The 258,763-nt window shown below is 47.9% G+C and overlaps 3 protein-coding genes across 5 annotated transcripts in view; all 3 read right to left on the bottom strand.

Moving 5' to 3' along the window:
- Positions 1-16,852: 16,852 nt before the first annotated feature.
- Positions 16,853-137,131, bottom strand: LOC123629106 (F-box-like/WD repeat-containing protein TBL1X). 2 transcript variants are annotated; one of them, XM_045539077.1, is made up of 16 exons: positions 137,058-137,131; positions 88,873-88,961; positions 77,349-77,456; positions 51,723-51,868; positions 48,588-48,858; positions 44,558-44,690; positions 44,136-44,277; positions 37,782-37,845; positions 37,581-37,678; positions 34,319-34,379; positions 29,691-29,812; positions 26,342-26,416; positions 25,938-26,065; positions 23,904-24,069; positions 21,630-21,731; positions 16,853-20,393 (listed from the first exon to the last, which is right to left on the bottom strand). In XM_045539077.1, the coding sequence occupies exons 3-16, from the start codon at positions 77,404-77,406 to the stop codon at positions 20,367-20,369; spliced, it is 1,593 nt and encodes a 530-aa protein (XP_045395033.1). In that variant the 5' UTR covers positions 77,407-77,456; positions 88,873-88,961; positions 137,058-137,131; the 3' UTR covers positions 16,853-20,366. The 2 variants fall into 2 exon arrangements, with proteins under 2 accessions (XP_045395033.1, XP_045395034.1); XM_045539078.1 differs by lacking the exon at positions 88,873-88,961.
- Positions 137,132-206,805: 69,674 nt separating this feature from the next.
- The window catches only part of LOC123629050 (F-box-like/WD repeat-containing protein TBL1X), a 1,209,717-nt gene continuing 1,157,759 nt past the window's right edge, over positions 206,806-258,763 (bottom strand). For both annotated transcript variants that reach the window (XM_045538982.1, XM_045538983.1), the window contains 9 exons: positions 224,883-224,946; positions 224,682-224,779; positions 221,420-221,480; positions 216,791-216,912; positions 213,443-213,517; positions 213,039-213,166; positions 211,005-211,170; positions 208,732-208,833; positions 206,806-207,495 (listed from right to left, as the gene is read on the bottom strand). In XM_045538982.1, the coding sequence (XP_045394938.1) occupies positions 207,469-207,495; positions 208,732-208,833; positions 211,005-211,170; positions 213,039-213,166; positions 213,443-213,517; positions 216,791-216,912; positions 221,420-221,480; positions 224,682-224,779; positions 224,883-224,946 (843 nt within the window). In that variant the 3' untranslated portion in view covers positions 206,806-207,468. The remainder of the gene's footprint in view (positions 207,496-208,731; positions 208,834-211,004; positions 211,171-213,038; positions 213,167-213,442; positions 213,518-216,790; positions 216,913-221,419; positions 221,481-224,681; positions 224,780-224,882; positions 224,947-258,763) is intronic.
- Positions 238,261-249,748, bottom strand: LOC123629052 (RNA-binding motif protein, X chromosome-like). The gene is made up of 8 exons (XM_045538984.1): positions 249,640-249,748; positions 249,074-249,180; positions 246,490-246,661; positions 244,742-244,897; positions 241,475-241,589; positions 240,440-240,565; positions 240,262-240,350; positions 238,261-238,568 (listed from the first exon to the last, which is right to left on the bottom strand). Exons 1-8 carry the CDS (start codon positions 249,746-249,748, stop codon positions 238,261-238,263), a joined length of 1,182 nt encoding a protein of 393 aa, XP_045394940.1.

Below are 258,763 nucleotides of genomic sequence, written 5' to 3'. Positions count from 1 at the left end.
CTTACCCTCATTTCCTCCTCCCCGTGGCCCCTGGCAACCATAAGTCTACTTTCTGTCTCTAGGGACTTACTTATTCTGGACATTTCATATCAGTGGAATCATACGATATATGACCCTATGTGCTTGGCTTTTTAAACTCAGCATACATAACATTTTCAAGGTTTGCCCATGTTGCAGCATGTGCCAGTACTTATTCCTGCTGTGGTCTGAATGTTTGTGTCCCCTCAAAACTCATATGTTGAAATCGTAACCCCAACGGTGATGGTATTAGGAGGTGGGGCCTTTTGGGCAGTGATTAGGTCATAAGTGGGATTCGTGCCCTTATGGAAGAGGCCCCAGAGAGCTCCCTTGCCCCTTTCACCATGTGAGGACACAGCGAGGAGGTGCTGTCTATGAACCAGGAAGTAGGTCCTCAGCAGACACCAAATTTGCCAGCGCCTTGATCTTGCGCTTGCTGTCCTCCAGAACTGTGAGAAATAAATTTCTGTTATTTATAAGATACCCAGTCTATGGTATTCTTTTTAAGAGATAGGGTCTCACTCTGTCACCCAGGCTGGAGTGCAGTGGCTCAGTGATAGTTCATTGCAGCTGCAGCCTTGAACTGCTGGGGTCAGGTGATCTTCCCGCCCCAGCCTCCTGAGTAGCTGAGACTATAGGCGCCAGCCACTGTGCCAGCGTATTTTTTATTTTTTGTAAAGATAGGGTCTCACTATGTTGCCCAGGCTGGTTTCAAATTCCTGGCTTCAAGCGATCCTCCCACCTTGACCTCCCAAAGTGCTTGGATTGCAGGCGTGAGCCACCACGCCCGGCATGTATTTTGTTGTAGCAGCCTGAACAGACTAAGACAATTCCTTTTCATTGTTGAATAATAATTGATTGTATGGATATACTATATTTTGTTTATCCATTTTTTATCAGTCATTGGACATTTAGGATGTTTCCATTGTCTTGGCTATTAGGAATAATGCCACAATGAACGTTTTAGTGTTTGTGTGGACACAGGTTTCATCATATATTCCTGAGTATGTACCTAGGTATGAAATTGCTGGGCCATGTTGCATCTCTGGGTATAACCTTGTAAGAAACTGCTAAACTGTTTTCCAAAGTGGGGGCGACATTTTACATTCTCACCAGCAATGTATGAGGGTTCCAATTGCTCCACATCCTCATCAACGCTTGTTATTATCTGTTTGTTTTAATTTTGGCCAACCTAGTGTGTGTGAAGTGGTAACTCATTGTGCTTTTGATTTCACTGATGGCTAAGGATGTTGAGCATCCTTTTGTGTGCTTATTGGCCATTTGTATACCTTCTTGGAGAAATGTCTGTTCAACTCCTTTGCCCATTGCTTAATTGGGCTATTTGTTTTTTATTATTGAGTTGTAGGAGTTCTTTATATAGTCTAGATACAAGTACCTTATGTAGTTCACAAATATTTTATCCCATTCTGTGGGCTGTTTTTACACTTACTTGGTGATATCTTTCGAAACATAAAAGTTTTTTTATTTTGATGAAGTCCAATTTTTTCTGTTTCTTTCTTTGCTTTCTTATGCTTTTCCTTTCTTTTCTGTGAAGTCATTGCCTAACCCAGGGTCACAAAGATTTTTACCAGGGGTGGGGAACCTTTTCATGTTGGAAGGCCGCATTAATTTAGCTATAATCAAATAAGGCCTCATTCAAGAAACTTCAATTAGATATGCTTAAAAAATGTACATTTTGTAAAAATCTACTGTGTACTTAATATTATTTCAAAAACTGAAAACTACTTGTTAATTTTAAAGTTAATTAACCTTTTAATGACTTTTTTGTGCCTGCTTTTTGTTGGAAAGCATTTGAATATTTGGTTGCAGTATGGAGGTCTGCAGTTTCAGTTGATCCTCCAGATGGGTATTAGTCATTTGTGACCTTAGGGGCATCTTGATTTGGGTTAGGTAGGAGAAGGTAGATTCACAGCAGTAAGTAGCTGAAAAGCAAGAATGTATTTCTCAGGCATGTTGTTGAACATGTGGGTGTTCTACTGCATTTTTCCATGTTTCAGCTGGATCTTTCTTAACATTAAACAATGACTTTAAAGTCATCTACTGAGAGCTCAGTCAATTCCATCTGTAGTTAAGTGCCTTGATAATATCAACTAGGTAAGGCTGAAATGCTAATTTGAGTGTGATGTCATGATTCTCAAAGTCAGTGAACCTTTCTCTGTATTTTCCAATTAATAAGTCTATAACAGCTGCCTATTCTTCAAATGATTCCCATACATTGTCCTGCTCATCAATGACCTTTGCTACCTGGGGAAAATGTTCATCCAAACATTCCTTTTGAAGAAGTGTTTTGAAAAAAAGTAGCTTTTTTTTGAAATGTTCAGATTTTTTTGCCACATATCATGTATAGACTTAGTTTTACCTTGCAAAGAAATATTCAGATCATTTTGATTTGACATATCACACAGAATTGCCAGATTCCTATAGAAATTTTCTTAATAATTCACATTGCTGATTCTGTTCTTCATAAAATTTAACTGTTTTCATAGAGATGAAATTTTGGCTAACACCTGTCCCTGTGATAGTCACATGATGCGGCAAAAGCACACTGAATACGTCATCATTCCACTTTAGCATGTTACAAAGCTGACAATGCCGTGTTGCATTTGTGTGAATATATTTAACAATACTTGCAACTTGTTGCCAAGTGCCACTTAAAATAGTAGCTTTAGCAGAGAGATTTTGCTAACAGAAGATACAATGAAAAGAAATGAGAGCATCTGGATCTGTTAATACTTTTTTATCTGTGCAATAAGCCCTTCATATTGGCTGTCATGGAAGGTGCACCGTCTGTACATGCACTCACTAAATTTACCAAATCAGTCCAACTTCACAAAATTTATCTTGAAATTTGTTGAAGATATCTATTCCCCGTGTTCTGTTCCCAAGAGTGACCAAAGCAAATAACTCTTCATAGCAAAGAAAATCTTCTGTTATGACCCAAATGAATTATAAAACAAACCTGTGCTGAGTCAGTATTATCAGTTGATTCATCCCAAGCAATTGAATAACGTATATTTTTCCTTTGAAGTACTGCATGAAGTTATTCTGTTAAGTTGAAGGCTAATTCATGGTGCTAATCAGTTGTGGTTCTCCTTGAAAGAGGCAGTTGTTTGTACTTTGAAATGTTATCAGGGTCTAAGCATCCTTACAACATAGACAATACATTTTTTCACAATTTCTACATCATTGAATGGCTTCCCTTTTTTCTCAAGTATATAAGCTACTTTATAAGTTGCTTCAGTGGCATTATTTCCAGGTCTTATTGCTGCTTGAAAGAATTGTCTTTGCTTTTGCCTTTCATCTTATAATTTCTGCAATACAACATTTCCTGCCTCTCCCTCTAATTTAAAATATGTGTGGTCCTTATAAATGTTAAAATGCTGATGAGCATTGAATTTCCTTAATGTTGGTACTGCAGTTTCACAAAGCAAGCAAATCATCTTACCTTTAGCAGAAACAAGATAATACTGGAGTTCCAAATCATTGTTAAGAAATCTGTTTTCTTCCTTCAGCGTTCTCTTGGTCTTCTTTGACATGATGGGCTGCTAAGCAGACAGATTTAAAAAATACTGTTGAGCTCTGCAACTATTCACAAATTCCACTTCAAACAGAAACACAGGGCACCACTTTCAAAAGCTAATAACAGACTGGCATACTCGACCACCATAAATTCTCACCAACCAGCCTCCTGCAGTAGTGGCACCAGTCAGCCAGGGGAAGTTAGAACTAAATCATGAGCATAGCAGCCGTCACTTTAGCCCTTATGGCTTATTAATGTTCTAATTTTACCAGTTCTGGGAGGATTATTTTGTCGATACTTATTTTATTCCATGGTATTTTAAATGCATTCATTTTAAAAATAAAAATATAAGTGATGAACAAAAATGTATTAATAAAAATAAAAGTATTTGTAAAATTTGGATTCAGTCAAAAGACTGTACTTAAGGATGTAGAAGGCCACAAGTTGTCTACCCATGATCTATACCTATGTTTTCTTATGTTTTGAATGCTTACATTTAGGTTTATTTAGGTCCATTTTGAATTAGGTTCTGTGTGTAGATGAGGAAGGGGTCCATCTTTACTCTTTTGCATGTGGGTACCCTGTTGTCCCAGCACCACTTGTTGAACAAATTCACTGTTAAAACCAGTATCAATAAACAAGTAGAGATCATATGCAAGTTATAGAGTAGATTGGGCAATCTTAATAGATCCCTACTCTAAAATTATTGACATTCCTTATGTTTATCGTGTTGTCATAAACTTTGGTATCTTTGGCCTGAAGTTTAGTGTTTACTTCATTTCTTTGTTCTTGTTCCTTCCACCTTTTTACTACAGCTCCCGAACTCTTATGCATCAGTACAGAACCTGGGTATGCCTTGTCATGAAAATTCTCTAGGGAAGATAGTTAAGCCCAAAGTCAGCCAACCAGGCGTGTCAGTGAGAATTAGTTTTGGCTACATAAAATACATGTAATAATAGTGACTTGCAGAAGATAGGAGCTTGTCTTTCATGCTAAAGAAGTGCAGAGGTAGATAATCTAGGACTCTAATGATGGACATCAGATACGCAGGTTCCTTCTGTCTTCCTGTTTCACCATCCTATCATGTGACTTCCATTGGCAAGATGTCATGGCCAAATATAGCTGCTGGTGCTCCAGCCATCAGACCTGCATTCCAGGCAACAAGAAGGAGGAAGACAGCAAGGCAAAAGTGGCCTGTTTTCCCCTGAGCCAGTCTTAAATAGTGTACCTGGGAGTTTTGCATAATGCCACCTATATATTATTGGCCAGAACTTAGCTTCATACTACACTTATCTGCTAGAGGAGATAGCAAATATAGTCTGTGAGCTGCAGCTCTGTGTGACATGGATATTATGTTACTGAGGGAAAAAGGGAGAATGCCTTTGGGTAGGCAACGAGCAGCCTTTGCCCTTAAGAAGGCCTTGGCCCTAAAGCCTGCACCATTGATGTGTGCACCCCTCAGTCAGTGTTGGAGGGATCAGAGCTCTAACACAACTGGAGGTCTCCTAGATGGCCTGTTATGGAGAGAAGAGGGACCTCAGACTGCCACAGGGAAGCTGGGAGAAGAGTATTGTCCCTGGTGTCACAGGAGGATGTATAATATCACTTCACCCTCACCTGTGGTGGGGAGAGGGGGTGGGCAGTGGTGAATGGGATCTGACGCGGCAGTCTAAGAACTGTGTGCACTCAGGGGACAGGCAGAGGCCGTAGAAACTGGGATAGGCAGTCACGAAGCCTCCCTCACCCCCAGGAGAGCGTTTGGGAATTCATTTTGGAGCTCAGCATTCAGAAGGCAGGACACCGGGGGTGCTGGAGTCCAGAGGATGCTGGGCAGAGTGTGGCCGCGGGGACCCACCATCATGCAAAAGGTGAATGTCTGAGGACGTGAAGCATCCAGACGCCTCCCAAGGACAAGAGCAAGGGCGGGTTTCCAGGACTAGGACGACCGTCTGTGGGGAGTGAAGTGGGCTCTCCCATCAAAGAGGAACAGGCACAGGGCAGAGTGGGAGGACAGGTGCTCAGCTGCCATGGAGACCAGGTCCCCAGCTCTTAGCTGGCACAAGTCCCACTTCCTGGAGGCTGCGTGTGAGATCTCGAGGGGACACCACTGGATGGGCTGAGCCAGGCCTCAGAGCGTGGGTTCAAAAGCCTTTGTAGCTCCTCTTTTAAGAGGCAGCTTGTTTCCAGAGCCGTGGGTGGAGCTGAGTCTGCAGGTGGCCATTAAGAGACTGCAGCTGGAGGGTGGGGACGGGGGTGTCCTGACCAATTCCAGGGCAGAGGGCGAGGCGTTGCAGGTAAGGCTGGATTCAGCTCCACATTCCTTTCTAGAGCCTCTCAGTGCTGAGCTGTTTTCTTTGGCACAGGAGTATTTTTACTTTTAATCTGAATCCTAAGACATGTCATTAAGACAGAGTTAAAGTTAGAATTGAAACCACTACTCTGGTTCCAGATGTGGGATATACAGGTTTTAAACAGTAACAGAAAGCACCTGGGATCCTGGAACAGGCCTCGGATTGAAGTCACTACTTGCTCTGTGAAAATGGAAGTGTGAGAGGAAAGCGGGCCCGGGAGGACCTTCACGTGCCTGGACGTGGAAACTGCCTGGCGTTTGCACAAAGGACGAGGGCGGCCGCTGCCTGCTGGGGTGGGGTGCGGACTCCGGCCCGCGGGGACTTGAGGTCGCGCACTGGTTCACGTGGCTGCTGCCTGCACAGCCGGCAGCACCTGACTGCCACCCCCACCCCTGCGCAGGGCCGTCTGGGGCAGGGAGCTGTCACTCTCCCACCTCAGAGCTCTTGCTTGCGAGCACCGTCCCACCCAAGGCCTGGGCCTGCAAGGAGCGATGCTGCACTCTCCAGCAGGCCAGTGCCCTTCGGAGTGCCCCGCGTAGGTTATCTGGGTGTCCCACAAAGTGCCGGGTCCTGGGCAAGAGCCTGCATTGCTGGGACCTCCCCACCCGCCCACTCCCAGCCCAGCCCGGCCCGGCCAGGGAAGGGCCACGCCGGGAACCGGTTACAATGTGGGAGGCTAAGTATGCTGGAGTCTCTCCTTAGGAGAGAGAGCTGGCCACAAAATGTTTATTGCCCTCCAGAAGCTCGCTCCGTGTGTGCAACTGTTCTCTCCCCTCCCTGTAGAAGGCCGTCCTTTCTCGCTCGCAGCCCCGACCGGCCGCTTTGTCCACACGGCTGACCTTTGGCGTTAAGGTCCCAGTGGGATGGGGTGTGCGTGTGCCCGGAGTCTGGTGGAGGGGCGAGGGATGCGGGGCCGAGGAGGCAGCGCGCGCTGGACGGCCGGTCCGACAGCTCTGCTGCGCCTCACCCCCTGGGGAAGCAGGGCGGGCTGGACAGCAGTAGAGATGAGTGACAGAGCTGGTCCAAGAACGCCCCTATGCGGGGCTGCGGAGGCAGGAAGGCAAGGAAGGAAAGCCGCCTCCTGTCGGGGACCATCCGGTTCCCACCCGGTTCTGGAGAGACCCCTGCCTGTGAGGGCTGAGCTCTCAGACTGGTGCGCTGGCCATTAGGTGCGGAGACCATTCGGGAAGGGCTGGGCTGGGCTGGGAGCTCCTTGCTTATGGGGTGAGCCCGGTGCTTAGGAGGCCTCAGACAGCCCAGGAGGGACCCCAGCTGGGTCAGGTTCATGACCTCCTGGTGGGGCACCCCAGGTTCAGGTCAAGGTTTGGTGCAGACCCCTCTGGATCCATTTCCATGTCTGAGAAGCAGGCGCTACAGAGAAAGCAGATAAAACCAAGAATTGTCCCATTTCCTCCCTTTCTGTCATGTCCCCAGAAACCCTGGAGTCACAGTCATTGCCTGATTTCTTCCCAGATCTACCCCCCACCACCTTTTTTTTTACTGAGTTTTCTTTTTATCCAGATTCTGTTGTGTTTTTTTCAAGCTTTAAGATTTATCTTACTGAAATATCTTCTTGAAAAAATGAAGAGTCCACCAGTGGATTCTCGTTGTACTTAGACTAAAACTGACACTGTCCTGTGGCCCACAGGGTTCTGGGCCCTGGGCCTCACCGCACTGCCCTCCTGCCCGCCCTTCCTCCTCCCAGCCTCCCTGCTCCGCCACACCGAGCTCCCAGCTGCCACAAGCAGCCGGCTTTCCTTGACTCGGGGCCTCTTTCCCCATCTCCGAAGCCAGCCGTGGTGGGTCACGTCCTTCCCAAATTCTCTCTTCCCTGGTCCTCCGAGGCTGACAGAGTTTCCCTGCTCTTGTGGATTCTGCTGATTCCATGGGGCCCACCCAGTTAATCTGGGGTGATCTCCTGATCTCAGAAATCCTTAACCACATCTGCAAAGTCTCTTTTGCCATATGAGGGAACGTAGTCACACAAGTTCTGGAGATTAGGACGGGACATCCTTGGGGGGCCTTACTGGGACTGTCACAAGTGTTTGGCCACTTTAGTTTACAAACATAATCTCATGTCTTAGATTAATCACAGTTCCGAAGTTGATTTAATGTAAAATCTTCTCCCCAGCCAGCCCCCCCCACCACAATGGGAGGGGTGGGGACATTACTCTGCTTCTTGTTTGTCACCTTCTCCAGGTGGTCACCCCCAAGGGCAGGGTCTTTGTTTTATTCTTGGTGTTTCCATTGCCTACCACAGACATGGTCTCTTGCTCAGTAAACGTTCAGCCAATAAATGCTGAGTGGGACACATTGCCCTGATAGAACTCTACGCTCTTTTTCAGTTGAGATATAATTTACAGGCCAGCCTGCCTTGGAGGGCAACAGAAGTGGCAGAAAGCGGCACAGGCAGGCCACAGAGGGCTTCATTGTGCCCATGGATGGGAAGAGCACCTCGAGGCTCTGAGCAGCGGGTCTGGACAAGGCAGTGCTGCTAGTAATCAGCTAGGTGTTTGGATTCAGCGTGGACACCTTTTCCGCCTCAGGGCATCTTCCTGGGATGCAGCTGTAGCCGAATAAGCGGGGAGGCTGGGTAGGTGTGGAGGGTGGGCAGGAGCACCGCGTGAGCACCTGGCCTGTGAGATGGTGTCTCGGTCTGCCAGGCTGCTGTAACAGACACCGCACGCTGGGCGGCGTATGAACAACGGACATGTATTTCTCCCAGTGCTGGAGGCTGGGAGTCCAAGATCCCGGCGTGGCAGAGGCTGTGTCTGGGGAGGACTCACTTCCTGGTTCACAGACAGCACCTTTTCCCTGTGTCCTCACATGGTGGAAGGGGCGAGTGGAGCTCTCTGGGGTCCCTTTTATAGTGGCACTAATCCCATCCATGATGCTCCACCCTCATGATGTCATCACCCCCCAAAGGGCCCACCTCCTCATGCCATCACCTTGGGGTGAGGATTTCAACATGAATTTCGAGGGGACACACACATTCAGGTCATAGCATGTGAGAATGAAAAAATGCCATCAGAGGGTACTGTAGGCAGAATTTCCTTTTCCACAGTTGATGCAGACTGGGTCCTGTTTACATCAAGTCTCAAATGTAGCAGCCACTGTCACTAGGATGGCTATGATCAAAGTTGTAAAATAAGTTTAGCAAAGGTGTGGAGAAATTAGAACTCTTCTATGTTGATGGTGGTAAGGCCCATGATGCCTTAAGTCTCCCATAATGCCTTAGCTGTCCCACAATTCCTTGTTTTTTCCGTAATACCTTAGCTCTCCCACAATTCTTTGCTTCTCCCACAACTCTGTGTTTCTTCTATAATGCCTTAAGTCTCTGACTCCCACAATTCTTGTCTTTCCTACAATTCATTTGTCCTTGGGTTCCTTATTTTTCAATGCCATTTTTCACAATTTTTTCTCATAATTCACTGCTGTCACCACTCTATTTTCTTTTACTAGTTTGTTTTCTTCTATAATTCTGTTCTCAACTACATCTTGTCCCCTACAATTCTCCATCATAATTCCTTCCCTTGCCACTCTCCCACAATCCTGTGCTCTGCTTACAATTCCATCTTCTTCCCAGAATTCTCTATCTTCCCCATAATCCTTTGTGTCTCCCACGTTCTGCCTTTCCCACAATTCCCAACCCTCTCACACTTTTCCGTTCTCTTTCACAAGATGATTTGCATCTATAATTCTGTTCTGTACTACAATTTGTCTTCCATATAGTTCTGTTTCTCCCACAAATCTTTATCCTTTTTCATACAATACAGCCTTCCCTCCCAAATTTTGATGTTCTCATAATTCCACACTTTTTTCCACAATTCCATGTCTTCCCTGTAATTCTACATTCACCCCCATAATCCTTGGTCTCACACAATTGTCTCTTACCCACAATACCTTGTGCCTTACATAGTTCTTTGTATCTCTCACCATTTTTTGTTTCACAGTTTTCCATTTTCCCATAATTCCCTGTTGTTCCACAGGTCTCTGTTTTATAAAGCAAATCTCAGTTCTCATCTACAATTTTGGTTTCTCCCATGATTCCATTTATTGCTCATACTTCCTTGACCCTCTGCAAATTCTCTCTGTCCCTCAAATTCCTCATTTTCTCCAGAATTTCCATTCACAGTTCTCTATTCTCTCCCATAATCCTTTGTCTCTCCCATAGCTCCCCTATTTCCCCTGAATTCCCATTTTCCCACAATTCTGCTCTTTCCCTTAATTCTTCCTTCTTCCAAATTTTCTGTTCTCTTCCACACTTGTTTATTATCTCCCTTTTTCTCCACTCTCTTTTAAAATTCTCCCTTCTTTGCCAGACTCTCTCCCCTACAAATTTCCTTTTGCCAACCTTCCTTTTGTCTCACAATTCCTTATTCCCCCAGAATTCCTATATCCCCACTCTTTCCTATTCTGTCCTCCAACTCCCTATTTCTCCCACAACTCCATCCTCCCCACATTACCTCGTGTCTCCCCCAGTTCCTTATGGTGCTACAATTCCTCAACCCCTTCTGCATGTCCATTCTCCCCCAGAGCTCCCCTGCCTCCTCCCAAATTCACTTTTCCCCCTGCAATTCCCCATTTTCTCTGGAATTCTTATTATTTGCACAATTCTCTCTTTCCTCACAATCCTTTATCTTTCCCACAGTGTCTGTTTCTCAGTTCCCTCTTTCTTCATTGTCCCACAATTCTCTATTCAACTATTTGTGTATCAAGTTTGAGAAGACAAAGCTGAAAGCCTAGCCTAGAAGCATATCATCTAGCCTTTTCTGTGTGTACGCCTGGATTTTCAATAACCTACTGAAGAAGAGGCTTGTCGGAATATGGCATTCAAAAAATAAAAAAGCTTTCCAAAGCCGAATGAGGATTCTCTCAGGGCACATCTATCAAGAGAGCAAACACCACAGGCCCCAGCCGTTGCCCTCCTGCTCCCTCCCCTCTCACAGTTTAGGAGGAGCCCTTTCCATTCATGCCAATGCTCACAGCAAGGGGTGGGAGTGAGTGGGCTGCTTTTGACTGGTTGGGGCTTGTTTCCACCAGTTCTTAGATCTAGAGGTAAATGTGGGCTATTGAGAAAAGTAGGAAAGGCAGGGGTATCTCTGAAGCTTGGCCCTCTTTCTGGAACAGGGTGAGCCATGCTTCAAATGGGGGCCTTTGGGGAACTCTGAGGCTGCCTTCAGGGACATTTCCTTTCACTGCTTCTGATTTCTTTCTTCCCCCTCCAGCATCTGCAAAATTCCTTTCCTGGCAAGCCGTGTTGGACCAGCCACCTCCCCCTTGCAGGGCCCTTACCCAGCACCATGCAGTTGCAGATGTTTTCAGCGGCCTGTCCTCCACACAGCACCCTGAGATGCTACCCCAGAATTGGATGTCATTCCACAGCCTGCCCAGGTAAGGTGGAGTCTCAGGTGGGGCTCTGGGAGATCAGCTTTGCCCTCATAATGATCCGCTGTCACTTCTCCTTCCCGAATGTAATCGTGGTGGCCCCATCGACTGGCATTGCCTGGTCAAATTCCACACCCTGACTTGAGTCTGGCTCAGGTGTCCTGTTTTCTGTGGCTCATGCTCGGTGCCTAGTGGAGGGGGTTTTGGTTCTAGGGCTTCAGGGTTTTCACGGGATCCGAGAAAGGCCGCTGAGGGCACAAGTGACACTAGTATACAATCATGTGTCGCTTAACGATGGGGAGAGGTTCTGAGGAATGTGTTAGGTGATTGCATGGCTGTGTGAGCATCATGGAGTGAGCTTACACAAACCTCGATGATGACAGCCTATACACACCGAGGCTGTATGGGACAGCCTCTTGCTCCTGGGCCACAACCCTGTACAGCATGGGCTGTGCTGAATACTGCAGGCAGTTGTAACAGCAAAGGCAAGTGTTTGTGTGTCTAAACAGAGGAAAGGCACAGTAAAGATACTATAATCTTATGGGACCACCGTTGTCTGTCGTGGATGGAAAGGTCGTTATGTAGTGCGTGACTCTCCATCCAAATCTCAGGTCTGCATGGGGCTGGGAGAGTCCCCAGAACCTGCCTGGACTTGCAAGGCTCATGAAAGGGGGCTGCTGGGAAGGGGTCGGCCCTTGGGCACCATGAGGTCGCTGCAGGATAATGTGAGTGCAGGATCCAAGTAGTGGGCAAGTCCATAAATAAAATGATTGTGACTCAGCTCTCGGCCGGCCTCGGCTCTGTCTGAACACCTCCTCTAGTGAAACTCACACACACTGGCGCGTCGTCTCACGACAGGGACATGTTCCGAGGAATATGTCATTAGGTGGTTTCGCCATTGTGGGAACCCCGCAGTGTCCTCCCGCACGCCCAGATGGCAGAGCCCACCGCGCCTGCGCCACGTGGCACCGCCTGTTGCTCGCGGGCGGCACAGCAGGTGACAGCACTGAACACTGTAGGCCCCTGTAACACAGTGGTGAGTGCGCGCTTACGCAGACATCCACACGCTGAAAGCCCACAGTAAAAGTACAGCTTCTAAAGCAGATGATCTTGACTGAGGTTATCAGCGATGCCAACAGCAGCAAGGCGGAGAGGCAGCAGGCTGGCTGGGGAGCGGCTGGGCCTGGCCTCCTGGCACCCCGGGTGGGAAGGGAACGGGGCTTTGCTCGGGAATTGAGCTTTTGCTTAGTCGAGCAATGACGCGCTCCAAGCTCACATCGTTGCCTGTGTCTCCATCTTCCCATCCGTTAAGATGTACGAGGGTTCAAAACGTTCCTGGAAAAATGGAATTGATAAAATAAAAAAACGTAAACTTCTCAACATAAGCTCCATCAAGGTCCAGACACTTTTGTAAATGATGGCATCAGCCATTTGTTCCATCACTACAAACTGAGGGACCTGGGAACTTAGCCACGTCACTGCAGCCTTCTTTACATCATTAACTGAACAAAAATGGGTGCCCTTTGCAGATTTTTTAGGATTAGGAAAGAGAAAGAAGTCAGAAGGAGCCGCATCAGGACCGAAGGTGGAGGCCTGATGATTGCCCACCAAACTCGCACAAAACTGCCCGTGTGACGAGAGGCATGAGCAGGAACGTCGCCGTGGTGGGGAAGGGCTCTCCGCTGAAGCTTTCCCGGGTGTTTTTCTGCCAAAGCTTCAGCTGACTTTCTCCAGACACTCCCGTGATACGCAGATGTTGTCGTTCTTTGACCCTCTGGAAAGCCAGCAAGCAAAATGCTTTGAGATCCCCAGAACTCCTGCCGTGGCCTCTGTTCCTGTGCAGTCTGCCCTGGCTGGGACGGACCCTCCCGCCTCTCGGCAGCCACTGCTTCGATCGTGCTGTCTCCAGGGTCGTGCTGGCGAAGCCGTGTTTCATCTCCTGTTACAGTTCTTGGAAGAAATGCTCAGGATCCGGATCCCATTCGTCTCGAGTTTCCACTGGAAGCTCTGGTCTTGTCTGCAGCCGATCTGGGCGCAGTAGTGTCAGCATCCGTCCAGCGGAGTTTGCTCACCTTGAATTTCTCAGTCAGAATTGCTAAGCTGAACACTTGAGATGTGCATGGTGTTTGTGCTATTAATCACCAGTCCTCTTCAATTAGGGCAGGAGCAAGATGAACGTTTTCCTTGACAATTGATTTGGAGGGTCTGCTGCTGCCGGCTTCAACTTCAACATCATCGCGTCTTCTTAAAACAAATTCTCTATTTGTAAACTGCCGAATCCTTTGGGGCACTGTCCCTGCAAACTTCTCGTGAGGCACCAATGATTTCACCATTCTGCCACTCAAGCGACTGTTCTTGTTTCAATTTTACCAGAATTCACATTGCTCTGACAGGGGCTCTTTTCAAACTGATGTCTTGTCTTTAGTGCCTCAAACTAGATCCTGCTCAGACATGTTATAATAAGGTAGTATGAGTTTATTTTGGTGTAAATAAACCTTTAAAATCCATGCATATCTTTTTCATAATACATATTTTCCATTAACTTTTTGAAGTCTCTTCTGTGCATTTTTCTTTTAAACAATATTGCAGGAGGCATTGGGATTGCAAGCCGCCCAGTGTGCGCATAGGGAAGCAAGACAGGCTGTTTTCTCAGGACACTGCAGACAGCTCTGCCATGTGACATCTCCCTTCATATCAACACCGGGACTCCATTTTATTCTAGAAAAGCTGTCCAGGAAGCTTCTACATTTGTATCTCTGGCATCACAAAGCTGCACATGGATTTTGAGCACATCGTGAGGTGGTGCCCCAGGCTCTCTGCATAACTGCTGCTGCGCCTTCTTACAGGTCTAGGCTAGACCACACCCACCCTGGTCAAAGGTGTCAAGGAGACATGAGGAGGTGTAGGTTTTCTACGGGCGTCTGGGTGATGGCATTCTGTCTGCACCCCCCACCCCACATCACAGGCCCCTGCTGTAGTTGAGGATTGCCTGCTACCTGCCCAGGAACAGCCCCAACCCCCATTCTAGAAGCAAAGAGGCCAACTGCTGGCGTTTCCAGCCTCCCTTGCAGCTAGAGGAGGGCATGTGACTTGGCAGGGCCAATCAGGCACGTCTCCCGAGTTAAAAGCTGGTGCCCCAGAGTCAAGTGGGCTGCAGAGAAGCACCTCTGGAGAGGCCTTGGCAGCAGGCAGGTCCACTTGGGGAGGCAGCGCCAGGTGTGTGTCCAGGGCTGGTCCAGCGTCCACTACCAGGGCATGGACAGCACCTGCTGCTGTGTCATTTCCACTGGTCCAGTCTTGCCGCCTGACCTCGGCTGTTCTGTGTAGCCCCCACACCTGGTTCTCAAGATTCTCAAAGCTGCCCGACATCTTTCTCAATCATTCTTCTTGGCTTACATTAACCTGAGCTTGTTTGTAAGTACCCCAAGATCTGGTTGCCCAGTTAAGACGGTGACTCTTAGACGGGGCACCAAGCGTCACCAGCTGACACGCATGCCCAGTGGCTTTGACGGGGGCTGAGCAGAGTGAGAGGGCAAGTGGACGCTTCTTTGTGGCTACTTGCTGGGCCCTGGGGCAGGGCTGGGCGTCAGGGACAGAATAACGGACGTGAGAGAAGTTGCATATCCAGTCAACCTGGGCAGTGAGGAGACAGTGATGAGGAGGGAGTGAGACAGTGAGGATGGAGGGAAGGGACACAGCAGGAGGAAAGTTCTCAAAGAGGGGAGAGGGCACCGGGCCCTACAGCCAGGAGCCTGGGCGCAGGACGCCCATGGCGGAGGTGGGGTGGGAGGAAGGGTGAGACTGCCCCCTTCAGAGCGCTTCCACTGGCTTTATCTTATTGGCCAGCTTAGCAGCCATTCCGTCCATCAGTGGCGCCATGAAAAGCTCTCAGTAGCCTCCTCATCCCCCCATTCAGAGTAAGACAGCACCCTGCTCCTCTGCAGCCATGTCCCTGCGGCAGGACACACAGCAGCTGTGCTCCTGTGGAGTGGCTCCAAGTAAGCACCTTCTGCTCGAGGATAACTTGATTCCTAATCGAAGCCCCATCCTGCGGAGCACTCACTTCCTGGGAAGGCTGGTGCTTTGAGGAACACTCTCCCTCCCCTCCCCGCTGCCTCGACCCTACCCGTGCATGGTTCTCCAGGCGGAACATCGTCCTGTCCTCTTGCCTTGCTTCCCTGGCTGTGGATGCAACACTGCAGAGACAAAGCACTCAGACTGGAAAAAACCGTCCAGCCAAATTCAGAGTCTTTTATCAGGGCTTGAATCTGTTCCCCACCCTGCCCGCCCCTTCCATGCAGCCCACACGGTGACTTGCAGGTTCCCGCCACAACACCAAGAACATTCTCAAATAACTTCTGGAACAGGATCAAGATGGGGCAATTAAAAAAAAAAAAGAGGTCTCTGTTCAGTGAGTTGAAACTTAGATTCCCAAAATAAATAAAATTAAGTGGGCACCTCAATGAACAAAGGAAAACATGTTTAGAATCACTGCAGTGAAGGGTTCCAATGGATTTTTTTTTCCCTAAAGGTGAAAATTGTTCATTTAACATTTAGTCTTATAAAGAAGTATTAAAAAAAAGAAATTTCTGAGACAGGGTCCCGCTCTGTCGTGTAGGCTAGAGTGCAATGGTGCAATCATAGCTCAATGCAGCCCCCAACTCCTGGGCTCAAGAGACCCCCCTGCCTCAGCCTCCCGAGTAGCTGGGACTACAGGTACACACTTCCACACCTGGCTAATTTAAAAAATATATTTTGTAGAGACAGGGTCTCTCTATGTTGCTCAGGTGGTCTCAAACTCCTGGCCTCAAGTGATCCTCCTGCCTTGGCCTCCCAGAGTGCTGGGATTATAGGTGTGAACCACTGTGTCTGACCAACAGTTAGTCTAAAGTTGCCAATTCAAGACCTGAACTTGGGATTTGGACCCTTCAGGAGCCTGAGTCATCTGCGAAGGCCACAGATACTCTTGGATATTTCCCAGGCAATTATCCACAGAAGCCTTGAACTCAGAGGGGGCCCTGACCTCTGCTTTGCCCAGAGCAGACCAAGCAGCACGAGAGGGACACAGCAGTGTTTGGGACTCACCTTCACAGTGAAATCTTGGACTAAGACTAAGCCCGTCTCCTTCATGGAACAGGGACAGCCATCTCCACCAAGTAACTGCATCATGTAATACTCACCGATTAACTCAGGTGGCATCAATGGAAACACACGGCAGAGCCCGGCAGGGAAAACGTCAGCTCGTGTTTGCCACATGTTAGTTTGCACTGAGCAGAAGTAACATCGGATGTCACCCTGTCCTGTAACTGTTAAGTTCTTCAAATTACTCAGGGCTAGTCCTTGAATCCAAACTCCCAGCAAACCAACCTGCTGATGAAAGTTCACTTGCGTTGCGTTTTAAAAACAGCCAGGCTGCAATACAAGAATGAAAAGGAAACCCAGCTTTCAGAACAGCTGCGGCGACGGCCACGGGGCCGTGTTGGGGCCCCTCGCCCCGTTAGCAGAGCCACCACGGAAGGAGGCACAGCAGGAAGGAGGCACACCCACCACGTTCTCTAGTATCAAAATAAAGCAATTTATTCAAGACACGGAATATGATCTGTTGATTCTCTCTTGAAACAAATGAGCTACAACACACAAGGTGATTTTCTTTTTCCCAAAGAGCGTGAGGGTGAGCACGAGTGGAGGGGAGACCGCAACGGGGTCGATGTCGTTTGAACAGAATCTGGAAAACGCTGACAGAGACCACGTCTGGCTGTACGTCTGACACAGACAATAAAAACCGCAGAAGCCAGAATTCAAAACTTCAGCGAGTGGCGGAAGGTACATTTCTGCATCGGACAAGAAACACGATTAAAACAAAAAAAAGGTGGGACCAAAGGTTAAAAGAGAAAAACAATGAGGAACGAAGCAGAACCTAACATTTGACAAAGTGCACTTCACTTGGCTCCAGGATCTAGTTCTAGAAAGACAGAACAAAGTCCGGCCCTACGGGGTCGTGGGGTCAGAGGGCTGCGCCCCGTCACGTCCGGCCGTCTGGCCCCCGGGCAGCAGCCCTTTCCCAGGTGTGTGCCGCATGCAGCTCTCGGCCACTTCAAAGCCGACCGGAGACTGCGGCAAGGACAGTCGCGTTACGCCTGCTTTCCAGGTTAAGTTTGGTCACTAACACTCAAGCTCTCCTTGCCAATTTTTAAGGTGAACGTTGAACAAAAACATTCCAGACAGGCCACCCCCTTGGTGACAAAGATGAGTCAGCCAACGTTCTGGCAGCTGCGAGGGTGGAGGAGGGTGTGTAGATGCTGGACGCTCTGGGATCGGCTTTTGCCGAGTGCGGGTGGCTTTGAGGGGCGCTGGCTGCGTTGTCACTCGGCCCCCCTTGCGGCCCGGTGGCAGGTGGGAAGGCGGGATGCAGACCGTCTCCCTTCGTCTTTCTGAGGGTCCCTCCTGGGCACAGGGATTGAGCCCGGGGTCCAAAGTCTCCCAGCCCCAGGCACCGACCTGACAGTTCCGACGTGGCTCACATTGCAAACGCTAAAGCCAACACTCCGGGGAGACCCTGGCGACCGACACTCGTGCGCAGATTGTCTGGTGAACCCTCACGGTGCATGTGACGACCAGCACCATCCCGCAGTGTCCTGGTTGGTGACACACGAGCCGTGCCCCCCAAAATGGGCTGACCTCTGAGAGCTGACACTCAGTAGAGACGAATGCACTTTTATTTGGGGAGGGGTAAAGATGGTATTCACCTGGGACCCCATAAACTGTACCCCCCAAACCTACTGAGTCCTCGGGGCAGGAAGTTGTCAACTCCTCCGGGGATGCCTGCTATCCTCACAGGTGGGCACGGCAACGCCATGTGACTTTGGCTTTCTTTGCTAAGTGTTTGGGAAACAGCCTGAATAAAATACTCATCTCGGAAACAGAGCAGCTTTTTGGTCTTTTGGGGCTGGAAGAATTCACATACCCAAGTGGAGGCCAATGGGTTATCTAAGAACGATCAACGCACCCTGGCTTTTGTAGCTGGTCCCGGCACACTCCTAGTCCCGCAGGAAGCCCTGGCCCTTCCCCGACGGCTGGTTTTCAGCTCTGTGGATGGATGCCACCCTCTGATAACACCCTGTTTTGCCGCCAGAACACACACCGACTGAACCCTACCCACTGCCCGCCGACTCAGCAGCCCCCACGCGCCTGGCCAACCTCCCGGCCCCTCCTCGGCCCGCAGGACAGCCCACGGGAGAAGACAGCCTGTCTTTGGACTGTTCCCTGGTTGCTAATTTAAAAAAAATAAGTCAGTGTGGGGTTATGACGAGAGTACAAAGGTCACCTGATCCAATGAAAGGAAGCTCTTCTAGGAACACAAAACCTTGTTTAATTTTTTTCAAAAACAGTAAAAAGATTCATTATTTAGAAAAAAGAATCTTTCTCCTAGTCTCTTGTGAGAGAAAGAAATTATAAACACGGCAGAAATTTTTAGTGACGTTCTAGCTACGGAATTCACCTTCAGGACTGCAAAATCTTCCTTCCTCGCTCATTTTTGTCATCATTAGACCAAGTGCCATGACATGCTGGGGCCTTTACGTGGGACGCGCAAGGACTGGCCGAGCATGCTCTCGGTGGAGCGACCACGGTGGCTGCCCTGCTGTGGACGAGGCGTGGCTGGCGGGTGGAACCGGCGAGCTGTCGGCTTAGATGGTTCTCCAAGACCTTCTGCTTGGGGAGATGCATCCTCGTGGTGCGAACGCACAGTGTTGTCACTGCCGTCCTGCCGGCTGCCACGGCAAACACACACCGTTCTTCCCACCCCAGGGGCTGGGGTGGTCCTCCCTGGCTGTGGGACGGGCACGCTGTCACCCAGGGCCACCTCCACCCAGCGCTTTCCAGACCACCTTTCACAAAGCTGAGGGGGGAGGGAAAAGCTTCCGTAGACCCTACCTGTGTCTTCTTAAATTCTTTTTAAAATACGAATCACACAAAGCTCTCTCTGTCTGATGGCCATTTTAGGATTTTAAAATTGTTTTAACATAAAAATATTTTTTTTTTTCCAAAAATACTCCAGGCTCTTTCTCTTATAAGTCATTTTTTTTTCTCCAGTAAAAAGTTCCCTGGCCCTGCCTTCTTACATAAAGCACTTATTATGCACCCAAAGTGCCCTTGAGACCTCAGATCTGAAGCAACTATGTGAAAGGGGGAGGGAGGGAGGGAGGGCACGCAGGGGGCGGTGGGGCGGGAGGGTGGAGCTGGGGGAAGCTGTCCCCCAGAGATTTTGTCGTCTGTCCCTGTGGCTGTGCCTACGGAGGGTGCACGGGAAAGCCAGACCTCACCAGACAAAGGGGAGAGGCGGTGTGCGACGGAGGGAAGGCGCGACAGACCCAAAACAGTTTCCATCTCAGACCGCAGGACCACCCCCCCCCCCCCGCAACAGATTTCCAGCTGACGGAAAAACCACCCAACAAAGAAGATTCTAGAAAATAGAAAGCGTTGGGATTACAAAGCTGCGCGTTTCATCGGTACAAACTGGTCTCTGAACATCCTCTGCGAGAGCAACTGTAGTGTCCAAATTGTCAGGGGAAACAAAGCAAAACAAAAAAACGCCACAGCAAGGAGGAGGTTTTTTTTCTGTCGTTCTTCCCCTTTCGGTAGGTTTATCACAGCGTTTTTCTTTTCTTTTTTTTTTTTTTTTAGCACAGCTTTTAAAAATTGTTTTCTGTTCTGTTCAGCCCTCACAGAGCCTGTTGCAGATGGAAACCAAACTGGGCGCATCCAGCCGGTGGCTCCGTGTTCCCCAGGCTGCATGTCCCCGGTGGGAACCGTCCCTTCCCCCCTTGATATGACACTGTGTTTGCTTTTTCTTTTGTTTGCTTTTTTTTTTTTAACTTCTCGATGAAGATTACAAAGAAGATACAGACTCCTGTGGCCAGGGATGAGCTGATTTCGGAGCACACGCTAACACAAAAGTCAGTTCGGACAGTGCGGGGGCTGGCGGAATTGGTCTGAGAGTGCTGCAACCTCACACAGTCCTTGCTGGTCCATTAGACTTCCTTTTCTCTTTTTTCTGTAACGTTTTGTGGTCACTTCCGCAGATCTAAAACACACACCTGGAAGGAAAGACAAAGCGCCTGTTACCCTGAGAGCCCACACCAAGACGCCTTGAGAGCGGGCTGGGCTGGCTGGCGTCTGCGTGGCTCATGGACAAACGCCGGCAAACCACACGAGGGAGGCCAGCTCACGGAGGGGGTTGGGACCTGAGCGGCAGTGACCACGGGCCAGAGTCACAGGCCAGATGCCCACGACGGTGACACAGATGGCAATGTGAGCCTAAGCACTGGACTTTGAGAACATTTGGGGGCCCCACTGCCACTGGCTGGCCAGAAGGCCCTTGGCCTTAGAGATCAGGGCAACCCTAAGTCCAGGGGCAAATCGGAAATGTAGACGACCCACGGGGCCCAGCAGGCTGGCAGAACGGGAGGCCACGTCTTGCACCAGCGAGACACGGTCTGTGGGCTCAAATGTGGGTGTGAGGGGAGGAAGCCTCTCTGTGTCGGCACCGGTGACACCGGGGGCCACACACTCCTGGCTGTGGGGGCCCATCCTGGGCACGGGAGGAGGCTGCGCAGCGTCCCCGGGTTCACTCATGAGACGCCAGGAGCCCCAGCCCTGACCACACTACAGTCACGCGCCGCACAACGACGTCTCCGTGGGTGATGCACCGCACAGACGGCGGCGGCTCCCGCGTTCTAACCTGCGTTTTCCCGAGCCTTTCCTGTGTGTGGGCGCGTTCCTGTGCACACAGGCTTGCTGTGCGACGCCGCCTGCAGGCTCAGGGCAGCCGCGGGCCCTGCGACTGTGGCCCAGGCGACAGGCCCGCCCAGGCGTGCAGGAGGCGTGCAGGGGGCGTGCCCTCCCAGTTTGCGCCAGTGCGTGCCAGGATGTCACTCAAGGGCGGCGTCACCGAATGGTGCGTTGCTCAGACTGCAGCCTCGTCGTTAAGCGACGCGTGACTGCAGTGACCATCCCAAGTACCTCCAGACATGGTTTAATGTCCTCAGAGGGGGCGAATGGCCGGGGTTGAGAACCACTGACTTAACCAAGAAATGCTGACTAGAATGACATTCCGCAAGGGACAAGGAGAAGGCCACTCCCAGATGAGGTGCCAGCCCAGGCGGCATCCAGCCTGGAAGTTTCCTTCCCACATGGCACGCTGGCCGAGTCCCTTCTGCGTGCCAGGGCCCCCCAGGACACAGACACCACACGCGCCCCGGGAACCCAGCGCGGGGCCACTGTCCCCGCCCGCACCCCACCGTGCCCCCCGGCAAACCAGCGGTGCTGCTTACAGAGCCATCAGACGCGCTGGCACCCACTTTGTCACCTCGGGCATTCCAGCACACCTCGAAGATGCCACCGGTGCCTCGGTAGCTGTGGACGAGACTCCCACTCTGCAAAGCAAGGCAGTCGTCACTTACACGGTACCCCTCTCGCCCCACTGCTGCCACGGGGTCCCCCGTAAGCCTCTGGCCTAGCTCATCCTGCCGTTTCCTGGAGGACCCGAACGAACACAACAGCCCCCTCGCCCTGTAGCAATGAAAACGGCTATCTGATGACTAATTATTGATTAAATGTATCAGTATGTCACGAAGTTCAAACCCAAACACTTTTTGGACAATTAGCTTGAAAGAGCAAAGGCATAACGCACGTGTAACAGAAAACACTGCAGACCATCGGCTTCTGGTTTAAAACAGCACTAATGTGACAAGTGTAAGAGGAGGGAAGGAGAGGCGTTGGGAGCACCCGATAAACCTTCACTTGGGATCCTCCACTAAGGGTGACGGGCAAGGAAATCGGAAGGTCGAGACCAGGAGAGTTCTCACGGAACCTTGGCTCAAATGGACCCTTCAAAGGGTGGTGTTCTGTGGACCGGGAGAGACAGAGTCAACAGTAGTCCATATTTTATTTTCGTATTTAGAGAAAGATGAAAAAAATTTTCGGATTTATAAAAAAGGGTTGAAATGATTCAATGAGTTCTTGATGGTAGGCAGTATCTACTTGATACGGCACTCTTTTTTTTTTAGAGATGGAGTCTTGCTGTTGCCCAGGCTGGGATGCACTGGTGCAATCACTGCAGCCTCAAATTGCTGGGCTCCAACTACCCTCCTGCCTCAGCCTCCTGAGCAGCTGGGACTGCAGGTGTGCTATCACACCTGCCTAATTTTTATATTTTTGTAGAGACGGGGTCTCACTATGTTGCACAGGCTAGTCTCAAACTCCTGGGCTCCAGGGATCCTCCCTACTGGGCCTTCCACAGTGCTGGGGTTAGAGGTGTGAGCTACCATGTCCAGCCTGATCATGTCATTTTTCGATGACACCACTTCACAAATCCCTCCGTCACTATTTGTAGCAAGCACTCCATGAGTAGAGACCCTTGCACATTGGCCCTGAGATGCATGTTTCCCGGAAGGCCCATCTAGGGCTGTGGTGCTGGGCCTGGCATCAGGCTGGTTCTACATAGGGTCCACCATTTCCTTCCCTCCCCTGACAGGACATCGTTCACGTGAGGCACATTCTTGGGAAGCCCGTGATCTGAGTGGACCCCTTGCCAGTGCACATGGCTCCCCCTCCTCCTGCCACAAGGGGGCATGAACCAGAGAGTGCAAATCCACCTCAATGTCAATGAAGCCAAAAGGATTTGAGACAGTGGATCAGATTAAAGGGGGGGGGGGCATCTGATCCATCCTGGGACCCAACCAACCGGATCCTTGATTATGATCCGTGGCCCCCACCATCGCCCCATTTCTCTTTTCCATTAGAATGAGAATGAAGAGCCAGCTGCCCCACGCAGCCCTGCACACGGCACAGCACTAGTTCCTGCCCACTTCTACCCTTTCTATTCGGGATGCTCCTGTCCCCAGGTATGGCCACAGGTACCCACAGTAGTCACATGTACTCAGATCCCGTCTCCTTTGAGTCCTTGGGTAAGAGGACAACCCAGTATTGACACACCCTGTGCTACTAAGACATAAAACATTTCCATTTAGAGAGTCTCAGGGTGTGACAACAGCAAACACACACCTTTTGGCATTCCCCGGTTGCTCCCCGGCGGGCTGCAGGAGCCGCTGTGGGTCAGAGGCGGCAGGGCTGGCCTGGCCCGGGGAGCCTGGATGGAAAGGTGCTGCCCCCACCCCCAGCCTTGGCACCCGGAGGGCAGCACTTGCAGCGATGGGAGAACTGGCTCCCTCGGCCCCCAGATGCCATGGCGGCCAAGAGGAAGACCAAGCGGTGGCAGGTCTCGCGCCACAGACTCAGAAAAAGTAAACAGAATGTGGCGGCTCCTGCTCCAAGGAAGAATATTTTGCAAGATGACGAGCTTGGAGCTTGGGCTCTGAGTCACACGGCCAGGAGCCCTGTGGACCCCAGAAGCTGACACCTTCCCGGGGCAGGGCGGCTGCCCGAGGTGTCTCGCAGGGGACTATGCTGAAACCCACGGGTGCCAGGAGGACAGTGCTTGCAGGAGGTGCTCTAGCTGTCCTTGGGCACAGTCCGACCTGGCCCCTGGAAGCGTGACTGCTCGCGCACTGCTTGGGCAAGGGTCCACCGCAGGGCCAGGCGGTTACCTGAGTGTTCCAGATGTGGACACACTTGTCGAAGGAGCCGCTGGCCAGGTACTTCCCATCGGGGCTAAAAGCTACACTGTAGACGGGCTCCTGATGTTTGGTCAGCGTGTGGATGCAGACGCCTCGCTCGACGTCCCACAGCCGGACCGTAGAATCGAACGAAGCGCTGGGAGGACGGGAGAGAAAACACAACCGCGTCAATGTGCCGGTGTTTAAATGTCTCCGCAGTACGTATTGGACCTAGGAGGGGTTGACTTTCTCAGTGTTTACATTTCGAAAGACAATGAACTAGTGAGCCTTTTCTCTTCCTTTTTTTTGAAACAGGGTCCTGCTCTGTCACCCTGGCTAGAGTGCAGTGGCGTCAGCCTAGCTCACAGCAACCTCAAACTCCTGGGCTCAAGCAATCCTCCTGCCTCAGCCTCCCGAGTAGCTGGGACTACAGGCATGCGCCACCATGCCTGGCTAATTTTTTTTACATATTTTTAGTTTTCCATATAATTTCTTTGTATTTTTAGTAGAGATGGCGTCTTGCTCTTGCTCAGGCTGGTCTCGAACTCCTGACCTCAAGCGATCCTCCCACCTCGGCCTCCCGGAGTCCTAGGATTACAGGCGTGAGCCACCATGCCCGGCCTCTTTTTAAAAACTATTTGTAATTAATTAATTTTTTTAGAGACAGGATCTCACTCTGTTGCCCAGGCTGGTGTGCAGTGGTGTGATCATAGCTCACCACAGCCTCCAACTCCTGGGCTTAGCAATCCTCCTGCCTCAACCTCCTGAGCAGCTGGCATTATAGGTACTCGCCACGATGCCCGGCTAATTGTATTTTTTGTAGAGGTGGGGTCTCGCTACGTTGCCCAGGCTGGTCTCTAACACCTGGCCTCAAGTGATCCTCCCGCCTGGGCCTCCCAATAGTGCTGGGATTGTAGGCGGGAGCCACTGTGCCGGCCTTGTTATCTGGCTTGTTTTCCCTCAGCAGGGCCCCGCTAGGCACTGGTATGTGCCTTCTATACTTGCTAAAAGGATAATTTGTGCTCCCTGCTGGGTACCACATGACACAAAAGTACCTTCCAAATCATCAAAAAATGATTATAGCGTGTAGTACTACATCATGACAACTTAAGTGGATTTTAGGACTTGAAATACAAGAGTTACGGCCTCTGTGTTCTTTGTTCCTTGGTTCAGCCACTCAGTTGATGCAGGAATTACGTCATCTTTTCCAAGAGACAGACGTGGGTCCAGCACTGCCCACAACAGAAGCCCTCCCTGCCCGGCTGGGGCATGCAGGGGTGGGTGCTTCCTCCTCTACAGCAGAACCGTGCCCACCATTCGCTGCTCCCCACCACCCTCCTCTCTGAGCTACGCAGAATCAAGTCCCCGCTGCTGCCTGGTCACCAAACATTCCTCGTCTTCTCTAGGCCAGAGAACATCCATGTCTCATGGACCCAAACCCCTTGGATCCACATCACGGATTCCAGACCCCGCCATGGTGGCGTCCAGCCCTACAGTCTCTTCCTCTGGCATGTGACTGCCTGGCCACTCCACCCCACTCCCCACATTGGTGTCGTGGGGGATTCACGGTATACATGGTCAGGTCAGATCTGGCGAGGGTCCAGGAATCTTTTATCATCACTTGAAATGCCCAACACAGCCATCTCTGGCTTAAGCCAAGTAAACCAAGCCCAAGGTCCAAGCTGAACTCTTCCCATTTCCTTTCTGTGTCTGAACAAAAAGCTTCACCAAAGCCAAGTGCTCGAAGCCTGGACATAGAGCACATCTCTCATACCAGCCTCACGGTCAAAACGATCCTTACTGCAAAGTCAAGCGTCACTTGATAATTCTATCTCGGCCCCTTCAAAGTGAGCTGCCACCTCGTTTAGCTTGGAAGGACCTTAACATACCGGCACCACACTTTGGCAAAATTTCCTGACCCCTCCGTGTGCGAGTGACTTTTACTGGCTGTGTGGCTAACTCGGCCGTGGCGAGCAAGGCCGCTCGAGACCCCGAGCCCGGGCTGTGCAGCCGCCGTCCCCTCACCTCGCCAGCATGATGTTGGAGTTTGGGCTGCTGGTGGCTGGCCCGGTGGGGCTCCACTTGATGGTGTAGATCTCCTTGCTGTGGGCTTGAAGGTCGTGGACACACGTGTCCTGCTTCATACTCCAGATCTAGGGAACACATTGGGAACAGTATGAGCAAATGCTGCTCCTCCCCCGGGGACAATTCCGTGTCGTTCAGTAGGGGACTGGCCCATTTGCTGCAGGAGGCCTGGGGGGCGCCGGGTGGGGAGCAAGGCCACGGGAGGCTAGGACATCTCAGCAGGACCCTGGCTGATAAACAGGACCTCCTAGAACGACAGCGAAAGGGAATGTGCCCAATAACATACAACCCCCAAAGAAACCAGGGCTGTCGGGGAGCAAAGAGCCTGCCCCTCTAGACATCACCTTCAATGTCATGTCATCTGAGCAGGACGCCAGCAGCATTCCCGAGGGATCCCACTTAATGGCGTTGACCTCGTTCTGCAAGAGACCACAGGGTTTGAAACAGACATCAGGGCTGGCCGAGGTGCCGCCGCCTTCCACCAGGGGGCAGGAGCGTGCTGCCCGGGCCGGGCCTCTCTGGCTGTGCCCTGGATGTCAGCACAATGCAGGAGCCCTTGCATTTTTCTTTTCTCACTTGGCCTTTTGCATTTATATACAAGCACAGCCACGCACCACACGTAACCAGCCACCCCCATCCATGTTTCTCTAAGAAGAAAAAAAAAAAAAAAAAAAAAAAATCCCTACCAGGAGGAAGCCAAACGAAGAGAATTCACATACAATAAAACATAGCAAATAAAATCAATAGTTATTTTTTAAAAGTGGGAAAAAATTTTAAAAGTGAAAAAAAAAATGGACTTTGAGAATCGCTTTCCTATGCATCTTTCATATGACAGCTACTCGCTCTGTCTCCGTGGCTGCAAGGCGCTTCTTTCTTGGCGAGGGCCGGGGAGGGGGTGATTGCAGGGGTGAAGCTCCGTGCTCTGTGCGGTTCCACGCAGGGCAAGGGCTGGCCCGGGCGGAAGACGGTGCAAGCCACGTGCACAAATGCACACAGGCAGACACAGACGTGCGAGGGAGTCAGACGCAAGTGATGAGCGTCAGGAACACACACAGGAGAGGCCAAACCCCCGCCGGGGACTCGCCATCCAGCCCAAACAGCCAAGAGAAGGGGACACACCGGAGACACATGCAAACAGGAACCACCATGGCAAGGTCTTGCGGTGGGGCAGGGTGCACCAGCGAGGCGCTCCCCGGGGGCTGTCTGTAGGGCCCCACCTGCCCAGCACAGCCCCACTATGCGATGCCTGTTGCCCTGGCGTAACAATTAATTAATGTCACACTCATGATTAATCGCCTAAGCAATTTCACACTCCTAAGTGCTCTGGTTTGGATGATAAATTACCCGATCACGCTGCTTTCCGAGGACACTGAGTTATGAAGGGTGTGAAGCGGGGAAGTGACAAGGCCACATGTGTTTGCCATGCGGCTCGGGTGGCGCATGGCCCCGGACAGGGAGGAAGGAAGCCCGAGTGCAAGGAGCAGCCTGCGGTGCAAGCCAGGGCAGGGCGCAGGGGGCAGATTGGAGAAGGGTGTGTGTGAGAGCGTGTGCCTGCGTGTGCCAGAGCAGGTCGGGGTGGGGGGGGGCTCTGGCCACAGCTGCTGAGAGGACCCACAGGCAGGTCTCATAGGGAATGTGGAGCCAGTCACCATGCCAGTCCCCAGCTGAGCCCAGCTTCAATCCTCCAGAAAGGAACAAATTCCCTCCTGGGAATGGACCCCCAGCCCCAATCCAAGTGAGGATTTCTAGGCAGCATGCAGAATGGGCTCGTAGATGTCCACTCCAGCGTATTTGGCTGGAGCTTTGCTCAGAACGATTAGGCACAGTGAGACCCCCTTAAAGCCAAGGGTGTGCCGGGGGCACTGTCCTAAGCAGGGAAGCTGGAAACCACGGGACTGTGGGCAGCCCTGGTAAAAGGTTGTGGATTGTCTAGGGTTACAGGGGAAACACGCTGAGACCAGAAAAACAAAGACAGGGTCATTTATAGGCAGGAGATGTTAACAGGACGATGGACGCCCGTGCTGTAATAGCACCTCCTTTGGAAGCAGGGACCCCGGGCCAGGGGCGGGGCGAGGTGCACACTGGGGAGAAGAGCAGGCAGGACGAGGGAATTCCCATCAGTTAGAGGCACGATGGCAGCTCTCTGGGGACTCTGATCACCCCCCACTGCTTTAACAGGGGCCCTAAACACAGAACGATGCTCTGGGTGCTGGACAGAAAACAGCAAGCAGCCCCGGGCCTGCTCCTGATTCACTCTCCGTTTCTGCGGGAGGCAGCTGCCAGGCCACGGCCAGCCCGGTGTGGGGCTTCACCTGGGGCCCAGGGGCCCAGAGGGCGGCAGGGGGCCTGGGACGACGGGGAGGACCCTGTGCCAGGCCGAGGGGTGCTGTGAGTATAAGGTGGGGCGTGTTCCTGGCAGGGCTTAGCGCGGGTGAGGGGCTCAGGCACACAGGTCTCAGGGGCCCGAGCACAGAGGACTTTGGATACCAGAGAGACCTGGGGACAGACGGGAAGAGTCTCACGTGCCATGCTAAGGAATTGAAACCAGCTGCCGCTCACACTGTTGCACCCGGTGTATAAGGTGGCACTTTTCAGCCTCTGGTTGTGTCTGTGATTTTCTCTTATCATCGACTTCAGCGTCTGCTGGGCACACTCCTAGGTGTTAGGTGTGGTTCTCTCCATACTTACTCTGCTTGGGATGTGATGAACTTCTTGGATTAAATGTTGACGTTTTATACCAAATTTTAGAAAACTTGGCCATTACTGCTTCACATAACTTTTCTGTTCCATTCTGTTCCTTCTTGCCCCATCACATGTATGCTCAGAGCGCCTGGCACTGCTACGTAGCTCATTAAGCCTCTGTTCACATTTTCAATCTTCCACCTGTTCTTCAAACTCACCAATTTCTAGGCTCTCCCCTCAGCTTCACTAACCCTACTTCTGCCATCTCCAATCTGCTGTCAACCCCCTCTATTAAATTCTCATTTCAGACATTATACTATCTCAGCTTTCAAATTTCCATTTGTTTTTATTTTTTTTAATTTTAATTTTTTTTTGAGACAGAGTCTCACTCTGTTGCTCGGGCTAGAGTGAGTGCCGTGGTGTCAGCCCAGCTCACAGCAACCTCAAACTCCTGGGCTCAAGCGATCCTCCTGCCTCAGCCTCCCAAGTAGCTGGGACTACAGGCATGCGCCACCATCCCCGGCTAATTTTTTCTCTATGTATTTTTTGTTGTCCAGCTAATTTCTTTCTATTTTTAGTATAAACAGGGTCTCGCTCTTGCTCAGGCTGCTCCCGAACTCCTGAGCTCAAACGATCCACCCACCTGGGCCTCCCGGAGTGCTGGGATTACATTTATTTTTAAGGACTCAGCTCTCCATTCTCTGCTGACAGTCCCCACCCACGCACTTACTATGAGCACCTTTTTCTTTATGTCCTCGTACACTTTTCTCATAGCTGCTTTAACGTCTTTGCTGCAACATCCAACACTGAGGTCACTTGGGGTCAGTTGTTCTCACTGCCTACCCACAACTGGGTTGATCCACTGCCAGGGGTAGCCACACCGGCTCTAGCAGCGAAGGGCTGTCGGGGAACTGGTCTGCTGTCACTCCATGTTTTAATCCAGGAATGGGAGAAGCAGCTCTCACATCACACTCTCAGGAATGCGAGCCGGGGGTCGGAACTCCCGCTTACCGTGTGTCCTTGGAAGGTCTTGACTGGGCGGTCGCAGCCGAGCCGGCAGATGTGAATGCACATGTCCGTGCTACAGGAGGCGAAGGTAGTGTTGTTCTGCCAGTCCACGTCGAGAGCGGGCGCTGCGGAGCAGGGGACAGAAGGGACACTGTGGTTATTCATCGTGCAGAGCTCCACAGCGTTAGAACAAGGAAGAGCACAGGCTAGAAGCCTCGCTTGGTAACGTGATAAAAATATTCCCAGCATGAACACACTCTCTTTCCTTCAAAGACCTTACAGACCCTCTCCTTCCACATTTGCAGGGACAACAATATAGCTCTGGCGAGAGTCTCCGCGACCCCCCGCCACCCGTGCCCTGAGGGGCGCAGACGTCTCGCTCCCCTGCACGGGGAAGGGAGATGGGGCCGCTCCGCCTGCAGCAGCACTGTGGTGGGTGATCGGACTCATTTTTAGACAGGGAGGAGAAAAAAGGAAAGGAAGGAGGTTTCACACCCTATGTTCAAGATCCCCCAGTTTAAAAACGTCCCCTGCGGCACATCAGCGCGCCCCATGCACTGGAAGATAAGCCACAGGAACCCTGTGGGGAGAAGCCCGGGCGTGTGGTGTGGGATGGGAGGGGAGCACCCTCCCCAATGCCTGGTGACAAGGACAGAAACAACACAAAGCCTAACTGATCTCACAGTCTAGTGGTGGGTCTCATTCTCCACCTTCTGATTTCGGGGATGGGAGCAGGAAACCCAGCAACTTTCCAATGCACCAAAACTGCCGGAGCCTGAGTTAAAAACCCGGCCCTGGTCCTGTCCCCAGAGCTCTGGACTGCACAGATGTGGACCCTGCTCGGAGGGACCCTGGACGCACGGTCAGAGCCAGGGCGCTGAGGCCGGTGCAGCCGGGGCCTCGTCCTTCTCCGCCTCTTTACTGACGTGCAGCCTCAGGCAGGGCAAAGGCCAGAGCCTCACTGCCAGGGGGCTGTTGCGAGCAGCCCTGAGGCAGGGGTGAGCACCGGGCCAGGGGAAGCGTCCTCGGGGACAGCAGAGTGCCTGGGTCCCAGAGAGGTTCTCAAGGTGTGACAGTTCACGTGGCAGCTGTGACTGCGGACTCCCGTCCCCCTCTGTGCTTCTGGGGCAGTGTGTCTTTGATCCTCACTCCTGTCCTGCAGCATAGAACAGGTCTGATGCTGAGAGTGGCTGTTCTACCTTCTCTCAGGTGTCCACAGGCTCGAGTGGCCACCTGCCACTTCTGGGGGCCGCCAGGCCACACTGTGCTCAGGCCCCGCCTCCCCACTGAGATCCTTCCCACAGCACACTCCCTAGACGCAGTCCCTCGGCACGTGAGGACTGACAAGGCAGGCCCAGCCCAGGGGAAAGGCCAGCCAGCCCCTCTTCCACCCTCCTGTTAGGGATTGGGGCTGTCCCTTGTGTGGGGGAACCTCTGGAGCCTGTCCCGGGTTCACAGCCAGAGGGAGTGACTCAGGGCTGGGAAAAGCACTGCACCGGATACGTGTAAAACAGAGAAGACGAGATGGGCGTGGTGTCTCACGCCCGTAATCCCAGCACTCTGGAAGGCCCAGGTGGGAGGGTCGTCTGAGCCCAGGAGTTGGGAAACCAGCCTGGGCGACACAGCGACACCCTGTCTCTGCAAAAAAATTCAAAAATTATCCATGTATGGTGGTGCACGCCTGTAGTCCCAGCTACTACTCGGGAGGCTGAAGCAGGAGGATCATGTGAGCCCAGGAGTTAGAGGCTGCAGTGAGCTACAACACTGCGCTTCAGTCTGGGCGACAGAGCGAGATCCTATCTAAATAAATAAACAAACAAAAATCAAAAAGAGAAGCGTCCCTCTCATCACAGGGTTCCTGCTAACTGAACGAAGCAACGTCTTCAGCAGCAATGCAGAGTGCTTTGAGGCTCGACCACTAGCACTCCTGGACCACCTCTAACATCAGTGCCAGGGCAGCACTGCTTTGTGCCGCCCACACAGGCCGCCCCCCACTTCCATCTAAGGAGGGGACCTCTGGACGGAGGCGGCCGGCCCCACCCTGAGCCGGCTCCTGCAGCCAGCACCCTCGGGCCGGGCGGGTGAGCGGCCACTAACAGGCTGAGCTACTCCGGGGGTGCCTGTGCCCTCCTGCCATGCGTGGGCCACGGAAGTTCCACACCCACCACCCTTCTAGGCCCAGCCAGAGTTTTCTTTCAAAATGTTATACTTAGAGTCACAGGAAGCTGCTAAGCTAACACAGAGAGGTCCTGTGCATCCTTCCGTGGGGTCCCCAAGCGCTCTGTTTTATGTACCCGCAGCGCTGTATCGAGACCAGGAAGCCGGCGCTGGTACCAGTGTGTGCACACCCTGCGCTGTCTTGATGACCGGGGTGGACCTACAACTCCGCAGGCAAGGTCCAGAGCTCCCTGTGGCTACTGTGCTCACAGCCTCCGTTCCTAAACCCCGGCACCACTGATCTGCTCTCCTTTTCTGCGATTGTGTCATCGCGGGAATGTTACATGAGTGTACCTGTACCGAACGTGACCTTCTGAGACTGGCCTTCCTCACGCAGCAAAGCACCCTGAGATCTCGCCAGGCTGTCGTGCATCGACGCCCGTCCCACGGTCAGGCTCTGAGCTGACGCTTGCTGCCGACGGGGACGAGGGCGCCCCCTACAGGCCTCCGTGGGGAACATCTAACGGGGCAAGGCCATTTGTCACGTGAGCCCTCGAAAGCTACGGGACACGGCTCCTACTGTGCGTGTCACTCAGAAGAGCCAGCTTCTTTTTAACAGCCTCTAGCACACTGGCTGGCATGGGAAAGGGGGCATGTACCAGCGGGAAGTTTCTGACCCGGTGATGGGACAGAGTTGTACCTCGTGGGCAGTGACATCGCAGGTGGGCAGCTCGCTCAGACCAGAACCATGTGGTGTGTGGTCTTCTTGGGCCAGCCACATGGAAAGCCCTCCACGGAGCCCTGCGGACACCCTGGGAAATACGATTTTCTGCCAAAGCACTTTACAGACTCCTAGGATAACAGCACTAGAAGAACCTTGCTGATGTTTACGTCGGGCGTATTTTTCTCTGGAAAACAGAAGCCAGAGCTTTCCACGTCAGACACTCGCCGTCCTGGTCTGCGGGGGCTGTGAACCTGTCACTGCATCCTTTCCAAAACAAAGGGTGGTTTTGGCATCTCAGCCAAATGCAACAGAAATCCACCCGGGACAGCGCTCTCCCTCGCTACCTGCTTACATCCGCACAGGCTTGAGCGGAGAGCGGCGGGCGCGTGGCGCAGGGGTGGTGCACGCAGAGCAGGGCGCGGGCTGGGCTGCCAGGGGCTGGGGGAGGAAGGGACGGGGAGTCTGCTCGATGGGTACGGGGTTTCCTTGTGGGGTGATGGACACGTCCTGCAACTGGCGGGTGGAGGTGCTGACTGGGACCCCCGCTGCCTGCATCTGGGGCCGTTTGTGTCCAGTACGCTGAGCACCGCCCACCCCGCCGATGCTGTTCCACTCAAGCAACACAGTCCTGAGTGTCACCGGCTGCCCTGAGAGGTGCAGTGGGTGTGGACCCATCTGTGGAGCAGGGCCACAGAGCGAGGACCCGGCCTCTCCAAAGCGGCAGAGCATCAACGGTGCCTTCCCGGGCCTCCCTCACTGTCCGAGGGGCCCCTGCTGAGGCACTACGTGAGGGACAGTCGTGGGCATCTGCGCACCTGGCACAGGCCCACCGACTGGACCCTCGGCTCATGGTGCTTCCTGTAGGACCCTGGCCCCTGCCTGCAGCCGTCCCTGGGCACCAAGGCAGGCTGTGCCACTGGGGGCAGTCCTTGGGGTCGGCTCCCCCATCCAAGCACACCGTGTCCACCCTGATCCCCTCCCAGACAGCACCTCCGGGACTTGTGACAAAATAGTAAACTTCTGCCCCACACACTCAGAGATGCCCTCAACGTGGAACAGACGTGTGCTGCTCAGGGAAGTGGCATCTACGCCAGCCTCCTGATGCTGGGGGTGGCCGTGTGTCTGTGCACACAGAGGACAGAAAATGGACAGGCGGGTGGAGTCTGCCCGACACTGCCTGAGAATCGGAGTGTGTGTGCGGATCGCCCGCTCTCCTCTGGGAGCCTGCTGTTCCGTCCTGTGCTGAGCAGCGGTGCCTACGTGACCAGCCCCCAAGAAAAACCCTGGCTACCGAGTCTCTAAGGAACATCCCTGGCAGGAAACACTCCATGTTTCTGGAAGAATTAAGCACGTCCTGTGTGACTCCACTGGGAGGAGAGTCGTGGAAGCCCTGCACTGCCCACGTGCGCCTTTCCCGTTGCCGACGTCACCTTGCACCCTCCTGCTGTAAGAAACCTCAGCTGCCAGCATGCCGAGTCCTGTGAGTGCTCGCGGCAAGCTGCCAGACCTGGGGGTGCTCGCGGGGACCCCCAACACAGCATCCTTCCAGGGACAGCAGGGGGAAGGAGCCTGAGCCGGTTCTGTGGCTGGTTCCCTGTCGTGTTTCCAAACACGGGCAGGCGGGTGTCGAGCACGCCGTACCTTGCAAGCGTGAAGGGCAACGCCTGCCGTGCAATGGGCTCCCTTCCCACAGGCTCAGCTCCATCGGAATTATGATTTTTGAATTTCATGCAAAACAAAAACAACTCACCTGAATGAAACGGGAACTGTTGTTTGGCTTCTCCTGTGTGGGCGTCCCAAATTATTGTTGTCTGTGCTCCGCAAACAAAGGAAACAGTTAGTGACCATTCTCCTCACCCAGTTTTCTCTAGAAAAGCGTCTTGTGCAGGAACAGAGGCGAGCCCCTCTCCTTGCAAGATGGCACTGCCCGACAGAGGGTGTGAGCAACATGGGTTATTTGTAATTTTCTAGCATCTACATTGAAAGGAAAAGAGAAACTGATGAAATTCGTTATGACTATATTTTAGGCCAGGCGGAGTGGCTCACGCCTATAATCCTAGCACTTTGGGAGGCCGAGGCAGGCAGATTGTTTGAGCTCTGGAGTTTGAGACCAGCCTGAACAAGAGTGAGACCCCATCTCTATTAAAAAGAGAAAGAAACTATATGGACAGCTAAAAAATATATATATATGTAGAAAAAATTAGCTGGGCATGGTGGTGCATGCCTGTAGTCGCAGCTACTTGGGAGGCTGAGGCAGGAGGATCGCTTGAGCCCAGGAGTTTGAGGTTGCTGTGAGCTAGGCTGACGCCACGGCACTCACTCTAGCCTGGGCAACAGAGTGAGACTCTGTCAAAAAAAAAAAAAAAAAGAAAGAAAGAATATATTTTATTTCACTCTGATATAGCCAAAATATTGTCATTTCAACACGTGATCCGTATCAGAATCTCACTGAAGCATGTGGCGTTTCTCTCCCACCCCAGCTCTCCGAAGCCCGGCGTGGAGGGGTGCATCACACGGAGCACCGCAGGGCCGCACGGGCCATCGGCTTGTGGAGGGACAGGGCAGCCTTAACCAGCACTTGGGAAAACCACCAGAATGGTGGGGATTCCTGCTCATCCCAAAACAGAAAACTGTGAAAATACGTGTAACAAAGCATGTCTACACCTCTTTTTGGGCATTTTTCCAAAGGAAGGCCTGCGGGAATAGGTGTTTCTGGAAATTCCTGTGCCCGTGATCCCATGAACTGGGGGCCGCGTCCCAGCGCAGCCACGGGGTTGCCTGGCACAGGCACCATGCGGAGAAAGATGGCCTCTGCCTTGCAGACACGTGAGTGATGAATTCTCACGAACTTACTGGCACTGGGACATACACAGATGGCAGCCAAAGGGAGCTCAGTGAGGACACTGGAATTAAGTCTTCATCAACTGGAATTTTCAACTTCACATTGGAAACTTTACATCTCTCTGTCAATGTCGCTTAATAAAGATTTTGCTTTAAGAAGAACTAGCTATACTTCGTGGCGATTGTGGAAACTGTCAGAGGCAACACTCAGAACAGTGATACCTTTGAAACATGGTACTCCGAGGTTTGGGGTCCGCTCTAGCCCAATTAACATTTGTGTGTTTGTTGGGTAGAACTGTTCTTAATTTAGTCCCCCACAACCAAGTCCAGCAGTGCAGAGAATCTATAACCTATTCCACAATTCTCTGATACGATCTCACATGCCACATCGGTAACTGGATCATTTTAGTTGATGTTTGCGTTAAATATACATTAGAGAAAAGGAAACACTATAGAGAAATTCTAAAGAATTTGACACGTATCTCAGTCACTTTGGGTTGAGCATTCGAGGCAGGACCACGCCAGCATCCTGCAAATGACACTTTCTCTCTGGGTGTTATGTACAAGGGCATTGTTAGCATTCCTGCCACGGTTGACTAAGCCATAATGGTGGACAGCACATGGCCCGAAAGATATATATAATTCCAAACACGCATTTTCACTGGTCACATGGTTCACCTTGTAGAGTCAGGATTGATAATCAGTGAGAAGAACACAAACGAACGTTAAAAAGAGTCTCCAGGAAGGAAGAAGGCCAGGAAACAACTATTTGGAATTCTACAGAAGTCAAAGGGCAGCAGTTACTGGTGCCCCAGGGCCTGAGTTGCCACCCCCCCCTCCACTCTGTGTGTCCTTAGGCAAATTAACAAACCTCTCTGGGGGCTCTAGCTCCTCCTCTGTCACGTGGGAGCGATCACACTCATGCCTGCCTCTTATCCTGGGAGTACTGGGTGGGTGAACACACGTAGTGGTCAAGTGCCTGATAAATAGAAGTGCTATCATTTGAACTATTTTAGTAATTCAACCACCAGTTAGTGGTGGCCTATTGAATACAGAACAAGTGCTGTGTATCGCCTGAGTTAGAACATCTTGGTAAAAATTTGATGATAGTTACACAGGAACATTTAGTGTGTGTCAACCATAGCAGTTCCGATTTTTTTAATATTATATATTAGGGTACCAAGTATGAATGAAGGGTTTCCTGGCTTAAAAGAGAGAGAGGAGATAAGGAACGAATGATTCACTGATCTTGAGAGTTAGAGCCTAGTGCAGGGGTCAGCAAACTTTTTCTGTTAATGGCCAGACAGTAAATAGTTTAGGCTTTGGGAGCCATACAGTCTTTGTTGCAGCTGCTCAACTCCACCACTGTATTGTGAAAGTGGCCATGGACAATTCTGAGCAAATGGGTGTGGCTGTGTGCCAACAAAACTTTATTTAAATAAACTGGTGAGGGGCCAGACTTGGCTGGTGTGGGCCATGGTTTGCCAGATGGGACTATGACTTCTCCCAGAGCGTGACTACATTTATAGGTCAAGTCTACCATTTTACATTGACTTTTAGAACTTCAATGAAGTGCAAGCTAATAAAGTTTCCAAATAATCCTGTAATTATGATGAAATGCAAAGCCCTGTGGAGGCCCATGTATCATGTAGTATTCAGGCACGGTTTCTATTTGTAGAGCACAAACTGATGTGAAAACACCTGTTTGGTTTTTTTTAATTCTGGAAAACACTTCTTGCAGTCTGCAGTGGGAAGCAGCAGTTTATCATATGAGAGCAGAAGCCCATGGGACAGAAGACAGTTTGTGCCACTGAAGTCCCCGAGTGGGTGAAAGTTTACGCAGGGCACACCCTACTTCACTTGGCTCCTTCCAGCAATTGACAAACGCAAGCTGGAGACTTTCCTCTTTCCATCACTGAACTGAGTACCTCAAAGAAAAAGAGGAAGCTTTGCACAAAGGTCGGTAGCATGGCAGAATATATTAAGAGATGATGTGTTATAAATTAACAGTTAGATCAAAACCACAAAAACAAATAAAACCCAAACAAGTTCTTTTGATTTCTTAAGTGGAAGCAGAAAGCAGAAGAATTCAAAGGAATCACAATGTTATTTTGAGATTAAAAGTAAATAAGCATCTGTAGATCAAAGAGAGTTATTAAGTGAATACTCACTTTGTCTACACCAGCACTCAAAATGTAATTCCCCTTTTTGTTCCATTTCAAGGCAAAGATGGGGCCTTTGTGTTGGCCTAAGGTGCTGGCCAGGTTACCTGTTAGTAAAAAAAAAAAAAATTGAACAAATGTGTTGACTTCAAAGTTGTGTTCTGTTCACTCAAGGATTACACACGGAAGCACCTCTCCCCCAGGACTTACCATCTTCCGTCCATATTCTTGCAAAACCGTCGTACGAACCTGTAGCCAATAGCGTTCCGTCGCTCTGAGGGCCAGAAAAAGACACAGACCCACAAAGTAGCTGAGTGTTGGCAGCACTGGAAAAGCCCGGAGAGCCTGTCCCAGGATCCCAAGCCCAGAATATTCTCAAGTCAATCATCAGTGCCACGCTTAAGAGACTGTCTGTCACCCCTGGCGACGTGACGCCAGCACGCACGGCCCTCAGACTAGACGCGAGGCAGCCACAAGAACGCAGGGGAACCGCTCACTGGGGTGTGGTCTCTAATTAGTGACAGAATTAAAAACACCACGCAGAAAGGATCCCAAGTCTTTGCAGAGAGTAAAAAGATGACCCGTAGGTGCCCCACGTGTCAGTGCACGTACACGTGGCGCTGAGTATCACGGCGCAAAGCCACGTCCCTGGGCCGCCCCTCCCGCCTCCCCAGCAGCCACCCTCTCATCGGCCCGGCTTCCCCCGGGGGGCTCCCTTTGTGGTGCTGTAGAGTAGGACTAAAACAATATTTCAGTTTGTTTGATGGTGACTTGTTTTTGCTCTTAGCTAACAGCCAAATTCCGCTTCTGTACACAAAGCTTGCTTGCTTATTGCTTGGTTACGATAAAGAGCTAAAACCATGCTCAAATGCAGTTAAAAAAAAAAAAAAAGAAAAAAAAAACCAACCGCAAGTAACTTCCTGATAGGGAGGCCGGCTGTGCAGGGCGAATGTCCTTGGGGAAAAAAAATCTCCTGGGAAGGAATCTCTTGGGAAAGAGTCTCTTATCGAAAATAACTAGCAACAGACTCCAGCAAAAAAAAAGTATAAAAGCTTTGTTTTTACCCCAGGGCGGGGTCCTGGTTCGTACAGAGACCACTGGGTTGGTGCTCTGGGACTTGGACCCTAGCTCGACCTAGTCAATAAAACTCCTTTGCCTTTGCAGCCTCAGTGACTCCGTCTTTCTGTTCCCGGGGCCAAGGGAAACCGGCTCTAACATTTTGGGGGCTCATCCGGGATCCTCAAAACCCCCCGGAACAGAATCCGGATCCGAGGAGGAGTTGAAGTGCTGAAAATCCATACGGTGTAGGTAACTGGGCCCTGGGAAGTGACTGGCAGAAGACTTAGGCGGACGCACTGCTGGGTCGCCGGTCAGGAGTGACAGGAGACGTCCGTCACCCCCTTGTCTGTTGTTTGTTGTTGCTTTGTCTGTCTTCTGTGTTCCAGCCAGCGGGACGCAACCCCGAGAGGGGGCCGCTGCCGCTGGGTGGAGGTCTGTCAGCCAGCTGGGTCTCGGGCAGTAAGAAATTCCGTATGACGTGGAATCTGTACGGCTCAGGTGCTCAGAAAATTCCGTACAACGTGGAATCCGTATGGTGACCAGCAAAAGGCCTAGGCGGATGCGCTGTTGGAAAGCCGCTGGTCGGGAGCGAAGGGAGACATCCCTCACCCCCTGATAGGTTTTTGGTGTGGGCCGGTAACGTCCATCTGAAAAGGGTTTTTCCAAACAGTGGGACGCAACCCCGAGTGGGGGCCACTGGGCGGAAATTCAGAAATGGTGCAGCTGATGTAAAAAAAAAAAAACGAGTCCGGACTCTTAGGTCAGGCGTGTGATTAAAATTAATACTTACTGTGTGGAGTGTCTGTAAGTGCAACTAATGGTGAATGAGATCTGTGGGTGAGTCTGCTGAGCCGAGGTGCTGCTGAGTGGAGCAGCCCAACAGCTTCTCCTTTTTCTATGCCCTCTCAATCTCTGGATTTACAATCTCCTGGTTACAGCTTGTTCTTTGGGGGCTCCCTTCCCTGTTGGCGCTACTACTTGGTATTGGCTTGTACGCTGTGACCCCTCAATCCTGGGGACCTCTAAAGAAGGCTGCCTTCACACTTCTCTACTGGCTCTTGGTGGGACTCCTTGTGTGGCTGCAAACTGCCCCCCCTTTCTAGTGGCTTTGTGTCATGCCGTGTCTTTTAAATGTTTTCATTGCCCCCTTTTGATTAATAACCCTTTTTCTCCTCACGTGACTCAGGAGGATGGGGCGTCCTCTGAGGCCCCACCGTGAAAAAAAATAAAACTAAAACAGGGTCTGACCAAGGCCAAGACCTGCTGCCCATTTTGTGCAAGGAACCAGAAAAAACCAGTGGGCAACAAGAGCGGGCAGCAGGAACTCGCCGGTGACGCCAGATTGGCTGGTGACACCAAAGCAGACCAACTAACGGTGTCTGTTTCCTTGCAGGAGTGCTGCGCAGACATGGGACAGACACCACCGACTCCCCTGTCCATTTTTGTGGGCCATTTTAAGGATGTTAAGGGAAGGGCGCACAGCCTTTCCCTAAAAGTAAAGAAAAAGAAATTCATCACCCTGTGTGAGGTGGAGTGGCCGACCTTTGGGGTGGGATGGCCACGGGAAGGGGCATTTGATGCTGAGCTTATTGAGAAGATAAAATAAAAGAGATAGTCTTTGGTCCTCACGACCATCCGGACCAAGTCCCCTATATTATAGTCTGGCAGGACTTGGTCCAGGATCTGCCACTTTGGCTAAAGACCCTCCTGCCAGCGTCAAGAAAAAAGACAAAAGGCTAGTTACCAAAGAGCCCACCTGGGACGACTGTCAGCAACTACTAAAAGTTCTCTTCACCACTGAAGAGGGAAAAAGAATAGAGGGGGAAGCACAAAAACTGGTTCCAGGAGATGATGGCAGACCCACCGCTAACCCAGGGATCACAGACCAAGCGTTTCCACTCGAACGACCCCCCTGGGACTACAATGAGGCTGAAGGTAGGGAGCGTCTCCGGGTCTACCACCAGACTCTGATGGCCGGTCTCTGGGCGGCGGCAGGAAAGCCGACCAATTTGGCTAAGGTAGGGGATGTTCAGCAGGGGCCCGAGGAGAATCCAGTGGCATATCTAGAAAGGATTATGGAGGCTTTCAGACAGTATACTCCCATAGATCCTACTGCCTGTTAACCAGGCAGCCCCAGACATTAGGCGTAAGGTGCAGAAAATAGAGAGGTTAAATAAAAAAATAACTTTAAAAAATCTGCTAAAAATAGCAGAAAAAGTCTATAACAATAGGGAGACGCCGGAAAAAAGGATGCAGAGAATGAGGCAGGAAGATAAAAAATTGCAGGCAGATAAGGCACGTAAGGCAAATAAAGAGATGGCAAAGATCCTACCTGCAGCCATGCGAGGGGGGGCATCAGTTAAGGACAAATGGCCGAGAACGACCCCGGAAGGAAAAACTAGGCAAGGATCAGTGCACCCACTACAAGGAGCACGGACATTGGGCTAGAGAATGTCCCAAGGAAAAGGGGGGCCCAGGGAGGAGAGCATCACCTAAGAGAGTCTTACTAGCGGGGCAAAAAAAAAAAAAAATAAATAGGAAAGACAGGGTTCGGACCCCCTCCCCAAGCCCAGAATACTTAGATATAAAAGAGAGCCCAGTCAGTTTCCTGGTAGACACTGGGGGTGTTCACGCAGATGCTGGGACCTTGGAGGCGGCCAGTACAGTACCTGTCCGAAAAGTTGGACCCGGTAGCAGCAGGATGGCCGGCGTGCCGGCGCATCATTGCAGCTACTGCTTTGCTGGTCAAAGACGCCGACACGCTCACCCTGGGCCAGCGTCTGCACATCACCACCCCTCATGCCATAGAGGGGATCCTGAAACAGCTGCCGGGATGGTGGATCACAAACGCGAGGCTGACTCACTACCAGGGACCTCTATTGGATGCCCCTCGCATCGAGTTCTAGACTCCTGCCATCCTGAACCCAGCCACGCTTCTGCCAGATCCGGTGCTGGCAACGCCTGAACATAGCTGCCTTGAGATCCTGGCCGAGACCCAGATAGCCCAGAGTGACCTGCAAGACCACCCCCTCACGAACAGCGACCTGACCTGGTTCACAGATGGGAGCAGCTTCGTCCGGGACGGACACAGGTATGCAGGGGCGGCCATAGTAGATGGACAAGGCAGGCTTATCTGAGCCACACGCCTTCCACAGGGGACCTCGGCCCAGAAGGCTGAACTGATCGCATTGACAGAAGCCCTTCGCCGGGCCCAGGGGAAGAGGCTGACGGTGTATACTGACAGCCACTGTGCCTTCGGGACAGTGCATATACACGGAGCCCTCTACAGAGAAAGGGGCTTCGTTACAGCTGAAGGCAAGGAGATTAAGCACAAATCGGAGATACTCCAATTACTGGAAGCCATCCTGCTATCCAAGGCAGTGGCTGTGGTCCATACCCCGGGACACCAGAGGGGGGCCTCCCTTGAGGCCAGGGGCAACCGGGCCTCGGACATTGAGGCATAAAGGGCTGCGGAAGGGCCGGTACTAACCGATGTTTTGCATCTGAGCTTGCCGCCCCCTGGGATGGGGAAGATGCCCCCCCAACCGGACTACTCCAGCACAGACATAAGGTGGGCCACAGAAAAGCTGCAGGCGACGCCGAACAAGGACGGCTGGTTCCAAGACGGAGAACATCGCCTGATAGTCCCAGAGGCCTTAGGGAATCACCTACTAGGGCACTTGCACCAGACAACGCATCTTGGCAAGAAGAAGATGTTACAGCTGCTGGCCACGGCACGACTCAGATTCAAATCACAAGAGAAGACGGCAGAGGACATTGTCAAAAACTGCCGTGTCTGCCAGGTTATGCAGCCGGGGAAGGTCAGAGGGACCCATACAGGTACCGGGGAACGGGGGAGGCAACCTGGGTTGTTTTGGGAAATAGATTTTACAGAGGTAAGGCCAGGAAAATATAGGTACAAATATTTACTGGTCATGGTAGATACCTTCTCAGGGTGGGTAGAAGCCTTTCCTACTAAAGGAGAAACTGCTTTAATAGTGGCCAAGAAAATATTAGAGGAAATAGTTCCCAGGTATGGGCTGCCAGAGAGCATAGGGTCTGACAATGGACCAGCCTTCACAAGTCAAGTTAGTCAGGGACTAGCCCGGGCGCTAGGGACAGATTGGAAATTACATTGTGCATATAATCCCCAGAGCTCGGGGCAGGTAAAAAAAATAAACAGAACCCTAAAAGAGACTTTGACTAAATTGGCCCTGGAGACTGGCGGAGACTGGGTGACCCTCCTTCCCTTCACCCTGTTCCAAGCTCGGAACACCCCCTATCACCTAGGCCTAACCCCCTTTGAGATTATATACGGTGTTCCTCCACCAGTAGTGCCAAAAATAACTTCTGGGGCTGTGCCTAAAACCCCAAAAGAGGTGCTACAGGCTGTACAGGCTCTGCAGCGAGTTGAGGGCCAGATTTGGCCTGCGCTCCGAGCTTTTTATCAGACAGCCAAACGGGAGCGTGAACAAAGAAAAGGCTGGTTTGAGTCATGGTTCAATAGCTCTCCTTGGCTGACTACTTTGCTCTCCACCTTGTTAAGGCCTTTGCTTGTGCTCTTACTCATTCTCACATTTAGACCGTGTGTTTTAAATAAGCTGGTTAACTTTGTCAGAGACCGAGTCAGCGCCGTGCAATTACTGGTCTTACGACAGCAGTACTAGGGCTTAAAAATGAGGGACATAGAAGGCTCATAAAATAGGAAATCCCATGCACGAGCAAGAGTGCTCATAAGAACAAGAAAAAGGGGGGGAATGTAGAGTAGGACTAAAACAATATTTTAGTTTGTTTGATGGTGACTTGTTTTTGCTCTTAGCTAACAGCCAAATTCCGCTTCTGTACACAAAGCTTGCTTGCTTGCTTATTGCTTGGTTATGATAAAGAGCTAAAACCATGCTCAAATGCAGTTAAAAAAAAAAAAAAGAAAAAAAAAACAACCACAAGTAACTTCCTGATAAAGAGATCAGCTGTGCAGGGCAAATGTCCTTGGGGAAAAAAAATCTCCTGGGAAGGAATCTCTTGGGAAAGCATCTCTTATCGAAAATAACTAGCAACAGACTCCAGCAAAAAAAAAGTATAAAAGCTTTGTTTTCACCCCAGGGCGGGGTCCTGGTTCGTACAGAGACCACTGCGTTGGTGCTCGGGGCTTGGACCCTAGCTCGAGCTAGTCAATAAAACTCCTTTGCCTTTTGCAGCCTCAGTGACTCCGTCTTTCTGTTCCCAGGGCCGAAGGGGACCGGCTCTAACAGTGCCACCGTGATCATCCTGCAAAGGCTCGTTCACGATGGAAAGACAGGGCTACGGGACTCCCGGCTCGTGGTCTGCCCCACACGGCCTTGCTCAGAGCTCTCAGAAATGGAGGGCCCCGATGGCCAGGACCCCCCGCGGGCTGAGCACAGGGCCCGCCCGCCTCCGTGTGTGCACAGGGCCTTCCCGCCGGGCCCTTGGCAGGCGGCCGGCAGACATTCCTGTTGCCAAGCGCCAAGGGTGGAAGGTGCTTACGTTCCAGTCCAGCGAGGTGACGTCTTTGTTACTGGGGACATCGTGGCCCCCTTCCCGGATACAGTGCCTCAACACGAGCTGCGTGGAGCCCCCGCTGCTGTTCTCATTCAGGTTCCATATCCTCGCCGTGGAGTCTCCAGATCTGCAGAATAGAAACACAGTGTCCTTTCCAGACCTCTCGATCACTGTGTCCCCCCACCGCCTCTGTGCTTAGTCATCTTTGGTGTCTTTGCATTGCTCCCGGCCCACAGAGAAGACGGCTCGGAACGATGGCTGCCCCACAGCGCAAGGCACACGGAGAAGCACAGCACAGAGCCGCCCGCTCCTGGGCCTGCACACACCGGGGGTCACAGGGCAGCGCCTGTCCCCTGGGGCAGAGCTCCCGAGAAGAGCGAGCCGCTGGTGTCCCCTGACAGCCTTACCCGGAAGCCAGCAGATCGCTGACAGGGTTCCAGGCACAAATGAACACCTCGGACTCGTGGCCCCGAAGGACTGTGGCTTTGTTGGGTGGAATCTCAACATCTCCGTCTATTTCCATTGGTTTTGAGTGATTATCTGTTGTGGGAAACACAAAGAGACACGAGGCTTACCGATACGAGAGAAACGCATTTTCAGGACACTTTTGTTTTAGAAACACGTTATTTCTATGCACTAAGTAATATTACCTCTGATAATTGTAACAAAATCGTGGCTTTTGTGTGATTTAGTAAATACTTTATATCTGGACCATCTCTAAATTTGATTATTCTTCATAACTGGGGCCAACCAACTATGGCCTGTGGACCAGACCAGCCCTCGGCCGCCCAGCTGCATAATAAAGTTTGACTGGTGCACGGTCAGCCCATGCTTTCGCACTGCCTACGGCTGCTGTGACAGCCAGAATCGTGTCCCCCTCAAAATTCACGCTGAAGTCCTAACCTGCAGGACCCCAGGATGTTATTATATTTGGAGACTGAGTCTTTAAAGAGGTGATTAAGGTAGAATGACGTCACTAGGGTGGGCCCTGATCCAACAGGACTGCTGTCCTTGTAGGGAGAGGAGATGAGGATACAGACACGCACAGAGGGACGACCACGTGAGGACACAGGGAGAGGGCAGCGTCTACACGCCAAGGAGAGAGGCCTCAGGAGGAAGCAGCCCTGCTGACACCTGGATCTCAGACTTCCAGCCTCCAGGACCGTGAGAGCAACTTCTGTTGCTGATGCTGCAGGGTCTGTGGTGCCTTGTTACGGCGGCCAGAGCAGACGGGCACAGCTGCACGTGCAGTGCAGTGGCACAGCTGAGTAGCTGAGAGAGACTGTGTGACCCTTGCAGCCTGAGACAGTCCCTGTCCCTTTAGAGGGTTTGCCAGCCCCTGCTTCCTGCTGATGGGACAGCAGCAAGGTATCGTCTGATCAAACGACAGTTTCATAGCACAGTCGAAAACTGTGTGTGCTTTGTCACGTCTTTCATAGAGGTGTTTTGGTGGAAGCCCTGGGAGGAAAAGGACTCGCTTCTTACTCCACAGCAGGCAACCTGAGGCCGCACTGCTTCTGTTTCAACATCTAAAAACAACGCAAAGACGCCTGGAGGTCCTGCTTGGATCAAGAAGGCTGATACAAAATATTCAAGTAATAACAATGGGACTCCTCAAAGCGGGTGTTTCCTTCACACTTCTGAAGGTCTCATCCAGCTGGCTGAGGTATTGGGAGAGAAGAAAAATGTCTTTCCAGGTTTGGCAGATTCGTCCCTGGCAATGGCAGAGGTGGGCAGGTGTCCTAGCTAGCCACACGGCGGTGGGGCCTCGCATCTCCAAGGAGGCCTGGAAGCCAGTGTGCACACGCTCATCACCACACAGCCGGGGCGCACTCTGCCTCGACAGGCATGGGGTGCTGGGGCTGAGAAGGGGGTCGGGGTGGCTGCCCCGGAGTTTCAGCCTGGGCAGTGACTCAGGCCCCAGAGCGCCCAGCCAGGGTGCACAGGCGAGGAGGAGGCCGGTGCGCGGGGCGGGGCGGGGCTTGGCGCACAGACCCGGTGTGGGCAGAAGCAGGCAAAGCCCAGAGTGCCCACGGCCACGGCGGGGAGCCGGCCTCCAGGGGCACAGGCCAGGGAGGGGGCACTAAGGGGCCGACCTTGGACCAAGGCCCAGCGACTGGCTCAGGTTCACGACGGGACACCTGCATCTCTCCGCAAAGTGCATTCTGACTGCGGGTCCCGGGACAGGGCCTCTTTTGTGCCTGCTCTGGTTTTAGGTGGCCTTTCTGACGCGGGAGTTGCTTCACCGAGACCCACCAGGTCTGAGCAATTTTTATTATGTAACTGCTTGGCCGTGAAAAGGAAAAAACATCCAATACTTGTGTTCACACGGCACGGAGCGTCCCCGAGGTCCTCCCGCACGTGCTGCCGAGGAGAAGGCTGGTGCACACCTGCTGAGTGACCCGACCGCTGCTTCCCTTCCGTGTTCTCATCGTGGACGGCACATTCTACAGAGGCCACCTCAGCAGACGCCTCACCTACGGCAATCAGGCGAATGGGTGGCCGCGGGTGACAGGGACCAGCCCGAAGGTTCCTGTTCCCGTGACGAGACAAACGTTTTACTGGGGATCACCTGCCTGTGGTCTCAGCTCTGCACCTGGGACGCTCCCACCGGTAAGCACCATCATGCTTTCGGCAAGCCCCCGCCTCCCAGTGCCCCCGAGTTCTGGGGCTCCAGTGCTGTCTTCTTCTGGGCCCGGCCCACGCGTCAGCCTTCGCCATTGGAGCAGCACGCCAGGGCTTCTAGCCGACCACGCCTGCCCTGGCAGGGCCACGGGGCCTTGGTTCTCTGGTCCCGGGTAGGTCACTGACGGTGCAGGCGAGCCATGCCAAATGCCACCCTCAAGAGAAACAGTGTGGAAAGTGGTCGCTTTCCTCCCGAGTGGCAGAAGGAAAAGTTCTGGAAGGTCGGGATGAAATCTGACTTCAGGTGTGGCCTCAGCCTGTTTGGACATACAAGCAGCGGGGGACGCACGGGAGCGTGAGAGAGGGCAGCCTGCAGGTCGCACCGAGCCTAGAACCGGGCCTGCCTGCGGGAAGGCGGCTGTGGATGGGGTGGCAGTGGTGGCCCATGGGCGACGCCCCTCCGAGTATGAAGGCTGACCTGCCCATACTTGCCTAAGGAAAGCCAGCGCGGCTGAAGTCACGCTGCTGTCTCCATCCCGTCCCACGTGGGGCCCACACAGACCCCACACCAGAGTTACTTGAGATTTAAGGAGACTGGTGGCGCAGTTTAAACGCGGGCAAATTTCTTCCTCGGCAGGCACCAGTCTCTCTAGGGTCACCAATTACAAATTACTTTCGTGATGTAGGATTACAAAGCCAATTATACCAATTTTTTTTATGTTTGAGAGTTCGAGGTTGTATTCTGTGTCGCTGGACAGTCGATAAACACTCTTCGGTATAGGCCAGGTGTTTTCTTATCCGTCTTTCCCTGTCTAAGCCCCGGCCTCATCCTTAGAGAACCTGGAGCCCTCGGGGGAGGGCTGCTCGTTTATGCAAGCCAGATGGCCTGCAGGCCGCCTGCCGGCCTTGCCATTAAATGCTAGATCTGGTTCTTGAGCCCAAGAGAGACCTCAAGAATTCGTTCGCTGGTGCCTCTGACTTGCCACAGGGCTTGGCTGTGGGCTGCAGCGGCGTCACAGGTGGCTCAGCCGGACCCCTGCACGGGTGGAGGCTGCGGGGCCAGGACCTACACGGTAAGATGCCAGCGTCATTGCTCGAGCTTCAAGGACTGCTGGGCTGCATGTGGGAAGTGACTTTCAAGAAAGGAAGAATACACACATGCACACACACACACACGTGCACCACACGTAGGCACGTGTGCATGCCGTGAACTCAGACCCTGAAACAGAGCCCCTGTGAGTTTATAAAGCAGTGTGTCCAAGGGGAGGTGGGTTTTCCGCGTGCAAACTTGGGCTCTCTGACTTATTTGCCGCATGCTCTTAGGCAATTATCTAACGGGGACTGACCTCCTGGGGTTTTGCAAAGACCAAATCTGAGGCCTGGTGCTCTGACAGTGACAGAGCTCAACCATTCTACCGTAACTTGGCTGGAAAGCGTCAACACGGAAAGCTGGAGGCTGGGGCCAAAGGTTTCCGCGAATGAAACACATCTGTTCCCGGCGCACAGTAACCACCTGGCACTTCCCCTCGTGGTACTGAAGTCTCAGGGCAGCAGCAGGGCAGGATTTCCTACAATTGAGGATGTGTGAGTGAAGAGTAACAGGTGTGAGGACTTTGATGACATAACTGGAACGTGAAGCTCTCCCGGCCAGGCAGTAAGCGAAAACTAGAGAGCAACGGGTAAGAAATCTACAGCGGTAGTAGGTTTTTTAGGAAGTTGTTGGCATTTGCCCAGAGTCAGTAGAAAACAATAAACCCCCGGACGCCCAGAGAACCGCTAGGGCCAGGCACTCACTTATTGCCGGGCACTCACTTATTGCATGTGTTCCGTTCTCCTCCCCATTCACCGTGGCCTCTCCGTTCTTTGGTGGATTTTGCTGGGAAACAGCTGCTGTCGCCATCGTTGCTGTCGCTGCTGCTGCTGCCACTGCCGCTGCCGCCGCCGCCGCCGTGGCCGCCACACTGGCCTGCTGCTGGGCGAGCTTCTCCCGGAACGCCTGCTGCCGTGTCTGCACCACATCGGGCATCACAGCATCGATCAGGGACAGGGACTCTATGGGGCGGCCATCAAATACTGTGCCATCCTGGGAAAGCAAGCCAAGGGGACAGCCGTCAGCTCACCTAGAACGGCCGGCCTCTCCTCTCCCGGCAAGGGAGGTGCAGGGACACGGAGTGTAAACAGCTGGCACCAGCAGTGACAGGGCCCAGGAGGAGCCGACTTTGGCTGGGTGCCCAGGAGTATGGGGCGAAGGGATCCCGGTGGGCAGGGGTGGGGACAGGTGGACTCGGGTACCACCGATGAAGAACCAGGTACAGTGGTTGTTCCCAGTGTCAAACTGCACTGGGGCACCGAGGACGCCCGCTTTATTCCACGACAGAAAGTGCTAATCCTAATGCGTCAGTTCCCAACGGGGCTGATTCTGCCTCCTTGGGGGCACATTAGGCAAAGTCTGGAGATATTTTTGGTTGTCACAACTGGGGGAGAACGGGGTGCTACTGGCACGTGGTGGGTGGAGCCCAGGGACGCTGCTCAACGCCCCACCGCAGAGAGCCGTCCAGCCCCAGACACCTCGAGCTGAGGTTGAGAAACCTGCCCAGATGCTATCGCAAGTAACTACCCACTCACGCGGGAGGGGTCAGCACTTTGGAAGCATCAAATCCAATTCAGAGAAGCCTGCACCATTCAGGATTCGATTCCTGGTACCTTTGTCCACCTGACTTAATAAAACAGGCAACTTGCTGCTACTTGAAATGACTCCTTGGGCTCAGGGTGTGGACTGAATATAGCCATGACATAATCGACAACAATATCATTAGTAATAATTCATGTTTTTTTGAATGTCCTTTGATTCTATGGTTTCCAGCTACCATGAAAAAATTTCCATGCACATTTAAAAATACAGGAGGAAGTGGCTGGGTGTGGTGGCTCACACTCTAATCCCAGTACTCCGGGACGCTGAGCAGGGAGGATCGCTTGAGGCAAGGAGTTTGAGAACAGCCTGGGCAACATAGCAAGACCCTGTCTCTACAAAAGATAGAAAAAATAGTCGGGTGTGGTGGCACACGCCTGTGGTTTGTGCCACCACAGGAGGCCGAGGCAGGAGATCACTTGAGCCCAAGAGTTTGAGGTTGCAGTGAGCTATGATGATGCCACTGCACTCCAGCTTGGGTGACAGAGTAAGATCCTGTCTCAAAAACATAATTAATAAATAAAATACAGGAGGAAGTTCTTTCCTCATGATGCACTCCAAATATTCGAACACATGAAACTCAGTATGCCTCAGGGTTGTGTCTGGAGGCTGTGCAAACCCATTTGTATAATATATCCTCTGAACTTGAATTGCTTTGGAAACGAGGGAGAATTGAAAGACACGGGTTTCGGCTGAAGACCGTCTAAACAAAACATCACCCTAGCTCGTTTCTGATTACGTGACAATATTTGAGATAAAGAAAAATGGTGCCAAATACAACCCACCACCCCCTCAGCCACCGCTGCCCCGATTCTGGCCACGCAGTGGGCACCGCTGACTGGCCGGGCCACTGCACACCCTTCCTCCACTCATGCCCCAAACGGGCGAGAAGTGACTGCCCGAGGTAACAGAAGCACCTCTCCAAGTAAACTCTAAGGGCACGCTGTCTCACTTTTTAAGGACTAGAAACCGTTGTGACAAGTCAGTGACAAATGACATGGTCTTCTATTTGCCTGTAGACGTGCTGGGATGTGGAGTGCCAGGGAAGAGAGGTTATGAAAGGCTCTTGGCAGAGGAGGGGCGGGACCCCACCAGTGGGGGAAACAGAGTCACACGTGGCACCCTGAGGTCTGAGGGCTGGCGGGGGCCTCTGGGGCGTGTACCCCTGCCACAGTTTGTGGACAGAGAGACGAGACGCGGCCGGAAGGCGTCAGTGGAAAACCCTGGGCATCCAGAGTGACAAAAGGGAGACAGGAGCTGGCTGCTGCCAAGGGCACAGGAGAGGCACAAACGCCAGGGTTCTCAAAGGCTCGGATTTGAGTGAATGGCACAGAAAAGAGCAAAGCAGAAAACAGGGTATTAATTTCTGAAAGAGCTTTCTTGGAAAGCTACAGAGAAAGCGGTGCCCCCGGCTGCGAAGGGGAGGTCCGCAGGGGCGGGGAGCTCCCAGGAAGGAGGGCGGAGGCCCCCACAGACGCGGGCCGCGGTGGGTGTGGGGGAGCCGGGCGGAGTCCCTGGGTCAGAGCAGGGGAAAGAGAGGCAGGAGGGCGCTGGCAAGTGTGGCGCCAGAAGTGGACTCGGGTGGAGACAGCGAGGAAGGTGGCGGGTCCCAGGGATCGAGGGGATTTCACTGCAGAATCTGCAGAGCAGGGCGGAAGGCGGCGCGAGGGGGAGGGGCTGTGCTTAAAACCCAGGCACCCGAGTGTCGAGACTGGTACAGGACTGGCACGGCCGCTCACTGGCCCCGGCGACCGCGCAGGGCGGGACACTGCGTCCGCGGTCACTGCCGCGTGCGCTCACGCCGGCGCTACGTGCAGCCGGCGCCGTGGGGAGACCGTCCCCCGAGCTCCTCCTCGACACGCGGCCCTCCCTGCCCCGACGCTCGCTCTGGCCGTGCCTGTGGTCGCGTTCCCACAACACACCGATTCTGCTCGCCCGTGGGGGGTGTCCCCCTCTGCGCACTGGCCCCGGGGACCGCGGCGGGAGCGCCCGGCCCAGGCGCAGGGGCGCGTCCCTTTCAGGCGTGGCCACGCACCAGCAGCGGCGATTCTGGGGCTTTCTGCGAAAAACACAGACCCATGCGGAAGGGCCTCAAACGCTCGCTACTGGCGTGTCCGCAGAACCACCGTCTCCTCATCGAATAAACCAGTAGCACGAAGCGGGGAAGAAAGTCCGGACTGACCCTCCAGTACCGGGGATGCACGTTAGGCTGCGACCTGCTTCCCGGGCCTCCCAGGGCTGTGATGGGGCCCACGTACCTCATTGATGCTGATCTCAGCTTCCACATACTGCAGCCCCTTCTGCAGGATGGAGATGAGGGCAGCTGGTGGCACTAGCGTCCCATTGATGTTGGACTGGCTGATGTGGCTCTCGATCCCGAACGTGAAAGCCGAGTGGGAAAAACCTGCAGCGAGAGAGGGAGGCCAAGGCTGGGCGGGCCGCGGACGGGAGGGGCAGGCACGGCCACCGAGACGGAGGGCGGCCGCGGACCGCAAACGCACTTCGCCAGGGGGTGGGCGCTGCTGCGGGATGCCCAGCGGTGCTTCTGACCTGGGGGTGCGCAGGCAGGGAAGGGCAGGGAGAGAGGAAGACACTGGAGACCTGGGAAGATCCGTGTGGGAATGTGATGCAAAAATGGCCTTTAGGGGTAGAACCTTTCAGCGTTATTAAGAAGCAAAACAGAGAACAGAGGATGGAGTCTGCCCTGCGTGCCCCGGTCGGATGGTCCTGCTGCAGAAATTGGGCGTTTGGCTCCCCCCGACTCCCGGTTTGTGTCACTCTCCGCAGAGGCTCCCGCTGAAGCCTCTCTGTGTCCCCAGCTGCAATACACACAGGGCGCCTTCCTCAGCCCGAGATGAGGGGCGGCGAGTGCTGAGCTCGGAGGCTCACGGACACTCGGGGCAAGCCATCCCACAACCCCAGCCTGAACCAGAGGAAACGGCCGTGCGCACTGACGGGCAGTTTTCTCACAACTTTGCAGGAGGGGCTGGCCTCTCCCTTTCCCCACCCCAGTGCGTCCTTTCACTGCCTCCTCGGAAGCTGCTGATGAACGCAACACGTGGCAACTTCAAGGTGCTTTTAGATGCGCGCTGGATGCAGGCTGTTGCATGAAGATGTGGGGATTAGAGTCTGGACTGTTACTGCACACAGAAAGCCGCGCCTGGCCCCTGTGGAGAATGCGGGTTTCAACGGCACAGGGCGTGGGGTGGGCGCTGGGGAAGCTGCACCAGCCCTTCCCCAAGCAGAGGAAGGCGGTGTCTTACTCCTGGGGAGGTTGTCGGGTGGGGGGGGGGGGGGGTGTCTACACAGCTGCAGCTATTTTCTTACACCGGCAAGCCTGGGATGCGCGGGAGCTCGGAATCCTCGGGAGGGAGAGACGGAGGGGGCCCCGGGGGCCCGTGTGAGTAATGGGGGCCCCCAGCGCTCGGCTCCCTGGCTTGCGGGGCGTGAGGAGTGCCAGGGCCCTTCCCATCCCAGGGCTTTGTGATCCCGTGTTGTTTATATTTTCCACGCATCAGACGAATGAGCAGGGAGCAGGAGTTCTGAAAGTGCCCACCCAACTCCCTTGTTGGGACGCTCTGCTGGCTAAAACTAGCTGCAACCTTGCGGGGCGCCTGCTTCCCTTCTGCCTTCTTTCGGTTGGCCACAGGGGGGCAGCCGCCCCCTCAGATCGCACGCAGCACCCTTAGCCCAACACAAACCGACCCTGCAACGCACGAAACGCCCACCAGGTGGGAGTGTTCCTCCACGAGAGGGGCCGCCGTGCCTGCACTGCCGCTAACCCGCGTCGCCTCAATCCACCCGCTGCTCCTGCCCCGCCGCCTGTCACAAGGAGCATGCAGAATGCGTACCTTCCACGTATCTAACAGATTAATAGGGCAGCCGCTGTCCATTTCACCATCAGTTGCAAGAGCCTTGGACGTTTCCTTACAGATCTCTGACCACCTGCATGGGTGGCAAGGGAGCCTCTGTGCTCCACACCGGAGGGTGTGAGCAAAGGCCCTTTTACCACCCACCTCACCGTTTCCTCCTAACTTGCTTTCTCTCTCTGGCCACCTTCCCAGCCCCTACCCACTCCCACAACACAAAACACACCTGTGCTCACCAATGACCTCATTCTCCACCTCGCTACAAGGAGCCTTTATCCTTCAGGTTTCCAGCAACACGTGGACTAGAAAAATCCTAGTCAATGGATACAGCAGGACCACACTGGAATCCATCACGTGGAATTCGCCCTATGTGCTCCCCATGGCGTGGCATCCTCCCTATCTGCTCTGAGCCACAGGGATTTCCCTCTCACATGAATTCACAACTCTCCTGGCTGGTGAGAGCCACCCCCAGCTCCCACTCACACATGGCTTTAGACAAATCCACTTACACACACTAGGGGTCATTCCCTCACTGCCCCTCCTGCCTTTTGGATTAGGTCCCCAGGTCTTTCCAGGGTGACAGACAGGACTGTGTTCTCAGCTTGCAAGGGTGGGGCTGAGACCCCAGCCTGGGCAGCGGGTTCCTACCCTCAGCAACCATTTAACACCACCTGGAAACATCCCTTGCATGCACCAGAGCACAGCATTAGGCACCAATGAGGGCTCTCAACAGACACAGCTCCGTGACCAATGGAGCAATCATGGAAGAGAAGTCAAACTTTTGGCATGTGTCATTCATTCACTCACTCATTCATTCATCCTGTCAAGCACCACTGGGACACAGGACTCTGACACTTACAGCACATTAAGTTCCACAGGCCGAGCATGACTGCATCACCACCCCTAAGCAAACCTGGGCTCTTGCACCCACTCTCATCTCTGTAGCAGCTTCTCTGAGTCAGTGCTGTTTCTGATTCACACATAGGAGGGACGAATATTAAGAAATTAGGTAACTTATACACAGTTCACACATGTGATAGGACACTGAACTATAATCTAAACCCTACACTATGTGACTCCAAGATTCATCTTTTTACCTTGCACTCTAAGACCTACAGACACAGGAATCAAAATTCTGGAATTCTCCAGGTGGACACAGATATGTCTGGCTGCCCAGCCGGACCACCTGCAGCTCTGTGCAGTGGCACCACAGTGCAGCTCAGGCAGCACGTAGAGAACAGGGTGCAAGGCCCATTTCCAACCATAGGCTTCAGTGTGCTCATTTCTTTAACTGGGTTTGTAAGGGTGGGAGAATGTGGTCTGGCAGCATAACTTTTGTATCTCCCTTCGTGGTCATGCCCTTCAACATGCATTCCTTTTCTAGGCCTCGTGGGCGACAGTAATCAGACAAGGCTTGTTGAAACAAGGGGACAGGGACAGAGCCATTAAGATGGACTGAGGGTATGGAGAAGCCTGCAGCTTCTGGAAAGGAGAGCTGACAGTCTGCTGGAAGGCACCTTCCCCATACAGACACACAATGAGGAATAAACAGGAGAAACCTATGCTGAGCACCCTCACCTTGCACATCAGATTAGCTTGGGTCCTCTACTGAGGAAGGCAGGTAGTCATGACAGGAGATCAGGCACCTGCATGAGGACTTGCTGTGTGCATGTTGTGTGTCACTGATAACAAGTCCTCCGACCTGCTTATGTTGACCTTAGTGGGACAGATCTCTACATGAGCTCTAGATCAATGGCTTTTCCGTCCAATTGCCTGCAAGACTTTCTTACTGACTTCAGGCCCAGGTTATTTCATGAGGCCAGGCAGGAAGGCTACACAGGGGAGATGTCAGGACGGTTGGCTTCTGTCCCTGTTCTGCCATCGGGTGCCTGGGACATGTCACCTCATGTGGCTGGGCCTCTTTCCTCTTCTGCAGTGGGTGGACAAGAAGTACCTCAGCAACCTGATGTGAGAAACTGACTTGAGAGCAGCCAGACCCCAGACCTGTCTGAGTCAAGAGAGAAGACCAGGAACACGTGGAAAGGGCACTTGCCACCTCTTCTTGTTGGTACCATGAGGACATTAGATGAAAGGGCCACTAGGATACTTTCCAGTCTTTTTTTAATGAACCCTTTTAGACTGAATTTATTTAGCTGCCATACTATTTTTTTTAAATTCAGGATATTATGGGGGTACAAACATTTTGGTTACATGTAATGCATTTGATTCTCCCAAGTCAGGGCTACAAGCATGCCCTTCCCCCATACAGTGCACTCTGCCTCCATTACTTGTGAGTTTACTCCCCAACCTGCCCCACCTGACCAGCACCCGGTGAGTATTACTACAACGTGAGTACCTTAGTGTTGATCAGTTAGTACCAATCTGATGGCGAGTACATGTGGTGCATGTTTCTCCATTCTTGTGATACCTCACTTCAGAGGATGGGCTCAAGCTCTATCCAGGATAATGTAAGAGGTGCTAGATCACCATTGTGTTTTGCAGCTGAGTAGTATTCCATGGTATACATAGACTACATTTTATTAATCCACTCATGCATTGATGGGCACTTGGGTTGTTGCCACATCTTTGGAATTGTGAATTGTGCTGCTATAAACATTAGAGTGAAGATGTCTTTTTTATACAATGTCTTTTTTTCCTTTGGGTAGATGCCTAGTAGTGGGATTGCTGGATCAAATGGTATTTCTATTTTTAGCTCTTTGGGGTATCTCCAAATTACTTTCCACAGGGGTTGTGCTAATTTGCAGTCCCACCATCAGTGTAAGAGTGCTCCAAGACAGGAAGATGCCCGCCATGGTCGGAATGTCTGCATCCCCCGAAAATTCATAGTTTGGAAACGAATACCCAATGTGATAGCATTGAGAGGTGGGGCCTCTGGGAAGTGACGAAGTTATGAGGGTTCCACCCTCACAGATGGCATTAGCGCCCTTACGATAGAGGCTCGAGTGAGCTCCCCAGCCCCTTCACTCAAGCGGCAAGTGCCAAAGCAGTTTAAAGGGAGGAGACAAGGAGCCTGGCGGTACCGATGAATGGTGACAGTGAGGGCGGTAGGTTAGTGTCCTTGGTGTTCCCCCTGGGCTAGCCTGGAGGCACTCCCGAAGCCAGGGGGCTTGCCACCTGCCTGGGAAGAGTATCCCCCTGAACCTGCTGACGGCAGCGTTTCTCAGCCGTCGCACGGCTTCCATCGGGAAGGGCCATCCTTTGCTGGGTGGGGCTGTCCCATGCATTGCAGGATCCACCCACTAGGGGCCAGGAGCACACACTCCCCCTGGCACAGCCAAACGTGTCTCCAGGTATTGTCCAATCGACCCCTGCCTCCAGTAAGGAACAGTGACTAGAGGAACTGATGCCCTAAAGGTCACTATCTGTAGCTGTGCTGTCCTCACATTTCTGCTCATTTCTGGGTTGTTGCCACTGAAGAGCAAGCCACTCTCTACGTGCAACTGATCATACACTTCAGATCGCACACAGCAGCTGAGAAAAATCAGATGAGGTACAATTATTCCCAAGCAGAAAAAAGGGAACAATCATGACAAACTCAGAAACTTAAAAGAAGGACCACATTTTATTAAAAGATGGTAGGGTCTCCAAAGTAAAGTCCTGTCCATCTGGAGTGGAAGGTGCTACAGTGTCACGAGAGGATCTATCTCACCTAGCTAGGCCACAAAGACAGATTTACAACAAACCAAGTACATGCTTTGTTTTCTTGCAATTACGACACTGCGAAGCCACACCTCTCACAATGGCTTCACAAGCCATTCGAGTTATACAGTGAGCCATTATGCCCAGTTAATGTTGGCCCGATTCATCAGCAAAACCTGCTACATTGTCACTTGCTGGCCTGTAGAAATTCTGCTTATGTGGCAGAGAAAAGCAGACATTTAATACTCGGGCAGCTGTGGGGCTGGTTTTGCGTCTTCAGCGGAAACAAACAGCAAGGGCACCGATGTGTGGCATTCAAACCAGAATCTTTATTAAGTATTTAACAGACGTAGAAACTCAGAATACTGACTGCTACCCAAAGCCGATGGGTGCAGTGTGTTTATTTTTAAATTGTCCAGATCAGGGTTGGCAAATTGAGGCCCTCGGGCTGAGTCTGGCCCACTGCCTGTGTTTGTAAATAAAGTTTTACTGGGACACAACCACACCCAAGAGTTGACGTCTGGTCTATGGCTATTTTCACGCTACAATGGTGAGTTGAGTAGTTACAACAGAAACCAAAAGGCCCATAAAGCTGAAGAGATTTACATCTACTTCTCTACAGGAAACGTATGCTGATCCAAGTTGATATACAGCCAGCCCTCTGTACCTACAGGTTCCACATCCTCGGATTCAACTAACTGCAGATCAAAAATATATGGGGGAAAAAAAAAAAGGAGTAAGAAATAATAGAAGCTGGGTGTGGTGGCTCACACCTATAGTCTCAGCAGTTTGAGAGGCTGAGGCAGGAGGACTGCTTGAGGCCAGCAGTTCGAGACCAGCCTGGGCAACATCGTGAAATCCCATGTCTACAAAAAATTTTGAACATTACTCAGGTGTGCGTGGTGGCATGCCCCTGTAGTCCCGGCTACTCAGGAGGCTGAGATAGGAGGATTATCTGAGCCCAGGAGTTTGAGGCTGCAGTGAGCTATGATCACGCCACTGCACTCCAGCCTGGGTGACAGAGTGAGACCCTGTCTCTTAAAATCAAAAATCAATATGACAATCAAAAATAATACAAACAAAAAACCAACAGAGCATAACACACATAGAGTTTTACATTGTATTAGGTATTATAAGTAATGTAGAGATGGTTTCAATGTATAGGAGGACATAAATAGGTTAGGTGCAAACCTATACAATGCCATTTCATAGAAAGGACTTGAGCACCTGTGGATTTTGGTATCATTGGAGGTCCTAGAACCAATCCCCCTTGGATACTGAGGGCCTTCTGTATACATACAGCATCACTAAGCAGACACCATGGCCTCCCACGTGTCCTGCCTCCCTTCTCCCTGTGTCTCTGCGACCCACCCATCGTTTCCCTTTGCTACTGCTCTGATCCGGGACCCTCACATCCCCCAGCCCTTCTCCCCTCCCCTGTGTCACGTGCTTGCCAATAACGACAGCAGCTGGCCTTGCGAGAGCACGTCCTTGGCATCGGCAACAGCCTACGAGCTCTGCACGCACAGCACCACGCCGCACAAAACCATCGCGGCAACTTCGCGGGTCCCCCAGAAGCAGCCCATGGCTCTGCTGCAGAGCAGCGAGGGCCGGCAGGCCCAGGCGAGCCGCGCCCAGCGCAGCCTCCCAGGCCTCCCAGACCCCGATCTAAACGGGGTCGCCTCTCTCTGCGCCGCTGCTCCAAGCACATGCCTGCTTCCCCTCAGGACGACCTTGCACATTCTGGTCTCTCGGTCTGGACAGCAGTTCTCAAGCAAGGCTTGCTTTGTCCCCTAGGAGAAGACACTGGCAATATCTGAAAACATTTTTGGCTGCCACACTGGGGGTGTGTGTATGAACTACAGGCATGAACAGCACAGGTGCAGACCAGGGACGCTGCTGAACACCCTACCATTCGCAAGACAGTCCACCGCAACAAAAATGATCCGCCCCAAACGACACAGCGCCAAGGCTGCGAAGCCCTGCTCCGGAATTCCCTTTTCCGCAGGCTGCCGCCTTCTCCACCGGGCATCGTCCCGCACGGCAGCTCGTCCTCTCGGCAGAAGTGCCTGCTCTCTCCCCCAAGCTGCCTCAGCACTCCGCCCCAGCCCGGGGTCTTCCTGCCGCGTCACCTGCAGCGTTCCACGGCCCACGTGCCTCTCCTGGCCCCTGCGGAGACCGACGCTGTCTGCAGGAAGGAGGCCCATCTTACTTCACTTTGTGACACACAGAGCTCCCGTCCTCGCTACGGCAGCCGCTGCTCAAGATGGATGTGCTGAAAACACACCTGATGGGTGACTAAGAGAAATTGGTGACGCTGATGTCAACGAAGGGCAGTAAGCAACAGAGTAAAACAGAGCCCTCGATGTTTTTAGAATAAAGGACTTTAAAAGAACAAGAATTAAGGATTTAGGCACGACAGCACGACAGAAATAAAGCTAAGTTTTCAGGCACAGATGGCTGCCATACAAAGGACAGTCTCAAAACTCCCACGGGCTCTCAGCCACATGCATTAATATATACCTGAATAAAAATCTCCATTATATTATTTGAGAATACCAAAATAAAGCTAACACCACCAAGTGCTTACTCAGTGTATCAGCCCTTTCCATGAATTAACCCAGGGAGACGTGGCAACAACCTATGACTTAGCCCACTTAAATCCATACTGCAGAAGAGGAAACTGAGTCACGCAGTGGTTAGGTGATTTCCACGCGGGCACACAGCCAGCAAGCAGCCCTCTGACTCCTGAATCCACACACCACACAATGGTTAAAAATGGCATCCTCTGAAAAGAAGAAGGAAGCCATTTAATCAGTAACACCATTTGTCTTACATTGTTCAGCAAAGTAATTTGCAAACTAGGTGTACATTGTGACGGTGAGGCTGAATGCTTTCTGTATTACAAAAAGCAAACAGAGATAAATTGCATGTTTCGAAGATGCTCACATGAAGACGGCTAAATTAAAAATAAGAGACAGCACCCAAACAAAGTCAGATGCAGTGATGGGAGACTTTGGTACGATTTCTTTTTGTTTACGGGCAGAGTACACTTACTCAGGTGCTTCAAGGCCTCTGCCCTCATGAGCTTCCCTCACTTGCTTTTCGGACCAAGAACAGGTGGAGTTCAATGGTCTACAAGGTCCCTTTCAATTGTAAAATTCCTTGCAGAGAAAAAATTACCTCACTGTCCTATCCCAACCAAACCCAAGGGACGTTAATTTATGGAGGTGACCGACTGAGTGACAACACAAATAGGTTAATGCCATCGAAAGAAGGACGTATTACTCACAGCTCCTAAGAGATGGGTGAATGCCGGGTGTGCCACGCCACGCCACACAGGGCCACGGGAACCTGCTCACATACAGGGACAAGAAGCCGAGACAGGAAGAGGGTGGACGGGGACCGCGCCTTTTCGACTGTGGTGGTAGGGGACTAAGGGGGTGGGGACACCCCTTGCTGGGCAGGAAGTGAAAACACGCACACTAGAGTGTGTGGTTGGGAGTTTCCTGATTTGATTCTGGTGCGCCTGCAAAAGCTGCGTGGTGACGGGGCCAGCAGCCAAACAGCCCCTGGTTAACGCCCATCCAACCTAAAGGGCTAAAGAGGGGGGACTTTACAGCGGAGTCATAATGAAACCCGAGCGGGGGGCTGCTCATCTGCAGGTAGCACTTCCTTCTGCTTCTGCGAATACTGACCCTTCTCTATCATCCCTGCTCATAGTGGGGCCAGCTCAGCTCCTCCCTGGTCCACATTCCCTGGATCAGAGCGGGCTCTCCAGCAGGGCTGCAGCTGCCTGGAAAGCTGCCGCCTTCCGCTCAGGGCAGAGGTGACTCAAGGTGGCAGGGGAGGGGAGGATGCTGATAAAAAGCGGGAGAGAAGCCAAGGGACAGGAAGTAGGAGCTGGGTGGAATAAACCAAACGGTGGAAAACACACACCCACACTCACCCACGCACATAGAATCGGGAACAGTCAACAGAAAAGACAAGAGAGTTAGAAATCACATCCTCATCTAATTTATTATAGGTTCCCTTATTTTCAACGGGGTGGATTAGTCTCATCAGAGGATTATAGTTCCTGCCCAAGAAGCAATTTTTATCATATGCAAACTCCAGTTTAATCCATGGTAAAAAGCAGGGAGATGATGGTTTGTGGTCTAAATCACTGAGCACGTTTGCATCGGCTTTACATTTTAATGTGTGTATATATAAAAGAGAATCCTGAAGTCCCGGTCCTCGACCCCTACCCTGCATCTCTGGCAGTGCTATGCCACCCAAAGTGGGCTGCAGAGACGATGTCTTTACGTGCTGCAGACCTGCTCAACATGACCCGCTGTAACACAGATTTGGTGCAAAATGGAACGGCCTTGGATGGCGTCCAAAAGAAACACCAGAAGGATCTTGTTAAAATAGGGTTTCGCTTATAACATCTGGCCTGGCCCCCAAGGGTGGCGGCCAAGCACCGCTCGGGCCTGACTCGCGCAGACCAAGCACCCTTGCCAGCACTATTTTAATATCCTCTGAGCACGGGACCATCCAGTAGGGAAAAGCATCACTCAGTTATAAACCCAGGTTGCTACTTCCTCCCAGGCCAAAGCCTGGCTGGGCTCCAGAGGACGCTACCCCTGGGGGCCCCGGCGGGGAGGCCGCTTTCCTGAAGTGCTCACAGAGCACCACAGCCGAGGGAGGCCCCAGCCCCTGCCTCCAGCCAGCCTCTCAGGACTGCCAGGCTCAGACACAGCTGTGTCCTCCAGCACGGCAGCCTGGTGCCCAAAGGTTTTGAACTCTCATGAATTTTGCATTTGATATTTGGAAACTGGAAAACAGCACGAATGCCACGTCGAAGATTTACAATGGATAGCACCACTAAAAATCACGATTAAACAAAAATTACCATATGACTTTGCAAGTAACAGAGAAAGCAATTTGGTAGATTGAGCAAAGAGCTCACATTATTATACAATCAACGGAACTCCTGTTCTCACATTGGGGAATTTCTTCCAGTCCCTTTTCTCTGTGCATATTAATTTTGGCACATTATCTTCATGGTCACCAAATACAGTATCCCTGTTCTTTTTCACAGAACACACTGTGAGCATCTTCCCAGGTTGCCAAGTGGTCTCGATCGCTGCTGTTTGGTTATTAATCTCCACGGAGTAGACACGGCATCCTTTACTCTCAGCACCTCTAGGTTTAGCTTTCACTGCACAGGTTCCAACGTCTCAGCTGGTGTCAATGTGCCGCCAACCCGATTTGCCAGCATCTTTTCCTGCTCCCTGCCACCATGTCCCCTGGGTTCACGTCAGCAACACAGTTCCTTCTCCTTAAAGACGCTGGGCTGTGCTGCACCACAGGGCCTTAACTCAGCCCCCTGGTTTTCCTTGAAATGCTCTTCATCCTTCGCCTGAAAAATTCTAGCTTGAGACGCAGCTCAGATGCCTCCTCCTCTGTGTGCCCTTTCCCAGGCTCCTGGTCTCTTTGTACACACTCAGCGCACACTTCTGACACTGCATTTATCAGCCTCTGGGACAGATGACTCTGCAAATACCTGTGATCCTCCCTAGTCAGGGAGAAAAAAAAGACTTCTCATCTGTCCTTCCAGCCCTAGCACCGAGGACGGCGCCATCACTCAGTGGAATTAAAAATCACGACAACTGCTATATTTCTGGACAGCAAGGACTCTGTGGTGGCACTCGTAGCTCTGACAGTATTCAGAGTAAGCTGAAGTACCATAGTAACAAATGTTGGAAATTTAATACTTACTTTATTTTAATGTGTGCTATGCAAACAGAACCCAATGAAAGAAAACTAGTATACTAATGAGCACTGCTATATTTAAGAAAAAGTAGCTGCTTCAATTTAAGAAAAAATAATAAATATTAACGAAATACACCAGGCGTATGCAAATATCGTGAAAATCCAGATGGTGAGCAAAGAACTGAGGTTGGGAAATACCAGTTTAGACAGTGGGGGCTGCAGGAGCTTGCAAAGGGGGAAGGAAGCAGAGGACATACACACACTGAGACCCGGAGGGGAAGACACTCCTGGATTCCATTAATACTCCTGGGCAGGGTGGTAAATACAGCCTGTGACACAAATCCGGCCCCTTGCCTGTTTTGTAAATAAAGTTTTATTGGACCACAGCTACTCTGATTTGTTTACATACTTGCAATGGCTGATTTTGCACTGCAAAGACAAAGATGAAGGGTTGTGACAGAGACTAAAATATTTACTATCTGGTTCTGTATAGAAAGGTTCCTAAACCCAATCTAGTGGAGACCAGGACTAGCAGACGGGGCCAGCAGTCCTTAGGAAAGCAGTTTCTGAACGCCCAGCTTGTTTTACGAGGCCAGCATAAGCCTAACACCCAAACCTGACAAGGACACTCAAAAAGGAACATCGGAGCCCAGTTTTTCTCAGTAAGATAAATGCAAATACACCAGGCAAAGTACTAACAAACTGAATTCAGCAATATATAAAAAGGGAAAAGTGTCCTGGCCAGGTGGGGTTTGTTCTAGCAAAGCAGGGTTTGATGTCAGAAAACAAAGCAACTAACTATCTCACCACATTAACGGAATCCAGAAAAATCATTTAGAAGAGGAAGAGTCTGCCAACAAGCACATAAAAAATGCTCAACATCGCTAATCATGAGAGAGATACACATTAAAACCACAATGAGATATCACATCACATTTATTAGAAGAGCTATTTCCAACATGATGAAAAATAAGTGTCGGCCAGGAGGTAGAGAAAAGGGAACCCTTGTGCACCGTCGGCGGGGATGTAAAGGTCACTGTGGAAAACTATGGGGTGCCTTGAAAACTTACAAATAGAACTACCTACGCTCCAGCAGCCCCACTGGGTGCATCCCCAGGTCTGAGATCAGTCTGTTGGAGGGATGCCCGCACCCCCACGCTCACTGCAGTGCTGCTCACAACTGCCGCGATTCGCAACCACCCTAAGTGCCCACCAGCACATGAACAGATGAAACAAATACGCCGTGTGTACATGATGGAATACTATTCAGCCTTTAAAAAGAAGCCAGGCACAGAAAGACGAATTCCACGTGGTCTCACTGGCATGCGGAGTGTAAGCACGTTGAACTCGTGGAAGTGGAGAGAAGAACGGTGGTCGCCAGGGGCTGGGGTCTGGGGGACACGTCGGTCACCCTGGTGACTCTCCTCAATAAGAATGTTATTGAAAATGACTAAGAGAGTAGAGTTTAAGTGTTACCACAAAAGAAGATACATACGCGAGGTAACGCATATGTTAATGAGCGTTAATGAGCCACTCCCCCATGTGTACATACAGTTCTCCCTCGGTACCCAGGGGGACTGGCTCCAGGACCCCTGCAGACACTCAAGTCCACGGATGCTCGAGTCCCTTCTCTACAATGATGTGGTATTTGCAAATAACGCACAAACATTCTAGTGCATAATTTAAACCATCTCTAGATTACTTAGAATACCTAATATGATGTAAATACTATGTAAATTGTTTTTATACTGTATTGTTTTTAAAATTTGTATTATTTTCATTGTTGCTTTGTTATTTTTAGTTTTTCCCCCCAAATTATTTTTCAGCCACAGTGGGTCGAATTTGAGGATGAGGAGCTCACAGGAGTGGAGGGCCAGCTGTATTTCAAAGCGTCACGTAGCACACGATAAATAAATAAATAAGAGTGTGTGTATGTATAATTTTTACTTGTCATTGAATGAAAGACTAAATGAGGAAGATTCCGGAGGCAGATGGACAATGTTCTGAATCCTAGCCCTGTGACCTCCTGACAGTGTGACTTGGGCAATCAGGACTTCTCCCTTCTCAGTACCTTGGGCGTCTCACCTGTAAATGAGGGATGGAGCTATTTCTACTCCCTAGGGGGTTGGTAGGAATAAATAGTTTTACCTGTCAAGTACTTAGAACCATGCCAGGCACACAGTAAGTGCCCAGTAAACGTAAGCTATTGTCACTATAACAAAGTGGCAGCGATGAAGTCAGAGCTAACACTGACCAGGGTGGGAATACCTGGCTGACAAGGTGTGGGGTGAGGGCAGTGAAGATGAGGGAAAGATACTATGAAAAAGGTACGTGTCAACACAATCGTGGGGTTTTTATATGAGACAGTGCTATGGTCTGAACGTGTGTGTCCCCTCCCAAATTCATACTTGAAACCCTCACCCTACGGTGATGGCATCTGGAGGTGGGGCATTTGGGTGGTGATGAGGTCATGAGGGTAGAGCCCTCATGAGTGGGACCAGTGTCCTTAGAAAAGGGACCAAAGGAGGTCCCCGCCCCTTCCACCACGTGAGGACACAGTAAGAAGGTGCCGTCTATGAACCAGCACCACCCTCACCAGACACAGACTCTGCCACACCTTGATCTTGGACTTCCAGTCTCCAGAACTGTGAGAAATAAACATCTGCTGTTTATAAGCCACCAGGTCCGTGGTATTTTGTTAGAGCAGCTCGAATAGACTAAAACCAACAGTGATACAGATCAGAGGAAGCTTTTCTTTGGAGCAAAGGGATAGTGGTAGGGAAATGGTGATGTTAGCAAGTGTGGGATCATAGTAAGGAATGCCTGAGAAAACGCTGTCCCAATACTACTATGGACATCACTACAGACACCGAGGGTGGACACCCAGACTGGGGGGTCACTGGGGAGACTGTGGTGTGTGCCCAGACTGGGGGGTCACTGGGGAGACTGTGGTGTGTGCCCAGACTGGGGGGGTCACTGGGGAGACTGTGGTGTGCGCCCAGACTGGGGGGTCACTGGGGAGACTGTGGTGTACGCCCAGACTGGGGGGTCACTGCGGAGACTGTGGTGTGCGCCCAGACTGGGGGGTCACTGGGGAGACTGTGGTGTATGCCCAGACTGGGGGGGTCACTGGGGAGACTGTGGTGTGCGCCCAGACTGGGGGGTCACTGGGGAGACTGTGGTGTGCGCCCAGACTGGGGGGTCACTGGGGAGACTGTGGTGTGCGCCCAGACTGGGGGGTCACTGGGGAGACTGTGGTGTGCGCCCAGACTGGGGGGTCACTGGGGAGACTGTGGTGTGTGCCCAGACTGGGGGGGTCACTGGGGAGACTGTGGTGTGTGCCCAGACTGGGGGGTCACTGGGGAGACTGTGGTGTGCGCCCAGACTGGGGGGTGCTCCCGACACACTGGCTACACACAGGTGTGGGAGGGAAGTAAAGGTCACCACCCTGGGCACAGTGGTACGTGGGAAGTGCACGCAGGGCAGGCAGCAGCGCAGTGCCGTGCCGTGCGGACACCGAGGGAAAAGGGACAATGCTGCGTCGGACAGGCCAGACGACTTGCTTGCTATTCGGTCTGCAAAGGAAGAAAGGGAATGGAATTTGGCAGGAAATAAAGTATATCCATGTTGGATGCTTTTAAGGTCACATTAGAATTTCAGAGCAGGCAGGTCTTAAATGTAATGGTGAATAAACTTTCAAGACGGGCACCTTGGTCAGTGGCTATTTCATCTTATGTAAACAGGAAACTTGAACTGTCTTACACTTTGCCACATCATCACCAATTTTTAAACTGGAAAGTGACAATTTAAGCCTTAAATACATCTTCAACAGCATCTACCCTCCACCTTTTTTTTTAGTGTTTATACCAACGGGAAACTTTTGGCTATATTGAGCAAGACACATATTTAAACGACAGTAATTTATAAGCACTCAACTGATTTTCATTCTAATTGCTTTTTCCCCTTGTAACAAATTAATGAACACAAGAATGGCAAGTCTCAATTTATAACTTTAGCTAGTTACACTTAAAAAAAATTCTCCCTTTATGAGCTTAGTGGAAACGGAGCTTTCTCTATTCTGACAAATTTAAAAGAATTGGTTAAAATGGATGGGGAGCAAGAGGGGGCAGAATCTTAGCTTTCATAAACATACAAATTTAGAAAACATCACACAAATGAGATTCCATGGGAACCAGGGTAGTTGCGTGGTTATCAACATCTGGAATATATGAAACAGCAACTTCTGGATTCTTGCATTTTGCTACTGTAAGTAGCTATAATCAAAGCAAAAGAACAGTTTAGGAAAACAGTCTTTTCACACAAAAAGTTCGTTTGCAACTAGCACCATTACAAGAGGGCTTGTAATTGAACAATTAGCATTTGATATAGGCTCCTGCATAACGTCCCACGTGAGTGGGGGGAATCTGCAACCCCCCCAACTGCATTCTGCAAAGGAAGGATGGATGCACTTGGTGGAGGCGTATAAATTATTGATGCCACACAGCTAGCTAGGGTGCTGTTCTATTTTTTTCCTGTATGAAAGGCATGGGTATCACATTCTCCAGCTACTTAGCCCCCAGCACACACACACACACACACACACACACACACACACACCTTTTAAAGTTATTTTAAAATGCTGGCATTTAACATACATACAAATGCACAAACAACAGATAAACCACCACAGCCCAGATTTAAATGAGGACCGGGACAATGGCAGTTTGGACTGTCACCTGCTCTCCTAGTTTCCCTCTGACCCCCCAGCATGTGCTGCACACCCACGAGACTGACCCCAATAAAAACCCTGGACACCGAGGCTCGTGTGAGCTTCCCGGTGGGCCACACTTCACATGTGCCGTCACACACTGCTGCTGGGAGAATTAACTGCCTCTGTGTAACTTGCACTGGGAGGGGACACCTGGGAGGTTGTGCCCGGGTTCTCCTGGACTTCGTGCCCTACACCTTTTCCCTTTGCTGAGTTTAATCTGTATCCTCTCATTGTAATAAAACACGAGTGTGACAGCTACTGAGTCCTGTGCGTCCTCCCAGCAAATCAGTGACCCTGAGGGTGGTCGCGGGGTCCCCCGCCACTGTGTGCTGCTCACTCCTACAGGAGCCCCTCAAGGCATGAGCCGTTACTGCTTTCCACGGTTTCCAAGGTACTCTCAGCCTCAAGTAATGTGGACGTTTATTCAGGTCTTCCTTATTTATTATTTGGTGAAACTAACGTTTTCCTTTATTATTTCTAAAGCAAAGACTGCTGTCACCTCAAAAAAATGCTTGCCTATGCTGTTTCATAAAGATTCTTTTTTTTAAACAGGGACGCACATTAGCAATGGAAAAGAGCCACCGCAGTCAAGAAATTTTTTTAGAGGCTCAGCTGAACAATAAGCCCTGAACTTTTGTTTAAATTAAGATAGCTGAACCTCTAGGATGATTTCCTGAATCCATGGCAACGCGTCTTGTGTGAGATGGCATTCCACAGCCCAGGAAACACAGCGGGGCCCACGGGGCAATCTGTCAGCTGCTGGGGTTACAGTGGGCAACCCCACTTAATCATTTTGTAGATGCAATTCTTCACCAGTATTCAGAGTAACACCCTTTTCCTGGTTATCTAACCTACTCAGTAAGTGAAAAAAAAAAAAAATCCCAGTTAGAAAGCCTGCTACTCCTAATTATTTTATTATCTGCCAGAGGATGCTTTTGGCAGACTTTCCCCTTCCTCAAGGGCAAAAATACCCTGGAAAAAATTTAATAAAGACGAGGACCGGGTTTTGCTCGCTGTGAAAGTCTATTCAAGTACTGCAGCTGCAGAAATCAGAATGCAGCCCCAGGAGAAGATAAGATGAAGGGCGGCGAAAGAAGAGTCCCATTAAAATTCTACTGACCAGTAAAGACTGGTTAGAAGGAAAAAAAAAAATCCCACAACTAAAGGATTTAAATCAGTGGTTCTTAAAGGGTGGGGGTTGTACCCACCAGGGGGTGTCTGGCAATGTCCAAAGACACTTGGTTGTCCCAATGGAGGGGAGGGAGTGGGCAGGTGCCAGGGCAGCTGCTGAACATCCCATAATGCTCGGGACAGTCCCCGCAAGGCAAGGAACGAGCCAGCTCCAAACACCCACAGTGCCAGCTTGAGCAACCCCGATCTTAATGCATGGGCTGAAAACCTTTGGCGGATACGACGTGTGGCCGCTCTCGGTAACTCCAGAGGCCAAGACCCCCAAGTCTGCCCACTTCTCTCAGGCTGAACACGTCTATGTAACAGAATCCTCCCAGCCGGAGGTTGCATGGGGTACTGTAAAAACATTCTAAGACTCGCCGGGGGGTAAGGGTGTAGGACAGAAGCCACACGTAGATGTTCCCCCCAGGATACACACAGCCCACCCAGAGACCCCGCGCCCCACCCCAGCGCAGAAGGGCTTCCCGCGATCAAACCGAGGGGCAGCCAGCCAGGCGGGCAGGGCAGAGTCTGCCGGGTTCCCGAGGTCACAAGCACTCAAGCCACATCCACACAACAGCCGCTGGTATTTCATGATTCTTCTGTTTCCAAACGTTTCAGGAGGTTTGTGCGGCCACCTATTTCTCAGTTCATAGGGCGGCTACTTGAATCCATTACAGAAAAGAACACCCCCCTCCAAACCTAGGCCCGCAATGCGGCTAACGACCTGCAAAACCTAATTAAAATGTCGCAGCCGCCTTTGCGTTAGTGACCGCCGCCTTTCTCTCTCACACGCAAAGCTCTGCCGACAACGGAAGCGTAAAATTATGTTTTCGGTTTTGTCTTTTAAAAAGGAATAATTTTGCAATTACTATGGACTCAGGGGAAGCCGCAAAACTAGGGAAGTCCTGGTACCCTTCACCCTGCCCTCTCCGATGGTGACATCTTATGTTGCTGTAGCACAGCACTGAAACCACCATGTCGGCACCAGGACGGGGCCATCCGCTAGGAGACAAGCCTTACTCGGGTGTGTGTGTGTGTGTGTGTGTGTGTGTGTGTGTGTGTGTGTGTGTGTGTGTGTGTGTGTGTGTGTGTGTGTGTGTGTGTGTGTGTGTGTGTGTGTGTGTGTGTGTGTGTGTGTGTGCGCGTGCGTGCGTGCGTGTGCGTGTGTGTGTGCGTGTGTGTGTGCGTGTGTGCGTGCGTGTGTGCGTGTGTGCGTGTGTGCGTGCGTGCGTGCGTGCGCGTGCGTGTGCGTGTGCGTGTGTGCGTGCGTGCGTGCGTGCGTGCGGCGCGCGCGCTACACGGTTCCATCCTACGCGCTCCATCTACGCATGCGCAGTCAAGGTACCCTGCTCTTCCGTCAGCACAGAACTCCCCCAGACCCACCCTCTGCAGTCAGCTCCCGCCCCACTCCTGAGCCCTGGAGCCCACTGACCTGGTGGTCTGCATCTCTGCAGTTGTGACATAAACAGAAACACACAGTGTGCGATCTCTGGACGTGGGCTTGTCCTACCCAGCACTTTTCTCCGGGGCGGGGGGCACCCAGCTGGCTGCGGTGTCGGTAGCGCGCTCCCCCCCGACTGCTGAGCAGTACCACGAGGTGCTTAACCGATCACCCACTGAAGGACACTGGCAGTGTTTCCAGAACACTGCTATTATGGATAAAGTGGCTTTTTTTTTTTAATTACCAGTTTTCATCAGACACGTAAGGATACAGTATGTGCCAAGGACTTGCCCCAAACACTGAGCAGGTCTTTGGAAAACTCCTTATAATGTAATAATGTTACATTGTGGAATTCAAGTGATTCCTTCTCTTCCTTTTGAGACTAACTTTCCAAACTCTTGGAACAATCCACACACCAACCTTCTCACCTTAACACTGTGTCAAAATAGACAAAGCATAAAATTACCACCTTCACCATTTTTCAGTGCACAGTTCAGTGGCATTAAGTACATTCACATTATTGTGCAACCATCACCACCATCCATCTCCATGACTTTATTCATCCTGCAAAACTGAAATTCTGTCCCCATTAAACAGCAACTCCTCATCCCTTCCTCCCTTAGCCCCTGGCAGCCACCACTCCACTGTCTGTCTCTAGCAATGAGACTCCTCTACATACTTCTTTTCTTTTATTTTTTTAATGGTTCTTTTTTTTTTTTAAAGACCAAGCTCATAGCCACCTCAAACTTCTCGGGTCAAGCAATTGATCCTTTTGCTTCAGCCTCCCATGTAGCTGGGACTACAGGCATGCACCACCACACCCAGCTAATTTTTTCTGTTTTTAGTAGACATGGGGTCTCTTGCTCAGGCTGGTCTCGAACTCCTGAGCTCAAGCGATCCTCTCACGTTGGCCTCCCAGAGTGCTAGGATTACAGGTGTGAGCCACCGCGCCCAGCTTCTACGTACTTCTTGTAAGTGGACTGGCTTATTTCACTTGGCATAATGTCTTCGAGGTTTACCTATGGTGTGGCTTGTGTTAGAATTTCCTTCCTTTTTAACACTGAGTAACATTGCACTGTATAGGTAGAACACATTTTATCTGTTCATCCGTCGACAGACATCTGGGTTGCTTCCCTTCAGATTTTGTTAAAAGACATGGTACTGCTCCCTAAAGAGTGAGGTCGACCTTGGAAGGTGGGAGCACGTCTTTCCGTTTGGTCCTCTGCAACCCACCCTCCCGACACAACAGCTCCCCGACGTGAGGGGATGAGGGCAGTGTCCGGCCAGGCAGGATCTGCAGCACGACTAGCTCGAGGCCGGCAGGAGGTGAGGGCAGCTACGGCACTGTCCCGAGTGACTGACAGCCCCTGCTCAGAGCCCACTGGGCACAAAGCGCTGAGGAACACACGGGTCCAGGGACGGACTGAAGCTCCCAGGAACCCTCTTGCGTGCAGACTGGCTGGATTTAAACAGCACTCCATTTCGCAGAGCATGAGCTGTGACTCGTCCCTCTACACAGGCCCCAAGTCACCTGTGGCTGTGTCAGAGGGGACCGTGTCACCCTCACCACCTAATGTTTCTGTGGAAGGTGCCAGAGGGCAACGGTGGCCCCTTGGAAATCAGGGAGCCTTCCCATTCGTCCCTGTCCCCACCCTAACAAGGACCCACGCCACTTCACCCACTGTGAACTAGCCAGGTGACCTGCCAGGTAATCTGTGGGGAAAGAAAACCTCGCTGTGTGCTCAGAGCACAAACAACCCTTTAGCTCTGTGCTGGGGCTCAGCTGCAGAAAGAAAAGGCCACCAAAGTCTCACTCTTCCTCTTCTGCCACGGCACCTGCAGGGCCGGCACCAGCGGAGCCCCGTGGCACAGTGAACCACGCGGTGGAGGAGTCTGTCTTGTTCATGATTTTCTTGGCATGGAAATTCATAAAACGCGTGACAGTGTCACCTGAGTTACATTCACAACCTGGAAAGTCCGGGCATGTGGACACGATATCTCACTATTATCGTCATCTGTCTGGGCTACTGTAACAAATGACCACGGGCCCGGGCGGCTCCTACATGACAGGCATTTGTTCCTCGCGCTTCTGGAGGCCGAGGTCTGAGCTCGAGGCACAAGCACGCTCGGTGTCTGGGGAAACTTGCGTCCTGGCTCACAGATGGCGACTTCTGGCCGTGTCCTCACATGGTGGAGGGGTAAGAGGTCTCTCTTGGGCCTCTTTCAAGGACACTGATCCCACCCCTGAGGCTGCACCGTCATGGCCTCATCCCCGCCCAACACCACCACGTGTGGGCTGAGGGCCCCAACATACAAATCTGGGGGGACACCAAACATTCAGACCCTATCAACTGACCCCCTTGGGAGCAAGGATGATATATAGCATGCAACCATGTATACATTATGTAAAGAGACATGCCTAATTCTACCTAGATAGTCACGTGTGTGTACAAACTGGCTCTTTAGGAAAATGGCACCGGCCTAGCAGATGTTCACTGTTTTTTTTTTTTCCTTAGACGCTCACTTTTCATAACCACCTGTGAGGCTCTGAATAACCAGTGTGTGGTGAGGATAATGGAGGCAATAAATGTGCATAATACATCGGGCTTTTAGCTGCAAATCAGGACAAGTCAGAAAGTAAGTGCAGTGAACAAGGAGTTTTCAGTCACACTTGAGGGTCTTTACATCTTCACAGTGAAGAAAGAAGTTCATCATCCTGGCCATGTAGCATCCACAACAGATGAATTTTCACCATCTGTCATAATGACAAGCTCCTGTTAGCAGCTAAAATGTTTACAATTACAGCAGCCAGGGACACAGAACCTGGCAATGTCCCTGCGCCAGGCAAAACACTAGCAAAACTCGATTTCTCACTTGTGTTTCTTCTTCTCTGGTATTGTCACCACGGCCGCATTATCACGTGATTGCTATTCCTCGCCTGCCTGTTCCTGGCGGTGTGCTGTGTGCTGACGTAAGTCACGACGCTGGGAGTGGAAAGGGCTCCACTGGGTTTCGGTGACTTTGACGCCAGTGTCTGTGAGCAAATGCACAGAAAGCTGCTGTGCCGGCCCCAGGGCCCGACCTGTGGGAATCCTGTCACCCGCAAGTCTGAACGGAAAGGCCTCTGTCCTGCTCAGACACGTGGCCTTATCCACCGGAGGGCCGACCAGGCTGCGGAGTTTTCTATTTTTATGCAGGTCCCCGAACAAGGAAGCTCTGTCACTCAGTGGACCTGGGCTACATTCACAGCTGGCTACCTAGTCTTTTCCTACATATCTCCCCTCCCCTGGACTTTAGATCACCATCTGGTGGGCAGCTCCTGCCCAGCTACCTGCAATTGGAATCTGCAGTTCTGTCCCACTGCACGCCTCACAACGCCTTTCAGGTTTGTGTGAACTACTTGATTTATGCTAAAACTGTGGATCTGGGAGAACTTATTTTCTTTATAATTTGGATTTTGGGATGAAGCCCCAGAGGAAATACTTAGTATGTTTACGGGATTCACTTGCTGAATTTTCTGTCTTTCCATACTGAGTTGGAAATGGACTTGCACGTTTCTTGCTGCATTTAGAAACAAGCAGGGAAGACAACCCACAGTTCACCCAGCATTCAGGGAGCTGCCCGCCAGACCACACGGGCTGCACGCATTGACGGGGATCACTCCCTTGCTTCCCTCTTCCTGGGATGGTAACGTGAGCTTGCGGGAAAGGCACGCTGCCACCATCTGCTTCTTAAAACCTGCCCAGACTGCACAAGTGACCATGCAGTGGACCCCAGAAGACAGAGGCCAACGTCAAAGCTGGACTACTGGAACTCATGCACCCAGAAAAGGACGCCATTTATCACCAGGGCTGGGGATGCACGTTTCCTGCTGCTTAATCCAAAGTCCTGCTTCCTAACCATTCTCATCTTTCAGACTGCCGCAAATCTGCTGCTGTGAGATGTCACAAATCAATACCACCTATCGAGTACCCTTGATGGGCAAGGCCCTTGCTTTGGACACAAGGCGAACGATGAAAATCTACTCTTCCATACTGGGTGGAAACATACCGTTTGGTAAGAGCCAGATGACCTGACTTCTGCCTGTTGGCGGGGGCGGGGGGCAGAAGAATACGACATACCCATTTTTGAGGCTCCTTCCCAACTCTGAAGAGATGTGTCCCAGACCCTCATAACACTGCCAGGACATGCCGTCTCCCACCCTGCCTTCCTGCCACCAAGGCCGCCAGTGCCCTGCTGAAGCATTCCCTTCCTTGTGGCCTGAAGCATCCTAACTGCCACCTCGGACACCAGGCTTGGGAGGAAGAGAGGGGACAGTGGAGGGGATGGAGAGACGGACAGGCCTCCCCACACCCACCTCCTGCCTGACACAGGCACAGAGCAGCGATGGCTGAAGCACGAGCATTAGGAAGTGCCACCCAGAACTTACTGGCCACTTCCTTCCAGAGGAGAAAGCCCGGCGGGGAGGAGTTGAGGAAAGAATCGTTTCCAGGGAGGCAGAACTTGATTGTATTCAGTTTGCTGGTGCATCAGGAGCGAGAGTACAGGCAGGAGGAAGCATGATCAGGGAAATGTTTTCCTCTTTTTTTTAAGACGGAAGGGAGCCAGGAATAGGCTGAGGAGAAGATGCTCTTTGGATCTGGAGGCTCCATAAATGGCGGCCTACCCAAAACGTTAGGACTTGACATGAGCATGGAAAACCACCCCAGAATGAGCACTTCAACATGAGGCACCCCTTCTCTCTCTTCTTCCTTGAAGACATTCCTCTGGGGTACCCCCGACAGCACACACGGACTTGAAGAAAACACAGTGCTCTCTCTCTCAACGCCAACTCTGCCCATGGGATGTTACTTCCACGGCGCTGACAAATTAGGGAAAGGAGCTGGCGAGATGTTGCACAAAATGGACATTTGTGACCGTCTATACATTGTTGTGTCCCAGCGCTCCCTCCCTGCTGCCTAGTTACGAAGCTTTGTAAACAAACACGGGAACTCGGGAAGCCGACCTTTCTGGGGAGGGGTGGAGAGCTCTGTGTTTATTCCGAGAGGCCAGCAAAGCTTGCGCTCCAGGGCCCCGGGGACCAGCCACCAGCACAGCTCTGTCTGCAGGTTACAGAGAACTTGGTCTTCCACACCCAGTGCCACTTCCAGTTTGTGCTTTGCTCACACATTCTGACTATCTCTGACTGCTCTTGTGCCCTTGGGCAGAGGCGTTTGTAAGTGGAAAGAATCTCGAATTCCACGCTAAGTGTCAGCAGGGGAGCAGGGTGTGGTGTGAGGGATTTCGGCCGGCAAGGCAAGCATCTCTGGGAAGCCCTGCTCTGCGGGAAAATACCTGCGCTCCCGGTGGGCGGTTCCCGTAAGGGCCCAGGGTTGGGGCATCAGAGCGGCGGGTGTTACTTCCCTGATTTCCAGGGCCGAGACAGTACATATTTTGTTCTCTATGCCAGTTCCTTATCCTGTGTCCTGGCAACAGCTAATCCGAATGATCTAACATACATGCAGAAAGAATGTGCGTTTCCATGAGCAATGCTGGCTGGGAGCCCAAGTGGCAGCTCCAGGCCCGGATGGGGAGGGTGCTTATTCATAAGGTGCTATGCACCCAACAGACTTGAGCACTTTTGCCTGGGCAGGGAAACTGAGGCTCAGGTGGGGTAAACGACTTATTCAAGGATCAGAACTTCAACCACTCTGTCTGGCTCTGCTGCCTCCACCTCCCCTTCCGTGCCAGCTCTGAGAGGGCCGAGGCCTGGGGGCTCCTAAACTCGTTTTCCCTCAAACCTAGTACGTGTGTCTCTGGGAGGTGGGGCCAAGGAATTGGGGCTGCCATTCCAGAATATATACAGTGTGTGTCAAGGGCACAAAGCTTACATATGCCCCAAACCAATTGTTACTGTTTGAATCGTGTCCCAAATTCGTATGTTCAAGTGCTAACCAGCAGTACACTTCAGAATGTGACTCTATTTGGAAACAGGGTCACTGCAGACGTAATTGATTAAGATGAAGTTACACTGGAGTATGGTGAGCCCCTAATCCAATACGAGTGCATCTTTACAACAGGGAAATACGGACACGTTTGGACACAGAGAGTGGGGAGCCACAGAATGCCAAAGCTTGCCAGGAAACCACCAGAAGCTAGAAGAGACACACGTAACAGATTCACCCTAAGGAGGAACCAACCAGCTGACACCTTGATCTTGGACTTCTGTCCTCAGGAACTACAAGACAATGTATTTCTTCTTAAGCCATCGTAGCTGTGGTGCTGTGTTACAGCAGCCCTATAAAACTAATACGCCTATACTTTATATCACTTGGGAAAACATCGTGTGGACCAAATGCACGTGGATGATAAACAGCCAGTCCAGGCGGGTGGTTGCCATGGCGTGGGGTGGGGAGAGGGTCTGCACATGCCACCAGGGAGGCAGACACGGGGGGGGGGTCCCCCTTGAAACAGTTTGCTCCTTAAGTTGAATGGGTAGGTGGGTACCAGGATGTTTTTCCCATTAATGCCATTTTTGTAGGTCTTAAGCTAAATATCTTTAAGTTTTAAAAGTTAAAAACCATTTTCACTTCAGAGCTCCAAAGACTCGCCAGAGGAATCTCACTGGTCTGTCACAGAGCCAGGCCTGACCCTGGCCTCGGGCTCTGGGCTTCCGTCCACGCTGTCCTTGCGTGGCAGCTGCTGAGCACAGGTCCACGCTGTCAACACAGAACACGTGTGTTTGGCCTTTTAATTACTTACCATAAAGGAATGTCTTGGGCATGATCAAAAATATCGGAAGAAACTAGAATGGTTCTTAAGTCTGAGAACATTGCCTAGGGCCCGTTTGCTGGATAGGCAATTTGGAAGCTCCATAAACCTCTACTGCAAAATCTACGAGGCTCAAGTGCATACCCCAGCCCATAAATGCCCTCGCCGTGGCAGAGGACAAGAGCATCAAACTGTGCACGCCCATGCCCACCACACTGGCTCTCCACGTTAATTTCAGTCTGATTTCATGGGAACAGAAGTGTCAAGGGGAGAAAGAACACAATCTCTCATTCCGCCCCGGACACGGGACGGCCCCAGCGCCCTCTCTACTCCCTCTGACGCTCTTACTGAGAAAGCCCGTAGTGCTTTCTACTCCATGGCCTGACTTTCCATCAGTGGCTGATCATTCTGCTCTCAGTGTGTTGGAGATGAATTTCTTAAGACAGAAAACCAAGCCCCTTACCTGACTCCTGGAGATACCGATACACCAGAAAGTTCACCTCGTCACTGGTTATGCTCATCTTAGCCTCACCTCGCGGCGATGAGGTCTTTACGAAGCGGGAGCCACCCTCTGTTAGAAAAAAAGCAGAAAGAGAGTGTTTGGAACGTTGCCTTTATTTATTTTTTTTGCTGCACCCTTTTTGAAACGATTGAAGAAAATAATACCTACGCTGACACATGACGGTAATTAATATCTGATTTGTGTTCTGTTTTTATAACTCTGCGACTATATAAGCATTTCTTAATTATACACACACACACACACACACACCCAGGCAAAGTATTTTCCAGAAAAAGAAGAGTTGGCTTATTTTATAAGATTGGGGTAGAGCGGGGTATAAACCACACCAGTGAAGCCAAATCCAGGGCAACGGAGCATGGAAACGACGACGGGCTCTGTACTGCGCCAAGCCCGTGCACGACCCACAGTGCACTTGAGACCGGCGTGGACAGAGCCCTGGTGCCCGCTCGGGCAGGAGCGGCCGGATTAGACGGGAAGCCCTCTGCAGAGAGATAGGGCAGAATGAGTCATGTTCACTTGTCCACACCCCTGGGAAGAGTAGTAACCACAAGGTCCTGGAGAAACGGTTGCTCGCAACACCTTTCACTCACAGAAGTTTAAACGGTTGGAAGTTTAAGTGATGAGCTGTGTGGTCAGCCCCCCTACGGGTGCACGTGGCCTGAGCAGGAGCACCCATGGGTAGCTGAGTCCCTGGATGCCATCAGTCTGGCTGAGACCTCCGGCGCCAGGAGGCAGGTGGAGACCCGAGGCGGTGGGCTGGGGCCTGTGAACATCGCAGGGGCCTTGTGTCCAGGGCAGCCAGGAAGTGTGGTTTTCCTCAAAACCATCCTAGTTAGACACGAGAACAAAGCAGCCCGGAGAGAACCATCGAGCAATGGAACCCTTGCACACGGATAAACCACAATTTACACGTCAGTAAGAGCTGTTCCCTCCAAACAGCGGTGGCCTACAAAGGCCACCACGACTTATTTCAATTATGTCACCAAACCTAGATACATGTAGGCGGTTTGGGAGCTGTCTCGGTGTCCATGTCACACGTCTTCAGGTATCTTTATGGGCAGCAAAACTTTTATTGTTGAATGAGGATTAAGTTTGTGTTTGTTTAGCAAAAGACAAAAGGGCAAAGTGTGCATTCAAGTTGGAACTTACATTTAACGAGAGCACTCCAACTAAAGGTTGCTGTCAGGGACACACCTGAGCCAAACAAGTCCTGCCCTGGTATAATCCCCTCCCCTTGAGTACGGGCGCGACCTGTGACTCGCTTGTGCCCCACATAGTATGTCGGAGGAGATGGGGTGCACTTTCCTAGGTTAGGTTACATCATACGGCAAGGCTGACCAAATGTATGTCGCATCCTACAAGACTCTGTCTTCGCAGACTGGAAGGAGAGACCTTCCGCTGGCCGTGAAACACAAACCGCCATCACGTGATCTGTCCGGGGACTGGCAGGCAGCCTGCGGGAAGCCGAGGGCCTCAGTCCTACAACCACAGGAACCGAATCCTGCCAACAATCTGAACTTGGAAGGAAACCCCCAAGCTTCAAATGAGAAGGCAGCCCGGCTTGCACCCCAACTGCTAACCCACAGAAACAGCGGGGCCTAACTGTGTTGTTCCAGGCAGCTAGATTTGCAAGGGTTTGCGATGCAGCAGCAGGTACTACAGCTGCCTGAGAAGGTCACTGCACTTCTCACTCTGCACTCTCAACAGGGTTTTATTTTACAGTGGTCAGAAATTTGCCCCTCAAAAACGCTTATCTTCTTTGCTTAATTTGGTGACATTTCTGTACTTTTGCACAGACAGCAAAGAAAATTTGACAGTCAAAATACAAATCTGCCCTGAGATTTGTGCTTGAACTCTGGGCAGTGCACTCATAAGACAGCATTAAGAAGAAAGTATGCTGTGAGCTAGGGTGATGCCATGGCACTCCAGCCCAGGCATCACAGTGAGACTCTGTCTCAAAAAAGAAAAAGAAAAAGAAGAAAATATTACAGAGGCTGGCCCGGTGGCTCATCCCTGTAATCCTAGCCCTCTGGGAGGCTGAGGTGGGTGGATCGTTTGAGCTCAGGAGTTCGAGACCAGCATAAGCAAGAGCGAGACCCCATCTCTACTAAAAATAGAAAGAAATTATAGGGACAGCTAAAATATATATAGAAAAAAATTAGCCAGGCATGGTGGTGCATGCCTGTAGTTCCAGCTATTTGGGAGGCTGAGGCAGAAGGATCGCTTGAGCCCAGGAGTTTGAGGTTGCTGTGAGCTAGGCTGACGCCACGGCACTCTAGCCCAGGCAACAGAGTGACACTCTGTCTCAAAAAAAAAAAAAAAGAAGAAGAAGAAAAGATTACAGACTAAATAAGAACCCATGAAATCAGAGCATAACCTAATGAAAAAAAATTAGTTAAGGAAAACAACAAAAAGTATTATCTAACAAAATGTCATAGCTCTAAGCACACTTTGGTGATGATGCGTGCTGTAGTAATGGTGACAACTTGGCTCCGATGACAAATTTTAGAGTTTTAGTTTCTCTCTATATCCTGCAAAGCTGGAAACCTCTGGTTTTACATCATCAACTTCTGATGACCAACTAATGGAAGGGCAGTTGCTACACAGGGTTACTAGGAAGGCCAAAAAGAATGGACTTGAAAAATAGCTTGCAGCTACAAATCCTGGAACAAATGCACCATGTGGTCATTACCAAGAGCCTACATGCACATTTTTGAAAGATGCTAAATAAGGACTTCTGAAATTAATTCTGAGGCATCTATTACACAAATATGGAAATAACTGTGCTTACCTTTCCTTGGGTCACCTGATCTGACCATTCCCTTCCGGCCCTGACATCCCATGATTCATTACATAGATAAAAACCAAATCTTCAGCATCTTAACCTCTAGCTAAAGAATTTTGCCCAAAAACTCACTGAACTAGAGCGTGGAGTTAAGTTTGCCAATTACTTTTTTTTTTTAAGTGAGTGAATTGGCCAATATTCCTGTGCGACAAGTACTGTTCTAGACACACCTCACTCAAACATGAGGCTGGGAAATACAAATTACCTACCCTCTTTTTTCTAAGACCAGAACTAAATTTCACAGAAAGATGTGAAATTAAGGACACCCTCCCCCAGGGCTTGGTTGGCTTATTTTATGCAAATATGTGTATCACAGTGGTACCCAAAGTTCAGCACAACTCTCAGAGACAGGCCTTCCCACTGTGCACAAAGTTCCAGGTTGAGTGACAGCACTGAATGCATGTCCTGTCTGGGGGCCATTTCCTGAGGCTACCTAAGGCTACTCCATAAGCACCTTCCTTCATGGAAGAGGAGGGAAGTTTTAGAGGAAAGAGAAACTAAATTCTTTATTTTATTTTTTATTTCAGAACATTGTGGTGATACAAACACTTTGGTCACATAAATTGCCTTTGCACCACCCAAGTCAGAGCTACAAGTATGCCCATCCCACAGGCAGTGTGCACATCGCACCCATTAGGTATGGAAATACCCATCCCCTCCTCCTCCTAGCTGCCCACCCCATGAATGTTACTACTACATGTGCACATAATTGTTGATCGATTAGTTCCAATTTGATGGTGAGTACATGTGGTGCTTGTTTTTCCATTCTTGGGATGCTTCACTTAGTAGAATGGGCTCCAGCTCCATCCAGGATAATACAAGAGGTGCTAGATCACCATTGTTTTTTCTGGCTGAGTACAACTCCATGGTGTACGTATACCACATTTTATTAATCCACTCATGGATTTTTTTTTTTTTTTTGAGACAGAGTCTCACTCTGTTGCCTGGGCTAGAGTGCTGTGGTGTCAGCCTAGCTCACAGCAACCTCAAACTCCTGGGCTCAAGCGATCCTTCTGCCTCAGCCTCCCGAGTAGCCAGGACTACAGTCATGCATCACCATGCCCGGCTAATTTTTTCTATGTATTTTTAGTTGTCCAGCTAATTTCTTTCTATTTTTAGCAGAGACGGGGTCTCACTCTTGCTCAGGCTGGTCTTGAACTCCTGAGCTCAAGCGATCCTCCCACCTTGGCCTGCCAGAGTGCTAGGATTACAGGCGTGAGCCACCGTGCCTGGCCTCCACTCATGTATTCATGGGCACTTGGGTTGTTTCCACATCTTTGTAACTGTCAATTGTGCTGCTATGAAGAGAAACTAAATTCTTGACTGATGGAGATAAGACTCATGATTTTGGAGGAAAGAAGTTAGACAAAGAAGAAAGCAGCCCGGTAGCTGTGTGTGTGCGTGCGTGCGTGTGTGTGTGTGTGTGTGTGTGTGTGTGTGTGCGTGCGTGTGTGTGTGTGTGTGTGTGTGTGTTGTGGGGTGGGAGGGCTGCTTTATAAACATTATTTTTGACTTTGAATGATGTGCCACATGAACCCCTTGAAAACCACCTGTGCAGTGAGGTTCAAAGCAAAGCACCGTCGACATCTGTGAAGTCTGCCTTTGTCCTCTCCACCAAGAACGACGTCTGCGGACAAATCGCAGGGAGCTTGGAATGCCCACGCTAGTTACGGCAGAGCCAGATGGCCTGGTTTCTAACTGGGCTCCATCCAGATGTGGGGGTGGAGGGTGAACGCTGCGGCTCAGTTTCCTCTTCTCGCAATTGAGGATAAAACCCCATATCCAGGGGAGGTTGTGAGGATTCAGTGTTTTTACACACATCCTCGGAGCAGGGCCCATCGCACAGTAAACATGCACGACGTACAGCTAGGAATCCTACTCAGCCAACTCCCAGACTCCCCTGGAGCGACCCGAGAGGGCATCAGGAGTGGGTCAGGGAAACAGTGCACCCTCGCCCCATGATGGCTCAGGGCCCCTTTCCTCGTAAGAGCTCATCGGTGATTGTCAACCAGGCCAGGTGGCACTTCCAAAGCCCATGAAAGAAAGAACTGTCACCAGAGGCCCGTGTTGGGGCGTTCTTTCTTCTAGTAGGTATCGTTGGAGACCCAACTCGCGTCTCGACACCTCTCCCGTATCCGGAACGGCACCCGCTCCCAGCCTTCGAGTTCTGAGCACTCCTGCGGATGTTTTCCAACTTCCCCAGCTCTAAAATAAAGGAGAGTTTTTGTGGCATTCACTGATCCTCCTTGGCCCTGAACAGAAGGGGGGAGGAGAGGGGGAGCTCTTAATTAGAGCAATTGTGTTTATTTTCTTGCCTGACCCAGTTTTGATTAAAGACACCTCCAATTAGGTTGAGGTGAGGTCTTTGGAGTTGTGATTGCGCAAAAAGGAAACGGCCGCCTTCCACTGTGAGTTAAAGCCACAACTTCTCTCACTCTGCTGCTTAAAGAAGAGAAAGGAGAAAATACTAGCACAGGCTGATGACATTTCTGGAGTTTCTTTGCTAAAGGTAAGTAATTCAACATAAATAATAATTTGGGGTTAGAGTCGTCAAGGAACCAGGGGGAAAATTATTTATAGTATTTCTTCTTTTTAAGTCTTAATGTCAAGGTGGTAAAAGCTTCTATTAATTTGCAGTTCCCTTCACAAAACAGTTCAAAATTCAGTCCCAAGAGAAATGCTGTTTAAGAGTTTCAGTTTATTTTGTACGTACTCACAGCATTTAATATGCCATTGTTCTCTGGGAAGGCAGAGGATTGTCCCCAAACAACAAAATCTGAATTGCTATTTCATTATTTTAAAAAGTAGCATCACAGGAGGCCCCGCTGGAGAGCTGGCGCTGGCAGCAAAGGACAGAAGGGGCAAGCTCGTTTCCTGCCAAGGGAGGACCACCTTGCTCTGAAATGGCGAGCTGAGCACACGCTGATGGAAGGGAGAGCTCACATTTTACAAGGGCGATATATGGAGCTACTCTGACATCATTTGAGGGCAAGGTTTCTCTTTCAACCATTTGCTCCATTCTGAAAAGATCTTTTAAGGTTTTCTAAAGCAGCCCTTTGTTTCCAACGGGACCTGAGAAAGTGAGTCTCAGTCCTGCTAACACCCTGTTGGCGTCTACACCGAAGAGCCCGTTGCTGGAAGTGCTGGTCTGTGCGAGGCCCAGGCCTCCGCCTCGTCTCCACGCAGGCTGGACGCCGGACCCAGAGCCAGGGCGGCCGGAAAAGCTGCTCAAAATGACCTCATCATCCACAGGGCACTTCTGTCTCTGCATGTCTCCATGGAAACGACCGAGTTCCCTGCCCACGTGGAGGCAGTGTGGCCTTCGCTCCCCGCTTGCTTCCAGCACGATGTTTTTCTCTATCCAGACGTAACCCGAGTTCATTTTCATTTCACAACCAGTAGCCAGTCGAAGATGAAATTTTTAATGTGTATATTCTAAACACCTACATATAAATCCTAATGCACCTTTTCTAAAATCTGCTTATCCGGGGGATGACACAGGCTTGTTATACCATGTGGCACGTTTTCCTCCTGCGTAACTGTGAAGAAGCCACCATGCAGCTCTGGAAACATCTCACCGCCCAACGACAGCGTGATTAAGTAAACTGTGTGAAACACGTGGGCAGTACCAGGCCACCGTTATTAATAAAATGATTTTAGAAAGCAATATACTGTATGTATTGCAAGCTAGCTAGGTATGAGGCATATGTGCTGAAGGCTTGATGTGACTGACCTCACACATGATCATTCTGAGAGAAAATATGACCATTACTGCTACAATTACCCTTTTAGAGGTTAAGAAATGAAGCCTCAGAGAAGATAACCAACTTAAATACCAGAGGAGCCAGGATTTAAAGGTAAGTTGCCTGACGTTAAACACTGTGCTCTGACGGTGTGAGTTAAAGTTTTTGAAGCTACGTAATGGAAAGATGTTTCTGGAAGCACCCCAAATTGCATGGGGGCAACCACAAAACTGAAAAGAAGGCCAACCTGGTTAATAGTGTGACCCCACTTGTGGGAAAATATATAGATAGGAAAAGCTCAGGGAGAAATACACGAAAACATTTTATGTTTTCTTTCAGATACTTATCTTCATTCAGCAATAAGCATATATATATTATTTTATAATAAGAAAACAGTTCTCATTAACTTTACCATTATATTTACCTGGAGTTAAATGGTCCACAATGGTGAATATAATCAAACAACTACTTTTTTTTACCAGAATTTAAATGCCTGGCAGCACCTCCATTTAAATATGACAATAAACACGTTGAATAAGACACAGTCATTAAAACAGCATTTCATGACCAAGGAAAACGTCTATGACATAGACTGTATGGAAAAAGCAGGTTTCCATAAAGCACTGTGGAATATGCACGATGCAAAGCTTTGTTTTGTACACATGCACACACATGCACAAATGGAAGATGCCCTCCAAAATGCACTTGCACCTGTCTCCAGGTGTGGCATTATGCTGTTGTACACATGCACACACGCACACCCACACAAATGGAAGATGCCCTCTAAAATGTACTGGCACTTGCCTCCAGGTGTGGGATTATGTTGTTGTACACAGACACAGACATACACAAACACACACACACACACGCACAACAAACGGAAGATGCCCTCCAAAATGCACTTGCACCTGTCTCCAGGTGTGGGATTATGCTGTTGTACACACACACGTGCACACACACATACAAATGGATGATGCCCTCCACAATGCACTTGCACCTGTCTCCAGGTGTGGGATTATGCTGTTGTACACACACACACACACACACACACGTGCACACACACATACAAATGGAAGATGCCCTCCAAAACGCACTTGCACCTCTCTCCAGGTGTGGGATTACGCTGGATTTATATCTGTGTCTCTCTGTGTGCTTTTCTACAGTTTGCATATTTCCTCCAGTGAACATGAACTGACTTCATATTTATTAAAATATGATTAAAACCTGGCAATGTCTTCTGAAATGATCAGTATGAGAATGACCAAGTAGGAGATGAGGCTCCAGGGTTGGGCGAGTGGAGGAGAGGCTGTGTTAGAAACAGAATGCCGCTCTCTACGGAATAAAACCACCCCACAGTGAGACACTCAGAAGGATCCTGTCTGTCCCTCACCCCGCTTCTGGACTAATTAAAGCCTGGCTGGAGCTTCCATCCAAACCCCACCTGCACGTCAACCGCAGATGCTGTAGGGACAGGGAAGGCATCCGGGAGGCAGGCTCCAAAGGAAGCCGCCTTGAAAATGCTCAACCTAGCAACAGCAAACCACTCCTAGGAAAGTCCACATCACATGAGCCAAGCAATGCACACAAGCAGACCTGCATGATTTCCTGTAATACTCTCCCCTCTCCACAGTTAAATGCCAGTTCACGTACCCAGATTTCAACGCAGACTGCGTAGAGAGACACTGACAGCTTCTGCTTCCGCACAAGAGGAGTCTGTCCTGTTTTACTAACAACTTTGGTTTTTTTAAGCTAACACTTCTGATGTCTAGATCAATTATGACCTATTTTCTAGCCAGAAATTAACCTGCAGATTGTAGTTATCTTGCAGGCAGAGAGAGTGAACACAGATTTTACATAATATGCACTGGGCTTTCAACCCAATTTCAGGAATACACAGTCTGGCTATGAAACTTCTACAACACTGTGATTTTCCACCTAAATACGAAGCATCTGATTTTGTCCAGGACGCATCCCTTTCCTGCGGTAGGTGGCGTCATAAGTGGGGCCACCTATTCATTCGACGTGACCTGCACAGTTGTGAAAAATAAATCCTGTGGCTTTCTCTGCAGACATAAAGGCAGGCGGTGCCTCAACCCCTAAGATGGCCTGGATCGCCTATAAATCTTGGTGTTATATCTGCTTTTGATGCTTCCATTTAAATGAATCACAAAGGACTCTTTTAAAAAGGAAAAAAACTGAAAGCACCATGAACTCAAATATTAGATGGGAGTCCCAGCATCCTCATGTTTATGTCGGCAAACACAGGAGCTTAAGTTTTGTAATTAAGTGCTCAGTAGCTTAAAATTCCACAGCCGCACGGCTGCTGACACTGACAGCACGGAAGGACAGCCTGGCAGCGGCAGCAGCGAGCAGGGCTCCCCAGTCTCCTCCTGGGATGGGGGGCTGTCCTGTGCCCCGCAGGGCGTGTGGCAGTATCCCTGCCCCAGCTGTGACAGCAGGAATGTCTCCAGCATTCCCGAGTAGCCTCTGGAAGGGGGGATTCCCCTGGGGTGAGAACCCGAGTTTGGGTAGTTAGATAACTTCCTCGTGTAAAAGCGCGACTCCTCCAATATCTGCAGTGCTTTTGCTAAAGTGACCACAGTTTGGGTTCTGTCTTAACCATGTCATGGCCCCGTGTGGGCCTCTTGGAGCCTCACCTCCAACTCAAAAGGCCACAGTTAGGAGAGGTGGAAAGAAAACAGTTGTGATCCTCTAGGTTAGGGACATAAACACCTGATATCAGTCTGTAAATAAAGTCTTACTGGCACTCAGCCATATTCGCTCGCTCAGGTATGGTCCACGCTGCTTTCGCCCTACCACGGCAGAGCTAAGCAGCAGCTGCAGCAGGGGCCGCCTGGCCCACAAAGTCTGAGCTCCGCACCACCTGGCCCGGCCCGGAACACGCCTGCTGACCCGTGCTCTCCGTCTTTCCGGCTCTGCTGCAGATTTTCCCACTCCTGCATCAGGGAACAACTGCCTCACCCCTTCTTGGCTTGAAATCTTCCTTCCCGAGAACCTGAATGGTGCAATCCCTAAATGTGAACGCTCCTTATAAACATACCAACCCCCTTAAGACCAAGATACAAGAAAATAGGACCACTGAGGTCTGCTGTAGATGGCTTTGAAAGGAGGGCATGCACTGAAACCCTACAAATCTAAGGGAAATATTTACAAGCCTTCACTTCCTGATGCACAGTACCCAAGACAGACAGGAAGAGCTTGCACTTTACAGACCACTCCCACCGCTATTGCCGAACTCAGCAGCAGAGTGGCCCAAGGTGTGTAATCCCAAGTGACCATCTGCACGCATACATTGGACCATGAGTTCCCAAAGGCTACAAAAACACTCAAAGTCACTAACAAGGCCAAACACAAACACTTCACGCACAATAGGAATTTGATCAGTGCATGCCCAATTTAATTAAATCAAAACTTATATTCCCTAAGTGCTCAATTAATACCCAGTGAAAACACGAGTGAGAAACAGATCCCCTCTCTCATCTTCCCTCTGACATTTAAGACTACAGTTCAATGGCATTGCAAAAAATATTGACTAATCAGGCAGACACTTAGAAAAGTCTGACAGTTCCTCAAAACGTTAAATGTAGTTACCATGTGACCCAGCAATTCCACTCCGAAGAATACGCCACAGAGAAATGAAACATACGTCCACATAAAAACCTGTATGTGATTGTTTATAACATCGGTATTCATAACAGCCAAAAGGTAAATACAAATGTCCACCAACTGACAAATGGACAGACAAATGTGTCTACCTACGGTATATTCACACGATGGAATATTCTTCCGCCATAAAAAGGCACGATAGGCTACAACACAGGTGAACTTTGAAAATCTTCTACTGAGTGAAAGAGGCCAGTCACAACGTTCAACTTAATATTGTAAACTTTTGTTTTTATTAGTAAGCTACAATTTCCAAATATTTAAGTCAATACTGAAATACATGTATTTAACTTGTTAAAACAACTTATGTATGTCTGGTATTAAACAAAAGTACTTCAAACAACAAGGTTCTTATATTAGTTAAATTTAAGTCTATTATTTTAGTTGCAGTTGGTTCTCTTCAAACAGTAAAGAAAAATCTTCCCTAAATTTCCATCTTTAATATTTTCAAATTACCAAAGTTCTACAGGGTTTTGTTTTGGTTTTTACTAAAAAAAAATTTAAGAAAGAACCAGAAAATCCAATAACAAGTAAATAAAATAAAACTCTAATATCCCATGTACCAAGAGATAACAGGTAACTTTTACAGAACTTTTGGACAGTAGGGTATCCGTTTCAGTTTTAGACGTGGGCTTCAACCCTTGACATCTGTGCCCAAACAATGGTTTGCTATTCTGGAAACCTTAGTGTCTCACCAGATTTATACATAGTAATCTACATGATTTTCTAATAAGTTTCAAGGTTAACTAGCAAATCAATTTGCAGAAACTAATAAAGCATAGAATTAAGACACAGGAGTCAAATAAAATCTCTACTCATGTGCCCAATTATAATTAACTTTTCTGCATAATTATAATTCATAACGTTGACAAGAGAGGTTGATTTTCAAAGGTGTCGTCCTTGCCCGGTAAGACCCAACCCAGAAGTTTGTTGTAGCTCATTCAGGATCCAAAATTCTTAGAAGGTAGTGAAAGGCTAATTCCTCATTTAGAATTAACAATACAGCTCATAATGATTTAATGATGCTCTATCTACTGCCTTCAATTTCAGCAAGGAGGAAGACCTGCAACTTCCTCCTGAAAAAAAAAAATCATTTAAAGCAGGAGGTTCAGTTTTGGCAAAATGCAGTTCTGCTTCTCAACTGGATTTCAGGTAAAAAGACAAGGCTCCAACGGCACATGCGACTGCTCACCTTTACGGTGACTTCATGTGTAGACCTTGGGACCAGTGGGCTTCCCAGCATCCAATCATAGAAACGGCGACCAGTCTGCGGCAACCAGCCTAGGGAGAAACGGGAAGATTTGAAAAAATAAAAGACTTAGGTTCACCTCTCGCCCCTCCCATTCCTTTAGGTTTCTCTTTCCTCCTAACTCAAACTTAACATATTTTATTGGCTCATCCTTTCTGTCTTAGTCCTCAGCAGAGACTGTAAGATACTGTTCACAAAGTAAAAAAAAGGAGAAATTAAAATGATCAGATAGGCATTATTTTGCTTGTAGAAATTCTGACAGAGTCTCAGAAGAGACAAAAATCAGTATTAGCTCAGACATTGCTACTGTTATTGTTTAATGATAAAATAATGTTCCCTTGAAACATCTTTGTTTTCGGGACAGTGCCTCGTGCAACTGATAAGTTAACATGTAAACACCATCAGGAGAAGGCAACACTCTTTAGTGAAACTTCACACACTGCTTGGGCTGAGTTTCCAACAACTCCGGCCAGCACACTTGTGTGCATATGCCCACCCTCATGTACTATGCTCATAAAGACAAAGAAACAAGTTAGAATATTTTTCTCTTTGGCTCTGCCAAAATAAAGAAAAACAAAAGCACCAACTAATACATCTCAACTTTTCAATTACTGTTCTCAGACATTTCAATTCCACAGGGGTTCCATTTGCTCAAACCTAGCTGGGTTTGTATCTCATAAAATAATGCTTTGTAACAAAAATTGTCTTTATTTTTCAGGCACTATAAACACTAATCAGCCAACCAGCACTTACTTAATGATATTTACCTTCTTCCTTATAAAAAATTTCTTTGGTTGTGAATGAATCCAGCCTCCTAGAGGGTTTAAATTATCCGCTTTTATCTACAAACTTGAGAACTAAGGAAATCAAATGTCTGCCACTTTCTCTATCTTCTTATTCAGTAGTTTTAAGTGATAATAAAAATGTGCCAGGTTTAATATAATTCAAATCCACAAGCAAGCAGTGAGTGAAAGTTTCTTGATGAGTGAATTTATTCAGAACCTCCTGAGTGTTTTAAGGAAATTTAAGTAAATTGTTCCCACTGAGTCATGTTTATAGTTATGCTACTTAAAAGAAAGAGATTAAGTGAATTCTACAGGTACGTAAGTCTCATTACAGTACTTTAAAACAAATAAGGATATGGAAGATAAAATTAACCAAGGCAATTTTTTAAAAATTCACCACTGAAGAAAGAGAATTAAACAAAATTCATCTATAACTCTTTGAATAGAAATTAAAAGGCACCAGGATGAAGTAGGCACAAAGGGAATGTTGATTTTGCTTATAAAATAAAAGTACATTTGATTATGAGAAAACTTCTGCAGTGGAGATGAAACAGGACAGTACCCCCTAGAGTAAGCCGAAGCAAATTACTATTTTTGAGGACTGGGTTGTAAATTACCAGGGGGAAAAAAGCCTTATGATGAAATTGCTAAATACCAAGAAGTATCAAAATATGAGCAGATGTCACCACAATAAGCCCCAAACTGCCTGTAAATCAAAACATTAAAATCCATAATAATTCAGTAAGTAATTAATATACAAACAGCTCTTACTACAAGCTGTTCAGAAAAAAGCTTTAGAGTCAAATTCCTATTCTTTGGTCCAAAACAGATGGTAACTCACAAATTAGAGTCTTGCAAGATTATCTTTTATATATGTTGTTAAACTCAGTAACTATAATTAACTTATCATCTGTGTGTGATCAACACAAAGAAATGGAAATTATGACTTGAGTTAATAACATTCTTCTGGTTACGCAACATGTCAAAACTAGTTTATTGCTAGAAACAATAAATTAAAACAAGAAATCAGACCTTCCAATACCTTGTCATGACTGACTTTCCATTAATAAACACACAAATAAACCCATTATTAGTAAACAGTGCTGGCAAGAGAGTTTATATATTGCAAAATGTGTGAAATACAAATGATTTTAACAAATACAATACATTATTTTTAAAAGTAAATGCCAAAATTGGATAAATATAAAAGGCGTCCTACTTTTCTGTTAGTCCTCAGCTCCTGGCATGGCACAGCATGGCACAGTGTACAGGTATGCTGACAGTCCTCCCATGCAGGAGGTGTAGTCCCTGAAAGTGTTCTGTAAGCTCACACAACGGGGGAGCATGTACGTGCTCGTCATAGAAAGTGGGTTAGAATAGCATTAGTGGTGCTACCTGTATTTCTTGAAAGAATTAAACTTGAACACTGTAATCAAATAAAATATAAAATAATTTAGACACTGCTAATTCACCAGCCTTCTTTCCCCAACCGACTTATCTATCTTTCAGTCACACAAGCACACCTTGCAGAGAGACTCCAGAGTTCCACTACTGAGTTCTTGCCAATGGTATGTAAGGAGACATAAAACTTCTGGGTTTTGCCTTAACACCGGTCCTGTGAGTTGCTGAGAGCCAGTTCTGACCCTTAGGAATGGCAGACTAGCAGGACTGCAGGAAGCTGCGTCCCCCAATGCCCTTGGAGATTTATTACACGCCCTTCTCGGGCTACTGCCCACCTTTGGGCTGCTGTATGAGAGAGAACGCATTTTCTCCTTCGAACCACTGCAGTTTACTGTCTGGCCTATTCCCTAAGTAGAATACAGAGTCCCTGGGGGATGCACTCTGTTTTCCTTGTATCCTGTGCTTCCTTCTGTCATACCACCCATAACAGGCATCACAACCTTCCTCAAGTTGGTTTCTGCAGCCTAGGCTTGACACATACTGCACACCTAATAAACGCACCTTAATGAATGAATGTGAGAATGAATGAATGACGTACCAGATATATAATCAATCAGGGCATTACAGTAGCTGATTATACACTTTTTAATATAGCAGATTTCAGAATCCCTCTGCCACATTCATTTCTTTATGGTGTCTGCTTTAATTTTATTGCAAAATAGGGAGAAAATGCAGCATTTTCACACGGACATTGGAATTCAGAAAGAGTTCTTTGGAGGTATTTTTACTGACATCGTTGAAGATGACCTTGGGGGAAGCACAAAAATATCAAGGGATCGCTTTAAAGAAATGGACACAGCAAGGCCTGCTATTGTTTTCCTGTTGTTTTTTTTAATTCTACATTTCCAAGTACAAGCACCAGTTACCATCATATCGGTATCTGTGCTTGTAAGCGGGCAGTCCTTGTACTTCCGTGAGCTGGCAGCGTTGACTGTGGTGGGAAACAGACCTCAGCATACGTGAGCCAGTCACCTACCGTTAATCGTCTGCCTTTTCATTCCTTCACACAATGATTGATTCATGAAGCTGAAAAGTTACAAAGGCCTAGCCAAGTATCGTCCAAACTCAACAGCACGTCAGCTAAATTCCATCCTAAACGCAAATCAGCTGGTTTTGTTCCCTTTCAATTACAAATCCTATACATTGCTTTCCAACTGTGCTTTGGGAACACCTGCAGATCCGTAAAACCACGGTTAAGGAATTTCTCACTTGAATACAGCAAATGATGGTGCAAAGCAATGAGGGACTCTTCTCACTCCCGTTCTCCCCTCCCCGGGCTGGCAAACACCCATCTGCTTTCTGTCTCTCGGATTTGCCTATTGAGGACATTTCACATAAATGGAATCATACAATAGGTGGCCTTCTGTGCCTGGTTCTTTTCACCGAGCATATTTTCAGGGTTCACTCGTGCTATAGCCCGTTATCAGTGCTTCGCCCCCTCTTTTATGGCTGAATACTCTTCCATTGTGTGGCCAGACCACATTCTGTTTGTCCATTTGGCACTGACGGGCGGAGTCTGGTTCGAGTCCCTGTCTTCCGTTCCTTGGGGGATGTGCCTGACAGAGGGACTGCCCCACGCAGCTCTGCTTTTACCCTCCTTCACCTGAGTCTCCTCCTCCCCAGGAATCAACGATGCACAGAACAGGCAAAGGGAGGCCGAGCTGGAGCGCACCGGAACCGGGTAGGGGAGCAGACGGTCTAGCTCCAGCAGGGACAGACCCACAAGAAGGAACGCAGGAACACGTCAGCACGAGAGCTACAGCGGGCAACGACCGCAAGCCAGAGCCCTGCCTGGTGACAAGCCCGCGCTGTGTGCAGGGCTGCGCACACTCACTTCCTGGCTGCTGCTGCAGACTGAGCACTCCTCTATGCACGAGTTTTCTGCTTGGAGTAAACAAAGCCGCATGCAATGCTGATTACATATGTAATCCCAAGTACAGGCATGGGATTATCGTGATGTTTCCATATTTTAATACGGTGCTTCTCAAGCAGAAGTGACTGTTCCTCCCTACTCCCCAGGCAATGTCTGGAGATATTTTTGAATGTCCCAACTGGAGGTGTAGGTGCTACTGGCTTCTCTTGATAACATGGCATTCAATTTGTATGAAAAATCCCTTCGGTTGCCTGTGGAAAGGCCAACATGGAGCTGACCCGAGGCCTCCCGCCAACAGCACCAAAACCAGCTATGTGAGGGAGCACTGCGGACGCGGATCCTCCAGCCCCCGTCACACCTTCAGATGACTGCAGCCCCGGCTGGTGTCTTGCCTGCAACTTCAAGACAGACCCCAAGCCAGGATCAGCCAGCTAAGTCACATCAGCATTCCTGACTTTGAGAATCTAGCACCCTGTGGACGGCAGGTGGGAGACACACCTGGGAAAGGGGCCTTCCAGCAGGTGCCTCATAAAACAGGAACGATGATTTGCAGGGTTGCTGCCAGGAAAACCTAGAAAGAACCAAATGAACTTGGAAGCCAATCAACTGGAGGCTAAGAATAAGTAGAGGAGTGTTTGCCAAAGTACTTTCTTCAGAGTGACGTTTCTCAGGTTATTTAGTAGAGGGGGTTAGGGTGCGTCACCTGGAAACAGCTCCACGATCCAAAAGGCTCTGTGACACTTGGTTAAAGTTAAAAAGTAATAATAGCCAACACATATATTGCACCTATTGTATGCCTTGGCTCTCTTGTAAGTGCTTTGAACTTTTTTAGTTCTTCTAGTAAATGACTTAAAATACTTAAAGTGCTTAGAACACTAAGTCCTTATATAACATGTATTACGCCCAACGGAAGTGACGGTCACCATTTCTACAGCACCCTACAAGCTAGGGCTGTTATTATCCCACTTTCATAGACGAGGAAATGGAAGCGCTGAGATGCAGGTGGCTGCCCAAGTCCCTGGCTAGGAAGTCTGCACTTGTACAACCGGCAGGTGCTGCCACCTTTTTATTTACTGGAGGATTTGCTTCAAGCTCTGACGCGCTATTGTGTACTGTGCGGTGCAAGGACAGAGATAAAGAATTCAGGATTTCCGATGAGTCCCACCTGCCACAATGTCACCATGTGTGTTCACTGACGTATCCCAGGCACCTACAGCAACAGTGTGGGACCAGCCACTCACGTGTGTGCACAATAAATAGACAACTGGACCCTCAGGATTTCCTCCCTGCTCTGGGCAGTCGGTGGCACGTATTCTGCGCACCGTCGCCTCCATCCAGCCTTACCGCTCAGGGACTGCTCCACATCCACACGGATAAGGCTGCTCCATGCTTCATGCGCTACGGTTTGCCCAACTGCCCCAGATCTCTCTGTGAAAGACTTTTCAACATGTTGATATTTTAAAGACCATTTTTTGATTGACTTGGCATATACCAGCCACTAAACATTCCAATAAGTTAAGATTTTACTGTTGGAAGACTATATATGTTCTCCAAGAGAAACATAAAATCAATGTGCATTTTGCCTTAAGATTTTGGAAGCTTGAAGTCTAAGGATGACAGTACTTGACTAAAATGAATGTGAGTGCGCCAGGTTGGTAATGACTCATAAAGATGCATGTTACTTTCACTATAATAATAGTGCCAAGAAGGGGGGCAGTCCTGCATGAGCCTCCGTCCACTGGGAATTAAAATCAGCCTACCATCCTCATTTCTCCTCTCACTCACCAAACTGTGACAATAGGTACGGTGAGGTGAAAAGTCATAACATGCTAATTATTTCATTTCTTAAAAAAAATTCACTTTTGGAACACTCTTTAGATAATTTTTGCCACTATAGCAAACATAGGCCCTTCTGTTCATATATATTCCTGAGTGGCAACACAAGAGACGCCTTCCTTTGAAAGTTATATTTATGACACAGAAAAAATGTTTTGTATTATTTTCTCAGCAACTAATGACTCTAATGTTGTACACAAATTCCAAAGACAGCAGAGTCGCTCCCAACTATAATCCCAGCTACTTGGGAGGTTGCAGTGGGAGGGCTGTTTGAGGCCAGCATTTCGAGGCCAGCCTGGGCAACATAGCCAGATCCCCTGTCTCTAAAAACCATAAAAATAAAAATTAGCTGGGTGCAAATAAGCATATATGTCATAAGGAAACCAGAAACCTATAAACTATAATGAAGGAACATCTTAAAAGATTTTTCTTTTAAAAACAGTCTGCCTGATTAAATAATAAAAATTGCCCTTCTGTGTCTATAGAAAAACATAGGAGTTTGAATATTTTGGAATTGACATTTCAGTAACGTCAGCTGTAGAATGTAATCTTGGGGTTGCCATTGGTTTTCCTTTAGTATGTCACTGGGTCATCACTGTACAAAATGTGTGAGTCCACAAAGCTGACAGTTACCCAGGCAATTATTTCTCATACCTCTTCCACAAACTAGTAATGCTTGGGTACCACTGTACATAATGCCAGGCAAACGCCCATGAGCTTGCTGGGTGACCCGATTCTATAAGGGCCAAGGGAGCCATGTGGAGCTACACTGATTTCATCATCGTTTCCCACACCGGGTGTAGTGTTCATTCATAAAACATTAGTTCTATAGAAGATAACACGTATTACTTAAAACAAGGATTTCAAGATTAAATAAAGTTGGGAAATTCACTTAAGGAAGGTAAAAATGATTCAAAATCTAAACAAACCCCAAGCAGGAAAAACACCACAGGAAATCCCGACAAGATACAATTTCTTGAAAATCAGTGATAAGAGAAATTTCAAAAGCAGCCAGCGAAAACACACAAATCCTATCTAGAGGAAAAAAGAAAATAAACACCACAAACTTCTTATCAAAAACTATGCAAGCCAGAAGACAATGGCAAGAAATCTTTAAAGAGCTGAAGGATGTATCAATCTAAAATTGCACACTCGTAGACCTGCCCTACAGGTCACATTAAAGGAAGTCCTTTAAGCAGAAGAATGACCTAAGATGAAAATGTGAATTCCTACAAAAAAAATGATGAGTGGCAGAAATAGTAACTGTAGGGATGAATATAAAAATATTTTCTTTTCCTCTGAAAAAATCTTTTACAGACAATCGACTGCCTAATGCAAAATTAATAACTATGTATTGTGGTGTTTATAACATGTATGAAAGTAAAAAGTCTCGCAAATGCAGCACAGAAAACGGGAAATGCTAGGAGAACGGAAGCCACTGTGGTAAGACTCTTACACGGGACGTGGTAAAATGCCTTTCAAATGCAGACGGCAGTAAGTTAAAGATGAATTCCCTAAACACTAGGGCAACCCCCTAAAAAATAAAGCACTCAGTTGCAGCTAATAAGCTAATCACAGTTATTAAAAGCCTCAATTTATGCAAAAGTATGCAGAAACAGAAAAAATGTTCAAATATTAATAACACACAACTACCCAGTGGTAAATGGGATAGCTACTCTGATTAAAAGGCTGAGACTTAAATTTAAAAAGATTTAAGAAGCCAGACTCACCTCTATGCTATTACAACAAACCCATGTTGAATATATGTCCATTCTGTTATTGAACATATATATACACACTGATATATCTCATATATGTTATATATATTGGTTATAAATCTTTTACATGCATTGTCTTTGAATATACGCACAGTTGACGTCCTCCATACTTGTAAGTTCTGTATCTGCAGATCAAAAATATTTTTAAAAATAAATGAATAAAAAATAACAGTACAATAAAAAACAACACAAAAATTAAAAACAATACAGTATAGCAATTATTTATACAGCATTTACATTGTATTTGGTATTAAGTAACCAAGGGATAATTTAAAGGGCACAGGAGGACATGCGCAGGTTATATGCAAGTACTCCCCCATTCGTGAGCATCCCTGGGTTTTGGTGTCCTTGGGGGTCTTGGAACCAATGCCCCATGGATACTGAGGGATGACTGTATTCTATTCAACTCATCATTCTCATCCTTTGCGACCTATTCCATTTCTTACCTCCTTGGGGGGTCTGGGGAAGACATTTTAGCAGTGAAGAAAACATGAAAGAGGAAAGGAGACATGGAGGGCTTCCTGGCCTTCGGACTCAATATGCCTTTGTAAGGGATTCGAGGGTGAGCATAACTGGCCTTCCGGAAGGAGACTGCAGAGAGCCCAGACCATGAGGCCCCTTCAGAGTCTCAGCATTATTGACTTGAGGGTTCTGTTCAGTTGTTCACTAAAAAACACCTTTACGGGATTCACCAATACACCGAACCTTACATCAAATTCTGCAGAAGACAATATCGGGAAGTCATGGCTCTTGCACCTGAAGATATGCTAGAGGCGAGGGCAATGCTTAGATATATGCAGTAGACAGAGACAGAAGGGTGACTGGCCTCCCAGAAGGCTCCCCTCCTTGGCCCCATCCTGCTCCCCACTCCCACACAGCCAGTGATCCTGAGGCAAGCCTCAGCTCATTTCCTATGTAAACTTTAGTTTTGGCAGTCTATTTGTTGGCTGGGCACAGTGGTTCATGCCTGTAATCCCAGCACTTTGGGAGGCCAGGGTGGGAGGATCCCTTGGGGCCAGGTCTTGAGGCCAGGAATTCAAGACCAGCCTGAGCAATATAACAAGACCCCATCTCTACAAAAAACAGAAGAATTAGCAGGGCATGGTGGTGTGCACCTGTAGTCCCAGCTACTCGGGAGGCTGAGGCAGGAGGATTGCTTGAGCCCAAGAATTTGAGGCTGCAGTGAGCTATAATGATGCCACTGCATTTTAGCCAAGGCAGGAGAGTGATACCCTGTCTCAAAATAAAAAGAGGCTGTTTCTTGAGGACTCTCTTAAAACACAGACCTCGACAGCATGCTTGGTCCAATATCCCCCACACAACTGCCACATTCTATCAAATACTTCCATTATGAATGCCACTAGTGTGTTGTTTTTTTAATCAAAGAAAATGATGGTGTTTTACATCTTTCACGAGCAAGTACTTGAGCCAGGGATTTTAATAAATACACAGTGGTATCATATTACATGCATCTGACATGCAGAGAAACACACAAGAACTCACCAAAACACCGAATAAAGACAAAATGTTCACGGTGCTTGAATCCTAATTTGTCTCATTTGGCTACGCTGTTTACTGTCCTTCTCCCCTTTCTGAAACTGAGCTTAACAGGTGGGAGGAGTATCCAGATATGGCAGCAGAAGGGAGGAAAGCTCTGGAACCACAGAGCAGGGGTAAGCACATGTTTTCTCTAAAGGGGCAAAGAGCAAGTGCCTGGGACTTCGCAGTCACACTACTCAACTCTGCCTGGCAGTCACTGACAATCTAAACAGACGGCGCTGGGTGTGTTCCAGTGAAACTTTATCTACAAAAACAGGCTGTGGGCATGGATGGCCTCCGGGCAGTAGTTTGCTGAGCCCTGCATTGGAGCAACATCGCATTAGATTGATTAAGCTGTGCACTCGTAATGCGCTACTGATAGATAACCTACTAATACCATCAGGCTGACTTTGGACAACTAACTTGCAAAGAAGAAGTTTTTTATCCCACAAGTAATGCAGGTATGTGCGTGGTTGCTGACAACAGCCACATTGAACAGGGCCACAGGCACGTAGGGTGGACCTTAGCAAGTTTTGTGGTCCCTGGGGCTCATGGGGCTGCCATCGAGAGTCCCGGGGACAGTTGTGCAAACCTGACTTAAGATGATGTCTTCAGAACATGAGTGCAAAATGCCTCATAAAAACTTCCAACTCTTCCGAATCCTAAATGTGTGCCATTGGACAGACCAACCCCATCGTTCTGGAAATGACACCTTTAATTGTTTTTTAAGATGCTATTAAAACTATAGGAGTAATACAGGTTTGTCAGGGAAATTAAAGTCGTTTTTAGTCAGAGGTAATTTTGCCCCACAGGGGATAATGGGGAATGTCTGAGGACATTTTTGGTGGCCATGATTCGGGGAGGACGCTACTGGCATCTAGTGGGTAGTACCTAGGGATGCTGCTAAACCTCCTGCAGTGCACTGGTGCCCCTCCCCCCCCCGGGAACTCTCCAGCCCCAATGCCCACAGTGCCATGGCGGAGAAATCCTGATGTCAAGGGAGGCTTCTCTCTCTCTTATAAAGAGGCAGCCTGGTCCAAGCTTCTTCTTTAATCTTCCCAAAGTTTTCTACTCGTGTGTTCTTAGTTCTAACACAAACGTATCATGCTAACTATAGTTTTTTAACTTCATCATGAGAACAGATCGATTGTTTTCATCACTAAAATTCCTGAACAGCAAAGCTGGTTGTGTCCTCTTCTATTAGTAACTCTTCCCACTGGCAAAGAAAGGTCCATTTTATAAAGTTCCCTTATGTCCGTTATATAAAATTAACTAGCACAGCAGCCCCATCTGTTGTTCCCACTTTGTAGATAAAAAGACTGAGTTCTGAAGAGTTTAAGTGAGTGATGTCTCACAGCTGGTAAGTGGTAGGATCTGAAACCCAAGTTCTGGCTTCACCGAGAACGCTCTTATTATTTCAGACCAAAGCAGTTCACAACTTACACTAACTTCGATTGAAGGTAGGTAGTAACTCACTTTTGCAAAATGAAAGAATAACTAGACATCTGGCAAGTGATACATAATTTATGGGGCAAGTCTTCCAAACACTTTGAATAATCAATTTGCAGATACTGAACACACCCATCACGAATCATTCTAACTGCTTCATTTGGATAATCTGAAACACTTTTAGTTGGTCTGAAATGCATTTAGTCATCTGCACTGTACCCACAAACAACTGCATTCAATTAACTTGGGTTTTCTGTGACACTTTTTCCTGACTCAGATAATTTTTTCCTATCAGTTAGTCCGCACTGTCTACAGCATCGTAGCTGCAGCAGGAGTGGCCCCCGCAGGGCTCTGCGTTTCACCCACGCGTGCATCTCTCCCACTCCGTAAAGTTCACACTCGCAGAGTCTTAGATCAACTGAGTATCTTATCTACAGATGAGGCCCAAGTTGGGAAGACCAAGTGGGTCACTCTCCTCACCAAGAAAGCAGCGGAGTGCAAGGTCGGCTGAGTGAAAGAATTTCATTTTTGAGCCATGGAATTCAGTTAACTCTTTGGGAATAAAACTGCAATTCCCAGATACCCTAATTCCTGTTAAAACCCTCACTGTACGGATCGATCCTGCTTTCAAAATGTAAATGCTGCCCTAGTTCCATCACAGCTGCTGGACATTTGCAAAACCACAAGCAACAACTGTTACTCATATAAATGACTGTAAAATCACAGTTAAATCTTTTTAAAAAGTGTGGAATCTTACGTCGGGCCTAATTTCATGGGACAGTATCTACCGAATAGGAATATTTTTCAATTCGTAAAATAAATGTTGCTACCCTTATGAGGATTCTGATTCCTCAATGCCCTTCCCTACCATCTTATGCTGCTAACCAGCATAGATTCAATGTGTGGGTGACATTTGGTCCCCCACTACAAAGCAGGGCCCAGAAGGACATGCAGTTTGGCTCTGGGACATGATAGCTAAATAGGTTTCCTTCTATGCCTCAATAGCAAGGACACCAGTTTATGCTCATGTGTGACACCATGAAATCACTGCGAAAACAAATACTTCAGATATTTCACTTGAAGCAAGACCAAGAAATCTGTCATTTAATTAAAAACCATTTTTCCACAATGAAGCACTTGGATGTAAATCCTGTGAGGCAGGCAGGTGTTGCTGATCTCTATAGACTAACCACACAGGACACAGAAAGATAACATACCTTACAGAAGTAGCAACAGCCTGTGTGGGGCCACGAACTCAAAATTTAAAAAAATTTCCTAGAGCCAAATATCTCTGCCTGCTGTTCTCAGAATTTCCAGACTACTAAAAGCTTCTTTGACTTCAGAATCTGGGCGTGGGATGCTGCAGTCATGTAAAGTACAGGGAATCTCATCTTACCAGGTCAGGAATATGAATGCCAAAGTGTGTCGTCGTACACGGGACACACGCAGCATTCGTGCCATGCTTCACATTACGTGAATTCAGTCTCCCCTGAAGCTCGGACCCCACAGCATCCCCACCCTCTGACACCTCAAAGATGAGGGGACTTCTCAAGGACATCACCAGGCAGGTCAGAACCTAGCAGTGATCCCAGGTCGCCTGATCCTAAACCCCATCAGCTTCCCATTACACCACATGACCTATCTTAAAATGGTACTTTTAGGAGACTCTTAAAAATAAAAGATAAAAACAATAATCAAACACACATACACACCAAAAAAATGCAACTCGCCATTCTCCTAGTTTGCATTTTCCTCAAAGACCAAACTGTTGCCTGTGCTTTGCTTATGTGTCTCAGTCACACTCTGCCCAGTCTAAGTCACCTTTCTCTCCTCTGTACTACAGTGTGGCCTTGTTTTCCAGAAACTACACTTGTGTCTCTCTAACAACACAAGCCAGCACATTCTCTTGAGAAGCAGCATGATCCTAGAGTGAGGCTGTGCATCCTCCAGTAAATAACTTAACCTCTCTGTGCCACTAAACAAACATAATTACATCCGTGGCTCACATGCTATTCCTACCAGACAGAGCAAATCTAGATGGCTTCTATAGTGTCTCCAGGCTCTGAAATTTTGTTGATTGTAGTTGGCAAGATGAAGAGGCGTATGGAGTTTTTTTTAGGGTACACGATCCCTCTTTTAATTCTGTCTGCCAGCAAATTTTAAATTATATGCCTATAATATCTTTTTTCCCGTGATCAATATGAAATAGTTAATAATCACAAATAGTTCTAGTTGAAGACTAGCTTTCTCTAGGAACAAAAGCACAATTTTCTCTGAAGCTATTTTTAATAGAGTGAATTATTGTAAGTTCCGTCAGACACCCAACCAAGGTCCAGGTGAAAGCTTGTGGGCCTTGGATTGCCTAGGTGACCTGCAGGTGGCTCGTGTGGCAGGCCAACCACCCACCTCGCAGCTTGGTGCCCTATACCCCTCGATTTGGGGGCCCCTGGCGTGGCAGGCCGCACAGAGAGCTATGAGCTCACAGGGCTCCCCGCAGAGCACCCAGGCAAGGACCTGGGTGAGGTTCCCGCACGTATAAAACAGGGAGGACCACGCCAACCCCTGTGCCGCCCTCCCTGACAGACTGCCCTGGAAAGCAGTAGGCAACGCTGCCACTGACAGGCTTTTTGGGCAACAGCACAGCTCCAGTCCCACAGCGCTGCTAATTGACACCAGGTGACCCCAACAAAACGGCTGAGCCAGGATTACTCTTAGTTACCGCTGTTACTATTGTTATAATAAATCCCCTTTTAGATATGACATCCTGCCCCTTAAGTTTTCAGCTGTCACTTTACGATCTAATTAAGTCCTGCCCGTTATAAGCGCTGCGGAGACAGCGCTGGAGAACGGGCGCCAGCAGGTGCTGGGCATGGAGCACCGGGTACCTGCCCGCATCGTACTCACAGCGACAATCGAACGCTCAGCTGTCCTTGTTTTAGCAAGAGGAACCCTATGGCCATGCTGAGCTCTCTTTTGAACTAACTAACAGCCACCCATAAGACAGGACAGCATTAATGAAGCGTAATTCATTTTATGGGATGGAAGTTATGCCGCATCAGGAGAGAGCTTTTTGCTGGTATGTGTATTTTGGTGGAGAGAACATGGGTTTCATCTGTCCAGAGTTGACACTGTCGTCACGCGTGGGCACACACGTGCCCTGTGACAGAGTTCAAAGTGCAAGTCGTCAACCTGGAGCCACCTTCCGAAAGGAACTGTGGAGTGAGAGCTGCGGCTTCTCCACTCACAATTTCTGTGCATACTGCACCCTGTAGCACGAAGAGAAGTCACAGCCTGCAGGGGCAAAGTACCGAGAGAAAATGCAATCTCGAGCCCTGAGAGGAGGCCAGAGTTAGGGAGATGCAGCCCTTTCTCTGTGGATTGGCTCCACCTATTGAAGTTGGTAGGAAATGACTCGCTCGAGGCCCTGCTGGATTCAGACCTACTCAATCTCCTTTTGAGCAAAAACATACAAACATCATTGAGAAGCTAAATACGTTATGTTGTAAAACGACAGACACTCCAACCCAAAATTATCACGGCACTTGTTTTTAGCAATCTATTAATAATTTCTGAATCATCTTTTTCCTTTCCTTTCATTCATTTCAAAGTTCCAGAAGCTTTCTTTGGAGGAAAAAAATAGAAACGATGCTTAAAAAAAGACCACAAAAGGAAGAACTGGAACTGATGTTAGGTAAGCTTCCTAACTGTGTGGTCCTAAAACGTGCACAGGAATTTGAATAATGACTTCGGGGAAATACTGAGAACAAACCATTCTCTCCTCGCCCTGAGCGTGCTGCAAGACAGCGCAACGCTTCCCAGGCAGCACGAAGCTTGCCACATAATAGATACTCAATTAATTCATGTGCACAATAAAACAGATGCCACACACATACACACACTGACATATTTCCTTGGGAAACACTGAACTTTGGCTAATGACAAGTACAAACAAATTGGCAAGCTTGCCGATTTATGATGACATTAAAAAATAATCTTTATTGGCTAACGTAAGAATCTGTGCTTTTCCTCCAACTGTCATTCTATAAAAACACCATCTTTTGATGAGCATGCTAGGAGACGGCAGACAGGCAGCCCACCCTCCCAACACACGGCTCTGGCTCACAAGCGTTCCCGACTGCAGCGCAGGGAAGGCCTAAGGACGCGCTAGAGCAGCCACCAACACACGTGCATATGCACCTCCAGTCTCCTTAAACTGATTTGCTAGTTCCTTCTTCTTGCTTTCTGGACTTTGCTTCTGTTTACTATGCAGCTCTAACGTGTAGACTCACAGCTGGGTTCAAGTCAGGAGACGATCGTGCAGGCAAACGTCAGAAACGGCCCATTTAGCTGAAACTCCAACACTGTGATCCTCAAAATAACCGGGATCCCAGTGAAATCCCAAAAGTGTACTGTAGGAAAGGAACCTGAGTTACACCTTTTCAAGGGGTTTATGTTCAATTCACGGAAGAAGAAATGCAAATGGCTGACAAACATGATAAAATATTCCACCTCATTAGAAAGTAAGAAAATGCAAGGGGGCAGGGGAGAAAAAGATGCCACACATTCCCAGCTCAGCTGACCATGATCGTGTGAACTGAGAGGGCTGCACCCCACTCCCCGCCACCCCAGCCCTCCTCATTACTGTACAGCCTTTCAGGATAGCAATTTGGTAATCGGTCTCAAGAGCCCTACAGTTCTATTTCCAGCAACCTATCCTAAAGCAAAAATTGGAAGCAATCTAAATCTCCAACAACATGCGTTAAATAAATTACAGAACATGCACTTGATGGAAAGATGCACACAAATATTCTGGATTGATCCTCGTGGATGATCTAATGCTTCCTCCGTAAGGTCAGGTGGAAGGTGCACACCAGAGCTCACTACACAGCACACTGCACACGTGCACATAGAAACATGTGGAAGAAACACAGCGAAACACTGGTGGGACCTTCTAGGGGTGGGCTTACAGTTGTTTCTTTTCTTTTCATGCTTAATTTTATTTTTCAAATTGCTCACGACACATTATCTTCATAATGAGAAAAGAGTTATGAAAACCTTGGCAAGCAAAGAATAATTATGAACATTTCATCTGGTGAGTATTAATAAGATTAAATGACAGCTATTTACCTATTTACTTCTTTTCTAAGAGCATGTGGGATGGTTTTCCTCACACAGTGTGGTGTGGTGAGGAAGTTCTTTTCTCCCCAAGGTTTATACTGACTGACTCCCTCCCCTGGAGTCACCTTTTCATCTTTTTATGACACTAAAGTCTATAAACATAACATTAAATATTTATGGTTGATATCTGCTGCTTCTAAAAATACTTGGAGGAGGAAACTCTCTTAACAAGGCCTGCACTTAACCTTCTTACTGAATTAACTGAAGCTCTCTCTGCCCTGAGCCTGCCGGGCTGGGATCTGCTTCTGCCCGAGCTGGTTTCCTGGGACTTAATAAACATCCAGACTGTCGGCTGGTTCAAACCTGCAGATGCCAGTTGGACTTGCTATTGCATTTATGAAGAGTAATTAAATAGCACATAAACTGATGAACTAAGAATGCAAAAAAAAAAAATTTTTTTTTTCTAAAAAAACCACATTGAATGCTTTATTATACACTTAACCAAGAAAGTGCCCAACAAAACTGTGCTGTCAAATTGGTTGCAGAGTGGACAGCAGCCAAGAGATTTGGGAAAAGAAAACTCTACACGGACTGTACTCTGAGATGGTTTCACAAATCTCTAAATTCCCACTCTGCTTCACAGAGACCAACACTGCAGGAGGTGCACCATGGAAATGGTTTCTCAGGAAAGTTGACTCAAAATGAGGATTAAAGGACCCACATTCCAAGAAAAACCCCATTCTCCCTGTCAAGAGATGAGTGATGTAGTTTAACATAAAAAGGAAACAAACAACCTCTAGGAAGAGAGGCTCTCTCATTCTTACCCCACGCCCAAGCATGTGTACTTTGAGAGAATAGCGTATGGACACAGATAAATGACCTCAAAGTGCAGAAACCCAGCACCCACGACCTTAACCAAGTGACCTAGTCAACAGTAGTAAGTCACGCTGAGCGCCTACCCTTGACATGGTGTAGTGAGACGCCATTCACCTCTCACTGGCGGCTTCCTCCCTGAAACCCACCACCCTAACTGGAAAATCCTACAAAACACCTGTCCAGGCCTCCTCAAAACTGTCAAGGTCATCAAACATAAGGCAAGTCTGAAACACTGTCACAGGCCAGAGGACACACGATGACTCAACAAGGTGACATGATGACTAAAGGCAACCTAGAGTCCTGGATAGGATCACAGGATGGAAAAAAGGGCATTTATGGGAAAATGGGTGAAATCTGAAAAAGTCTGAAAGGTAGCGAGTAATAGAAAGTTACAAAGCAATGCCTATGTGTACCATTTCTTATGATTCCCTGTTTTTCCCAACTCTTTCTGAAGAACCGACCATCCATGGGTGTCAGTCCTGCAGGTAAGATGCCAGACTAGGACGAGAGGCCACGTGGAAGCAGAGGCACCGCAATCCGCGTGGTGCGCTGCCCCGGGGACCACAGCGACACGCTCAGCTTAGCTGCGGGTCGCCTGGGACAAGCCAGCCCAGCCTGGGCCAGCAGCCGTTACGGGGGCACAGCCACCAAATAACTCTGTATTTCACAGTCAGGACTTTTCCTCACAGCAAGTCTTCACCACATCAGAAATCCTTAGTCTTGGCAACCCTGGAGAAAACACAAACACAATTCTATCACGTTGCCAAGCTTTACAAACACGTTGGTTACCACCATGCAAAATGCCATCCTCTTTACTATTCTATGACTATTTTACACTTTCAGCTGTTTCCTCCCTTGGGAAATTTTGGTCGCCCATCGCAGGGAAGGTGAGAAGTCTTCACAGAGAAGTTAAAACAAGAACGGGGGTGCCGTGCAAGCCTCGGGTCTCAAGGACAAGACCATGAGCTGTCAAGCTAGAAACCCCCTGCTACCACCGGGCTTCACGCCAAAGCCCCGGCAGCACCGTGCAAGGGGAGAGCGGCCAGCTCCAGCACGTGGATGAGCCACCTGGAGGCTTCGGACTGCGTGCGCTGCGGTGGGGCCTGCCTTCTGCAGCTGCCACAGGCACCCAGGTGAGGCCCACCACAGCCTGGGAGTCACACCACCACCTCCGGCTCTCCACTTGAGGAAACCAACCCCTTCTCTGGACTCCAGCTGTCTTTCTAGAAAATACGAGAGCTGCAAGAGAATCTGGACGATTCCCTCTTAACTCTAGAAACTTAGGATCCTACAAAATGTTCATTACGTCACCCTGAGCGTCTAGAATTTGCAAGATGGAATTTGCGCTCACCAAAGTCATTTGTTCAAATCTGATGGGCCTCAAATTACTGTTAAAAAATCGTTGGCTCTTCCATCTTCATGGCCCAATGCAGGGCACACAGAGATGTTCAACAAGCATCTGCCGCATGAATGAAGGAACGAAGAATTTTAGTGCCGTGAGGGCCAAGAGTAAGAAAACTGCTACGGCCTTTGAAAACATGAGTATGGGATAAAATGTTGTAAATTCTGTGAATATACATTTGGAGAAAAAATTGTCATTAACTTTTTTTTTTAGTTAATTTTGCACAGAAGGTGCAAAATTCGATTGTTTCATTATTTTGAGAAGGGAAAGGCCAACGTCCTCCAGATGTGTTGGGGCAGAGGAAGGGCGTGGAGAGGTGGTGGTGGTTTCAAATCACGTGGAAGGCTAACACGAGTTTGTGGAGCCGGTAGGAGCTGTGGAGACTCATCTGTGATGGCCTCAATAATGGCTTTCACTCGATTGCAAGGAAAACTATTTTTCTGTTCGAGAATAAGAGCAAAGAATACATATGTAATACCCTAAGTCAAGCGAGAGTCTTTATACATAGGCTTTAACGGCTCCAAAGGTTAGGTCACGCACAGGCTAAACACACAAGTCATTTTTCCAGCACTTTCCAAGAGATGATCATGGACTCCGGAGTTTTCTAACCATGATGCCCATTTATGGATAAAGGGGATGTGACAGGCAGCGTCTTACCCGGCACCCATGAGCCCGGCCTCCTGGTATCACACCCTGGTCTAGTCTTGTCCCATATTCACCAGGCTTGGTCCATCTGACCAACAGAATATGGAGCAAACCCTGGGGCAGCACCTCCGGCCAAGCTGCGCCTGGATGCTGACTCCCAGGATCATCAGTGTTTGCAGTTTTCCCCTGCTGAGTTCTGGGGTCATTTGTTACACAGCAATTGACAGATGACTAATACAGGGGCTACAACAGGAGTGCACTGGTGGACATGAGAAAATGCGGTGCAGAAATTAACCCAGTCCATCTGCTCCCCCTGCAAGCCAATAATTACTATTTAATCTGACTTGTTTGCCTTCAAGCGAGCGTGTAAACAAAACCAAACAGACAGAACACCCGGCAAACAGAATGGATCTATCTTGCCACCATAAATTATTTCACTTTTAATAAACTCTGAGTCTACTGGGTTAATCACTTACCTCCCGGATTCATGCAGTCTTAGAAACCAGACTGACATATTTTTTATAAATCCCCAGTGAATAACTTGCTCCACTCAGCTAAGCACTTCCATGTCCAAATGGTATAAATGGTGTTTTTAAAAATTAGATTAGAAGAAAAGTCCCTGCTTAAGTTCTTGGTTTACTATGAGGTACATCCTAAACTTGTAGGATTTACTTTAGCAAATTCTTCACATAAACACACAAAAAGCTGCCCTATCATATTGCATTAGCACAAAAGAGTAGATTTACTTGAAAGAAAGGGACTCTTTGTGGCTTGTAATTACTTATATTATCTCATGGAACAGAATTTAGACTCTTTTTCCCTCCAAAGTAAAATTCCAGTCTCTGTTTGGTTAGCTTGTTTATGAGTCTGCCATTATCCCCAAAATAAACGGAACCAGTGAACGCGTACATGTTCATTACCTGGGACGCTAATTAGGAAGCTGGCTCGTGTCTGGGGGCTCTAATTAGGATGCGAAATTGTATTCTCTACCGTCACAACTGCTACTGGAAGCTGATCCTGCAGGGCCCCAAGCCTGTCTCCAAGGGCTGAACTTGGTGACAGGACACCCAGGTCACCTCCTGTTTACCGTGTGAAGCCACCGCCGCCAAGGCAGGAAATGCCAGGGTCAAGACTTCACCTACCGCACCGAGACTTCCAAAGACAGAACGTTTCTGTGCTGATCTTGGGTTGGCTTAATGCTTCCCTGAGAAGAGCCAAAGAGTCTTGAAAGATGTCTACCTTTGCACCCAGGACTTGCCAAGAGGACAATTTCTTTCCAAAAAAACTGCACAGGACTCCACGGAAGGGACTTTAGATCCCAGGCACCAAAAACCCAAAGACAAAAGTGCTTCTCTTCCTGCCCCCTGCAGCTAGGACGGGGTTGGGCTGTGCTTAGCAGTGCCAGGCTCCGACAGCCTCCTCTCTTCATGGCTGCAGACCTCACAGGGTTAACGCTGCACGGCTGAATCAGAGAAGACTGCAGGGGACAGAGGCAAGGGGCACTGAGCTGACATCCTGACCAGAACATTCCTCCTGTTCAGCCGCTTGGAAAAGCCCCTCCCGCACCGAGTGGCAAGAGAAGGTTCTCAGACCAAAACCCAGCTCATGCCCCAAATGTGACATCTACATATCAGAAAAGTCTCCCTGCACCTCTGATGTGACAAACACAAGGAATTGCCTCCCGAGGGAGAGACATTTTATGATAACCCAGATCGAGTCATGCTTCACTTACTCAAAAAAGCAGCCCACTGGACCCTCCTCCTCAAAAAAAAGTGAAATTGAAAACTCACTGAGTTAATGCCGACTTCTGCGCCCGGCTTTTGACCTCATTGCTTAAAGAGGCTTCTGTTCATCAAAACGACAGTTACACGGACCTTTTATGGAACACTGCCCTCGGAGCTGGGCTGTACTCACACATTAATTTTACTAAGGACAAAAACTGTGAACTCTTCGTATGTCATCGGCTGGCCTGCGAACGTGTCTAAGGACCAGTGGGCACAGGTTGTACGTGGCCATGTAGCCACTGTGGTATTCCCCCCGGGGGGCCCGGGGGAAGGGAAGACGGAATGAGGCGAGGCACCACCACTGCTGTGGGGTGAAGCGAGCCCCCAGGAATGACATGCAGAAGTCCTAATCTACGGCACCTCGGAATGTGACCTTATTTGGAAAAAGGGTTATCACCAACGTAGTTAGCTGAACGAAGATGCGGTCAGATTAGCATAGGATGAGCCCCCTAATCTGACTGGTGTCCCTATAAGAAGACAGCCAGGGGAAGACAGAGACATCCATGAAGGTCATGTGACGACCCAGGCAGAGACAGGAGTGATGCGTCAACAAGCCAAGAACACCAAGGAGCGCCAGCGACCGTCAGAAACCAGAAGAGGCGAGGAAGGACCCTCCCCTATGGGCTTCGGAGGGAGCGTGGCCCCGCTTGAGTTTTGACCTCTGGCCTCCAGAACTAGGAGACAGCACATGTTTTAAGCCACCCAGTTAGTGGTACAAAGCGAGCACTGACACAGTAAGCCTCAACCCCTCTTCCAAGGAATCCGCAGGTAAAAAGGCCCCTCCGCCAGGCTCTGGTCCCCGGTTTGGGGCCCAGCAGTTCCCCTCCCTCCCCTCCCGGGGGCTGTCCTCGCTCTGCTGTGGTCAGGCGTGCCTCCATTGTCCCGCCGTGTGCTGGGGAGGGTGGAGAAGGACAATGTCCATGATCCAAAATTACGGATTCGATATTTTAGGGATTTAGAACATGTCCACAAAAGTACACATATAAATATGCACGTTTTTTTATGCGACTGGTATCTATACACACCTCCGTACATGCATTTACAGGTCTTCTAAAACAGCGCAATTTGTATTGTGTTTGACATCACTGGATGATTATTCTAAAAACAAAGGTGGTGAACGGGTTTCAGATCAATAGAAGAGATCCTGGAACCGCAGCCTCGCTTGGCCCCCAGGGACCACGGCACCAAACCACACAACGGATGAGAAGCCATTACTATAATGAGCTCTTTCTCCACTCCCAGTAATGAGTCCTCTGGAAGAATTAATTAAAAATCCTGAAATGGCTTCTCTTAAAGGAGAAGGACACCCTTACAGAGAGGATGAATAAGCAGTTCACATCTAGGAGCGCGCGACTCACTTGCTCTGATGCCCACTTTTTGCGATGTCTGACAAGCAAATGAATCTGCATTTACTCCAAGATTTCGACATGCACTTGGACTTCTCCACCACTCCAAGGTAGGTGAAGACAAACATTTCATATTCAATCAAGAACTGAATTTGACTTTAGAACTTCTGGATTCCATTGTGCCATGGCCAAGGTAACCAGGATCAATTATCACAACATGTAAGATACTTAAAATCATTGAGACTTTCCTCACGTTTCCCAAAGGAAATAGCATGTGTCTTACAAGAATTGAAATTCAATGAGTGTGTATATGGGGAAAAGATTGAGAACTTTTAGTCAACTCTATCCAATACTCATCATTCATTTAGTGCAAAAGAAACCACCTCTTCACTTTACCTAATTAAGCAACTGCCATTTAAAAAATATAGATAGATAGATAGATATTCAACTTCAAAGCCACTCAAGGCAGAACCAGCCACTGTTATTGATTTGATTTCACATTTCCTAATTCATAACCTCCCACGACAAAGCTTTCTGAGCCTTGTATCTGAGAATTAAGAATGGCTTCTAAGGGATATAAAGTGTGGCTGAAAATTATGAAGGAAGGAAGGGAGGGAGGGAGAGAGCTTGGAAGACCCAGCCAGGATTTGTCCTTAACAATCATTCATTTTATGCTTCATAACCTTGAAGCCACTAACTGAGCTTCAGCAGTAATATGAGCCATTCTAGACAGTTCTATACATGAGAACTGTACACAGCATGAATACCGCCATGCTCGTAACCACTTCTCTCAAAGACAGCACTTGCATGAAATAATAAGGGGAAGAAGAAAAACTAAACATGCTGCAATTATGCCTTTGACGTCTGGCAGACACAGTCAATATTTCCATCTAAAGCAAACACTCAGTTAATAGGCCAGGGTGGCAATTCCAAGAGCCTCACTCGCTGGGATTCCTTCCTGCCCTCCTGGGACCTGGCTCCTTCTCACCTGAGTAGCCAGAGGGGCGGAAGAGAGCCCAGAGCAGAGCAAGAGTGGAAAGGGGGTTCCAGAAATAATGGAATGGGGGGTGCTGAAGAAAGACACCACTCTGCCTCATGTCCTTGAACTATAATCATTCCCAAGTCTGCCTCAGCAACTCACTTCCACAAGTACATAAGCAAAGACCCATTTTGTCCTTAAAGCAGCTGCCGAGAGCTCCTGAACCGCTGTCCCTGTATCTTGGCAATTTATGGGATCAAAAACAAAAAACAAACAAACAAAAAACCCAGGATGCCTAGGGAGCACATTCTTGCCACAAGACACCAACCCTCACCCCCCAACCCTTCCCGAAGACCTCCCTAGAGATCACATGGAGCCACCATAATCCATCCCTGCACGGCCCAGATGTTCACACCGGCCCACTGTGAGGACACAGAATAGCTGGGGAAGGACAATGGTGGTGGTGTGGCGTCCACCCTCCCGGCCCTGGACTCTCCCCTGCAGTTCTGCCACAGTCGGCACACTGGTTTGCTCACCCCAGAGGCTCAGAGCCCGCCACAGCCCAAGGTAACCCCTAAAACACTGACTTATTGCATCATTCTCTGTACAGCAGAAATTGCAGCGGTCCCCAGAGCACCTGTAACCCAGTCTGCAAGCCCTGACTCATTTGTTCTCTCTGTTCCAGGAAGATCCTCTGACTTCTCCAGTGGATAAAATTCCACTTCTCCTCAAAGCCCCAGCTGACATCTTGGCACTATCCTTAAGCTGCCTTCATCCTCTGGAACAGAAAGAGACGCTTCTCTTTGCTCCCACGACGCCGCGTTCACACATGTATCAAAGTGACCGTGTTGCAGTGAGGGCTTGGGCTGTGTTCAGGCCTGTCCTACCCAATCAGGCTATTAAAAACGTTCACTTACCACTAGACTAATCCTGTGCCCAGCACCGTGCGTGATACACAAGACGTACTCAGCCAGCACTGGCTACATCAGCGTAAACTCAGATATTACACTGAAATGACACGGCTTTCCATGGATGTGGACACAGAGCAGGCAAGCATGGACCTCTTCGATTTTGTCTGTCCACAAATATTTCCATTGAATAAACTGGGGTCAATGTGGCTCAGCTAAGTTGAGAGGTGAGCATTTTTCTGTTAGAAAGGAATGTCATTATGCTCTCTGGTACTTTTTCCAAGTCATGTCCTCGTGCCATCGTCTGAATGTTTACGTCTCCCCGCCACCAATTCTTATGCTGAAACCTAACCCCCAAGGTGATGGCAGAAGGTGGGGCCTTGGGAGGCCATGAGGGTGGAGCCTCATGAATGGGATTAGTGTCCTTATACAAGAGACTCCAGAAAGCTCCACTCGCCCCTTCCACCATGTGAGGACACAGCGAGAAGGCACCATCTATGAAGCAGGAAGTGAGTCCCCACCAGACACAGCCTCTGCCACGCCGGGACCTTGGACTTCCAGCCTCCAGGACTGTGGGAAATAAATTGTTGTTTACAAGACAGCCTGTCTATGGTATTCTGTTACAGCAGCCCGAATGGACTAGGACCTCCTGCTAGGTTTTCATCACAGGCAGTTAAGAGCAAAGTCCTAGCGAGCATTACTGATCCAACTGAAAGAAACGTAGCACTGCCAAACATTGATTTCCCATCCTGGGTTTGGGTTCAATATGTCCATCTCTGACTGGTTATCCCACTGTCTCCGCAGCTGCGGGGGGGTCCGTGTGCCCATCGACAGTCCCAGGGGCAGGAGCACCGCTTTGTTTCATAAAGGCTCCCCTAGAATAGAAGTTTCTTCTGTGCATTTTAATATATGATGTATTTCATTTTCCAGTCACATTTTGTTTGTAAATCACAGTCTTACCTACGTGCAAAGTTTGTAACTTTCATGGGTAACCAATTTTTTTTTTTGGCTTTGGGGAGCCCTATATATGAAAGTAAATTCTGAGTACAACCAAACCGTTCAATTAATTGTGCTGAAGCAGTTATATGGCCCGAGCTTTACATAAGGAAATGAGAGAGAAGACTAGAGACTTCAAAGAGGACATTTCTGAGAGTAATAACTGAACTCTCCATAAAAACTCAGAGATTCGAGGCTGAGCCCCTCTGACAAGGGATCCATCTGCTATGGTGCCTGTTTCTCTCTCCTTTTCATCGCAACGACCCTGCCCTGCTGAGAAAGCACGACCTTCTAATTCATGGTGTTCTGGGTTCGACTGCGTGAAAGGGGAGATTTGGACACAGAGATGCACGCAGGGAGAAGGCCGTGTGAACGCGAAGGCAGGGCTCAGGGTGATGCACCTACAAGGCGAGGGACGCTGGGGACTGCGGGCAAACCTTCAGAAGCTGGGAGAGGGGCATGGGACCCAGTCCCCATCACAGCCCCCGGAAGGAGACAGCCCTGCCGCCACCTTGATTGCAGACTGCTGGCCTCCAGGACCGTGAGACGATAAATTTCTGTTGTTGGGGCCTCCCAGTTTGTGGCCCCCTGTTAGAGCAGCCCCAGCAAACCAATACCACGGCCTCCTCTGTACCGACCAGAAAGAGTATGAGCTAGCTACGGCACCCATGCAGCCCTGGCCAGCCCTGGCCTTGCCCGGCCCCAGCTGGGCAGGGAGAGGGGAGGCCCAGGGTGGCAAGCACACCCTGCATGCACCCGCGCAGCGTACGGGCTCTGGCGTTTTAAAAAGATAACCCTGAAGTGTGGGGAAGACCAGGTTCTTTTTAAGGTTCGTGAGAAAATGAGCTGAATCACGACATTCTTCTCCCTCTCCACTTCCATATGCTGAGCAGCAACTGCACAAGCCCTGGGTATGCTTCGTAGACTGGGACATACTGGGAAGACCAGTAACAGTCCGACAGTCTTGCAGGGCTACTGCACAAAGTGCCACAAGCCGACAGAAACGTACCGTGTCGCAGCGGAGGAGCGCAGACTTCTAAGACCCAGGTGTGGGGCAGGGGCGGCTCCTTCTGAGGGCTGTGAGGGACAGTCTGCCCCAGGCGCTCTCCTTGGCTGTAGGTGGCTATCTTCGCGTTCACATGACATTTGCCCTGGATGCGTGTCTGTGCCCAGATTTCACACTAGTCCCACCGGACTAGGGCCCGACCTCACTTTAAGTGGGCGAAGATCCTACCTCTAAGTAAGGTCACATTCCGAGGTGCTGCGGGTTTGGACTCCAAAACATCTTACTTACTTACTTAGGTATTGAGAGACACCGTCTTGCTCTGTTGCCCAAACTGTGTGAGTGCCGTGGTGTCATCATAGCTCACAGCAACCTCCAACTCCTGGGCTCAAGCGATCGTCCTGCCTCAGCCTCCCGAGTAGCTGGGACTACAGGCGAATGCCACCATGCCCGGCTAATTTCTTCTATTTTTAGTAGAGACAGGGTCTTGCTCTCGCTGAGGCTGGTCTTGAATTCCTGGCCTGAAATGATCCTCCAGCCACGCACGGCCTCCCAGAGCACTAGGATTACAGGTGTGGGCTACTGTGCCCAGTCTAAAACATCTCTTTTGATGGGACACAATTCAATCCATAACAAACGGCGACACTGATTAATTTATACAGCCTGATCAGTGTCGATAAGTTCACAGCATCAGAGACGGGATTCAGGGCTGCCTCGTACTTCCTTTCTTCGGCCTGGGCTTCAGTACAACATCGGCGCCTGCACCAGCAGGCAGCAAGCCACGCCAAGGGCTGTGCTACAGCACCATTCCTAAAGGACACATTTGGCTGGAGGACTGCCGGATCTAAACATTTTCCCTAAATGCTGGGCATTTCATGCATTTCTTTCTTTTAGAAGGCATTCTGTCAATGCCTGTGACTTGTGGCACTCAGCATATGCTCTGGCCAGTGGGCAGTCGGCTATGTGTGTGGGGCCGAAGGATCGTGAGCGAGTAGGCACTCGGCGCTGTTCCAAATTCATGCCTTTGGGAGGAAAAATGCTCGCAGAATTTCAGAGAGGAAATGACAGGCAAAAAGTCTGCAGGGTCATAAAGAACCTCAGCAGCAGAGGCGGTGTAGACTTGAGTCTTCCAGAACAGATCACTAAACTCACTTTCTAAAATAGAGCCACAAAAAGCATCCCGGGTTTAAGGTAAGTAGCAGGCACGGAAATGCCCTGCCGCCTTTTCTCTGCAGTGCTCGAGTCTTTCCTCAACATCTGGTCTTTTCTCTACTTCTTCAGCCTTAGGTTAAAGTCCAAGTCTTTTTAACCCATTTTCTCCTTTTTCAGTGGCGTTGAATCTTATTCTAACCTGCTTTTTCCTGAGACTTCTATCCATTTAAGTCTGAGCTCTCTTCCTTCACAATTAGTCACGTTCATGACCTTTTTCTTATGAATACTGAGAACCAATGTCAAAAATTTATAGCCTCGGCCCAATTATTTATAACTAGATACTCCAGATGGGGTTAGTGTTACAGGAAACCATGAGGCTTCGGGCCTCCAGCTTAGCCCTAGGTCTTCCCCAGAGAGGGCGGGTGAAATGACCGTACACGGAGACACTGAGTATTTCTATCAGCGCTCTCTCCCTGGGGTGCACATCTGTGCCAGGCCTGGGCTTGGGTTTACACCGGGCTGGCTCTCCGACGCTTCTTCCTTCCGAGCTCTCCCGCATGGGCACGCCACACATCCACCAGCACCTTAATGACTGTAAATCAGCAACTAACATAAAATTAGCACGACCCAGAAAGGCCACCCCAGGATCCCCACTCTTGGGCTTCCGGAGACCACCACAAAACTCGGTGTCCAGGGAGGTCTGAGAGGCACAGGGCTCGGCCTCCCCCCCTGCAAGAAGCCGGGACAGCTCGGAGGAGCCACCTAACTGTCTGAGCTCAGGGGGAAGGGGACTGAATGGTTGACTGCAGACCCTTAGAGTTTAGGGCAGGGGTTCCCAACCTGGGGTGATTACACCCCGTGCGGGGCATGAGGCAATATGTGGAGACATTCTGGGCTGTCACAAATGGACAGGGGGATGTTCCCGGCATATACTGTGTGGGTCATCCTTTGCCGTGGGGGACTGACCAGTGCACTGAGTAGCATCCCTGGCCTCTACCCTCTACCCTCCCGTTGCCCCTCCCTTGAGTTGTGACACCAAAAACGTCTCTAGACACTACCATATGTCTCCCGGGGAGCAAAACTGTCCCTGGTTGAGACCCACCCAACCTGCCAGTCGAGGCAAATGGCCACTTGTGCTGACCTCTGGTTTTCCATGGATGCACACATTTAGGAGGGCTGGCCCATGTCAGTATTAACAACGAACATTTCTTATCTTGCCTGCTAGACTTAAGGAACTTGAGGGAAGGATCCACATCTGAACCATCTTTAGTTCAACATATTGGTGTATTTTTAAAACACTTCACATCTATTCTTCATTGATGGAGCCATGCAACTGTTTACAATATTCTGCCACATCAGCTAATGCAACAGTTTGGTCCCACAGGGAGGTTAGTCAGTCTCCTTGCGGTTTTATTTTGATTAGCCCAGGAGAAAGGTGAAATGTCATCAAGTCTAAGGGGAAGGGGAGTCCCACTTTACAGAGTTTCTGTATATCTGATTTTTTGTTCTGCTTAAGTGGAAGAGAACACTTTCATGGAAACAAAAAATTAAATTACCTAAAACTTCAAGAACAATATTCCCAACACTTACTGCGTGATTCATGGTATTATTATTTTAAATATATCACAGATCAAAGCTCAATTTTATTCCACCCATTCGGAATTACATGATACCATTGCCAAAATCTCAGCTGTGGAAATGAGGCACTGTTTTAAACTGTTTTGCTGGTGACAAACCCATTTGGGTACTGGTCCGCTTAAAAAGAAAAATAACTTCAACTTCCAAGCTGCGCTGGTTTGGACAGGGGCTTCTAATTCTTAAGGCGTCCTAAGGATTCAAGTCGTGCTTAAGGATTTCCTTTCATCTTGGTCTGTGTTTTTCTAACAGCCAGCGCGACATTGAAAAGAAGGACCCCAACGTGCTGCTCCAAGGAGCCAGGCATGCAGTGACCCCGAAGGGAATCATTTATTACGTGAACCCTCTCAATTGAGAAACTGAAAGGAGATTGACATTCAGGCAAAGAGGTATTTACATTTCAGACATGCCACAATCAGTGCCCCCTTACCAGCAGGGTGGCGAGCCACCAGGCAACCAAATGGAACCAACACGGAATACACTGATTTAACCTGATTATTGGCTGGAACATCTTTGCTATTTGAGTTCCTAGACCATGTCCCAGCTGCATATGGCCTCATGCAAGCCACATTTTTGACAGCGTCTTCTTCCTCTGTCCGACAGGGCTAGGAATCTGCGTCCCCCTCTCTCCGAGGGCAGGGGGAAGAGCCCCCGGCAGCGTTCTGGGGACCACCTTGCCAGCTGCAGGCCTGCCCTCCCCAGAGCAGCAGAAACCCCTCACCACGGCGCCAAGCTGCCAGAGGGCTGGCTCCACCAGAGCAGACGTCCCTGGTGTCCTATTGGATTTTACTGTAACTTTACTTTAGAAATCTCTGGAACCCTGACATTTCCAGACTGTAGCTGATACAGTGAGGAAAATAAAATGTAAGTTGTGAGACCTCAAAGATCACTACATTAGGGGTTATGCTACCAAGCCGATTAAATGTAAGTCGTGGCATTTGGAGGGATGGGAATGAGGGAGAAACCAAAAAAGATACAAGTATATGCTAATTTAATATTATTCAAGAGAGAAAAATAAAATAAACCCATTCAAGGTACCACTACCTACTGATTCTAAGGAGGTCTTTTCTAAATCAGGTTGAGGGGAATGAAAACTGTTTAAAACAACAATTTGACTCATCAGCCACTTCTCTTCCCTAAAATATTTGGCTCCAGATTTTTTTTGTGTGTGTGTGTGTCTGCTAGACACTCTTATGTCACAGAAAACAATGCCAGACTCCCAGGTTAAAACCCATGTCTTTGTGGGTTCTCAAGAACTTGGTTTCCAAAATGATTCTCCCTGTATCTGGACAAGAAAGAGGCCAACAGAGATGGCCAAGGGGTAAGTTCCTATAAGGTACAGTTGGGATGAAGAAAGAGCACAACACCAGCATGGGAGCGAGCAACGTCTATGTGGAAAGTTTTCATAGAGAAACGTGCCCAAGATCCGGTAGTATTCATACCAATCAGTCAAGTTACTGCCTGCGTATCCTTCTGGAAATTCCTAGGGACTAAAACATATTATTCTCCACCTAAAACTCTGTTTGCACACAATTATTTTCCTTTTAAAATAAAGATGCCTAGAACTGGAAAAGTTATTATAATATTATGTACCGATATAAACAATTGTTTAAGGTGTTTCCCTGGGAATCTGAAATAAGTTAATGCTGGCAGAGTGCCCTACTTTATAAACATAGCCGTAATTCTCTCTGGTGCGTCTGGACCTCTGTGTGATGCACAACAGCACCTTTTTGAAAGCTGTATCTGAAGAGATGCATTTCCTCGGATAACCATGCTCCCTGGCGTCCCTCTCTGCACCTGGTTTTAAACCTACTTCCTGTGCTAAGCCTGGGCCAGGGACCCCAGGTTGGGTGCAGTTTCAGCTCCATCATCAGTGTGCCAAGAGAGCTGGTGGGAATTTCCCAGGACACAGCCAGGTGGGGCGAGGACCATCCACGCAGCAGCACAGCCCTTCTGCCCCCTGGGGTGCAGGGTGTGGCCAGGGGCCTGGGGGTCCAGAGCAGTTGTAGGGGAGAGAGAGGCTCCAGGCAGGGCACCCACTTGGGGGAAGGAGGGGAGGGTGGGGAAGCCTAGGGCGGGGCTTGGGAGGGAGGGGGAATGGGCATGGAAACGGAGGGGTGCAGGTAGACAGAAGGGAGGGTGGGAGCACCCAGAGGATGGCATGGGACTGGGAAGGAAAGGTGAGAGGGCACTGGGTGGATGGAGGAGAGGAGAGGGAAACAGCCCCCCACAGGCCAGACCCAAGGGCATGCCTTTCCCCGGGCCCCACCTGGCCTTAGGTTAGGCCTCACCCAGCTAGCTCTCAGAGGCATGGGATATCTCCTAAGCAGAATATACCTGGATATACTCCTTGATGTTCATTCGAGAGGGCTTCATTGCATTTAGGGGCAGAAGACGAGGCTAAACTATGCATGGACCTCACAGAGGTGTGGTTTGCATTTACAGAATTGGTGGGCAGGGGTTTGGATGGCATCAAGACTGGAAGGGAACCTGCTCTCACTGGTCAATAGTTGGGCCTTCACTTACCATCGTGTTTTCTATTCATTCTCCATTTAAAGCACGAAAATATGCCCAATTTCTTTACAACAAAGAATGTAGAAAACCACATCTCAATTCTTGACGAACTTCCTACTGATGTACCTTCATTTCCTAGTGATCTGCAAACACCAGAATGGGGCAGCCACAGACTCTCAGAAATCAAAATGATACTCACCGCCCACCACAACACAGGCATTTGTTTTTTCACTCAAGGAGAGAGGACTTATGTTATTTCACTGTGATTATCACATGGCAAACCAGAGAGGCAGAAACATCCTACTTAGAAATCAGTTACAAATGGTGGCGATGAATCACTTTTAAATTGATCTTTTTCATGGCTGTGACTATTCTCATTTCAAATATGAAATGGGAAACATGGGTTTAAAAAGGCACTTGATAACATATGCGGACACAAATATAAAACCACTTTACCTGAAAATAAAAAGTCTAAAAATTCCTTAACGGAGGAAAGACACAGATTTATACGTGGAAGATGTGAATATCATTCAGCTGAATTAAATACCATGAAGCAACAAATCCACATCAAGATACTGGTCCCAGTACTAGTCAGTTACTTTAGTCTATATCCATCATTGATGACAGTACTTGACTCAATGCTCTGTAAATGTTGCTTGTAAGGATGGATGGATGGATAGATGAATGGATAAAGGGAGGGTGGATGGGTGGATGGATGGATAATGGGTGGGTCGATGGATGGATAATGGCTTGGTGGGTGGGTGGATAATGGGTGGGTGGATGGATGGATGGATGGATAATGGGTGGGTGGATGGACAGATGGATGGATTGATAATGGGTGGTTTGGTGGATAACAGGTGGGTAGATGGGTAGATGGATGGATGGGGAGATGGGTGGATGGCTGTTATTTGGGTCTGATTCAGCCAGAGGGACCAATTCCCTTACCACAGCATCAAAGAGACAAAGAACCTCATCCCTGTGACCATCTCTCTCAAAGCCAGATGTGAAAACCAGCAGCACACACAAAAGCTCACAGAAGAAACATCGTTTCCATGAAGCTCATGATACATGCAGACCCGTGAGCGCTGTGACCTCCCTGGCAGCAGTCTGGGCAGGTACTTACTGCTATTCTTTAAAAACAAACAAACAAACAAAAAACCCACAACAACAAAACACTATACAAAGGAGTACTATTCGGCCATAAAAAGGGATGACATTTTGATATATATTCCAACATGGATTGACCTTGAAAACATTATGCTTAGGACATAAGCCAGACATTCCACTAATATGAACAAATAGAGATAGAAAGTAGAACAGAAGTCACCAGGGACTGAGTGTGTGGGAAGGTAGGGTGGAAAGGCAAGTTGTTGTTAAATGAGGAAGGACAATGAAAGATTTGTACATATAATACAAATTATACGTACAAAGTTTCCCAAAAGTCACCATATGTAGGGAAAGTGGGAAATTGTAGCTAAATGCATTTTTATTTACAAAATATTCGTTACAAAATTTTTCCTTTATATGGAAAGGAAAAGTTGTATGGAGACTACAAAGGAAAAATTTTGCAACAAATATTTTGTAAATAAAGATACATTTAGCTACAATTCCCCACTTTCTGTACATAAGGTGACCTTTGGGACACCCTGTAGCGGTGATAGTTACAACACCATGAATATACTTAATGCCACTGAGCTGTACACTTATGAATGCATTATGTTATGTATATTTTACCACAATAAAAATGCAGAATAGAATATGTAACCAGACATGACAGTTTAGTAATAATTTGATAATTTCTTTGACTGCTATAGAAGTAATGACCCAAGGGTTAGGATGTTCCTACCTACCAACAACCAAGGCGGTAAGAAGCCCCAAGCGTGAGATGCCACCATGTCAATGCTGTGACGTGGCATCGCTTCTCTAAAACGCCATTCAGTAAGTGCCTGGAAAAAACATCAACAACTTGGCAGTAAAGGGAGTGGGCAAATGGAAATAAACGGAGGAAGAATAAGGATACAGGGCCGTCGGCAATAGAACACGTGCAGTCTGTGCTGCTAAAGTTCATGGAAGAAAACATTTCTCGTGAACCTGAGCCGTAAACCAGGGTCTGTTTCCCTGGATCCAGGCAGACACTGGTTCATTTGCAGCCCCACTGCTCACAAGCTGTGTGCCCCTGAGCAAACACACTCACTTCCCTCCCATAGGCAGATTAAAGCACTTCACCATTGGTAACCATTTGTGTAATTAACCCACCACAGTCCACAAAGATTAGGGGAACTTGTCCATTAACCAACCATTAACAAGTCAGTGTAACTGGTTGAGGACAGTAAGACTGCAGCCACTGTAGCAGGTTGAACTGTGTTCTATTGCCCATCCCCAGTATCTGTGGACATGACCTTGTTTGGAAACAGGGTTCCCTCCACCCACTAGGTGCCAGGAGCACCCCCTACTTCCCATTGTGACAACTCAAAATGTCTCCAGACATTGCCAAGCGTCCCCCCATCAGGAGAATCAGAGCCTTAGAAAGCTCCTTACTGGAGAGCCATCCCCAAACACTGGAACGTTCTGATACACCTGCAGCAAAGTGTAAATGCTTCCTTCTTTTCATTCAGCCTGGTGGGCAAAAAATGGAAAAACAGAGACCCCGAGAAAAGAATGTGTGGATACTCATGCATGCGTGTTTAACTGAACACACTCAGATGGCAAAATAACCTAAGTCCCCAACACGGCAGCAGGCCCTCCTCAGGAGAGTGGTCTCAGGCCCACGTGTTAACTGTTTCCTGCACAGAGGCCAAATGCACCAAATCCCAAAGCCCAGGTTTCTCTCTTTACTCAACTACATTACACTTACAAAGACAGTAATTCGGGCAGAGAAATTTTCAAAAGACAGTCAACAAAAAAGGTTAGAACAGAAGTGAAAAGGGTTAAAACACAAGTTTTAGATCATCCCCAGCCAACCAGAAAATGAATTTAACTACCACACCTGGGTCCCCACTGTGCCAAGTAACCAGGGAGCCCACTTAAAGTCTTCTCTAACATCTAGAAGAAAATAGTAAATATGACTGGAGCAGATGAAATCAGGATATCTTCCTGGAGACAACATATTTTAAGCCAAAAGTCCAAAGAAAGAAACGGACCGATGTGAGCAGAGGTGGGATCAGAACAGCAGTGTGAGGAGTGGTGGGATCAGGAAAGATGAACTTATGGAAACAATAAGGAAAAACCCCAACTTACAGTATCAAGGGCATTGAAATATGTACATTTTAATCTCGAGTTGAGACATACACTAATCAGATCCATTAGATCAGATGGGGTTAGCGAATGATGGCCCTTGGGCACAGTGGGCCTCTGCCCGCTTGTGTAAATCAGGTTCAACGGGAGCTCACCCCCAATCCTTTTCCTGCTTACTATCTAGGGCTGCTTCCAACCACAGTGTTGGGCAGGCCTGACAGAGAGCCCCAAAGATCACAAAGCCAAAAATATTTCCGGTCCTGCCTTTTACAGAAAAAGTATGCCGACTTCTGTGCTAGATCACAGAAAACACCTCATATGATATGGGGATAAAATAAGACCTAGAGTCTTTTCTTATGGTATATTTTGAATTAGCTAATATATGCAGAGGGTCAAAATGCAAACGTGCTGAAAGGTCTCCCTCCCGCCTCACCCCACGCCCCTCCCAAGAGGTCTGGTTCTTGGTATTTCCTTCCAGACGTGTTCTACGTATACCTCCTTGAGCTTCGACACGCAACGTGTGATAAACTCTACCCGCTACTGGGGACCCTGCTTTGCTCACTGCAAGAGTCATTCAGAGTCCATTCCTCATAAAGAATTAACCTTTTTCCCGTTGTTTGACCAATTCTATGCCTGTACTTATCACAATTTGACAAGTTCATTATCAATAGTAGCTTCCATCAATAGCGCTTTTACAAACAACGCCTCTGATGAATGTCATGTAAGTACTGCCTTGCAGACATTTATAATACCTCCGTGAGATAGATCCCAAGGAGTGCCAATTCTAGGTCACAGGGTAAGTGTCTCTTAAATCTTGATGTATTTTGCCAACCTGCCCTCTGTTGTTCCTCCAGCAACGCCGGGCAGCACAGGTGCCTGTTCCACTGTGAGCCCCCGCCAACAGAACACGGGGTCAAGCTGTCGACTTCTGCTAACAGGACAGGTGACATGGTATCTTACACTTTTCACCTGCATTCCCCACATAATGAGTGAGACCGAGCATCTCTCCAAACATTTTGTTTGAGAGCTATTTGTTATTTCCGTCCAAGAAAACCATTCTGGCTGAGCATAGTGGTTTGTGCCTGCCATCCCGGCACTTTGGAAGGTCGAGGCAGGAGGATCACTTGAGGCCAGGAGTTCAAGACCAGCCTGGGTAACTCTACAAAAAGGAAAATATTAGCTGGTGTGATGGCACACACCTGTAGTCCCAGTTACTCGGGAGGCTGAGGCAGGAGGATCTTTTGAGCCCAGAAGTTTGAGGTTGCTGTGAGCTATGATGGCACCACGGCACTCCAGCCCAGGCAACAGAGCAAGACCCTGTCTCAAAAATAAAGAAGGAAAACTGTTCATTTCTTTTGCTCATTTTTCTCATGGGCTGCTGTTGGTCATTTTCCTTAGGGGCTTACAGGAGTTCGTCATATATTACAGGAATCAGCCCTTAGCATTATGTGTGGCTGGCATTACTTTCTTGGTTTGACTTTGAGCCTCAAGGGAGAAGAGATGAACTACATACATTAAATGCTTAGCATTTACATACTGTGTTCCTACTGTATCCATTTTTATCTTTAATCTTTACAACAATCTGTGAGGTAATTCATTGCTCTCCTTATTTTACAGATGAAGAGACCGGAGGGTCACATATAATTTTAATCTAAGACACTGGTTTCTGCAAGCATCCATTTGGCCTGTAAAACGTGCATTCACTTTCCCCCCACATTTAGCGGCGACGCCTTCCTTTATATGCCATGAGTGCTCTTCCTCAATAACTCATCACAACCTTAAGGAAACCCCAGGACACAAAGCTAATCTGTCTTCCCCTAACTCACACATTCCCAGGAGCATGAAAGAAACAAAAAGGAAGAAGGACAAGACCACAGCCTGTCCCCAGAACTGGTGAATATTACCTTATATGGCAAAAGACCGTGACCTCATTTTCTTAAAAAAGGACGCTGCAGATGGGATTAAATTAAGAGTCCCGAGATGAGACTGTTCTGGATTATTGCCTCGGTGGCCCTAAACCCAATGACAAGTGTCCTCCTGAGAGACAGAAGAGAAGGCGAGACACAGGGAAGGCCATGTGAAGACGGAGGCAGAGACTGGAGGGACGCAGCCACGAGCCACGGAACACCCGCAGCCACTGGGGCGCGGCGGGAAGAGAGGCGGGGGCAGTTTCCCCGCAGAGCCCCCGACACCTGGATTTCCGACTTCCGACCTCCTCATCACTGAGAGAACACACGTCGGTTCTTTTAAGCCACCCAGTCCACGGTAATTGGTTGTGGCAGCCCTCGGAAACGAATACAGGATGGTAACGGTATCACGGCACTTTAAAAATCCTTCTGTGTTAGAGACACAACCTGAAATATTTATGGGTGAAATGACGTGATGTCTGAGATCTGCTTTAAACTACTCAAAAGAAGACGCACACCGAGGGGACGGTGAGACAAGCTCGTGACATGCTGACCGGCTGAAGGTGGGGGAAGAGCACCGGGGATATCCTGAAACAGTCTGTGCACTTCGGAGTAAGTTTGGGGATTTCCGTATTGACAAGCTGAGTGTGTACACATCGGGGCCTACCAGGCAAGCGTCTGAACTACATTGGTGACATCTGTCCCAAGCTCTACACAATGCAATTCACTTTAATATCCAGTGTTGTTCACTGCCCTCTTCCAAACAATAACACGACACTGAACCGAGTTCATTAAAGCTGCCAATGCACACGCTCACTTACGGGGAGCAACCATGGGGCTGAGGTTCCTGAAATGAATCTTAAATTCATAACCTCATCTTCCTGTATGCTTGACCAGATACATCACAGCACGAGCTGAAAGGACACACCTGCACTTGGATAAAAATAAGGGAGGCTTTCTTATACGCACTACACAAGTAGCACACGAACAGAAATGCAAGCGACATAATCAACATGTGTAAATGAGCGTTTCCTAAGGTGCCTGCCGCCGGAAGCAGATCCCGTCTGGGAATTCCCACGCACGGCAGCATCAGCGCGGGCCCGCAAGGGAGTGCTCTGCTGATAGAGACCCAACTGATACAACACGGGCTGAGGCCACGGATCGGGCCGTATTCTGGGGAATCGCACTTCAAGCTACTAGGAAAACACCTTTCAAACATTAACTTGCAGCTTTGAGGCAATAATTCAGGGTGTGACCGCACCGGCTGGGAATCTTTGCAACTGTGCACCAGAACGCAGCCGCATGCATTGCTGCCGGCCCTGCCCCACCCTGCCACAAAGCACCAGGCTCCGCCAGATGCTTATCCTCCTCCTTGGAAAGATGATGAAGTTTCTTGATACATTTATTTAGCAAACGCTGGACCTGATTCTCATAATGCCTCCTCGGGGAACATTCTGCTCCAGCTTCACCTAAATTGCCCTGGAAAGAAATGAAATAAGAGGGGCGGCAGCCTTGAGTCAGCATCTTTCAGGAGAAACCTCGGCGGAACCTAAATGAAAACCGACAGGAGACACAGTCGGAGCTCAGCAGACCGGGCGGCCAGGCTCCGCCAGCTCTCCGGGGTCTCTCGGTTGCTCTGCGTGCAGCGCTGTCCTTTGACCTGACCACGTTTCCAACGTCCTTTCAGACTCCCGATGCCTGCCTGCCTGGCCAGTGCAGGCTCTCAGTCCTTTCCGCGGAAACGATCCTTTGGCAGGTAAACCTTCTTGCAGCACTGAGCAAGTGAAAACTAGCCTAGAACAGGGCTTCTTGGGTCAGCACTGTGACATTTGGTTGGCCACTCTTGGTCGAGGGCAGCTGTCCTGTGCATAGTAGGATCTTCAGCAGCATCCCTGGGCTCCACCCACTAGGTGCCAGGAGCAGCCCCCACTTCCCACTGTGACAACCCAAAATGTCTCCAGACATTGCCAAGCGTCCCCCCATCAGGAGAATCAGAGCCTTAGAAAGCTCCTTACTGGACAGCCATGCCCAAACACTGGAACGTTCTGATACACGTGTGGCAAAGTATAAACTCTTCCTTCTTTTCATTCAGCCTGGTGGGCAAAAAACGGAAAAACAAAGAGACCCCAAGAAAACAATGTGCACGCATGCACGTTTAACCGGACACACTCAGATGGCTTTCAGGAAGGCAAAATAAAATCATTTAGGAATAATTACAGCGTTGGGCCCCATGAGAAAGGGGTGTGTGAAGTTTTTGTGTAACTATGTGCACTTTCTAGGGACACAGGATGGGTGGTGCCATCACCTTCTTACAGTCCTTGGTCTCCCGAGAGCATCAACAGCCATAACAGCAGCACTAATGACAGTGGTTCAGGCACATGGATGATTTTAGCTCCTGTCAAAGCCAGGGACCCCATTTACAGATTCCCTTAGTTGTCTCCACCTTCCCCTCTTCCTTCTTCCACTTGCTGTCAGTCACAGTGTTTGAAGAACACCCCAAATCCACCATGGGGTGGGGCAGCTTTGCACTGCATGCTGAAATTAAAAGGCTGCTGTGTTGAGGAGTGCAGTTGTAAAATCGCACTCATTCATCCCTGAACCACAGAACGGGCAGTGCTGTCTCCCGCGGGGTCCGGGGAAAACAAAGAATTTTCCTTAGAGTAAACACATGGGGCTCCTGACATCAAACCCGCCAAAGCGGGGATCCCGAAGTGCAGAGGGTGTCCTGTGCTGTGCAGAGGAAAACGACAGCCACATCCTAGCAATTCGCTTCCTGATCACTCCCCCTCAGCCTTTCAAGAAGAAAACAGGGCCTGCTTTCAAATACCTTCTCAGCGCACATAAGGGATGCAGACAGCCAATCTAATTATTTTGGTTCCACTTTCCAGCTCTATCAGTAAGGCGCTGATGCAAGAAATGGGAAGATAAGTCCCTAAAAGTGCTACAAACAGAACTCCTAGACACCGTGCATGTGCTACCCCACAGTGGGGTGGCCTAAAGATCCCGTCACAGCAGATTTTAGTTCAGCACTTGTGATGACGCCTTGGAGGGGGCTGCCCGGTGCATGGATGGAGGACACACATGCGGCACATTTCAGCTCTGTTAGAGCGTCTTGCATCACGCTGCTGTGGAGCGAGGCTGTTATAACAAGAGGCTTCAATTCTCTGCTGAAAAGGAATTTATGACACCTCCTGCCCCCTTTCTGTGGTTTTACTTTCCATCTTTGGCACACAGGGTAATCCACACACTCACAAATATTTAGGGAAAAAAAAAACAATAAAATTGCCTGCAACCATAAGCAACATAATGCCTATTAGGTCTTTGCTTCAAGAAATTTTAAATAAAATAAGATCCAAATTCCCCTGGGGCTTGGGGCTTGCCAGGGAGCTTATTTTTTGTGAACGATTTCAATTTAACTCCTTGGGTAACTTGTCTTAGTAAGTTGCCGACACATCTGTCCTACTTATTTCTATGGTTTTTGCAAATAGGATAAAAATGATTTCCATTTACTAGCGCCATCATGGTTTCCTTTTCATTATTATCATCAATGTTATCTGTTTGGCAAGCTGTCCAGGCTTCTTTAGGATGATAAATGCTGCAACAATTTGCAGTACCTTTAAAAGAAATGGCCGACTCCATTCCATTATGCCAGGAGCGTCCGTTCTCCCTGCCAAAGCTGCCCCTGCATCCTGCCACAGGCGACCCATTTGTGCTGGAGCACAGGGGATGCTTGTTTGACTGCGGCACCCAGTTCTACCCAGCGCCATCCACAGAGCTCTACTTCAGCTCCCATCTCTGTGTTCCCTTCTGCCTGCTCCAGCTTGGCACACTTGGGTTTGCAATTTCAACACTCAACCACGTGTGTGCACGTGCGAGCGAGTTACTAATTGTGACACTCACAACTTATGCTTTAATATCAGTGACAATGTGGGGGGGGATTACTGTTAGCATTTTTAAAGAATTTTTTCCTTTCTTTCTTTCTTTCTTTCTTTTTTTTTTTTTTTTGAGACAGAGTCTCATTCTTGTCACCTGTGCTGGAGTGCAGTGGCATCATCATAGCTCACTGCAACCTCAAACTCTTGGGCTCAAGCGATCCTCCTGCCTCAGCCTCCCGAGTAGCTGGGACTACAGGTGTGTGCCACCACGTCTGGCTAATTTTTAGTAGAGATGGGGTCTTGCTCTTGCTCAGGCTGGTCTCAAACTCCTGATCTCAAGCGATCCTCCTGCCTTAGGCTTCCAGAGTGCTAGGATTGCAGGCATGAGCCACCACTCCTGGCCAGCATTTTTTAAGATTTCATCACAGCACTTAACAAGAAGTGGAAGTTCCTTTGCAATTATTTAATTAAGTGTTTCTGTTTTGGCAGATAGTGCCAGGACTGGTTTGCAAAACAGGAACATTGTGAATGCTTTCTAATCATCACGGAGGGTTAAATAAACCTGAAAGTGAGGAGGACACATCCTTGTAGCTTAGCCACCCCCCATTCCTTGTCACCCTCCCATTAGTTGAGCCCACAGCAGTGCTGGTGGACATGTATGATCTACGGTCAGGTGTACCCAAATTCCATCTGACAGAAAGCTGCAGATACAAGTTGTTTCTGTCTTTTAACAATAAAGCTACTAGGCCAAGGCACAAAAGGCCACTGCTATGTCACCATTTTGACTTAAGATGAACACGAACTCCCTATTGTTGTCCTCATGTAAGTTAGAACGGCAAGGAGGAGAAGCCCAAGAAGCCATGTGCAAGTGCGAAGCCTGGCCTTGGCACTGCCCGGGGGTCGAGCCCATGTTCAGGCTGCATCTCTTCATTTATCAAACTGGGTCTGCAGCTGTCCGCGTCGTATCTCAGGGCCACGCCAGCCTTGTGAATACAAAGCAGGGTTTCTCAGCCACAGCACATTTGGGGCTGGGAAGTTCTCTGTAACGCGGAACGTCCGTGCGCCGTGGGACGCTGGGCAGCATCCCTGGCTTCTGCCAACCAGATGCCACGAGCACCCTCCCGCACTGTGACTGCCAGACATCATCAGATGTCCCAGGGCGTGGGCAGAGAGGATGCAAAAATCACCTCCTTTGAGAGCCACTCTCTTCTCAAGGGATTAGGTCTCCCCTGGTTTCCCGCGGTCCACCAAAACACAGTCCCGGTTAGCCTGGCTCTCTGACCGGCTCCCTGCATCTCGCGCCAGCATGCTGGAACTCAGTGAGCTCACCCACCAAGCACGGCTGCTGATCTGTCTGCTCTGTCCACTGCAGGCAGCCGCTGTTCACATCTTAAAGCAAAATGATATTCAGTGCCTCAGTCACACTGGCCACAAGTCGAGTGCTCACGAGCTGTGTGTGTGGCCGGCGGGTGCTGGCCTGGACCACGCAGATGTGAACAGCTCCCTGTCCACAGGGTGGGCCCTGGGGCTGCCACTCCAGGTCACCCAAGATGTTCCAGACTGTTGTAACGGCACCAGCACTTCTCTAAGACTTCTCAAAAAGACTAACTGGTGGGCAAATTTAAATGAATCCCAGGCACCACTGACATTCTAGGCTTGAGAAAATAAGGATAACTCTTTTTTTTTTTTTAATGGAGTACTTTCCAGAGATTGAAAAAACTGCATTTTCTACAAACTGACCACTCAATCTTGGACAAGCTTATATTTTTAAAAACTATAATTTAAAAAAAAAAAACAAGAAGTCAAGATAGAAGGCATTCATCCCAAATTTACATGCAAGTAATGAAAAAGTACAAACCTGAAAAATAGTGAGATCAGCCTAGAATTACGGACTTGGGGAAAAGGAAGATGGTTGATGCAGACTCCAATTATGCATCCCAGAAAGATATCTGGAGCCGTCTCAATGATCTGCTTCGTCTCGTCATACAATTCAGTCTCTTCTGATGGGTGTGGTGCCCAGTTTGTATTCTGGAATTGTCCGGGTCTATCTGTAAACCTGTCCCCAGATGTTGTGCCACCTACAACAGTCCTGGCATCTACCCAAATAAACACATAGACACAGCACACAGAATAGCATCCTGAGGCCTCAGTGACTCAAATTGCATCGATCTAACCACCATTTTCAGAATCCCTGCATGGCCCGATGCAGCCCACTTCCTGGTGCACACACCACACCCCTTCTCCAAGTAATGATGACAGCATTGAATGTGGTGGGCTGCATTTCATAAGATGCCTGGCAGGGCGATAATCCCCTCTCCCCTGGCCCCCGGCCTGGCTGACACAGGGTTGGGGCCACCCTCAGCCTCCAGAGACTAAACAGGGCCAAACACCTGCATTTACCACTGGGACCCCCAAAGCATCCTTGAGACACAAAGTCCCCTGGCCATGCACACCCGGCTGTCCACACACATCCCCCTGGACTCTCCCCGGGAAGAGGTTGTCAAAGGGAGCCTGGCTGGACCGTATGGTCCCATGGCATTAAGACCAAACCAGAGAAGGCCCATGGCAAGAAATACTTCCTGACAAAACAAGGGATTTTGTGGTAAATGGGGTCGTGCCAGCCCTTGCCTGCCACTGTCCAGAATGTCTTTATTCACAGTTGAACAACTTGCCACAGCTGCAGAGTATAGAGATTTCAAGAGCTAGAAAGCCGTCTGTTCTCTGCTTACCCGAATTTCATACAACATTAATATTCTACCTGCATCTGCTGACCAAGACAAATTGCTGCAGAGTGCAAAATGACAACGTTTCATGTAAATAAACCCTGTGAAAAGGAGCCATGTGAAAAGGTGACATTTGAGATATGTGAATTGCTACAGGTAATGGAGATTCTGTAACCAGTTTTTAATTATTTCAACAAGCTTGCTTCAAGCTCCACACTCGCCTCCTATACATTTTCCATTCCCAACTAAAAATCAAATCACATCTTTGCTATGGCAACCCTAGCAAACTAATAACCTGCTCTAACCGCAGCACCTGCATCCAGGAGGCATTTATTATCTGCTGGACAAATGAACAGATAATTAAATATCACTTCTGTTGTCCTACTTTGCACCAAATGTCAGCGAACTCCATCTTGATCATTCCATGTAAATAAAGTTATAAACTCATCTGAGTAGAAAGATCCCCTTGGTAAGCAAACAGCAGTTGCTCTGGGATGGAGTACTGTGACAACATGCTGGAGCAAACTCAGATCCAAATATAGAGCGGTGATTTCTGTAGAGGATGTTTAAGTTACAGACACCACATTTCAGAATCATCATCAAGAATCTTTTCACATAAAGATCCAACTTCATCACGCTGATTGCGAAGCGTCTCTAAAGTTTATATACACGGAGCGAAAGTTTATGCTTTTGCAGGAAAGTAAAGTTACAGGGAGTGAAAAGAGGAAAGCCAATTCCGGGACAGAGTGAAGGCTGGTGGGGAACTGCCACACGTCTTTGTTACAGAGGATCGTGGCTGGAAAGTGAGCTCCCGCGAGAGACCCCAGTGGGAAGTGGGCTGGCATGCCCTGGGACACTTCCACGGCTGTTGTTGCATCTCCTCTACTCTTTCCTTTGCAAGCTGCAGGGATCGGAAGGGCAGGTGGGGTGAGTGTGTGCGCACGCTGACCTCAGAAGAGCAGCTCCTGACACAGCAGAGAGCTGTGGACAGGGCACAGGAGGACGTTTACAAGGAAAGCTCTGGTGTTTTCTGTGTGGACACAATGTGATTTCACCATGCACCACCTGGAATCGCTTTCTATGTCTAAAGAGTAGTCATGAGCCAGACATAATGAACCCTACTTCAAAATAATTTTTTGTAAACAACCCAACTGCGCATCGATGGATGGCAGGTTAAACAAACTGTGGCCTATACAAACAACGGATTATTATTCAGCCTTAAAAAGGAAGAAAATTCTGTCCCATGCTACAACATGGATAAAGCTTGAGGTCATTATGCCAAGTGAAAGAAGCCAGTCACGAAAGGACAAGCCTGTATGTAGCATTCCACTCCCATGAGGTGTCCAGAGTCGTCAGATTCGCAGAGACAGAAAGCAGAGGTGCTAGGGGCTGAAGAGAGAAGGGGCAGAGGAATTTGAGTTTACTGGGGACAGAATTTCAGGTGGGGAAGAGGACAACGGTTCTGGAGACGGGTGGTGGAGGTGGCTGCACAACAGTGTGAATGGACCGAATGCCACCGGGCTGTACGACTGAACTGTGTAAGATGGTAAATTTTATGCATATCTTATCACAACAGTAATAGTTCTTTTTATACCTGGACTTACGTAAAGGCCAAGATCTTTTAGTTACAGTCTTTTCTTCGGGAACTATTTTCACATGGGAGGTTCCATTAAACAATTACTAATTGTGCACATGGATGTCTTAAGATGGGAAATTTGGAGAATTGTAGAATTATTCTAAATAATTAGATTCAGAACTACCAGCTAGGAAAAAGATCAAATTGTGCAGATTATTTTTCTTTTTAATAGACTACAAATGAAGTTAAATTAAACTGATTCCTATGATATACGATCCCTTGCTAAAAATGTATTTTCTTAATACAAAGAAAAACACGACTTAGGTGGATAAGGTCAGGTCTATATCTCTTGTGCACTGGAGTGTGTAACCCCCCAAGATTTGAAGCCATAAGTCCCAAGGTGACTTTATCTGGACACAGGGTCTTTAGGAAAGTAATTAGGGTTAAATGAGCTCATAGGTGGGGCACTAGTCTGATAAGACTGGCAGCCTTAGAAGAGGAAGGGACACAGGGCACAAGCGCCCTCCCAACCAGGCACAGAAGAAAGGCCATGTGAGGACAGCGACAAGGCAGCGTCTGCACGCCAGGAAGACAGGCCTCACCAGAAACTCAATTTCCTGGCACCTTGATCTTGGGCTTCCAGCCTCCAGAACTGTGAGAAAACAAATTTCTATTGTTTAAGCCACCCACCTGTGCTATTTTGTTACTGCAGACTAATACGGGCAGACTAATACAGTATCCTTATTGTTTTCCAAAAGTGTAGTTACATCGAGTTCAAGAGTCACTTTTAGGGGATCCAAACGTGTATAACTGCTTACCGTGGTGGTGCTTCATACCCAAGTTGCTAAACTGCTGCGAAAGGAGACGGAGGGCAATATTCTGTGAACACAAAGCTCTTTGCCATGTCCCACACCGGCCGGCCCTGTCGCCACTGACATCTGGGGCCAGAGCACCCTGTGGTGGGGTGGAGGGCGCTGAGCAGTGTCCCTGGCCTCCACCCTCTCAATGCCAGCATCTCACACACACAGCCCCAGGCCGCGACAAGCAAAAATGTCTCCAGACAGGGCCACAGGTCCCCTGGATGGGGAAAATTGCCCCCCAGAAGAGAACCACTGTCCTCAACTGAAAAAGAGATACTTGGGAACTGTCCTTGTTTATAAAGAAAACAAAAAGGAGACACTAAGAAAAATAACATCTTCTGATTTGGGATGAGAGGCAGAAAAAAGGAACATGTCGGAAACAGAAGAATTCTTCATTTTCAGACCCCTTCAAGGCCATTTTATTAATACAACCAGAATCTAGAGCCAATTTCAAGAATTTACTATTTTAATTAACGTCCATTTGATTCAAATTCCGTCAGGAAGAAAGCCGCTGGGCTTGCCACCCACTAGCCGGGGTGGCAATCCGCCTCGCAGGAAGGGTCTGGCGGGCCCGAGGGCAAAGGAGTGTGCCCAGCTTTGCCGGAGAAAGCAGGTGTGCGGGGAGCGCGTGCCGCACCGCGTGTGTGGTCCGGCCACGTGTGCAAGCCAGAGGACAAATGCTGTTCGAGAGAAACGACACAGTGCAAACGAGAACCACAGACTGGAAGGGAAGGGAAAGGAGTGGAAAAGGTTGATCAAACGGCACTTCATCGGGACTTTTCATCAGCCAGGGACCACAGAATGCACTGTTCTGTCGGCTCACGAACCTCGACGTCAGCGAGCCGTGCTTCCAAGGGTGCCTAGGAAGCCTCAGGGTTTCGGCAAGATAGGTTGGCAGCACACCCCACCCCACGCGGGGCCTGCCCGGCAACCTCTGTGGAGCACCACCCTTACCACCTGAGCAGGGAAAACCCCACCAGAGCCCCCGTTGTGTCCTTACGGGGATTTCCAGTTCTCATCCATGCCACCAGGAAAGTCCAGGGCTGCAGGGCACGGCTTCTCTTTAGGTCATGGATCGCTTCGATTATGACTGCCTGGATTATTTGTGCCCCTCTTGGGTTTTATGGATAAAAGAGAATGGGCGAGAATTGGCCACCCATCCCCATCACTTAGACCTCAGAAAGGACAGTAATCAGAGTCACACAAGAGAGACCGCAGAAGGCAAACGCCCAGGGGATGCAACACACACACAACACCTCCCACAAACAGGACAAAGCCCAGAGGCAATGAGTGGTGCCCTTGGGGTCAAGATACCCTCCCCTACCCCCAGAAACCTTCCACCCACTTCCAGGCTGTTAACAGGGAGCGGGCAGGGGACAGAGGACTGGGAGAGTGGCAAGGAACACGCACTGACTCGGCAGCTACAACGTGCTCGTGAATACACTATGAGGTTCGGCCCATTCGCCCCATCGTACAGGAGACAGAGGCTCAGAGGATTTAACCTACTTCCCAGAAGTCCCAGAGGGCCTGGGTGACCAGAACGGACATGAAGGGAGAGCTGTCTGACGTGTCCCTGGCCCTGGTGATTCCAAGGCACACACCAAGTTGCATTTATGTGACGGTGGTGCTGGAACAAAGGGAGCTCCAACCTGCACTGCTTCATGAGCAGCTAACCCCACCCCACAGGGGCTCCCTGCAGGCAGCTCCTGGGGACAGTGTGGAGACGCAGCCGGCCTCTAGGGAGGGCCACCAGGCAGTGCTACCTGCCTGAAGGCTTCTGGGGTTTGGCTTGTACCCTCCGAAAGCTCCAGGGCTCCGGATGTCCCAGCTGGGGCAGGAGCATTCCTTAACTCGACTCATCTTCCCGGCAAGCACAGCAGCTCTGAACAGGACAACAGCTCTGTTCCTTCTGCAGAGTATTCCTTTTTGCTCCCCCGTCACTGAGGTCCAAGAAAGGAATGGAACCCCAGCAGATGGGCCACTGGGCCCTCTGGCTGCAGTCTGCTGGGCCGGAACCCTCCCTCGGGTGCAGGACGGGCTGAGAGCGCAGCTGGGGCAGCCCGCTCCCCAGCTCACGGGGCCGCAGGGGGAAGGAAACAGGACCACGGCAGCGACGGGCTCGCACCCAAACCCGCACCCAATGTTTACATCAGCTCTACCTGTAACAGCCCCACGCGGGAAACCACCCCAACGCCCTTCAACAAGTGAATGGATGCATGAACCCTGGTACATCTGTGCCACGGAATACTACTCAGCAATCAAAAGGAATGAGCCATCAACACGCACAACTCAGAGCTCACACCCACACCACGGCGCGTGCAGCCCCGTCAAGGGGACACACCCACGCCACGGCCCGTACAGCACCCACGCATGCCCTATAATGCGTTATCCAGACAAACAAAAAAAGGGGCAAGCATATCTCTGTATACTCCGCAACGCTCCAGAAGTAACAGAGCTTTCATGCGAAATGGTCTGAAAAGGATGCTCTTGATTCAGGGAGCACGGGCCCCACGGGCCCCACTGTAACGTGGGTGAAATAAAACAAGCGCCTCAAATGTGAATCGGAAAAAAGATCAGAAACTACGTTTCAACTCAAAAGCACACACATCTTAATAACAGTCTCCATTTTTCTTTCTCAAAATTCTTATCTGACTTTCAGAAGCTACATAAAACTGTTTGCTATGAAGTGTTAATAAGGATACTCAGCATTTTCCTCTGCTAGCATAATCACCTATTACCAGAAATCTTGAGAAATCACTGTTTCCGCTACACAAAGCCAATACAGTCTTATTTATTTTTTAAGCACCGAAAGTATGAAGCCGTTGACAGTTAATTCATCATGCAGTAAGAAATCCACTTCACAACGTCACTTACTCAGAGCCAAAGGCAGGCAGATCCCTTCTTCCTTTGAGGGTTTAGTTTCCGGCCTCTCTTCTACCTTCAATTACCTGTTAATGAAAAATACCCCAAGTTAAGGCAAAAACATCAATGAACACATCCTGAGGCATATTCACGGTCGCTCCCAACAGGGCAGATGTCTGACTTAGTGAGCAGCACTACCAAGCTGTGTGAACGACGCCGCGAGAGAGGGCAGACGGCCCCCCTGGAGAATCTCAGGCATAAGCCTCTGTTTACAGCACGCGGTGAGACGCTTCGCACCAGCCTGCTCACAACTCGCCGCTATCTCAGACCTGATCGTGATCACAACATTGCCAGGCAATTTCAGCAGCTGAAAAATCTACTCTAACGACAGGCACAGTGTTCTCTGCCGTCCTAAAGCACACGAAATGAAAATACAGGCATTTCTAGTGTCAACACAACCCAACAAATTTTCACCACCGAGAACCACGTGCTGGGTCTTGCGGAAGACGGAAGTGCGGTGCAACTCGGCAAGGGCAGGGCAGAGAAGATCAGCTAGCACACAAATGCACAAGAGAACCTGAGGTGAGAGAAATCTCGGGGGTCACGCTGGGCGGCGGAACAGACGGTGACCCAGAGATGGGGAGTTTACTTCATGTGGGGGCCCGGGTGGAGCTGTCTAAGGAAGGGGCCCTTGAATGGGGCAAGAGAGGCCGGGCTGTGGACACGACAGGTGCAAATGTCCTGTGGCAGGAATGAACTGGGTCTGAGGGAGGGAGGCCCAGGCAGGACAGCAGAAGAAAGGGACAGCGGGGCCCCAGGTCCCAGAGGACGCCGCAGCCATGGAAAGGAGTCAGATCCTACGCACGCCAAACCATACCCCCATCAGCTCACTTCACTAAAAAAGGAAATCTGATCACCCTTTCACCTACGAAGCCTACAGGGGCTTCCCACTGCATTTGCAGCAGGCCCAGCAAGGCTTTTGCTCAGTGGAGACACAACAGCGCATAGCAGAGAGATGGACAGACATGCACAGGGCCTGTGGCGCTCGGTGAGAGCAAGGGCAGCCGAGGATGGCAGGGTCAGGGACAGCCAAGGAGGGCTCCCAAGTTTGGGGAGAGGGTAGCAACTCGGAAAGTGGCACCATGCTCTGGGCTGCAGAAAGGCTGAGGAGATGCCTGTGTGTACGTTAACTCTGCAATGCCCATTCGACCTCACAGGGGAGTGTCAACTGGGTAAACAGACAAGTGTGGGTCACATTTACCGCGGCATGCCCGGGGTGGTCTTCGGGTGACCGCCATCTTCAAAGCTGCGGCCCGTGTGGGGGCACCTACAGCAGCTCTCTCGACCTCCACAGCCCTGACGCTGTTGACCAGACCATTCTCAGGGATGGGGCGGGGGCGGGGGGAGCTGTTCCGTGCACCTTAGGATGTCGCGCAGCAACCCTAGGCGCTGCCCACGCAACGCCAGTAGCCCTTGCCTCTCCAGCTGTGACAGCCAAAATTGTCCCCAGGAGGGCACAACCTCCCTGTTGGGAACCACCAGTCTAAAGCCATAAACCGAGGACCAAACCCCGACAGGAAGAGGAGCCGGCCAAGGAGAGAGAAGGCGTGTCTGCAAGGCAGGAGGAAATCCACAACGGTGCCATGTCCCTGGCTTCTGGTGACAGACATCACTCAAAAAGGACCGAGTACTGACCACTGGAGCATGCCAAGATGGAAAGAGCTTGCGTCCTGGACCAGGGCAAAGGCCGCCTGGAGAGACATGCCAATGACAACAGTGACTGTAATCCCTACAGCGACCCCAGCTGACAACGGACCAGGGAGCGAAGGTGCAGAGGCTGTTCCTGAACCACGCAGGCGTGTCCCCCACCTTGTACAGGACAGCAGCAAAATGTGCGTCTGCTCTGCACATTTTCATTGACGAGAATCGTGTTTTCCTCTCTGTGGGCTCTGGTCTGAGTGGAGGAAACCTCCAGGGGCTTCATGGAGGAGGTGGCGCTCGAGTTGGCCCAAGAACTCAGGTGAGAAAAAGAGAAAGGGGCCATAATTTGAGTGGTGTTAAAAGGCAACAGAAGGGAGCAAGCCAGGAGCACTGAGGTTTCTGAAAATGTGGGGTGATGCCCTCACAGTGCTCAGGAAAGAGGATGCAGATGGCAGGGTACCAGACAGGTGAGCGGTGCCCTGTCCAGCTGAGGAAAGAAGGGGCTTCCTGGGCAAGACGGCTCTGCAGATGGCACAACCCCAAAATACTGACAACCCGCTTGGGCGGGAAGCCAGGGGCTCCCTAGCTGGGCCACACATGAACCCTTCATCTGCTGAACCCCAGGAGGGTGGAAGCCAACCCTGGGGGAGGGGACAGGCAGTCAGGATGCAGGGACTCAGACAGGGAGCTCCGCACCTGACCGGTAGGGACCAATTACATTCTTTTGGCCACTGGTTTAAGAACAGCTGCGGCAGGTGCACCTGCCGGCTCCGCAGCCGCCCTGGTGACAAGAGTCAGCCCAGAGCTTTCCTCTCGGAGGAGCTCATGCACCCCTAAGCCCCCGCCCAGTCCGGGTCATCAGGAACTGGGGTAAAGGAGCCTCACGGAACAACCACAGGGACTACATCTCCTGCCTCTCCCCTCTTTTATGTATTCTGTAAGCTCACCAAGGGTGCACACCCCTGGCAGGTGACACTTAGGACTTCTAACGGTGAGAAAATCCTGACTAACTCCCACGCACTGCCAGGTGCCTGGGCCGTTCCCCCGTCCGTTCCATCGGCCTTCTCCAGCATGACTGGGCGTATGCGTTACGTTAGAAAGGAAAAGAGGAAAAGGAGGAGGAGGAGGAGGGAGGGGAAGAGGAGGAGGAGGAAGAGGAGGAAGGAAGAGGAAGGAGGAGGAGAAAGGAAGAGGAAGGAGGAAGAGGAGGAAGGAGGAAGAAGAAGAAAGGAGGAGGAAAAAGAAAGAGGAGGAGGAGGAGGAGGGAGGCATAGGCCCCATTCTGCTCCTAATAAATTGTAAGAAACCCTCTCTGGACCAGAGTTTCCTCAGCTGTGAAATGAGGGTTTTAAATTATTTATAAGGTTTCATCCACATCAAAAAATGTGAGGGGCCATTTTCCCGTTGACTTCCTTTGTCAACTCCAGGAGAAAACGCTTACAAAGAACTTAACTAAGAACTTGCAAAAGAATTACAGGGTGGAGGAGGAGGATGTGTGTGTGTGTGTGTGTGTGTGTGTGTGTGTCCCAGCCAGCAGCACTGGGACACATCCAAGGAGCGCAATATTTTTGCCATAATGATTAACATTTCAACTCCAGAGAAATTCAAGTTGGACTGTGATAACAACAACGTGAAAAATCTAAAAAATGTTTTCAGAAGCCACTAAGCATAACAGAGAATCTGCAGCTTCCCCGATTCCTCTTTTTTTTTAAGCAAGCCCTGACTGTACCCAGGCCAAGGGCCAGGTGCTAACTCACATGGCACCGGCGCAAGCATCGGGGACGCTACAGTGCCAGAGGATTCTGAACCACTTCATTTGCCATGGGGTTCAAGGTCTATGTCATAAAGCTCTTGTTTCCTGTATTATCAACATCGAACAGCATTTATATATATTAAGTAGATTTATTCAACAACAGATTTTAAAATCCTTCAAATCGGTGGTTCTCAAACAGGTGATTCTGCCTCCAGGGGACACCGGGCAAAGTCTGGAGACATTTTCAGTTGTCTGGACTGGGGGAGGAGTGGCACTGGCATCTAGAGGGTAGAGGTCAGGGATGCTGCTGAACATCCTACAATGCACAGGACATGCCCTCCTAACAAAGAATTATTTGACCCAAATGTCAACGTTGCCAAGGCAGAGAGAGCCTGCTGTAAACTATGCTAAAATTTCTGTAATTTTACACAGAAACCTTTTAGAATGGTTATCCACAAGAAGCATCCCTTTGTGCATATGGATGGGTGTTATTATTATTGCCCCCAAAGTATAAAGAGGGAAGCTATAAAAGTACCTCACGAAATAGTAACATGTATTATAATGGAAGCAAGCATTAAAAACAAACAAAAAAACCCTAAAATAAACAAGACAACTAATGGCATGCTTTGGTAAGAAATGCCAATTCTAGGCTAGGGCGCAGTGGCTTGCACCTGCAATCCCAGCACTTTGGGAGGTCAAGGAGGAAGGATCATTTGAGGCCAGGAGTTTGAGACCAGCCTGGGCAACACAGTGAGACCCTGTCCCTACAAAAAATAAGAAAAATCAGCCGGGCCCAGGAGTTCAAGGCTGCAATGAGCTCGCAGGGCATTCTCCATGCATGCACGTGTAATCCCTTCACTCCATAAATGCCACAAATGTAATAAATCGTTGTCCAGGCACTCCGGTGACAATGACTTAGGTAGAAAATAGAACAAAACCAAACTGCAAAAGTTCTATCTACCTGCTCCAAAGCACACTAGCCTGGTGTTCCATCTGAATTACTGGCAATCAGTTTTCATTAAAGCTTAGTGCCCTGAATACAACATACAGCAGGCATGTGATAGGTGCGTATATAAAACAAACACAGGGCAGCATCAAAACCAAAAGAAGGTCACTAATGTTTCTTTAACTAACTTTGAAGAAAGACATACTAGTGCTGTATATACAGGGAAATAAACGTTCAGGGAAAATTGTTCATTTTCTTTTCAAGGATCAATGGAGAAACATTATTTTCTTAGTCTACTCCTGATATATCATTTAACGTCCATTAGTTTCCACAAAATATGAAATTTTATCATGCATGTAGGTTTTACAAGATCTGTGTAAAATTATGAGCTATTTGAAAAAGGAGGGAAAAAAACACACCAATGATTTCCTCTTTAAAGTCTGTGAGTCTTAATAACAAATATTTCATACATGCACCACCAGCAAAATCAATACTTTGAAACAAAACACAAACCCACGGGAAACTTTAATAAGCTATCAGTCGCATAATATTTGTTTCTAAGTATTTATTATTATTTAAATTACAATGATAGATTAAATTTTATTTAGTGGTTGAAACTAATCTTTAGCGAGAGAAAAGGAATCCCATTTAAAGATGATATATAACAGTGTTAGGGGCTGGGTGCAGTGGCTCACGCCTGTAATCCTAACACTCTGGGAGGCCGAGGCGGGTGGATTGTTTGAGCTCAGGAGTTCGAGACCAGCGTGAGCAAGAGCGAGATCCCCGTCTCTACTAAAAATAGAAAGAAATTATCTGGGCAACTAAAAATATATAGAGAAAAAATTAGCCGGGCATGGTGGCGCATGCCTGTAGTCCCAGCTACCAGGGAGGCTGAGGCAGGAGGATCGCTTGAGCCCAGGAGTTTGAGGTTGCTGTGAGCTGGGCTGATGCCACGGCACTCACTCTAGCTGGGCAACAGAGCGAGACTCTGTCTCAAAAAAAAAAAAAAAAAAAAGAGTGTTAGGATAATATGATGTTGCAAATTCAGCAAACTGCCAATCAACAGCAATTCAAATCTCTTCCCACAGATACAACTCCAAATTTTATAAAGGTAATCATCACATAAACTAATCAGGTTTCTGTTTAGAGGTGGCACAGTGCATCACAAAGTAGAAGAGAATCCTAATTAATCTTTGCCTCATCTCCCAAAGCACTGTCTCCACATTTTGCAATGAGCACTAAGCTCAATTTTGAATGTAATTGTCAAGCACTTTATTTATTCACTGGAATTATGATAAAAGTTGCTCAATACCATATGGTCCTGGTATTCATGTTTCAGTTTCCATCATTCGCGAAACACATCTGACTCCCTCCTCACCTGGAAAGGTCAATTGTGCTGTCTTCAGTTTCATTTAACAGAACAGCCAGCAAATCCCTTTTGGAAAGCAATTAAATACAATGACAATTTCCCTCTGCCAGTCACCAAATTCGACTATTCATTTACGTAAGTACCTCGAAACCTAGGACACCAATCTCTACAGGAAGAAAAAAAAAGTATCAGCCAACTCAAGAACTGGGCATTAAAGTGTGCACACGTGCACACACACATTCCCATTCCCAAACCAAACTGCTGCTTCCGTGGCCACCTCCGTACTGAGGACATCAGGAAGAGGTGCTACTGACACTTCCTATGCACCAATTTCACAAGGCTTCTCTTTCACCCCAAAGAACATGTTTCTATGCTCATCACAACAGAAGGGATTAGAACTTGAAGAGAATTCATTTTGAAAACAGACGTCTAAAGGGAATGACAACTCAACTAATCACACACCCTGTTCAAGGTGGCACACAGGGCTTTCTGCCATTCAACCCGGAGGTGGCTCCTCTGGCCTTGGCACCTGTGTTTTTGTCGTAGTAAAGTCCCCTCATGCTCTTCCCTGCAACCTGGCTGGATTGTGGGAAACAGTTCCCCAATTCTCTCTTTCCTCATTATCCCCCCCTTAACAAAACAACCACCACCACCCAACACTCCTACAAATACGGAAGTTTCACTGTAAGAAACTATCACACCCGTGTAAGGCAGAGACCCAAACTACCCAACTTTCTGATTCTTACCCCTTTGGAAATGAGTGCCTTCAAGATGACTTTTAAGCCCCAGCCTCTTCCTAAAGCGGAAACTGTTCAAAGTCGGGGGGGGGGGGGGCGGGGGGAGGAATGGGGAGGTGGGAGCCCTTGGGAATTCTGCTCTAGTTCACACTGAGGGTCGCCCTGGCCCCAAGCCTTCAGACCAGTGTCCTCAACTGGGGAATGACTGTGCTCCTACCAAGACACATTTAGGCAGTGCCTGGAGACATTTCAGGCTGCCACAGCTGCGGGTGGGAAACGTTCCTGGCACCCTCCAATGGCCGCTTCAGTAAGAACAACGCAATTCTACAGGAGGTGTGCATGTCACTCTGGGTGCCGGACTCAGAGGACCCTGTCCGTGCAGGTGTCATCTGAGGACAAGAGCAGGCGGGAGGGCTTTTCCATGGCAAACAAGCCCTGGCAAGTCAGCTTCATGAATACCTCTGCGATCTGTCTGCACGTGCTTCAGGAACACCACGGAGTCTGCCTGGACCTACCCCCCATCTTTCATCCGGGCTATTAGCAAGGTCTCCTAACTGGCTTCCTGTTCCCCAGCTTGCCTCCTTTGAGAGCCCAGGTGTCCAACTCTTAACCCCCCTCTCTGCTTCAGTGGCCTCACCCTCTCTGCAAGCTCTCTCATCGGGCCCAGCCTGTCCTTGCACCTTTGATTCCAGAATGAAAGTGAGATGCAAGGCAGGGAGCCTGGTCTCAGAGCCTTGTCTGGTTGTGACGCAGACAGATGCCACACTCTTATCTGGGATGCAGCTGGTCTGGCAATGACCAGCATGGATGCCAGGGCCAGAGGGGCTGGGACAGAACCACCCTCCAGCCCTTGCCAGCCACAGTATCCTTGGACTAGGTGTCCTTGGAGCCTCCTGGTCCTCATCTGCACAAAGGGGATAACTAACTGAACCCCCAACAATGTTAGGAGTACATGCTGCCACTCATACCCAGAAGGAGCATAGAACCCTCCCTGGCACACGGGGAGCACCATATAAATACTGCCTACAGTTGCTTTGTCATTGAACTCCGCGGTGATGGAACTGGCTTACAGCCCTGTCAATTACTAGCTGTGTGGCTCCAGACAAGAACTTGTGAGCCTTGTAAAAATGGGATGAAGGACACCTAGGTTACGTGGCTGCTGGGAGGGACACAGATATTATAACGTCAAACACATGGCATAGCTCCTGCCTCATCAAAACTATCACCTGGAGGGCATCATTGTTAGCTGGGATCAACAGAGAACGCAGGCGCTGAAATGATGGCACAGAGTGGCTCCAAACCTTTCCCTCTTATCATTCGATCAACAAATTACCTGTCCTTTCTGCAGTAATCTCCCTTAGACTCATTTCCTGGGAGACATGTAAGAACTTTCACTTCCAATACCTCATTTTCATTTCCTGCTTTTCAACAAATGTTATGAAGTATACTCACGGCTATGAGGTCCAGTTTTCAGTGGAGTTTAGAGGAAACTGCTACACAAGAGTTACAGGGACAGAAAAGAATTTCCACTCCCATTCCATGTACCTTTAAGCCCAAGAATTTATTGTTTTTAATTCCAGTAAAATTCAGTGATGTAGGAGCTCTGTTAATCATTATGAACCTTTCTTTTCTACATTGATTTTAAAGAACTTTAACATTCAGACCTGAATGACCTCGAAAGTTTACCTAGGGTCTGAGCACCAGCTGCTTTTGATACAGTATTCACCATACTAAATTTAGAAGTATACTCTGTCCTGAGGTATTATACTTCAACAGGAAGCGGCTAGATTAAAATAAGATGCCGCTAACACATCAGAATTCAAAAGCTACTGTGAGCCAACAACCTCCAAGAAGCTATAGTGTTCTCATTCACTGAAATACTTCTAATTCCCCACCCGGGAAAAGAAAGGAAGAGAAAAACCTTGGTGTGGCTTCCAAAAGCACATACAAAATAGCAAAAATAAAATAATGAACTGGGTGAACCAGGGCACACAGAGAAGATCACGGCAGGGGAAACGAGACAGAGTCCAGAGGGGAAGGCGTCACCCAAGTTTGCCATGGCATGCGACCTTCTGTCAGTCAGAAGGAACCAGGCATCTGATTCTGAGTTTCCTAGACATCTCCTCAAAGAAGGAAACATGATGAGATGTTGATTCACAGTATACAAAAAATAAAGGCACGTGTATCAGAAATACAGCTTCTACAATTCTGAGACATGTACACAATTTCTCCCATGGGTCCGAGAAAGGGGAAGTAGTGGACTATGTACAACACTTCACCAGCCTCAGTAAACGTGGGGGATAGTTCATTGGCACACTGCTTAAAATACCCCTCAGTGTAGGGTAACTGCACAGCACTAAAGCACAGCTAAGTAAATCAAACTTACAAGTGGATAAACAATGCTGCAGAAGTGTGCAGACCTCCCTGCAGCCTGGCTTACTCCGAGAAAACATTTTAGAAGCACTCAGAGTCCCCACTCCCTCAGGGTTACAGAAACACTGCTGCATTATATTGTAAACACATTTTGGTGCCAATAAATATACCACTTCTACAGTACTATTTTTAACGGTTGCCTAGTAACCCATCGTATGGCTAGATCCTGCCTCATTATGCAATCTTTCGCCACTGCGCTCAACTCCACGCTACTGAAAGCGACGCCGCAGCAAACAACAAGCACCACTTTTTGAGTGTCAAAAAATTTCACAGGTCATCTCCATAAAAAAAGAAAGCTGCACTTTTATTACCTCATGTTTCAGAAAAAAATACCTAATGACGGCAAGACTACATAATGGCAGTTAGTTCAGAGATGGCTTTAAAATAATTTGTGTTTCTTTTAGTCACTCGAGGGGCTACAGGTATTTGCAAAATAGTAGTACACATGCAACAACTGACTTTAAGTCTATAAACAATGCCTGGGGTGTGTGTGCGTGTGCGTGTGTGTGTGTGTGTGTGTGTGTGGACAAATTTCCAGATTTCCTGGGAAATAATTATAAAACATACAGCATTAAAATTTCTTCACAAATCTGAGTGAGAATTTCAGAAAAAAACTTAACACGCTAATCAGGACAGCAACATATTCAGTGAAACCCAAGGACCAGAGGCACCGCACTGCTACTGTGTCCCAGTGTCCCCATTAGCCCACCGGGGATGTACGTGCATCAGGGCACCACACGAGCCCTCGCCCCCACGGTCCCGGGGCTGAGTTTAACCCCACTGCCTTGGAGAGGCCTTCTCTGAGCCCTCCAGCTCTGGCCGGAACCGCAGCACCTAATCCAACATCCCTTCCGCTTGGTTGTGAACCTAGCGACTTGTTTTTAGCTATGTGACTTCTTTCTTGCTAGCAAACTCATTCTCTATTTCCGCCTTCCTGGCTTGCGAATTTGGGTAAAGCACATTTCCGTGCTGGAGAGGCCCACGTGGCCAGGAACCGAGGCTGGTCTCCAGTCCAGCAGCCCGGGAGGCACGGCGTCCTGCCACGACCGCGTGAGTGAGCTGGGAAGCACCCTCTTCCCCAGCTGAGCCTTCCGATGAGACCGGTCAGACACAGTCTGCCTTCGGCCTGGCGAGAGATCATCAGCTGTGGCGTGTCTGAATTCCTCGCCCACAAAAACCTTAATAAATGTGTATTGTTCTAAGCTGCCAAGTTTGCTACACAGCAGTAACTAACACTTAAATGTCTCCATGGTTCCCCCGCGCAGAATTAAATTCATTTAACTAATTTTTCTTTTGGAGAAAAACAAAACACATTTACTCTCTTACAGTTTTGGAGTTCAGAAATCTAAAATCAGTTGTTTATTAATAAATAATTTTTAGCTAAGAATTTATTTACTATCTTTCCTTTTTCCTAAACAGTAAGACCCATGATGGTAGGTGCCGATCTGTTTTGCTCCCCACTGTCCCTCAAGTGTGTGGCACACAAAGAGCAGTCCGCCAGCACGTGTGCACCTATCTGAAACGTCATCACCAAGTTTAGTTAAAAAAAACATACACGGGCTGGGCATGGTGGCTCACACCTGTAATGCTAGCACTCTGGGAGGCCGAGGCGGATGGATCGCTCGAGGTCAGGAGTTCGAGACCAGCCTAAGCGAGACCCCGTCTCTACTAAAAATAGAAATAAATTATCTGCACAACTAAAAGTATATATAGAAAAAATTAGCTGGGCATGGTGGCGCATGCCTGTAGTCCCAGCTACTAGGGAGGCTGAGGCAGGAGGATTGCTTGAGCCCAGGAGTTTGAGGTTGCTGTGAGCTAGGCTGACGCCACGGCACTCACTCTAGCCTGGGCAACAAAGTAAGACTCTGTCTCAAAACAAAACAAAACAAAACAAAAAAACACATACACGTAGTATTCCACAAGTTTAAAGACTGGTTACTCTTAGAACTAAAAATCAGCTTCTCTTTACTCTGCTGGGAAGTTAGCCTCAGAGACCCCAAAACAAGTCATCTCTACTAGAGAATGCTGGCTTATCAGACTGGTGACTAATCCAAAGCACTGCCTTAGTAGGGCTGCTGCTCGAGACGATGCCACTGGACCCCTGTTGTCTCAGGGTTATTAACAGTGCCCCTTTCTCTTTCAGAAGTGTTCCAGTTTGGACAATAGATTATAAGACACTGTCGGTAGTACTGACATCTTGGTCAACAGTCGAGGTGGTGTAGGCTCCAGAATGAGAAGCTAGGAATGTCAAGGTCCCAGAAGACATAGGTTCCTACAAAAACAAGCTGGGAGTTATTCAACCTGGTGGTCCTAACATGGCAAAGTAAGTGAAAACGGCCCTAGGTTAGAACCATGAGAATCGTCAAGGAAGCTTCCTCCACCTGCTGCCTTGAAATGATACAGGCTATTTCCAAGAACAAATTATGCATCACGCTTTGCCCAGGCACCACCTGTGGTAGGCAGAATAACACCTCCCCCCTAAGTTGTCCACATTCTAATCCCTGCGAACCGTGAATACGTGAGGTTACATGGCAAGGGGCAGTGATAGCTGCAGATGGAATTCAGGTTGTTAATCAGCTGGCCTCAAAAAAAGGGAAATTATCCTGGATGAAAAAATTGGTTCCAATGTATCAAGAGAGTCCTATGAATGAGGAAGAGGGATGGAGCATGAGACCAACTTGGCCACCAGTGCAGGGTGGGACTGCTGGAGGAGGGGTCAGTAGCTAAGGGGCACAAGGCAGCCTCTAGAACAGAAACAAACCAACCAGACATTCCCCCCTCGAGCCTTGCAGACACCTCGATTTTTAGCCCAAGGACACCCATTTTGAACTCATGATGTCCAGAACTGTTAAGGGAGTAAATCTGTGTTGTTTAAGCATCTAAGTTTGTGGTAGCTGGTTACAGCAGCCACAGGAAACTAATATTCTACATCTTTGTTCTTACCGCTGAGCTCCCATTGTACTCTCTTTATACCACTTTACAGCACTGAACACCACTTTGCATTTTGTGCACCTTATAACCACTCTTAGGATATAGTTCTGAACTTCAACCCACATGTAGTCTCTGATAGCATCTCAAATGAGAAGCTGCAAAATTGCCATCCATTACTTGAATGAATGAATGAGATCTGTCACTCGGGGCCAGAGGGGGATGAGGGTGAGTGAGACCCCTCAGCCCTCACTCAGCTCACCTTAGTTGGGCTCTGCGCTCCTCTTCCTTAGAATTTTGCTCAAGCTTCCCTTGGGGCACTTCCCATTTCATACTTTGTGCCCTGGTGCAGTGTCCTCTTACTCCCTCCCTTAGACTCCTGCTCTGAAAACCTCCATTCTCACTCCCAATGCTGCAAACTTCAGCCTGGGCCTTAAAAACCAAAGTTAGTCTTCATTCTAGTCAGGGCAGTGGAAGTGGAGAATGCAGAGCAATGCCTGGGAAAGGAACTGCACTCTATCTGGGAGCTTCCTTCAGTCCCTGCGCTGAACGGCACAGAACTAGGATGGGGAAGTACTCGCTTATCCCTCAGGCCCAAGCCCGGAGTCTCGGCAGGGCCTTGGGCAAATCAGTACCTCACAATTCCTTTATGTTGGAAATCATTCATCGGTTCCTTTATTCTCTGTCCATCCAGGCCATTACACTCACATAAACAGAAGGGCCCAGCACGGGCTGGAGTGCCGTGGCATCAGCCTAGCTCACAGCAACCTCAACTCCTGGGCTTAAGCGATCCTCCTGCCTCGGCAATTGAGTAGGTGGGACTACAGGCGTGTGCCACGATGCCTGGCTAACTTTTCTATTTTTAGTACAGACGGGGTCTCGCTCTTGCTCCTCAGGATGGTCTTGAACTCCTGAGCTCAAGAGATCCTCCTGCCTCGGCCTCCCAGAGTGCTAGGATTACAGACATGAGCCACCGTGCCTGTTCACAGGTTTATTCATAATATCCAAAATATAGAAACAACCAAATGTCCATCAACTAATGAATGAGTAAACAAAATGTGGCATATTTATAACACTGGGATATTATTCAACAATAAGAAAGAGCAAATTGTCAATTCATCTTACCACATGGATGAACCTTGAAAACTAAATGAAAGAGTCCAGACACTAAAGACCACATATTGTATGATGCCATTTGTATGAAATGTCCAGAATACACAAATCCGTGGAGACACAAAATAGACCAGTGGTTGCCAGGGGCTGGGGGTGACTGCTGATGGGTACAGGGATTTCTGCAGGGGTGACAACAATGTTCTAAAATTGTACCGCGTTGATGGCTGTACAACTCTGTAAATTTACTAAAAATCATTGAATTGTACACTTATAAGAGGTGAAATTTGTGGTATGTAAATAATACCTCAATAAAGCCAGTTTTATTAAAAGTTCTCCAAGATCCTTGAAGCAAAGATAGTATCTATGCACTTGTATATAAATATTAAATGCAATATATAGTTACATTGCTATTGTGCAATAAAAAACTAGGGACTACTTCCAATTTTTAAAAGCATGAAAATGCTTCATTTGCTCTGGGATACAAGGGGATTTTAAATAAGTGCATTTCCTCTAATGTCAAAAGCACAATAGCGTCACACAAGTTGGTAAGAGGCACAGAGCATGGCTTTCCAATTCAAACTATACCCAAACAATAAACTTTATTGAATCAAGTCATATTTGTACATAACATGATTTTTAGCTGGTTTGTGATGAAAACTGAAATGCATAAAATGTGTCTTGTTACAGTCACAACACAATCCAGGAAGATGAAACCCGCTAGAATATTAGCTTATTACGAGTTAAGAATTCTAATACCTGAAGCCTGGTTTCCCAAGTGGATTTATAATTCAGTGTAAGTGGATTAAGAAATTCAATTTTCTGTCGTTGCACATGAAAAAGCTTGAATAATGAAAGTAAATATATTATTTAAATATATTTTTTAAACTGACAAGTTGTACAGCTTTTTCCAGACTCTGTTAGGACCAGCACTGCTAAAAATATATGTATATATAACTCATGCACTTTCATTTCAGCTAATTGCTGTGAATTCCTCTATCTTGGATTGAACCATCATTATAAAATCAGAAGTTTCTGGGTTTATCTTCCTATGTTTTAAAAAAAGGGGGGTCAAATTCAGTCATTTATGCTTAGCAACATCAATCGCACTGGGAGCATGGGATCGGTGAAAACGACAATTCACAGCTACAGACCTCACCACCAGCTGGCATTTCCCACTGCAAGAGGGAGCAGGAAGCCACACACAGAGCCAGCTTCAGAAGTCCCAGGCCCTGATCTCCTGCCCGTGACCAGCTGCCCCTCCCCGTCCCAGCGTACTGAGCGCTTGACTCTAACATCTGGCCTGTTGACCCACTATGCTAGTTTCCGACTGCTGCTGTAACAAACGACCTCAAACTCAGCTGCCTCAAGCAACACAGACTCATTCTCATACAGTTCTGGACACGAGGGGTCTACGTGGGTCACAGGCTGTGTCCCCTTTTGGAGGACCCAGGGAGAATCCATTTCCTTACCTTGTGCAGCTCCTAGAGACTGCTCTCATCCCTTCCAGCCTCTGCATATGCCCTCACATCTCTGGGATTTGTTGTTGTTGTTTTGTGAGATAGGGTCTTGCTCTGTTGTCCAGGCTGGAATGTGGTGGCATCATCATAGCTTACTGCAGCCTCAAACTCCTGGGTCCATGCGATCCTCCTGCCTCAGCCTCCTGAATAGCTGAGACTACAGGTGCATGCCACCACCTGTAGTCTCTTTTTCTTATTTTTTGTAGAGACCGGATCTAGCTATGGTGCCCAGGCTCGTCTCAAACTTCTGGCCTCAAGTGATCCCCCTGCCTTGGCTCCCAAAGTCTGGGATTACAGGAGAGAGCCACTGCACCAGGCCCTCCTCCTCTGGGACTCTGTTCCTCCTGCTTCCCTATTCCACTGAGAAGCACCTCAGTGATTTTGGGGGCCCAATTGGACAATCTCCCCATCTCAAGATCCTTAAACCACATCTGCAAAGTCCCTCTTGCCATGTCAAAAGCACAACAGCGTCATATAAATTGTAAGAGGCACAGAGCATGGCTTTCTGATCAAATTATACCCAAACAATAAACTTTATCGAATCAAGTCATATTTGTACGTAATACAATTTTTAGCTGGTTTGTGATGAAAACTGAAATGCATAAAATGTGTCTTGTTACAGTCACAACAGAATTGGGGGAAGATGAAACCTGCTAGAATATATGGGGTTACACATTCACAGGTTCTAGGAGTAGGACGGGGACATATTCTGAGGGGCACTGCTCCACCTACCACAGCTTTGATCTTAACATCAGCATCACCACCATCACCCAAACTGCATGCTCACCACCTCGACTAGCGCTACGAAGACCATGACTGGACACTGGATCCTGGCCAGGCAGCAGGATTTCTCCCAGGCTGGCTGAAAAAGCTTTGTCATAACCGACTACCACCCATACAGACTCGGTCAGTGCAGCGGCACGAAGGAAACCAGGACCCCCTGGGCAGAAGCTGGACATGCATTTTATAAGCAGATCCCGGGAGGCATCCGCACTGCATGCTCTGTGTGCAGCAGAGTCATCTACACTCGTGCGTGTGTACACGTATGTATATGTATGTATCTATTTTTTCCAATAAAACATCCATAAATGAGGCTCCAAGACACTCTCCCACGAGTTTCTCAACCTTGGCACTTTTAACACCCGGGGCTAATCACTCTTGGAGGTGGGGCTGCCCTGTGCACTGCAGGGTGCTGAGTAGCAGAGCATCTGGGCCCCCACCCATAAATGTCGGGGCACCCCCACCTTCCTCAGGTAGACTGCCAGATTGCCCCTGAGGGATACAAGCGCTCCTGGCTGAGAACCACTGCTCTAAACCAAAAGTTCTGAAGTCTGAGAGCAGCCTGGGATTATTTAAAGCACACACAGTCCTTTAAACTAGAACACTCTGCTTCCTAGATTATTATGACTTAGAGTTATCTTTCTGGAGAGGTATTAAAAATGCAATAAATTCTGCATTACCTTTTTTTTTGTCCCACATTCCATTAAAATGACCAAAATGCAAAGCTCTTATAAAGGGAATCTGTAGAAGTCATTTTTCCATGTATACACACACACACACACACACACACACACACACACACACACAGGTCAATATTTTACCAAAATGATTTTGAAGAGTCTCACAAAAATCGAAACTGTTTTCTTCCATTGGCTTTACACCGAAGCCCGCAATCAAGGAGAAAACTCTGGAGATGGTCCTGCATTCACCCACGTTCCATCTTTTCCTCAGTTGACCAAGATTTCTGTAGGTTACATAAATATTACTTTTGAATGACTGTTTATTTTCTTTCGGCTTGGGGACAAAAAATAAAATGGGTTCCTGGAAATACAGTCTACATTGAAGCTCTTATTTTATCCTTTTAATTATGACTCCAAGAAGGATTTCCATGCTTCGTCATCTGCCTCCTTCTCTCCACCCCCTCACCCACAATTCTGGTAGAAAGTCTTGTTGCAGAACCACAGAAGACTATTTCTGGGATGCCAGGACCAATCTCCTTTTTAAAACAGCTAAGTTGCCCAGTGCGGTGGCTCACACCTGTAATCCCAGCACTTTAGGAGCCCAAGCTGAGAGGATCACGTGAGGCCAGGAGTTCCAGACCAGCCTGAGCAAGAGTGAAACCCTATCTCTGCAAAAAATAGAAAAATCAGCTGGGTGTGGTGACACAGGCCTATACTCCTAACTACCTGGGAGGCCAAAGGAGGAGGATCGCTTGAGCCCAGGAGTTTGAGGCTGCAGTGAGGTATGATTATGCCACTGCACTCAAGCCTGGAGCACAGAGCAAGACCCTGTCTCAAAAATAAATACATAAATAAATAAACAAACAAACAGCTAGGATCAGAGGCAAAGGAGCTCTCAGAAACAAGACTAACAATGCAGGGCAGACACAGTGAGTGATGCCATCTCACACCGTGCACTCTGCCCCGCATATTCGGAGGGTTTGGTCTGGGTTTGGTCCCCACCCTCCCTAGCTTCTCCTCCAGGGTAAAGGCTGAACTTCAGGGCAGTGGTCCTTCACGCTGCTGTCAGGGTACCAGCAGAGGGGCAGCAACGAGATCAAGTTCGAAGGCTGTATCAAATGGGGCCGGGGCCTGAGCCTGGCCCGAGGGCTGCAGTTGGCAGCTGCAGCCACTGAGGTGCACAGGTGGACGCCACCTCCTGGCAGCAGAACCTGCCCCCTGGCCAGGGAGAGACAGGATGGGGTCCAGGCAGCAACAGGCAAAGACAACAGAGAAAGGATGGAAAGTCACAGAGCACTTTCTTTGGAAGTTGTTTACGCTGAGAGATTTAAGTGAACGAACAGCTGATACCTTCCAGCACGAGAAGCAGCATACTGTACATAGTGCATTGTTTCTGTGGGTGATAATGCTTACCACTTAACTTCTCACCACGCTTTTTGTTCCTCAGTTTGCATGTAAATAAATCAAGATTAGCATGGCTGGTTCCTGACAATTCCTGTGTTGCACACGGCATGAATGTGGATATCACGTAATCACGAAAGATCTCAGTTGTACCTCTTCTTACCATGTTATTGGAGAAACCCTTCTATTTCCAAGAGTGCTCAAAATCCTACAAGCCAAGCTTACTAAACCTTAAAGCATTTGACCCTGAAACATGATGCATCCATGTGTTAGATATTGACTTCCGGGAGATATCGACTTCCAGGAGACCAATGGGATGTCCTGTGCAGATATTTGGTAAAATAAAGTATATTTCACTGGCAGTCGTCATGGTTTCTGACCAATTCTCAAAATAATTGGTCCCCATGTACAAATGCCCTGCATTATAATTCCGAATACAAAGACCACCATGATGAAAACTCCCTGGATGGTCTCAGCCGACTTTCACAATTTTCCCGGTTCAATAATAATTGGCATTTTGGTCACAAAAGCCTACTTAAGGTGGTGACATTCTTGCTGCCATATTTGTAAGAATTACCAATAGATAGTTAAAGGGGAGATTTAAAAGCACCAAGTAGATGCCAAAAGGAACACAGAAAAGACAAAAGCAATGACAATGAAGAAGAGCTGGGAGACTCCTGTAAAACACAGGGGACTAAAGAGACATAAAACCAAATGCCACCCACGATCCCTGATTACAACCTGGGCCAAACAACTGGAACAATTCCCACATGACAGCATATTAAATAATGCCATCATGGGTTTAATTTTTGAGGGGTGACAACCTCAAGAATTTAAGTACAGGGCTTTTGTAGGAGAAAGTCCTACACACTAATAAAGCAAAAGGAAGGGAGAGGGGAGAAGAATTTCAGTAGTGAGAGAGAAAACAAATTTGGCAAACTGTCAATAACTGATGAATCCTTTCTTCAAGCTTTTCTGAGGGTTTGCAATTTTTCAAAATATAAAGTTGAGGGAGATGTCAGGTAGTGGTGCAAGCCTGCAGTCCCAGCACTTTGGGAGGCCGAGGTGGGAGGATCACTTGAGTCCAGATGTTCGAGACCAGCCTGAGCAACACAGCAAGACCCCAACCCCATCTCAAGGAAAAAAAAAGTTGGGGGGAAAAGAATTGCATGAACCTTGGATTTAACCGAGTTATTCTGCTCCTTCATACCAGGTCCACTTTGCTACTAATTCCTTCAACAAAATACTTAGTTACATCAGTCTTAATATTGAATAAAATATTGCAAAAGTTCACAGTCGTTCTAAAAACCCCCACTCACTTTTCATTTCTGTCTGGCTGTCTAGGTAACAGCACGCTTTCATACCTCTCCTCTGCAGTCTCCCAGACATGACACGAGCTGGGTGAGCTGGCCAGGTGTGAGACCCCCCTCACCTTTGCACACTCAGGCAGGCCTGGCATTATTCAGGGGAGCTGCAGTGTGTCAGAGTGAGAAGAGAGCCGGAATTTCCAGTGGAGCCTGCTTTCTGGACGCCATGCCCTCCCAAAGTCTCCAACAAGACGGGCCACAGTTTCACATATGCCTTGGGGTAGTCATGGTGCATTTCTGCTGCTCCTAACTGACCAAAGACCTAATAATCAGTGGCAGTTTGGAATATTTTTAAATAATCCACGGAGGCATTTACACACATTTCTTGGCATGCTGGGTGAGGGTATCTACTGGAATAAAAAGCCCCAACTCCTTGCAAAAACCCTGCCAGGATGTATGTGCAGCCAGGGGTGGGGATGGGGGTAGATCTGTGAGGCACAGGCGATCTTCTCTGCACCACTGATACACCAGGGCAGCCGCCCAGGGGCGGGGCGGTCACCTGCACACCCCAGGATGAGGGCAGCACAGGCTCTGCTTCCCCTGCTCCTGGCCTCCCAGGCCCGCCCCCAGCCCCCGGGCGGGTGGGCTCGCAGGCCCACTCACTATGGGAGCCAGCAAGAAAGCGGGAGGGGGAGGGGGAGGAGGAGGAGGAGGCCAAGTCTCTCAGAATCAGGAAAAGACACATCTGATTTCAGAGTCCCCTGGCATTTCTGCTGCCTTGCAAAGCAAGATTCACATAGGGCTTAGATCTGGCCAAGATAAGGACGGCCCATTTCCTGCTCCACCCCTCAGCAGACGCACAGACAGCACATTCACACGTGCACCCAGAAGAGTCACAAAATCGAAGCCAGGTTTGCACTGAGGGTGCCCAGCAGGCACACGCCAGCCTCCCACCGCTCGGATTCAAGTGTCGGGTCCCTGCCTTCTGTAACTGCACGGCCGTGGGGCAGGCCAGGCTACGCGTGGCACGTTGCTCTCTGCCTGTTCACCAAGCAGGACGACGGTGCCCGTCCCACCTATCTCACAGGCACACACGAGGTCAGGGGAGACGAAGGCATGTGGGAACTGCAGGGCACATGAGCGGGGCAGGGGGGAGATGGCTCGGGCTGGCACCGCACGCCCCTGCGAAGCAGGGGTCCCGGGACCAAGTGGCTGTGCTTTCCCAGGACTGGTAGGTGACTGCTTCTCAGTGCACCGCAGCTTCTAGGGCAACTGCACTCAACATGATGCAGGGCTCTTCTGAGCAACACCACAGTTCTGGAGAATTGCATCATAACCCAGGTGCAGGCTAAGACAGTCCAGCACACGGACGTTTATTAGGTTCTAACTGCCCCGGGCCACCCCCTGCCTAAGAGTAGCCCAGTTTCTTCTGGGGGAACTCTCTGTTCTGCCCTGCCTTACAGATGCTGCTGAGGACAGAGGAGAATCTACCACGGAGCTAAAGAAGTTCTGCCCACTCTTGCTCCAGTCTCCCCCAAGGTATCAGGAGGGGTCCAAGCAGAGCGCTCACAAGCTCATATGATGATAGAAATTCACAAAAGAAAGACATATGCACCACAGTTATGAGCTAAGACCCCTTCTCCTTCAGCTCTGGCTCCCCCACTCTGAAGAAAATGACGGGGCAGTGAGTTATGGAAATGTTCCATTCCGCTTTGGCAGGCTGTATCTACGTGGCCTGCGAGTATTGCCCAACAGCAGCGCTACCGCCAGCTGTAATGGTGTAGGAATGGCTTCCAGGAACACTTCATTCGAAAATAAATGACCCGGTGTCAGGACACGCGTGAGCGGGGCCAGACAGCATGTCACGGTATGAACGGCAGGAGGGGAGCAGGACAGCTGAGGCTGGGAAGAATCACAGCCAAGGGGCTGATAGAAGATTCTCCCGCAGCACTACCACGTAGCACGGCACCCTCAGTGTTTACCGTTTATCGACTGAATTACAGGCGAGCTCCCAAAACCGAGCAAGCCAAAAGTCCACACGCCGTCACCAGGAACAAGCTGTGAACCCCCGTAAGAACAGCAATGATGAAACTGGTCAGTCACCCCGCTACAGGAAACCCGGGGTATCTTTCTACTTTCTCTGTTTTGTTTTTCCTCTAAGAAAGCTTTGTACAGATCTTTCTACTTTCTCTACTGAAAATGCTATTGCAAAACCACTGACATGATGATCTAAAACTACACAGCTTCACATGTACACACACACACACACACACACACACACACGAGAAAAAAGATACAGTGGTGTACCATGCAATCAATTCACAAACACCTTCCCAGACTATGTTTGTCATAGCTGCCAACTTTTTAAAACTTGTAATTGGCTGCTTTGGGCCCCTGAAAAGCAAGAGAGGGCAATTCCTTGTGGAAATACGGCAATGAGGGGTGACCGAATCCTTGCACAACCTGTCTTGCGGTCTGGCCCTGAGATGGGCACGTGAACCACAGCACAACCAACTAGCTGCTAGGCACTTGCGCACACACACTCACACGCACGCACCCTGAATCCTGAGGTAACAACAGCAGGACAGAGATGTGTTTGGATTTTCTTGTACGGATGCAATGGTGTCCAGGCTATGTTGCGCCTGCCACAGCAACAGCGGCCGTGTTCCCTGCTTCCTGCTTCTCAGCTCTGCAAAGCCCCTCGATTCCTGCTGCACCCCAAGCCTGGCTCCCTGTCCCCCATCAACTCCCAAAGGTTCCAACAATTCTAATAAACCCTGTCAGCCGAGCTTAGCCAGAAACCGTTTCTGTTGTTCAACACCAAGAAGCCTGACAGGGACTGGCTGGGTCTGCACGGGGATATTGTGTCTCCTCGCAGACCAATACACCCAAGACACAGTGAGAGAAACAGAACCAAGCTGTAAAATACACACACACCCCCTTATGATTCATGTAAAACTGCTGGCAAAATACACAAAATACTACTGACGGTGGTTACTCTGGATGTGGGATTAAGAGGGAGAAAGAGGCTTTTACTTCTTACGCCCTTCAGTCCTGTTCCAATTTTTAAATTTCAACTAAATAAACCCTTCACCGTGTGAATCTTTTTTCCCCTCCTGCTATGGCAATGCCCTCTGACAATAGCTGTCTCGGGCCAGTCTCCACCTGCGGGCTAAATTCAGTCTAACCACGCAGTGTTTCCATGAGCAAGGCACAAAGCTCTCCCTCTCCTTGGACAAACAGAAGTGAACTGGCCAAACCGAGCCCTGGTAGCGTGAAGCCCAACATACTGGTTTTTCCCACAGCAGGTGCCTAACACTCAATGAATGAAACATGCATGAACACATGGATTGCACCACCATGGCTTGGTGAGCATTCGTTTCTACAATGTTAAATTAGCACCATTAATTATAGTTAAATTGTACCCAACAACACTTGTGTGTTTTTGTTTGGTTGTGCTTTCATATCGCTTGATTCTCAGGCTCTGGTCCTTCCCCTGGTGAGTGAGGTTCTCTTTAATTGTTCACTACTTAACGCCTCATGCAAAAAGTACTTCTGACTTTGTTTTCAACTAGAAAGGAGAGGCTGAGTTAGAAACTGGGGGAAAATTAATGCTGCCTCCTTACTTGATTATGGCGACAGAAAAAGCATTTCTATGCCCTTTAAAAGACAATAAAAGAAGCATCCACAAACTGTATAGGATGTTGGACCAATTAACAGGAATATTCCCTGGGGCTTGTCACTAAATGTGAGGGTTTTCCAAAGAACACCCAAAACATTAGTGAATACATCAGCATCTTATTTAAAAACATAGGAAAATGTAATCCTGATCAAACCACCGAATTAGACTTGTTTGTGATGAAAGACTTAGCCTTCTGTCAACTGTAAATATGAAACATTTTGCTATTCCTAAGTCAGCATATTTGAAGGAAAGACCAACAATTGCCTTTGGCGTCACTTCCCTCAGTGACTTTGTTAGCTTATGCTAACGAGCCCAGAGTTTTTAATCTAACCTCCCTTGTAAAATGGTTCACTGTATAAAAAGCAAAACAGAGCAGGCAGACTTCATTCTTAGTGTCAGAGGTCGGCCTTTCCAGTTCACAGTTTCTGGCCTGCCTTGACCCTCACCAGCTGACTTGGCCTCTCCGGTACAAAAACAAATACCTGCACAGTGGAGGGCACCGGAAAGGCCGTGGGCTGCCTTGCTCTGTCCACGTCCTCTGGAACGACCAGGCTCCTGCAGGCCTTGTTCCTACGCAGCAGCTGTGCCCATGGCTGCTTCTTTGTCCTGGTAACCCACCTAGCACACCAGAGCCTCCAGGACCCTGGCTGGCATACAGTAAGAGCCCAATAAGTGTTACCTCTGACACTGGGACAGTGACGATGATGACGATTAGTTATTATGACCTCCGTCCACAGTGTGGAAAGGGCCCATGACTTCATCTTAAATGATCCCACTTCTTGCACCAAATTCTTCCTGCACTATGTAACTACCACCTGCTGTCTTCTCCCAGGTTATCCTGAGCGTATTCTTGATAGTCTCTGCGTGTTCTGTTCTGCCTGCAACTTGATGTCTCCTAAGACCCTACCCAGAGCCAACCAGGAGTCCACTGGTCAGTCTAGTTCCACGTCTCAGTCTACAGTCCAAGAGGATTACCTGCAATTGATGGGGTATGCCCTGCCCATGACTTGATGGTGAAGGGGGTGGGATGGGAAGACTCAATGACCCAGTCTTCACCTGTTTTACTGAGTGACTACTATGTGCCCGGTGCACAGCTACAAAGATGACGATGACATGGCCCCAGCCATGGCGGTGAGGACAGTTTGGTGAGGACACAGATATGTGAAAACACTATTACAAAATCATACAGAAGTGCTGTAACAAAATACTCTCAACATTATTATCACACATTGGTGAGTAGCACAAGTTACCTGGGCAGGAGACAGGGGCTTCCCGGAGGAAATGATACCTGAGCCAAGTCTTTAAACAAAGCAAGAGCTGGCCAGGTGCTCATGCCTGTAATCCTAGCACTCTGGGAGGCCAAGGTGGGCAGACAGTTTGAGCTCAGGAGTTCGAGACCAACCTGAGCAAGAGCGAGACCCTGTCTCTACCAAAGAAATAGGAAAAAATTATCTGAATAACTAAAAATACATAGAAAAATTAGCCGGGCATGGTGGCGCATGCCTGTAGTCCCACATACTTGGGAGGGTGAGGCAGGAGGATCACTTGAGCCCAGGGGTTTGAGGTTGCTGTGAGCTAGGCTGGCACCACGGCACTCTAGCCCGGGCAACAGAGTGAGACTCTGTCTCAAAAATAAATAAATAAATAAAAAGCAAAAGCCACGAGGAGAAAGAGGGAGAAGCAACCATCACAGACTACACCAAATTTATAACCGAGACTAATCTTTACCAAGTGCCCATGCACCAAGATTTCACCTGTGTGATCTCACTGAACTCACACAACAGCTGTGTGAGCAGATATTGCCAGCTCTACTCTGCTGATTCAGAAACAGGTCAACTTGACAAGGGGGCACAGGTCTTCAACGGTGGTGCCACAATCCATCGTAGTCTGAGTCACTCCCAGACCAATGCCATTTCTATTACATCTACGGCTTTCATGGAACAGCAATACGGAGATGAAGGTCACAGGAAGGTCTCTGTACATTTAAACATGTACTCAATGTACCTAAGTGCTCCCTGTCACCCTCAAACATGATCTATCCTTTTCTCATCTTGGCCACTGAAAGATCCACAAAGGGAACAGAAACCAAGATTGTCATCCCTTCTTCGCAGCATCTCCCACCACCTTCACCCTAACCCGCCACTTCTCGATCCTGTTCTCTGAGCACTGTGTTCCCGGCAGCTTTTGCGCACAAGGACAACTAAGCCGTCCGTCTGCTGCACCGCCCTGAGGCCTTCTCTCGTGTGAAGAGGGACACGCACCTCGGCACCCAGCAACCTTTGCCCCGCCATCTTTGCCTACCGGAGGCCTAGCGTGTAGACGTTGGGCTCACAAGCGAAGAGGAAACACCCTCTGGGCTGTGAACACGTAACACCCTCCCCAACAGCAAAAAGTACAAAAACAAATGTCACCCAGGAAACTGACAGGGAAAGCAGAGCCGGAACCTCCCACCCACCCTTCGCTACAAGAGCAGCTTTGAGCCAGAGAGAGGGGAGCAGTCTTATAAGCCAGGAAGTGTGAGGCTAATCAGGTCCCAAACAGCACCGAGATATCTGAGTATGCACAGTGCTAAGGTTCAGCAGAGGCGGGGAGGCTGGGCACATCCTGATAGTTCAACGGATCCGTCTCAGTTTCCTTAGTTTAAGGACAGCAGACATAAAAATTTTCATTTTACTCAATTTGTCTTTGGTAAACTGACATTCATGGTCGGCGCCTTTGGAGAAATCCCTGTCCCCATCCGATCGCTCCCGGTGAGAAGGGGGGTGTGCAAGCACACGGCCGGGGGGGTCCCACGGAAATCTGACCTCCGCTTTTTGCGATCGAGCAACTTACACCAGGCTGCAGTGATTAAAATGGAGACTGGCATGATTACGACTAAGACCCGGGACTTTGAAGAAGGCTGGGGGAGGGCAATTCAGACAGATTAAATCTCATCTCCAGGCCCCATAATCACTATTTTTAAATTATTAACCAAACGTCAGACAGCAGACAGAGCGCAGATGTCCCCGCAGCGAGCACTTTGCCGACACCTTGAGCTGCCTTCCCCACCAGGCACGCACGCCGATGACCCTGACTCAGACGCACTCTGGCCACCTCAAAGGGTCTCACCTAAGGTCTGGTCACAGTCGTAGAGAATTACATTATTTCCTTAGCCTTCAACTCTGAAATTCTCCTTTCAGACCTCACCTTCCCACCATGCCACCCCCTTCTCCCTCGAGTGGCCTGAAAACCCAGGTCGGGCTCTCACCAAAGCCCACAGTCCCGGACCAGCACCTCGCTGCAGGCCTTCCCTGCCTTCCCTCCCAACTGCGTCCCCAGGGACCTCAGGCCTAGGGCTGCCTGTCCCATGTGGTAGCTATGTAAACTTACATTCATTAGAAGTAACTACACACCAAGGCCCACAGCAGCACTACTCACAACGGCCCCAAGGTGACAGCAATTCACGCATCCTTGGACGGAGGACTGGATAAACAAAGTGTGGTCCATCCACAAGTCATCTTTGAAAAGGAAGGAAAGGCCGCTGCATGCTGCAACACAGATAAGCCTTGAGGACGCTGTGCCACGTGAAGGAAGCCAGTCACAAAAGGACAAACGCTGTATGATCCCACTTATGTGAGGTCTCTAGAGTGGTCAAAATCGCAGAGACAGAAAGGATGGTGGAAGCCAGGGGCTGGGCGCAGCGGAAAACAGGAGTTATTGTTGAATGGGGACAGTTTCTATTTGGGATGATGAAAAAGTTCTGGAGATGGATGGTGGTGACGGTTGCACAATGTCATGAATATATTTAATGCCACTGAACTAACTGTACTCTCAAAAATGGTGAAGATGGTGAATTTTGTGTGGCATGTATTTTACCACAATAAAAAAAAATTGGCTGGGGTGGGGGGTAACCTACCTAGTTCTTCAATATGCCCAAACAAGGATGCCAGGACATGTTCATCACTAACACATGTAGATTACTCAAGACCGTAAGTGCCTCACGGGGAAGGATCCCTGCAGAGGCCCACCCCGCCCCCGGCTCTGTGCTCAGCTCAGTAGATACTGGCCGCACCCACCGAGTTCCCCGTGATTGCATGAAGTCTTTGGGGACCCCGAAGGAATCAGTGCACTGACCTTACGGTAACTGCTTCGAGACTGAAAGAGAAGGATTGGTCACTTACAACCTCAAAACCTTTCTAGGAATATTCAAAATTAAAAGAAAGTCTTCAGTAAACAGATACTGCACTTCAGTTTCTTGTCTTGCCACTGGAAGAGAAATTAAAGCCACTGCCCTGATCCAACAGAGGAAAACAACTTTCTCCTATCATAAAAATTCAATCAGCAGTCTTTGACCTCCAGGTCACTACGCTCTGTGGCCCCGTTCCCTTTCTGGTGAGGTGACAGGCACGAAGAAGGGGGGAGGCAGCCCATGTTGGGAGTAACGTGTGTCCCGGCCTCGTTAGGATTACCTCTGCTTCCATATCACTAAGTCAGACAGGCTGCCGGTGGGCACTCGGATCCCATGGAAATTATTTCGTAATCGTTACCTGCGCACAACAAATAGAAGTTACGTAACTTTGCAGGGCATTGCCAACAAGACACTAAGACCACGCGATAAAAGCGCTCAGTTCACTCACAATTCAATAGCTTTACGTAATGGCCCCATAATAACTACCGCAATACTGTAGCTCATAAGGTACTTAAAAAAACATAAAGGACGTGTACTTAGTTATCATAGGACAGGAGACTGCCTGCTACTGCTCACTTCCAGTGGCAGAGGTCATTAAAAGCACAGCTCGACTGTGTGTTTTCAGTATGACAATCTCTGTGCTAAAGCCCACATTAGCTGGTTCAGGCTGATGGATTTCAAATCAGAATGCTGTAAAGCTGCAGTCCCCAATGTTTTGGGCACCAGGGACCGGTTTCATGGGAGACAATTTTTCCAGAGCAGGGGGTTGCGGGGAGGTGGCGGGTGGTTTGGGATGATTCAAGCGCATTACATTTACTGTGCAGTCAAACCTCTCTGCTGATGATAATCTGTATTTGCTGCCACTCCCCGGCGCTGGCATCACTGCCTCAGCCCTACCTAGCTCATCAGGCATCAGATTCTCATAAAGAGCATCTCCCGATTGTGCAGTTTACGGTAGGGTTCTTGCTTCTATGAACATCTAATGCCACCACTAACCTGACAGGAGGTGGAGCTTATGCGGCGATGCGAGTGATGGGGAGCGGCTATAAATACAGATGAAGCTTCCCTCGCCCAACGCTCACCACCTGTTGGGCGGCCCAGTTCCTAACAGTCCCCGGACGGGTACTGGTCCACAGCCCAGGGGTTGGGGACCACAGGTGTGAAGCATGAATCTGATGTAAAGGGTGAATCATTCGAAAACGCCTAGGGAATACATGATGTGTGACCTCAGACCCTCATTTCCCTCCCGCTCACCCCCTAGTTTCACCAGTCCTTGCCACCAACATTACCAGTTCCTCGTTTGTGAAATGTGACTCGAATTATACCACTTTGAGTGCTATATGCCCACTCATCCCACTTAAAAATCTTGCTCTATCCGTTCTTTACAGTCATCCAGTGGAGAGGTACTCATAGATACTAAACTTCAAAGGTGAGGGTGTTTACACTCAAACAAGCAAAATATGAAAGACACTGTCCTTTAGTATTAATTTTGACAAGAAATCAAAGCCAGGTTCTATCATTTGGGCATACTTAAAGAGTACATGGTTGTTTTCACAAAGCCACAATTATTTCTCCCATAGAATTTATCACTGCGTCTTCACAAGCCTGTGCTGAGTCCACACAAGGAAGGCTGTGTTTGTTTACGTACCTAGAGACCTGTGTTACCAAGTGTGCACAGGAGGGGGAATTCAGATTTGTTTCCAGTTAAAATTCTGGAGGCAAAGTGCACATGGCCCTGCGCATTCCCAAGCCCAGCTGCAAGCTACACACATTCCACCTCGTGCCCTGTCAACAGACCTACATTGGTGTGGGATGACTTCATTTCCTAACAGAGGACTGGAAGGTTCCTCCCCATCTCCCCAACAACAACAACGTCACATGCATGGCACACAAAGCAAAGCCCTTCCACATATAGCGGTCATCATGCTCGATGCAGACAACCATAGCCCAGGAAGTCTGCCGGCTGTTCCCCCTTTCAAAGGAGCAACCACAGCAGAGCGGGTACCCTGTCTTCATTTCTGGTGTTGTGGCCATGCTGGCCTGGTGCCTGGTAACTCAGTATCCATCCCTGACCTTCACGTTTCCAAACTCGTGCACGGACACCAACCCTCAGTGTGTCTTAATTCCGGGTCCGCTGCATGCTATACAGTCCATGTTTGCCTTGTAAATCGTCCTGTGTGCAGCTCTCCCACAAGCAGCAGCCGGGGATGTCCCAGGAGCATTTGCAAACTGCATCTTCTCCACACCTGAAAAACAGAAGCGGCCCTTCCATGGAGGGTTTTCACTCAGGAGGAAACCAAAGCTTCCCGGCACTTGCAGTGTTTTTCTAGATTATTTCCCTGACATCAGACCACTTCTCCGAACTGGAGCATTTCTGTTTACGGAATTTTATCGAGACACAGTTACGGGCTGGAAGAAACATTTTGAAAAGCTGGTGAGAAGGAGAGGGAAGAGAATGTATGATTAGAAAGCAGAGCAACTGCACCAAAGGGTGCAGAAAGGAAGCGCACGTTCGTGTCTTCAATATGCAGCTACGCTAAGGAGTCACACTCTTTCGTGGGAGAATGTCCTGATGCCACTGTCTACCTCTTTCCCTCATGGTTTTTATTTACAATGGCTTTATTGAGATATAGTTCAGATACCATGAAATTTGCCCTTTCAAAGAGGACAATTCAGTGTTTTTTAGTACATGCAGAGTTGTCAATCACTAATTCCAGAACATTTTTATCACTTCAAAAAGAAACCCTGTCCCCATCAGCAGGCACTCTGATTCCCCATCCTCCAGCCCCAGGCAGCCATGAATCTGGTTTCTTTCTCTAAGGACTTGCATGCTCTAGGTACTCCACATGTTACAGAAGGGATCGTGTCCCCCCCCCCCAACTCTTATGTTGAAGCCTTAACCCCTAATCCCTCAGAATGTGGCTGTTTTTGGAGAGAGAGTCTTTAAAGAAGTGATTAAGGTAAAATGAAGTCACTGGGGTGGGCCCTAATGCAAGAAGACTGGAATCTTCATGAGAAGAGATGAGGACACAGACACACACACAGGGACGACACGGAGAAGACGGCATCTACACGCCAAGGACAGAGGCTTCACCGGGAACCAGCCCTGAGACACCTTGATCATGGATTTCCAGCCTGCAGACTGTGAGACAACACACTTCTGCTGCCGAAGCTGCCCAGCCTGTGGTGCTCTGCTACGGCACCCTCAGTCGACTCATGCACGCTCTGCCTGCTCTGCCGGGCCCGGTGCCAGGCCCGGGGAAGGCGCAGGAATGCTGAGCAAAATGACTCTCTCTCCAATTCCTGGACAGGACAAACAGAAGGTGCATGCTCTTGTCCCCTCACCCTGGCCCTGGTTCCCTTATTACATTTTTTTGAAAATGGGTTTGGATATAATTCCTCTAGGGTTTAATTCTTCACCCATGACATTAAGATCTAGAATTGTGACTTACTCCTTTTCTCTTTCCTCCCTTACTGATCAACTAATGCTCCGATGCCCCTGGGGAGGGGGGAGACACAGAAATCAGTTAACTGGCATAAAATAAATACAGCCTAAGCTCACTGGCGAGGGGCTCCCTGTGCAGGTGTGGACAGGCACACACACAGCCAACACCCACACAAGGCTCCTGAGAACAAGAACTGCAGGTGCTTCCAGGGACTCGGTCACCTTAGACTCACTCTTATCCGCACACATGCCAGGAGGCCGCTTCAAGAATCTTCTAGCAAGGCCAGATCTACTCTTCTTAAATAAGTGGGTATACTTATAAAAGTCTTAAAGAACCAGGTAACAGCTTTGCTCACCAGAAGTGAGAGATTATTGACATTTAATCAACCAAAAAATATTTACCAGCTATTGGGAAAAAACAGTAACAACACACACTCTCTCTCTCCAGGTTCTTATGAGTTCAAAAAAGTATCCAGAAATAAAGAAAAATGTAAATTGTTCTGAAACATTCAAAGTCCACCATGTCATGAATAAAAGGAGCTCTCCCTCCTCTTTCTCTCCCTCCCTTTGCCCTCTGTCTGGTGCATTTGCTGTTCAGGTTTCGTAATTCGCCTCAGGGGGTGCTGGGGATTGGAGCGCACCCAGAACGCCATCCTGTCCTCCCCCTGCCAATACTTCCCACCTCTGCACCAAAGGTGCTGACCGCAGGCAGCCTTTTCTGACACTCTCACTCCCCTGCACGGGGTGCAGGGCCTGTGGGCTCTGAGCCAGTCTAGAAGATCAGCAGTCAGCAGGAAAGAAAGGACCCTGTCCTAGGCCCAGGGCTTACAGCCCTGGCTATACAGTAGCATCACCCACAGAGCTTTTTAAAATCCTGATAAAAATTAGCCAGGCATGGTGGCATCTGTAGTCCCAGCTACTCAGGAGACTGAGGCAGGAGGATGCTTGAGTCCAGGAGTTTGAGGCTGCGGTGAACTGTGCTTGTGTCACTGCACTCCAGCCCAGGTGACAGAGCGAGACCCTGTCTCCAAAAAAAAAAATTAAAAATAATTTTCAAAAGTACTGATAAAAAGAAATCCAAGCCAGGAGACAGGGTCCTCAAATACTCATCACTAAAGGTTTGCAGGCAGCGTGAGGGGTGCTGGAAGGCAGGGGTCAAGAGCAGGAACAGAAGGAGGCCAAGGTTCAACTTGCGGCCCAGACACCTGCCCCTCTGTTCTCTGTGGGCCGGCTCAGTGCACCTGTGCTTCAAACGTGTGGTGCCTCACGAAGCTCCTGGCCTGCTGCAGGGCATGATAAACATTAACATCTTTGAAACCGGGAGATGCGCAGCATCCCAGACAAATTAAACTCGACTCTCTGGAGGTGGGAATCAAAAAATCTGTAAAGTTCCCAGGAGTCCAGAAAAGCAGCCTGGTAGCGCGGCAACCCCAGGGTAGGAGGAGTAGCATCCTCTGCAAAGGCACGGCAGACGGAAGGCACAGAACGGTCAGGATCAGAGGGCTGAAGTCACAGCAGGACAGAGACAGGCATGGAGCTGGAGCGCAGAGTGGGTAACTCTGTGAGTGTCCAAAGGTTTTTGACCTGGGCCTTCACAACGCCCTTGTTCAGTCCCTGCCACTATGATGCCCAAATTTAGAACAGCAGGTGCAGCTGTGGCAGTGGATAGGAAGGGAGGAAAAAGGGTTTTAGGTGAGCTGAGCCCAATGGATGCCCCAGCAGGGACGTTCCAGGACAGCAGGTGACAAGGCTCCAGCACCCAGCAGAGTGACCGGCATCCTGAGAGCTGACACATCACCCCCAGAGGGCCGGGCAGGCCTGAAGGACATGGACACCTGCCATGGGCATCTAGGCAGAGCTGCTGAGCAGGGCAAGGGAAGAGCACGGCAGAGGCACGGCCTCGCCGGGACCCTGAGCTCTGCTTAAGCGGAGAGCCCTGCACACACCCCGCCAGGGATGACCCGCCACTGACGCAGGGCTGCACAAGCAGCACAGGTAAGACGCTTTTGCAGTGGCGTCCTCACAAAACCTGGTCCATTTGCGGGGGGTACCTATTTCTAATTGAACACACCTAAAAATATAACGGGGGAGGGAAGAATTAAGGTCAATACATAAAATGTGCCATTTTAAAATATATGCATTTTAGGAAAAAAAAATCCAGAAACATCTTCCTCCCATTATATTTCAAGATTTAACAGGTTGACTCCAACATAGATGAATGAACATTTGTGACAGAAAAATAATTCCCTAAATTTGAGAGGCTAAGGGAATTTTCTCACCTTATGTTGGAAGAAAAATGTAAATATTTTTGAGGAAGTACAAACGAAAGGAGAAACATGCAGTACTTTTTAAAATCAGCATGTTTTTACAGTTTTAAGGCCACAGATAGTTTAAGAACATAAAAATGTGTGATGTGGTCTATTCATTAAAGTGTAAGTGCCAGTATAAATTGAATTTTAAACTATCATTTACCCAGACAATGACTTCAAATTTAATAACTAAATTTGCTTTAATTGCTTTTAAATGGTGCTGGCAAAATTTGAGAAAGCTCTTCATTCCTGCCGATTTATTGGAAGCAGGCACACTGGAATACAGTAAGGGGAAAAAAATCAAATCATCATAATACAACGAAGTTTTCTGGACTTGGTGTCCTCCACAATGTCAAGCAGACCCAGAAGCTACCGACTTCAACAAAAGCGAAGGAGACAGATGAGAGGAAAGATCCCCCCGCGTGACATTAAACTAACACTTGGCTTATAAGTGCTCGTTCACTTTGGAAGATGTTCACAGTGAAAAGGAATCTTCTCCTGTTTGGCTTTAAAATTGCCTTTTTAAATCTTCTAAGACTAGAGGAATTCATAAATGCTTTCCCCACATTCAAGAGGTTTTCTATTCTTTTGCAGGTTTTGTTTATGCCTCGCTGCCGCCTGTCCCTAGACATTAACCCATGCCTCTGTGCTTTGAGAAGGGACAGCATGTGGAACGGAGGTTTCCTAAAAGTTTCACCCTGAATCTCATGACCCCCTACGTCCACGTTATTGTTACTCGGAAACAAGGCGTCTGGCTACTGAAGGCAGTTCAGCCCTCCAAACCACAGTCTCCGTCCGGCGGTGCCGTGGACAGTGTGGCACACGCTTGACAGCAGCCCAGGCTGCCGTCCCGTACCCTCCACCCGCCGTGGTCTGACAGCATCAGGCGCGATGACGGGGACCTCTCCCTGCACAAGCCCGGAACCCAGTACTCCAGGCAAACTCGAAGGTAAGGCCATCACCCCCCAGGCGACTGGCTACCTTTGACTTCTGGATCCAAGAAAACCGTGACCAGCACGACGATCAGAGTGACAAGTGAGCCAGAGAGTAAACAGCTGACTTTTCAGGCTATGCAGTCTCTGCTGCCACAACCCAACTCTGCCCTTGTCACGCCAAAGCGGCCACAGAGAACACAGAAACAAATGGGCATGGCTGTGTCCCGATTACATGAGAGTTGCATATAGGAGCCACAGAAGTACTTCTCGAGGACACAGCATGACCAAAATCCGACCGTGGACATGACCTTGGTGATTTAACTTTAACAGATTCAATCACTCAAACTTGAAATCGTTTTCCAATAAACAAACAAATCAACAACAACAACAAAAATCAGAAGACTTTTCCACTGAATATTTTTCAGCGCTGGTTTCCGAGGAACGGCCAGCAACCTACAGGATTTTACACGGTCTCATGGATGCTCTAGTGGGCAGCCAAGGTCCCCTTTCAGGGTTTCCGTCTGCCCACAAATGCCAGGAACCGCCTTCACCCAAAGTCATGCCCCACGGAATGGTCCATGCGGGGGCTCAGAAGGCCTGGCCCCCCTGACTGGAATCAGGCCCAGCCCCAGAGCACCCTGGGGTCGGCTGGGGATCTGTGACCCCATCACAGCCCAGCTCTTCCTGATCCCCAAAGCTGCAGCTCCCACACTGCCCCAGGAACTTCCTGCACACCAACCCCTCTAGCCTGCTTCCCAGGAAACCCCACCAGCCGCAGCGGGCTCCTCCTCCGGGGCCCGGAGTGGGAACTAGAGATGGGGGGAGAAGGAAGGAACGAGCAGGTCCCACCCTGGGTTCTCCCTCTCAGTCTGACAGCAGTCAGACACACCTCCCCTCACTCAGGATGCCAGCGCCTTACAGTTTATACTGCGTTGCGTGTTCCAACTCCTCACTCTTCAAATGGGAAATGAGACTTCACGTGTTCCTTAGATCTCCTTCTGTTATGACAATTCCTGGGAAATGACAAGGAGCTAAAAATGATTTTATCTTAAGTCAAAGATAAAATGTGTTCGCAACGCATATTTAGTGGTCTACCCATACGGTGGACTATGGTTCAGCCTTCAAAAGGAAGAAAATGCTGACACAGGCTACAACGTGGATGAGGCTCGAGGACACGCTCAGGGAGGGAGGCCAGACACAGAGGTGGACGCTGCAGGAGCCCATCTGTGCGAGGTGCCTTAGAGGAGTCAAACCCACAGGCACAGAAAGTAGCACAGTGGGTGCCAGCGGCTGGGGCTGGGGAGAGGGGGGGCTAGGGTTTCAAGGGCACAGAGTTTCAGTTCGGGATGACCAAAAATTTCCAGGGTTACAGATGGCTGCGATGGTTGCAGAACAGTGTGAATATGGGATCAGAGCATCTCGGTGCTGGTCCATAAAGAAAGTTTTATTGGAACACAACCACACCCCTTCCTTTCCATACTGTCAACTGCTATGAAACCCAGACACCATGGGGCTCAACAAAACAAATATATTTATCATCTGGCCCTTGACATAAAAAAGGTTTGCTGGCGCCTGAGACAAAACTAAAACAAAATATCCAAGAACTTTTTAAATGCACATTTAAGGTCAGTGATAAATATAGCCTACAGGGATTATGGTGAATTGCTTTTAAAAAACAAAAAGAAGTCACACTGCAATTAATGCAACAACTCTGAACAGTAATTTCACTCTGTGCAGCAAACGTGTCTGTTAGCCTTTTCGCTGAATAATCTACCTTGAACACTATTAAAAACAAACTGCTGTGACAGGAGTGGAGATGGCAGCTTGTCCCAGAGTGCTGTGCTGCTGCAGCCAAGGCCATTCCTCAGACACAGGCCCCTCTGCAAGTGCCAGCAGGGGGAAGGGAAGCGTGCGGCTGGGGACGGACAGGACCCTCTACCCCTGCATCCCCTCGCCCACTCCTGGCCCTGGTCAAGCCCCAGCAACCTCCATGCCACGCCTTCCTAAAGGGTAGCAGGGCGGCCCCCCAGGACACAGGACTCCCTGTCTTCCAAATCTGCCTCCCCGAGTCTGTCGACTCCAGGAGGGCAGAAAACAACTCTCCGGGCCTCACTAACTCCGAGCATAGGCTTGCACAGACAGGGCCACCAGCAAGTACCTACTGAATAAACAACCAATGCATCCAACGAACCAGGGCACGGATAGAGCAAGCCAGGAATCCCACGGAAATGGAGCAAAATTTCCTTCCAGAACCCGCCCAGCAACAAATGCAGCATGGCCTTTGAGCAAGGACGGGGAGCCGCAAGCACATCAGGAAACGAGGAAAGACTGCTCTGGGAAATAAAGCGCTCCAAGCACAGCAGATACTGAGAACACAGCTGTACCGTCAACAGGACACAGGACAGTGGTGGGGGAGCTACGGCCCGAGGGCCACAGCCTGCTTCATACAGCCAAGAGCCAAGAATGGCTTTTACGTTTTGTAAGTGGCTGGGGGCGGGGAGAATTGAAAGAGGAATAATATTTCACGAGACATGAAAATTCTAAGAAATTCACATTTCAGTGGCCCTAACAGGAGCCAGACACGCGCGTTAGTTCACATAACGTGGGGCGGGGGGGGGGGGGGCGGCGGTGAGCAGAGGTGAGCAGTGGCGGGGACTGGCCCTCAACACCTACAACACAAACTGTCTGGCCCTTTAAAGAAAATGCTCACCAAGTATTCCTGGAATCCCATGGAATCCGTGGGATACCCTGTCCTGGATGAGACCACAGGCCTCGGAACCGTTAAGTGACATCCTGGCACAAGCTCTGCCTCCCACGGACCCTAGGCAGGTTAATTGATTAAATCAATTGAAAACCTACAGCGAGAAAGGAGGAAAGGCTGGGTGGTGGCTGCGTGTCGGGCAGGCTGCCACCTGGGGAGACGCAGCACTGCGTTAATGTGGACGATGTGCACGTGTCTTCTCTCCCTCTTGCTGCCCGTCCTGCCCTGCCGGCTGTGCGGTTGGGAGGACCTCAGCTGAGGCTGAGCCAGGTCAGCACACGGAGGGGGCTTGGAGTCAGCACCACTGCTCTCCCAGAGAGGTGCCGGGGCCAGCGCCTGGCCACCGCTGTGGCTTGCTAGGTAGCCCGCTAGCAGCCATGGTGTGGGCTGCCTTTCTCAGGCAGGGGACGCAAGTGGCCAGACTGGGCAGCCCAGGGCAAAGCAGTGAGACCCAAAGACGTAGGGGGAACGGGCCACCACATTTAAACCATCAGGCTCCGCTCAGGGGAGCAGCTTATCCACATCGTGGACATTAGCACCATTAGGTTCCCCTGGTGCTGAGATGTGTGCCGTAGCGAGCGTCTCAGATGGTGTTTCTGCAGCGTGCACGAGAGGGCTGGGGGAAGGCTGTGCCCTCCGCCAACACACCAGCCTTAACCACAAGCCAAGTCCCTGAGGTTAATGTGGATTTCCTATTCCCTGCTCACAGCCACTTGAGTGCCAGCGAAGCAGTCATTTCAAAATCACCCACAGTCTATGGTTAATGAGCAGATTTAGTTCTTTTTTTGTTACATAGGTGAGATTTGAAAGTCCTGTGTGAATGAGGACTCCCAAGCATATAGTCATCCTAGAAAAAAATCACCATCTCATTTTAGTATATTCATAGAATATGCTACAAAAGGAAACATTAGGTAAAATTGGGTTTCAAAACTGTGACATGTATATATGCGTGTCCATCCTAATCATCCCACCCCACCCCACCCCACCACACACACACACACACACACACACACACACAGAGCCTTGGAAGCACAGTTGCAACAAGCATGGCATCACGATTTGCCATCTGTGACCTGCTTCCCACTTCTAAAAAGTGCACTCCGTGTTGCTTCAATAGGGTGGGGTGAGGAGGTACGTTTCCTGGGTCTGACCAGCTCACGTGCACTCGTGGTGACTGGACGTGCATCTCCGGGTCCCCTCCTGAGGAAGTGCTCATGGCCTAATCTGCTCCGGTTTGATTCTCAACTCCCTGCCTCTGTGTCCCTGGACACATTCCTTCACCTCCTCTGGCATCTGGTACATTAAAAAAAGAACAAAACAAATGAGCCATGGGGGGCGGGGGGCGGGGAGAGTCATGCAAGACACTGCACACAGAGCACCTGATGTTCCAGCCCACGAAGGGCAGTCAGGTAATGTTAACACCCTTTCTTGGCCGGGTGCAGTGGCTCACGCCTGTAATCCTAGCACTCTGGGAGGCCGAGGCGGGCAGATGGTTCAAGCTCAGGAGTTTGAGACCAGCCTGAGCAAGAGCCAGATCCCGTTTCTACTAAAAGTAGAAAGAAATTATATGGACATCTAAAAATATATATGGAAAAAATTAGCCGGACATGGTGGTGCATGCCTGTAGTCCCATCTACCTGGGAGACTGAGGCAGGAGGATCGCTTGAGCCCAGGAGTTTGAGGTTGCTGTGAGCTAGGATGACACCACTACACTCTACCCAGGGCAACAGAATGAGACTCTGTCTCAAAAAAAAAACAAAAACAAAAACAAAACACCTTTTCTTTCCTCTTTTCAGGAAAGAACCCACCTTCTCTCCAGCTCATGTTTGTTTGTTGAGACAGAGTCTCCTTCTGTTGCCCTGGGTAGAGTGCAGTGGTGTCATCATAGCTCACAGCAACCTCAAACTCCTGGGCTCAAGCGATCCTCCTGCCTCAGCCTCCTGAGTAGCCAGGACTATAGGCACATGCCACCATGCTGGGCTAATTTTTCTATTTTTTGTAGAGATGGGGTCTCACTCTTGGTTAGGCTGGACTTGAATTCTTGACCACAAGTGATCCTCCCACCTTGGCCTTGCAGAGTGCTAGGATTACAGGCACGAGCCACCACACCTGGCCCCTGGCTCAGTTTTGTCACCTCTTTTCCATGCCAAGACCACATGGCTCAAACAGACCCTGCCTGCTGCAAAGCTGGAGTTCTACTTGTAGGCACCGTTTCTCCATCCATGAACTTCTGTTGATTTTCAGAGGAAGGGCACAGTCTGAGACTCTGATGCTTCCTTGGGCGAGGGCAGTACTCAACAGCCATCAGCAGTCAGGCGCTCTGGGTCCTGAGCCTGCTCCAACACCCACTCCTTGTGTGGAATATCTGCAGAGCCGCTGACTTCCCCAGGGGGGCAGAGGAGGGGTTCACTGCCAAGGTCTAAGCCATGGCCACATGTTGTACCCTCTCAAGGCTTTGTAGCCAACCCTGAGCATGTTTGTCCATTCCACAGGGTCAGTCCAAGCAGATTTAGTTGTGGATGGAGATTATAGCAGATGGTGCCTGGAGTCACCCTTGTTCTTTTGTCCAAGACTGTTTTTCTGCATCCCCAGCAGCCAACCCTTGCCTCTCCCTGGAGGTAGAGGCCCTCAGGTACAGCAATCCGCTCTGCCCTTGTGCTCAGAGAGCCTGAGGGGCCAGACATGCAAGGAGTGGAAGTGCCCACCTCAAGGGCAGCCTGGACTGGGTTGCAGACAGAAGTGGGGCAGGAACATTGTGGCCCTCTCGCTCCACCGGACAGCGCTGAGACTGGCTGTGCTGGACACCCTCTCTGGGGGACTCTCTCGGGCTCCCTTTGAGGAATCAAGCCTTTGTGCTGTGAGCTGCCCTTTGGAGGGGCTCGAATGTCAAGAAACAAAGCAGCCCACAACCCACCAGGAACTGCATCCTGCCAATAAACACTGCGTCCTACTCTGCTAATGGTGTTCATGTCTTTTGACTTTAGCAGGAGGCAGGATATTCAAGAACATCTGTGCATTAAGGACATTTCAAGTTGGAATGGATTTACTGACATTTGATTGAACAAATCATTTCCATCATTCATATCTTAAAAGCACAAATGAAACTTTTTTTCTAAGTTCAATTTGGCTGTCAGTGAAGGGTATATGATTTTTCTACAATTCTGTTAAGAGTTAATTTTGTATATACATTCAAACAAAAGGGGAGTGTGTGTGTTCTGTGTGGGGGGGGTACTTTCAAAGCCACTCCAAAGAGCAGATTTATGTGAGAGTTTGCCTTCCATGGGTCTTCAGTGTTCATCAACAGAACTCAAATACACAGCTGAGCATCATCAGGTCTCAAAATCATTACATTCCTTTTTGGGTGTTGGAAATTTCCATTAAAAACTTTTCTCCTTTTGAGCTGAAAAGTCCAAATGTCAGCCTATAGAATAAGGTGAACTGAACTGAAACTCTGACATTCCTTGTCATAGAGAATGGTAGGGAAATGTCTTTAGGTATGCAAATGTGAGGATTGTTTCCTACCATGAAGGAATGTAGAATTATTTATGCTTTCATGCACATCCGGAAAAAGCACAACATGTCAATTTACATGTAAAAATACTTCATTTGGCAGTAACTTAAGTAAACACTGAACTGTCTTTAATAGTTTCTGCTTGTCTGTTTATTTGTGGCACTATTCTCTTAGTTGTTAAACATTTTAAATAATAGCATTCGCTACTCATATCACAATCAACTTTTAATATATTTTGTTTCCTTTTCTTTCTACTTGGTGTTTATTCCATCACTAATGCCAGTTTCAGCTCTGAGCTATATGAAAACTGTTACTCTTGGTACATTTGCTTCATCTGACTGTTACCAATCATTCATTCCTATGGAAGGGACGGAGTGTGTTCCAGGAACTTTGGCTGTGAGTTGAAAATTGAATCGCTGAGAGACAACGCCTGTCTTGCCTTTCATTTGAGCTTTATTCTCGCAGTTGACAACTGGCCAGCTGACATTCACTGAGAAAGCATTTAAACTGGTGTGTGAGGAGCTGGGATGGTGAGCGATAGGCTTGGTCCACGGAGGGCAGGGAACTGCTCACCAGAGCAGGAAGAGCTTCTCCGGGAGCTCACACAATGCCGGCTTCCTGTTTTATCTAGACTAGGATGGAAGTTCTCCCATAACTTTCAACCTGAGAAAATTGTCAGGACATCCTCTGTTTCTGACACAAGTCATTTGTGTTTGTCGCTCCCAGCCCTTATCTGTCATCCTCCTCTTCCCTTTGCTCCCTTTTCCTGCCAGCATCCTGACTCTGTCTCGGGTTAGTCCCAAGCATTTCTCACTCAGACCCCAAGAGGAAGGCGGCTGCTTGTCATTCGCAGATCGCCGCCTCCCTTCCTGACTCATCCTTTGCTTTGGGAATGCGCCTTGGCTTAGTTGGGTGCTAATCAATTTTTCTGCATCAATTTTGAACCAAGCCCTCCCCAAATTCAAATCTGACCTGGGAGTGCCCTTTGTGCTTCAGGGTGAGATACAAGCCCTAGGGCCTTGCTAGTCCAAGTAGGAGCCACAGGCCAACAGCCACCAGGTCTCCTGGGAGGCGGTTAGAAATGCAGAGCCTTGGGCCCCACCCCAGACATCCTGCATCAGACCCACCTTTTCACAAGATCTGCAAGTGAATGCACAACAAAGCTTGACAAGTACTGTTCTCAGGCCTGATGTCATTTCAGGTGTCTCCCTATTTTTAAAATGTATAATACAATTTAATTTTAAACCATACTCATTCCCTATCTTTTTTCACCCTGTCCACTTTTCTCATAATTATGATTGGTTAGTTTATTTGGGGTTGGCAATGCCTTTGCTCTTTTGGTGTTCTTCTTCGTTAAGGTCTGGTAACACTCCCTTTATTGATCACAGATTGTCTCTTGATTGATGCTCAATCAGCTTGCATATGGTACCCAACACATTTCTGCAGAATTGAACTGAATTGAAAAGCAAAGATGCTGCTGGTCCTCCGATGGACGGGAAGGAGGTTGTGGCCCAAGCAGTTCAAATCCTTTATCAAGAAGGCGGCTGTCTGAGCCTGGGCTGCTTAGCGCACAGAGCCTAAGGCACACTGTGCCAAAGCTTTATTGGGGTCAGGTCCCAGGACTACAAGACTGAAGACAAAGGGAAGTGAGTCAGGGAAGGAGGAAAGCACATGGGAGCAGCGTATTTATGAACTGGCCACAAGGTTCCCAAGAAGCTGAGCTGGTGGTCGGGAACCACTCCTCCCACAGGTCCATACAGAGGAAGGAAGGACGGGCAATTTATCTGCCAGCAACTTCCTGCTTCCACTCTCTCACTGGATTCCGTTTGCCTGCCCCATTAAGTGTTAACCCCCCTGCAATTCCCAGTTAGCTGCCCAGCCCTTTGGAGCAGCTGCTAGGTAAGCCAGAGCCTCAGTTGGTAGTCTTATAGGAGCTACAACCTACCCTACGGCCCTTTGCCTATTTTGTAAATAAAATTTTATTGGAACACAGCCATACCCATTCACTTATGTATTGTTTACATCAGTTTAAATATCAGTAAAACCCACCTGTATGGCTCCTTCCAAATACAAAATGTAAACTTCAGAGCATAGTGCCTGCCCACGCTCCATAAATTATTTTATTATTTAAATTCAGATTATTGTGAATAACAGTCTCCTCACTTAGGCTGTGGCAACCGTTGTCTGTCCCAGTCACTTCATCTACGGGACTCTGTAGGATACCTGAGATTTTCACCATGAACTCAGTCCTTTCGGCTGTGAAAAATAAGCTGCCTGGAAGAGAACCCCACTGAGCACCTTCCAGCAACTGGTGCATCTGCTCAGGCGAGAGTGGTGGGCAAACGGATGCACGTTCATGGACTTGGAGACCGACTGTCACTGCACAAATACACTCAGCAGCACCTTCTTTGTATAATGTTTCTCCCACCTACAACACTTCCAGGTGTTTCTGCCTCCTAACTGTGTGTGTGTGTATGCATGTGTGCCTGTGTGTGCTTGCTGTACTCATCTACTTGTATTTGTAGTTGTCCTGTTTCATGAAAAAGTTTCTGTCACCACCTCCATTTTATTTCTCATACGAATTTCAAGTTCCTTCTTACTTTGATGACAGATTTTTAAAAATTTAGTCTTATATCCATGCTTCTGCACGTTTGCTTGGGGGGCCCACCTTTAGCATAGTCAACTGCCAACGTGGGCCTAGGAATCTGCATTTGTAGCAATTTCCTCCCCAAGCAGATTCTGACTACTGACCCCTGTGGGAGGCAGGTCCTTGAACACTTGCACTGGAGCCAGCCAGAGCCCCTGGCGAGCACCCCCAGGTTTGCAGGTGGGAAGCAGAGAGGTGGACATAAAACTGAGTTGGAATGCACCACCCGTTTGAGTGCATTGGCCACCCAAGCCCCTGGCATTTGGGCAAGCGTACAGACACTCCTTTTCCATTTTTATCCTGTAAAGCACATTCCTTTACAAGAACCTCCAGAAGCAGCCTCTGCTTACCAAGAGAGAAGATCAACTGTCCAAATTAGATATCAGGATTCATGCTTTACAATGTCAACATTTGGGAAGTAGTTCTAGGGTGCTTTCTACTGTTTTGACAACTGAATGTGTAACGCAGAAGAGCTGTTAAGGTTTTTGAAAATGTTGGTCTGTTCTGACTTCTGTCAGGGCAGACACAGTGTGAACAGGCTGCATTTATAGACGTGCCAGGTCTCCATTCCTTTGAAGTGGTGGCATTTGCAGCCCATTGTTAAAGACAGCTCTGCTTCCTGTCTGGTACTGGAGCCTCCAGTCTGCCCTCCGCGGGGTCCCAACGGAAGCCCAGTCCTGGGATCCCCAGAGGAAGACGGCATAACACTGAGCACACACTTTGCCTTCCTTAAAAATGCAGGACTGCTGGCGGAAGTTTAGCTCAGCCGCCCTGGTGGGAAGGCAGGGAGAAGAGCCCATGGAAACAATGGGGACACCTTAGCTTTGGCTGATTGAAAAAAACCTGGAGAGGGGCCCATTTCACTGGGGTAGAGTAGGAGGAAAGATGTCTCTTTTGTGGTCGAAAATGAGCCTATTAGGTTTACGGATGATGATAAATATTATAGACCCAAGATTTTTTTCTTTTTATAAAAAATAAAGGCCATAATCTGGAGGGGCATTTGTATTTTCAGCCTTGAAGAACTTTTTTTAAACATCACTCAGTATGCTTATTGTTATCATTAATACTGATATTATTTTGAAACTCATGTGTATAGAATAAAGCAAGATTTTCAATGTGTAAGAAAACAGAAAAATTAACACACTTATGAAAAATCTGAATAAACTTGCATAGCTTTTTTTTTTTTTTTACAGAGGATTGCTTCTGAAAGCTAATTTAGAGTGTCAGAAACTTTTCTGTGTTGCAGCTGAGTAAAAATGGAACAGAACTGAAAGCTAAGGTGCAAAATGTGTGTGTGTGTGTGTGTGTGTGTTAAGCAGTTTTTCCTTTCTTTCAGATTGATCTCGCTGGGCTCAGTGGCTCACGCCTGTAATCCTAGCACTTTGGGAGGCTGAGGCTGCAGTGAGCTATGATGACACCACTGCACTCTAGCTTGGGCAACAGAGCAAGAACCTGTCTCCAAAAAAATAATTGATTGATTAAATTTAAAAATTAAAATTGATTTTAGTGGTTCTTTTGTTAACTTTAAAGGAAAATCCTACCTCTGTGGAGTTGTTTCCACAAATGAGAGGGGCTATAAACAAGCACTGCGCTATTTTAACAACAGTCGCTACTTACAGGCATTTGTAGGCATCCGACACAGTGTGTGCACATGTTCTGGTGCCTGAAAGGCATCAAGATCAGGAGGTCAAAATCCTAAATAGGAAAGATCTGCCTCGTGAGGCCTGTGTTTCTAGTAAGACCAGTTAAGAGGAGACGGCAGGTTTGGGGCTCTAGACGCTGGAGCATGAAACCACCAGGAAGCCTTGGTGAATGGGGAGAAAGCTGACCTTACAGATCGCCCCCCTCCCCCTCCCCCTCCTCTCCCTCCTCCTCCTCTCCCCCTCCTCCTCTCCCCCTCCTCCACCGCCCAAGCATCACCCTCGTGAAGCCTCGTGGCGTTTGCGGAGGGCACGGGCCCCCACCGCGCCTGGCGCCTTTTCTGCAAGCGCGGGGGGTTGGGGTGGAGGGGGAGAGCAGGGCGCGTGATGCCCCCGGCCCGCCCAGCACATGACCCAGGCGGGCCGGCGGGGTCCTGGCATTCCCGCGCCGCTTCCCCCAGCAGGGCCATGGCCTCTCCTCGCCTGGGGACTTTCTGCTGCCCCACCCGGGACGCGGCCACGCAGCTCGTGCTGCGCTTCCAGCCGCGGGCGTTCCACGCGCTGTGTCTGGGCAGCGGCGCGCTCGGCCTGGCGCTGAGCCTCCTGCAGCTGCTGCCCCGGCGCCGGCCCGTGGGTCCCGGGGCCCCCGCCAGCTCCCCGCCGGCCTCGGTCCGCATCCTGCGCTCCGCCGCCGTCTGCGACGTGCTCGGCTGCCTGGGTAAGGGCGCCGGCCCGCGGGGCTGGACCTGCGGGTGTCCGGGGAGGGCGCGCGGCCCGGGGGTCGAGAAGTGACGGGCCTCCCGGGAGGGCACAGCCCTGGGGTGGGGCAGGGATCCTACGCTGGAAGCTGGAGGCGGTTCTCTAGGGATCCGACCGGACGACCAGGTGATTCTGCAAAGCGAGATGGTCGGAAAAATTCATGTCCAAGGGACGTTGAGTTTTTAAAGATAAGTTTATTGTGTTTGATAGAGGGAAACTTCAGACAGCGCAGTTAAGCAGTGGGTTTTGCTTAACTGCACCGAGAGCCTAACAGTTAACACACTGTGTGTGTGTGTGTGTGTGCGCGCGCGCGCCTTTCTATTTTGCACTGTATAGTCTTTCCAGAGTGTTTTTTAACCTGAACCCCTTCCCTGTCCAGGCCTTTTAGGTTTGGTTTGCACAACACATGCGTGCAAACTGCAGCGCCCAGGTCAAATCCTGCTGCCACTCCTCTACATGAGTTAAGAATAGTTTTAGATTTTAAGTTTTTTTTTTTTTTTTTTGAGACAGGGTCTCATCCTGTCGCCCTGGCTACAGTGCAGTGGTCTGATCATAGCTCACTGCAGCCTCAAGCTCCTGGGCTCAAGCGATCCTCCTCCCTCAGCCTCCCAGTAGCTGAGACTACAGGCACCCTCCCCAACCCCCGCTAATTTTTCTATGTTTTGTGGAGCGGGCTTTCACTCTTGCTCAGGCTGGTCTTCATCTCCTGACCTCAGGTGATCCTCCCACCTTGGCCTCCAAAAATGCTAGGATTACAAGCATTTTAAGACGTTTTTAAGAATCAGAATAAGAAGGATATTTGCTGGCATGGGACTATACACGAAATTTAAATATTAGTGACCATAAATAAAGTTTCATGGGTATGAAGCTATGCCATGCACGTGCACTTATGCATTGTCTAGGCCTGCTTTTGCCCTAGGAGGGCAGACTGAACGTTGGACGGAGAAAGTATGGCCCACAAAGCTGAAAATATTTACTGTCTGGTCCTTTACAGAACAAGTTTGCCAACATCTGCTTTAAACTATAGCATGACATTTTTTACAGACCTCTAAGCTAGGTTTTGCCATTTTAACTTTTCATTTTGGAAAATTTCCAATATACATAAATGTAGTATATTATATAGAAGCAAGTGTAGTGAATTTCCCTGTACCCATCACCCAGCTTCACCCACATCCCTCGTCACCCTCCTCACTGGATTAATTTGAAGCAAATCCCAGGCTTTGTATCATTTTGTCCATTTGGATCTCAGTATAGAGCTCTAAAACATAAGAACTTTAAACATATATATCTCTAATTTCATTATCACTTTCAAGTAATTAAAACCAATTCCTTAATATTATCAGTGTATGTCCATTTGTCTCAAAAAGGTTATTTTACAGTTGGTTTGTTCAAATCAGGATCCAAATACTGTCCACCCTTTGCAATTGGCTGATGGGTGCTGACCATTTTGAAAATGTATTTTCCAGTAATGTTTGTCCTTGAAGCAAAGGCTGTTAAGTATGTGTTAACTGTCCTTTGTATGGCACCTTGAGCAGGTGTCTGGGCACAGGTGGCTATGTGTCCCAGGGCCCAGTCCTGTCCTGTTCTATGCCCAAAGTGACAAAGATTTGACTGGAGACACTCAAGAACCTTGACTTCAAATAATGCTGTGCAACCTCAAGTTGCTTTCTCAGATGTGAGGAATGAGATGAGGAAGCAACATTCCCTTTCCATTAGGGATAAAATCATTTTGGCACAGGACAAGTCAATCAAAATTGGTTTTTTTCCTGGTTCCACTAAATCACTTTGAAAAGCGTCTTCATAGTAATTTAGTTTCTATAACTTGAATGTCTGGAAATAAGATGTACCTAAATATCTTTTAATGGTTACCGAATAATACTTGCATATCCTTTAGCCTTAGAAAGGAAGTGATGACATTGTGGCAAATGGGCAGAAGTGGAAGTCAGGAGAGGGCTGCGTGGTCGGGACCCCTTACCGAAAAATAAGAAATTTGAATGCGTACTGCATTGGGCTTTCCTTAAGCTCAAAGGAGTGCTATATGCTGAAAATTTTAAGGTGCTATACAGAAGAAAGGAATTTTTTTGTTAGCAGTGGCTTGATAATGAGAAGATATATCTTAAGCTTTTAGTGTCCACAGTTGTCCTTTAGTGGCATATTACATAGTATGTGTTCAGGAGTGTAGTAAATCCTTTGTGTTTAGTAGGGTATTACATAGTATATTATTAGTGGTGTACTATATAATGAGTTCAGTAGTGTATTCCATAGTGTCTTTTTAGTAGTATGTTACACAATATGTGTTCAGTAGTGTATTACATAATGTGTTCAGTAATGTATTGCATAGTGTGTGTTCAGTAGTGTGTTACATAGTGTATGTTTAGTAGTGTATTACACAGTTTATGTTTAATAGTGTATCACACAGTATGTGTTTAGTAGTGTATTCCATAGTGTGTGGTCGGTAGTATATTGCATAGTGTGTGTTTGGTGGCGTATTGCTCAGTGTATTACATAGTGTTTGGCAGTGTATTACCTAGTACCTGTTCAGTAGTGTATTGCACAGTGTGTGTTTAGTACTATATTACACAGTATGTGTTCAGCAGTGTACACATGGTGTGCACATGGTGTGTGTTCAATAGTGTATTGCATAGTGGGTGTCAAGTAGTGTGTTACATGTACACCGATACACACTAATATATAGTGTGTAGCTTTGTATTGTTTACAGTTTTCCTTTAGCAGTATGTTACATAGTACAAGTTTAAACAGAGTATTGCATTACCTAACAAAGTACCATAATATATTCCATGAGTGGGTGTACTGTTTTGAGTGTTAGATATTTGTGTCTAATAGCAAGGGAACTCACAAATAATAAATGTTAGAAGCAAATTATTGAGACCTAATTTGTGAAAATCTTAAATGTATTTTTAAAAAGAATGAAGGAACTATATATTAAAACTTCTGAATTGTGCTTTTTGAATCATTCTTTTTTATATGAGGAATAATTAACATGGACATTAAAAATGCAGCTGAGAAATAGATTGCTAGTCGCATAGTGGTTTTGTAATGCCAAGTAAACAAAGAAATTGGGGATGAGACTGTGACTAACAGTGGTTTAAGTCAAAATCAAAGTGCCCAGGTTTGCTTTGCTGCTGTAGGAGTTACTTTCTGAGTAACGCTGTCTTCTTTTGTTCTCTCTCTGCACACACCAATGTACGTATTCTTTCTTTTTTCCCTCCTCCCTCCCTCTTTCTTTTCTTCTTCTGTTCTTTTTCCCTTCCTCCCTCCCTTTCTTCCTTCCTTCCTTTCTTTCTTGCTTCATTCATTCCTCCTACCTCCTTACTATCTATCTACCTATCAATCATTTTTACAAAGCAACAAGTCAGCTTTAGATTTGAATTAAGATCAGACATAAAGTACCATCTAACTGTCTCTCAGGTATTGTAATCCGGTCTACAGTGTGGTTAGCATGCCCAGATTTCGTTGACAGCATCTCCGATGTGAACGGAACAGACATTTGGCCTGCTGCTTTCTGCGTGGGGAGTGCGGTAAGCCCACCCCCCTTTGTCCGCCCTCCCCCCTACCTGTGCTCAAGGTGTGAGCTGTGGGCCTCAAAGCCCAGTAGCACCAACCTCAGGGAGTCTGTAGGAAATGCAGATCCAGAGGCCCTGCCCCAGCCCTACTGATCAGGAACGCAGCCAACCATCTGGGTTTTAACAAACCTTCCAGGGGCTGCTGCCACGCACTCAGGTGCTGTTCCCCCACCTCCACCCCTCAGCACACACGTGCACCTGGCCTGAAATAGAGCCACAGTCAAAACCAGCTGGCAAAAAAAAAAAGTTATCAATGTATTGGATGTATTTCGCTTAATGAAATATATATTTAAATAGATTAGAGTATGCAAACATATAAACAAATCATTAAATAAATAAGTATACATTATACCTGCACACAGACACACACATATGTTATGTGATGCTCAAGGGAGTGACGCGAAGTGCGTGCCTACGCACACTGATGCGGTGGTGACTGCCTGCTCCGTGGCAGAGTGGCCACCTTCCTTGCCTCCCTCCCTGACCATGGAGTATCTGTTTCAGCTCGTGATAACGAGGCATCTTGATCTTGTTTCGAACACCCCCTTCGCCTTCTACTTGAAAGCGCGTTCTGAGTCTTTCCTGCCCGTACTAATTCGTTCTCAGAAAAACAGCTTCCAGTTCAAAGCCCCCGTGAGCCTTCTTACCAGTTTAAACCGCACATCTTAACCTTCACCTGCCGAGCGTACAAGTGGGCCAGAAGGTGGAGTTCGTTAGTCAAATCTGGCTGAGGAGACAGGACAAGCACACACACCCAGGCCACGTCTTCCCCTGGGTTCCGGGCTCTGCGCCCACACGTGTCCCGAGAGCTTTCCTGGGCTGCTTGCTGATGTCAGCTGCTTTATTCCACGGGTGGGCTGGGCAGCGCGTGGTGCTTTGATGCTGGGCTCTTGTTGATTGCAGATGTGGATCCAGCTGTTGTACAGCGCCTGCTTCTGGTGGCTGTTTTGCTATGCGGTCGACGCCTACCTGGTGATCCGGAGATCAGCGGGGCTGAGGTCTTCACCCAGGAAACAAGCAGGGATTTCCGCCCAGTTCTATTTTATGAGGAGAATTTGGAGATACCGCTGAGCCAAGTATTTTGCAGTAGGGCAGGCACCGTCCATCAGACTCTGCCAGCTGGCCCCTCTGTCTAGAACTATCCACTGAAGCTCAATTTGTATAAGCGGCCAAAGTCAGTTTCAAAACATGAGGATTTAAAAACCTTAAAAACAAGTAATTCAATAAATTTGGGACTAGAGAAATACTAAAAAAGAATTGGCGTGAATGTGAACAAGTTGTCATTGCGTACAAAGGTTCAAGGAAAAATGTTCTAAGTATGTATTGATGGTTCATGCTAAGTCTGGGGCCCAAGAGTGCTGGAGCGGAAGGGGGCTGCTTGGCAGGGAATGACTCAGCGTTAGTAACTTGTGTGCCGGTGTGTTTGAACTCCAGCCCAGTCACTCGTGAGCCATGTAACTGTTGGCAAGTTGTTTAACCTCTCTGGACCTCAGCTGTAACATGGTACCCACTGCGTGAGGTCACCGGGAGGCGTAAACGTGATAGTCCCTGTGAATGGTTAAGCACAGTGCCTGGCTGTCGAGGCTCTCGATAGATGTCAGCTGTTACTGTAGTTGTATGTGCGCATGTGTTGAGGAAACAGCAACACAGAGAGCTTAACGGACAAAGAGAAGCTGGACGGTGGCAGGGCAGGGCTCCAAGTCCAGGAGGCATTTGCCCGCCCCCCCCCCCCCCACCAAGTTCATGGTCCACTTGAATCAGGTCCTCTTTGGTTGGAGCCTTTGCTTGCTTTTTTTTTTTTTTAACAGCTTTACAAAGTTCACCTGTTTAAAAGTGTAAAATGGGGTGGTTTTTACTATACCCACAGAATTGTGCAACTATAACCATCATCCAATATTGTGACATTTTAGTTATGCCCCCAAAATCTCAGCCAGTTATTGGTTACTTACCCTCATTTCCTCCTCCCCGTGGCCCCTGGCAACCATAAGTCTACTTTCTGTCTCTAGGGACTTACTTATTCTGGACATTTCATATCAGTGGAATCATACGATATATGACCCTATGTGCTTGGCTTTTTAAACTCAGCATACATAACATTTTCAAGGTTTGCCCATGTTGCAGCATGTGCCAGTACTTATTCCTGCTGTGGTCTGAATGTTTGTGTCCCCTCAAAACTCATATGTTGAAATCGTAACCCCAACGGTGATGGTATTAGGAGGTGGGGCCTTTTGGGCAGTGATTAGGTCATAAGTGGGATTCGTGCCCTTATGGAAGAGGCCCCAGAGAGCTCCCTTGCCCCTTTCACCATGTGAGGACACAGCGAGGAGGTGCTGTCTATGAACCAGGAAGTAGGTCCTCAGCAGACACCAAATTTGCCAGCGCCTTGATCTTGCGCTTGCTGTCCTCCAGAACTGTGAGAAATAAATTTCTGTTATTTATAAGATACCCAGTCTATGGTATTCTTTTTAAGAGATAGGGTCTCACTCTGTCACCCAGGCTGGAGTGCAGTGGCTCAGTGATAGTTCATTGCAGCTGCAGCCTTGAACTGCTGGGGTCAGGTGATCTTCCCGCCCCAGCCTCCTGAGTAGCTGAGACTATAGGCGCCAGCCACTGTGCCAGCGTATTTTTTATTTTTTGTAAAGATAGGGTCTCACTATGTTGCCCAGGCTGGTTTCAAATTCCTGGCTTCAAGCGATCCTCCCACCTTGACCTCCCAAAGTGCTTGGATTGCAGGCGTGAGCCACCACGCCCGGCATGTATTTTGTTGTAGCAGCCTGAACAGACTAAGACAATTCCTTTTCATTGTTGAATAATAATTGATTGTATGGATATACTATATTTTGTTTATCCATTTTTTATCAGTCATTGGACATTTAGGATGTTTCCATTGTCTTGGCTATTAGGAATAATGCCACAATGAACGTTTTAGTGTTTGTGTGGACACAGGTTTCATCATATATTCCTGAGTATGTACCTAGGTATGAAATTGCTGGGCCATGTTGCATCTCTGGGTATAACCTTGTAAGAAACTGCTAAACTGTTTTCCAAAGTGGGGGCGACATTTTACATTCTCACCAGCAATGTATGAGGGTTCCAATTGCTCCACATCCTCATCAACGCTTGTTATTATCTGTTTGTTTTAATTTTGGCCAACCTAGTGTGTGTGAAGTGGTAACTCATTGTGCTTTTGATTTCACTGATGGCTAAGGATGTTGAGCATCCTTTTGTGTGCTTATTGGCCATTTGTATACCTTCTTGGAGAAATGTCTGTTCAACTCCTTTGCCCATTGCTTAATTGGGCTATTTGTTTTTTATTATTGAGTTGTAGGAGTTCTTTATATAGTCTAGATACAAGTACCTTATGTAGTTCACAAATATTTTATCCCATTCTGTGGGCTGTTTTTACACTTACTTGGTGATATCTTTCGAAACATAAAAGTTTTTTTATTTTGATGAAGTCCAATTTTTTCTGTTTCTTTCTTTGCTTTCTTATGCTTTTCCTTTCTTTTCTGTGAAGTCATTGCCTAACCCAGGGTCACAAAGATTTTTACCAGGGGTGGGGAACCTTTTCATGTTGGAAGGCCGCATTAATTTAGCTATAATCAAATAAGGCCTCATTCAAGAAACTTCAATTAGATATGCTTAAAAAATGTACATTTTGTAAAAATCTACTGTGTACTTAATATTATTTCAAAAACTGAAAACTACTTGTTAATTTTAAAGTTAATTAACCTTTTAATGACTTTTTTGTGCCTGCTTTTTGTTGGAAAGCATTTGAATATTTGGTTGCAGTATGGAGGTCTGCAGTTTCAGTTGATCCTCCAGATGGGTATTAGTCATTTGTGACCTTAGGGGCATCTTGATTTGGGTTAGGTAGGAGAAGGTAGATTCACAGCAGTAAGTAGCTGAAAAGCAAGAATGTATTTCTCAGGCATGTTGTTGAACATGTGGGTGTTCTACTGCATTTTTCCATGTTTCAGCTGGATCTTTCTTAACATTAAACAATGACTTTAAAGTCATCTACTGAGAGCTCAGTCAATTCCATCTGTAGTTAAGTGCCTTGATAATATCAACTAGGTAAGGCTGAAATGCTAATTTGAGTGTGATGTCATGATTCTCAAAGTCAGTGAACCTTTCTCTGTATTTTCCAATTAATAAGTCTATAACAGCTGCCTATTCTTCAAATGATTCCCATACATTGTCCTGCTCATCAATGACCTTTGCTACCTGGGGAAAATGTTCATCCAAACATTCCTTTTGAAGAAGTGTTTTGAAAAAAAGTAGCTTTTTTTTGAAATGTTCAGATTTTTTTGCCACATATCATGTATAGACTTAGTTTTACCTTGCAAAGAAATATTCAGATCATTTTGATTTGACATATCACACAGAATTGCCAGATTCCTATAGAAATTTTCTTAATAATTCACATTGCTGATTCTGTTCTTCATAAAATTTAACTGTTTTCATAGAGATGAAATTTTGGCTAACACCTGTCCCTGTGATAGTCACATGATGCGGCAAAAGCACACTGAATACGTCATCATTCCACTTTAGCATGTTACAAAGCTGACAATGCCGTGTTGCATTTGTGTGAATATATTTAACAATACTTGCAACTTGTTGCCAAGTGCCACTTAAAATAGTAGCTTTAGCAGAGAGATTTTGCTAACAGAAGATACAATGAAAAGAAATGAGAGCATCTGGATCTGTTAATACTTTTTTATCTGTGCAATAAGCCCTTCATATTGGCTGTCATGGAAGGTGCACCGTCTGTACATGCACTCACTAAATTTACCAAATCAGTCCAACTTCACAAAATTTATCTTGAAATTTGTTGAAGATATCTATTCCCCGTGTTCTGTTCCCAAGAGTGACCAAAGCAAATAACTCTTCATAGCAAAGAAAATCTTCTGTTATGACCCAAATGAATTATAAAACAAACCTGTGCTGAGTCAGTATTATCAGTTGATTCATCCCAAGCAATTGAATAACGTATATTTTTCCTTTGAAGTACTGCATGAAGTTATTCTGTTAAGTTGAAGGCTAATTCATGGTGCTAATCAGTTGTGGTTCTCCTTGAAAGAGGCAGTTGTTTGTACTTTGAAATGTTATCAGGGTCTAAGCATCCTTACAACATAGACAATACATTTTTTCACAATTTCTACATCATTGAATGGCTTCCCTTTTTTCTCAAGTATATAAGCTACTTTATAAGTTGCTTCAGTGGCATTATTTCCAGGTCTTATTGCTGCTTGAAAGAATTGTCTTTGCTTTTGCCTTTCATCTTATAATTTCTGCAATACAACATTTCCTGCCTCTCCCTCTAATTTAAAATATGTGTGGTCCTTATAAATGTTAAAATGCTGATGAGCATTGAATTTCCTTAATGTTGGTACTGCAGTTTCACAAAGCAAGCAAATCATCTTACCTTTAGCAGAAACAAGATAATACTGGAGTTCCAAATCATTGTTAAGAAATCTGTTTTCTTCCTTCAGCGTTCTCTTGGTCTTCTTTGACATGATGGGCTGCTAAGCAGACAGATTTAAAAAATACTGTTGAGCTCTGCAACTATTCACAAATTCCACTTCAAACAGAAACACAGGGCACCACTTTCAAAAGCTAATAACAGACTGGCATACTCGACCACCATAAATTCTCACCAACCAGCCTCCTGCAGTAGTGGCACCAGTCAGCCAGGGGAAGTTAGAACTAAATCATGAGCATAGCAGCCGTCACTTTAGCCCTTATGGCTTATTAATGTTCTAATTTTACCAGTTCTGGGAGGATTATTTTGTCGATACTTATTTTATTCCATGGTATTTTAAATGCATTCATTTTAAAAATAAAAATATAAGTGATGAACAAAAATGTATTAATAAAAATAAAAGTATTTGTAAAATTTGGATTCAGTCAAAAGACTGTACTTAAGGATGTAGAAGGCCACAAGTTGTCTACCCATGATCTATACCTATGTTTTCTTATGTTTTGAATGCTTACATTTAGGTTTATTTAGGTCCATTTTGAATTAGGTTCTGTGTGTAGATGAGGAAGGGGTCCATCTTTACTCTTTTGCATGTGGGTACCCTGTTGTCCCAGCACCACTTGTTGAACAAATTCACTGTTAAAACCAGTATCAATAAACAAGTAGAGATCATATGCAAGTTATAGAGTAGATTGGGCAATCTTAATAGATCCCTACTCTAAAATTATTGACATTCCTTATGTTTATCGTGTTGTCATAAACTTTGGTATCTTTGGCCTGAAGTTTAGTGTTTACTTCATTTCTTTGTTCTTGTTCCTTCCACCTTTTTACTACAGCTCCCGAACTCTTATGCATCAGTACAGAACCTGGGTATGCCTTGTCATGAAAATTCTCTAGGGAAGATAGTTAAGCCCAAAGTCAGCCAACCAGGCGTGTCAGTGAGAATTAGTTTTGGCTACATAAAATACATGTAATAATAGTGACTTGCAGAAGATAGGAGCTTGTCTTTCATGCTAAAGAAGTGCAGAGGTAGATAATCTAGGACTCTAATGATGGACATCAGATACGCAGGTTCCTTCTGTCTTCCTGTTTCACCATCCTATCATGTGACTTCCATTGGCAAGATGTCATGGCCAAATATAGCTGCTGGTGCTCCAGCCATCAGACCTGCATTCCAGGCAACAAGAAGGAGGAAGACAGCAAGGCAAAAGTGGCCTGTTTTCCCCTGAGCCAGTCTTAAATAGTGTACCTGGGAGTTTTGCATAATGCCACCTATATATTATTGGCCAGAACTTAGCTTCATACTACACTTATCTGCTAGAGGAGATAGCAAATATAGTCTGTGAGCTGCAGCTCTGTGTGACATGGATATTATGTTACTGAGGGAAAAAGGGAGAATGCCTTTGGGTAGGCAACGAGCAGCCTTTGCCCTTAAGAAGGCCTTGGCCCTAAAGCCTGCACCATTGATGTGTGCACCCCTCAGTCAGTGTTGGAGGGATCAGAGCTCTAACACAACTGGAGGTCTCCTAGATGGCCTGTTATGGAGAGAAGAGGGACCTCAGACTGCCACAGGGAAGCTGGGAGAAGAGTATTGTCCCTGGTGTCACAGGAGGATGTATAATATCACTTCACCCTCACCTGTGGTGGGGAGAGGGGGTGGGCAGTGGTGAATGGGATCTGACGCGGCAGTCTAAGAACTGTGTGCACTCAGGGGACAGGCAGAGGCCGTAGAAACTGGGATAGGCAGTCACGAAGCCTCCCTCACCCCCAGGAGAGCGTTTGGGAATTCATTTTGGAGCTCAGCATTCAGAAGGCAGGACACCGGGGGTGCTGGAGTCCAGAGGATGCTGGGCAGAGTGTGGCCGCGGGGACCCACCATCATGCAAAAGGTGAATGTCTGAGGACGTGAAGCATCCAGACGCCTCCCAAGGACAAGAGCAAGGGCGGGTTTCCAGGACTAGGACGACCGTCTGTGGGGAGTGAAGTGGGCTCTCCCATCAAAGAGGAACAGGCACAGGGCAGAGCGGGAGGACAGGTGCTCAGCTGCCATGGAGACCAGGTCCCCAGCTCTTAGCTGGCACAAGTCCCACTTCCTGGAGGCTGCGTGTGAGATCTCGAGGGGACACCACTGGATGGGCTGAGCCAGGCCTCAGAGCGTGGGTTCAAAAGCCTTTGTAGCTCCTCTTTTAAGAGGCAGCTTGTTTCCAGAGCCGTGGGTGGAGCTGAGTCTGCAGGTGGCCATTAAGAGACTGCAGCTGGAGGGTGGGGACGGGGGTGTCCTGACCAATTCCAGGGCAGAGGGCGAGGCGTTGCAGGTAAGGCTGGATTCAGCTCCACATTCCTTTCTAGAGCCTCTCAGTGCTGAGCTGTTTTCTTTGGCACAGGAGTATTTTTACTTTTAATCTGAATCCTAAGACATGTCATTAAGACAGAGTTAAAGTTAGAATTGAAACCACTACTCTGGTTCCAGATGTGGGATATACAGGTTTTAAACAGTAACAGAAAGCACCTGGGATCCTGGAACAGGCCTCGGATCGAAGTCACTACTTGCTCTGTGAAAATGGAAGTGTGAGAGGAAAGCGGGCCCGGGAGGACCTTCACGTGCCTGGACGTGGAAACTGCCTGGCGTTTGCACAAAGGACGAGGGCGGCCGCTGCCTGCTGGGGTGGGGTGCGGACTCCGGCCCGCGGGGACTTGAGGTCGCGCACTGGTTCACGTGGCTGCTGCCTGCACAGCCGGCAGCACCTGACTGCCACCCCCACCCCTGCGCAGGGCCGTCTGGGGCAGGGAGCTGTCACTCTCCCACCTCAGAGCTCTTGCTTGCGAGCACCGTCCCACCCAAGGCCTGGGCCTGCAAGGAGCGATGCTGCACTCTCCAGCAGGCCAGTGCCCTTCGGAGTGCCCCGCGTAGGTTATCTGGGTGTCCCACAAAGTGCCGGGTCCTGGGCAAGAGCCTGCATTGCTGGGACCTCCCCACCTGCCCACTCCCAGCCCAGCCCGGCCCGGCCAGGGAAGGGCCACGCCGGGAACCGGTTACAATGTGGGAGGCTAAGTATGCTGGAGTCTCTCCTTAGGAGAGAGAGCTGGCCACAAAATGTTTATTGCCCTCCAGAAGCTCGCTCCGTGTGTGCAACTGTTCTCTCCCCTCCCTGTAGAAGGCCGTCCTTTCTCGCTCGCAGCCCCGACCGGCCGCTTTGTCCACACGGCTGACCTTTGGCGTTAAGGTCCCAGTGGGATGGGGTGTGCGTGTGCCCGGAGTCTGGTGGAGGGGCGAGGGATGTGGGGCCGAGGAGGCAGCGCGCGCTGGACGGCCGGTCCGACAGCTCTGCTGCGCCTCACCCCCTGGGGAAGCAGGGCGGGCTGGACAGCAGTAGAGATGAGTGACAGAGCTGGTCCAAGAACGCCCCTATGCGGGGCTGCGGAGGCAGGAAGGCAAGGAAGGAAAGCCGCCTCCTGTCGGGGACCATCCGGTTCCCACCCGGTTCTGGAGAGACCCCTGCCCGTGAGGGCTGAGCTCTCAGACTGGTGCGCTGGCCATTAGGTGCGGAGACCATTCGGGAAGGGCTGGGCTGGGCTGGGAGCTCCTTGCTTATGGGGTGAGCCCGGTGCTTAGGAGGCCTCAGACAGCCCAGGAGGGACCCCAGCTGGGTCAGGTTCATGACCTCCTGGTGGGGCACCCCAGGTTCAGGTCAAGGTTTGGTGCAGACCCCTCTGGATCCATTTCCATGTCTGAGAAGCAGGCGCTACAGAGAAAGCAGATAAAACCAAGAATTGTCCCATTTCCTCCCTTTCTGTCATGTCCCCAGAAACCCTGGAGTCACAGTCATTGCCTGATTTCTTCCCAGATCTACCCCCCACCACCTTTTTTTTTACTGAGTTTTCTTTTTATCCAGATTCTGTTGTGTTTTTTTCAAGCTTTAAGATTTATCTTACTGAAATATCTTCTTGAAAAAATGAAGAGTCCACCAGTGGATTCTCGTTGTACTTAGACTAAAACTGACACTGTCCTGTGGCCCACAGGGTTCTGGGCCCTGGGCCTCACCGCACTGCCCTCCTGCCCGCCCTTCCTCCTCCCAGCCTCCCTGCTCCGCCACACCGAGCTCCCAGCTGCCACAAGCAGCCGGCTTTCCTTGACTCGGGGCCTCTTTCCCCATCTCCGAAGCCAGCCGTGGTGGGTCACGTCCTTCCCAAATTCTCTCTTCCCTGGTCCTCCGAGGCTGACAGAGTTTCCCTGCTCTTGTGGATTCTGCTGATTCCATGGGGCCCACCCAGTTAATCTGGGGTGATCTCCTGATCTCAGAAATCCTTAACCACATCTGCAAAGTCTCTTTTGCCATATGAGGGAACGTAGTCACACAAGTTCTGGAGATTAGGACGGGACATCCTTGGGGGGCCTTACTGGGACTGTCACAAGTGTTTGGCCACTTTAGTTTACAAACATAATCTCATGTCTTAGATTAATCACAGTTCCGAAGTTGATTTAATGTAAAATCTTCTCCCCAGCCAGCCCCCCCCACCACAATGGGAGGGGTGGGGACATTACTCTGCTTCTTGTTTGTCACCTTCTCCAGGTGGTCACCCCCAAGGGCAGGGTCTTTGTTTTATTCTTGGTGTTTCCATTGCCTACCACAGACATGGTCTCTTGCTCAGTAAACGTTCAGCCAATAAATGCTGAGTGGGACACATTGCCCTGATAGAACTCTACGCTCTTTTTCAGTTGAGATATAATTTACAGGCCAGCCTGCCTTGGAGGGCAACAGAAGTGGCAGAAAGCGGCACAGGCAGGCCACAGAGGGCTTCATTGTGCCCATGGATGGGAAGAGCACCTCGAGGCTCTGAGCAGCGGGTCTGGACAAGGCAGTGCTGCTAGTAATCAGCTAGGTGTTTGGATTCAGCGTGGACACCTTTTCCGCCTCAGGGCATCTTCCTGGGATGCAGCTGTAGCCGAATAAGCGGGGAGGCTGGGTAGGTGTGGAGGGTGGGCAGGAGCACCGCGTGAGCACCTGGCCTGTGAGATGGTGTCTCGGTCTGCCAGGCTGCTGTAACAGACACCGCACGCTGGGCGGCGTATGAACAACGGACATGTATTTCTCCCAGTGCTGGAGGCTGGGAGTCCAAGATCCCGGCGTGGCAGAGGCTGTGTCTGGGGAGGACTCACTTCCTGGTTCACAGACAGCACCTTTTCCCTGTGTCCTCACATGGTGGAAGGGGCGAGTGGAGCTCTCTGGGGTCCCTTTTATAGTGGCACTAATCCCATCCATGATGCTCCACCCTCATGATGTCATCACCCCCCAAAGGGCCCACCTCCTCATGCCATCACCTTGGGGTGAGGATTTCAACATGAATTTCGAGGGGACACACACATTCAGGTCATAGCATGTGAGAATGAAAAAATGCCATCAGAGGGTACTGTAGGCAGAATTTCCTTTTCCACAGTTGATGCAGACTGGGTCCTGTTTACATCAAGTCTCAAATGTAGCAGCCACTGTCACTAGGATGGCTATGATCAAAGTTGTAAAATAAGTTTAGCAAAGGTGTGGAGAAATTAGAACTCTTCTATGTTGATGGTGGTAAGGCCCATGATGCCTTAAGTCTCCCATAATGCCTTAGCTGTCCCACAATTCCTTGTTTTTTCCGTAATACCTTAGCTCTCCCACAATTCTTTGCTTCTCCCACAACTCTGTGTTTCTTCTATAATGCCTTAAGTCTCTGACTCCCACAATTCTTGTCTTTCCTACAATTCATTTGTCCTTGGGTTCCTTATTTTTCAATGCCATTTTTCACAATTTTTTCTCATAATTCACTGCTGTCACCACTCTATTTTCTTTTACTAGTTTGTTTTCTTCTATAATTCTGTTCTCAACTACATCTTGTCCCCTACAATTCTCCATCATAATTCCTTCCCTTGCCACTCTCCCACAATCCTGTGCTCTGCTTACAATTCCATCTTCTTCCCAGAATTCTCTATCTTCCCCATAATCCTTTGTGTCTCCCACGTTCTGCCTTTCCCACAATTCCCAACCCTCTCACACTTTTCCGTTCTCTTTCACAAGATGATTTGCATCTATAATTCTGTTCTGTACTACAATTTGTCTTCCATATAGTTCTGTTTCTCCCACAAATCTTTATCCTTTTTCATACAATACAGCCTTCCCTCCCAAATTTTGATGTTCTCATAATTCCACACTTTTTTCCACAATTCCATGTCTTCCCTGTAATTCTACATTCACCCCCATAATCCTTGGTCTCACACAATTGTCTCTTACCCACAATACCTTGTGCCTTACATAGTTCTTTGTATCTCTCACCATTTTTTGTTTCACAGTTTTCCATTTTCCCATAATTCCCTGTTGTTCCACAGGTCTCTGTTTTATAAAGCAAATCTCAGTTCTCATCTACAATTTTGGTTTCTCCCATGATTCCATTTATTGCTCATACTTCCTTGACCCTCTGCAAATTCTCTCTGTCCCTCAAATTCCTCATTTTCTCCAGAATTTCCATTCACAGTTCTCTATTCTCTCCCATAATCCTTTGTCTCTCCCATAGCTCCCCTATTTCCCCTGAATTCCCATTTTCCCACAATTCTGCTCTTTCCCTTAATTCTTCCTTCTTCCAAATTTTCTGTTCTCTTCCACACTTGTTTATTATCTCCCTTTTTCTCCACTCTCTTTTAAAATTCTCCCTTCTTTGCCAGACTCTCTCCCCTACAAATTTCCTTTTGCCAACCTTCCTTTTGTCTCACAATTCCTTATTCCCCCAGAATTCCTATATCCCCACTCTTTCCTATTCTGTCCTCCAACTCCCTATTTCTCCCACAACTCCATCCTCCCCACATTACCTCGTGTCTCCCCCAGTTCCTTATGGTGCTGCAATTCCTCAACCCCTTCTGCATGTCCATTCTCCCCCAGAGCTCCCCTGCCTCCTCCCAAATTCACTTTTCCCCCTGCAATTCCCCATTTTCTCTGGAATTCTTATTATTTGCACAATTCTCTCTTTCCTCACAATCCTTTATCTTTCCCACAGTGTCTGTTTCTCAGTTCCCTCTTTCTTCATTGTCCCACAATTCTCTATTCAACTATTTGTGTATCAAGTTTGAGAAGACAAAGCTGAAAGCCTAGCCTAGAAGCATATCATCTAGCCTTTTCTGTGTGTACGCCTGGATTTTCAATAACCTACTGAAGAAGAGGCTTGTCGGAATATGGCATTCAAAAAATAAAAAAGCTTTCCAAAGCCGAATGAGGATTCTCTCAGGGCACATCTATCAAGAGAGCAAACACCACAGGCCCCAGCCGTTGCCCTCCTGCTCCCTCCCCTCTCACAGTTTAGGAGGAGCCCTTTCCATTCATGCCAATGCTCACAGCAAGGGGTGGGAGTGAGTGGGCTGCTTTTGACTGGTTGGGGCTTGTTTCCACCAGTTCTTAGATCTAGAGGTAAATGTGGGCTATTGAGAAAAGTAGGAAAGGCAGGGGTATCTCTGAAGCTTGGCCCTCTTTCTGGAACAGGGTGAGCCATGCTTCAAATGGGGGCCTTTGGGGAACTCTGAGGCTGCCTTCAGGGACATTTCCTTTCACTGCTTCTGATTTCTTTCTTCCCCCTCCAGCATCTGCAAAATTCCTTTCCTGGCAAGCCGTGTTGGACCAGCCACCTCCCCCTTGCAGGGCCCTTACCCAGCACCATGCAGTTGCAGATGTTTTCAGCGGCCTGTCCTCCACACAGCACCCTGAGATGCTACCCCAGAATTGGATGTCATTCCACAGCCTGCCCAGGTAAGGTGGAGTCTCAGGTGGGGCTCTGGGAGATCAGCTTTGCCCTCATAATGATCCGCTGTCACTTCTCCTTCCCGAATGTAATCGTGGTGGCCCCATCGACTGGCATTGCCTGGTCAAATTCCACACCCTGACTTGAGTCTGGCTCAGGTGTCCTGTTTTCTGTGGCTCATGCTCGGTGCCTAGTGGAGGGGGTTTTGGTTCTAGGGCTTCAGGGTTTTCACGGGATCCGAGAAAGGCCGCTGAGGGCACAAGTGACACTAGTATACAATCATGTGTCGCTTAACGATGGGGAGAGGTTCTGAGGAATGTGTTAGGTGATTGCATGGCTGTGTGAGCATCATGGAGTGAGCTTACACAAACCTCGATGATGACAGCCTATACACACCGAGGCTGTATGGGACAGCCTCTTGCTCCTGGGCCACAACCCTGTACAGCATGGGCTGTGCTGAATACTGCAGGCAGTTGTAACAGCAAAGGCAAGTGTTTGTGTGTCTAAACAGAGGAAAGGCACAGTAAAGATACTATAATCTTATGGGACCACCGTTGTCTGTCGTGGATGGAAAGGTCGTTATGTAGTGCGTGACTCTCCATCCAAATCTCAGGTCTGCATGGGGCTGGGAGAGTCCCCAGAACCTGCCTGGACTTGCAAGGCTCATGAAAGGGGGCTGCTGGGAAGGGGTCGGCCCTTGGGCACCATGAGGTCGCTGCAGGATAATGTGAGTGCAGGATCCAAGTAGTGGGCAAGTCCATAAATAAAATGATTGTGACTCAGCTCTCGGCCGGCCTCGGCTCTGTCTGAACACCTCCTCTAGTGAAACTCACACACACTGGCGCGTCGTCTCACGACAGGGACATGTTCCGAGGAATATGTCATTAGGTGGTTTCGCCATTGTGGGAACCCCGCAGTGTCCTCCCGCACGCCCAGATGGCAGAGCCCACCGCGCCTGCGCCACGTGGCACCGCCTGTTGCTCGCGGGCGGCACAGCAGGTGACAGCACTGAACACTGTAGGCCCCTGTAACACAGTGGTGAGTGCGCGCTTACGCAGACATCCACACGCTGAAAGCCCACAGTAAAAGTACAGCTTCTAAAGCAGATGATCTTGACTGAGGTTATCAGCGATGCCAACAGCAGCAAGGCGGAGAGGCAGCAGGCTGGCTGGGGAGCGGCTGGGCCTGGCCTCCTGGCACCCCGGGTGGGAAGGGAACGGGGCTTTGCTCGGGAATTGAGCTTTTGCTTAGTCGAGCAATGACGCGCTCCAAGCTCACATCGTTGCCTGTGTCTCCATCTTCCCATCCGTTAAGATGTACGAGGGTTCAAAACGTTCCTGGAAAAATGGAATTGATAAAATAAAAAAACGTAAACTTCTCAACATAAGCTCCATCAAGGTCCAGACACTTTTGTAAATGATGGCATCAGCCATTTGTTCCATCACTACAAACTGAGGGACCTGGGAACTTAGCCACGTCACTGCAGCCTTCTTTACATCATTAACTGAACAAAAATGGGTGCCCTTTGCAGATTTTTTAGGATTAGGAAAGAGAAAGAAGTCAGAAGGAGCCGCATCAGGACCGAAGGTGGAGGCCTGATGATTGCCCACCAAACTCGCACAAAACTGCCCGTGTGACGAGAGGCATGAGCAGGAACGTCGCCGTGGTGGGGAAGGGCTCTCCGCTGAAGCTTTCCCGGGTGTTTTTCTGCCAAAGCTTCAGCTGACTTTCTCCAGACACTCCCGTGATACGCAGATGTTGTCGTTCTTTGACCCTCTGGAAAGCCAGCAAGCAAAATGCTTTGAGATCCCCAGAACTCCTGCCGTGGCCTCTGTTCCTGTGCAGTCTGCCCTGGCTGGGACGGACCCTCCCGCCTCTCGGCAGCCACTGCTTCGATCGTGCTGTCTCCAGGGTCGTGCTGGCGAAGCCGTGTTTCATCTCCTGTTACAGTTCTTGGAAGAAATGCTCAGGATCCGGATCCCATTCGTCTCGAGTTTCCACTGGAAGCTCTGGTCTTGTCTGCAGCCGATCTGGGCGCAGTAGTGTCAGCATCCGTCCAGCGGAGTTTGCTCACCTTGAATTTCTCAGTCAGAATTGCTAAGCTGAACACTTGAGATGTGCATGGTGTTTGTGCTATTAATCACCAGTCCTCTTCAATTAGGGCAGGAGCAAGATGAACGTTTTCCTTGACAATTGATTTGGAGGGTCTGCTGCTGCCGGCTTCAACTTCAACATCATCGCGTCTTCTTAAAACAAATTCTCTATTTGTAAACTGCCGAATCCTTTGGGGCACTGTCCCTGCAAACTTCTCGTGAGGCACCAATGATTTCACCATTCTGCCACTCAAGCGACTGTTCTTGTTTCAATTTTACCAGAATTCACATTGCTCTGACAGGGGCTCTTTTCAAACTGATGTCTTGTCTTTAGTGCCTCAAACTAGATCCTGCTCAGACATGTTATAATAAGGTAGTATGAGTTTATTTTGGTGTAAATAAACCTTTAAAATCCATGCATATCTTTTTCATAATACATATTTTCCATTAACTTTTTGAAGTCTCTTCTGTGCATTTTTCTTTTAAACAATATTGCAGGAGGCATTGGGATTGCAAGCCGCCCAGTGTGCGCATAGGGAAGCAAGACAGGCTGTTTTCTCAGGACACTGCAGACAGCTCTGCCATGTGACATCTCCCTTCATATCAACACCGGGACTCCATTTTATTCTAGAAAAGCTGTCCAGGAAGCTTCTACATTTGTATCTCTGGCATCACAAAGCTGCACATGGATTTTGAGCACATCGTGAGGTGGTGCCCCAGGCTCTCTGCATAACTGCTGCAGCGCCTTCTTACAGGTCTAGGCTAGACCACACCCACCCTGGTCAAAGGTGTCAAGGAGACATGAGGAGGTGTAGGTTTTCTACGGGCGTCTGGGTGATGGCATTCTGTCTGCACCCCCCACCCCACATCACAGGCCCCTGCTGTAGTTGAGGATTGCCTGCTACCTGCCCAGGAACAGCCCCAACCCCCATTCTAGAAGCAAAGAGGCCAACTGCTGGCGTTTCCAGCCTCCCTTGCAGCTAGAGGAGGGCATGTGACTTGGCAGGGCCAATCAGGCACGTCTCCCGAGTTAAAAGCTGGTGCCCCAGAGTCAAGTGGGCTGCAGAGAAGCACCTCTGGAGAGGCCTTGGCAGCAGGCAGGTCCACTTGGGGAGGCAGCGCCAGGTGTGTGTCCAGGGCTGGTCCAGCGTCCACTACCAGGGCATGGACAGCACCTGCTGCTGTGTCATTTCCACTGGTCCAGTCTTGCCGCCTGACCTCGGCTGTTCTGTGTAGCCCCCACACCTGGTTCTCAAGATTCTCAAAGCTGCCCGACATCTTTCTCAATCATTCTTCTTGGCTTACATTAACCTGAGCTTGTTTGTAAGTACCCCAAGATCTGGTTGCCCAGTTAAGACGGTGACTCTTAGACGGGGCACCAAGCGTCACCAGCTGACACGCATGCCCAGTGGCTTTGACGGGGGCTGAGCAGAGTGAGAGGGCAAGTGGACGCTTCTTTGTGGCTACTTGCTGGGCCCTGGGGCAGGGCTGGGCGTCAGGGACAGAATAACGGACGTGAGAGAAGTTGCATATCCAGTCAACCTGGGCAGTGAGGAGACAGTGATGAGGAGGGAGTGAGACAGTGAGGATGGAGGGAAGGGACACAGCAGGAGGAAAGTTCTCAAAGAGGGGAGAGGGCACCGGGCCCTACAGCCAGGAGCCTGGGCGCAGGACGCCCATGGCGGAGGTGGAGTGGGAGGAAGGGTGAGACTGCCCCCTTCAGAGCGCTTCCACTGGCTTTATCTTATTGGCCAGCTTAGCAGCCATTCCGTCCATCAGTGGCGCCATGAAAAGCTCTCAGTAGCCTCCTCATCCCCCCATTCAGAGTAAGACAGCACCCTGCTCCTCTGCAGCCGTGTCCCTGCGGCAGGACACACAGCAGCTGTGCTCCTGTGGAGTGGCTCCAAGTAAGCACCTTCTGCTCGAGGATAACTTGATTCCTAATCGAAGCCCCATCCTGCGGAGCACTCACTTCCTGGGAAGGCTGGTGCTTTGAGGAACACTCTCCCTCCCCTCCCCGCTGCCTCGACCCTACCCGTGCATGGTTCTCCAGGCGGAACATCGTCCTGTCCTCTTGCCTTGCTTCCCTGGCTGTGGATGCAACACTGCAGAGACAAAGCACTCAGACTGGAAAAAACCGTCCAGCCAAATTCAGAGTCTTTTATCAGGGCTTGAATCTGTTCCCCACCCTGCCCGCCCCTTCCATGCAGCCCACACGGTGACTTGCAGGTTCCCGCCACAACACCAAGAACATTCTCAAATAACTTCTGGAACAGGATCAAGATGGGGCAATTAAAAAAAAAAAAGAGGTCTCTGTTCAGTGAGTTGAAACTTAGATTCCCAAAATAAATAAAATTAAGTGGGCACCTCAATGAACAAAGGAAAACATGTTTAGAATCACTGCAGTGAAGGGTTCCAATGGATTTTTTTTTCCCTAAAGGTGAAAATTGTTCATTTAACATTTAGTCTTATAAAGAAGTATTAAAAAAAAGAAATTTCTGAGACAGGGTCCCGCTCTGTCGTGTAGGCTAGAGTGCAATGGTGCAATCATAGCTCAATGCAGCCCCCAACTCCTGGGCTCAAGAGACCCCCCTGCCTCAGCCTCCCGAGTAGCTGGGACTACAGGTACACACTTCCACACCTGGCTAATTTAAAAAATATATTTTGTAGAGACAGGGTCTCTCTATGTTGCTCAGGTGGTCTCAAACTCCTGGCCTCAAGTGATCCTCCTGCCTTGGCCTCCCAGAGTGCTGGGATTATAGGTGTGAACCACTGTGTCTGACCAACAGTTAGTCTAAAGTTGCCAATTCAAGACCTGAACTTGGGATTTGGACCCTTCAGGAGCCTGAGTCATCTGCGAAGGCCACAGATACTCTTGGATATTTCCCAGGCAATTATCCACAGAAGCCTTGAACTCAGAGGGGGCCCTGACCTCTGCTTTGCCCAGAGCAGACCAAGCAGCACGAGAGGGACACAGCAGTGTTTGGGACTCACCTTCACAGTGAAATCTTGGACTAAGACTAAGCCCGTCTCCTTCATGGAACAGGGACAGCCATCTCCACCAAGTAACTGCATCATGTAATACTCACCGATTAACTCAGGTGGCATCAATGGAAACACACGGCAGAGCCCGGCAGGGAAAACGTCAGCTCGTGTTTGCCACATGTTAGTTTGCACTGAGCAGAAGTAACATCGGATGTCACCCTGTCCTGTAACTGTTAAGTTCTTCAAATTACTCAGGGCTAGTCCTTGAATCCAAACTCCCAGCAAACCAACCTGCTGATGAAAGTTCACTTGCGTTGCGTTTTAAAAACAGCCAGGCTGCAATACAAGAATGAAAAGGAAACCCAGCTTTCAGAACAGCTGCGGCGACGGCCACGGGGCCGTGTTGGGGCCCCTCGCCCCGTTAGCAGAGCCACCACGGAAGGAGGCACAGCAGGAAGGAGGCACACCCACCACGTTCTCTAGTATCAAAATAAAGCAATTTATTCAAGACACGGAATATGATCTGTTGATTCTCTCTTGAAACAAATGAGCTACAACACACAAGGTGATTTTCTTTTTCCCAAAGAGCGTGAGGGTGAGCACGAGTGGAGGGGAGACCGCAACGGGGTCGATGTCGTTTGAACAGAATCTGGAAAACGCTGACAGAGACCACGTCTGGCTGTACGTCTGACACAGACAATAAAAACCGCAGAAGCCAGAATTCAAAACTTCAGCGAGTGGCGGAAGGTACATTTCTGCATCGGACAAGAAACACGATTAAAACAAAAAAAAGGTGGGACCAAAGGTTAAAAGAGAAAAACAATGAGGAACGAAGCAGAACCTAACATTTGACAAAGTGCACTTCACTTGGCTCCAGGATCTAGTTCTAGAAAGACAGAACAAAGTCCGGCCCTACGGGGTCGTGGGGTCAGAGGGCTGCGCCCCGTCACGTCCGGCCGTCTGGCCCCCGGGCAGCAGCCCTTTCCCAGGTGTGTGCCGCATGCAGCTCTCGGCCACTTCAAAGCCGACCGGAGACTGCGGCAAGGACAGTCGCGTTACGCCTGCTTTCCAGGTTAAGTTTGGTCACTAACACTCAAGCTCTCCTTGCCAATTTTTAAGGTGAACGTTGAACAAAAACATTCCAGACAGGCCACCCCCTTGGTGACAAAGATGAGTCAGCCAACGTTCTGGCAGCTGCGAGGGTGGAGGAGGGTGTGTAGACGCTGGACGCTCTGGGATCGGCTTTTGCCGAGTGCGGGTGGCTTTGAGGGGCGCTGGCTGCGTTGTCACTCGGCCCCCCTTGCGGCCCGGTGGCAGGTGGGAAGGCGGGATGCAGACCGTCTCCCTTCGTCTTTCTGAGGGTCCCTCCTGGGCACAGGGATTGAGCCCGGGGTCCAAAGTCTCCCAGCCCCAGGCACCGACCTGACAGTTCCGACGTGGCTCACATTGCAAACGCTAAAGCCAACACTCCGGGGAGACCCTGGCGACCGACACTCGTGCGCAGATTGTCTGGTGAACCCTCACGGTGCATGTGACGACCAGCACCATCCCGCAGTGTCCTGGTTGGTGACACACGAGCCGTGCCCCCCAAAATGGGCTGACCTCTGAGAGCTGACACTCAGTAGAGATGAATGCACTTTTATTTGGGGAGGGGTAAAGATGGTATTCACCTGGGACCCCATAAACTGTACCCCCCAAACCTACTGAGTCCTCGGGGCAGGAAGTTGTCAACTCCTCCGGGGATGCCTGCTATCCTCACAGGTGGGCACGGCAACGCCATGTGACTTTGGCTTTCTTTGCTAAGTGTTTGGGAAACAGCCTGAATAAAATACTCATCTCGGAAACAGAGCAGCTTTTTGGTCTTTTGGGGCTGGAAGAATTCACATACCCAAGTGGAGGCCAATGGGTTATCTAAGAACGATCAACGCACCCTGGCTTTTGTAGCTGGTCCCGGCACACTCCTAGTCCCGCAGGAAGCCCTGGCCCTTCCCCGACGGCTGGTTTTCAGCTCTGTGGATGGATGCCACCCTCTGATAACACCCTGTTTTGCCGCCAGAACACACACCGACTGAACCCTACCCACTGCCCGCCGACTCAGCAGCCCCCACGCGCCTGGCCAACCTCCCGGCCCCTCCTCGGCCCGCAGGACAGCCCACGGGAGAAGACAGCCTGTCTTTGGACTGTTCCCTGGTTGCTAATTTAAAAAAAATAAGTCAGTGTGGGGTTATGACGAGAGTACAAAGGTCACCTGATCCAATGAAAGGAAGCTCTTCTAGGAACACAAAACCTTGTTTAATTTTTTTCAAAAACAGTAAAAAGATTCATTATTTAGAAAAAAGAATCTTTCTCCTAGTCTCTTGTGAGAGAAAGAAATTATAAACACGGCAGAAATTTTTAGTGACGTTCTAGCTACGGAATTCACCTTCAGGACTGCAAAATCTTCCTTCCTCGCTCATTTTTGTCATCATTAGACCAAGTGCCATGACATGCTGGGGCCTTTACGTGGGACGCGCAAGGACTGGCCGAGCATGCTCTCGGTGGAGCGACCACGGTGGCTGCCCTGCTGTGGACGAGGCGTGGCTGGCGGGTGGAACCGGCGAGCTGTCGGCTTAGATGGTTCTCCAAGACCTTCTGCTTGGGGAGATGCATCCTCGTGGTGCGAACGCACAGTGTTGTCACTGCCGTCCTGCCGGCTGCCACGGCAAACACACACCGTTCTTCCCACCCCAGGGGCTGGGGTGGTCCTCCCTGGCTGTGGGACGGGCACGCTGTCACCCAGGGCCACCTCCACCCAGCGCTTTCCGGACCACCTTTCACAAAGCTGAGGGGGGAGGGAAAAGCTTCCGTAGACCCTACCTGTGTCTTCTTAAATTCTTTTTAAAATACGAATCACACAAAGCTCTCTCTGTCTGATGGCCATTTTAGGATTTTAAAATTGTTTTAACATAAAAATATTTTTTTTTTTCCAAAAATACTCCAGGCTCTTTCTCTTATAAGTCATTTTTTTTTCTCCAGTAAAAAGTTCCCTGGCCCTGCCTTCTTACATAAAGCACTTATTATGCACCCAAAGTGCCCTTGAGACCTCAGATCTGAAGCAACTATGTGAAAGGGGGAGGGAGGGAGGGAGGGCACGCAGGGGGCGGTGGGGCGGGAGGGTGGAGCTGGGGGAAGCTGTCCCCCAGAGATTTTGTCGTCTGTCCCTGTGGCTGTGCCTACGGAGGGTGCACGGGAAAGCCAGACCTCACCAGACAAAGGGGAGAGGCGGTGTGCGACGGAGGGAAGGCGCGACAGACCCAAAACAGTTTCCATCTCAGACCGCAGGACCGCCCCCCCCCCCCCCCCCCCCGCAACAGATTTCCAGCTGACGGAAAAACCACCCAACAAAGAAGATTCTAGAAAATAGAAAGCGTTGGGATTACAAAGCTGCGCGTTTCATCGGTACAAACTGGTCTCTGAACATCCTCTGCGAGAGCAACTGTAGTGTCCAAATTGTCAGGGGAAACAAAGCAAAACAAAAAAACGCCACAGCAAGGAGGAGGTTTTTTTTCTGTCGTTCTTCCCCTTTCGGTAGGTTTATCACAGCGTTTTTCTTTTCTTTTTTTTTTTTTTTTAGCACAGCTTTTAAAAATTGTTTTCTGTTCTGTTCAGCCCTCACAGAGCCTGTTGCAGATGGAAACCAAACTGGGCGCATCCAGCCGGTGGCTCCGTGTTCCCCAGGCTGCATGTCCCCGGTGGGAACCGTCCCTTCCCCCCTTGATATGACACTGTGTTTGCTTTTTCTTTTGTTTGCTTTTTTTTTTTTAACTTCTCGATGAAGATTACAAAGAAGATACAGACTCCTGTGGCCAGGGATGAGCTGATTTCGGAGCACACGCTAACACAAAAGTCAGTTCGGACAGTGCGGGGGCTGGCGGAATTGGTCTGAGAGTGCTGCAACCTCACACAGTCCTTGCTGGTCCATTAGACTTCCTTTTCTCTTTTTTCTGTAACGTTTTGTGGTCACTTCCGCAGATCTAAAACACACACCTGGAAGGAAAGACAAAGCGCCTGTTACCCTGAGAGCCCACACCAAGACGCCTTGAGAGCGGGCTGGGCTGGCTGGCGTCTGCGTGGCTCATGGACAAACGCCGGCAAACCACACGAGGGAGGCCAGCTCACGGAGGGGGTTGGGACCTGAGCGGCAGTGACCACGGGCCAGAGTCACAGGCCAGATGCCCACGACGGTGACACAGATGGCAATGTGAGCCTAAGCACTGGACTTTGAGAACATTTGGGGGCCCCACTGCCACTGGCTGGCCAGAAGGCCCTTGGCCTTAGAGATCAGGGCAACCCTAAGTCCAGGGGCAAATCGGAAATGTAGACGACCCACGGGGCCCAGCAGGCTGGCAGAACGGGAGGCCACGTCTTGCACCAGCGAGACACGGTCTGTGGGCTCAAATGTGGGTGTGAGGGGAGGAAGCCTCTCTGTGTCGGCACCGGTGACACCGGGGGCCACACACTCCTGGCTGTGGGGGCCCATCCTGGGCACGGGAGGAGGCTGCGCAGCGTCCCCGGGTTCACTCATGAGACGCCAGGAGCCCCAGCCCTGACCACACTACAGTCACGCGCCGCACAACGACGTCTCCGTGGGTGATGCACCGCACAGACGGCGGCGGCTCCCGCGTTCTAACCTGCGTTTTCCCGAGCCTTTCCTGTGTGTGGGCGCGTTCCTGTGCACACAGGCTTGCTGTGCGACGCCGCCTGCAGGCTCAGGGCAGCCGCGGGCCCTGCGACTGTGGCCCAGGCGACAGGCCCGCCCAGGCGTGCAGGAGGCGTGCAGGGGGCGTGCCCTCCCAGTTTGCGCCAGTGCGTGCCAGGATGTCACTCAAGGGCGGCGTCACCGAATGGTGCGTTGCTCAGACTGCAGCCTCGTCGTTAAGCGACGCGTGACTGCAGTGACCATCCCAAGTACCTCCAGACATGGTTTAATGTCCTCAGAGGGGGCGAATGGCCGGGGTTGAGAACCACTGACTTAACCAAGAAATGCTGACTAGAATGACATTCCGCAAGGGACAAGGAGAAGGCCACTCCCAGATGAGGTGCCAGCCCAGGCGGCATCCAGCCTGGAAGTTTCCTTCCCACATGGCACGCTGGCCGAGTCCCTTCTGCGTGCCAGGGCCCCCCAGGACACAGACACCACACGCGCCCCGGGAACCCAGCGCGGGGCCACTGTCCCCGCCCGCACCCCACCGTGCCCCCCGGCAAACCAGCGGTGCTGCTTACAGAGCCATCAGACGCGCTGGCACCCACTTTGTCACCTCGGGCATTCCAGCACACCTCGAAGATGCCACCGGTGCCTCGGTAGCTGTGGACGAGACTCCCACTCTGCAAAGCAAGGCAGTCGTCACTTACACGGTACCCCTCTCGCCCCACTGCTGCCACGGGGTCCCCCGTAAGCCTCTGGCCTAGCTCATCCTGCCGTTTCCTGGAGGACCCGAACGAACACAACAGCCCCCTCGCCCTGTAGCAATGAAAACGGCTATCTGATGACTAATTATTGATTAAATGTATCAGTATGTCACGAAGTTCAAACCCAAACACTTTTTGGACAATTAGCTTGAAAGAGCAAAGGCATAACGCACGTGTAACAGAAAACACTGCAGACCATCGGCTTCTGGTTTAAAACAGCACTAATGTGACAAGTGTAAGAGGAGGGAAGGAGAGGCGTTGGGAGCACCCGATAAACCTTCACTTGGGATCCTCCACTAAGGGTGACGGGCAAGGAAATCGGAAGGTCGAGACCAGGAGAGTTCTCACGGAACCTTGGCTCAAATGGACCCTTCAAAGGGTGGTGTTCTGTGGACCGGGAGAGACAGAGTCAACAGTAGTCCATATTTTATTTTCGTATTTAGAGAAAGATGAAAAAAATTTTCGGATTTATAAAAAAGGGTTGAAATGATTCAATGAGTTCTTGATGGTAGGCAGTATCTACTTGATACGGCACTCTTTTTTTTTTAGAGATGGAGTCTTGCTGTTGCCCAGGCTGGGATGCACTGGTGCAATCACTGCAGCCTCAAATTGCTGGGCTCCAACTACCCTCCTGCCTCAGCCTCCTGAGCAGCTGGGACTGCAGGTGTGCTATCACACCTGCCTAATTTTTATATTTTTGTAGAGACGGGGTCTCACTATGTTGCACAGGCTAGTCTCAAACTCCTGGGCTCCAGGGATCCTCCCTACTGGGCCTTCCACAGTGCTGGGGTTAGAGGTGTGAGCTACCATGTCCAGCCTGATCATGTCATTTTTCGATGACACCACTTCACAAATCCCTCCGTCACTATTTGTAGCAAGCACTCCATGAGTAGAGACCCTTGCACATTGGCCCTGAGATGCATGTTTCCCGGAAGGCCCATCTAGGGCTGTGGTGCTGGGCCTGGCATCAGGCTGGTTCTACATAGGGTCCACCATTTCCTTCCCTCCCCTGACAGGACATCGTTCACGTGAGGCACATTCTTGGGAAGCCCGTGATCTGAGTGGACCCCTTGCCAGTGCACATGGCTCCCCCTCCTCCTGCCACAAGGGGGCATGAACCAGAGAGTGCAAATCCACCTCAATGTCAATGAAGCCAAAAGGATTTGAGACAGTGGATCAGATTAAAGGGGGGGGGGCATCTGATCCATCCTGGGACCCAACCAACCGGATCCTTGATTATGATCCGTGGCCCCCACCATCGCCCCATTTCTCTTTTCCATTAGAATGAGAATGAAGAGCCAGCTGCCCCACGCAGCCCTGCACACGGCACAGCACTAGTTCCTGCCCACTTCTACCCTTTTTATTCGGGATGCTCCTGTCCCCAGGTATGGCCACAGGTACCCACAGTAGTCACATGTACTCAGATCCCGTCTCCTTTGAGTCCTTGGGTAAGAGGACAACCCAGTATTGACACACCCTGTGCTACTAAGACATAAAACATTTCCATTTAGAGAGTCTCAGGGTGTGACAACAGCAAACACACACCTTTTGGCATTCCCCGGTTGCTCCCCGGCGGGCTACAGGAGCCGCTGTGGGTCAGAGGCGGCAGGGCTGGCCTGGCCCGGGGAGCCTGGATGGAAAGGTGCTGCCCCCACCCCCAGCCTTGGCACCCGGAGGGCAGCACTTGCAGCGATGGGAGAACTGGCTCCCTCGGCCCCCAGATGCCATGGCGGCCAAGAGGAAGACCAAGCGGTGGCAGGTCTCGCGCCACAGACTCAGAAAAAGTAAACAGAATGTGGCGGCTCCTGCTCCAAGGAAGAATATTTTGCAAGATGACGAGCTTGGAGCTTGGGCTCTGAGTCACACGGCCAGGAGCCCTGTGGACCCCAGAAGCTGACACCTTCCCGGGGCAGGGCGGCTGCCCGAGGTGTCTCGCAGGGGACTATGCTGAAACCCACGGGTGCCAGGAGGACAGTGCTTGCAGGAGGTGCTCTAGCTGTCCTTGGGCACAGTCCGACCTGGCCCCTGGAAGCGTGACTGCTCGCGCACTGCTTGGGCAAGGGTCCACCGCAGGGCCAGGCGGTTACCTGAGTGTTCCAGATGTGGACACACTTGTCGAAGGAGCCGCTGGCCAGGTACTTCCCATCGGGGCTAAAAGCTACACTGTAGACGGGCTCCTGATGTTTGGTCAGCGTGTGGATGCAGACGCCTCGCTCGACGTCCCACAGCCGGACCGTAGAATCGAACGAAGCGCTGGGAGGACGGGAGAGAAAACACAACCGCGTCAATGTGCCGGTGTTTAAATGTCTCCGCAGTACGTATTGGACCTAGGAGGGGTTGACTTTCTCAGTGTTTACATTTCGAAAGACAATGAACTAGTGAGCCTTTTCTCTTCCTTTTTTTTGAAACAGGGTCCTGCTCTGTCACCCTGGCTAGAGTGCAGTGGCGTCAGCCTAGCTCACAGCAACCTCAAACTCCTGGGCTCAAGCAATCCTCCTGCCTCAGCCTCCCGAGTAGCTGGGACTACAGGCATGCGCCACCATGCCTGGCTAATTTTTTTTACATATTTTTAGTTTTCCATATAATTTCTTTGTATTTTTAGTAGAGATGGCGTCTTGCTCTTGCTCAGGCTGGTCTCGAACTCCTGACCTCAAGCGATCCTCCCACCTCGGCCTCCCGGAGTCCTAGGATTACAGGCGTGAGCCACCATGCCCGGCCTCTTTTTAAAAACTATTTGTAATTAATTAATTTTTTTAGAGACAGGATCTCACTCTGTTGCCCAGGCTGGTGTGCAGTGGTGTGATCATAGCTCACCACAGCCTCCAACTCCTGGGCTTAGCAATCCTCCTTCCTCAGCCTCCTGAGCAGCTGGCATTATAGGTACTCGCCACGATGCCCGGCTAATTGTATTTTTTGTAGAGGTGGGGTCTCGCTACGTTGCCCAGGCTGGTCTCTAACACCTGGCCTCAAGTGATCCTCCCGCCTGGGCCTCCCAATAGTGCTGGGATTGTAGGCGGGAGCCACTGTGCCGGCCTTGTTATCTGGCTTGTTTTCCCTCAGCAGGGCCCCGCTAGGCACTGGTATGTGCCTTCTATACTTGCTAAAAGGATAATTTGTGCTCCCTGCTGGGTACCACATGACACAAAAGTACCTTCCAAATCATCAAAAAATGATTATAGCGTGTAGTACTACATCATGACAACTTAAGTGGATTTTAGGACTTGAAATACAAGAGTTACGGCCTCTGTGTTCTTTGTTCCTTGGTTCAGCCACTCAGTTGATGCAGGAATTACGTCATCTTTTCCAAGAGACAGACGTGGGTCCAGCACTGCCCACAACAGAAGCCCTCCCTGCCCGGCTGGGGCATGCAGGGGTGGGTGCTTCCTCCTCTACAGCAGAACCGTGCCCACCATTCGCTGCTCCCCACCACCCTCCTCTCTGAGCTACGCAGAATCAAGTCCCCGCTGCTGCCTGGTCACCAAACATTCCTCGTCTTCTCTAGGCCAGAGAACATCCATGTCTCATGGACCCAAACCCCTTGGATCCACATCACGGATTCCAGACCCCGCCATGGTGGCGTCCAGCCCTACAGTCTCTTCCTCTGGCATGTGACTGCCTGGCCACTCCACCCCACTCCCCACATTGGTGTCGTGGGGGATTCACGGTATACATGGTCAGGTCAGATCTGGCGAGGGTCCAGGAATCTTTTATCATCACTTGAAATGCCCAACACAGCCATCTCTGGCTTAAGCCAAGTAAACCAAGCCCAAGGTCCAAGCTGAACTCTTCCCATTTCCTTTCTGTGTCTGAACAAAAAGCTTCACCAAAGCCAAGTGCTCGAAGCCTGGACATAGAGCACATCTCTCATACCAGCCTCACGGTCAAAACGATCCTTACTGCAAAGTCAAGCGTCACTTGATAATTCTATCTCGGCCCCTTCAAAGTGAGCTGCCACCTCGTTTAGCTTGGAAGGACCTTAACATACCGGCACCACACTTTGGCAAAATTTCCTGACCCCTCCGTGTGCGAGTGACTTTTACTGGCTGTGTGGCTAACTCGGCCGTGGCGAGCAAGGCCGCTCGAGACCCCGAGCCCGGGCTGTGCAGCCGCCGTCCCCTCACCTCGCCAGCATGATGTTGGAGTTTGGGCTGCTGGTGGCTGGCCCGGTGGGGCTCCACTTGATGGTGTAGATCTCCTTGCTGTGGGCTTGAAGGTCGTGGACACACGTGTCCTGCTTCATACTCCAGATCTAGGGAACACATTGGGAACAGTATGAGCAAATGCTGCTCCTCCCCCGGGGACAATTCCGTGTCGTTCAGTAGGGGACTGGCCCATTTGCTGCAGGAGGCCTGGGGGGCGCCGGGTGGGGAGCAAGGCCACGGGAGGCTAGGACATCTCAGCAGGACCCTGGCTGATAAACAGGACCTCCTAGAACGACAGCGAAAGGGAATGTGCCCAATAACATACAACCCCCAAAGAAACCAGGGCTGTCGGGGAGCAAAGAGCCTGCCCCTCTAGACATCACCTTCAATGTCATGTCATCTGAGCAGGACGCCAGCAGCATTCCCGAGGGATCCCACTTAATGGCGTTGACCTCGTTCTGCAAGAGACCACAGGGTTTGAAACAGACATCAGGGCTGGCCGAGGTGCCGCCGCCTTCCACCAGGGGGCAGGAGCGTGCTGCCCGGGCCGGGCCTCTCTGGCTGTGCCCTGGATGTCAGCACAATGCAGGAGCCCTTGCATTTTTCTTTTCTCACTTGGCCTTTTGCATTTATATACAAGCACAGCCACGCACCACACGTAACCAGCCACCCCCATCCATGTTTCTCTAAGAAGAAAAAAAAAAAAAAAAAAAAAAAATCCCTACCAGGAGGAAGCCAAACGAAGAGAATTCACATACAATAAAACATAGCAAATAAAATCAATAGTTATTTTTTAAAAGTGGGAAAAAATTTTAAAAGTGAAAAAAAAATGGACTTTGAGAATCGCTTTCCTATGCATCTTTCATATGACAGCTACTCGCTCTGTCTCCGTGGCTGCAAGGCGCTTCTTTCTTGGCGAGGGCCGGGGAGGGGGTGATTGCAGGGGTGAAGCTCCGTGCTCTGTGCGGTTCCACGCAGGGCAAGGGCTGGCCCGGGCGGAAGACGGTGCAAGCCACGTGCACAAATGCACACAGGCAGACACAGACGTGCGAGGGAGTCAGACGCAAGTGATGAGCGTCAGGAACACACACAGGAGAGGCCAAACCCCCGCCGGGGACTCGCCATCCAGCCCAAACAGCCAAGAGAAGGGGACACACCGGAGACACATGCAAACAGGAACCACCATGGCAAGGTCTTGCGGTGGGGCAGGGTGCACCAGCGAGGCGCTCCCCGGGGGCTGTCTGTAGGGCCCCACCTGCCCAGCACAGCCCCACTATGCGATGCCTGTTGCCCTGGCGTAACAATTAATTAATGTCACACTCATGATTAATCGCCTAAGCAATTTCACACTCCTAAGTGCTCTGGTTTGGATGATAAATTACCCGATCACGCTGCTTTCCGAGGACACTGAGTTATGAAGGGTGTGAAGCGGGGAAGTGACAAGGCCACATGTGTTTGCCATGCGGCTCGGGTGGCGCATGGCCCCGGACAGGGAGGAAGGAAGCCCGAGTGCAAGGAGCAGCCTGCGGTGCAAGCCAGGGCAGGGCGCAGGGGGCAGATTGGAGAAGGGTGTGTGTGAGAGCGTGTGCCTGCGTGTGCCAGAGCAGGTCGGGGTGGGGGGGGGCTCTGGCCACAGCTGCTGAGAGGACCCACAGGCAGGTCTCATAGGGAATGTGGAGCCAGTCACCATGCCAGTCCCCAGCTGAGCCCAGCTTCAATCCTCCAGAAAGGAACAAATTCCCTCCTGGGAATGGACCCCCAGCCCCAATCCAAGTGAGGATTTCTAGGCAGCATGCAGAATGGGCTCGTAGATGTCCACTCCAGCGTATTTGGCTGGAGCTTTGCTCAGAACGATTAGGCACAGTGAGACCCCCTTAAAGCCAAGGGTGTGCCGGGGGCACTGTCCTAAGCAGGGAAGCTGGAAACCACGGGACTGTGGGCAGCCCTGGTAAAAGGTTGTGGATTGTCTAGGGTTACAGGGGAAACACGCTGAGACCAGAAAAACAAAGACAGGGTCATTTATAGGCAGGAGATGTTAACAGGACGATGGACGCCCGTGCTGTAATAGCACCTCCTTTGGAAGCAGGGACCCCGGGCCAGGGGCGGGGCGAGGTGCACACTGGGGAGAAGAGCAGGCAGGACGAGGGAATTCCCATCAGTTAGAGGCACGATGGCAGCTCTCTGGGGACTCTGATCACCCCCCACTGCTTTAACAGGGGCCCTAAACACAGAACGATGCTCTGGGTGCTGGACAGAAAACAGCAAGCAGCCCCGGGCCTGCTCCTGATTCACTCTCCGTTTCTGCGGGAGGCAGCTGCCAGGCCACGGCCAGCCCGGTGTGGGGCTTCACCTGGGGCCCAGGGGCCCAGAGGGCGGCAGGGGGCCTGGGACGACGGGGAGGACCCTGTGCCAGGCCGAGGGGTGCTGTGAGTATAAGGTGGGGCGTGTTCCTGGCAGGGCTTAGCGCGGGTGAGGGGCTCAGGCACACAGGTCTCAGGGGCCCGAGCACAGAGGACTTTGGATACCAGAGAGACCTGGGGACAGACGGGAAGAGTCTCACGTGCCATGCTAAGGAATTGAAACCAGCTGCCGCTCACACTGTTGCACCCGGTGTATAAGGTGGCACTTTTCAGCCTCTGGTTGTGTCTGTGATTTTCTCTTATCATCGACTTCAGCGTCTGCTGGGCACACTCCTAGGTGTTAGGTGTGGTTCTCTCCATACTTACTCTGCTTGGGATGTGATGAACTTCTTGGATTAAATGTTGACGTTTTATACCAAATTTTAGAAAACTTGGCCATTACTGCTTCACATAACTTTTCTGTTCCATTCTGTTCCTTCTTGCCCCATCACATGTATGCTCAGAGCGCCTGGCACTGCTACGTAGCTCATTAAGCCTCTGTTCACATTTTCAATCTTCCACCTGTTCTTCAAACTCACCAATTTCTAGGCTCTCCCCTCAGCTTCACTAACCCTACTTCTGCCATCTCCAATCTGCTGTCAACCCCCTCTATTAAATTCTCATTTCAGACATTATACTATCTCAGCTTTCAAATTTCCATTTGTTTTTATTTTTTTTAATTTTAATTTTTTTTTGAGACAGAGTCTCACTCTGTTGCTCGGGCTAGAGTGAGTGCCGTGGTGTCAGCCCAGCTCACAGCAACCTCAAACTCCTGGGCTCAAGCGATCCTCCTGCCTCAGCCTCCCAAGTAGCTGGGACTACAGGCATGCGCCACCATCCCCGGCTAATTTTTTCTCTATGTATTTTTTGTTGTCCAGCTAATTTCTTTCTATTTTTAGTATAAACAGGGTCTCGCTCTTGCTCAGGCTGCTCCCGAACTCCTGAGCTCAAACGATCCACCCACCTGGGCCTCCCGGAGTGCTGGGATTACATTTATTTTTAAGGACTCAGCTCTCCATTCTCTGCTGACAGTCCCCACCCACGCACTTACTATGAGCACCTTTTTCTTTATGTCCTCGTACACTTTTCTCATAGCTGCTTTAACGTCTTTGCTGCAACATCCAACACTGAGGTCACTTGGGGTCAGTTGTTCTCACTGCCTACCCACAACTGGGTTGATCCACTGCCAGGGGTAGCCACACCGGCTCTAGCAGCGAAGGGCTGTCGGGGAACTGGTCTGCTGTCACTCCATGTTTTAATCCAGGAATGGGAGAAGCAGCTCTCACATCACACTCTCAGGAATGCGAGCCGGGGGTCGGAACTCCCGCTTACCGTGTGTCCTTGGAAGGTCTTGACTGGGCGGTCGCAGCCGAGCCGGCAGATGTGAATGCACATGTCCGTGCTACAGGAGGCGAAGGTAGTGTTGTTCTGCCAGTCCACGTCGAGAGCGGGCGCTGCGGAGCAGGGGACAGAAGGGACACTGTGGTTATTCATCGTGCAGAGCTCCACAGCGTTAGAACAAGGAAGAGCACAGGCTAGAAGCCTCGCTTGGTAACGTGATAAAAATATTCCCAGCACGAACACACTCTCTTTCCTTCAAAGACCTTACAGACCCTCTCCTTCCACATTTGCAGGGACAACAATATAGCTCTGGCGAGAGTCTCCGCGACCCCCCGCCACCCGTGCCCTGAGGGGCGCAGACGTCTCGCTCCCCTGCACGGGGAAGGGAGATGGGGCCGCTCCGCCTGCAGCAGCACTGTGGTGGGTGATCGGACTCATTTTTAGACAGGGAGGAGAAAAAAGGAAAGGAAGGAGGTTTCACACCCTATGTTCAAGATCCCCCAGTTTAAAAACGTCCCCTGCGGCACATCAGCGCGCCCCATGCACTGGAAGATAAGCCACAGGAACCCTGTGGGGAGAAGCCCGGGCGTGTGGTGTGGGATGGGAGGGGAGCACCCTCCCCAATGCCTGGTGACAAGGACAGAAACAACACAAAGCCTAACTGATCTCACAGTCTAGTGGTGGGTCTCATTCTCCACCTTCTGATTTCGGGGATGGGAGCAGGAAACCCAGCAACTTTCCAATGCACCAAAACTGCCGGAGCCTGAGTTAAAAACCCGGCCCTGGTCCTGTCCCCAGAGCTCTGGACTGCACAGATGTGGACCCTGCTCGGAGGGACCCTGGACGCACGGTCAGAGCCAGGGCGCTGAGGCCGGTGCAGCCGGGGCCTCGTCCTTCTCCGCCTCTTTACTGACGTGCAGCCTCAGGCAGGGCAAAGGCCAGAGCCTCACTGCCAGGGGGCTGTTGCGAGCAGCCCTGAGGCAGGGGTGAGCACCGGGCCAGGGGAAGCGTCCTCGGGGACAGCAGAGTGCCTGGGTCCCAGAGAGGTTCTCAAGGTGTGACAGTTCACGTGGCAGCTGTGACTGCGGACTCCCGTCCCCCTCTGTGCTTCTGGGGCAGTGTGTCTTTGATCCTCACTCCTGTCCTGCAGCATAGAACAGGTCTGATGCTGAGAGTGGCTGTTCTACCTTCTCTCAGGTGTCCACAGGCTCGAGTGGCCACCTGCCACTTCTGGGGGCCGCCAGGCCACACTGTGCTCAGGCCCCGCCTCCCCACTGAGATCCTTCCCACAGCACACTCCCTAGACGCAGTCCCTCGGCACGTGAGGACTGACAAGGCAGGCCCAGCCCAGGGGAAAGGCCAGCCAGCCCCTCTTCCACCCTCCTGTTAGGGATTGGGGCTGTCCCTTGTGTGGGGGAACCTCTGGAGCCTGTCCCGGGTTCACAGCCAGAGGGAGTGACTCAGGGCTGGGAAAAGCACTGCACCGGATACGTGTAAAACAGAGAAGACGAGATGGGCGTGGTGTCTCACGCCCGTAATCCCAGCACTCTGGAAGGCCCAGGTGGGAGGGTCGTCTGAGCCCAGGAGTTGGGAAACCAGCCTGGGCGACACAGCGACACCCTGTCTCTGCAAAAAAATTCAAAAATTATCCATGTATGGTGGTGCACGCCTGTAGTCCCAGCTACTACTCGGGAGGCTGAAGCAGGAGGATCATGTGAGCCCAGGAGTTAGAGGCTGCAGTGAGCTACAACACTGCGCTTCAGTCTGGGCGACAGAGCGAGATCCTATCTAAATAAATAAACAAACAAAAATCAAAAAGAGAAGCGTCCCTCTCATCACAGGGTTCCTGCTAACTGAACGAAGCAACGTCTTCAGCAGCAATGCAGAGTGCTTTGAGGCTCGACCACTAGCACTCCTGGACCACCTCTAACATCAGTGCCAGGGCAGCACTGCTTTGTGCCGCCCACACAGGCCGCCCCCCACTTCCATCTAAGGAGGGGACCTCTGGACGGAGGCGGCCGGCCCCACCCTGAGCCGGCTCCTGCAGCCAGCACCCTCGGGCCGGGCGGGGTGAGCGGCCACTAACAGGCTGAGCTACTCCGGGGGTGCCCGTGCCCTCCTGCCATGCGTGGGCCACGGAAGTTCCACACCCACCACCCTTCTAGGCCCAGCCAGAGTTTTCTTTCAAAATGTTATACTTAGAGTCACAGGAAGCTGCTAAGCTAACACGGAGAGGTCCTGTGCATCCTTCCGTGGGGTCCCCAAGCGCTCTGTTTTATGTACCCGCAGCGCTGTATCGAGACCAGGAAGCCGGCGCTGGTACCAGTGTGTGCACACCCTGCGCTGTCTTGATGACCGGGGTGGACCTACAACTCCGCAGGCAAGGTCCAGAGCTCCCTGTGGCTACTGTGCTCACAGCCTCCGTTCCTAAACCCCGGCACCACTGATCTGCTCTCCTTTTCTGCGATTGTGTCATCGCGGGAATGTTACATGAGTGTACCTGTACCGAACGTGACCTTCTGAGACTGGCCTTCCTCACGCAGCAAAGCACCCTGAGATCTCGCCAGGCTGTCGTGCATCGACGCCCGTCCCACGGTCAGGCTCTGAGCTGACGCTTGCTGCCGACGGGGACGAGGGCGCCCCCTACAGGCCTCCGTGGGGAACATCTAACGGGGCAAGGCCATTTGTCACGTGAGCCCTCGAAAGCTACGGGACACGGCTCCTACTGTGCGTGTCACTCAGAAGAGCCAGCTTCTTTTTAACAGCCTCTAGCACACTGGCTGGCATGGGAAAGGGGGCATGTACCAGCGGGAAGTTTCTGACCCGGTGATGGGACAGAGTTGTACCTCGTGGGCAGTGACATCGCAGGTGGGCAGCTCGCTCAGACCAGAACCATGTGGTGTGTGGTCTTCTTGGGCCAGCCACATGGAAAGCCCTCCACGGAGCCCTGCGGACACCCTGGGAAATACGATTTTCTGCCAAAGCACTTTACAGACTCCTAGGATAACAGCACTAGAAGAACCTTGCTGATGTTTACGTCGGGCGTATTTTTCTCTGGAAAACAGAAGCCAGAGCTTTCCACGTCAGACACTCGCCGTCCTGGTCTGCGGGGGCTGTGAACCTGTCACTGCATCCTTTCCAAAACAAAGGGTGGTTTTGGCATCTCAGCCAAATGCAACAGAAATCCACCCGGGACAGCGCTCTCCCTCGCTACCTGCTTACATCCGCACAGGCTTGAGCGGAGAGCGGCGGGCGCGTGGCGCAGGGGTGGTGCACGCAGAGCAGGGCGCGGGCTGGGCTGCCAGGGGCTGGGGGAGGAAGGGACGGGGAGTCTGCTCGATGGGTACGGGGTTTCCTTGTGGGGTGATGGACACGTCCTGCAACTGGCGGGTGGAGGTGCTGACTGGGACCCCCGCTGCCTGCATCTGGGGCCGTTTGTGTCCAGTACGCTGAGCACCGCCCACCCCGCCGATGCTGTTCCACTCAAGCAACACAGTCCTGAGTGTCACCGGCTGCCCTGAGAGGTGCAGTGGGTGTGGACCCATCTGTGGAGCAGGGCCACAGAGCGAGGACCCGGCCTCTCCAAAGCGGCAGAGCATCAACGGTGCCTTCCCGGGCCTCCCTCACTGTCCGAGGGGCCCCTGCTGAGGCACTACGTGAGGGACAGTCGTGGGCATCTGCGCACCTGGCACAGGCCCACCGACTGGACCCTCGGCTCATGGTGCTTCCTGTAGGACCCTGGCCCCTGCCTGCAGCCGTCCCTGGGCACCAAGGCAGGCTGTGCCACTGGGGGCAGTCCTTGGGGTCGGCTCCCCCATCCAAGCACACCGTGTCCACCCTGATCCCCTCCCAGACAGCACCTCCGGGACTTGTGACAAAATAGTAAACTTCTGCCCCACACACTCAGAGATGCCCTCAACGTGGAACAGACGTGTGCTGCTCAGGGAAGTGGCATCTACGCCAGCCTCCTGATGCTGGGGGTGGCCGTGTGTCTGTGCACACAGAGGACAGAAAATGGACAGGCGGGTGGAGTCTGCCCGACACTGCCTGAGAATCGGAGTGTGTGTGCGGATCGCCCGCTCTCCTCTGGGAGCCTGCTGTTCCGTCCTGTGCTGAGCAGCGGTGCCTACGTGACCAGCCCCCAAGAAAAACCCTGGCTACCGAGTCTCTAAGGAACATCCCTGGCAGGAAACACTCCATGTTTCTGGAAGAATTAAGCACGTCCTGTGTGACTCCACTGGGAGGAGAGTCGTGGAAGCCCTGCACTGCCCACGTGCGCCTTTCCCGTTGCCGACGTCACCTTGCACCCTCCTGCTGTAAGAAACCTCAGCTGCCAGCATGCCGAGTCCTGTGAGTGCTCGCGGCAAGCTGCCAGACCTGGGGGTGCTCGCGGGGACCCCCAACACAGCATCCTTCCAGGGACAGCAGGGGGAAGGAGCCTGAGCCGGTTCTGTGGCTGGTTCCCTGTCGTGTTTCCAAACACGGGCAGGCGGGTGTCGAGCACGCCGTACCTTGCAAGCGTGAAGGGCAACGCCTGCCGTGCAATGGGCTCCCTTCCCACAGGCTCAGCTCCATCGGAATTATGATTTTTGAATTTCATGCAAAACAAAAACAACTCACCTGAATGAAACGGGAACTGTTGTTTGGCTTCTCCTGTGTGGGCGTCCCAAATTATTGTTGTCTGTGCTCCGCAAACAAAGGAAACAGTTAGTGACCATTCTCCTCACCCAGTTTTCTCTAGAAAAGCGTCTTGTGCAGGAACAGAGGCGAGCCCCTCTCCTTGCAAGATGGCACTGCCCGACAGAGGGTGTGAGCAACATGGGTTATTTGTAATTTTCTAGCATCTACATTGAAAGGAAAAGAGAAACTGATGAAATTCGTTATGACTATATTTTAGGCCAGGCGGAGTGGCTCACGCCTATAATCCTAGCACTTTGGGAGGCCGAGGCAGGCAGATTGTTTGAGCTCTGGAGTTTGAGACCAGCCTGAACAAGAGTGAGACCCCATCTCTATTAAAAAGAGAAAGAAACTATATGGACAGCTAAAAAATATATATATATGTAGAAAAAATTAGCTGGGCATGGTGGTGCATGCCTGTAGTCGCAGCTACTTGGGAGGCTGAGGCAGGAGGATCGCTTGAGCCCAGGAGTTTGAGGTTGCTGTGAGCTAGGCTGACGCCACGGCACTCACTCTAGCCTGGGCAACAGAGTGAGACTCTGTCAAAAAAAAAAAAAAAAAGAAAGAAAGAATATATTTTATTTCACTCTGATATAGCCAAAATATTGTCATTTCAACACGTGATCCGTATCAGAATCTCACTGAAGCATGTGGCGTTTCTCTCCCACCCCAGCTCTCCGAAGCCCGGCGTGGAGGGGTGCATCACACGGAGCACCGCAGGGCCGCACGGGCCATCGGCTTGTGGAGGGACAGGGCAGCCTTAACCAGCACTTGGGAAAACCACCAGAATGGTGGGGATTCCTGCTCATCCCAAAACAGAAAACTGTGAAAATACGTGTAACAAAGCATGTCTACACCTCTTTTTGGGCATTTTTCCAAAGGAAGGCCTGCGGGAATAGGTGTTTCTGGAAATTCCTGTGCCCGTGATCCCATGAACTGGGGGCCGCGTCCCAGCGCAGCCACGGGGTTGCCTGGCACAGGCACCATGCGGAGAAAGATGGCCTCTGCCTTGCAGACACGTGAGTGATGAATTCTCACGAACTTACTGGCACTGGGACATACACAGATGGCAGCCAAAGGGAGCTCAGTGAGGACACTGGAATTAAGTCTTCATCAACTGGAATTTTCAACTTCACATTGGAAACTTTACATCTCTCTGTCAATGTCGCTTAATAAAGATTTTGCTTTAAGAAGAACTAGCTATACTTCGTGGCGATTGTGGAAACTGTCAGAGGCAACACTCAGAACAGTGATACCTTTGAAACATGGTACTCCGAGGTTTGGGGTCCGCTCTAGCCCAATTAACATTTGTGTGTTTGTTGGGTAGAACTGTTCTTAATTTAGTCCCCCACAACCAAGTCCAGCAGTGCAGAGAATCTATAACCTATTCCACAATTCTCTGATACGATCTCACATGCCACATCGGTAACTGGATCATTTTAGTTGATGTTTGCGTTAAATATACATTAGAGAAAAGGAAACACTATAGAGAAATTCTAAAGAATTTGACACGTATCTCAGTCACTTTGGGTTGAGCATTCGAGGCAGGACCACGCCAGCATCCTGCAAATGACACTTTCTCTCTGGGTGTTATGTACAAGGGCATTGTTAGCATTCCTGCCACGGTTGACTAAGCCATAATGGTGGACAGCACATGGCCCGAAAGATATATATAATTCCAAACACGCATTTTCACTGGTCACATGGTTCACCTTGTAGAGTCAGGATTGATAATCAGTGAGAAGAACACAAACGAACGTTAAAAAGAGTCTCCAGGAAGGAAGAAGGCCAGGAAACAACTATTTGGAATTCTACAGAAGTCAAAGGGCAGCAGTTACTGGTGCCCCAGGGCCTGAGTTGCCACCCCCCCCTCCACTCTGTGTGTCCTTAGGCAAATTAACAAACCTCTCTGGGGGCTCTAGCTCCTCCTCTGTCACGTGGGAGCGATCACACTCATGCCTGCCTCTTATCCTGGGAGTACTGGGTGGGTGAACACACGTAGTGGTCAAGTGCCTGATAAATAGAAGTGCTATCATTTGAACTATTTTAGTAATTCAACCACCAGTTAGTGGTGGCCTATTGAATACAGAACAAGTGCTGTGTATCGCCTGAGTTAGAACATCTTGGTAAAAATTTGATGATAGTTACACAGGAACATTTAGTGTGTGTCAACCATAGCAGTTCCGATTTTTTTAATATTATATATTAGGGTACCAAGTATGAATGAAGGGTTTCCTGGCTTAAAAGAGAGAGAGGAGATAAGGAACGAATGATTCACTGATCTTGAGAGTTAGAGCCTAGTGCAGGGGTCAGCAAACTTTTTCTGTTAATGGCCAGACAGTAAATAGTTTAGGCTTTGGGAGCCATACAGTCTTTGTTGCAGCTGCTCAACTCCACCACTGTATTGTGAAAGTGGCCATGGACAATTCTGAGCAAATGGGTGTGGCTGTGTGCCAACAAAACTTTATTTAAATAAACTGGTGAGGGGCCAGACTTGGCTGGTGTGGGCCATGGTTTGCCAGATGGGACTATGACTTCTCCCAGAGCGTGACTACATTTATAGGTCAAGTCTACCATTTTACATTGACTTTTAGAACTTCAATGAAGTGCAAGCTAATAAAGTTTCCAAATAATCCTGTAATTATGATGAAATGCAAAGCCCTGTGGAGGCCCATGTATCATGTAGTATTCAGGCACGGTTTCTATTTGTAGAGCACAAACTGATGTGAAAACACCTGTTTGGTTTTTTTTAATTCTGGAAAACACTTCTTGCAGTCTGCAGTGGGAAGCAGCAGTTTATCATATGAGAGCAGAAGCCCATGGGACAGAAGACAGTTTGTGCCACTGAAGTCCCCGAGTGGGTGAAAGTTTACGCAGGGCACACCCTACTTCACTTGGCTCCTTCCAGCAATTGACAAACGCAAGCTGGAGACTTTCCTCTTTCCATCACTGAACTGAGTACCTCAAAGAAAAAGAGGAAGCTTTGCACAAAGGTCGGTAGCATGGCAGAATATATTAAGAGATGATGTGTTATAAATTAACAGTTAGATCAAAACCACAAAAACAAATAAAACCCAAACAAGTTCTTTTGATTTCTTAAGTGGAAGCAGAAAGCAGAAGAATTCAAAGGAATCACAATGTTATTTTGAGATTAAAAGTAAATAAGCATCTGTAGATCAAAGAGAGTTATTAAGTGAATACTCACTTTGTCTACACCAGCACTCAAAATGTAATTCCCCTTTTTGTTCCATTTCAAGGCAAAGATGGGGCCTTTGTGTTGGCCTAAGGTGCTGGCCAGGTTACCTGTTAGTAAAAAAAAAAAAAATTGAACAAATGTGTTGACTTCAAAGTTGTGTTCTGTTCACTCAAGGATTACACACGGAAGCACCTCTCCCCCAGGACTTACCATCTTCCGTCCATATTCTTGCAAAACCGTCGTACGAACCTGTAGCCAATAGCGTTCCGTCGCTCTGAGGGCCAGAAAAAGACACAGACCCACAAAGTAGCTGAGTGTTGGCAGCACTGGAAAAGCCCGGAGAGCCTGTCCCAGGATCCCAAGCCCAGAATATTCTCAAGTCAATCATCAGTGCCACGCTTAAGAGACTGTCTGTCACCCCTGGCGACGTGACGCCAGCACGCACGGCCCTCAGACTAGACGCGAGGCAGCCACAAGAACGCAGGGGAACCGCTCACTGGGGTGTGGTCTCTAATTAGTGACAGAATTAAAAACACCACGCAGAAAGGATCCCAAGTCTTTGCAGAGAGTAAAAAGATGACCCGTAGGTGCCCCACGTGTCAGTGCACGTACACGTGGCGCTGAGTATCACGGCGCAAAGCCACGTCCCTGGGCCGCCCCTCCCGCCTCCCCAGCAGCCACCCTCTCATCGGCCCGGCTTCCCCCGGGGGGCTCCCTTTGTGGTGCTGTAGAGTAGGACTAAAACAATATTTCAGTTTGTTTGATGGTGACTTGTTTTTGCTCTTAGCTAACAGCCAAATTCCGCTTCTGTACACAAAGCTTGCTTGCTTATTGCTTGGTTACGATAAAGAGCTAAAACCATGCTCAAATGCAGTTAAAAAAAAAAAAAAAGAAAAAAAAAACCAACCGCAAGTAACTTCCTGATAGGGAGGCCGGCTGTGCAGGGCGAATGTCCTTGGGGAAAAAAAATCTCCTGGGAAGGAATCTCTTGGGAAAGAGTCTCTTATCGAAAATAACTAGCAACAGACTCCAGCAAAAAAAAAGTATAAAAGCTTTGTTTTTACCCCAGGGCGGGGTCCTGGTTCGTACAGAGACCACTGGGTTGGTGCTCTGGGACTTGGACCCTAGCTCGACCTAGTCAATAAAACTCCTTTGCCTTTGCAGCCTCAGTGACTCCGTCTTTCTGTTCCCGGGGCCAAGGGAAACCGGCTCTAACATTTTGGGGGCTCATCCGGGATCCTCAAAACCCCCCCGGAACAGAATCCGGATCCGAGGAGGAGTTGAAGTGCTGAAAATCCATACGGTGTAGGTAACTGGGCCCTGGGAAGTGACTGGCAGAAGACTTAGGCGGACGCACTGCTGGGTCGCCGGTCAGGAGTGACAGGAGACGTCCGTCACCCCCTTGTCTGTTGTTTGTTGTTGCTTTGTCTGTCTTCTGTGTTCCAGCCAGCGGGACGCAACCCCGAGAGGGGGCCGCTGCCGCTGGGTGGAGGTCTGTCAGCCAGCTGGGTCTCGGGCAGTAAGAAATTCCGTATGACGTGGAATCTGTACGGCTCAGGTGCTCAGAAAATTCCGTACAACGTGGAATCCGTATGGTGACCAGCAAAAGGCCTAGGCGGATGCGCTGTTGGAAAGCCGCTGGTCGGGAGCGAAGGGAGACATCCCTCACCCCCTGATAGGTTTTTGGTGTGGGCCGGTAACGTCCATCTGAAAAGGGTTTTTCCAAGCAGTGGGACGCAACCCCGAGTGGGGGCCACTGGGCGGAAATTCAGAAATGGTGCAGCTGATGTAAAAAAAAAAAAACGAGTCCGGACTCTTAGGTCAGGCGTGTGATTAAAATTAATACTTACTGTGTGGAGTGTCTGTAAGTGCAACTAATGGTGAATGAGATCTGTGGGTGAGTCTGCTGAGCCGAGGTGCTGCTGAGTGGAGCAGCCCAACAGCTTCTCCTTTTTCTATGCCCTCTCAATCTCTGGATTTACAATCTCCTGGTTACAGCTTGTTCTTTGGGGGCTCCCTTCCCTGTTGGCGCTACTACTTGGTATTGGCTTGTACGCTGTGACCCCTCAATCCTGGGGACCTCTAAAGAAGGCTGCCTTCACACTTCTCTACTGGCTCTTGGTGGGACTCCTTGTGTGGCTGCAAACTGCCCCCCCTTTCTAGTGGCTTTGTGTCATGCCGTGTCTTTTAAATGTTTTCATTGCCCCCTTTTGATTAATAACCCTTTTTCTCCTCACGTGACTCAGGAGGATGGGGCGTCCTCTGAGGCCCCACCGTGAAAAAAAATAAAACTAAAACAGGGTCTGACCAAGGCCAAGACCTGCTGCCCATTTTGTGCAAGGAACCAGAAAAAACCAGTGGGCAACAAGAGCGGGCAGCAGGAACTCGCCGGTGACGCCAGATTGGCTGGTGACACCAAAGCAGACCAACTAACGGTGTCTGTTTCCTTGCAGGAGTGCTGCGCAGACATGGGACAGACACCACCGACTCCCCTGTCCATTTTTGTGGGCCATTTTAAGGATGTTAAGGGAAGGGCGCACAGCCTTTCCCTAAAAGTAAAGAAAAAGAAATTCATCACCCTGTGTGAGGTGGAGTGGCCGACCTTTGGGGTGGGATGGCCACGGGAAGGGGCATTTGATGCTGAGCTTATTGAGAAGATAAAATAAAAGAGATAGTCTTTGGTCCTCACGACCATCCGGACCAAGTCCCCTATATTATAGTCTGGCAGGACTTGGTCCAGGATCTGCCACTTTGGCTAAAGACCCTCCTGCCAGCGTCAAGAAAAAAGACAAAAGGCTAGTTACCAAAGAGCCCACCTGGGACGACTGTCAGCAACTACTAAAAGTTCTCTTCACCACTGAAGAGGGAAAAAGAATAGAGGGGGAAGCACAAAAACTGGTTCCAGGAGATGATGGCAGACCCACCGCTAACCCAGGGATCACAGACCAAGCGTTTCCACTCGAACGACCCCCCTGGGACTACAATGAGGCTGAAGGTAGGGAGCGTCTCCGGGTCTACCGCCAGACTCTGATGGCCGGTCTCTGGGCGGCGGCAGGAAAGCCGACCAATTTGGCTAAGGTAGGGGATGTTCAGCAGGGGCCCGAGGAGAATCCAGTGGCATATCTAGAAAGGATTATGGAGGCTTTCAGACAGTATACTCCCATAGATCCTACTGCCTGTTAACCAGGCAGCCCCAGACATTAGGCGTAAGGTGCAGAAAATAGAGAGGTTAAATAAAAAAATAACTTTAAAAAATCTGCTAAAAATAGCAGAAAAAGTCTATAACAATAGGGAGACGCCGGAAAAAAGGATGCAGAGAATGAGGCAGGAAGATAAAAAATTGCAGGCAGATAAGGCACGTAAGGCAAATAAAGAGATGGCAAAGATCCTACCTGCAGCCATGCGAGGGGGGGCATCAGTTAAGGACAAATGGCCGAGAACGACCCCGGAAGGAAAAACTAGGCAAGGATCAGTGCACCCACTACAAGGAGCACGGACATTGGGCTAGAGAATGTCCCAAGGAAAAGGGGGGCCCAGGGAGGAGAGCATCACCTAAGAGAGTCTTACTAGCGGGGCAAAAAAAAAAAAAATAAATAGGAAAGACAGGGTTCGGACCCCCTCCCCAAGCCCAGAATACTTAGATATAAAAGAGAGCCCAGTCAGTTTCCTGGTAGACACTGGGGGTGTTCACGCAGATGCTGGGACCTTGGAGGCGGCCAGTACAGTACCTGTCCAAAAAGTTGGACCCGGTAGCAGCAGGATGGCCGGTGTGCCGGCGCATCATTGCAGCTACCGCTTTGCTGGTCAAAGACGCCGACACGCTCACCCTGGGCCAGCGTCTGCACATCACCACCCCTCATGCCATAGAGGGGATCCTGAAACAGCTGCCGGGATGGTGGATCACAAACGCGAGGCTGACTCACTACCAGGGACCTCTATTGGATGCCCCTCGCATCGAGTTCCAGACTCCTGCCATCCTGAACCCAGCCACGCTTCTGCCAGATCCGGTGCTGGCAACGCCTGAACATAGCTGCCTTGAGATCCTGGCCGAGACCCAGATAGCCCAGAGTGACCTGCAAGACCACCCCCTCACGAACAGCGACCTGACCTGGTTCACAGATGGGAGCAGCTTCGTCCGGGACGGACACAGGTATGCAGGGGCGGCCATAGTAGATGGACAAGGCAGGCTTATCTGAGCCACACGCCTTCCACAGGGGACCTCGGCCCAGAAGGCTGAACTGATCGCATTGACAGAAGCCCTTCGCCGGGCCCAGGGGAAGAGGCTGACGGTGTATACTGACAGCCTCTATGCCTTCGGGACAGTGCATATACACGGAGCCCTCTACAGAGAAAGGGGCTTCGTTACAGCTGAAGGCAAGGAGATTAAGCACAAATCGGAGATACTCCAATTACTGGAAGCCATCCTGCTATCCAAGGCAGTGGCTGTGGTCCATACCCCGGGACACCAGAGGGGGGCCTCCCTTGAGGCCAGGGGCAACCGGGCCTCGGACATTGAGGCATAAAGGGCTGCGGAAGGGCCGGTACTAACCGATGTTTTGCATCTGAGCTTGCCGCCCCCTGGGATGGGGAAGATGCCCCCCCAACCGGACTACTCCAGCACAGACATAAGGTGGGCCACAGAAAAGCTGCAGGCGACGCCGAACAAGGACGGCTGGTTCCAAGACGGAGAACATCGCCTGATAGTCCCTGAGGCCTTAGGGAATCACCTACTAGGGCACTTGCACCAGACAACGCATCTTGGCAAGAAGAAGATGTTACAGCTGCTGGCCACGGCACGACTCAGATTCAAATCACAAGAGAAGACGGCAGAGGACATTGTCAAAAACTGCCGTGTCTGCCAGGTTATGCAGCCGGGGAAGGTCAGAGGGACCCATACAGGTACCAGGGAACGGGGGAGGCAACCTGGGTTGTTTTGGGAAATAGATTTTACAGAAGTAAGACCAGGGAAATATGGGTACAAATACTTACTGGTCATGGTAGATACTTTCTCAGGGTAGATAGAGGCTTTTCCTACTAAAGGAGAGACTGCTTTAATAATGGCAAAAAAAAAAAAAAAAAAAAAAAAAAGAAAGAAAAGAAAATATTAGAGTAAATAGTTCCCAGGTATGGGCTGCTGGAGAGCATAGGGTCTGACAATGGGCCAGCCTTCACAAGTCAGGTTAGTCAGGGGCTAGCCCGGGCGCTGGGGACAGATTGGAAATTACATTGTGCATATAACCCCCAGAGCTCGGGGCAGGTAGAAAGAATGAACAGAACCCTAAAGCAGACTTTGACTAAATTGGTCCTGGAGACTGGTGGAGACTGGGTGACCCTCCTTCCCTTCGCCCTGTTCCGAGCCTGGAACACACCCTATCATGTAGGCCTAACCCCCTTTGAGATTGTATATGGCGCTCCTCCACCTGTAATACCAAAAATGATCTCTGGGGCTCTGCCTGAAAACCCTAAAGAAGTGCTGCAGGCTGTACAGGCTCTACAATGAGTTCAGGGCCAGATCTGGCCTGCCCTCCGAGCCGTTTATCAGGCAGCTCCACAGGAGAGAAAAGAGGTTGATGGGCACCCCTACCAGCTGGGAGATTGGGTATGGGTGAAAAGGCATAATAACAAAACCCTAGAGCCCAGGTGGAAGGGAACTTTTCAAATTATTCTTGTCACCCCCACTGCCCTAAAGGTTGATGGAGTGGTGACCTGGATACACCACTCTCACGTGAGACCTGCCAACGAGGACGAGCGAGAGCAGCAGCAGCAAGTTCAGTGGAGAGCCTCGGCAGAGCCAGAAAATCCACTAAAGACCAGGCGGACTCGTGTGACACCCAGACTGCCGCTGGGAGTGGGGGTGGGGGCAGGGCACTGTAATACAATTTAAACTGAGGGTTTCTCCCATCTCGGGTGCTGTAGGGCCCAACCCAGTGCTGAGGGGGAACCGGTTCTAACATTTTGGGGGTGCTAGGGAGAGAACAAAATAGTGCAAGCCCAACTATCACCCCACCCACACTTTTAAAGACCCTGGTGGCAGAGGTGGAAGTGCAAGTAACCCCCAGAACAAAAGAGTCAGGAGATCCCTTATGGAAAATGCTGACAGCACCATATGAGGCATTAAACCGCTCCGATCCCAGTGCTACGGAAGCCTGTTGGTTATGCTATGACATCAGACCCCCTTTCTATGAAGCAATAGGAATAGATGCCCCCTTCAACCGTATGGGAGAGGAGGCCCCTAGGTCCTGCTTGTGGGACCACAAGGGCCCGGGGCTGACACTTCAGGCAGCCACTGGGAACAGAACCTGCGTAGGAAAGATGCCCCCTAGCCATGCACAGTTTTGTGCCAAAATCCACCCATCTGTAAACCGGTCTAGAGAAACAAAATGGGTGATTCTGGCTCTCAATGAATGGTGGGTTTGTTCTAACACAGGCCTGACTCCATGCCTCAGCCTGTCTGTTTTTAATGAGTCAGAGGAAGTCTACACATGGTGCTAGTGTTCCCTAAGGTTATCTACCACCAAGAAAATATAATATATGATGCATGGGCGAAAGGCACAGAAGGTGCCGGGTTGACTACAAAAAAAAAAAAAAAGAGCCCTTTACAGCAATAACCTTAGCCACCCTTTTCGGTCTGGGCACAATAGGAACAGGGACAGGAATCTCATCCTTAACAACACAACATAGGGGGTTCGATAATTTGAGGGCCGCTGTACATAAAGACATAGCCAGAATTAAAAAATCCATCTCTCTTTTAGAGAAGTCCCTAAGCTCACTGTCTGAGGTGGTGCTACAGAACCGGAGGGGACTGGACCTCGTATTTCTCCAACAGGGAGGGCTATGTACGGCCCTTGGGAAAGAGTGCTGTTTCTACACTGACCATATTGGGATAATTAGAGACACCATGGCTAAAGTCAGAGAAGGACTGGCAAAGCAGAAACGGGAGCGTGAACAAAGAGAAGGATGGTTTGAGTCATGGTTCAATAGCTCCCCTTGGCTGACTACTTTGCTTTCCACTATATTAGGACCCCTAATTGTGCTCCTGCTCATCCTCAGTTACGGACCGTGTATTCTAAATAGATTAGTTACTTTTGTAAAAGGGCATGTCAATACCATACAATTGATGGTATTGCGGTAGCAATACCAAAAGCTGAGCCATGATACCTACTTAAAAATAGAAGAGGTGCAAGACCCCATGTACGAGCAAGAGTGCTCATAGGTAAAAGAAAAAGGGGGGAATGAAGAACGGGAATTGTTTAAAAAAAAAAAAAAAAAAAAGAACGTGCGCTCTCTTTGATTCTAACTGATGCTGTCTGCTTCCATAAATATGGCTTGCTGACTTAGCTTAAGTGGGGCCGTGACAGGTACCGCAAGTTACTTCCTGATAAAGGGCTGGAGAGTCCCGGGGCCCTCCAACCAATTAACCAGATAAGAAGGGCAAGGCATAATCAAAAGCCTGTCCCGCAACTTAAAACCAACCAATCAAAAGCCAGTCCCATGGCTTAAAAACCAACCAATCAGGAGCCAAGACAATCAGCCACTTTTGAAGGAGCAAATGAATTAAGGGGGGGGGGATGGCATGCCCTGGTGCCTGTAATCTGCTGAAAAGTATAAAAGACATGCACCCCGCTGCGCGGGGTCCCTGCCCATGGAAAGAGACCACCGTGTTGGTGCTCGGGGCTTGGACCCTAGCTCGAGCTAGTCAATAAAACTCCTTTGCCTTTTTGCAGTCTCAGTGACTTTGTCTTTCTGTTCCCGGGGCCAAAGGGGACCGGCTCTAACAGTCACATAAGGTTTTAAAGTAGCTGTCTGTTCATCAGGGCCTGAACAATTTAAAATTTGTTGACTTTGAAATATATCAGTCATCATTCCTATTCTGGTAAGAACATTAGAAACTTGTAAAGGCCAAGCCTTTGGCCACAAACTTTTGGAAATAATTGTAACATTAGCTCCAGTATCTACAAGCCCAACAAAAGACTTGCCATTTATCTTAATTTCTAACTGAGGTCTCTGGTCATTAATAAAAGTTTGCCAATATACTTTAGTTCCAGTACTCCCAAAACCTCCTTGCCTTAGAACATCAGATTTTCCAATCTGTATATAAGGTAACAATAGAAGTTGCGCAATACAGTCTCCAGCCTGAATAGGATAATCAAAATTGGAACTTGTCATAACTCAAATTTCTCCTGAGTAATCTGAATCAACTATACTCAAATGCACTGAAATTCTTTTTAATGTAAGAGAGCTCCGGTTATGGATAAAAACTCTGGAAAGTTGTTTACAAACTTTTCTTTAATGTCCTTTATGGCTGCAATTGAGATATTTTAGGACAGTCCTTTGCTTTCTGGGAATGCTTGTCCCACCGCTAGCCTCAGCCAACATTTGCATTTTAAAAGAGTCTGACTCAGCTTTTTGGCAAAGTTTTCTTTAAAAAAATTTTTGAGCGGTGGATGTAAAAGGTGCTAACACTTTGAATTAACATTATTAAAAGCCAGTATATGCAACATCAGATTTTCCAAGTCAGGCGGATGAACCGTCTTTTGCACAACATCTTGTGATTTAGCAATAAAATCTATATAAGTTTCATTAACTTTTTCTTTAACATTTTACACAAGAAAGCACAGACTCTTTTAGGAGAAGCTATCTTTTCTTATGCTCTAACACAGCACTGTTGAATTTGTGCAATAAGCTGATCATATTTTCCCAAGAAATTAATCTTTTTGTTTGAGCCAACCTTTTAAGTAATTTTTTGAGAGTTTTAAATGGAATAAGCTCATGTATATAGCAAGGGCTCTGAGGTGTTTGCTCTGCCCCATCCTGATTATCAGAATTTGAACTTGGCTGTATTATAGCAACAGGATAAAGATACGCTTCTAAATTTTTATTTGTGATTTTTTCGTATCTTTTTTAAGATCTTAGTTTGTTTTTTAAAAGATTTTCTAACAGCCTCTCTCAAGGGCAGATCATGCTCCTGGGAACATTTACATTAGAAAGCAGTGGTTCCCAAGCTTAAAAGCGGCTGACTTGAGCAGGCCATGTAGAGAGCTCTTGCTTAAAGTGAAAGTTCACCTTTAGAATTTTTTTCTCTTTTATTTATTTATTTTTTTTGGATGGAAGTCCTCAGTCTCGCTAAAAGAGAATTCTGAATTAGAATGAAATAGCTGTAGAGCTTGAGAAATTAAAGAGCAGAGTTTTTAAATACATAGAGAAATCTTTTTTTCTTTACAGAGTGCTTTTCATAATGTTTTCAGCACCAACTGCTTTTGCTGTAGCTTGAACTCACCCAGAAGTGGGAAGCAATGACAGTGTTTGGAAATTAAATGTAACAATTCCTTGAGATTTTTCTTTTTGGCAACTACTCCAGAGCTCTTTAATAAGCTCTCAACAATTCCACATACTCAGAAAAGATAGTCTTCCTCATTATTTTATTCTGGACAGAATAATAATTTACTTTGCCCTGGAGATGTTCACTTACCTCTCTTTGGTTAAGACCCTCAATCCCCTCCAGGTCCCTTGCAACGCTATTAGGGAACTTCTTCACTCAAAGCAAAGTCTTTTGCCTTAAAGACCCTATCAGAAAGTCCTGCTAACTATGCCAGTTTGCGGGGAGTTAGCTAAGCTCTATGCAAAGAGGTTTTTCCCTCTGGTTGGGTCTCTCAGGCAGGGGTCTTCGCAAAGGATGAAAAAATAGCAGGAAACAGAAATAAAAAAATAATAATCTGCAGAGCCAAATATATAGTTTGTAAAGTAAAGGTTTATGAAGATAGACAAAGGAGGGGTCCAGATGATTATATCCCTCCCATGGAAATATAACAAAGACTGAACTTTTTACATGGGTACTTACAGGGCAGATACCTGCTCGGGTTGCCAAGGGCAACAGGATTTATGTAATAACAGGCAGTTTGGTTTAGGGTCAAAGTCTTCTGAAAGGCTACCACAGATCCTTTAATTAATTCTATCTAGGGGAACAATGAGTTACAAAATCTTCTTGGGGCAAACTTCTAAGTTTTCTGATAAGGCTATTACATTAGCAAAAAACAGAGACATCTTGGTTCCCGTAATTGTGTTCTTGGAGACAGAGATGATCTCAGAAGTCAACAAGAGCTGTGCCTTGTGCTAATTACTTTAACTGCATGGTTCCATCTGGGCCCAGCTTGGGTATTAGCATATCTATTTGATCAGCTCTCATCTCTGGTGGCCTTTGATCAGCTTCTGGCAATCTATGACCCTAGGTGAAACGTGTCTTGTCTTTCAAAACAGGTGAGAACCCTAGGCCCAGCTTGCAGCTGTCACTGACCAATGAGTTGCTCTCCTGAGGCGAGGCAGCACTTAAACTAACAAATTTATTTTTTCTTTAAGGCAAAGCCTTATTTGACTTCTGAAATCAAATCTTGTCTCCAAAAATAGAGGGCATTTCTATACTCAGTATTCTTAGGCTCAACAAAAAGAAAAGAATATCTCCTTTCCTTCAGCAAGACGGAGGACTGACAAAGATTATTCCCTTGGACAAACTTCACACCATCTCCCCTGAGCTTTTAAATGAGGCTTGACTTTTGAACTTCTGTATTTGTCTCTGCATGATCCAACTTTAGCAAGAATTCTATCACATTAGGCAGAATCTCCCATCCTCCACATATAATCTCCCTCAATATCTAATTCAGCTCTTTCACCCTGCACTATCCTCCAGGTGATTTACCAATCTTTAGCAAGACTTGTTAGGTAAGTTTAACTAGAATCTTATCTTCCCCACCCTGCAATGGTTCCTCTTAATATTTCCCCATCCACTGATCCTCACTCTTTTTTGTTCACTGCTATATCTGGAGTTAAGTATACTCTTCCCCACTGCAGAGCTCCACCCGCAATCTCTCTCTGTTGTAGAACCTCATCCCAGTAGTCCCTGTACCTACCCTGATGGCTTCCCTTGAATAGTATTTCTTATCCCATTTTAACAAGTGTCATTAAATAACTTTTTATATACCTCATACTATATTAGCAAATAAGCCAGGGTAATTAAAGATCTAGGTGGAAAAACCAAAACGTTAAAACATATTGAAAAAATATGTGTAACTTTTTGATTTTAGGATGGAACAATTATTTTTGACAAAAAATACTAATTATGAAAAGACATGACAGTAGATAAACCATATGTGAGGAAATATTATTTCCCACTAATAAAAACAGAAAAATATTACTATCAAATCAGTAAGAAGAAAATAAACAATAAACAGAAGTTTCAGTATGAACAGACATTTCCTTTTCAACCATATGGTACAATTTATTGCTGGCTACATAAATCTAAGAAATTTCAAAATCAGGGCATTTGAGCAACTAATGCTTTAAGTAAACTAAAAGCATCATGAAATAAGGGTCTTATTCACTGCTGTCTTTCTTAGCAACTACTACAAAGTCTGATGCCTGGCACTCCTGACTCTAGTCAATCAACAGGGGAAAACACCTACTATAGCCTTTTAAGGATAGTTTTTTAAGGCAACCTGGTATGTTAACATCACAACCAAGTTTCTTCCACAGCTTGAAGGTGTAAGCGATTAAAAAATTATGTATTTAAGATGTACAATATGATCCGTCTTAAAGAGTATAGACAGAAGCAAGACATAGCAATTATTTAATTCTTTCATCACACATTTTTCATTTAGGAATTTTATGAGTGAACTTCCATTCTTCAAAATAAGCCAACCAATGTTAATATACTTACAACTCATTCAAAAATAATAAAAATCTTTATAGTACTCCCACATGTAAACTACCCTAAATTTAAAATAATAATTACACAATGAAATAACTTTTTATTTAGCATTCACTTTTCATTCTCTGCAATACAGACTGTTCGTATCTTCTGAAAATTCTTATGTTGAAACTAATCCCTGCAATGTGCTATTTGGGAACAGGTACTTTGATTATAGGTTGTCAGGTCATGTGAGGAGAGACCTCATGAATGTAACCTTTTAACAAACCTCACAGATAGCTGGTTAGAGTCCAGGAAATGGGTCCCTACTAGACACTATATCTGCTGGTACCTTGACCTTGGACATCCCAGCCTTCGTAATGGTGAGAAATAAATTTCATAAACCACCCCATCTATGGTATTTTCATTACAGAAGTCTCAAAGTACTAACATGACTATAAAGTATTCAAATATTCACTAAAAAAGCATTGCTCCTACAAAAACCAATGTAATAAGCTGTTTATGATTTTCAGCATTTTAACTTGCTAAAAACAAAACCCTACTCCAAGGCTTAGCAGTTTTATTTGTTAAGTTATTACTCTATTTACCACACCTTTAATCATAATGACAGAATTTGCAGCCACTCTCCTTACTTTGGGTTAAAAGTTCCTAGGGGCAGTATCACAGAAGCTCTCGAGTTCCTACTTTCAGACACAAGGAGTTTATATCATTAAATCCTTACAATCCTGCATAAAAGGTGAATAAAATCATATTCCTAGCATTCACCCAAACAAAGGTTGGCAATGACACCCATTAATATCATCCTATCAATTGTTCAACTTTGGCAATTAATCTCCAAAATGTTCCTATTAATGATCTTCTCATTAATAGTAGTACTTCCTCCTCCCCAAATGGTCTGTATTTGTAAGAATCATGTATTGTTAAGCTTCTGGTGCTTTGCACAATTTCATTTCATTAAAATGTATGGTCAGGAAAATTAATTTTCTCAGCTTTGAATTAGGTCCAAAATGTTTAATTTTATCTTTTAGTCATTTGATATTTTAAGCTGATCTTTTACATGAACTTTTTTAAACCTTTGAGTAATCCAGTATCTAAATTTTTAAGTTTTACACATTTAACTTTCAGGAAGTAACTCCTAAGACAAAAGACATTTTCCAGTGTTTCACCTATGAACACCTATCTTTATTTCATTATGATATATACTCAGGAAACAATTGGTTCAGTTTTGATTTAGGCGCAAAATTTGTTTCATTATGAGGCTACCACTTCAGTAGTAATGCTTGATGTGCTACTTGATGCTGCAAATTGGACAAAAATATACATACTCTGGATTTATTAAACTTTATTATCTCTATTTTTTTCCTTACAAATTATGTCATGAGACAGCTTTTCAGCCTTTTTGAAGACTTGTCAAACATTTAATATGTTAAAGTTTTTAAAAAACACATGTGATTTGCTTAGCCATGCAAAGCTTGCTCAGAAGAAACATATGCTTAATTTCATATGCGTTTATGTTCAAAGCCATGAAAGGTAATTTCAGACAAACAGCACAATGCATTGTTCAAAAGTTTGCTTTTAAGCTTGTATTACTCAGCAGTAGAACCAGAAGGAAAATGGCATTTCAAGCAAATTTTTAGTTTGCAAATTTTAACAATACAGACATTACATTTTTATATGCAACTTCTGCTTTTCAATTAATATAACAATTATGCAGTTACTTTTAACAATTCATTTTCTTAACAGCCAAAATAATTCATGCAGGGAAAGTTAGTTATCTACCTCTCCCCCCAAAACGAAGTTATTTCTTTAATGGTAATTAGGTAACATGGGGAAGCAGTACTCTTATTTTCTATTTGTAAAGAAAGCTTGGTACCCAACTTAGTATTATCGTTAATATCTGCTTCTGCCACCTCTTTCAGATCGGCTTCCCCCATGATCTCCTCTGGAAGCCCTACAACTTGAGCTAATGTATGACTCACGAGGAGTAGGGTACACCCTATCCATGGAAGTAGGAAGCCCTCGTTTTTGTCTGCCAGCACGCTCACGACTACTAGAATAGACATCACTTCTGCTGCTCGAGTAACTCTCCCAACTTCCACCATATCCATCTCGTGAACTATTATAATCATCATAACGACTGCTTCTTCCACCGTAAGTCAGCGGGGGCCCACGTGCAGGTGGTGCACCACAGGAGCTTCCTGCAGGGTCAATTAAAAGATGTGAACTTACACTGAACTACATTAAACATTTTTATTGGTATCATTAAACCATGACTTAAACTAAAGCACTACATATTTGGTAAAACTTGCTTTGAACTGCCTTTCCTGAGATGGTATCAAGCATGCTGCAATACTAAAAAAAATCTTAAACTTATTTAAAAGTTTAAGGGTAATGTTTTTTTTCATTTCAGCAAATTATAGGGGTACAAAAGTTTAGGTTATGTATATTGCCTTGGCCCCCATTCCTCTGAGTCAGAGCTTCAAGCGTGTCCATCCCCAGATGGTGTGCATCACACTCATTATGGAGGTATACACCCATCCCCTGGCCCTCCTCCATCTGCCTGACACCTGATTGATGTTATTCCTAAAAGTGCTCTTACGTGATGATCAGTGAAACCAATTTGACGGTGAGCACATGGCTTGTTTTTCCATTCTTGGGATACTTCACTTAGCAGAATGGGTTCCAGCTCTATCCAGGAAAATACAAGTGCTATATCACCATTGTTTCTTATAGCTGAGTAGTACTCCATGGTATACATATACCACATTTTATTAATCCACTCATGAACGATGGGCATTTGGGTTGTTTCCACATCTTTGCAATTGTGAATTGTGCTGCTATAAACATTCAAGTACAGATATCTTTTTTATAGAATGTCTTTTGTTCTTTTGGGTAGATGCCCAATTAGGGTAACGTTTTAGAGCTTAAGAAAAGTTCATATTAAAAGTAAATCTTGGCTGGGTGCAGTGGCTTATTCCTATAATCCTAGCCTCTGGAGGCCAAGGCAGGAGGATCACTTTGAGGTCAGGAGTTTAAGACCAGCCTGAGCAAGAGTGAGAGCCTGTCTCTACTTAAGATAGAAAAATAGAAAAAATTAGCCAGGTGTCAGGGCACACACCTGTAGTCCCAGCTACTTTGGAGGCTGAGGCAGGTGGATCACTTGAGCCCTGGAGTCTGAGGTTGCAGTGAGCTACAATGATGGCACTGCACTCTACCCAAGGTGACAGAGCAAAACTCTGTTTCCAAAAAAAAAAAAAAGTAAATGTTTAGGCTGAGTGTGATGGTTCACACCTGTTATCCTAGCAATTTGGGAGGCCAAAGCAGGAGGATCAACATGTGGTTAGGAGTTCAAGATCAGTCTGAGCAATATAGCAAGACCCCGCCTGGACAAAAACAAATAAACAAACAAACAAAAAAAAAAACCCAGAAAAATTAGCTGGGCTTGGTGGTACATGGCTGTAGTCCCAGCTACTTGTATTGCTGGAGCCCAGGAGTCTGAGGTTGCAGTGAGTCAGTATTCTGCCACTTTACCCCAGCCTGCGGGATGGAGGGAGACCCTGTCTCCAAAATAAATAATTGTAAATGCTTGGTTACATGTTCTGCTAATAGGCTTAAATTCTATCCTTCATATTGTTCCAATGCTTCATACTGTTAAACACCTCCTTATTATTTCATTATTTTAAAAATGTTAAAATACTTTTTCTTTAATGGAGAAAATGATGAGATTGCCCATTTACTCTTAAAAGTGATCACTTTAAATTAAAAAAAAATCCAAAAATAATTTAAAGACCAAACTAGGCCATATTCCCCTTTGGAGTAAAATTTCATTAAAAAACAATCCAGCCTGTGAATCCCAATTCTATCATTTATAAGTCAAAAGTGGATTCTTACCATAAGTCTCATATCTATCCCTGTAAGAGCTTCCACGTGAATGTTCAGCATAATCTCTATCATGGCCTCCACTGTAGCCATCACGATCACTAAACTCAGAAAACAGGTTTAATTAACATCAGAAAAAACAATTTTAAGAATCTATCTGATTTAAAAAGAAAGAACAATTTTTTAGTACCTATATCCTCTAGAGGAACGTTCATCCCGAGAACCATAATGGCCATAGTCACGGTATGAATACTGTCTAGATGGTGGAGCATAATCCTTGGTGTCTCGGGAACTTGGATAATCTCTGCTTGAATAACTTAAAAGCAGCAAATTAAAAACATGTCAATTTACGATATCCAAAACATATAAATACTCTTACAATTTAGGAAAAACCAAAATAAATAAAAGGGCCAATGATTTGAATATACATTTCACCAAATGATTTGAATATACATTTCACAATGGCCAAAAAGCATGTGAGAAGTTCCTCAGTTATTACAAAAATGCAAATGAAAACCAATATGAGATACCACACCTCCTACAATGGCTACAATTTTAAAAACTAAAATTAACAAGTGTTGGAAAGGACAGACAGAGAGAGAGCAGAAATCTGGTATATGCAGGTAGAAATATAAAATTATAAAACTATGGAAAAATACTGTTGGTCCATCAGGAAATGAAGCAATTAATATGACCCAGAAATTTCACTCCTATATACCCAAAATAATTGATAACGGGTTCTCAAATATTTGTACATGGTTCACAGCAGTTGCATGATAGCAAAACAATCAGAACAAATGAAGGTAAAATGTCTAGCAAACATACGATGGCATATTCAGCTATAGCAGGAATGAAATATTGATACAGGCTATAAGGTGGAAAAACATAGAACATACCTTGCAAAGGGAAAGGAGTCAGACACAAAAGGTCAAGTATTGTTTGATTTCATCAATAGGAAATAACCAGAACAGGTTAATTAACAGAGACAGAACAAAGACTGGTGTTTCCCAGGGGCTGAGAGAAGGTAGAGAATGAGAGTAACTGCCTAAATGGTAGTGACGTTTTAGTTTAGGGTGATGAAAATGTCCTGAAACTAGATATAGGTGTTCATTGCACACCACAAAATACATAAATTTCACTGAAATGTTCACTTCAAATATTTTTAATTTTCTGTGAATTTCACCTTAAAACAAACAAAAATCAATATTATACTACTTTCCTTTACCTTTCTTTAGCTGCATAACCATCATCTCTTGGTGACATATAGTCATCTCTCCGGGAAGACACTGGCTTTCTTCTTGGAGCACCTCCATAATTTTCTCTTCCACGTGATTCTGGGCCTTTTTAAATTTTAGAATGATTACGTAAGTGTGAAGTTGAGAATGTTTTAAAGAAAAAGAACCTGAAACCTTGATAGCAAACTAGTACAATCTCTAGAACAACTTCTTAAAAATTGTTTTTTCTAGGACTCTATACTCACTTCTGTCTGCTCTTTAAATGCCATTTCTGTTTTATTACTGACATCTTTCCTTTTTATACACTCTATACACATTTTTCACAACCTTTAAAGCCCATCAGTAGACACAGTACCTCAGAAATTTGAGATAAATATAAGTGATTCTTGGCAACTACTTCCACATATTCAACCAACTATCAAATCTGCCTCCTTAATATTTCTTACATCTGTCAACTCTTCCTCCTCTACTTGTCATTGTCTTGTTTCATCCATCTGTTCTCTAGATTACTTCTTAAAAAGCCTTTTTAACATCTTGGATTCATTCAGGATTTATTACTTCTTCATTATATAGGTCCCACTAAAACTAATCTTATGTTATACCATCCTGGTTGATACCATTCTATAGCTCCTCATAAAGCAGAAACTATACAAATTTATCATAGCTTAAGTTTCAAAAACTAGTTCCATTTAAACTCAATCTCTTCACACTATTTCAATCAATATTTTACTCAGTATATTCCATGTCTTGTCTTTTCAGTTTTTGTACATGCTGACACTGTAAAATACCTTTTGGTGCTTACAGTACCACAGGGCCGGCTAGTGGCTCATGCCTCTGATCCCAGCACTTTGGGAGGCCAACGTAGGAGGACTGCTTGAAGTCAGAGTTTTGAGACCAAACTGTGCAACACAGTGAGATCCCATAACAAATTTTAAAAATTATTCAAGTTGAATATGCCGGTAGTTCAAGCTACTTGAGAGGCTGAGATGGGAGGATCACTTGAGCCCAGCAGCTCTAGGCTGCACTTGAGCTATGATCACACACCACTACACTCATGCCTGGGTAGCAGCATGAGACTGTATTTCAAAATAAATAATTAAACAAATGAATAAAAGCAAAGAAATCTACAAATAACTCTTATTTCATGTTTTAAATAATATACTATTATTCATCACTTTTTTTCTTGCAGCTACCTCACTTTTATAAACTAAATTTTCCTTTACATATCCTTATTTCATTGTTCCTTCCTCTAAATTTATTTTATTGTATGAAAATTTTTTTCTTTCTACTTTCTCCAGTTATCCTAACTTTTCCATCTAGTCTTATAAGACTTAGATATACTGCTTATGTGAAATACTTTAATTTCTCTAAATGTTTGCTCATTTATAATGGGCTTTTTATTTCCCTAAATTACTAGAAGTTCATGACTTCACTTAAGTATTTCTCATTGCTTTATATATATACCATGGTTTCTTCAGGATCAGTGCTTCTTACAAAGCTTTAGCCAATCATTCATTCTTAGTAAAAGCTCATTCTTAATAGTTAAAAATTACTGCTGCTAAAAGACATTTTCTTACCCTTATTTTTTCTTTTCCTTTCACACAAATTACTGATAAATATTAATATCTCAATAAGAACATGCAAAATCTTCAAACTATTTACTGATTAAAGTTCTCGTGTATCCTTTTCTCAGCTAGAGAGAACCAATCTTGTTCAATCCATCTAATGCACACAAATACCATTAACCCTTTTACTGAGCGTGCTAAATTCTAAATACAAATTTTCTCATTCATCACTAAGTTGCTGGCTCTACACCAATACTAATGAATTTAAAATCTATTAGCATAGCTTTTGTAATGATGGCCAGTATCAATTTTTACAGTATATAAGCAATACTAGTAAAGGGTTCATTTGGACACTGTACCTCTTACAAAATAGGCAAGTTTCTCCTATAAATATTTTCTCCATGTGCTAATTTTTACTCCTAATTCTTAGAAGTTAGCCTTTCTATTTAGTCTTATGTGATCACTGGCTAATCCTTTAATGAAAATATGCAAGCTGTACATTTTGAAGTCAACAGTCAAATACCTAGCCTCCTTGATCATCTACTAAGAAAGGTAAAACTGATAAAGGCAGTTATAAATTTCTACCGTATTAAAGGTCAAACAACAACACTAAAAAGAGAACCAGAATTCTCTACTTAGATCTTACTAAATATATTAGATTATATCCTCAAACTTCTTTACTAAGAAGTTTCTAAATTGTCCTCCTTCCTTTTTCTGTTCCAAAGATTTTATACTTCCTTCTCAAAATGATCAGTTCTTCTATTAGAAGAATTACTACCCACTTTGTGCTTTTTTGCTTTAAATTTCCACCTCAAATAATTTCAAATTATCCACTAAGGACCATTATATTGAGATTTAAACATCACCCAAAATCTTAAATTAATTTATGTCCTCCACAAATTTCACAACTAAGTGCACCTCTATGATTTACAAATTAATCTGAAATATCTGATTCCAAGTCTATATTTCAAGCCTTAAATTTATTTTTAAATATTATCTAAGTCCTCAGTGATTGCTTTCCTGCTAAATGATTTTGTATTTCTTCATATAACCAAAATAATGCTTTGAACATACACATTACTGTGGTCTTAGAAAATGAACAACTTTTATTCTGAGACACAAAGACACCATTATCAAAGGTCCTAAGAGACAGAAAAACTCATTTTGAGATTAAGAGTGTGTGTATCTAACATCCTAAGTATTAAGAACAAAATCTTTTCATCATAATTCACATAAAGAAAGGAAAAATAATGGCAGGGCTGAGTTATACTTAATAAAGTACCAAAAAAAGGTGATCAAAATACACAACTACACAAGTCAGAAAATTCTCTCACAGAATAGTTTTCATGAAAATCATGATCTTAAAACCATGTGAGAAGGCCTACTCAAAGAACTGGTTGACAAGAACTCTAAGAGAAATTCAATTGCAAACACAGGATTGAAAGAAATGCTTTTCCCACTTTTTCCCATTAATCACCTATGCATCTACAATTAGGCTAAAGTATTTCCTCACCATACGTTTGAAAATTTACCTAGTCAGATACAAAATAAGCTAGCGATCAGTAAATATGCCAGTGTACGTCTCACATTCTATTTTATTTTGTTCCTTGAATTTAAAATTAAGCATCCAGTTTACAATGGCTCACTTTCATGCCTAAGAAACTAATGTTTTCTCTAATGGACAGTGTTTACCTCGTCGTACTCCTATTCCACTACTGCTTCTTGCTGGAGCAGAAGGAGCAGATCTTTTAGGAGGAGGACCTCCACTTCTTGAAGATGGGCCTCTTTTAACTGGAAAGGGTCCCCTTGAAGAACTCATGTTGAGATTAACAGTATATCCGCCATCATCTGTATTTTAAAATAAAACCTTATTAAGTTGTGTCAATGTTTTTTAAATGGCCCAAAGTCTTAGCTGTTTATAATTCTTTACTTAAATATTCTGATCTTAAGAATTCATATTTTTCTTTTAATATTTCCTTAAACGACAAAAATGCAATTAAAACACAGCAAAAAGTGTGTTTGGAAAAAATCAAGAAAACATTCATACATTTTATATCAGTATAAAATAGATATGGGGAAAAATGGAGAGCGGAGAAACAGAACTCTATCAGTTAAATGTCTAGGAAAAAACTTTTAAGTACTGGGAGGAAAATGATAAATAATTCTTCATAGAACTCTGGTATCAAGAAAGCTCTTCTAAGACACATTATAAAAATAAACCAAAAGTATCACCCAAATATAAACCAAATATCCAAAAAATCAAAAACAGATGATGCTACATTGTCTTTAAGATCTCCTAACACAATACACAATTCTTACAATGTATTTATGCAATAACAATAAACCTCGATCAATTTAGGCTGTGCTCAAATTTAATACTATTTAAGAAACATATATTAACTAATAAAAATCAGTTTTATCTAACTACAAAAAAATTTAGATATATTCCAATTCCCTGGTACTGTCATAGATAAGAAAATGCAAATTCTCATATATGGTAGAGAATAAATTGTTAAAACTTAATTCTTTAAAATCAGTTGAATGAGAAAAAAATGCCAAACCCACTATATCTTTAAAATGGAACAAACATGTAATTCTAATTTAGAAAAACTTCTCCAGTGAATTACACATCTGATTACCAAAACTTGAAGCTGTTTGATTTTTGAAGGTTGGTTAATAGGTAAAATAAAATTTGCTTGACAAATATTTTTTGATAGATGAATTTTCTTAATGCAGAGTGACTAAGGCCTCCTCTTCCCCCTAAGTTAGGGGAAAAAGTTATCTTGGAAAATAGTTTACAACCAGTATTTTCAGTGACTCATTTCACACATAAAGCAAAAACAGATTCATACGTATCCCTAACACTGTGGGATTATTCCTGAATTACAGACACCTTTGAGAAACTAAAATTCTATTTTCCTGAATGCAAATTTCTTTACAGTAAGGCTAATGTCCAAACTCTCCATTCAAAATGACAAAGAAATGGATTTCCATAGACGTTCCCACATGGATTCACAAAAGACACACTTTTTTGTACTGTGTGTGGTTTTCACGATTCTTCAATATTTTAATGACAAAAAAATCATAGGAAGTTCTGGGCCCCAAAGTAGAAAATTCTAATACATAATCAATGGAAACAAGTTCTACAGAAAATTTGTTGAATGTGTATCAGCAATCAAGATTAATGGTAAAGAAAAACTGAAATTACTTTGATATTTGTGTTATTTCATTATACAATGATTGAGATTTTATAAATAATTTTAGACATTTCAATCAAATCATTCATATAATTCTTTAGTACTTAGAAGTAATTTTCTTAATATCAATAATTCAAATTTTTGTCTGGAAAGTAAATGACTAAAAATTGAGCAATTTCTATGTTTTTTCAAACTTACTGTCTTTCAGTCCTATGGCTGCATCCTTATATTTTAAAACATTACCCAAGTTTCCTCCACGTGAGGGATGCCCTCTTGATCCTTCACTTCCTCCTCTTCCGTATCTCTGACTTCTTGAAGGGCCCCTGTTTCTTGGAAGTGGTGCTCTCCATCTACCACCACTTTCAAAAGATGATTTGTTGGCTTGCTCTACTTTTATTACTTTTCCATCCAAAGACTAAAAAAATTAAGTACATTATCAATAACATTATGTCAACTTTAACATTTTACAAGCTTCATTTTATGGTAACTATTATCAAGCTCTAAATTAATGTTTTTTCCTAAAACATTTTTTCCCTAAAATGACCCTGTCTTTCACAATGCCAAACTGTAAGCCATTTAATTAGTAAATGTCTCCTTCCATTAAGTCAACTGACACAACAGTGTTTGTGCTGATTATTATTAAAGTTCCCTAAAATGTCCTCTACGTATTTAAAAATAATTAACAACTCAAAAAAAGATGATCACCTCAGACATTCTACAGAAGGTACAATGAAACCCACTTCATCTTTGTGTTCACATCATTTAAATTTTTCAGTGTCCCAAGGGTATCTAAAACTGTCATTTAGAAAATGAAATTATTCAAACTTACTCAAATTAGTTTTTTTAAAAAAATTTGTTTCTTGTTCTGTTAAAACTTTAGAAAAATCTCCTCAATCCTGTATTTACTCTAGTTCTCATTATTTTATAACTGAAAAATAACTCCTTAATATAGTACTCCATGTTATTTCTTAGAAATGCTTAAAGGTCCTAATTGCACAGTAACTCCCTACTGGTTTAACTTTTTTAGAGGCCTAAGTAATTTTTGAAAACACAAAGCAGTTCATAATTCCATATAAAATACTCAGGTAACTTCCTATTATTAGGGAAGATCCTAAATCCTAATTGCCTATACCAAGACCTCTGGTAGATATAAACTCTTCCCCAATATCAACTGACACACAGCCAGCTCCTATCTTTGGGCTGTATCTGGTATTTCTGGGCACTAAATATTTTTGAGCAGGTTTGTGAATGACTACTTCCTTCTCAGCATTCATGAGTCAATCAAAATCCCTAGATCTCTCTCTATATAAAAACACTGACCATCCCCTCATCAAGCTTTAACTATTTTCTTTCTTAGCATCTATGTGCACATGGAATCGACATTTACCATTACTTCTAAATTTTTTTGCTTTCACTCTAAACATCCACAAGAAAGTAGGTACTTTGTCTTATACATGACCGTTTCTCCAGTTGTAACATTAATGCTTGACACACAGTGGACACTCAGAGTATGTGCTGAATGAAGGTTTAGAAATAATGACTACATCAACTACCTGGTTCTTGTGCTTGAAAACTAAAGGAGAAAAAGAAATTAGCAATTATTTTTCGTAAGTCAAATTCATCTCTTCATGAAACCATGACCTAAACACAATATTTAGTTTCTACCAAACCTTAAAATAAAAAAGAAAGTCAATAATGTACTGTATGCAAGAAACTGAGTTATGTATTACACAAATAAAAAACTAAAAGAACTTAATCAACAAATTAATATATGGTGCAATGAGTAAAAGATACACATAACAACAAGGAACAAATAAAAGATTTTTGGATAAAATATATTCTAAGTTGTTCTTGAAGGAGAAATCGTTACTCGTGAATTGGACACAGGGAAGAGAAACTCTCAACAAGCACAAAAAAGCAAGGCTTCAAAGGCTTAATTATAGTATAGTATACTGGGAAGAGCTTAAAGAATAGCAGAACGACAACAGAGACTGGGATGACACTTTAAAGAAAAAAAAAGCCAAAAGTGGACTAGCGTGAGATGACCTTGACTACAACATTGAGATTACTGCAAAATAAAGCTGTAGGAAAAAGCTAATCGCTAGATTAGGATTAGACCCTCCACTTCCTCCTTCTCCATATCTCGGATCTCTTGGGGGGGGCCTCTGTTTCTTGGAATAAAGATGAGAATAAAGATGGTCGTCTCTTTACTCTCAAAATCTCAGAGTAAAAAGACCACCTGCTGCATCAAAATAAGCCTTCAACCACTACTGTAAAATAAATAATCAGTTATTCATTTTACAAAAATCACACTGGCTATAGGATATAAACTTCTAAGGAGAGGACAGTAAAATTAAGGGAAAGGATGCCAGTTACTTAAGCTGCTATCCGCCTTCAATTTGCCCACATTATTTTCTGCCTGCAAGAACACTTCTTTGAATGTAAAGGTCTTACGCAAATATGTTTTCTTAAGACTATTTTTTTTCCAGAATAATAGGAAGTAATCTTCCCTATTCTCCAGGTCTTTCTAGGCTTATATGCTGTACAAGTACTTTCATTAATTGCAATAGCATTTTATAAGTATTAATGTTTCTCTTATTATCTTTGTAAGGGTTTCTCCAAACTTTTAAAGCCTTTCGAAAACTAAAAGCTTATGTACACTTACATTGGAATGTTAATACAAAAATAAATTTAATATACTATGTTTATTTCAGTCTCCTTCCAATTACACTCCTAAGCATTATGTAGCAAAAAGAAGAGCAATGATTACAGAATTTTGGTTCATATGGTATTATACCTTAATAAATTTATAAAAGTTAAGACTCACCTTTCCATTCATGTATTTAGCAGCATACTTAGCATCTGTAGGGTTCTCGAAAGTAATAAATGCAAAGCCTCTGGACTTCTTGGTTTCACGATCCTTTATCAAAAGAACTGTAATACATGCAAAACCTTTTAATTCCAGTAATTTTATACAAAAGTGAACTTCTTATATTTTCAAAATTAATAATCTTTTAACAATTTCTCACAAAGCCTCCTTAACCTAATTTGATTTCCTGGACTTGGCAAAGTACTAACCATTGGAAAGTTATGTTAAACCCAAAATTATTATGTTTCACATCATCACTAGTATTCTAAATTATTGGCAGTATTTCTATAATCAGTCTTCCTCATCCCTTTTTAAGCCCTTCCTACCAACCAAATTTACTATTTTCCTTTCTCAGTAGGAGATCCTTAGGGCAGACCTTTTACCCACTGTAATGTCTTTTCCCAACAGAAACTTAAAAATAGTCACACAAGCTTAAGGAAAAGTAAGTAGTTTAATCTAACTGTTCAGTTAAATACATTTGGTATGTGTCTATCTTTAAACAGGTAAAAGGCTTTAAGAATTACCTTCCATTATGTTGCCATATTTCTCAAATATTGCTTCCAGAGTCTTTGCATTGGTCTCACTACTGAGGCCTCCTATGAACAGTTTCCCAGGTCGATCTGCTTCCATCATTTTGCTGTAAATAATAAAAAATTTATCTTTACACATGTGACAAAAAGTAAGCCAAAAGCATCAGATTTTGTTACACAGTATCTAAAACAAAAGTGAAGTACCCTACACAGGCTTTTTTTAGGGTTTATTTCAAAAAATGATATTTCTAAAAGGTGGAGTAAAAGGAGCACCTAATAGACAAAATACTCAATTTTTATATGTAAAAATTAAATAGAAAAAGTTACTGATTCTTTAAAGCTGCAATATGCAGGGTGACACTTTAAAATTTTAACTGAAAAATAACTGTATATATTTATAAAGTACAATGTGGTACTTTGACATTTATGTACATTGTGGAATATTAAATCAAGCTATTTAACATATCCATCAACTCACATGATTTTCTTTTGGGAGTAAGTGAAAAGTCTTACTAATGGCCTAACAAAGAAAAATAAACTATCAAACAGAAAGTGACACATAAACTCACAACACAATTGCCCTTTGTTTAATTAAAACACTGTGACCTAACTTGTTATCTCTGACTTTCTTCTTAGCCTTGAAAAACTTCCTGAGTGGACAGGACTGTGAGCTTCCCGATTCCTCAAGAAGAGAGTACTAAATGTCTCTCACTAAGAAGAAGAAACTAATGTGAGAAACAGAAACAGCCAACACAGCAGCTTCACAGCCGCTTTTGTTATCACTCCCTGTGGCAGAGAAGGAAAAAAAGCCATTTCTACCCTTTAAAAACACCAAGCAATTTTCTTCACCACTCGACATTTCTTTCTTCCCTCTCTGTGTCATGGCCACTCTCTTTCTCTCTCTGTCCTCTTTCTTTCTCAAGAAAATAAACTTTTACTTTTATGTACCCTATTTCTTCTCTTAGAAATCTGTCTCAACAGCTGGGCACGTGCGCCCCGCCCCTCACCAACCTCGCCCCATCCACGACACACGGCCCTGCCCCCCTCCAGGACGCGCGGCCCCGTTCCCCCTACCCCGTGCATGGACTTTACACCCTAACAAGAATATTTAAAACCTATTAATTTGCAATTTGAAATACACAATAGATTGTTTTTTGAAGAAACAAGGCAACCATAGTTAATTTGGCCTAAAAATAAAAGCCATAAAAACAAGTCTCTGAATTGTACACATCTAACATTTTTACTTTTACAAAATGTACATAAAGTATCTTAAGTACTTGTGTTTTAGTTTTCCCATCTACTATTCATCTGGGTTACAAACAAAATACTTCCATCTGTTTAAACTACTTCCCTTACCAAAAGTTTATAAAACCTGCTTCAAATACTAAGTATTAAAAATGACAAAACTAAACCCTTTACTGACGCAACTATATACTGTGATTTATACTAAAGTATTAAAAGCACATAATTTACTACACCGAAATTTGATGATTTCTCTCAAGTAAACCAGAATTTTATCATCTGACACCTAACCGTACAACTTTTTAATCACAGTGGTTAAGCATCTTCCATATATTTTTCAATTATGACTGCGTTCACACAGAAGAACCATTACCACAACTGCGCTAATAAAATGTGGCCCTAGCCACGTGTCCGACAAACAATCCTGAACTACCCGCCTTAACACGATGGAGAAAACAAGAGAGACAAACTGCAGAGAGAGTTAATGAACTTTAGCAAAGATAAACTTCATTATCTTTTAAAGGTTACTGAGCAATTCTCTATTCACCCAACAGCCGCACATTTTAAACCCACCCCCACTTATGAACGAAATCCGGGAACTCTGCTATCTTTATACCGGTGCCTTGAGAACATAACGGCAATTCGAAGTACTTTTCAGGAGACGGACTGATATGCAAATACTCCAGATACACAGGTGTGTACACATACGTATACACACGATTACAAGTTACTACTGTTAACACTTAGGATTTCCAAAAAAAGCCTGAGAGAAAAATCAAATTCTTGATTTACTACAGTTTTCGTAGTCACAGGAGATGATTTAGCTATAAACTCTTTCTCCTGAAGTAAAAAGTTGTCTTTAGTACCCCAAACTCCAAATTTCTTACCTTCTTCTCTCGACCGTCCAACTGCCTTTCAGCTTTCCCGAAGCGGCACTAACGGTCGAAGGCGCCGTGCGCAACCAATATAGCGACGCTGCAGTACCCGGATGTGGCTACGTCATGAGCGCAGAGGAAGTAGGGAAGAGACGGTTCGGAAAGTGGAGCAGGGGTGTGTGGAAAATGTCGTGAGGAAAAAGAAATCCAGGGAAAATTAAGAAGCAAAAATATGCCATCTATTATCTTTAAATTATTTATTTTTCCCATTAGTTTAGTATGATCAAGCTTAAGGAAAAAGTAAGTGTTTATTATGAGGTGATCAAACATGTTTAGTCCCCCTCCCAAATATTGGCAGTATGCACCTGTCATGTGGCGATCAGTGAGCATTTTAAAAAAACCCGCAATGGAAAAATAATAAAATTTTATGAAAGGTACACAAAAATAAGTAATAATAAACAATATAAGGAAAACAGTAAAATAAATAAAATAATAAAGGATTTGGGATTCCAAGGATTCTGTATCTTAATCTTGTAGCACTGTATATTCTGGAACGTAATATAAAAACTTGAAAATTGAATCCACAGTTTTCGCTATTCAGTAGGTAAATATCATGATCTCACTCAAACTTCTAAAGTTAACGAAAACAAGTATGCATATAACAATTTCTCTGTCCTCAGATGCTGTAAAATAAATAGAATCCTGAATAAACAGAACTGTTAGCTGGTAAAATATATTATTATTTCGGCAAAAATACTGTATTAGCTGACACATTATGCTTTTCCACTGTAAAATTATTCTTTTTATGTCAAAATCTAACATTAGAAAATACACTGAAATAACTATAAAATACAACCAAAATTCATTTTCTGATTTCACTAAAATTTGTCTACACAATTTCCATATATATAAATTGTATATATCTTATTAAAAGGAATAGGAATTTCATTTCATTTTCCAGCACATACAGTCAGCTCAGTCTCAGCGTAGCCCCTCAGAACTGTTTGCTCAGCATATAGTGACCATTGTTCACCACGTTAAAGAACATCACTTTGGGTCTTCAGGAATGACATTGCATGATCGCTTTACTAAATACCTGAAGAGAGGAACTGAGCAGGAAGCAGCTAAAAACAAGAAAAGCCCAGAGATACACAGGAGGATAGACATTTTCTCCGGTACATTCAGAAAACATCGTTTGGCTCATGATGAAATGCAAAATCCCCGGGAACCTGGCTACAAGGCTGAGGGAAAATATAAAGATGATCCTGTTGATCTTCGCCTTGATATTGAACGTTGTAAAAAACATAAGGAGAGAGATCTTAAACGAGGTAAATCGAGAGAATCAGTGGATTCCCGAGACTCAAGCCACTCGAGGGAAAGATCAGCAGAGAAAACAGAGAGAACTCATAAAAGATGAAAGAAGCAGAAGAAGCACCGGAGAGCACGAGACCAGTCCAAGTCATCCTCTTCTTCCTCCCAGTCATCTCACTCCTACAAAGCAGAAGAGTACACTGAGGAGACAGAGGAAAGAGAGGAGAGCACCACGGGCTTTGACAAATCAAGACTGGGGACCAAAGACTTTGTGGGTCCAAGTGAAAGAGGAGGTGGCAGGGCTTGAGGAAACTTTTTTCGAGCCAGAGGGAGAGGCTAGGGCAGAGGTAACTACTCTGGTAACGATAACAACAGCAGCAACAATGATTTTCAAAAGCGAAACTGGGAAGAAGAACGGGACCCAAAGTACACACCCAAAAGCAAGAAGTATACTTGCATGATGACCTTGAAGACGAAGGCAGTGACAAGTGGGTGAGCCGTGGCCGTGGCCGAGGAGCCTTTCCCCGGGGTGGGGGCCGGTTCATGTTCCGGAAATCCAGTACCAGCCCCAAATGGGCCTATGATAAGTTCAGTGGGGAGGAAGGGGAGATTCAGGATGACGAGAGTGGGACAGAGAACCGAGAAGAGAAGGACAATTTACAGCCCACAGCTGAGTAGGGGCCACTCTGGATGTGATCCCTGGCCCAGGGGAGACAGGCGCTGGGAAGATGGCTGGTGAGGCATGAGGCGGGATCCTCAAGAAGATTCGGAAAGTCCCCCCCCCCCCCCAGCCATGCAGAATTCTACTACAGCAGAAAGCATCCCTGACTCTGTGTTCCACTGGACAGAGGAGGCTGGCCGTGGAGCCTGGGGTCAGGCCCAGCTCTTGAGAACACAACACATTGGGCTCTAGCTGTGTTTCTCATTTGTTGTTGGTGTGAGGGATGGGGGAAGGGGTAGGGAGGGAGACTGATGTTTGGATTTTGATTTGTTCCCTATTAGAAACCAACAGTTTTGTTCTTAATTTCATTTCATTTGGAGCTAAGAGGACTAATTTGATGGTTTTCAATCTCTTCTTCCCTGTCCTGATTTTAAAAGCCTTTCTCTCTCTCTCTCTCTCTCTTTTTTTTTTCTTTTCTTTTTTTAGGTATATGTAGTAATATTAGAAAGATTTGGTTTGGGAAACTTTGATTCTTAAAAGAGAAAACAAAGCACGTGAATAAACATTGAAGTGTTCACCTCAGTCTGCGCCCAAACTGCTTGGATCTTTCTAAAAACTGGTTTTGTATGTCAAGGAGGAGTTTAAGGCCTTTCTGACCACCTTGTGTTCCCCTTTTCCGTGCAGCCATGTATCACGTGGAGTTGCTCCTAGCCCCCTCCTACGTGTCCCTGTGCCCATGTGTTCTGATTTCTTCTGGGCTGGGCTTCCCATTTTCCACCAGCAGCTCCAGCATCCCAAACTTTCTAGTCGTGCTGATCCTTTCAGCAACCGGGGTGGAAACTAGAGGGCAGTTTCTGGTCTGTTTTCTAAGAAACTTATGAATTCTATTATCTTTAACAAACATAAGATGAGAAAAAAATTTTTTCAATATTTTTTATTAATCTTTTTATAAAATGAAAAGAAACTCCTATGATCGATTAAGGAAGGTGGTTATGGCTGGGTGGTTCATGGGGGTTTTTGGGTTTTTTTTTCTTTTTTTCCTTTTTAACCTTAAGCTTTAAGTTGAAACATTCTCAGATGTTTTGAGGGGGGAAACATCCTCTTAAAATGGGTCCTTATGCTTGCCTTCTGGGGAGGCTGTCCAGAGCGGGTGGACCATAGGCATTTATGCAGATGTTATATGCCGACTGCACCCATCTCTCCCCCCAGCCTTTGCCTCTTGGGTTGTTGTGCTTCTTTCCCCCTTACTTTGCTACATTTCTATAGTTAAGCTGGTTTTACTTGAATGATTCATGTTTAGGGGAAAAGAAAAATGAAAATCTCCCTTAAAATTTGTTTCAACTTCTCCTGCAAATAAAAAAATAAATGAAGTGGCAGATGTGAAAAAATAAAAAGGTTATTTATAAGCCAAAGTGGTTTATGTTATATTTTAACAAATTAATGTTATACTACATTTTATTTATGCTGTCTCCAGTATGAACTACTTAGAACTTCTGTATGTACTGTTATTATAATATAGTCTTAATTGTGTGTGAATTAACATTTAAAATTATGTTTTCTTCCAGGTGACTAAGCCAGGAATGAAACCATGCACCAAAGGGAAGGTTATTTCTACATATTTATAGATATGTTAGAAAAATTGCTTTTGAATTACAATTATCAGTATGTTAACATTAGTATTAGTTTTTTACCAAAACTCACTCTATTTAACATTTTATACCCATATTTGCCACATTCTTATAAAAAAAAACACACTAATTTTACCATAGCTTTGTCAACATTGCAGTATTTTTTTGTTTCATTTTGAATAGATAAAATGTGCCCTTTGCTTTAATTTACATTTCTTTGAAGATATGAATTTTATTAATAATGCAATAAATAATATTATGAATAATTGAACAGTATGTTATAATGAATTGCTAATTTATATAAACAACAATTTAATACTGTAGCCAGTAAGAGGACACCATTGGTTAAAAAGACATCAAAGTAGTACATTATGATTGGTGCCATAAGGGGTAAGAGAAGATACTCCAGTGCTTTGAAGAAAAAGAGGAATGAATATAGCTGGGCACAGTGGTTCACATATGTAATCCCAGCACTTGGGAGGCTAAGGTGATAGGACCACCTGAGGCCAGGAGTTTGAGACTAGTCTATGCAACATGAGGAGACCCTGTCTCTACAAAAAAAATAGAATAATTAACTGGGTATGGTAGCTCATGCTTGGAGTCCCAGCAATGGGGGAGACTAAAATAGGATTGTTTAGGACTAGGAGTTTAAAGTTGAAATGAGCTAAGATGGCGCCACTGCACTGTAGCCTTGGTGACAGAGCAAGACCCTGTCTCAAAAAAAAAAAAGAAAAAAAAAGTAAATAAATAAAAATAAAAAAAACCCATAAGAATCCATCACTTAAATAAAATATATTTATATTTTGTACCCAGTTAATATTTAGAATTACTATAATAGCATTAATTTTATTATGTACATTTTGTAAAACAGGAAATTTAAAGTATGCTTTTTTAATTTTTTTTTACTTATTTCTGTTTCAAAATACTAAGGGAGTACCAATATTATGTGTCATGGATACACTGTTTAATGAGTATGTGGTGTATATATACTATGCAGTACTACTCAGTCATAAATAAGAATGAAATAATGTCTTTTACAGCAAGTTTGATTGAGCTAGAGAGCATTATCCTATGTGAAGTATTTCAGGAATGGAAAAACAAATAATTAATGTGCTTACAAATAAGTGGGAACTAAACAATGGGTACACATGGGCACAAAGAGATGTAAAGGTACAAGGCTTAAAAAGTTGCTCATGATTTTAGTAATTATCACTATAAAAGCTAGTTTTCAAACCAAATGATCTCCCCACAGATAATTTGTTCTTAAACAAAACCAACTTAAATAAAATTTAAATAAAAATAAAGCTACTTAATTCACTTTTTACATCTATAGTTAAAATTATTTAACCAGAAGCATTGATATCTACAAGATATTATGTGGTGATTAATAAAATACAAATTCAGGAAAAGGAAGAAGACAGTAAGCATCAAAATCGAATAGCTATGTAAAGTTGGTTAGATTTTATAGCCTCTGAAATTTACTTAATGAGCATAAAGGAAATAATAATATTATTCACCAGATAGGATTATTGTAGGATTAAATAATGTCCTGGGCACAATACCTGCAACATAGTTTAGGGCTCAAAAAGGAACTGTGGAATTATTTATTATAATTTCCTTTACAGTGAGAAACTCAAGTTAATTTGGGTTCCGGTTTTCTTTAGTAACTGTTGTCAAAACTAACAAAAATATATTTAAAAAATTATGTTGCCTTGGATGCTTATTGTATTTTAGAGTATTACTAATACTCACAACAATATGCCTAAACAGAAGAGATAAAGAAATAGAGAAGTACACACATGCATGTACACACATATGTGCACACACAAACACAGTTGAATAGAACAAATAATAATACATTACCAAGTGACAGATCTAAAAATATTATAAGATATCTTTGGTGCATTGTAATTATAATGATGTAGAAAATAAGATAGGTGATTTTAAGAAAACATGCTTCATCTAGAATGATTTAGAAAGAAAGAAAACCCTAAATATAATGACTCCTGAGGAATAAATTTGAAAAAAAATGCTGAAAAACCATGTTGGTGACAAATAAATAATTAAAACTAATTCTGTATTATTTAACATTTCACAGAATTCACATGGCAAAGTTAAATGTGTCAATTCTCTTTAGAAACAAAACCCATAAAGATAACACTGAAGAAACATATGCACAGTTAAGTATACTATAAATCATAATGAATTAGAAGCAGAGCCATTTCCTTAATTGGAATAAACACAGCCCAACAAAGGGTCAAATAATAATAAGAATACATCTAATAAGTTCTTATGATGTTCTGCCTAATGTAGGAATTACAGTTTTTAAATTTTACTGTCTTAATTCTTGCTGCCTGTGAAATGACTGCTATCTTTATTCTCATTATGCAGATTAAAAATTATTTTCAATATATGTGCAAGACTTAGCTGAAGAAGAACACTATAAAACTTTTAGGAATACATGAAAAAGAAATTGAATGTGTAGAAATGAATGCTGTAATATAAATTTAACATGTTCTATAATGCCATAATATGAAAATAACATAAATGATGTGACTAGAAATTGTGAGGATACCATATATGTGTGTTTTTGTATATATTTATGTTTTATATGTATTTATATATGTATATATATCTGTGTATTTAAGTATGCATATACACACAAAGAGTTTATTTAGAATAATCAACATTCAGAAATAGGTTACAAAGTAATCTTAGTAAGGACTTCCTTAATTGATATTAAAGAGGATTATAGCAATGATAACTGAAACTATTTAGTCCACAGACAACATGACCAGACACTATGTGCTTGATAAAAAAGAACAACCAATACTTTACAAATCAAAGCAGAATTAATATATTTAGTTATTGTAAGGAAACATAGCAAATAGAGAAACATAATGGATGATACTACATGTATAGATGCAAGAAGCAAAATTCAGACCATGGGAGACTATTGAGGACAATCAACCAGTCCTTTACATAAACTGCAAGAAAAATAAAAGGGATTAAAGGGAAAACTATTGTAAAAGACATTTTAAAACATTCAAAGCAATTGCAACTTTTATTTTTTTTATTTTTTATTTTTTTGCAATTTTTAATTTGGATTGTATTTCAAAGAAACTGTTAAAATGTTTGCCATTCACAAGAAAAATAGAAATTTGAACATAACTTATATTTAATGATTTTTAAAAAATTATTGTTATTGTTTAGGTAGTTTTTTTTTTTTTTTGGTAATGTAAAAGTCATTTATCAAACATTTAGTAATGGTTGCATTTTGCTAATGTAAATGCCTACAGTTATACATAAATTACCCACTGCCTTGACTTAACCAAATTTTGGTCAGGCTTCTCTCCTCCTTAAAGTCCTTTAGACTTTGGCCTGCACCCAAGATTGAGCAA

Source organism: Lemur catta, chromosome Y, assembly GCF_020740605.2.
Source record: "Lemur catta isolate mLemCat1 chromosome Y, mLemCat1.pri, whole genome shotgun sequence".
In the NCBI taxonomy this organism is placed as follows: Eukaryota; Metazoa; Chordata; class Mammalia; order Primates; family Lemuridae; genus Lemur; species Lemur catta.
Note: the sequence above shows the minus strand (reverse complement) of the source record. Positions and strands in the feature narration are given on the sequence as shown.

Excerpts from the sequence above, each read along its gene's own strand:
- LOC123629052 (XM_045538984.1), bottom strand. The coding sequence starts at position 249,748 with ATGATGGAAGCAGATCGACCTGGGAAACTGTTCATAGGAGGCCTCAGT. Across the intron at positions 240,351-240,439 it reads CGTTCCTCTAGAGGATATAG|TGATCGTGATGGCTACAGTG; the intron begins GTACTAAAAAAT and ends TTCTGAGTTTAG. Across the intron at positions 238,569-240,261 it reads GGATAGATATGAGACTTATG|GAAGCTCCTGTGGTGCACCA; the intron begins GTAAGAATCCAC and ends TTGACCCTGCAG.
- LOC123629106 (XM_045539077.1), bottom strand. The coding sequence starts at position 77,406 with ATGAGCATAACCAGTGACGAGGTGAACTTTCTGGTGTATCGGTATCTC. Across the intron at positions 26,417-29,690 it reads AGACCTTCCAAGGACACACG|AACGAGGTCAACGCCATTAA; the intron begins GTAAGCGGGAGT and ends GGTCTCTTGCAG. Across the intron at positions 24,070-25,937 it reads TCCAACATCATGCTGGCGAG|CGCTTCGTTCGATTCTACGG; the intron begins GTGAGGGGACGG and ends CCGTCCTCCCAG.